General features: G+C 40.3%; 7 protein-coding genes across 12 annotated transcripts; 4 read left to right on the top strand and 3 right to left on the bottom strand.

Annotated features, from left to right (window-relative positions):
• Nucleotides 1–9384: 9384 nt before the first annotated feature.
• Nucleotides 9385–52033, top strand: LOC309485168 (uncharacterized protein). 6 transcript variants are annotated; one of them, XM_082151838.1, is made up of 17 exons: nucleotides 9385–9680; nucleotides 9965–10031; nucleotides 10173–10196; nucleotides 27492–27863; nucleotides 27939–28013; nucleotides 34583–34954; nucleotides 35038–35124; nucleotides 35471–35554; nucleotides 35777–38708; nucleotides 38757–43051; nucleotides 47892–48011; nucleotides 48132–48316; nucleotides 50298–50458; nucleotides 50679–50924; nucleotides 51167–51329; nucleotides 51519–51621; nucleotides 51757–52033. In XM_082151838.1, exons 2-17 carry the CDS (start codon nucleotides 9989–9991, stop codon nucleotides 51864–51866), a joined length of 9372 nt encoding a protein of 3123 aa, XP_082007964.1. In that variant the 5' UTR covers nucleotides 9385–9680; nucleotides 9965–9988; the 3' UTR covers nucleotides 51867–52033. The 6 variants fall into 6 exon arrangements, with proteins under 6 accessions (XP_082007964.1, XP_082007966.1, XP_082007967.1 ...); XM_082151840.1 differs by having other exon boundaries at nucleotides 35777–41422; nucleotides 41942–43051; XM_082151841.1 differs by having other exon boundaries at nucleotides 9386–9680; nucleotides 35777–41791; nucleotides 42404–43051.
• A 21054-nt stretch (nucleotides 52034–73087) lies between these two features.
• Nucleotides 73088–87596, bottom strand: LOC309484936 (uncharacterized protein). Its single transcript, XM_082151431.1, has 3 exons — nucleotides 86692–87596; nucleotides 74640–74719; nucleotides 73088–74517 (listed from the first exon to the last, which is right to left on the bottom strand). Exons 1-3 carry the CDS (start codon nucleotides 86786–86788, stop codon nucleotides 74275–74277), a joined length of 420 nt encoding a protein of 139 aa, XP_082007557.1. The 5' UTR covers nucleotides 86789–87596; the 3' UTR covers nucleotides 73088–74274.
• LOC309485597 (uncharacterized protein) lies at nucleotides 84099–85806 on the bottom strand. Its single transcript, XM_082152512.1, has 2 exons — nucleotides 85475–85806; nucleotides 84099–85074 (listed from the first exon to the last, which is right to left on the bottom strand). The coding sequence occupies exons 1-2, from the start codon at nucleotides 85774–85776 to the stop codon at nucleotides 84162–84164; spliced, it is 1215 nt and encodes a 404-aa protein (XP_082008638.1). The 5' UTR covers nucleotides 85777–85806; the 3' UTR covers nucleotides 84099–84161.
• Nucleotides 87597–90667: 3071 nt separating the features above from the next.
• LOC309484903 (uncharacterized protein) lies at nucleotides 90668–101309 on the top strand (the record flags this gene model as incomplete). The annotated part of the gene is made up of 10 exons (XM_082151377.1): nucleotides 90668–90800; nucleotides 91078–91144; nucleotides 91280–91303; nucleotides 92612–92983; nucleotides 93063–93137; nucleotides 96403–96774; nucleotides 96852–96938; nucleotides 97241–97336; nucleotides 97539–101014; nucleotides 101235–101309. Exons 2-10 carry the CDS (start codon nucleotides 91102–91104, stop codon nucleotides 101307–101309), a joined length of 4620 nt encoding a protein of 1539 aa, XP_082007503.1. The 5' UTR covers nucleotides 90668–90800; nucleotides 91078–91101.
• A 72-nt stretch (nucleotides 101310–101381) lies between these two features.
• LOC309484902 (uncharacterized protein) lies at nucleotides 101382–104067 on the bottom strand (the record flags this gene model as incomplete). The annotated part of the gene is made up of 8 exons (XM_082151376.1): nucleotides 101382–101489; nucleotides 101608–101735; nucleotides 101854–101858; nucleotides 101964–102209; nucleotides 102408–102803; nucleotides 103482–103877; nucleotides 103966–103970; nucleotides 104041–104067. 8 exons carry the CDS (start codon nucleotides 104065–104067, stop codon nucleotides 101382–101384), a joined length of 1311 nt encoding a protein of 436 aa, XP_082007502.1.
• Nucleotides 104068–104759: 692 nt separating this feature from the next.
• LOC309484901 (uncharacterized protein) lies at nucleotides 104760–119062 on the top strand. Its single transcript, XM_082151375.1, has 3 exons — nucleotides 104760–107306; nucleotides 109098–118321; nucleotides 118875–119062. The coding sequence occupies exons 1-2, from the start codon at nucleotides 104762–104764 to the stop codon at nucleotides 118274–118276; spliced, it is 11724 nt and encodes a 3907-aa protein (XP_082007501.1). The 5' UTR covers nucleotides 104760–104761; the 3' UTR covers nucleotides 118277–118321; nucleotides 118875–119062.
• Nucleotides 119063–166188: 47126 nt separating this feature from the next.
• On the top strand, nucleotides 166189–172152 carry LOC309485164 (legumain). Its single transcript, XM_082151826.1, has 11 exons — nucleotides 166189–166254; nucleotides 166624–166712; nucleotides 166848–166945; nucleotides 167704–167785; nucleotides 167930–168003; nucleotides 168585–168666; nucleotides 169783–169845; nucleotides 171038–171104; nucleotides 171250–171368; nucleotides 171489–171572; nucleotides 171722–172152. Exons 2-11 carry the CDS (start codon nucleotides 166647–166649, stop codon nucleotides 171761–171763), a joined length of 777 nt encoding a protein of 258 aa, XP_082007952.1. The 5' UTR covers nucleotides 166189–166254; nucleotides 166624–166646; the 3' UTR covers nucleotides 171764–172152.
• The last annotated feature ends 37643 nt before the right edge of the window (nucleotides 172153–209795 follow it).

The following is a 209795-nucleotide window of genomic DNA, read 5'->3' as shown; positions in this document are numbered from 1 at the left end:
TCAAATCGCGTTCTTCTTCTGAGGTAAATCCAATGTAAGCTCACAGCGCATCTTTCAAACTCGATGAAAAGCAGACTCTTGTGAAGTTTTTTGGTGTTTTGTGTTTGAGGTAACGAGCGTGATCGCGTTCCATGTGGAGATTTGCATGTGAATCACTTTTGCGCGAGTGGGCGTGGTCAAATTAAAAATAATTAGCAAGCGTTTGAGATACTGGACATCCTGTTGGTTTTATACAAATTACTTAAACAGAGAATATTTGTTTTCAGTTTGAATCCGATCATTTAAAAGTATACACTTAAATGTTTATAAAGGTATATGGCTCATAAATGTGTGACAAGTATTCGCTGAGTTTTGTTTCAGTTTATAGACGTGCTCAAGAAAAAAAAGTTCACCGCGACGGAGAGGCAGAACGCACACCCTGTTTATTTTCTTTATTTTACAAAAGCACAATGTTTTGATTTGATTGTAAGTGGACACATACAAAAGAAGAAATATCACAGATTATTTTTTTATATTTCTTTTTTCTGTATGACCATAAATGACGGAGTAATTTCAGTTTATTGTGCTACAATGTGAAGAAAATCCAGCAAAACGCGGGGGCGCGTTTGCCGACCTCAGAGGGTTAATATTCACGTTGGCACTAATGATGTTAGACTCTGCCAATCAGAGATCACAAAAATTCACGAGATAGTTAGTAGATTGTCCTCACTCAATGGCTGGCTGTCTAAGTGGTGTCCGCAAAATAATATAGAATTCATAGACAATTGGAAAAGTTTTTGGGGCAGACCTGACCTGTTGAAAGGAGATGGTATTCATCCCTCCTGGGATGGTGCTGCTCTTCTCTCTAGTAATATGGCACATAGTCTTAGAGCTCAAACATGACAATCTGGGGCTCAGGTCAGGAAGCAGACAGACTGGCTAAACCGACCGTCTGCCAGCTGTCTCACGTCACCAAGGTCAGATAAATCCCATCACATAGAGCCTCATTCACCTAGATATCATCATATAGAGACTGTGTCTGTTCCCTGAATTAGGGCATACAAAAAAACGACTAAACCCATTCAAGGGTAAAAATTTAATTGATGTTAAACAAATAAAAAAAAAACAGATATAATACAGATGAACAAATGATAAAGCTCAGGTTGCTGAATATTCGATCCCTTAATTCAAAAGCACTTATTGTTAATGATATGATTACAGATTATAACCTAGATGTGCGGTGTTTGACAGAAACCTGGCTAAAACCAGACAATTACATTATTCTAAATGAGTCCACCCAGCAAGATTACTGTTATAAACATGAACCTCGTCTGAAAGGCAAAGGGGGAGGTGTTGCTGTAATTTATAGTAATATCTTCAGAATTACTGAGAAGTCTTGTTTTAAATATAATTCTTTTGAAGTGTTGTTGCTAAATGTAACACTATCTAGTGTAAATGATAAATCACGTTTAACATTTGTGCTGGCTACTGTATATAGGCTACCAGGGCACCATACAGACTTTATCAAAGAATTTGCTGATTTTCTATCAGAGTTAGTACTGGCTGCAGATAAAGTACTAATTGTTGGTGATTTTAATATGTAGATAACGGAAAAGATGCATTGGGATTGGCATTTAAAGACATTCTGAACTCTATTAGAGTTAGACAACACGTGTCAGGACCTACTCATTGTCGTAATCATACTCTAGATCTAATATTTTCACATGGAATCAATGTTGATGCCGTTGAAATTCTGCAGCAGAGCGATGACATCTCAGATCATTATCTAGTCTCGTGTAAACTTCATTTAGCCAAGGCTGCAAAGTCGACCTATCACTTCTGCCACTAAAGATTGCTTTATTAATGAACTTCCTGATCAGTTTCATCATCTCAGCATCCCAGATAGCTTAGAAGAACTAGATATTGCAACAGAAACTTTTAACTCTCTCTTTTCCAGCACTTTAGACACAGTTGCTCCTTTGCGCTTAAAGAAGATTAAAGAAAATAGTCCAATGCAGAGCCGATCCTGACCTCCCTGGGGCCCTAAGCAAAATTCTGTTTAGGGGCCCTCATACCTGACCCGTGAGCCATGAACTATTTGCCATTGCCACACAGTCACACCTGACACCCCAGTGTTCCCACTACAATCCCTCCTTTAACTAGTTCTAGTGAAAATGTATTTCCTGATATCAGAAGACATTGTTACTAGTAAAAAGTTAATTCTTAATATCAAGAATTCACATTTTAAATAGTACAAATTGAATTATTGATATCAAAAATGCATATCCTGTGAATGAATAAAAGCTAAAATGGCGCCATAGCATGTCACTGTGTTTTTAAATGATAAAAGTAATTCTTGATACTCTTGATTCTTGATGGTTATTATTTACTGAGGGATGTGCATCCATATTGACCAGAATCTCCAGCCAATCAACATTTTAAATTCAATGGAGCCTATCAATAGTCAATGTCAATACATTGCTTTCCATATTGCATTAGTGCAGAGTTGTAACTAAACCTTGACTTAGCGACTAGATAATCATCGTCTTGTTTTAAAACTATAATGAGGAGTGCCATCACGCCCATATTGTACTGGTCCCAACTCACAACAGATGTTTCTGCTGGAAAGTGCGCGTTTCATTTCATGCACGTTCATATGATCGCATGTTAACGCGCGTCGCGGTTATCTTTTCCGAGCTGCAGTTTATAAACAAACACCGTTGTCCTTTGTCGTTTATTAAACATAATAAATCAACGCACATCAACTTAACTTTAGCTTACTGTTCTTTGCTGACATCAAACTTTGAGAGGAGAGCACACAAGTCTACCTGATAACTGTTGCCGCAATTAACTCTCATGGTGTTTTTTTCTCTCTCTTTTCGTGACCAGAAGGATAGTTCCGCTTCATTTTCTCATCGATATTGTAAACATTGATTGACGCGCTTTGACACGAGGGGAGGCGGGGCCTTGAGTAATTTGCGGGGCCCTACGCACCTTGCGTAGTGTGCGTATAGGGCTGATCGGCTCTGGTCCAATGCCGTGGTACAACAAGCACACTCAGGCACTTAAAGGTGCTCTAAGTGATGCCGGGAATGTTGACATTCGAATTGTTGTCAAACAAAACGGAGGCTAGCTAGACCCTCCCTCCTCCTCATCCCGTCTCCTCCCTCCTCCCCTCCCTTCCGGCATAAAGGAAAGTCAAAGTAGTCACTAAAAACAAAGTTAAGTTTTACTGATACTTCATTCAATGTGTAATGTCACCAATTAAGTTAGATAAATGCTTTTATATATTGCAGAACAGAATGCAAAAAAAGAGAAACATTGTCTTAAAATCGTTTCGCCACCTGAGGTTATAACTATAACGTTAGCTCCCATACAAGGACGCAATAATAGCAAGATAACGTTAGCTTCGTGTTTCCCAGTGAGCATAAACAACGGCAGCGTCGTAAACAAATTTAGTCAAAGTTGTCAATAGCCTATAAATGAACATTCAAATCCATAACAAACAGTGGGTGAAAACAATCATTCACACAAATTGTCGCCCTACTGTGAATTTGCTTGACCATTTACAAGAAAGATTGATCGCTAGCTGCTAGAAACATATATGTTGTATTCACCAAAGTTAACGCTGACTGCATAGTTCTAGCTAATTACATCCTTGTGTTGGTTTGGCGAACATGAACGTCAGTTTAGAAAGACAAATGGATTTACCTGTTCTGCAAAAACAGAGCAACTATGTCGGATTGGAAGCCCTTCTGCCGGCGGAGTTCTCGCCACCTTTCGAGGGTTTTTCCGATGTAAATTCGGGACTTCGCACGTTCCTTATCCTTGTCCCTCTTCTTTGCAATTTGTTCATCGGAACGTCGTCTCCAGTCGTGTGTCGGCCATAATTCAAACTTCCCTCTTCATGCTTCTATCTCCTCCACACACCCCCTTTATGTGCACGCGCACTAACCCCCAAACCCCACCCTCAAATACTTCTCGCCGGTGATTGGCTGGAGCACTGTTTGTTGTGTTTCGTGGTGCGGGTGAGCCCAGTTTGTTTTTGTTGCCGTTTGTGGAGCCTGTGGTGTCTACAGAGACCGCATTTTTTTACAGTGTGTTCAGGGGACAGGCAGCTAGCGGATAGTGAGGAGATGTTTGCTGTATGTGACAAAAAATGTTTTGGCCTAAAAAACGCGTTGCATCACTTAGAGCACCTTTAAGAGAGCAGCCAGAAAAATGGAGCGCAACTGGAAGAAAACAAAACTAGAGGTATTTCGCATTTCATGGAAAGAGAGCACGATTGTGTACAGAGAGGCCTTAAAAGCTGCTAAATCTGCTTATTTTTCAAACCTATTAGAAGAAAATAAACAAAAACCTTGGTATTTATTTGAAACAGTGGCTAAACTAATGAAAAATAAATATTCAACCCCAGAAGTTTCCAAGCAGCACAGCAGTAATGACTTGACTATGACAATGAACTTTACTAACAAGATTGATAATATCAGGGAGAAAATTATAACTATGCAACCGTCTACTACAGTATCGCATCAGGCAGTGCATTGTAGTCTCCTTGAGTAAAAATTTGATTCATCCATTGCTATAGGAGAGGAAGAATTTACAACGTACTAAACTTGTTAAATCATCTAAATCGACAACATGTATGTTAGACCCTATACCGACTGAGCTACTGAAAGAGATGCTTCCAGAGGTCACAGATCCTCTTCTTAATATCATTCATTCATCTTTGTCACTAGGATATGTACCGAAAACTTTTAAGCTGGCTATGATTAAACTGCTTGTTAAAAAAACACAACTTGATCCTACAGAATTAGTCAATTACAGGCCGATCTCAAATCTACCTTTTCTGTCAAAGATACTAGAAAAGTCAGTATCCTCACAAATATGTTCCTTTTTAGAAAGAAATGATATCTGTGAGGATTTTCAGTCAGGATTTAGACCATACCATAGTACTGAGACAGCTCTCATTAGAGTCACAGATGATTTGCTCCTATCATCCGATCGTGGTTGTATCTTGCTATTAGAGTTACTCAATCTTAGTGCTGCATTTGACACTATCGACCACAACATTCTTTTACATACACTCGAAAATTATGTTGGCATTAGTGGAATTGCATTAGCATGGTTTAAAACCTGTAAAACCGCATTTTTCCATCTTAAAAATATATCTAAATTACGTCATATACTCTCATTGACAAATGCGGAACAATTAGTTAATGCGTTCATGACATCAAGGCTAGATTATTGTAATGCTTTACTGGGTGGTTGCCCTGCACGCTTAATAAACAAACTACAGCTGGTCCAAAACACAGCAGCTTGAGTTCTTACCAGAACCAGGAAGTATGACCATATTAGCCCTGTTCTGTCAACACTGCATTGGCTCCCTATTAAACATCGTATACATTTTTTAATACTGCTGATTACTTACAAAGCACTAAATGGTTTAGCTCCGCAGTACTTGAGCGAGCTCTTAACGCTTATAGTCCTTCACGTCTATTGCGATCTCAAAATTCTGCCCAGTTGATAATACCTAGAATATCAAAATCGACTGCTGGCGGTAGATCCTTCTCCTATTTAGCACCAAAACTTTGGAACAGTCTTCCTACCATTGTCCGGGAAGCAGACACACTCTGTCAGTTCAAATCTAGACTAAAAACACATCTCTTTGACCTAGCATACACAACATATTATAGACTTCTATAATTCAATGTTAGGCTGATTGTTCAAATTCAATGTGAGTCCATGTCGTTCGACCGCCATATTGGATTGAACAGAAAGCGAAACAAAATTTTCACAGGTCACAAATTTGGTCCGAACTCGGAAGCATTTGCCCGTCACAGCCAAACGAAATCGGCGGCGTAGTCACCAAACAGGAAGTCGTCCATATCTCAGGAACTCTGTCATGTATCGAAACCAAACTTTGTACATGAACTCGGGACTCCAATGTGAGGATGCACAAGGATCCAATGTGCACAAGGATCCAATGTGAGGATTTCTATTTTTTATTTTTATTTTTTAGGCTAATTGTCAAACCCATTTACCTATGTCTATGCAAAAGAGTTTCACCTCACACTTTTAATGTTAATGCTTTAGACAGTAGGTGGCACTGTTGTATTCAGGGCTTTACATTAACACCCGCCAACCCGCCAAATGCGGGTGGATTTTGCTCATGGCGGGTAACATAGTCACTCCAACTAGCCACTTTGGCGGGTTGAATAATTGTAGTCTTTTCAAAAATCATCTGAAATAAGTGTGACACTACGACACTACAACTCCCATGAGTATTAGGGCTGTCAATGCCAACGAATATTCTAAATTTGAATATATTCGAATAGTTTTAAAAAACTGCATTTCGAAGGTGAAAATGAATATTCGAATGTGGAAAAACTGAAAAAACTCTGCTTTGCGAGTGGGCGCGCTGTCTGAGGGGTCAGGGACAGGTAACAGGAAGAAGCGTTAATGATTCACAGAAACATTACTAAAGTGTAGGCTACTGTACTGACTGAATAGATATTGCATGAATAAGGTTAGATACAGCAGTTTCATGCACTGCAGGCTTCCACTGGTTTGATTATTTACCGTTGCTCTTATCGCTACGCTTTGGCCCGGCATTATGCGTCTATGCGTAGCAAAATGTGTCATCCCAGTTTTTGATACGCGACGCACTGTTGTATGCAATACTATGCGTTGTTGGTGGGGGCGATACAGCAAGTTGCTTGCGTCCGACGTGTAGACTATGAAAGGGAGCACGTCGCTCGCGTTGACTCTGTAAGAGCCCTTAACATTGAAATCACTCGCGCCAGACGCTCTATTCGTGTTTGGTGTGAACGCAGCATGAGGGTGAGAGTGAGAGAGAGAAAGAGTGCTTGCGAGTGCGAGCGAGCGAGCGAGCGAGCGAGAGTGAGGTCTGCGGTCTTGGCCATTAGTTGATTTACTTGTTTTTGTGTAGGTAATACGTTGTCAAATATGTTTAAACTTAAATAAACTACCTATACAAGTAATTATGTCTCTTTGTATTAATTTGTCCTGTTATTGACGTACTGTAATGCGTGTCATTGACAAAATGCGCAACCAGATGTTCGAATAGTTCGAATATAGGCTATGTGTTTTTTTAGAGGGAATATTCGAACGTCATTTTTGAGCAATTTTGACAGCCCTAATGAGTATTACATGCACACAGTGTTGCCTTGCGCTTGCGTGCTAGTGACCGACAACACAGAAACGAAGAAACAGCTAGCTGCCCTGCTGGAGTTATGTCGTATGCCGGTGGAGCTATGTGGTGACATATAATACATAATACATGGTTTTATTTAAAAAAAGGAGCTTTACACACAACCTTATCAGAGCTAATGATAATGACCTGTATTGTTATATGTACAGTCACATGCTCAAACAATCAACAACGTCGCTCTAGATGTGTAAAACTTACAGTCTATGGTAAAAACAAGTGTCTCCTTTCTACAAGCGCTAGCTGTCCCGTGGCGTCTGTCGTTAATGCAACCATGAACTGCGCTCTCCATGATGACAAGGAAGTATCAGCAAAAGATGAATAGATTTCTAGCCCTTGCAATTAGCTTTACTACTAGATATATTTATGGAGATGAAAAATAATAAGGCGCCCTGTACAGCTATGATCAGCTGTTCGGCCGATCATTCAATGTTGTTACGCTGCAAGCTGATCAGTTGGTTCGTTGCTGCCGCGCTCTATCACTCGCACACCATAAAGAGCAAATAGTTTTTTAATGTTTCAATTTCGTGATTAAAATTTGGAAGCGGATAATTTCTTCACAAACAGCTCATTATGACTCAATGTTAGAATGCTGCACCTACACTCGATAGTGTGAATAAGATCAGCGCAACGCAGACCACTGCAATGACAGCGTGAAACATGATCTGTCTACGGCCAGGGCTCAGCGGAAGACAGAGAATGTCGGTCCAGCGCTGATTGAGGAATTCAATTTGAAAATAAAAGACAGTTTGACATCTTTTTTCTCGCATCTGTGAATTTATTTTTTTAATAATTTGCTCTGAGATGAAGTGAACATATTTGTGCGGGAATTTCTCGCACTATAAAAGCTAACCTTGCAGGAATGGTTTAAATTATGCGCAATCCCCACATTCCCGCGCGAAATTCAAGCCCTGAAATGGCAGCGGGATGTGTAACTCTAGCATATGGCGCATATGTCATATAAAGTTAGGCAAGGCCAAACAGCGTTATCCATGTTGTTGTGATTGCATCGCTAGAGTAAGCTAATAGTGAAACTGATTGCGTTTTGCATTTAATTACAATATGAGGACTGATGGTAGGCTATAAAAATCAGCGTTTCTGTGTAGGTGATGACAACCATCTTGACAGCAGCAATCAAAGCATCGCGCTAATTACGGTAGACCTTAATTTGAGATAGTAAATTTGTCCCTAATCAAAGGGAACACTCAACCACAGAACAGCTGGGGGAGTTTTGTATTGGCTTATTGGATACAGTAAATGAAGACTGTCAACTTCTTTTCAATACTATTTCATCACCCAAAACACTCCCACTCTCTGCTGTATAGCCAAATATTTCAAAACCAACAACCAAGCCACATAAACAATGCCATTGGCACTATTCTACATTGCAGACATGTCTCTTAATGCACATAACTTTTCACCTTTTTGCACAATCTTGAAAAAAGTATTATTGTTGAAATTCTCAGATCAAGCAAACTTCAACGCACCCTTAATCCACTACCTGCTCACGTTAGTGAACCGCACCCAAGCAAGCACACTTCGCAGTTCCTCCGGAAATGCATTCTAGTTTCCTATTATCACTGTAAAGCTGCTTTGGAACAATCTACATTGTTAAAAGCGCTATATAAATGAAGATGACTTGACTTGACTTGACATAATAATAATAAAAAATAAAAAAATGAATATTGAAGTGACTCCTTGTTCCAAAATGTATTTTTTTAATCTTATTTTTTATTTTATGAATGTTATGTGCTCACCTACTAGCATAAAATATTAGCTATTTCATTTTGATTTTCATTATCTGTCTATTTTCCCTTTTGTTTTTGAGGTATATAACATTAATTTGCTTAATGAGATAAATGTGATATTGATATTTGTAATACCATCTGTGAAATTGTTTTAATTTCCATAGTGATGATACTGATACTTATTTGCGTCAAATGTGTGTGGCAATGCAATTTTAATTTTTAAAGCACCCGGAAAATGTTGCAGCACTGGTTGCAGTTCTCTTTCAGAAGGTTCAGTTGGGGTGCGGTTCAGTTATTGCTCAGAGCACCAGATCATGCTGGATGTTCACACAGGTTTGTCTGCATAAGGGCTGCGTAGGCTTTGATCTGAAAAAAGAGGAAGCATTTTTCACCACTCTCTTTCTCTTTCTCTCTTCTTCTTTTCCTTTTTATACATCATCTCCTATTTTCTTTCTTCTCATCTTGTTCTGCCAATTGCACTTCTTCATGATCTTTTCTTCTTATTCTTCTGGTAACTTATATAAAGGGAAATCATAATTGTTTGAATAGTTTAATACAATGAGGTGGGGTATTGTTAGAGTTGTCAACCCATCTAGAAAAAGGTCCACCCACACTTAATACAGTCATAAGATTGTGAGGCATGTAGTTAATTCTTCATTGTATTCTGCAACTGGATTAAGTCGCTGTGTTTTGGAGTTTGTGAAGCAACATTTTTGTATCAGGTAATGTCACTTAGTTAATTTAATATCTTTGAACTCTAATTACTTTTTCAGTAATCTGCTTTTGGTATATCTGAATTATTTTCAAAAAAATATACGTTTTGGTAACACTTTACAATTTTTTTTTTTTACTAGCACAAAGTAACAATAAACAATATCATTTTACATCATAATAATATTTTTAAATAGTTTTTTTATTAAGTTGTTTTCCCAAGTGTTGACAACACTAAATTTAATACAATAGATATAGAAACACATATTTCACATGTTTATGTTCATGTGTGCAGGTGCTGGATGTGCCGTTTATTACAATGAGTTTTCTATTCTCATTGTGTGTTTCAGTATTGCTGTTTGGTGAGTGTTTTTTACATCTTTTAAGTTTAAATACACATGTGGCTGGAATGATGCCACAGTATATTCAAATAAGTGAACTGACTGTATCATCTTTCAAAATGAAACCATTGTTCTTATATTTTTTATTTGTTTATTTTAAAGGTAAAATAATTGATGGACAATCAGGTAATTCTTTCCATTCATCTTCTTATGATAACACAACACTTATACTTCATCTTCACCAGTTTTAAGACTGCTTCCCCTTTCTATCTCTAGCTTTCTATTAGACAAACAAAGCATGTGGAAAACAAACACAAAATAAATTGTGGAACTTTATGATAAACGTTATTTCAATAGTACAGAGATACTTTTAATAACTTTTAGCTGAATATGTACATTCTGCATAAAAAAAAAAAAAATTGTTGGCTAAAGTAAGAGTCTGATTGGATCACTGTATTAATAGTTTTAAAGAACAAGGACCTTAGTCTGGAGAAATGTAAAAAAAGATTGAGGAAAAACTATAAATGGAATCAGAAGTTCCCCACTACTTAGTTTATTGAAAAGTGCAATCATTTAAGTCTCAGATAAATGCACGGATCGTGAAAAAACGTGTGCTGTGTTGCAATTTGCCCTAAAACTATGGCCTAAAAGTATGTACTGTTTGTTATAATAAAGTACATATTTTTTGAGCATGTCACAATTCGGTGTGGCATCTAAAGGGATGTAAGACGCATCATGGAATTTAATTTTGAAAACCAATTAGTGTAGGCATGTGCCTACATGTCACCACAAATTGATCTGTCAATCATTTTGTCACAGTTGACATCATGAGATACACATTCCATATTTCAATACTTTAAAACATTAGACAACCAACACATTACAATGCTTATCAATACTTAAATGTTAGGCTGTTTATATCCCCTTTGTCACAGCTAAAATAAAAGAGATGCTCATTCTTAATCTAATTTTAAAGTGTCCCTATTATGCTATTTTAAAGTTTCCTAATGTTGTTTTGGAGTCTCCTACAACATTTTCCCTTACGAGAACGTTCAACCTCCATTTCTCTCACATTTCCCTGTCCCATTCTTAGTTCGGGCGGCTGGAAATGCCAATATTGCTGTTGATGAGCCTATTATAAAGCATGCACACCTGCAAACAAACGCCGACACAAAACATGACGCTCTCTTCTATGCTCACTCTGCCTGTAAGCTTCTGTAATTTCCCCCTGTGGCTCAGTGGTGAAATCTAAAGCTTTCGCGCCAGAGAACCGTATTCGAATCCCGGCTCTGGCGGCAGGTGAAAATTATGCTGCTCTCTTCTCTGAGCTCGCGGCCAGCTTTCTTACGTAGAGAAAGCGAAACCGCCCCTCGCACCCTCCCGTTCACTCGGCGGGGCTAGAGTATTTATGATCCCACGTCAGCCCCGCCCTCGTGACTCACATTTCACAGAGAATCTGAGATTCTCGCGCCAGAGACCCGAGTTCGAGGGCCCTATTTTAACGATCTGAAACGCAAGTGTCAAGCGCAAAGCGCACGTAACTTTGTGGGCGGGTCTTGGGCGCTGTTGCTATTATACCGGCGGGATAAATGACTCTTGCGCCAGGCGCAAATCTAAAATGGGTTGGTCTGAAGTAGCTTCATTATTCATAGATGTGGTTTGGGCGTAACGTGAAATAAACCAATCAGAGCGTCATCTCACATTCCCTTTAAGAGCAGACGCGCTTTTTCCATAGCGGATTGCTATTGTAACGGCGGATTTGCCAGGCGCGCGCCAGGAGCGGTTCACAGCCGTAAAAGAGAGAAGTTACATTGAAATGGAGAAACCCACCCAAATTAACTTCGGTTAAACAGGCGTATGATAATTTGGGTAAATGTGTAAGCTAGATGTATGCTTTTATAATAAATTGTCTATCTATTTATCTATCGTAATAATGTATGATTTGCAAAAATGAAAACGTCTCGGGTTACGTATGTAACCCTCGTTCCCTGAGTAGGGAACGAGACGCTGCATCGATACTCGATACTTTGGGGAATGCCCTCGGCATGACGCGTCTGAAGTCTGTAATGGAACTATTCCAATCTTGATTGGTGCTCGTCACTCGTGACGTTGCATGTGACGGTGATCCGGAAGCTATAAAAGGGCAACGGAACATAGCCGTATCAGCTTTTAAAGGGTCGAAGCAAGTCGTTCTCAGGAGCACGAAAAGTGTGGCCGAGAGATGCAGCGTCTCGTTCCCTACTCAGGGAACGAGGGTTACATACGTAACCCGAGACGTTCCCTTTCGTAAAGGGAACTCCCGCTGCATCGATACTCGATACTTTGGGGAACGAATACCCACGCCGCCACACTGAGAGACCCTGCCCTGGTGTGAAGCAATCTGGCACACTCAAGACATGAGAACTTGTGAACCTGGTGTAGAGGACAGATCCAGACTGTAATGTTTGATGAAGGTGTGTGGGGAGGCCCAGCCAGCGGCATCACAGACCTCTTGAAGAGAAACCCCTGCTAGCAAGGCTCTAGAGGATGCCACTCCTCTGGTTGAGTGAGCTTTTATCAGGAGAGGTGAAGGCAGATTGCGCACCTCGTAAGTTGAAGAAATAGCCTCTACTATCCACTTGCTAATAGTCTGCTTGGAGACCGGGGAGCCCTTCTTGGATAACCCAAAACACACAAACAGCTGGTCCGACTTCCTCCAGCCCGAGGTCCTATGTACATAGGCCTCAAGAGCTCGGACCGGGCATAACAAGTGTAACTTAGCTTGATCAGCCGACACATGCGGTGGAGGATGAAAGGCCGGAAGGATTATAGACCGTGCCACATTTGTGGGCACCTTAGGCACGTAGCCAGGTCTAGGGTGGAGAATGGCTCTCACTCTGCCAGGAGAGAACTCGAGGCAAGAGGGAGCCACAGATAGCGCCTGCAGGTCGCCAACTCGTTTCAGGGAAGTAATAGCGAGCAGGAAGGCTACCTTAAAGGATAAAAATTTCTCAGACACCTTATCCAGGGGTTCGAAGGGTGCCAGGGATCAACCTTCGAGGACCACTGCCAGGTCCCACGTGGGGACCCTAGGCTGGATAGCAGGCCTCATCCTCCTGGCTCCACGAAGGAAACGAATTATGAGTGGGTGTGTCCCCAGCGTGCCCACCCCTAAAGGCGTGTGGAAGGCTGATATAGCCGCCACATAGACCTTAAGCGTGGACGGGGAGAGCCCGTCAGAGAAACGATTCTGGAGGAACTCCAGTACTGAAGCCACTGGGCAGTTAACTGGGTCCAACTGATGTTCTCTGCACCATAAAATAAAAATTTTCCATTTAAATGCATAAAGTTTCCTCGTGGAGGGGGCTCTAGAGTTTACAATGGTCTCAACAACCTCGGTTGAGAGACCAGAATTTATGAATTGGTCCCCCTCAGGGGCCAATCCAGTAGCTTCCTGGGCTACCGCCAAGGGTGAAATATCATGACCTTGGGCTGAAGAGGGAGGACCATCCTGATCCGGATTCACCGCGGAAGGCCTGCCAGAAGGGCCCAGATGTTTGGAAGCCATATTTGGGCCTGTCAGTACAGGGCCACTAAGAGTAAGCTGATCCCGTACTGCTGAACCCTCTTGTACTCTAGAACCCCCGGGGGCAGAACAATCGGGGAAAGTATACACAGACATGGCCTCAACCATGTCTGTATCATGATATCCAAACCCAGCAGAGCTGGAAGAGCATGGGAGAGGTGGCGCAGAAGGTGGCCGTCCACATAAAGGGGAAACAGGAGCACCTCTGACAAACCGACCTCCATCCCGGCTAAAGCCAACTTGGGGTGGAGTTCGAAATCCCCGGGCTGCAGCCCCTGCCTCGACAGGATGACTGCCCCCTCTTTGATCAGAGAGACCATCGACATAGTGTCTGTCAAAAATAGAACCTAATGGTCTCTCTGAAGTTTCCTCAGACCCTGTGTTTCCAACACAGGTACTAGGAGCAGGAACCATAACTTCCTCCCCATGATCAAAAAACGAGGGCATGTGCGCGTAACTCTGGTCATGCGGAGTGGGTTCCCTCTCGGGGAAAACCCATTGGTCCTGAGCCACTACTACAGGGCCCCCATGTACAGCAGGCCAAAGAATAGTATGTTGAACACTGCTGCCAGCGAGCCCACTCTTTAATAAGGTCACGTAGTGGTGGCCTGGCCTAGCTTGATATTCATGACTATGGTAAGGAAGATGAGTGTCTGAGCTGGAGACAATTGTGCCTGCATCATGACTATAACCTACACCGCCCCCAGGAATCGGTTTCTCTGAAGAGGCACTGGTGATTTTTCCTAGACTCTGAGCCATATTCCCTAGCACCTCACGAGACTCGAAACAACACCTCGGTGTTGAACCGTCTGCTCTAGTAGTCAATGGACAGGAATGAGGATGCCCTGAAGACTCCATTGAGCTAGGACAGTGACCATGCATTCCGAGGAGGTGCGGGGATACAATACTAGGCCGAATGGAAGAATCCGGAACTGATGTGCTTTTCCCCCAAAAGCAGATCTCGGAAACTTCCCGTGATGGGGTTAGAAGGGAATGAGGAGTTAAGGGCCTTGTGGATCTATCACGACAGACCAGTCCTCGGAGCTGGTCTGACTGACAGTCGGAATCTTGAATCTGAACCCCCTCGGAGGTTGATCCATTACCCTGAGATCCGAAACAAGGCCTTACTCCCCTTCCCTCACAGGAACTATGAAGTACCGGCTGTAGAACCCGGGCTCCCGAAACCGAGGAAGAGCTCACCTTGAGGTTTCCTTTGTTAAGAGAGACTTGACTTCCTGTTCCAAGAACCAACCCTGCTCGGGGCTGGCAGACATGTGAACCACCCTTAGTAGATAATATTTTTATATTAGCTCCGCTGTAAGCAGGACCCTACAGGCTATATTTTGAAGACCCCTCGGGGTGTCTAAATATGCTATTATGGGGACCAGTCCCTCGAGACTGGCCTTGGCTAAAAATGTTCAAATGGTTTCGGTGACCTGAAGCAGCTAACTGGCAGGAACTAACCGAAATATGCTCTCTACAGACCTCCTGAGAGGCGGCGAACTCGACAGGGCCGCAACGTTTCCGGGCAGATACTGCGATTTGTGTTCGCTGGAAGCCGATGTGTCCCGAAGCGCCATCGGCGGAGGGAAGTAAACATCGATTTCCTAAGGGCTGTATAAGGGGGCGAGACTCCTGTACTCGCTCTCCTGGGGGAACGGCCATAAGGGTCTGCGTGTTACGACAAGACCTCTTAGTTGAAGCCATCTTAGCCCGAGAGACAGTCCTCAGACCTGTCCTCGATATAGAGGGCTTCATACGAGAATGTCTCTTCTGGCCCCAAGCCTTATACGGGGGGGCACGAGAGGAAACCTTCTCAAAATATGTTGAACTGGCGGCTGTCCCCTGAGGCTGCCCCCTGGCAGCAACCCCATGAGACCTAGATTGACAACTGGGGATAGCTGATTGTCGCTCTGCCTCCTGAAACCTTTCGACAACGGTTCTCGCCGCGTCGCCAAAGAGGCCAGAAGGTGAAAGGGGGGCATCGAGAAGGAAAGCCCTGTCTTTCTCCTCGATCCCCAAGCGATTAAGCCATAAATGTCTCTCTGTGACGACTATTGCTGCCATAGAACGGCCAATAGCACGAGCCGTCTCCTTAATAATACGGAGAGATAAGTCAGCTACTCTACGAAATTCAGTAATACCGTTGAGTGAGACCTCCCAGTTATCATCCACCTCTTTGAGGAGGTCAGCCTGGTATGCCTGTAATAACCCCATCGTGTGTAGGCATGCACCGGCTCGACCCACCGCCATATAAGCTTTCCCTAACAAATTCGATGTACGAGATTTGGAGGGAAGTGTCTGAGCTATCAGGGGTGACGCAACGTCAGGGAGAAAATATTTCGCAAAATATTCCTCAACCCGAGGCATCACCCCATAACCATTCTCATTAGATTCCCTAATAGATGAGTAAATATATACATGGGGGGAAAATAATTGAGATGAACATGGATTTTCCCATGATCTCGATACCTCAGTATGAAGATCATTGAAAAAGGGAAGGCTCTGACACAAAGATTGTGACTGGGTCTGCAGGAAGCGCTCATCCATTTTATTTTTCTTAGTCGCTTCCTGCTTATTATATGGCCATTCAACGTTTAATTTAACCACTGCCCTGGTCACAACCTCCAGCAATTCCTCAATAACGGGAATATGGGGTGGCGAATCCCCATATTTATGTGATTCAGTGTTGATAATATCTAACCCCTCGGAGCCAGATAAATCAAACGCTGTGTCTTTAACACGGTCGGAAGAAGCCGCAGCGCGGGCTTCCGAACCGTGCGCGAGACCAGTGGAGCTGGTTAATAAACACTGAGAAAGGGTCGCAACCGTCTCAGTGTTATCTGCCAGCTCCACGTGCGAATCCCATGCATACAAGCGGCGCGCTGCCTCAACAGACGCGGGTGATGCACTGGAAACGCGAGCCTGATCTGATTGATCGAACAAGCTCAAACGGGAGCGGAGCTCTCTCATAGATAGCTGAAAACAGTTTGCACAGACAGCGCCCTCGAGCACTGCCCGTGCATGCTCCACTCCCAGACAAACAACACAAAACGAGTGCGTGTCACCCTCGCTCAAATAGCGCGAGCAAGGGGACGCACACCGCCTGAGTCGTTTCTCTATATTCGCCATATATATATTGAGATAGACAAACAACACCAAATAAGACAATACAGTCACACAGAACGCTTGCTGAAGACAGAAAGCTGATACGGCTATGTTCCGTTGCCCTTTTATAGCTTCCGGATCACCGTCACATGCAACGTCACGAGTGACGAGCACCAATCAAGATTGGAATAGTTCCATTACAGACTTCAGACGCGTCATGCCGAGGGCATTCCCCAAAGTATCGAGTATCGATGCAGCGGGAGTTCCCTTTACGAAAGGGAACTGCTGCTTCTGTGTAGATGAGAGAATCAAAGTGTATGCGCGTTGTGCACACGCTACATTGATTTTGGCCAAGCATGCGCCCTTAAAATAGCATATGAATAACATGCGCAATGCGCCACTGACTTTAAACTATTTTTTCCTGGTTAGTGGCGCAATTGTTTTCTAAACCTGCAAAATAGCATGAAGGAACGTTTGCGCCGGAACACGCCTCCTTTTTTGCGCTGATCCGCCCAGGGAGCGCAAGTTCATTCCCTAGTTTAGCGACGTGCTTCTGTGGAGGGAAAAGCGCGCTTTGCGTGGGTGCAAAATAGGAATGATACATGCGTCGGTGTACAAAGTCAATTGCGCTGGGTGCAAGATAGGGCCCCGAATCTCGGCTGCGCTGAATCTTTTCACCAAAGCGAACAAGCTCGTGCTGGCCCCGCCCCGTCAGCGTCCGAAGACGGGGTTGGTCGGGCTCAACTTGACCCCGCCCCCCATATAATCCCAGCAATATACGTTACATTCCCCAGTCCCCTCTTCTCAGGTGGCTGGAAATGTTGATGTTGCAGTCAATGGGCCTGTTACATAACACGCTCACCTGCAAACAGACGCCGGTTTTACGGTGATTTAAATAAAGCACAAAAGGGAGCTCTTTTCTGTCTGCCTCATATGTAGGTTATGTGCCCACTAAAAAGTGTGCACCCCTACACGCAAGCACTGTTCCCACAGTTTCAATCCTGGCTCAGGCTGGAAATTTAATAAATGTAGCTTGTGTGCCTACTGTGATGTATGCACCCCTACACACAAACACTATTTCCACAGTCTCACACTGGAAGTTTAATAACGTAGCGCGTGTGCCTACTGTGATGTATGCACCCCTACACACAACCACTTTTTCCACAGTCTTAAACTTTCCCCTAGCTCACGCTGGAAGTTTAATAACGTAGCGCGTGTGCCTACTGTGATGTATGCACCCCTACACACAACCACTGTTTTCGCAGTCTTAAACCCCTGTCAGGTTGGGCCCCCGAGTCCGGGCGTTCTGCCATCAGATGTAATCCTACCTCTGGCCTCTCGGGCTCTGGCTTGGCAAGCCATTCCCGGAGTGTCATAGTGGGTGATGAACATTATAAAGCATGGTTACTCGCTTCAGTTTGCACGCAGACCTTTCGCGCTGTTATCCACACCTTGGTAAGGAGCACAATAGCTCATGTCCTCCGCTCCGAGGTGACGAGTCTGCTAGCAAAAGGGGCTATCGAGATAGTTCCCGCATCATAAAGCGAGTCGGGGTTCTACAGACGTTATTTTCTCGTTCCGAAGAAAGACGGCGGCTTGAGACCCATTTTAGATCTCAGACACCTGAACAAGGCTCTCATTACACGGCCATTCAGGATGCTCACGACCAGACATATCCTGGCGCAGATTCGCCCGGGAGACTGGTTCTTTTTAGTAGATCTAAAAGACGCTTACTTTCACATTCAAGTGAATCCCCATCACAGGCCTTTCCTTAGATTTGCCTTCAAGGGGCAGACATATCAATACACAGTCCTACTATTTGGACTGGCTCTGGCACCTCGTACATTCACGAAGTGCATGGATGCGGCTCTCTCCCCCCTGAGACAGCGGGGAATGCGCATTCTAAACTACCTCGACGACTGGCTCATACTGACTCAGTCAGAGGCGGAGTCCCACACTCACAAAGCCTGGCTCATCAGCCGTCTAGAACGCCTTGGGCTCAGAGTGAACCTTTCCAAGAGTGTACTGTCCCCCAGCCAACGCATCACGTTCCTGGGAACAGTTCTCGACTCCGTGCATATGAAAGCATGGCCCACACTGGCCCCTGCTCTTTCGATTCAGTGGCTCGCCGCGTCGTTCAAAGAGGGCTCCAGGGTACCCCTCCGAACGTTTCAGAGGATCTTAGGCCTTATGGTTTCGGCATCTTCAGTACTCCAGCTTGGGCTACTGCGTATGCGTCCTCTTCAGCTGTGGCTAAGCCTCAAGTACCAGCCCATGCATGGCGCTCGGGCCTCGTATACATCAAGGTGAACCAGCGCTGTGTCAGAGCCCTGGGCCCCTGGAAAAACACCAGCTGGTACCAGCAGGGTGTGAACATGGGTCTGGTTTCAGTGAGAAAGGTTATCTCAACAGACGCTTCCAACTCCGGTTGGGGAGCCCTGTGCGAGGGCAGGCCTGACTCCGGCCTCTGGTCGAGCTCGGCGAAAAGCCTACACATCAACTGCCTCGAGCTGAGAGCAGTTTTTCTAGCCCTAAAAACCTTTCTCCCATTTCTGGCGGGACACCACGTCTTGGTCCATACGGAGAACATGTCGTTGGTATTCTATATAGATCGCCAGGGCGGCCTCAGATCTCGCAGCCTGTTCGCCATAGCCACGCAGCTTCTGACCTGCGCTCGCTCAGAGCAGCCCATGTACCGGGCACGCTGAACACGGGGGCAGACATGCTGTCTCTGGGCAACGTTCCCCCAGACGAATGGTCGCTCAACCCCCGGACGGTTCTCTTGCTGTGGACAGTCTTCGGCAGGGCAGAGGTAGACCTCTTCGCCTCAAAAGACAACTGTCATTGCCCAATCTTCTTTACGAAGAGCAGGGACTCGCTGGCCCACGACTGGCCCAGCCTCCCCCTTTATGCATTTCCACCGATCTCGATGCTCCCTCAGGCCATCGAACGGTTCAGGAATACAAAATGCGCAGTCCTTCTTGTGGCCCCCCTCTGACAAACCCAGATTTGGTTTCCCGAGTTGATGCAGCTGTCCACGACAGCTCCGTGGCCCATCCTGCTGAGGAGCGACCTCCTCACTTAGGTGAACAGGACTATCTGGCACCCACGTCCCGATCTGTGGTCCCTCCATGCATGGCCCCTCAACGGGTACCCCAGGACCTCCCAGAAGGTGTCCTGAACACTATATTGGAGGCTAGAGCGCCGTCTACCAGACGCCTCTACTGCTTACAGGGGTGGTAGTGGCGCAGTGGATAAGACACATGCCTTTGGTGTGAGAGACCCGGGTTCGATTCCACTGTGAGACACCAATGTGTCCCTGAGCAAGACACTTAACCCCTAGTTGCTCCAGAGGCGTGCGACCTCTGACATATATAGCAATTGTAAGTCGCTTTGTATAAAAGCGTCAGCTAAAATGAATAAATGTAAAATGTAAAATGGTAAGTGTTCTCCAGCTGGTGTCTAGCTCGGAACCTCGACCCGCATAACTGTGAAGTATCCATGGTGCTTATTTTTCTCCAAGAGCTGCTGGACGCGGGACGCGGGACGCTCCCCCTCCACGCTCAAAGTGTATGTGGCAGCTATTGCAGCTTTCCACTCACGACACTTCCTACGCTACGTCCTACGTCATACGCCAGCATCCATCTCCGTGAACACGCGTCGACCGCTACCGGAAGCCAGTTATTTTCGTTTATAAAGTTTTAAATATGTATATTTTTACGACAAAACCCCACGGATTACCCTCAGAGGGCCTTCGTTTATCCCCCTGGAGCCGGATGGATTACTTTTGTGAAGGATGTATGCACATTTTGGGACTTGAAGGAGGTGAGCCCCATAGCTTCACATTATAACCACTGAAAGATCTAAGACATTTTCTAAAATAACTGAAAATGTGTTCGTCTGAAAAAAGATTGACATATACATCTCGAACGGCTTGAGGGTGAGTAAATCATGGGTTAAATATCATTTTTGGCCAAACTATCCCTTTAACCCTCTGGAGTCTGAGCGTTTTTTGGGGCCCTGGGGGTGTTCTGACATGCCCTGACATTTGTGCTTTTTTCAGTTGCTTATAAACATATTAATGGCAAAGGTGTAAATTCACTCTATATAGCACAAACAGGACTACAATAATATGTGAGCCACATGTATGTACATGTTTTCATTTTTGAGAGAATAATGTTTATGCGTGGTTATCGAAAAAACAAAAAATTAAAGTTTTTGAAATAAGGCCACAAAACACATACTAAATATGTGGCAATAAGACTTTTGACTAATGGATGTCGTCTCCTATAGTTTTTTCTTCAAAATTATGTGAAAATAGTCTTGCTTTATCGTTCACATAAAACCATACATTGATTTAAATTGATGTAAAACAGGTTTTGCTTGGAAAGCCAATATGCGAGGGGGCGTGAACGAGGAGTGGTTTACACCTTAGAATACACCCACTCTGCATAATTAGCCATTCATTCAGGTGTGACACTGACTGAGCCACAATGCAAGGACAAAATATATATTTAGAAGAAGACTTATATTGACCATTTAAGATTTTGCTTACATCTATCTTGTAAATATGTTTTGCTATTTTATTAAAACGGTTACAATTACAACAATAATTACAATTTCAACAATATTTCAAGTGTACTCTTTCTTTGTAAAAAAAAATGATTATAGGCCTACATTTTATCTATGTATTCATTAGTTTGAATATAACCAACATTGGAACAGCTAACATCTTAGTTGATGACTTTATTTTTGACAAAAATAGTATTTTATATATAGAAATTGCTAAACAAAAGCTTATTTGATGTGGCAGTATATTCTACAGTAAAAACTGTACCCAAATCTAGTCAACAAAATGCTGTCTTTCATATTTCGCCTGACTGTAACGTTGTTTTCATGAAATATTAGGGCATATTGTTAATTTGCAGTTTAATACGTTGCTTATACAAATAGCCTACATTTTATTTCAACATTCAGTCGATGTTTACTTATCTCAGTATAGCAATGCAGTTTGCTAAAACATCATCATTCATTCACACACGCGATTTAAATTTAAACTGTCTTTGCCAGCTGTGGTAAACAGCGCGCATCTCTGCCGTTTATTCATTCATAAACAGAAACCCACGTGAAGAAATTCATGTGAGAAGGAAAAAACTTACTAGTATTCCTCAGCTCGCTCCTCGATATACCCGCACTTCTGAGGGACATTTTCCATTAGTATTATTCCTCACAGCGCTGCAAGACGGTGTAAACAAGTAATGATCTAAATAAACCTGTGTGTTTTCTCGAGCTGATGGGGGCGTTCACAGGATTGCCTCAGCCATTTGCGTTTGAATAGCGCGCGCTCTCCGTGGGCGGAGTCACATTACATCTGAATCAGCTGTAATGAGGTCGACTGGAATCGCTCTCTTTTAATACAGATTTCACAAGATGAGAATATTTGTTTTTTATATAAATTACTTCATTTAAAAGAAGAGAATTCAAGCTTCATGCCTGTGTGTCTGTATGCCTGTTTGACTGAGTATTCGCTGAGTTATTGTTCATTTTCGGACGCGTTTCAGAATGGACTACACTGGCAGAGAGAAGGCAGAACTCGCTTCGTGTTTATTTTTCTTTATTTGGCAAAAAGCACAACACTTTGTTTTTATTGTGAGTATACACAAAAATAATACACATTTAACAGAATCGATTGATGTATGAAACTCCTATGGAAAATCAAAGTCAACAGAGTATTTATGAGTTTCTTTTACACTAATAAAAAAAAAGCGAGCTGGTATCGCCGGCGATACCGTAGACCTCAGGGGGTTAAAGGCGCTAGGCTTAACCCGCCTCGGCCACCTTCAGTGCCGTCCTGGGACCTTTCTTTGGTTTTAAGAGCGCTTAAGGGACCTCCTTTTGAACCACTTCAACGGCTGATCTAAGATCCCACTCTCTTAAAACCGCCCTGCTGTTAGCACTGGCGTCAGTCAAGAGAGTCGGGGATTTGCAAGCACTCTCCAGGAGCGCTTCCTGTCTTGAGTTCGGACCCAATGACTCCAAAGTCGTCCTTAGACAGAGACATGGATATATACCAAAGGTGCTCTCAAATCCGTTCAGAGCCCAGGTTATTTTTCCATCAGCTCTTCCTGTATCGGAAGAAGATAGCAATGCTCTCACACTCTGCCCGGTCAGAGCACTGAGAACATATCTGGAGCGCTCAGCCCCTTTCGGTAGTCTGAACAGCTCTTCATCTGTTTCGGTGGCCGCACCAAGGGGCTGCCAGTCATGAAACTCACACTTTCAAGATGGATAGTAGATGCCATCTCTCTGGCCTACACCTCACTGGGTCTTTCTTTCCCCATAGGCGTGAGAGCTCACTCCACAAGAGGCATGGCTTCCTCACGGGCCTGGTCCAGTGGAGTTCCTATCGAAGACATTCGTACCGCGGCCGGCTGGTCCGCTCTGTCCACATTTGCAAGATTCTATAACCTAGAGGTTCCCGCTCTGCAGGCATGAGTTCTCTCTATCTGAGGCCCTGGCTCCTCGGACCCAGGCCCATGTATAACTCAGGCACATCCTGCAGTGGCTTTGCACTATCTATGTGTGTATGATGTTCTAGGCTCCTGGCTCTTTTGACCCAGTCCTATGTATAACTTGGTGGCCCTTGTGCTTCACTATACAGTGTGTATCATTCTGGCCCGACATTCTGGTCTATGATATGCAGACTACTCTGTTATAAGTCCCGGGGCTCCCTGGACACCTTCAAAGTAGTCACCGGTGAATAGCACAGCGTTTTAAAATGGGTTCCCACAGCGTTTGCAACGCAGTACGAGAGAACGTTCTCGTAAGGGAACGTACTTGGTTACTTACGTAACCTCGGCCACCACCATGCTTCACTGTTGAGACTGTATTGAACAGGTGATGAGCAGTGCCTGGTTTTCTCCACACATACCGCTTAGAATTAAGGCCCAAAAGTTCTATCTTGGTCTCATCAGACCAGAGAATCTTATTTATCACCATCTTGGAGTCCTTCAGGTGTGCTTTCTTGTGTCTTGCACTGAGGAGATGCTTCCGTCGGGCCACTCTGCCATAAAGCCCCGACTGGTGGATGGCTGCAGTGATGGTTGACTTACTACAACTTTCTCCCATCTCCCGACTGCATCTCTGGAGCTCAGCCACAGTGATCTTTGGGTTCTTCTTTACCTCTCTCACCAAGGCTCTTCTCCCCCGATAGCTCAGTTTGGCCGGACGGCTCTAGGAAGGGTTCTGGTCGTCCCAAACGACTTCCATTTAACCCTCTGGAGTCTGAGCGGTTTTTTGGGCCCTGGGGGTGTTCTGACATGCTCTGACATTTGTGCTTTTTTCAGTTGCTTATAAACATATTAATGGCAAAGGTGTAAATTCACTCTATATAGCACAAACAGGACTACAATAATATGTGAGCCACATGTATGTACATGTTTTCATTTTTGAGAGAATAATGTTTATGCGTGGTTATCGAAAAAACTAAAAATTAAAGTTTTTGAAATAAGGCCACAAAACACATAGTAAATATGTGGCAATAAGACTTTTGACTAATGGATGTCCTCGCCTAGAGTTTTTTCTTCAAAATTATGTGAAAATAGTCTTGCTTTATCGTTCACATAAAACCATACATTGATTTAAATTGATGTAAAACAGGTTTTGCTTGGAAAGCCAATATGCGAGGGGGCGTGAACGAGGAGTGGTTTACACCTTAGAATACACCCACTCTGCATAATTAGCCATTCATTCAGGTGTGACACTGACTGAGCCACAATGCAAGGACAAAAGATATATTTAGAAGAAGACTTATATTGACCATTTAAGATTTTGCTTACATCTATCTTGTAAATATGTTTTGCTATTTTATTAAAACGGTTACAATTACAACAATAATTACAATTTCAACAATATTTCAAGTGTACTCTTTCTTTGTAAAAAAAAATGATTATAGGCCTACATTTTATCTATGTATTCATTAGTTTGAATATAGCCAACATTGGAACAGCTAACATCTTAGTTGATGACTTTATTTTTGACAAAAATAGTATTTTATATATAGAAATTGCTAAACAAAAGCTTATTTGATGTGGCAGTATATTCTACAGTAAAAACTGTACCCAAATCTAGTCAACAAAATGTTGTCTTTCATATTTCGTCTGACTGTAACGTTGTTTTCATGAAATATTAGGGCATATTGTTAATTTGCAGTTTAATACGTTGCTTATACAAATAGCCTACATTTTATTTCAACATTCAGTCGATTTTTTACTCATCTCAGTATAGCAATACAGTTTGCTAAAACATCATCATTCATTCACACACGCGATTTAAATTTAAACGGTCTTTGCCAGCTGTGGTAAACAGCGCGCATCTCTGCCGTTTATTCATTCATAAACAGAAACCCACGTGAAGAAATTCACGTGAGAAGGAAAAAACTTACTAGTATTCCGCAGCTCGCTCCTCGATATACCCGCACTTCTGAGGAACATTTTCCATTAGTAGCCTATTATTCCTCACAGCGCTGCAAGACGGTGTAAACCAGTAATGATCTAAATAAACTTTTCTCGAGCTGATGGGGGCGTTCACAGGATTGCCTCAACCATTTGCGTTTGAATAGCGCGCGCTCTCCGTGGGCGGAGTCACATTACATCTGAATTAGCTGTAATTAGGTCGACTGGAATCGCTCTCTTTTAATACAGATTTCACAAGATGACAATATTTGTTTTTTATATAAATTACTTCATTTAAAATAAGAGAATTCAAGCTTCATGCCTGTGTGTCTGTATGCCTGTTTGACTGAGTATTCGCTCAGTTATTGTTCATTTTCGGACGCGTTTCAGAATGGACTACACTGGCAGAGAGAAGGCAGAACTCGCTTCGTGTTTATTTTTCTTTATTTGGCAAAAAGCACAACACTTTGTTTTTATTGTGAGTATACACAAAAATAATACACATTTAACAGAATCGATTGATGTATGAAACTCCTATGGAAAATCAAAGTCAACAGAGTATTTATGAGTTTCTTTTACACTAATAAAAAAAAAGCGAGCTGGTATCGCCGGCGATACCGTAGACCTCAGGGGGTTAAGGATAATGGAGGCCACTGTGCTCTTAGGAACCTTAAGTGCAGCAGAATTTTTTTTGTGACCTTGGCCAGATCTGTGCCTTGCCACAATTCTGTCTCTGAGCTCTTCAGGCAGTTCCTTTGACCTCATGATTCTCATTTGCTCTGACATGCACTGTGAGCTGTAAGGTCTTATATAGACAGGTGTGTGGCTTTCCTAATCAAGTCCAATCAGTATAATCAAACACAGCTGGACTCAAATGAAGGTGTAGAACCATCTCAAGGATTATCAGAAGAAATGGACAGCACCTGAGTTAAATATATGAGTGTCACAGCAAAGGGTCTGAATACTTAGGACCATGTGATATTTCAGTTTTTCTTTTTTAATAAATGTGCAAAAATGTCAACAATTCTGTGTTTTTCTGTCAATATGGGGTGCTGTGTGTACAATAATGAGGAAAACATGAACTTAAATGATTTTAGCAAATGGCTGCAATATAACAAAGAGTGAAAAATTTAGGGGTCTGAATTCTTTCTGTACCCACTGTATATTATTAGGCTACGTTTATTGAATAAATATATATCTTATTATTTTAACATATTTTATTCTACAATAATCAACAAAGTTAAAATCTTGAAACGATTGTTTTCCTTTACTATTTCCTTTACTTTTAATACACACCATTTATTCACACCCTAAAGCTCATTCACACATTATTTGTCCCTTTCAAGCTGCACTTCCTCAACACAATTAAAAACAATAACTTTAAAACTATCCTATCCATAGATCTCTGCGATTCACTTCCTCAAAACGAGTGGTATAGGACTTAACTTACCCGAGCAGATTTCGTTAAATTTATAACGAAACGGTAACCATAAGCTAAACTTCATCTGTGCGCATGCTATATACTTATCATCCTTCAAGGCACTCTTGATAAATAACCACAGATCTACCACTGATATCCTTTATCAGTAAATACAAATTCTTGTGCCAAACCAGCAGTACTAGTATTCATAAAATCCACACCGGATTATATAAATACTAGCAGACACTATCGGGAGCTCCTCCGTGCTATTACATTCATCACAGACAATGCATGCAATTATTTCTGAAATCAGGGATCCCTTTTCTAATTTTTTCTTTTAAATTCTTGAAATTTGAAGAAGCTTTTTTTAAGTCCCTTACCGTTACAGGCAAATGTCTGGGCGAACCACACAAACTTAAGCACAAACTGCTTACCTGTGGCCACTTTGTTTGTTTGTGTCGCTCGTCCAGAGAAGCCCGCCGCGGTTCGTCACCAGCTCTTAAGCCAAGTCCCATCTGAGGTGCCAATTGTTATGGTTTCAATCTTTTTGAGAAATCACTTCACAGAGATCTTTGATGCCAGAAATATTAGACTTTATTTCACAAATAGAGCCGAACATGTCCTCTGCAGAAAGACGCGCTCCAGATCAATGGTCCGCGTCACACATCCTTGTCCAAAATTGTTTATATATTCTATAGATATTTTGAGAAATATTTTGTACCATGTGACATTACTGAAATAGAATTATCTGTTGTATCAGCATTCTGTCCTTCAGGTTTCCAAAGTCAAACCCAACACACAGCAAGGAAATAATAGTATACAAATATTTAGCTAAATTACTTATTTTCTTAATAATAAAATCTTCAACAGTAGCATTGAAATATGAATTTACGGTACAAATATTTAAAAACATTATTTTAATGTTTCCATAACAGCGGACCCCTGCAATAACTACAAAGTTCTGAATGATTCATGGAGAGCCACCAACAATCAATATCCCTCTGAAATAATGTGTGACTGTGAGGTCAGCTGGAACGGCTGGTACCGACTCTTTTTTGATGGCCAGAGCGTTCAGATGCCAGACACATGTGTTGATCAGGACAGCTGTGGCACTCATGCTCCACTGTGGCTGAACAGAGGACATCCAACAGTTGAGGATGGAGTGGTCACTCGAGATGTCTGTGGACACTATGACAATGACTGCTGCGCTTTTCAGTCCAATCCCATTAAAGTCAAAGCCTGTCCAGGAGATTATTATGTCTATGAGTTTGTGAAACCATCTTTCTGCTATTTAGCTTACTGTGCAGGTAAATATATTATTTTTTATTTTTTATTTTTATTTTTTTACTTAAGTCATAATTGCATTATTTTACTTTTTTCAGATGTAAGGAACATCAACATCACCTATACCATCTCAACCTCAGCTATAGAAATGACATCCGTGGCTATTACAAGTGGTAATGTGATGTTTTTTAAATGTTTCTGAAGTATTTTTGTTCAGATTAGCAAACCTATGCAGTCAGACCAGATCCAAGTTTTGACTGCATGTAAAGTATATGTGTGTAATGTGCAGCTGTGATTTTGATTCAGGTTTGCATAATTACTATTAGAGAGTTGTTTGCAGAATATAAGTGCAGATGCATTGTTTTCAATCACAAAAGTAAAAAAGGGTCTGGGGAAACGAATTGGAGCAATGTAGAAATATTCCAAAGATGTGCTTGAGTACATATAAAATCCCTAAAATCACAAATTCAAACTAATTGATTTCTTAAGTATTCATCTCCTTTAATGTGAGAAAAAATAAATAGTACGTATTAAAGAACACTTGTGAGCTGGTGAGTCAGTAATTTGGCATAATTTACATCATGAAGAAAAAAATAACTTTTAGTAGCTTTCCAAGGCATGGATACAAGAATGTTTCCAAATCACTGGACTCTTGTAACGATAAACTGGACGGAAGCAAATGCAAGTGCAAAGATGTATTTATTAGATAACAAATACTCATGGTAAAGACAGATCGATGCAATAGTAACTCCAGCGCTGAATGCAGTCTCTCATAGGGGGAAGCCGATGATCAGGAACACAACAGCAGGAGAGCGTGACGCAGGGACTGAGACAGGCAAATCCTATGGTGCAGAGTGAAGGTGATGGTGAATCCAGGGTGAGATCAGAGGTGAAGTAATCCAGAGTCCAGCACACAGGAAACACGAGGGAACAGGCACGAAGACAGGATACTCAAACAACAATCTGACAACATGAGACAGGAGAGAGGGCATTAAATAAGCTGCTTAGATGACATACAGCTGCCGCTGATCGGGATGATTGGCGGCCACGCCCACCCAAAACAATGAACGTAACGAGACACACCCACACACGACTAGAATGAGACAGCAGATCTACCAACCGTGACAGTACCCTCCCCCCTATGAACGCCTCCTGGCGTTCCCAGACGACCCTACCTGCCGATTATAGTCATCGATGAGGGAGTGATCCAGGATGTCTCGAGCAGGCACCCAACTCCTCTCCTCCGGACCGTAACCTTCCCAGTCCACCAAGTACTGGAATCCACGTCTCCTCCGTCTCGAGTCCAAAATACGATGTAGCGAATATGTAGGTTCCCCATTTACGAGTCACAGCGGGGGAGGAACCGGGGCAGGCGGATTAAGATGAGAATGAAACACGGGTTTTATTTTAGAAACGTGAAAGGCGGGATGAATTCTCCTTTATGCTGGAGGAAGGTTGAGGCGGATTGTCACCGGACTAATGATCTTGGTGATAGAAAACGGGCCAATAAATTTAGGAGCAAGGCTATTAGAAATGGAGCGGAGAGGAATGTTCTTAGTAGAAAGCCACACTTTTTTACCAGCAACGTATATGGGTGGCCTAGACCGGTGGCGATCGGCTTTAGCCTTGGTACGTGCCCCCACCTGTAGTAGAGTCTAGCGGGCTCTAGTCCAAGTGCGGTGACACCTCTGGACGAAGGCGAGAGCGGAAGAGACCGCGACTTCCAGGCTCGGAAAAATAGGTGGCTGGTACCCTAAACTACACTTAAACGGAGAGAGGCCCGTAGATGACACTGGTAACGAGTTATGGGCGTACTCCACCATAGAAAGTTGTTGGCTCCAGGATGAAGGATTCTTGGAAACCAAACATCGCAACATTCTCTCTAAATCCTGGTTGGCTCGCTCGGACTGACCGTTGCTCTGGGGATGATAACCCGAAGACAGACTGACTGTAGCTCCTAATAATCTACAAAACTCTTGCCAGAATTTGGACACAAACTGAGAACCCCTGTCAGAAACCACGTCCATCGGGAGGCCATGTAACCAAAAGACGTGATCAATTACAGTAACCGCTGTCTCCTTGGCTGAGGGTAATTTGGGCAAGGGAATGAAATGTGCCGCCTTCGAGAACCGATCCACTACGGTTAAAACAACCGTCATGCCTTTAGAGGGTGGGAGGGCGGTGACAAAATCTAGCGCAATGTGGGACCAGGGTCTCGAAGGGACAGACAGCAGTCGAAGTTACCCATCAGGAGGTCGGTTAGACGTCTTACCAACGGCACAGACCGAGCAAGCCAAAACAAAATCGTGAATGTCGCGAGCCATTAATGGCCACCAAAACCGTTGCTTTACTAAGTGACTAGTGCGACTTACCCCTGGATGACAAGCCACGTTGGAGCAATGACCCCATCGAATGACGTCGGTCCGTTACCCCTCCGGAAACAAACAACCGATTCGGTGGGCAACCGGGCGGAGGCGTTACCCCTTCTAAGGCTGTCTTGACCTTCGATTCGACCTCCGATACGAGTGTGGAGATAACTACTTTCTCAAGGTAAAATGCACTTGGGAGTAACCGGGCGTTCGGATGGATCAAAAATACAAGATAAGAAATCGGGTTTGATGTTTTTGGAACCCGGGCGGTACGAGAGAGTAAAGTCAAAACGTCTGAAAAAAAGTGCCCACCGAGCCTGCCTGGAGTTGAGTCTTTTGGCAGATCTAATATATTCAAGGTTCTTATGATCGGTCCAAACGATAAAAGGTACCCCCGACCCCTCTAACCAATGATGCCACTCCTCCAACGCTAACTTGACGGCCAACAACTCTCTGTTACCAATGTCATAGTTACGTTCGGCAGGTGATAAACGCGCAAGGGTGCATCTTGTCGTCTGAGGAAGCGCGTTGGGAAAGAACTGCACCTACCCCCACCTCTGACGCGTCGACCTCCACCACGAACTGACGTATGGAATCAGGGGCGATTAGGATGGGAGCCGAAACGAAGCGGCTCTTGAGGTTAGCAAACACAGCCTCAGCTGTATCTGACCACCTGAACATCGTTCTGGGGGAGGTCAAGGCAGTCAGAGGTGCGGCTAGTTGGCTGAAGTTGCGAATGAAACGCCGATAGAAGTTGGCGAACCCCAGAAACCGCTGTAGGGCCTTACAGGAATCTGGACTTGGCCAATCTATCACAGCTCTAACCTTGTCAGGATCCATGCGCACTCCCTCAGAAGAGAGGATGTAACCTAGAAAAGAAACAGACTGTGCATGAAAATTGCATTTCTCCGCCTTGACAAAAAGCCCATTCTCTAGGAACCTCTGAAGCACTCGTCTGACGTGTTGAACGTGTTCCTGAAGAGACGAAGAAAAAAACCAATATGTCATCCAGGTAAACATATATGAACTGATCAACCATGTCTCTCAACACGTCATTGACGAGTGCCTGGAAAACCGCTGGGGAGTTGGAAAGGCCGAAAGGCATAACCAAGTATTCAAAGTGCCCCCTGGGGGTGTTGAACAAGGTTTTCCATTCATCCCCCTTCCTGATGCGAACCAAATGATAAGCGTTACGTAAATCCAATTTTGTGAAGATGGACGCTCCCTGCAACCTCTCGAAAGCTGAAGACATCAACGGCAAAGGATACGTATTCTTTACCGTGATGTTGTTCAGCTCTCGGTAATCAATACAAGGTTGCAGAGAGCCGTCCTTCTTACCCACAAAAAAGAACCCCGCCGCCGCTGGAGAAGAGGAAGGTTGGATGAATCCGGTCGCTAAAGAATCAGAAATATATTTCTCCATGGCCTCCCTCTCAGGGACAGAAAGAGAGTAAAGCTTACCCTTAGACGGAGACATACCTGTCACTAGATCTATAGCACAGTCATAGGGATGATGCGGAGGAAGAGAAGCAGCCCGAGACTTTCTGAACACTTCCTTCACCGCGGGCACGTTTGACAAAATCCACTGCTTTCTCCTGTAACACAGAAACAGATACAGACGGACACGCAGATACAAAGACAGGACCCATGGCAGGATTCGCTCCACATCAACACAGAATTATAACCCCAGTCCACACGGGGGTTGTGCTTCACCAGCCAAGGGTGTCCCAACACAATAGGTGCCACCGGGGAGTCCATGAGGAGAAAGGGAATGGTTTCTGTATGGTTGCCGGAGGTGATGAGAGTTATAGGATCTGTAGAGAGTGAGATGTTGGGAAGATGTTGACCGTTTAAAGCACTGACCGAGATCTGGTGAGGAAGAGACGAGATGGGGAGGTGTAACTCGTGTGCTAGGTGAATGTCCATGAAGTTCCCCTTGGCCCCGGAGTCCACAAGTGCTTGGCAGGTGTTTGTCTTGTTGTTGGCCCATATCAGTCTTACCGGAAGGAGGGTAGATGGTGAGGACTTCCCGGCAGAGATCTCACCCGATAGTAGCCTCAACTTTACTATCGGGCTTGCTCTTTTACCGGGCATGAGTGTAGAAAGTGTCCGCGGCCACCACAGTAAAGGCAGAGTCCCTGGGATCTCCGCCTTTCCCTCTTCTCCCGGGAAAGCCGGGCTTCTCCCGACCTGCATGGGCTCGTGATCGATGGGACTGACCGTGTTCTCTTCCCCGCCGCCTCCGTGGGTGCGAATGGAGTGAACGTGTTGGTCCAACTGGTTGATGCGAGCGTCCACCCGCAGCGCCAGATCGATAAGCCCGTTAAGATGAGTAGGTAGGTCCAACATGTACACCTCTCTCTGAACACGGTCGGCCAGCCCATGCAGGAACATATCCCACTGTGCTTCCTCGTTCCACTTGCAATCAGCCGCCAGGGTGCGAAACTCGATTGAATAGTCAGCCACCGAGGAGCTTCCCTGCTTTAGATCGGCAAGTCTTCTGGCAGCCTCCTTGCCCGCTACCGCCCGGTCGAAGACTCTTCTCGTTTCGGCGGCTAGTGCGTGGAACGAGGTGCAGCATTGGTCTTGGTTTTCCCACACCGCCGTCCCCCACAGGGCCGCTCTTCAGTAAAGTTAGAACGAATGCCACCTTTGATTCCTCGGTCTCGAACATTCTAGGCTGTAGCGAAAAATGCATAGAACATTTGGTGAGAAACGCTCTACAAAAATTAGGCTCACCAGCATAACTCTCAGGAACAGGTAGGCGTGGTTCTGGACGATGTCCCATCTCAGGCATGACAGGGGGAACATGCGGTGTGGGCAGCACAGTGGGAGCGTCGAGAAGTTGGATCTGCTGGGTAAGCCCGGACACCTGCGTCACGAGCGCTTGGATAGCGCGTCCGGTGTTATATATACTCTCCTGCTGCTGATTCATCCTGGCGTTACTGTGATCAACGAACTCCTTAAATGTCACCGCGCTTGCTGCTTCCGTGGTTGATCAGATCGTTCTGTAACGATAAACAGGACGGAAGCAAATGCAAGTGCAAATATGTATTTATTAGATAACAAATACTCAATGGTGAAGACAGATCGATGCAATAATAACTCCAGCGCTGAATGCAGTCTCTCATAGGGGGAAGCTGATGATCAGGAAGACAACAGCAGGAGAGCGTGACGCAGGGACTGAGACAGGCAAATCCTATGGTGCAGAGTGAAGGTGATGGTGAATCCAGGGTGAGATCAGAGGTGAAGTAATCCAGAGTCCAGTACACAGGAAACGCGAGGGAACAGGAAACACGAGGGAACAGGAAACACGAGGGAACAGGAAACACGAGGGAACAGGAAACACGAGGGAACAGGAAACACGAGGGAACAGGAAACGGAACAGGAAACACGAGGGAACAGGAAACACGAGGGAACAGGAATGAAGACAGGATACTCAAACAACGATCTGACACCATGAGACAGGAGAGAGGGAATTAAATAAGCTGCTTAAATGACATACAGCTGCCGCTGATTGGGATGATTGGCGGCCACGCCCACCCGAAACAATGAACGTAACGAGACACAGCCACACAGAGACAAACACAATCTATAAGCAGATCTACCAACCGTGACAAATCTTTAGTATACAGTTTAATCAATAATTAAGAAACAATAATTAATTTAGTTTCCCATTAAGACAGTGACCCTAAATGTCAAGCCAATGGCTGAAAAACAACAATAATAATGTCATTGAGTGACCAAGTCAGAGTTCAGATCTCAATCAATTTACAGTATGGGTGGCCTTGGAAAATGTCTGTCAAATCCCAATCTCCATGCATGCAATCTGACAGACCTTGAATGGATCTGCAAAGGGGGGAAATTACAGTTGCCAGATGTGAAAAGCTGATAGAGACTCAAGACTGTAATGTTGTTTACATTTACATTTAGTAATTTAGCAGACGCTTTTGTCCAAAGCGACTTACAATTTAGGACTAAATTAAGCGAGTCATCATGAAGAGGCAAAAACAACGCAAGAAGTGCTCAAAATACGAAGCTCAGGCATTGTTCAGAGTAGCATAAGCCTGATAAGGGAGGATTAAAGGAAAAGGAAAGATTTTTTAATTTTTAATGTAATTTTTTATTGTTATTATTATGTTGTTAAAGGTGCATCTACTAAATACTGACTTAAATGGAACGAGAGCAGGCAATTATTTGTGTTTAATACTTGCCATACATTTTAGAAATTTATACAATTATGCTAGAAGTAAAAAGTTCAGTTTTGGAAAATATTTTAAAAAGTAACATTTTCGAAGAGGATGAAAAGTTTTGATTCAAGGATTTTAATATTAGGGGTAATTTATTTATTTTTATTTACAAATATAAAACAGCGGATCCCTGCAACAACTACAATGATCTGAATGATTCATGGAGAGCCACCAACAATCAATATCCCTCTGAAATAATGTGTGACTGTGAGGTCAGCTGGAACGGCTGGTACCGACTCTATTTTGATGGTCAGAGTGTTCAGATGCCAGACACATGTGTTGATCAGGACAGCTGTGGCACTCATGCTCCACTGTGGCTGAACGGAGGACATCCAACAGTTGAGGATGGAGTGGTCACTCGAGATGTCTGTGGACACTGGAGCAATAACTGCTGCTATTTCCAATCCAATCCCATTAAAGTCAAAGCCTGCCCTGGCAATTATTATGTTTATGAGTTTGTGAAACCAGATTTCTGCTCTTTGGCATACTGTGCAGGTAAATACATTTACATGTTCCCTTGTTTACATAAGTTATAATTGTATCTTTGTTAATTTACAGTGCATCAATATTTTTTTCAGATGTAAGGAACACAAACACTACCTATACAACTGTCACTCCAGAGACAATGTTAACCACAGAAATCACAACCATGGACATTACACCTGGTAATGAAATGTGCTAATTTTCCATCTGCAGGATTTATTACATGACTAGATCCATCTTAAGCATTTGTGTCTGCATATAAAGAAATAAAAAAATAAAAAAGTGAAATGTGCAGTTAGAGGTCTCTTCTGTTTATGATTTACTATTAGTAAGCAAATAGTATATATATATATATATATATGTGTGTGTGTGTGTGTGTGTGTGTGTGTGTGTGTATGTGTGTGTGTGTGTGTGTGTGTGTGTGTGTGTGTGTGTGTTTGTGTGTGTTTGTGTGTTAGTGTCTGAGTAATTATTTATTGTTTTATTATTATCAAATTTATCAAATTTGTATTGATTTTGTCTTTCCAGATATTGGGCACAATACCACTTTCTATACTACTACCACTTCAACCATAACAACTACATTTATAGATACTACAACAATGGACACTGGTAATTTAATGTGCTATGTGAAAATTATGTTTTTTGTTTTGAATGACCAGATCAGATCTGTTATGAGTTGCATTTATATAAGTTAAACAGTTTGTGAAACATGGAATTCCCAAATTTGATTTTAATTTGATTTGTGAAATAACAGATCAAATTATGAATAAATACAAATATATAAAACATTTTTAAGTTTAAATATATAAATATATTTACTGCCTCTTACAGAAAAAGTGGATACAACAAAGATAATGGAAACCACAAAAACAGAAAGTAAGGCTATGGAGACGACAACTCCAGAAAGTACCACAACCGAGAACACAACAGCAAAAAGAATCTTAACTGAGACCACAACACCGGGCACCACAAAAAAAGAAAGTACGACCACAGGCAAAACAACTCCGGAAAGTACAACAACCGAGACCACATCAGCAGAAAGCACCACAACTGTGGGTACCACAACAACAGAGGGTGCCACAACCGAGACCACAAAAACAGAAAGCACCACCCCTGAGGCCACAAATGTGGTTACTACAACAACAGAAAGCACCACATCAACAGAAGGTACCACAAGTAAGACAAAAACAACAGAAAGTATCACAACTGAGACTACAACAGCCGATACCACAACAGCAGAAAGCACCACAACTGTTGGTATCACGGGAACAGAAAGTTCCACAAGCCAGACCAAAACAGCAGAAAGCACTACAACAACAGAAAGTATGACCACAGGCACAATAACTCCTGAAAATATCAAAACTGAGACCACAACAACAGAAAGCACCACAGGTGAGACCACAACAGCAGAAATTAAAACCACAGGCACATTTCCAGAACGTACAACTGTCGAGACCACAACAGCAGAGAGCACCACAACTGTGGATAGCACAACTGCAGAAAGAACCACAAGTGAGATCACAACAGCAGAAAGCACCACCCCTGAGACCACAACTGTGGGAACTACAACAACAGAAAGTACGACCACAAGCACAATTCCAGAAAGTACAACAGCCGAAACCACAAAATCAGAAAGCACCAGAACTGTGGGTACCACAACAGCAGAAAGCACCACTCCTGAGACCACAACTGTAGGTACTACAACAAAAGAAAGTGCGATTACAGGCACTACAACCCCTGGAAGTACCACAACTGAGACCACAACAGTAGAAAGCAACACACCTGAGAATGCAAGTCTGGCTACTATAACAACAGAAAGTACGACCACAAGCACAACAACTCCAGGACGTACAACAGCCGAGACCACAACTTTAGAGAGCACCACAACTGTGAGTACCACAACAGCGGAAAGTACCACAAGCGAGATCACAACAGCAGAAAGCACCACAACTGTGGTGGTTACTACAACAACAGAAAGTACGACTACAGGCACAACAACTCCTGAAAGTACCACAAGTGAGACCACAACAGCAGAAAGTAAAACCACAGGCACAACAACTCCAGAAAGTACAACAACCGAGACCACAACAGCAGAGAGCACGACAACTGTGGGCATCACAACAGCAGAAAGTACCACAAGCGAGATCACAACAGTAGAAAGCACCACAACTGTGGATACCACAACAGCGGAAAGTACCACAAGTGAGATGACAACAGCACAAAGTACCACCCCTGAGACCACAACTGTTGGTACTACTACAACAGAAAGTACCAGAGCAACAGACAGTACGACTACAGGCATAACAACTCCTGAAAGTACCACAACTGAGACCAAAACATCGGGCACTATAACAACAGAAAGTACAACCACAGCCACAACAACTCCTGAAAGTACCACAACTGAGACCACAACAGTAGAAAGCACCACACCTGAGACCAGAGCTGTGGTGGGTACTACAACAACAGAAAGCACCACAGCAACAGAAAGTACAACAGCAGAAAGCACCACAACTGAGACCACTACTGTGGTGTCTACTACAACAACAGAAAGTACAATGACAGGCACAACAACTCCTGAAAGTACCACAACGGAGACAACAACAGCAGAAAGTACCACATCTGAGACCACAACTGATGGTACTACAACAACAGAAAGTACCACAAGTGAGACCACAACAGCAGTAAGTACAACCACAGGCACAACAACTCCAGAAGGTACAATAAGTGAGACCATAACAGCAGAAAGTACAACCACAGGCACAACAATTCCAGAAAGTACAACAACCGAGACCAAAACGGCAGAGAGCACCACAACAGAGAGCACCACAACAGTGGGTACCACAACAGCGGAAAGTACCACAATTGATATCTCAGCAGCACAAAGCATCACCCCTGAGACCACAACTACTACTACAACAGAAAGTACCACAGCAACAGAAAGTACCACAAGCGAGACTACAACACCAGACACCACAACAACAGAAACTACAACCACAGCCACAAAAACTCCTGAAAGTACCACAACTGAGAACACAACAGAAGAAATCACCACCCCTGAGGCCACAAATGTGCTTACTACAACAACAGACAGCACCACAGCAACAGAAAATATAAAAAAAGAGACAACAACAGCAGAAAGCACCACAAGTGAGGGTACCATAATCGAGATCGCAACAGGAGAAAGCACCACACCCGAAACCACAGCCGTGGCTACTACAACAACAGAAAGCACTATAACAACAGAAAGTATGACTAAAGGCACAACAATTCCTGAAGGTGCAATAACCGAGACCACAACAGCAGAAAGCACCACAGCAACAGAAAATACCACAAGTGAGACAACAACAGCAAAAAGCACAACTACTGAAACCACAACACCGGGCACCACAACCACTGGAAGCACGACCACAGGCACAACAACTCCAGAAAATACAACTGCAGAGATAACAACAGCAAAAAGCACCACAACTGTGGGTACTACAACAACAGAAGGGACCAACACTGAGACCACAACACCTGGCACCACAACAGCAGAAAGCACCACACATGAGAAAGAAAGCATAACAACGACAGAAAGTACAACCACAGGCACAACAACTCAAGAAAGTACAAAAGCAGAAAGTACCACAACTGCTGGTACCACAGGAACAGAAATTACCACAAGCGAGACCACAACAGCAGAAAGCACTACAACAACAGAAAGCACGCCCACAGGGACACCAACTCCTGACAGTACCACAACTGAGACCACAACTCTGGGTACTACAACAACAGAAAGCACCACATCAACAGAAAGTACCACAAGCGAGACAACAACAGCAGAAAGCATCACAACTGAGACCACAACACCAGGCACCACAACAACAGAAAGTATGACCACAAGCACATCAACTCCTGGAAGTACCACAACTGAATCCACAACAATTGAAAGCACCACACCTGGGACCATAACTGTGGGGACTACAACAACAGAAAGCACCACAACAGCAGAAAGTACAACAGCCAAGAGCAAAACAGCAGAAACCACCACAATTGAGACCACAACTGCGGTTAGTACAACAACAGAAAGCACTCCAACAAAAAGAACAGTCACAGGCACAACAACTCCAGAAAGTACAACAGCTGAGATCACGAAAGCAGAGAGCACCACAACTGTGGAAAGTACCACAAGTGAGATGACAACAGCACAAAGTACCACCCCTGAGACCACAACTGTTGGTACAACTACAACAGAAAGTACCAGAGCAACAGACAGTACGACTACAGGCATAACAACTCCTGAAAGTACCACAACTGAGACCAAAACATCGGGCACTATAACAACAGAAAGTACAACCACAGCCACAACAACTCCTGAAAGTACCACAACTGAGACCACAACAGTAGAAAGCACCACACCTGAGACCAGAGCTGTGGTGGGTACTACAACAACAGAAAGCACCACAGCAACAGAAAGTACAACAGCAGAAAGCACCACAACTGAGACCACTACTGTGGTGTCTACTACAACAACAGAAAGTACAATGACAGGCACAACAACTCCTGAAAGTACCACAACGGAGACAACAACAGCAGAAAGTACCACATCTGAGACCACAACTGATGGTACTACAACAACAGAAAGTACCACAAGTGAGACCACAAAAGCAGTAAGTACAACCACAGGCACAACAACTCCAGAAGGTACAATAAGTGAGACCATAACAGCAGAAAGTACAACCACAGGCACAACAACTCCAGAAAGTACAACAACCGAGACCAAAACGGCAGAGAGCACCACAACAGAGAGCACCACAACAGTGGGTACCACAACAGCGGAAAGTACCACAATTGATATCTCAGCAGCACAAAGCATCACCCCTGAGACCACAACTACTACTACAACAGAAAGTACCACAGCAACAGAAAGTACCACAAGCGAGACTACAACACCAGACACCACAACAACAGAAACTACAACCACAGCCACAAAAACTCCTGAAAGTACCACAACTGAGAACACAACAGAAGAAATCACCACCCCTGAGGCCACAAATGTGCTTACTACAACAACAGACAGCACCACAGCAACAGAAAATATAAAAAAAGAGACAACAACAGCAGAAAGCACCACAAGTGAGGGTACCATAATCGAGATCGCAACAGGAGAAAGCACCACACCCAAAACCACAGCCGTGGCTACTACAACAACAGAAAGCACTATAACAACAGAAAGTATGACTAAAGGCACAACAATTCCTGAAGGTGCAATAACCGAGACCACAACAGCAGAAAGCACCACAGCAACAGAAAATACCACAAGTGAGACAACAACAGCAAAAAGCACAACTACTGAAACCACAACACCGGGCACCACAACCACTGGAAGCACGACCACAGGCACAACAACTCCAGAAAATACAACTGCAGAGATAACAACAGCAAAAAGCACCACAACTGTGGGTACTACAACAACAGAAGGGACCAACACTGAGACCACAACACCTGGCACCACAACAGCAGAAAGCACCACACATGAGAAAGAAAGCATAACAACGACAGAAAGTACAACCACAGGCACAACAACTCAAGAAAGTACAAAAGCAGAAAGTACCACAACTGCTGGTACCACAGGAACAGAAATTACCACAAGCGAGACCACAACAGCAGAAAGCACTACAACAACAGAAAGCACGCCCACAGGGACACCAACTCCTGACAGTACCACAACTGAGACCACAACTCTGGGTACTACAACAACAGAAAGCACCACATCAACAGAAAGTACCACAAGCGAGACAACAACAGCAGAAAGCATCACAACTGAGACCACAACACCAGGCACCACAACAACAGAAAGTATGACCACAAGCACATCAACTCCTGGAAGTACCACAACTGAATCCACAACAATTGAAAGCACCACACCTGGGACCATAACTGTGGGGACTACAACAACAGAAAGCACCACAACAGCAGAAAGTACAACAGCCAAGAGCAAAACAGCAGAAACCACCACAATTGAGACCACAACTGCGGTTAGTACAACAACAGAAAGCACTCCAACAAAAAGAACAGTCACAGGCACAACAACTCCAGAAAGTACAACAGCTGAGATCACGAAAGCAGAGAGCACCACAACTGTGGAAAGTACCACAAGCGAGATCACAACAGCAGAAAGCACCACCCCTGAGACCATAAGTTTAGGTACTACAACAACAGAAAGTATGACTACAGGCACAACAACTCCAGGCAGTACTACAACTGGGACCACAACAGCAGAAACCACCACAACTGAGACCACAACTGTGGGTACTACAACAACAGAAAGCACCACAGCAACAGAAAGTACCACAAGTGAGACCACAACAGCAGAAAGTACAATCACAGGCACAACAACTCCAGAAAGTACAACAGCCGAGAGCACGACAGCAGAGAGCACCATGTCTGTGGCTATCACAACAGCAGAAAGCACCACCCCTGAGACCATAACTTTAGGTACTTCAACAACAGAAAGTACAACCACAGACACAGTATCTCCTGAAAGTACAACAACAGAGACCACAACAGTAGACAGCACTACACCTGGGACCACAACTGTGGGTACTACAACAACAGAAAGCACCAAAGCTACAGAAAGTACCACAGCCGAGAGTATAACAGCCGAGACCACAACAGCGGAAAGCACTACAACTGAGCCCACAACTGTGGCTACTACAACAACAGAAAGCATTACCACAGAAAGTACGACTACAGACACAACAACTCCAGACAGTACTACAACTGAGACCACAACAGCAGTAACTACCGCACCCGAGACCACAAGTGTGGGTACTACAACAACAGAAAGCACCACAGCAACAGAAAGTACCACAAGTGAGACCACAACAGCCGAAAGTACAAATATAGGCACAACTCAAGAAAGTACAACTGCCAATACCACAACAGCCGAAAGCACCACGACTGTGGGTATCACTGTAACAGAAAGTTCCACAAGCCATACCACAACAGCAGAAGGCACTACAACAACAGAAAATATGACCACAGGCACAACAACTCCTGAAAATATCAAAACTGAGACCACAACAGTAGAAAGCACCACACCTGAGACCACAACTGTGGGTACTACAACTACAGAGAGCACCACAGCAACAGAAAGTACAACAGCCGAGACCACAACAGCACAAAGCACCACAAATGTGGGTACCACAACACCAGAAAGTACCACAAGCGAGACCACAACAGTAGAAAGCACCACATCTCAGATCACAACTGTGGGTACTACAACAACAGAAAGCACAACAGCAAGAGAAAGTACAACAGCTGAGACCACAACAGCAGAAAGCACCACAGCTGAGACCACAACTGTGGCTACTACAACAACGGAAAGCACTACAACAGAAAGTACGACTGCAGGCAAAACAACTCCAAACAGTACCACAATTGAGACTACAACAACAGAAAGCACCACAGCAACAGAAAGTACAAGTGAGACCACAACAGCAGAAATTACAACCACAGGCACAACATTTCCAGAACGTACAACTGCCGAGACCACAACAGCAGAGAGCACCACAACTGTGGGTAGCACAACAGCAGAAAGTACCACAAGCGAGATCACAAGAGCAGAAAGCACCACCCCTGAGACCACAACTGTAGGAACTACAACAACAGAAAGTATGACCATAGGCACAACAACTCCTGAAAGTACCACAACTGAGAAAACAACAGTAGAAAGTACCACACCTGAGATCACATCTCTGAGTACCACAACAACAGAAAGTACGACCACAAGCACAACTCCCGAAAGTAAAACAGTCGAAACCACAACAGCAGAAAGCACCACAACTGTGGGTACCACAACACCAGAAAGTACCACAAGCAAGACCACAACAGTGGAAAGCACCACACCTGAGACCACAACTGTGGCTACTACAACAACAAAAAGCACTACAACAGAAAGTATAACTACAGATACAACAACTCCAGACAGTACCACAACTGAGACCACAACTCTGGGCACTACAACAACAGAAAGCACCACAGCAACAGAAAGTACCACAAGTGAGACCACAACTCTGGGCACTACAACAACAGAAAGCACCACAGCAACAGAAAGTACCACAAGTGAGACTACAACCACAGAAAGTACAACCACAGGCACAATAACTTCAGAAAGTACAACAGCCAAGACCACAACAGCAGAGAGCATAGGTGCCATAGGGTGCCCCGTCTCCGAGTCAGAAGGTCCTTCCTCAGAGGAATGGGCCAGGGAGGGACTATCACGAGGAGCATACGTTCTGGGAACCAGGTCCGGGTGGGCCAATAGGGAGCCACCAGAAGGACCTGCTCCTCGTCCTCCCTTACTTTGCACAGTGTTTGTGCAAGTAGGCTCACTGGGGGAAATGCATATTTGCAGAGGCCCCGGGGCCAGCTGTGTGCCAGTGCACCAGTGTTCCCTCGGTCAGGGAGTAAAACAGCTGGCATTGGGAGGTCTCTGAGGAGGCAAACAGGTCTACCTGAGCCTCCCTGAACTCTCTCCAAATCAGCTGAACCACCTGGGGGTGGAGTCGCCATTCTCCCGCGAGCACAGCTCGTGATAGCTCGTCGGCCACACGGTTGAGCACACCGGGGATACACGACGGGAGCGTAGACAACCTTGTCGGTTGATGTACGCAACGGTCGTAGTGTTGTCCGTACGGACCAGCACGTCTCTGCCCTGAAGCGGCCTTTTCAAGCGGCTCAGAGCGAGACGTACTACTAGCAACTCGAGGCAGTTAATGTGCCAATGTAGTTGGGGGCCTGTCCACTAGAGTTCTCAACGGGCCTGAAAATTACAACCCGACCCGACCCGGCCCGTGGCTTTTAAAGCCCGGACCCGATGTAACCCGACACATCAACATGAATTATCTGCCCGAACCTGGCTCGCGGCCCGACGCCGCATCGGAATTTTTTTTTCTCATACACGTATTATCATGACCAGCAGACGCGAATTCAAATCAACCTTTAATGTTCACGCCTTTTAACAATACAAACAACTGAAACAATAAACTTTAAATATATAAATAGGCTGTAGTAGCGACAGTGAATTCACCTGCGGCAAGTTTACTTTTCACCAACTCCATCTTCTTCTCCAGACTAAAGGCGTGCACGCAGCAGCGTCAGGTCTGCCCCCGCCCCTCTCCATGATGCACGTTGCACGCAGCAGCCAGACTTTCTTTACGGTGAACAGCAGCGATGATTAATAAATGTTTTGTTTTTTTACTGAGCGGAAAAGATTAAGCCCGAGGTCCGACCTGACCCGAGTCATTTGCTTATATTTTCGACCCGAACCCGCGGGTCCCGTCGGGTTTGTCGGGCCGACCCGACCCGTTGAGAACTCTACTGTCCACACCCCTGACACTGCATGCCCATTGTGCGTGGCACCCCAGCCGGTGGCAGAGGCATCTGTGAATACCACTGCATGCCTGGACATCTGTTCCAAGGGGACTCCTGCCCGGAGGAACGAGGGGTCTGACCACGGACTGAAGGTCTGGCGGCAATCCTGTGTGATTGCCACCCAGTGCTGAAGCGGTCTCATATGGAGCAGTCCAATCTGTGAGGCGCGCTGCTCTGTGAGGCGCACTGCTTCCAACTCCAACTCTTTACCGAGAAAAGAGATCCTCTGCACGGGGGCGAGTTTGCTCTTTTCCCAGTTGACCTGAAGGCCCAGCTGGCTGAGGTGCCTGAGCACGAGGTCCCTGTGTTCGCATAACTGATCTCGAGAGTGTGCCAGTATGAGCCAGTCGTCGAGATAGTTGAGGATGCGAGCGCCCTGTTCTCTCATGGGAACGAGGGCCCCCTCCGTAACTTTCGTGAAGACACGGGGAGACAGGGACAGCCCGAAGGGTAGGACCTTGTACTGATATGCTCGACCCTCGAACGAAAGCTCAGAAACGGCCTGTGTCGAGGAAGAATCGAGACATGAAAGTAAGCGTCCTTCAGGTCGATCGCTGCAAACCAATCTCGTGGACGGATGCATTCGACAATGCGTCTCTGCGTGAGTATTTTGAACGGTAGCTTGTGAAGCCTCTGATTCAAAACTCGCAGATCCAAGATCGGTCGTAACCCACCACCTTTCTTGGGTACAATGAAGTAGGGACTGTAGTGTCCTGACCTCATATCGGCTGGAGGGACAGGCTCTATCACGTCCTTCGCCAGTAGGACTGCGATCTCCGTGCGCAAGACATGAGCATCGGCCGCTCTCACTGTAGTGGAATGGATGGGCCAAAACTTGGGGGGATGCCGGGCAAACTGAATCGCATAGCTGAGCCTGATGGTCCGAATGAGCCAGCGAGACGGACTGGGGAGCGCTAATCAGGCTCGCAGAGACCGTGCAAGCGGGACCGTAGGCGAACCCGGAGTGGGGCAGTGAGGTGGAACGCAGGGGCTCGTCTCGGGGGGCTCTCTCTGGGAGGCAGCCCATAGCGGAGTCTGAAGCCTTGTTTATACTTTCGCCTGGCTCCGCAGCGCGAGTCTCCGCAGACTGCGCGCGCACCTCCCCAAACGGACAAGGCGTTTATACTTGACGCGCTCGCCGTTGTACTATTCTTTGAAACGATAGGGGGCGACTCAAGTAATTATCCTCTAAACCATCAGGAATCAGTGGTTAGAAGAAGAAGCTATACACACGTGACAATGTTTATTTTAGTACACGGCCGCCACCAATACCACACTACAAAAAGAATCGTGTAAAACCCAGTAAACCCTGAGATTATTACTAGTGACAATAAAACAAAATATTTGGATATGAGAATGTGTATACAATATAAATAAATTAACAATCTCTTATATTTTCTAATTTCACTAAACATTTCATTAAGTTTCGTGAACATTTTTATTGAACATGGACCTTTATGTTCATTAAAAATACTTTTTATGCTATTTGTTAAATGTAAGCAACTAATTTAGACGTGCAAACTGGGTGCCGGTGTGGTGAGAAGTTCGAGCTCGGCCAGATTCGGCTCGAAGTCGTTCATCTTCGGATGCGGCGCCGCACGCGTTGTTACAAAAAATGTCGCGCACACCGCCAGGCGAAATTGGGTCTTGCGAACCCAACGCGCACGACCGCCCACACTGCAATGACGTCATTTTTGCCGCGCACACCTTCGCGCTCGTGCGGACGCGTCGAGTATAAACAAGGCTTGAGTGTGCTGTGCAACACTTACCTGGTTCCACAAGGCAGGAGGTGCAGGAGGCGGCTTGGTTGCGTTCTCGAACTGCACACTGCTGCCTGCTGGCGATAGAAGAGGCAGATGAGAGGGGTGAGGATTCTCTCCCCCCACTGCTCTCTGGGCCCTCTTCGGACCCAGAGATGGAAGAAACTGCTCTTTTATTGAAAATTTGGGTATTCCTGGTTTTGAGGCCAGCGGTGGAACAATGAGGATTTTCCACCCTGCCCTCTGCAGGGGGGAGGGAGTGATGCGGTCATCGTTTCCTGGAGAGCAGTCCCTTCCACCTCTGGGTCGCCTGTCCTCGGGCCGCTTGTTTCTGGCTTTGCCTCCCTTCTTGGCAGGGGCCTGGACGGTTGGGGCGGTCTGCCTGCGACTGGCTCCACGGCGCCATTTCGGTGTTCTCCGATGGTGGCTCAACTGGCTGCGGAGCGTGAGAGGGGTGAGGGCTCCTAGGGGGTTGGTTCCCCCGAAGGAGACGCGCTCACAGTAATCCTCAGGTCTCCAATGTCACTGCCCGAAGCAACCCTCTGAGGGGGATAGGATCGAGGCAGAGGCACGGGGACTCCGCTGCTTTGCAGGAACGAGAGTTGCGACCGCAGCTCCACGATGGTCAACTTCCCACAATGGGTACATGACTCATCCACAAAAGCTGCCTCAGCGTGTTTAATGCCCAGACACACGAGGCAGCGATTATGATCATCTATCTGTGTAAGCTCTTTTAGGGACTGCTCTCACTGGTGCTGAAGCACGCATGGGAACGGTCATCACGAACACAGACAGGAATGTGCATCTGTCTGTACGCTGTCACTCGAAGTAGATTGGCCTCTCTAGCGAGATTCCTATTCGTCGGTCTTGACGTGGTGTCGACTGACCTTCCGAAAGGGAACTGGTTCCAAATGATTCAGAGGATGAATGAGCTGATTTTGATCTAACCTTTAACTGATTTGTCTAAACTAATAGAAAAAGAATGACAATTTAAAAACATGATTAATTCACAAATTGGTCATTGCTAGCTCTTAACAGACTATGATTTTAATAGATATGATTAAAAAAAAAATAGCAGCACTACCATTAGGCTATTTTTTAGCAATGCTACTGCCCAAAACTGTATGTCACAATGAGCCAGCAGTACCGATATTGGACTTGACCACCAATCATGGGTAAAATGTAATCGTTGCTAAACATTAAGCATGTGGAGAACTTAGAGGGTATTTATATGGAACACACACCACCACCCAACCCCTACCCTCCCCCGCCACCAATATTAGTGGAGGGTGCTGTATTTTTCTATATTATATTTATATTTATTAAAGACAATGTTACCTAGTGCACTTTATTTCTTAAACACCATATAGAGATTTATTTAGTGGTTAAATATTTAATCCACCATTATCGGGCAGTATCGTCAAGCTACTAATCATAACCAGTCCAGATTCAAACAAGAGCCCCATAAATCAGTGTGAAATGTTAACATCAGTGGACAGAAATGTTTTTGGTGCATTCTCTTGGCAGCACCAGGAAAATTACCAATTTAAATCTTATGGTCAGATGGATGGAAAGTGTACTATCTGTGGATCTCAAAGGAAATTATTACAAATGAAATGACCCATTGAATTCACTAGAAAGAATAATTTATTACCTTGAGGAATACAGAGCAATAATCGTTCAGGGGACCAGAATGTTAAACTCTGATTCTGTTAACATGACTCAGTGTCTTTGTGTTGTATTTCATCTCTCTGTGCTTTTCCTCTTAGATGTGAGAGATCGCTGTTCTGAACTCAGCTGCTCTGAGGATGAATGGTGTGGGAAGAAAAATGGTGTTTATGGCTGTTTATGTAACAAAGACCATCCCAGACCACAACCTGACTCTTTTGGTTGGTATCATTCAAAAAAGAAAAAAGTTTTTTTTTTTTTTTTTTTTTTTTTTTATACATTAGTTGCCTTTTTCTTTTTGAACAATTCTGACAATATTTTGTCTTTTTATCCCCTCTCAGATTTCTCAGAAACCTGTGAAAGCAGCTCTGGCTCCATATCTGTGTCTCGCTGTCAGCTCTTTGAGGCTGGTTTTCCAGCTGATGTCTTACACCTCAATGATCCCAGCTGCAAAGGAACGGTCCGGAATGGCAGAGTGGAATTCCATTTTGATAATGATGAACACATCTGTGGGACAAATCTTCTGGTAGGTTTAACTATGTATAATCTATTCAATACACAATCTAAATATTGATAGTGTCTGATAGAACCAACAGAGTTTGATCTGACCACTTGCGGAATCTCTTTGATACTTTGAGAAGTATGTAGGGAGGTCTGTAAGGATACTGAATCTGTAACAACAAAATAAAGGGCCTAAACAGACCTCCCTATAGACTTCTCAAAGTCTGAAAGAGATCCAGAGGGGAAAGATACATATCATAATGCCACAAAAGACACTGGAACTTGTGCCCACATTCTTCAATTCTACATTCTACAAATTCAATTTGACTGATACATTTTGGGATTTGTAGTTTTTAATGATATGTATAATGTTGAGTTACAAAAAAAAATAAAGTTTCTATTTACTCCAAGTGCATAGCTAGGCAGAGGCTATTTACACTTACTCCACCCAAAAGGTATTTAATAGTAGGAATAAAGTTTTCAACAGGACTTTAATTGGCCTATAATTTAAATTGGATGTTGTGTCTTCACGTTGATCAGACATTGTAAGGCTGGAAACTTACTCTGCTATTTTAAACCGATAATCGGAACAAAAGGCAGTTGAAGGATGACGTGTATAATTCAAATATTTATCTGACTACAATATAATTAATCTGACTCTATCAAAGTTGTTGTTATTCTTTAACCTCTTATTTTTTAAAGGTAAATGTCTTTCTTAGAACTGATAGGATAACGTAGGATTTAACCTGAACGTTTAGATAACGAAAGTTATAATCACTTTAGCTTTCAACATGACCAGTGATAAAAGGAAAGATTCTCAAAACCTTTAAAGCAGGCAAAGTTATTTATTAAGTTACATGTTTAAATTTACAGACAATAGAATGGAACAACATACTGTATAGAAAACGTAGTTGTAACAAATAATGCACTGTTGTGCAGAAGAGGCCGTAAAAGCCTTTCTCATAGTATGAGGTTACGCACCGGTGTGCGGGAGTGGCAGGGTTAAAGCCTTTCTCCTAGTTTGTTGATTCTCCTAGATTCTCCTAGCCAACAGTTACCTTTCCTTCTTATACCCTGAGCAAAGCATTGTTAAACATGAGTGGAATACCAACACCGAAACCGACCAAACAGGAAACCAAAAGATGAGGCAAATGGGTGGTGATCAAGAGGGGGAGAAGAACATTAACATATTCTCCTCAGTGTTTGTTTAACCAATAGTACCTAGATTGTACATTAGGATACTTTAATATCTCTATTAAGTTCACCACCATTCATTTAAGTTTATAGGCTGTCAGATGAGACCAAACATGGCATAGTTACATATTAGAACACACTAGTAAATAAACAGTATGTAGTTGAAAGCATATGTCCTGTGAAGCAAATGGTACAGACGTGTCATTGAGGTGCAAACGACTCTGTCTCTCCCGACAGAACCATCCTGGGCCTGGAGTGTCTCAACAGTCCTCAATCAGCATATTGATGAAATTCCTTGCACTAGATAGGCATTAGCATACTGTGATGACGAAGGCCATTGTGCCACGTTTAATTCACATGTATACATTTAAAAGGATTTTGAAGTACTAGGGCAGTAAAAAGTTCTGCTCATATTCACTCAGCCCTACATGACACGTGCAGCTCTTATGACCACACTCAAAACCATGGCTCCTTTCCTGGACCTTCGAGGACCTTTACTGATCAGCAGGTTCAATATGGTAGGGTCAGGAGTAGGTGTAGTGTGGGCTTTAGGGACAGGGACAAGTAATGTCCCAGTAAGGTAGCATCCATTTATTATTATTGCAGATTGTTTTATAATAGTATTACTACAATACGCTAACGTGCAATTTAGTATCTGCCACTATTTGCACTAAGTATAAATAGCATCTAACAACTTTTTTTTTTACTCAGTACAAAGAAAATACTGCTGTAGTGCAAAAAGCTGCTGCCTTTTTAAATACCTTGACTTCAATTTAGGCTAAATTACAAAATTGTATATTTGTTGTCCACAGGCTAACAGCACCCACTTCATCTATAATAACTTTATTCTGGGGACACGGAGGTCAGAAGATCGCATCATCAGCAGAGAGAAAATCCTGAAGCTTTCTTTCAGCTGTGTTTACCCTCAATCACAAACACTTTCCATGAATGTGGAAATCAACCCACTGGAGAGGTGCGAGTCAAATACAAATTCTGGTTTCAGCAACGCTACTGTTATTAGTTCACCAAAACAGAATATTAAATGTGTGTGTTTGTGTGTGTGTGTGTGTATAAAGTAAATATATGCTAATATTCTCTAAACCAAGAACATGTATGGTTTACTCCTAAAGCAGAATTTAGGAGTAGACCTAGTTTACATAGTAGTTTTACAGATCCATCCATTATTTCAACAGCATTGTGCACAAGACTCTTCCCGCTGGTGAAGGCAGATATCAGGTCCGGATGATTCCATATGAGGATGATGAGTTTACCCGGCCCTTCACTGGTCGTGTGGATGCAGAGCTCGACCAGGAGATGCATATGGAAGTTCGTGTTGAGGGGGTCGACAGCCGCCAGTTTGCCCTGGTGATGGACACGTGTTGGGCTACACCTGTGAATGATCCTGATTACAGCCTCCGCTGGGATCTCATCCTTTCAGAGTAAAGCAGGGATTTAAAAAAAAATCTTTTAAGCTTAGCCTTAACTCAATGTACCATTTTTACTGAATGAATAATCATATCACATCTAGGATTACATTACGTTACACGTCTTTCAGTTTTTCAGAACTAAAGTAAAATATAATTTTTTTTAACATGGAATGCAAATATGTGATGATTTGCAGGAGATCACTCTGTATTGACTGTCTCCAAAAGAAAGAATTTGTCATTATTGATATTCTCAGGTGTCCCAATCCAATTGACGACACAGTGGAGCTGCTGCAGAACGGCGTCTCGACATCCAGCCGTTTCTCCTTCAGGATGTTTATCTTCACTGCAAACTCCACTAAGCTTTACCTGCACTGTGCTGTTCACCTTTGCCTTCTGTCAAGCAATCGCTGCTCAACGGTGAGTTAAGTGTGCACTAATTGTGTGTCAGATTGTTCAGTTTCCTTCAGAAGACACTGACACTGAGTCTTAATGCCAAAATCTGTTTTTGGCATTATATCGCCATCTAGAGTAAAGTAGTCTGTGCGTATGCAGTAAGACACTGTTGAAGACTGTAAAAAACTCATCACATCCATTTTTAATCTTTAGAACTGTTCTTCTGGACACCAGCGGAGAGAGGGCAGGTCTCTCGACTTCCATGACAGCGCTTCCATATCCCTGGGTCCTCTGGTTTGGTCTGAACGGAGCTCAAGTAAACATTAAATTTAAAAACCTTAATGCTTCATTTTCTTTTTTTACTTATGTCAAATTTCTGTAAGATTTAATCCATATTTATTTATTTTTTGCAACTTTACCATGCACTGAACCATGTCTTGTCCCCCTTCAGACATACCGATCCCAGAAAAAGTGCAAGTGTCCAGGACACCAGGCCTGTGTGGTTCCTTGGTCATTTTGATGGTTTCACTCCTTAGTGCCTACACTTTGTTGTATGTTTAGACATACAATTACCTTTAAATTATTTGATTATACATTTCAAAAAATGTTGTGTGTCATATCTGATTTGTACACTGTACATTGGATTAGGAACAATTGACATTGAACTTATAAATTGTTCTGCTTTGACTTGCATTTGCACCTAATAATAAAGAGGAACCTTAAGTTTATGATGATAACTCTCTGTCTGGTATGGTAAAATAATAATTAATTTGATTGCTTCCTTCTTTATTTTCAATTGTACTTAAAATACTTAAAATATATTTTAAATACTCTATATATTTACTGCAACAAATGCTTTCAGCTAATAACTGTGTATTATGAGGGGGAAAAATGCTTCCTTCCTAAATAAAAATATTTTTTCGAAATCCTCATCCAGACTGTGATTATGTGAAACTGTCCGGTCCCTGTGTAATTTTATGATAGTATTAGGCCGTTTAGTTTTTCTGAAGGGTGTCCTGACCTTCGACTGCTTCTAAGGACATGGATTTAAAGGTCTATTTTTTTTTTTTTTTTTATTAACATTATCATACAGTACAGTATGTGTGTGTGTTTTGTTTAAAATATAGGAAAATATATGTAGCCTGCATACTTAAAATTAAGTTAGAACAGTAAATAACACAAACCGATGAAAAATCGGACTTGTGCTTTTTTTTTTTGTTACTTTTGATAGGAAACAAAGTCTCGGCTTACAAATTCGGTCAGTTTTATTACAAATTCAAACAACTTACCAAAAAAAACAAACAAACACCTTTAGATAGGATTTTTTCCTAAATGCACTTGATTAAGTCTACATAACGTTTACTTAACCCGTACTTCACTTAAAGGTGCACTGTGGTGATGTCGCGAATTGAAACCAAAAGAAGTTCTGTATAAAAACATAACGGTTAATTGTGGTCTTTATACACCACTGAAAACATAGTTATGTATATGATATTGCATTTCTGTCAACAGATCCTCCTAAATATTACACAATGCACCTTTAAAGGCACTGTGGAATTAAAAATTAAATATGCAAGCTTATTGCATTGCATATAGTCAGGCATGCTGATTTAGTATAGGCCATACATTCTGATTTAGCATGCCTGACTATATGCAATGCAATACGCTTGCATATTTAATAATGAATTCCACAGTGCCTTAAAAGGTGCATTGTGCATTATTGAGGAGGATATGTTGACAGAAATGCAATATACAAAAAAATAAAAAAAAATAAAAAAATAAGTCAACTGTAGTTATGAAGCAGACTACGAGGTAGATCATATGATTAACTCCACACCATTGACGGAAATGTACAGCTTTCCGTGTTTTCACTGATATACGGTAGGGGGCGCTATTACACAACTTCTGAAAGAGTACAGAATCTCCTGATTAAAGGGGTCATGAACTGAGAATTCAAATTTTCCTTGATCTTTTGACAGTTGTTAGTTCGTTATGCTATTAATCATAGACAGTGGAGGCAAGTGAAGTCTTTTTTTTTCTTTTTCGAAGAAGTCAAGTCAAGTCAAGTTTATTTATATAGCGCTTTTCACAATACAGATTGTATCAAAGCAGCTTCACAGTATTAAATTAAAATAATACATCAATGTTTGTTTCTAGTGGAAAACGTCCACATTTGGTAATGCTGATCAATAGTATTGTTGATTGATTAATTTAATTAAATATCCCCAAATATACTATAACATAACTATAACATACAACATGTTATCAAGAAGCAAAATAGTAAAAAAAAAAAAAAAAAAAAAAAAAAAAAGGAACAGAAAAAAGGGAACAGAAAAACAAGATGGAAATACAAATTACAACAAACAAAACCATTGCCAGGGGGAGGAAAGTATTATACACGCATATATAAAATCAAATAAATAAATTGTAAAATTTACACATTTTCAAAGTTCTTACAGCTTTCTTATTCACAGAGTCTCTGATACTGTCAATATAAATACATATTTCAGTTAACAAAACCATAAAATTGGGTTTTTTATTGCTAAATTTACACTTATGAATGTGAAATTTGGTCAACAGAATAAGTAAATGAATTAAGTAAAAGTATTGTTATTTTTGGTCAGGACAGTCAGTTAAGCCAAAAAGTAAATTTTCCCATACGAGTGAAAAATGTTTTAAACACTGAATATTCTCCCTAATAAACTTTTGGACCTTACCCCATAGTGTAACTGAGTATGCACAGTGCCAAAATAAGTGCAAGGCAGTTTCCTCATATTCATTACAAAAAGTACAATTTACATTTATTCCTTTTTAAAAATTTTGTAAGTAATGACTTGCTGGATAAAATCTGTGAATAAGTTTATAAGAAACTTCTTTAATCTTATTTCTAAGATGACATTTTTGTGGAAACAACCACACTTTCCTCCAGCAAATCAATTTTCCATTTAATAAGGAGGCCAAGTGAGACAAGATATACACTCACCTAAAGGATTATTAGGAACACCATACTAATACTGTGTTTGACCCCCTTTCGCCTTCAGAACTGCCTTAATTCTACGTGGCATTGATTCAACAAGGTGCTGAAAGCATTCTTTAGAAATGTTGGCCCATATTGATAGGATAGCTTCTTGCAGTTGATGGAGATTTGTGGGATGCACATCCAGGGCACGAAGCTCCCGTTCCACCACATCCCAAAGATGCTCTATTGGGTTGAGATCTGGTGACTGTGGGGGCCATTTTAGTACAGTGAACTCATTGTCATGTTCAAGAAACCAATTTGAAATGATTCGAGCTTTGTGACATGGTGCATTATCCTGCTGGAAGTAGCCATCAGAGGATGGGTACATGGTGGTCATAAAGGGATGGACATGGTCAGAAACAATGCTCAGGTAGGCTGTGGCATTTAAACGATGCCCAATTGGCACTAAGGGGCCTTAAGTGTGCCAAGAAAACATCCCCCACACCATTACACCACCACCACCAGCCTGCACAGTGGTAACAATGCATGATGGATCCATGTTCTCATTCTGTTTACGCCAAATTCTGACTCTACCATCTGAATGTCTCAACAGAAATCGAGACTCATCAGACCAGGCAACATTTTTCCAGTCTTCAACTGTCCAATTTTGGTGAGCTCGTGCAAATTGTAGCCTCTTTTTCCTATTTGTAGTGGAGATGAGTGGTACCCGGTGGGGTCTTCTGCTGTTGTAGCCCATCCGCCTCAAGGTTGTGCGTGTTGTGGCTTCACAAATGCTTTGCTGCATACCTCGGTTGTAACAAGTGGTTATTTCAGTCAAAGTTGCTCTTCTATCAGCTTGAATCAGTCGGCCCATTCTCCTCTGACCTCTAGCATCAACAAGGCATTTTCGCCCACAGGACTGCCGCATACTGGATGTTTTTCCCTTTTCACACCATTCTTTGTAAACCCTAGAAATGGTTGTGCGTGAAAATCCCAGTAACTGAGCAGATTGTGAAATACTCAGACCGGCCCGTCTGGCACCAACAACCATGCCACGCTCAAAATTGCTTAAATCACCTTTCTTTCCCATTCTGACATTCAGTTTGGAGTTCAGGAGATTGTCTTGACCAGGACCACACCCCTATATGCATTGAAGCAACTGCCATGTGATTGGTTGATTAGATAATTGCATTAATGAGAAATTGAACAGGTGTTCCTAATAATCCTTTAGGTGAGTGTAGGGCACAGTAACAATTTCTCTTTGGAAAAGAGTACGAATAGCTCTATTATTACTCTTGAGGTATGATGAAAAACACATTTTACCAACATAGGATTTAGTAACATCAAAAGACACTGAACCGGGAGAATGGTCTTTGTCTATACCTCAAAATAGCATTTGTGTAACAGAAGGGATTGAACCAAAAACCATTGCAAATTCTTTTTGAGTGACTGGTATTTTATAATAAGAAAGGAATTCATCATAAGAAAAGATTGTTCCTTCTTTATTTTATAACTGACTAACCAATTTAATATCGTTGTCAAACCAGTTCTTTAAAAAAAGAGATTTGTGTTTATAAAGAATGTTTCTGTCATTCCGGATGAAACAGCGATGCGGAGAAAAATTGTGCTTATATATTAATGACCAAGATAGGAGCACTTGTTTGTGGAAAGCAGATAACTTAGTTGGAATTTTATCTATATTATAATTACACAACAAAACAAAACTAAGACCACCAATATTTGAAAAAGCATAGTGAGGGATCAAATTCCAGACAGAAGTGGGGTTTTTTAAGTGATGCTTAATCCAATTAATCTTAAAGGTATGGTTCATTGTGGTGAAATCTAAAAAAATAAGGCCACCATTCTCATATGTGTTCATAATTACAGTCTTTTTTACATAGTGTGTTCGATTTTTCCATAAGAAATCAAATAGCATTTTATCAATATTTAAGGTTATCAAGATACAAAGATAAGGAGGCATATGTTAGTCGGGCTATACCTTCAGCCTTTGTAAGGAGAACTCTTCCTTATGAGAACTCTTCCTTCTATTATGGGGTTAAAATTCAAAGAACATCTTTTCAGCTGGTCTTTAACAATAATGATACCCAAGTATGTAACACTCTCCTTGACAGGAATGTTACTAATACTTGTTAAATCACAGTCTTTAACAGCCATTAGCTCACACTTACTGACATTGAGATAGAGACCAGAGGCATAAGAAAACTTATTAACAACATTAATTGCAATTGGAATTTGACCACTATAAAAAAATAAATAAAAAAAATCATCGTATCATCGGCTAACTGGCTTATAATAATATCTCTATTTGCAATTGAGATACCTTTAAGAATACTTTTTTTAACATAGATAATAACTGAGTTACAAGCAGGAAAAGATACGGAGAAATAGGACAACCCTGTCTAATACCTCTTTTTAAATCAAATCTAGATGTAGTTCCATGTTTGAGTTTGATTGAGCAATTTGCATTATTATACAGGGTTTCAACAGCTGCACAAAAAAAACTCACCAAACCCAAAAACCTTTAAAGAAGAAAATAAAAAAAGATGCTCCACAGTGTCAAAAAATAAAATAAAACTATTTTCATCAATCAAATATGAATAATCTAATGTATCTAAAACCAACCTTACATTATTCGAAATGTGCCTGTTTTTCATAAAACCTTTTCATATATAATATATTCTAATACATACTTGATTCTTTTAGCAAATATAGAGGCAATTCATTTATAATCATTATTCAAAAGACTAATTGGCCGCCAATTATCAGTTATAGTCAAATCTTTTTTAGGCTTAGGAATACGGGTAATTAACCCCTGAGTCATGGTAGATGGGAGGCTGGACTTAGATAAGCTTTCACAAAAAACTGAAAGAAGAAAAGGGGCTAGTTGCTCAGCAAATAACTTATAAAAGTCTGAGGTTACACCATCAGTTCCAGGAGACTTATTATTTTTTAAGTTATGAATTGAATTGGTTATTTCTTCTAAACTAATAGGTTGGTCACACACAGCCTTATCTTAAAAAAAAAAAAAAAAAAAAAAAAAAACAATTTCACTTCCACTGAATTTAAGAAGTCATTTGAGGCTTTAGCATCATATTGTGATGCATATAGATTACAGTAGAAGGTGGAGCAATACTCTGAAATCTCTTTAGGGTCCTTGGATATTTTATCATTAATTTTTAATTGATGAATAGTATTTAACGTAGCGTGATTCTTTTCTAATCTAAAGAAGTAAGGAGGTATTCTGTTCACCTTCCTCCAGCCATCTTTTCCTAGACCTTATAAAGGCTCATTCAGCCTTTTTTTTTTTTATATAGATGTTGTCTAGTTTGCTTTGTAATGCTGCCATATTTGTTTTATCTATATCTGAAAAGTTATTAGACCCTTTGTTTAGGAGTTAGGTAATTCCAAATATAATGACTGCCAACATGCCTTAAATATTTTGAAGCCTCAAATTAAAAAAGTTCCCAATTAGTGCAATATAATTTCTCTGTATTAGCCTTTTTTTTTTTTTTTTTTTTTTAATACTTAATGAGATGTGTAATCTCTATTTTTACTGATTCAATTTTCAGTAAAGAATTATTGAGTTTCCAATAAGATGATTTTGCAGGACCATAATAAGTGGATATCTGCATATTGAGAAAAATTGCTTTGTGGTCAGTAGGGGTTTGAATTATCTCAACAGAGATACTATGTAAGTCAACATTCCTAGACGTGAGCCAAAAATCTATTCTTGATTGCCTGGAGAAATCAGTATTACACCAAGTATGTTTTTTTTATTTGGATATTTTTGTCTCCAGATATCTATTAAGTCATATTTCTCCATAAAAGTTTTTAATAGCAAGTTACATGGAGTATTCTTTGGTGGCATACGATCTAGCATATTATCTGGAGCAATGTTAAAGTCTCCTCCAATACAAATTATACCAGATGGATATTTGTTTAGCCATAAGGCAATTTTGTTTTCAATCACCTCAAAAAGAGCCCTGTTTTCATTTGAAGAGTTGTAACCATACACGTTAATCAAAAAAGTGAAAATGTTATTAGTGTAAAGAACCAAAAAAATAAAATGCCCGCAAGGGTCACAGTAATAATGTAGAACATCACCAGCAAACTTATTCTTTAGTGTTAAAACACCTGCCGAACATTCAGATCCATGAGAAAACCATGCATCTTTTCCCCACTGTGATTTCCAGAAGTTACAGTCATTAACAGTTGAGTGAGACTCTTGGAAGAAACAGAAGTCGGTATTTTATTTTTTCCCAAAAAGAAAAAGAGCTTTATGCTTCACAGAATCTCTCAAACCCCTGGCATTTAGAGAGATAACAAAAATAGAAATAATGAACAAGTCAATGAACAAAGAAAGTTAAAGCAAGTGCAAAAAGAGCACAACAAGTAGTAAGCATAAACCTGAGAAACGTAGCTCATCTGAACATACTGAGAGAAAGTCCTTCCGTCAAGACATGGCAACTGGTTGCCGAAAGAAAGTAACATATGTTAACAAAAAAACAAGCCGTAATAATACAGACGCATCATCCGTAGATGTGATGGTAGCTGGTAATCGAAAACTTCGATAAAGATTGTAAAGTTCGTCGACGATAAACTGGTCCGCTAAAGGGAGTTATGATCGTAAAAGAAAGTCAGTCTTCTTATTTTAATTAATTTTTCAGCAGACGCAGGCAAACGGATCTCAGTACCATTAATGAAGGCGCGTGCACCGACATAGTAGGCAGCTTTTCCAGCTGCGCGTGCTTCTTCTACCATAGGCCACAACTTCTTCCGTCTTTCTCTGTCCAGTGGAGTAAGGTCTTCCATAAACCGCATCCCATTGTCCTTTAGATAAGCCGAAGACTTCGCTGCCTTCCATATACAATAGCATCCCTGATACCCTGATAATGCGTGAGGTAAACTGCACTATTACAGCACGAGGGACAGACTTGTTGCCAATTTCATTTAGCTTTTTCCCCAATCTGTGAACTGTATAGCAAAGGAGAATGTGCCCTTCCCTTCAGGATATGTTTGTTCACATATGCGGATGACTTCATCCCTGATGTTCTCCTTCTCCTTCTCTAGAACCCCTCTCAGCCGAAGATTCCAGCGCCTCAAATATCTCTCCATGTCAGCTAAACGAGTTTCACACATCTCAATTCGTTGCTTGCCGAGTTGCAACCGAGAAGCTAGGTGGTCAACCTTCACTTTCATATCTTTGACTTCAGCAGAGACAAAGTCCACAGTCTTTTTCAAGCCCTCAATTTTCATAGCATTGTCACTCACCAACTTTTCAAGAGAATTGGAGCACTCGTTGATTAGTGATGAAATGGATGATAGCATCGCGACCACATCTTCCAAAGTCTCCATTTTTCCTTTCTTAGAAGCAGGCTTAGTTGGCGTGTCGGGAAGATGAGTTAAGCAAAGAGTATCCAGAGTATGTCCAGGACCGGGATCAGTAACAGCAGAAAGTGCGTAATCGTGCATATCTACGGATACATCAATCATACTTTTCGCCCATTCTTTACGTTTTCCAGCACTTTTTGGCATAATTATAACACAATTACATCATTAATAAAACACACAATGGATGTGTAAGGTAACCAGTTGAAAGTAGACAGTTTACATGAGTTATAATAGTGTTTTGTCAGCAGAGCTACTAATAGTTATCTTAACATGCCGCCATCTTGGATCCACCTCCGAGAGACAAGTGAAGTCAATTAGAAGCACTCACTTCCTGGGGGTCGAGCGTACTGCGCAGACTCAAACTGAGCTTGACGACGTAGATGTGACGTGAGCAACCCGTCTGTCTTCTGATAGCTGTGCCAAGAGAAATCTAAATCATTCCCTTACGAAACTTGCAGAGACGGAGATCTTGAGTAGGAGGTGTCAATGAGCTAGGAGCAGGAGAAACTTTTAGTAGGTATTCTGATTAATTATTTTGTCATTTTGCTTCCACGTCCCCCCGATTGCCCGCGAGCTTCTCCTCCTGTCCATACGGTAATCTCTCTACTGTGCGACAGAGAGTCGTGTGGTTATGACGCAATTATTTTAGCCTATACTATATCCATTATACATTTTTGTGTTTCGTTAGAAATAAATAATGGACAAATGGAGTCTTTAAATGCCTCAGATGTAAAGTTATTCGCTGTCAAAGTGACGCCAAAATGAATGGGAGTCAATGGAATGCTAACAGCAGGTGGGGGTCTGCTAATCAATGGCGGCGCCCGGGGAAGCTTCAAAATAATATGAAACCCTGCCCCCCTGGTATTAATACAATTACCTTCCAAACGATCCTAATGCTAGGAAAGTGTTTTTTTTTGTTTGTTTTGTTTTTTCAACAATGTGAATGTCTCAGCAGTGCATTATTTGTTTGTATTTAGTGTATTTCACTGTGGATTATTTGGTAAATTTCGGAGCAGGTTTTGCAAACGGACTTTTACGATATGGATCTGCCAGCAGCACCACAAACATGTAATCATGTGTGCTCCAATGCTTGATCTGTGATCAGTGATTTCTGATGTATAATTATTCAAGTTCAGACAGATTCTCTCAAAATCGTTCATAGCCTACTGTTTATGCATCAGTAAATCAAGCCAGTGGCTAAATGATCAACTTCACTCATTTCTCTTAGTAGGATGAAAATTCTAATTATTCAGATTATTTAAACTGTGATTAAATTATATCATCAATCGGCTGCGAACAGGGTATGGGGCGCCGTTTGTAAAGCGGCTCACGCTGAAAATGACAGCAACATTTTGTCACATTTAGCTTCAAACAATGTTTAAAAAACTGGTATGAATTTTTGACAGTCACTTTTTAGCACATTTACAACAATATTTGTCAACTTAGAGATATTTTAAATAGTTAAATCTAAATATTAAATGTTACACCTAAATGTTAAATCTAAATGCTAAATCTAAATGTTAAATCTAAATATTAAATATTAAATCTAAATCTAAATCTAAATGTTAAATCTAAATGCTAAATCTAAATCTAAATGTTAAATCTAAATCTAAATGTTAAATCTAAATATTAAATCTAAATCTAAATGTTAAATCTAAATGTTAAATCTAAATGTTAAATCTAAATCTTTACAAACGACGCCCCATAAACAGGGTAGGTTGACAGTCGGTCTCTAATTTTCGCCATTACTTGTGATTGCTGGCAACTTCTCGTAGTTCGCTCGCTGTTGCTGATACGTCCTTATTGATGAGTTCGCCGATATATTGATGGTAAAGCTTTCGCTCTGCCTCGACTTCTTGTGCCATGCCGCGTACAAGACATACTCGTTGATCAAGTCGCTCTCATGCAGGCCCGGCTGCAGGATGAAATGAATGAGGGGGCAATTGAAATTGTTAAGGGGGCTTAACTTTATACCATCAATGAACAAAACACACTGATAACTCGCTTAATAAAAAGATAAGCCAGCGTCATTTATTATGCATATTGTTAGGAAGGGTTAGTTGTGACTCAACCAGGTAATATGTTGCATTCGCTACAGGATGTCAGTCACGACTCAGGAAGACAGAATCAGGTTAGGTTTACTTCAATAGTTAGGATAAAGAAACAGCAATCAGCGCGGAATGGCATAAAGGGATTTCTTCCTTTGGTTGCAATATTAACAATATGCAATTCTGTAGTTCTCTGTGTGTGGTTCTAAATAAACAGAGAGAAGGAATAATTACTAACTGCAATAATAACATCACAAATTAGTACAACAGTATGCTCATAAGCTAGGACATTAGTAGCCTGGGAAAACCCAGACTACTTCCGGCGAATTTTAATTCTCTCTCCAGGATAGTCTGGAGAAGAGCCCATTCAAAACTCATTTCTGTGCCGCCGAAATCGCGGCACCAATCAGAAACGTTTGGGGAGGGATTTACATGATGACGACAGCGCAGCGACGCTGAAGGAGATTTCATTACAAAGATGGATGCCGCCGTGGAACATCAGTCGTTCGAATCATAGACAGTATATAAACGAATCAGTTATCACGTCTGTTTTGAGCGATTTAAACTTACCGTTTTCATTAAAGGGATAGAGGGCGCGCGCGCATCCTGCTGTGTGACGTGTACGCAGACTGCGCGCGCCCTCAGATCACTTGGACGCGGCTGTGTATAAGAGCTAAAAACGATATAAATACTGTTCGTTTTCTCACACAAACCGCTCGTTTCGTGTCTTAGGCCATCAATGTGTACTTACGATGGGGAATTGTTTAATTTGGACGATGGGGAATTGTTTTAATTTGGACTTTGTGCATGCTCTTTGAGACCGTGACCATAACCTGCATTATATGACTGACAGACAAGAACGGTTTGACCTAAAAATATCAAAATTGAAACTACTGCGGAAAAAAAGACACCTACATCTTGGATGCCCTTGAGGTAAGCTAAAACATACCAAAATTTTATTTCAAAGTGAACTATCCCCTTAAAACCGGAGCAAAGAACAACACTCGAAGCATACGTCATCTCCTTCATCGATCTGATTGGTTTTATGACTATCCAATTGCGCCCAGAGGAATTTGAGCTACGTCGGTTGGTGACGCCCCTTTGGAAATGATTTGTCTACATAGCTTCCCCAGACCCTATACTCAGTTTCAACTGAGAAGGGTCTGGTTTTAACCAGGCTAGGACATTAGAACAATATTATCAGAATATATTCAAATAATATAACCGAAAGAGAACAACAATTCTCATAATAAAGTAATCAATTGTATCGATTCCATTATTACAGTGAGAATAATCAGATTGAATATTCACTTAACGCTAAACAAATATTATACAATTGACGTATTTTACAAACAGTTATAATTAGCTTAGCATTAGGATAAATCAGCACATATTACAATGTTAAATAGCTGCTAGAAACTATCAAAGAAACATTAATAATAAACAGCGCACTTACATATGACGCACACCAACTAAAACCACTCAGGAATCATTAGAACAGGGTAAATTCTCAGTATTCAAGCACTAACGGTCCACACCTGACCGGAGATTCTATCAATTTCCTCATGACAGTCTGCGTTACGGCTGATGCAATACTTGCAATGAACTTGAGTAAGGGCAAGCTGCTAACTACTGGACGTAATAAGTGATGTTCCCACGTTAACTATATCAGTGCTCTCAAGCAGGGCCTGACTGGGACACAATTTCAGGCCGGGAAATCCCACACCCATCCAGGCCATCCCATGGACCCAAATAAAATTTAGAAACACGGACAACCCTATTTTTTCCTAAATTACATTTATTGGTCTAAATCCTTAGGCTGGGGCCGTGTAAAATAATTAAAGGCTTTCTCTTGAACAGTATCCTCACTTCCCTTTTCCTTCTCTTCATTTACCCTAATATCTCTATGTCTCTCACTTCCACCAGTATCATCAGCCTCATACACTAATTAAAGTGGAGTACTAGTGTTACATATGTGTGTGTATGTATGCATGTATAAAGTGTGCGTATTTTTCTTGTACCTGTCTCTTCTTCACCTGTCACTTGTTCTAGCCTCATGTTACAAACAGAACTGTCCTCCACAGTAAAACAACCACCTTATTGTAATTTGTTTGGCCAGAATCTACATTTATGTTAGTAAAAAATCAAAGTATTATATTTATGACAAAATGTTGTTGTTTTCATCTTAAAATTACTTAAATATCCAACATTTAGCAACACGAGGCTATATTTCATACAATATGTAAACTTTTTTTTTTTTTAAATCTTATTTTGCTTCTACATGTCATCTCACTCCCTGGCTGAATGTGTGATCATTGCACCACAGCTAGTGCTAGGTTGACTGTCTCCACCTTCATTTGATAAAAAAAATAACTAAAAAAACAAAAAAAAGTAAAAAAGTTTTAAACCTCACAAATGGCCAGACATAATTTTCTAAATTGTCTAATAAAATGTTATTGCATTATTTTTTGTTGATGTCTGCACTATCACTCCTGTCTCCCTGCTCCCAGTACCACATAAATGTTAATATTTGTCTGCTAAATTACTAATGTAACTTTACACTAAATAATATTAATCTCCTTGAGCATACAGTATTTTGAGTGACTAATAGGGGCGCTACCGCTAACATTTGCTAGCATTTCAATACTAAGTTAACGAAGAAAAAAGTACAGTATTTACAGATGAAACTGACCTGCACTTGAAGCCCTGAATAGGCCATTCATTTTGCAACATTTTGCTGCTTGTTCTCTGAGTGCTTTCTTTTTCGTTGTCCTTTCCCTCTCTGCTCCACCTGGCTGTTTTCTCTCCATCACCGGGTGCTGCTCGCATTTTCTGTAAACCGTTTGGCTGATGCTTAAAGTGGAATCGTACTTGCCTTGCCAGTCAAGACTAACAGATTCATGATTTTATAAAATTTTATTTTATAATAATAATTTTATTAAATGTCGAATTCGAAAATGATCACTGGACACTGGTAAAGGTAGTATAAATATATATAATAGTAGATTTAAAAAAAAAAAAAAAAACGCTGGCTGGCAGCAGGCCAAATTAGTCGGCAGGCCACCGGGAATTCTCCCGGTGCTCCCGATGGCCAGTCCGGGCCTGCTCTCAAGTTTTGAAGACAGGTAAGAGTGACATTCCCCCCCCCCCGTGAGGGGGTCAAAAGGGGTTGGTTGGACGGGTCGCGGGAATGGGGGTGTTTCATTAATAATATTATTATTAGTGTTTTTGTTGTTGTTATTAATAATTGCTCAGATACCAAATACAAAGTATTTTTTTACAATTTCCGTGTGTGTGTGTGTGTGTGTGTGTGTGAGAGAGAGAGAGAGAGAGAGAGAGAGAGAGAGAGAGAGAGAGAGAGAGAGAGAGAGAGAGAGAGAGAGAGAGAGATTATGACTGGTGTTGTTTATTGTAAGTGTTTGTTGCCTTTTTGGACTTGTTGCCTTCCACCTGCACTCTTCCTCTGTCTCTTCCTCTAATGGGTCTACCCCAGAGTCATAGAGAGAGAGAGTTGCGACACTCCCATAGACCTCCGTTGTAAATAATGGCGGCGCTTTTAACCGCCTACTTCCGGGATATGAAGATCGGAATAGTTCCAAACACTGTCATTTGGGCGTTGGACACCATTCACTTACATTGCTGCGCGTCGAGTTGTTCCAGAGTTAAGTTGCCGAAATATCGACCTCTTTTGAATTGTCAACTGTCTATATTGTATCAGAGGCCCTTTGCGATGCTTATACTGGTCTTCATTTGTACATGCACAGCGTAATTATTTATATTTTATGTTGGTTGTTTCAACCAATTTTCAAGCACTGCCTGCTAGCTAACGTTAGTTAGCTAGCGCGACTTCGTCAGCTAAGAGTTCGGTAATGAATCGCTACCACCTTTATAGCAACTTTTATTTAATTTAATTTTTTGGGATATACTAACTTTTCATTATGTTATTATTGTCTTGAGTGAAGCGGCTTGTGAGAACAATGCTGGACCTTTAGGATTGTTATGGCCATCACCAGTCCTGTCTGTTTCATGGATCACCTGCCCCTGGTTTTTGTTTTTCTTGTTCACACACACAAGCACACATTTTTGTTGTCTGTCATTGTTTAATAAAAAATATTTTATTTGAAAACCTTCATTTGTATCAGCCATGCTTAAATTCGTTTTTAATCTGTTATAGTTTTGATAATGTGTATGGCTTAATCTTAAAATAATATTCTTAGTCTTAACATGATCATGTTTCACGTTGTGGTCCTGGGGATGGCCACTTTCATCAGAAGAAGTGAGCTAGCTTCTAAGCGAATTCTGAACGGACCGCCACGGCAGACCTCCTGGTGATCACGAAGGTAGGCTAATGGCTGAATCAAAATTTATAAGCAAAATCACGGGAATCAATAGCCTAATACAGCCCAGTTGTGCTAAAATAAATATCATGAGACGTCCATCATCAGATGAATGAGATGGAAAAGTTAAGTTAGAGCCGCTAAAGCCAGTGCTACTACCCATGCGAACATGAACACTAAGCTTTTCCCTCCAAAAATATAGCTTAAAACTTATCTCCAAATGCAAAACTGACATTAACAAAATGCAATAATGCAATAACAGCTGAAAAAGTACTTGGGTGTGTGTTTTATTTTATATTTACCGTTCAATAATGCAATCGCTGCTGTCTGTCCCATAGAAGAACATGACAGCCAGCGTACGTTTTGGAACTATTGGGGCTTACATGAACCACGTGACAGCCATAGCGGCGACATCAAAGAGTGTCGCAACTCTCTCTCTCTATGGCTCTGGTCTACCCTATTCACCACCTTCTCTGGGACAGCATCCTCTAACCTGGCCTTTTTAGGACACTCTCCTCTCAGGGCGAATTAGAGGACGCTTAATTGCTTTTTACCTGACATCTTTGAGAGACAGATGCAATGATTAATGCATCCATGGCCTGTAGGCTATATAATTATAAAATATGACATGATTTTAAAAGTGACCTATAACATTGACTATGCAATACACTTGAATTTATTTAGTGCTTATAAAATTATTAAGCCTATTTTGGAGAGATGTTTATAATGTGACATTATGTCAGTCATTGTGTGATAACGAAAATATGACTAGGCTTGGCAACTACTTGTTCTGAGCAGGTGTTGTCAGTGAACAGGCTGTACAACTGTAGGCTAAGTTACAGACACTCATGAAAAACTGATGAGCTGGGAAACATTCTCTAACAGCAGTCAAGTTGTCACTGTTTGTGTCAAACAAATTGTGAATTTGTTGTAATATTAAAACAGGATATCATGACTTACTCTGTGCTCAGTAATGCTCTGAGCTCGGAGTGGTTTCCAGTCTGTGGGTGAACGAAATTTTCGGAAGACGTTGTTGTGTTGTCGCAGAATCACATGAACAATTCCAGCATATGCTTTTTTTTCCATTGGTTGTTGCAGTAAATCTTACCCAAATACAATAGTGCTATTTTCTGATTGGCTATTGTGTAGCCCCTTTCTTTTTTTGATAGGCTGATAAGACGCGCTTGATTCCTGCCAGTTCCACAGTGAGAGCAGCGCGGCCAGATACATTTTGGGCACTGCGGCATATTAAATATATTATAAATAGTTTTTCCGCGTGAGAAATACAATGTGTGGCGGGAGTGCGTGACAAAAGACTGAAATGAGTGACTGTCACGCTCAATGCGTGACACTTGAGAGCCCTGCTATACATGTTTGACTCATAGCGGGCCTTTTGTACACATATATTAACCCTTTCACGCTTAATTTTATAAAATATTCTAACTGACTCCCCAGAGTGAGTTTTTTTCAAGGCGACTGTTATTTTAGAACGTTCCCCTTAATGTTTCCATGTCGACGCATCATTTGTCACGTGACACGCTGTATGACAGATCGCTTTTATTTCCTTTTTCCTTCTTTTTTTCAAAATATTCACAAACTTGCTTACCATGTCATCAACTATCTGATATTCCGATTCTCAAAAATGTGTCAGTGAGTGTGTTTGGTCGTTTAAAAACCTTTATAAATAATCTTAATCTATAACGTGAGAAGGGCGCCACCATGTTTCTTTGCGCCGCAGTTCAGAGAGTCCTGTCTGTCATCAGTTTCTCCCGAAATACATGCAAGAAAGTGGCCGGTGAACTCAGAGAAGAATAGAGTAAACTTTATAGTTACAGTACTTCCACTATGTTTGTCTGATGTGAATACACGTCGGCAAATTATATTTGAATAGATTGTTATTGCTGCTTCCACAGACATCAGTGTGTATTTTACAAACTCCAAATGTATTGTTTTACTAGTGCTTATGTGTATTTAAATGTCTGAAACCTAAAATGAACATTATTAGGTTGAAAACACTGCATAGTTGTGATATGTGACAGCGCTGAGCGCGTCCGTCTCTGGCTCAGCGCCAACCAACGCGCGAAAGCACAATTTGAATCTGGCAGTTATGTCACGTCACTGAACATTCTAAATCCCATATGTGGGACCGTACTCTCAGGGGCACAGAAATAAAAATTCCATATATGGGACCAAACCGGATACCGCTCAAAAGGTTAAACATTTAATTTGTAACCATGAATAAAAAAATTTAACTGAGGGGGCAGAAATCAGATCTGAGGGGGCAATGCCCCCTTTTGCCCTGGCCTGCTCTCATATTTTCTTAGGCAGTGTGCTCCAAATCTTAGCTGCCTCTGTTGTACTTGAAGAACGAATTGGTTGCGGCCGGCTCTTTCATAAATCTCTTTATTGCTTTTCTTTAAAAGACGCTTTATGCCAAGCATGATTCTGTAGCAGTTAGTGGCAAAACTGTCGAGTTGGTCTCTGAGTTTGCTGCTAAGGATCCAGCTCTCGCAACCATAGAGCAGGATCGAGACACACGCAGCTTGTTGTCAAGATTTCATCTTGACTGAAATACGTTCTTCATCTTCCAGAAGGCACCCTATGCTTGGCCTTTTTGTATTTGATGTCGGATTGACTAGAGGCAATGTGGGAGCCAAGATATTTGAAGTTCTTGGTCCATTCGATGGTCTGTCCATAATGCTCTATGTGCTGATGATTGTGTATTGGCATGTCCAGACCAGCATATTCTTTAAATGTTTAAATATTCTTCTTGTTTAAATTATATACGAAAAGCGATATATATTTTGTAGATAAATACACGTGAGACAGGAGTAAGCGTCAACCAGTGCTTGCAGTTTTATTTCAACGAATGATACACTTAAAGGGGTGGTTTACTGCTTTTTTTCTTTGCATGATTGTGTTTATGTGGTGCAATATAACATGTCTTCGTTTTTTTTTTTTTTTTACGTCTTATTTTTCATAAATTTCACCTTTATTGTAAGCTGCTTTCTCCTCTGTCATTTGAACGACCGGTTGACTTCCTGATTCTATGAAACCACTCCCTCAGAAACAGGCAATGGGCTCAGATTGGTTAGTTGGGCCGGTGTGTTGTAATTGGCTAAACTGCGTAGTGCATGTTGTCCGGAAACTTCACGCCCATTACCTTTACGGGCGAAAGTTGCATGTGCTCCGGTCAAATGTAAATAATGGTGTCAATACTGCCGTATCAGTTTGAGCCAGAATCAGACCCAGAAAGCGGCAATGAAGAGAATCAAGCAACCTCCCCAAACACGGCTCTTACAAAACGTTTCTGAATGGTCAATTTTTTATTATTATTATTCTATTCTATTCTATTCTAATCTACTATTATTATATAAGAATTTCGATACGCTGTTACTTGAAAATGCTACTGCTGCTTGTTAGCTTTTAAGATACGGTTTTCTCCTGATTAAACATTTAATATAACTGAATAAATGACTGAGTAGGCTAATACCGTTTTTTAAAGTTATTGTTTTAACTTCAGCAGCTGAAGTTGGCTGTTGCGATTACATATAATTTTTTGAACTTTATACACACAAAATAGCATCGAACTAACTGGCTATAAACAAACAGCGTTGGCATTGGTTTACGTTCTTGATCAAATCGAAAAATTACGTCATAAAATATACATGGAAAATACATTTACAAAATTAGTACATAATTACAAATTCAGGTCCAAAATGTTTGTACGCGTTTGTACGTGTAAGTGGCTACTAAAGCCAGCACTGGCATTTGTTTACGTCCTTGATAAAACTAAAACATTATACGTCTGAAATTATACATGCAAACATTATTAAGTCTTACTTACAGGTTGTGGCCCAACAACTGCTGCCTCTGGTTTTAAAGTTGGAACTGCTTCATGTTTTAGTAACAGTTTCTTGTTGAATCCGGCATTGAATTCGTGGAGATTCTGGAAGCTGTCTTCCATAAAATGCGCAGCACAGAGCATAGGCGTAATTCTATGGGGGGACAGGGGGACACGTCCCCCCCAATATTCAAAGAAGGACAATTTGTCCCCCCCAATATTTGATCATACTGTATGATTATGCGGGCAATATCGATGTGATTGCAAATATGTCTTTCTTTCCAGCTCCGAAAATATAAAATCCCGGCCGGTCCATTTCCCAAATCCATTCGACTGACAATAACAAAACCTATTTCTCCTGAAATCCATGTCATGTTTTCCCTATACCTTTAGTAGCTCGTGCACCGTCAGTGAGTTAGGAAAAACCAAACAGAAGAAGAGTTAGGAGCGCGAAATCTGACAGAGCAGGTGACGGCGGTGTCGTCTCACATGGTGAAATCTCATATGGCAGGTGACGGCGGTGTCCTCGCAGAGAAACCGAAGTACAGTTGTAAATTTATGTTTCCATTTATGGGTATTGCCAGAGTTTTTCCTGCATAAAGAATTATAAGGCGGCTGCCTCCGTCAAATTTCGTGCCGCCTCCGGCTCTCGACAAAACTCGGACAGACAGTCACATGGTCAGATACACTTTCCCCACCGTGATGGTTCTGTTGCGGTTATAAAAATATTTAAAATAATCTAATTTAATACAGTTATAATTTTTCAATGTAAATTATTTAATTTGATTGGTAACAGCCTAGTGTCTTATTATTTTAATTGGATATATTTATCAAATTTAAGAATTTGAAATGAAAGATGGAGCATACAGTTAATAAAATTAGGGGGGAAAATGCCCTTTATAAAGGTACAAAAAACTATTCTGAGTGTTTTCAAACAGTGATGTAATGAAAAATTGACAATTTTAAGTTTGAAGGGAGTAAAGCCTCTGTTTAGGCTATTAAGGAAATATAATTTTGCCAAAAGAAGAACTTTTATTTTAAATAAATGTTCATTTTAAATCAGCATGTCAGTGTGATATGTTACCATATTATCATGCTTAACACTAAGAATTTGAATAATTGTAATGTGATGATCAGATGCAGATATCTAAATCAGAGAATATCATAGGTTCGGGCGGTTTGCGGGTGGATTATTTATTTTTAACAGTGGATTCGGGTGACTCAAAGTGCACCAGATTAATGAATTTACCTTTAAAATGTACAAAATTTTCTTCCGGGGGAGCATGCCCCCGGACCCCCCTAGAGGTACCAAGTACACAGCTGTCCCCCCCAATGTGTGATTGACAATTTCGCCCTTGGCACAGAGAGCTATTACGATTTAAATTTTCAGGAACATAATCAAACATAAATTTTAGCCATTGTTGAGGAACTACAGCGTCCGTATGAAGCCCGAACACAGAAGACCTGGCAGCTGGGTGAAAATAACACACTTTTGACGGAATGGCTAGAAACCGTAGCCAAGGCGACATCTAGTGTATGCATCTATACCCGCCCGCGCTCTCAGATCACTTGGACGTGGCTGTGTACAAGAGGTAACAACGATATAAATACTGTTCGTTTTCTCACACAAACCGCTCGTTTTGTGTCTTAGGCCGTCAATGTGTACTTACGATGGGGAATTGTTTAATTTGGACGATGGGGCATTGTTTTAATTTGGACTCTGTGCATGCTCTTTGAGACAGTGACCATCGACCTGCATTATATGACTGACAGACAAGAACGGTTTGACCTAAAAATATCAAAATTGAAACTACTGCGGAAAAAAAGACACCTACATCTTGGATGCCCTTGAGGTAAGCTAAAACATACCAAAATTGAATTTCAAAGTGAACTATCCCTTTAATGATTGCTTGAAACGGTAAACAAATACATGTAGGCGCAGCGGCCCTATAAGCACAGGGACGGACTGACAATCTGTGCGTTCTAGAAAAGTCCAGAACGGCCGTCCAACCGAGGGCCGTCGGCAGAAAAAAAAAGTCTAATAAAGCAATATGAACAGCCAACAGCAGGGGCACTAATATGATCACTTATATATGCTACGTGTAAAAAAAACAACTGAGGAAGAAGAGTCGGCCTATAGCCACTGACAGAAAGTTCGTTTTATAAGGCTTACCTATAGGCCTGGCCTACTGCACTTTTAAATTTGCTTACATTATATTTGAATAGTTAAGTGATAGTATAGCAGTGGTCTCCAGCCTGGCGCCTGTGAGTTGCCCGCTAAACACATTCTATAAATAGCCCCAACTTGCCAATAGCGATCCACTGTAAATCGGGGCTCCAGACTTCGACTAAATGGTATAATTTTGCGACCTTTTCAACTAAACTTTTCAATTTGCACTTTTGCACAATTTTCACCCCAAAGACAATAGCACGTGCCTCACGTTCAATTTGGGCATAGTTACATTCTACCTTGCTCAAAGTTCTTGATGCAAAAGCAATGGGTTTTTCCTCATCCGATGGCATGATGTGTGACACCAGAGCCTCGACGCCATAGGGCGATGCGTCACATGCCAGCTGCACTGGCAGAGCCGGGTTGAAATGAGTGAAAGCTTCAGACTGGGCTAAGGCTGTTTTCACCTCATTAAAAGATTCTTCACATTGTTTAGTCCATTCCCACTTTTTGGATTTGTTCAGTAGCTCTTGCAACGGTTTCAGCTTGTTAGCTAGATTCAGCACATATTTCACATAATAAGTCATCAACCCCAAAAAATACAGAAGCTGACTGATGTTTTGTGGAGCTGGCGCTTCAACTATTGCCTTCACTTTCGATGGAGCCTTATGAAGTCCCGAACTATCAATCACGTGGCCCAAATACTCAACAGAAGTGCAGAAAAACTCACACTTGTCCTTCCTGACTTTCAGTCCAAAACTTTGCATTCTCTGCAAGGTGGCTTCTAGGTTACTCAAATGCTCTGTCTCATCATTTCCGGTGATGAGCAAATCATCAGGGTAACACTGCACCCCGGTCAGCCCACTGAGAATCTGGTCCATTGCTCTTTGGAACAGTGCGGGCGCCGAGGTAATCCCAAAGGGAAGCTGCTGATACACTGTCAGAAAAATGGGTTTCACATACCTTTGGTACCTTTCACATGGGTACATATTAGTACCCTTGCAGTATGTACCTTTCAAAGACAAATATGTACCTCTGGTGACTAAATTGTACCTTATAAAGGTGCAAATTTGTCCTTTTAAGGGTACTGCCCCAGTGACAAGCGTTTTGTACCTTATGATGGCAAATTTGTACTCCATACAGCACATTAAAAAGGCCAGAATGCTCTTTATCATTTATTAAACATTCAAAATTACATTTTTCACAGGATGAATATTTTAAGCACTATCACAATGTGTCATAACAGGATGCATATATTGAGCAATTTTACTTCAACTTTTAATACTCATTATGTTTAAAAAATTAAACAGTAAGAATATTAAGCTTAATATTATAAAGCTTTTTTTCTAAATCAGTACAATACATTTCATTAACCTTTTTTTTTACCATGTAATACAATGTTAAATCAGTACTAAATCTCATTTTAAGTAAATTTTTCTACTTTTAAAAGTTTTGAACATCAAAAATGACAAAGCAATCTTTACTCCAGCAGTACACATTTCATTAATTGTAACTTTATACCCTTAAAACATTTGATCACAAACACACATTTCACCAACAGTACTACACATTTAATGTGAACTTTTTAAACATTCTTGAGGACCACAAACAATTTATTATCAGCAGAGTATCTGTCAAGGGCCTGAAAGTCCATCTCTTGCCTTGGTTTCATAATACTGCATTCAAAGTCAACTTTGACTGTATACGCATGGAAGTGTGAATCATACGACACTGGTATTAAAGGGATAGTTCACTTTAAAATGAAAATTCTGTCATCCTTTACTCACCCTTAAGTTGTTTCAAACCTGTATGAATTTCTTTCTTCTGCTGAACACTAAGGAAGATATTTTGATGAATGTCAGTAACCAAACAGTTAACTGGAACCATTGACTTCCATAGTATTTTTTTTCCTTCCTACTATAAAAGTCAATGGTTCCAGTTAACTGTTTGGTTACTGACATTCATCAAAATATCTTCCTTAGTGTTCAGCAGAAGAAAGAAATTCATACAGGTTTGAAACAACTTGAGGGTGAGTAAAGGATGACAGAATTTTCATTTTAAAGTGAACTATCCCTTTAAAAACTCACCACACAGAAGGGATTTTCTTCTACACCTTGTGCATTGATATGGTTGTGTGATTTTCAGCACGGGATATTAATTATTCGGGTGACAGTTATTGGAAAGGGCTTCCCACCCACCTCAGTAATCTTTGCTATGGCATGCTGCAGGAAAGTCAATGTATTCTTCATGTAGGGTGGATAAGCCAAGTTGAAAACATAGTAAGCACTGAAGGCTGCAATTATCAGACTCTTCTTCAACTCCTATTCCCCTGCACACCTCCACACCATCCACTTTGACGAGGACTTGAAGCCTCTTGGAGAAAGTCATTTTCCAGTCAGTTTCTACCAATTGTATGGTTGGGTATGGAGTATCAGCATCAAACTGTGAGAAGAAAAGAAAATGTTAAACATCTATCAGTAAAACAATGCAACATCTATCAGAACTGAATAACCGGACCTGTGTCAGAGTATTACAAAATGACAGTTTAACAAATAGTTCCATACCTCTCCCAATGTGATGAAGTTCTCAACTTTCTCTTTAAAGATGTGGGGCAGCAGAATCAGTGCTGCATGAAAGTCAGAATCTATTGTAAAAAATGAAAAAATAAATAAATGACTCTTCAATAATTTAATATTATAAATGGCCTGTTTTCATATTCATTTATATCCTCCATAAGTAATTTCCTTTACTCATTGTTTGTCATATTTCTGTGGTGGGTCAAGAGAGAACTCAAAAGCGAAAGTGACAATCACAGTTCTTTAATAGCAGCAGTAGTCTGACCACAGGTAATGTCAAACAGAAAGTTCAAACAGCAAACTGAAGAAGCCAGCATAAACTGGAAAATAACGAGAACACAATCTTCCTCTGTGGCAGAGACGAACTGAAAGCAGGTGAAGTAGCAGACCTCGTGAATCAGGTAGAACAGGGTTCAGGCGGCGAGCACCGAGCAGGTAACAGACTTCAGTTCTCTGTGGGTGATACAATGACGGGAACAGAGAATTTCCAGCAGAAACAGTTATTCCGTAGAACAGACAAGATACGATAGGACAAGATAGCAATATTACTCAGGTCAATGTGCATCTGAGACAACAAACAATCTGACAACAAGACAAGGAAAGAGAGAGAAGAAGAAGCCGAGATAATGAGAGAAGATGAGGGACAGGTGGAGAGGAATGAGCGTGATGGAAAGTGAAAACAGCTGTCAGTAATGAGAGAGAGCGTAGAGGTGAACTGTGTGTGACCAGCAGAGGGAGACAGAGAAGGGGACAGAGAAAGAGGCAGGATCATGACAGTACCCCCCCCTCAATGAGCGCCCCCTGGCGCTCCTGAGGGGGAGCGCTGGCGAGACCGGAGGAAATCATCAATGAGCGAGGGATCCAGGATGTCCCGGGGGGAAACCCAGCTTCTCTCCTCAGGACCATACCCCTCCCAGTCGACTAAATACTGGTGCCCACGACCACGACGGCGCATGTCCATGATCTTGCGGACAGTGTAGACTGGAGAACCCTCAATACGAACGTCGGAGAACGAGGAGCGAGAGGGTGAGCGATTTACCGATTTAAGACAAGAAACGTGAAAAACTGGGTGAACGCGACGAAGATTAGGCGGCAGACAAAGTTTGACAGCGACAGGGTTAATGATCTTGATTATGTGGAATGGTCCGATGAAACGAGGTGCTAGTTTACGAGACTCGGACTGGAGAGGTAAATTTGCCGTGGAAAGCCACACTCTCTGACCAGTCATATAGCGAGGACTCTTGACACGAGATCGGTTAGCTGTGATACACATGCGTCTTCTCGAACGAAAAATTGCCGATCTCACCCTCCTCCAAGTGCGCTTGCAGCGACTGATGAAAGTTTGAACAGACGGGCAGATAGAATTAGTCTCTTGTGACGGGAATAAAGGGGGCTGATAGCCGAGACAACAATGAAAGGGAGAGAGACCCGTGGCAGAAGATGGAAGAGAGTTATGGGCATATTCTGCCCAGGGTATCTGCTCGGCCCAGGACGCAGGATTACGATAAGCGAGACTGCGAAGAGTGCGGACGACAATCTGATTGGCCCGTTCGGCCTGACCATTAGTCTGGGGGTGAAAACCCGAGGAAAGGCTGGCGGTAGCTCCAATAAGGCGACAAAATTCTCTCCAAAATTGAGAGGCGAATTGCGGTCCCCTATCGGAAACGACGTCGGTGGGTAACCCATGTAACTTGAACACATGATTAACCATGATCTGGGCTGTCTCCTTGGCAGAGGGGAGTTTGGCGAGTGGGATAAAGTGAGCGGATTTAGAAAAACGATCGACCACAGTCAGGATGACAGTATTACCGGCCGAAGGAGGGAGACCAGTAATAAAGTCGAGAGCAATATGGGACCACGGACGAGTAGGAACTGGTAGCGGACGCAGCAAACCAGCAGGAGGAGAATTACCAGCCTTGGTCTGGGCACAGACAGAACAGGACGCGATAAAACGACGTGCATCACGATCTAAAGTGGGCCACCAGAAACGTTGACGGATAAATGCGATCGTACCCCGGACGCCGGGATGGGCAGTTAATTTGGATGAATGACCCCACTGTAGGACAGCTAAACGTGTAGGCACCGGGACAAAAAGGTAACCCCTAGGGCAGTTTCGCGGGGTGGCAACACGAGAAAGAGAACGCTTAACCTGTCTCTCGATTCCCCAAACCGCCGTACCCACCACACGACCGGGAGGAATAATCTCCTCCCGGGGGGTGACGGTGGTCGAGGAATCAAAGAGACGGGACAACGCGTCAGGCTTGACGTTCTTAGAGCCTGGGCGGTAAGAGATAGAGAAGTCGAAACGCGTAAAAAATAGCTCCCACCGAGCTTGACGTGCATTTAATCTCTTGGCGGAACGGATATATTCCAAATTACGATGGTCAGTCCAGACGATAAAAGGGACGGTGGAGCCCTCCAGCCACTGTCGCCATTCACCTAAAGCTAGGCGGATGGCGAGCAGTTCGCGATTACCGACATCGTAATTACGTTCTGCGGGAGATAGTCGATGAGAGAAGTATGCGCACGGGTGTACCTTGCCATCAGAGGCAGAACGTTGAGAAAGAACGGCTCCTACCCCCAGCTCAGAAGCGTCGACCTCGACAATAAACTGTCTTGTGACATCTGGAGTGAGAAGAATGGGTGCGGAGGTAAAAAGTTTCTTTAGACGGTCAAAAGCCTCTTGTGCAGACTCTGACCATCTAAAACTAGACTTAACGGACGTCAAGGCGGTAAGCGGCGCGGCCACTTGACTAAAATTGCGTATAAAACGCAGATAAAAATTAGAAAAACCAAGAAAGCGTTGTAACGAGACACGAGAATTCGGAACGGGCCAGTTGGCGACCGCCTGGACTTTAGCTGTATCCATACTGATCCCCTCTGCAGAGATGACTGAGCCCAGGAACGTTACAGAGGACGCGTGAAACGTGCATTTTTCCGCCTTGACAAAGAGGCGGTTCTCGAGTAAGCGTTGGAGGACACGACGAACGTGTTGAACGTGGACTTGAATAGAGGGTGAGAAAATCAATATGTCGTCAAGATAGACGAACACGAATATGTTGAGCATGTCCCGAAGGACGTCATTGATAAGAGCCTGAAAGACGGCGGGAGCGTTGACCAATCCGAACGGAAGAACCTTATATTCGAAGTGCCCGAGGGGTGTGTTAAAGGCGGTCTTCCACTCGTCCCCTTCTCTAATTCGTACCAGATGATAGGCGTTACGGAGATCGAGCTTGGTAAAGATCCTTGCTCCCTGCAAGATCTCGAAGGCTGATGACATCAGTGGCAAAGGATAGCGATTCTTGACAGTGATGTCATTCAGCCCCCGATAATCTATGCAGGGACGCAAGGACCCATCCTTTTTCTTAACAAAGAAAAAACCAGCGCCGGCAGGAGACGAGGATGGAACTATGGTGCCGGCATTTAGAGACTCAGACAGATAATTCTCTAACGCCTCCCTTTCAGGAGCAGAAAGGGAGTAGAGTCTTCCCCGAGGAGGCGTGGTTCCTGGGAGAAGATCAATACTGCAGTCGTACGGACGGTGAGGGGGGAGAGAAGTGGCCCGGGAACGACTGAAAACCTCCCGCAAATCGTGATACTCCTCCGGTACTCCAGACAAATCTCCAGCCTCCTCCTGAAAAACAGAAATAGAAGAGACAGGGGGAACAGCAGAGACTAAACACTCAACATGACATGACAACTTCCATGAAAAAATGGATCCCTTGGACTAATCAATGTGAGGATTATGGAGTTTAAGCCAGGGATGGCCCAAAACCACAGGAGTATAAGGAGATCGAAAAATTAAAAAAGAAATTGTCTCTCTGTGATTACCAGAAACGGTAAGAGTCAATGGAATAGTCTCTTTCTGTACTCTAGGAAGGGTACTACCATCTAGGGCGTAAAGGGGGGTGGAGTCTCTTAAGTGTGTGATGGGAATACCTTGCTGAAGTGCCCATTCTTCATCGACAAAATTTCCCTCTGCCCCAGAGTCGATCAAGGCGGAGCAGGCGACAGACGAATCAGACCAATGAAGAAGCACCGGGAGTTTGGTACAAGAACGTGAAGGGGTAACCTTGGTGACGGCGCTCGCCAGTAACCCCCCACCTACTGACGAGCGCTGGCTTTTACCGGACATGAAGAAACGAAATGATTGGTAGCAGCGCAATACATGCAAAGACGATTAGAAATCCTCCTCTCGCGTTCCTTAAGAGAGATGCGAAGTCCTCCGAGCTGCATCGGCTCGGGATCCGTGGTGGTTGGAGGAATGGAACTGACAGGCGGCGTGGAAAGGAGAGCGACCTCCATGCGGCGGGCTCTGCGCCGTAGATCGAACCGCTTCTCGACTCGAATCGCCAGGTCGATGAGATCGTCGAGCCGAGCAGGTACCTCCCGAACGAGAATCTCGTCCTTCAAATCAGAATTGAGACCCTCCATAAAACGAGCGACCAACGCGGGTTGATTCCAGCCGCAGGTGGTAGCGAGGGTCCGGAACTCAATAGAAAAATCGGGCACAGAGCGCCTCCCCTGCCGGAGGGTAGAAAGCAGTCGAGAAGCCTCCTCACCGTGAGCTGAACGGTCGAAGACCCGGATCATCTCGTCTTTGAAAAGAGAGAAACTGAAGATGCAATCCGTCCCCGCCTCCCAGTTGGCCGCTCCCCATTCACGAGCTCGACCAGCGAGAAGGGAGATAACGTAAGCGACCCTGGTTCTCTCCTTCGCGTACGTCACGGGCTGTAGGGAGAACACCACCTCACACTGAGTCAAGAAAGAACGACATTGTGTAGGCTCACCCGAATAGACAGGGGGATTATTAATCCGGGGCTCCGGCGAGTCGTGAGGATCATGAGAGGCGGAGGGCTGGAGGCGCATATTATGGACCTGGCAGGAGAGCTCAGACATCTGGGCGGCTAGCGTTTCGACAGCGTGTCTCGCGGCGGAAATGTCCTCCTCATGTTTGCCCAAAAGGGCACCCTGGTGCTCGACCGCCGACTGGAACGAACTGCCACTCGCTGAGTCCATGTCACTGGTCAGATTGTTCTGTGGTGGGTCAAGAGAGAACTCAAAAGCGAAAGTGACAATCACAGTTCTTTAATAGCAGCAGTAGTCTGACCACAGGTAATGTCAAACAGAAAGTTCAAACAGCAAACTGAAGAAGCCAGCATAAACTGGAAAATAACGAGAACACAATCTTCCTCTGTGGCAGAGACGAACTGAAAGCAGGTGAAGTAGCAGACCTCGTGAATCAGGTAGAACAGGGTTCAGGTGGCGAGCACCGAGCAGGTAACAGACTTCAGTTCTCTGTGGGTGATACAATGACGGGAACAGAGAATTTCCAGCAGAAACAGTTATTCCGTAGAACAGACAAGACACGATAGGACAAGATAGCAATATTACTCAGGTCAATGTGCATCTGAGACAACAAACAATCTGACAACAAGACAAGGAAAAAGAGAGTAGAAGAAGCCGAGATAATGAGAGAAGATGAGGGACAGGTGGAGAGGAATGAGCGTGATGGAAAGTGAAAACAGCTGTCAGTAATGAGAGAGAGCGTAGAGGTGAACTGTGTGTGACCAGCAGAGGGAGACAGAGAAGGGGACAGAGAAAGAGGCAGGATCATGACAATTTCTGCAATTTGCTAAAAACAAAGCAACTGGAAATATCAACAAATGTTGCATAAATGCATGAACTTGTTTACAAGCTGGTTTCAGGTGAATACATGTTTTACCAATGATTTTGGTCATCGCCCAGTGCTAGATCAGTTTCTCAAGGATATAATGTATGTAAACTAAGCACACATTTTCAACAAATGTATTTGTTGAGCACCTATACTTTTAATTAATTAATTTGTTTTATCGCTATGTTTTATGTCAATACCTGGTAGGATCTTCTGCAAGCATCTCTTCTCTTGCTCCTTTGTAGATTTTGGCTAATGGAGAATTTCTTTGATCAAGCTCAAGCACCTTTGGCACAATACTGGTCAAGCCGTCCTTGAAGCACTGGCTTAAACTGACAGTTGATGAATGCATTCGGTCTAATATTATATATTTCATTGCCATTTCCCTTTAGTAATATCATTGTACAAATATTTCTAAGCTTGAATGCACATATTTGTTCACCTGAGGGTTTAGAAAATTAAATGTTTTTACAAAAGAGTTATAACTGTAAATGATAATTTTAGTATAATTTTAGGTTACATCAACATTCAACATTTATTTTAAGCTGAGAACTGATATAAAATCGGTGATATCACTGACCCCTGAGGGTGTTTTTAAGAAAGGGTATTTCTTAAGTATATCCTCCACAGTCATCCCATCTCTTATCTCCCTCCTTCGCCATGCAGAAGTTTGCTGCGTTCGGTCTTTTACCACCAAGGTGTCTGGTCGCATCTTGCTGTACTGGATATGCAGGACATTCACATGACCCTCAATAGAGGATGAATTCTCACCAATGACATCAATCTCCTATTGGATCAAATTTAAAAGTACAGAACAATAATAAAAATAAAAATAATAAAATTTAAACCTCAAAACCACATGTCATTCACTATTTCCTTACCTTACATTTTTATGATCACAAAGAGAGATATTAAATTTAAAACTGCAACATTTTGCACAATTAATTCCTTAAAGTATTATGCAAATGAGTCAATCCATGTCAAATTGACCAAATTTCAGAAACCTTCCTGGCTCCAATTTGTGATTTTGTTAATTATTTTATTTTTTTTAAAGACAAAGTTAAATATTGATGAAAACCAAAATATTAAATGTAATGAATATGGACTGAGTAATCCACTATTTTGTAGAGGAGGTCAAAATGACCATTTTCACCTGAGACCACTAAACATAGGACAAATATAATACACAATAATCAATGTTATACTTGCATTTCTGTAGTCGAAGTCTGTTGGGGATTCTGCTGGCACTGGCTCTAGTGTTAGTGTTATCACCTCCATCTCATGTGCAAATTTGTTGAACTTGGACTGTTTTTTTAAAGGAGCCTTGAAATAAATATGATAATGTTCTCTGTGAGGCCACAATCTACTGTATTGTTTCCCCGTCCACCTAATTTTCTGAAAAAAAAGAAAAGAAAGAATGATCAATGTGAGCTTGAGGTTTTAACAGCAACAATAAAATCAATGTCTTTTTTAAAATTATTTTTAAACTTTCAATGGAAATTCATCAGTATAAAATATTTTAATTTAGAAAAATACACTATAATAACTGTACATATACACTCTCAGAAAAAAGGTACAAAGCTGTCACTGGGGCAGTACCCTAAGGTACAAAAGCTAAAAGGTACCAATATGTACACTTGAAGTACTAGGCCTAAAATGTACAGAGAGTAACCGTTACCTTTTTTCTGAGTGTATGATTAGAAGCAAACTTTTTTAAATTAGCAGCTCAAAGATTAGAAACGTATTTTTTACGAGTTTACCAGTTTTGATAAATGGTGAAAAACTTCACATTCTTTTTTAAGGGGGGACTCGATGCTGACGGACGCCTCGATCTCCGAGTGCGAGCCCTCGCCTCAGTTGACTGCTGCTTACATAGTTCGCTCGTGATGGCTGACAAGCTGTGCAAGCTCTAACCTGTTAACATGGGTGCCGAAATAAAAACGGACACGCCACGCAGCTGAGACGCTTAACGCCGCCTTCACACTGGCAGTTGAAATCAGCTCCGTAATACGCAATACGCCCCCAGCGGACGTCGTACACAACGGTGAAAAGCGTCGGAAAGCTTCGGAAGCGAGTAGAACAAAAATGGCGGAAAGATTGGAAAGGCTGATTCTGGCTGTTTCAGAATGTAGATTTCTTTATGATCTCTCGGATGAGGGTTATAGAGATACTAATAGGAAGTCTGCTGCGTGGAGGAAAGTTGCCGAGGAGGTGGACATGTCAGGTCGGCAAAATGTGATATAGTGGTATAATGTGAATAGTTCAATGTATGTGTTGCAATGGAAAAATGAATAGCCTAAATAAAATAAAATAAACTATTTTAGTTATTAAATACATGCAATTGGTTGATGAAAACATTTGTTAAAATTAAGATACAATTTATACAAAACGAAATTCACTTTAAAGAAAGGCTTTTTACAAAGCAAAAAAACGATATACAAAACTTGAGTGGTAAAAACCATGTCTCCCGATATATTGCTCATCTTATGATCCTATATATATATATATATATATATATATATATATATATATATATATACATACTCACTCTATATGTTTCTTTTGTCAAACATTTTTGGGGCCAGTCAATGGGTAATAAAACTTCACGATTGGTAATGATACATTGTTTATTATTGCAAATGTTTATTATTGGCTGAGAAAAAAAATTACATGCAGTACATTATTGAAAAAAGATTGAGAAGCACTGCTATAGGCTGTGTAATTTTGTTTAACTTAAAATGGGCTGAACATTGTCTGTGCTTTTCAGTGGAGGAAGTGAAAAAAAAGTGGAGGGACCTCCGTGATGCCTTTGTGCGGTATAGGAGGGAGGACCAGTCCAGGCGGGTAAGCGGGGCTGCTGCCTCTCAAAAGAGGCCCTGGCGTTATGCCCAGATAATGTCCTTCCTCCTGCCGTTCATCACGCCACGGAGGACAACCTCCAACCTAACTGAGACAGAGGTAGAGTCCCAGGAGGGAGAGGGAGAGACCCAGGAAGGAGAGGGAGAGAGCCAGGAGGGAGAGGAGAGAGAGGGAGAGAATCAGGAGAGAGAGGGTGAGAACCAGGAAAGAGAGAGAGTCATGAGCGTGCGCCCACGCGAAATAGAGAGCACACCAGACCTGTCAGGGGAGTGCAGGCGTAGGCGACGGGTTGTCTCTAGCCCCTCAGCATTTGAGCAGAGGATTGCCACTGCAATTGAATCTGCCAATACACCACAGGAAAAAGAGCCAGACCAGGCCTTCTTGGACAGCCTGCTCCCCGCCCTAAAAAGGATGTCTCTACAAAAAAACGCTGCTACAAAGCTAAAAATACACCAGCTGATTTATGAAGCTGAATTTGAGTGTAAGTATTTTGTTGTGAATGTTCTTACACTGGCATTGATAATGTGTAACATGCTGCCATCTCACCTTTTAATTTTTATTTTGTTTTTCAGAATCTGGTGCATCTAGACACAGACAGACAGACAGACAGACACACACACACACACACACACACACAGACAGACAGACAGACAGACAGACAGACAGACAGACAGACACACACAGACACAGACAGACAGACAGACACACACACACACACACACACACACAGACACAGACAGACACACACACAGACACACACACCATTAGTATAATATCATATCAAATAAAGTTCACTTTAACTATTATTCAGTACTGTGGTTTATTTTTGCAAGAGAGAGAGAGAGCTAAAAGGGACAGCGACACACACACACAAACACTAATAGAAAGCGTTTGTAGAAAGTGCACGTGATTATTTGAATTGCAATTTATGACATTGTGGTTGGCCCTTAAAAGGGCCTTTTGGTCATTATCAGCATTTATGATACAGGATCATGTCGGTGGACACCTCCCGCCTCAGAGGAAAAGTAGGTAGTATAGGCCTCTCTGACACGAACTGCCTCCGCGGTGGAATTATTGGCACCTTGTCGGATGACACTGGGCAAGACAACACTGGGGGGTGGGTTGGGCGCTCGATTCTCCCTTGGTCTATAGGGGCGTGTTGGGGCATCACGGCGAAGAAGGTTGTGGAGGACACAGGTTGCCTTCACGCACACCTCCACATTGTGTGGATGCTGCCACATCACTCTATGATAGATCCTGAACCTGGCTGCCAGCACACCGAAGGCTTGCTCTACCACCATTCTTGCCCGAGACATGCGGTAGTTGAACATCCGACGGCGTCTGCAGAGGTTCCTTCCAGGATATGGACGCATCAGGTGACGGCGCAACGGGAAGGCTTCGTCCCCCACAAAGGTGTGAGGAAGTGGCCCGAGATCCTCTGCTCCAGGGATGATGGCATCTGGTGGGACTCCCAAGGTGCCTTCCTGGAGTGCGCGACCAAAGGCAGACTCCCTCAGTGTGCCTCCATCACTCCCGCGACCATAGGCACCCACATCAATAATGCGGAAGCAGAGGTTGGCATCGACAACCGCAAGGAGCACGATGGAGAAGGTCCCCTTATAATTAAAAAAAAGGGAGCCTGAATTGGGTGGTGCGACGATCCTCACATGTTTCCCATCAATGGCCCCTATGCAATTGGGGAAGTCACGGTTAACCAGGAACTGCTCTGCAATTTCGTGCCAATCACTCTCCTTTGGCACAGGCATGTACACATCCACTAGCTCCTCCCAGATAGCCTTGGCCACCTCAGGCACAATGAGAGACACAGTGCTCCAGCCCACTCGGAAGCGGTAGGAGAGGGAGTGGTAGGAGTCACCAGTCGCCAGGTGTCTGAAAGAACATAATTAAAATATTCATAATAATTATCATAATAATACATATATACATTTATTTGGCGGAAACCTTTCTAGATACAGAAAGATTTTACATGTTTATGGGCGAAAAGAAGAAAATGCAATAGGTTTTTAGCTTCATAGAAATACAGTTAACAAAATAGACTATAACAGTATTGAAATAACCAAATGACTTGATGATAAAAAAGTCTAATTATTTTCCCATTTATACAATTCCATCATGTAATCAGTTCTGTGTGGTTTTAATTGGTTAAGTTAAAAGAAAAAAGAAATACTGCGCTATGCATAGAACAAGAAAAAAACGACAATATGCCTATTATCTATAATGATGTGATTATGTGTAATATCAAGGAGATAGAGACAAACTAGAAACTCACCTTAGACAGATGGCTAGGCGTTCTGCCGGAGAAATACATCTCCGAAGCCGGGTGTTGATCCTCTTGATCCGTGGACCAACACGGTGGAGGATTTCGTCAAACTGGCAGCGCGACACCCTGAAATACTCCCTGAAATCCTCACCGTTGTTCAGACGCAGCTCACCCACCAGCCGGTGAAACTCCCCGTACTGATTCCTCTCCGCCAGGTAGTATTTTACCCACATAGATCTCTTTTTTTTTTGCTTGCGTCTCCAGTATAGGAGAGCAACAGCAAGAGCATTGACAAGTCTACGATTTGCCATAATATAATTTTCTGGCTGTATGTGAATGAGCGGGATGATGGAAAATGGCCACAATATTGAATTGTACAATATTTAAATATGTAATTATTTAATTGTATTAACTGCACTAATTACGTTATAAAATCATTAAAATAATAAAATGACATGACAACTAATCGTTATAAAATCATTATTTATTTTATTAAAAGTTAAGAATTCAGGTTTGTTTATCAGTACCATAGCAACGCTAACTTCCGCTGGAATTGTCGGATAGGAACCGTCCGTAGCCTTTCGCAAGAGTTCAATTTTTTGAACGCATCCGGATGGCCAACGGACACGATTTTTTTCGCACCGCACTCGTTCGCACCCGGTTCGGACCCATTCGCATGCGGTCTGCGAATCTCCATAGGAAATAAATGACTTCCGGTCGTTTCGCTGCCGTATCGGAGCTGATTTCAACTGCCAGTGTGAAGGCGGCGTAAGTTACGCCACGCATCCAGTGTGTCACTGGCCTAAAATAGAAACAGGCCAAGCGTTCGCTCGCGTCCGGTAACGTTAAGGAGTTGTAAGAAAATTGTGGGAAACTGAATTTAAAAATCTGTTGGCTTATATTGAGTTTTTTTTTTTTTTTTTTACACAAAAAACGCAATGGGTTTCTATGGCCGCGGTCTCGCGGTAGAGTGACGTTAAGTTAACCATATGAGTTATGCTAAAAGATATATCTTAATTTATGGCTAAATTATTGTAATAACAATACGTTTAAAACGTAATACCAGTAACTTACGTTGGTTTTCTCAGGTCAGTATTTTCGAAGAAAGGTTTTCCCTCACGCGTCAGTAGGCCTAACGTTACAGACGCTATGTCAAGTGCACATAACTCTAAAGGGAACCAACGGATTTTCACAATACTTAAAACTAAACCAGAGAATAAACATACCTCTGAATTTCTGTGCTTCGTCTTCGGTGATATTTATTCCGGCTTCTTTCTGAAGAAGATCCTCCGTCGACAGCGTCAGGAGTGAGACAGCCATCATGGAATAACCGTCTCCGTTGTGCACACCCTCACTTCTTCTCGCGCATAAAGTGCACTGCGCGAGTTAAAATCCCATTGGCTGGTCAAATGCGTGTACTTTAACTTTGAGGCAAAGTAAAAGTACCCCATATAATTTTAAATAAACGTTGAATAGTTTTCGTCTACATTGCTTTTAAAAATGGCTTTTGCTAAAAAAGATTAGTTCATATGTATTTATTTTAACTCTAAATTGAAACTTCAAACTTATTTTACAAGTTAAAACAGCTATTATATTACACAGTTTAAAATGAAAAATACAGGCCTACTTTATTACATTTGCTTTATGTTTAAAACTTATCATCTTGATGCTCTGCATAATCAATAAAAGGTCATGGACTTGTGTACTGTTCAGAACCTGTGACAGTCAGTAAAGAAATGGGCTATTAAATATATTTGGTTATTTTGTGCATCTCTTCTAAATAACCAACAACTCATGATGAATATCTTGCTCTATGTTTAATCTATGTTGGGTGATTGACAATTATGTGTTCACTGAATTGTTGAGATCACTGTGAATGCAGAGCCTAATAAGCTTTTACCATTTCATACACTTTGGCTTCCTCCTTTTGTCAAATATTGTACCTTTGTTTGGGGAGTAAATGGTCCAAACATGGACCCTATGACAGTTGGAAACATATTTGTACCTTTTTTACAACTAAATGATACATATTAGTACCCTAAGGTATAACTATGACCCATTGAGGGTACAACTTCACCATTTGTACCCTAAGTGTTCACAAATGTACCCCAACCGTACCCTTTTTTCTGACAGTGTATTGGTACATCCCCTTATGGGTCACAATGATAAGAAGTTCTTGTGAGTTCGGGTCCATGTGCATCTGCAAATATTCCTGGCACAAGTCAATTTTACTGAAACGTTATCCCCCAGCAAGACCAGAAAAAAGATCCTCAATACGAGGCAGAGGATACTGCTCTGGGGTCAGAACCGGATTCACGGTCACCTTAAAATCTCCACATAGTCGAAGGGACCCGTCTTTTTTTATGACCGGCACAATTGGCGTGGCCAACTCACTCGTGAGTACTGGTCGCAGAACTCCAACCTTTACTAGTCTCTCTAATTCAGCTTCAAGCTGGGGTTTAATTGCGTAGGCCAACAGTCTGGCTTTTAAACACTTTGGTTGACTGTCTGGTTTTACCATCAGTTATACTGTAATGTCTTTTCATACCTCCTAGTTCATTACTGAACACATCCGAATACTTATTTAGAATCCCTTGGAGTTTTGTGTTTTCACTGACCAGATGGACCTCTTACCAATCCAACTAAATCCTCTCCAGCCAAGTCCTTCCTAGCAAAGCTGGGTGATTGCCATCAATAATGTACAGTGGTAGTTTCATATTTAGTTCAACTGTCACCTCGATTACCAGATTGAAAGGGAATAAATATTCAATTTATTTAAGGACTACTGAGAAAACTGGCTTTTTGTTAGAAACAACTTACACTTATGAATGTGAAATTTGACTAATAAAATTGACAAATGAATTACAAAAGCCTCCTTATCACACTGTTATCATACTTACATGTTACATGGGGTACTGTTTCCAATTGCAGAGAGCAAAAAGAGCAGCTAACATCAATGTTTTTGTTAAACGTACTAAGGAAATGTTTGACAGGGTAGAATTTGTGTATTATCTTGAAAAAAAAAATTCTTACGAATTCTATGTTTGTAAAAAAAAAAAAAAAAAAAAACACTTACGAGGTAATAACCAAACACTTTCCCAATCGAGGTCATTAACAAATTTAGCCCGATAAGCAGTAGAGCAATATTTGGTGACAATCTCGTTTAAAAATAGAGAACAAATAAATTTGTTATTGTTTTTTTTTTTTTACAGTCCAAAAACAATAAATAATGTATTACTGTATCAGTTTTTATAGCATCATGTCAGCACACAGATCTGATCTGCTGCGTCATCAGAGCATGATCGTCGTAACCGGTGGTGCCACTGATTTTCTCTACATGTGTGTGTATAAACTGTATTGTGATTTACATAATAATACATTTTTTTTTATGAATATTGAAGTGACTAGCTCCTTGTTCCAAAATTTATTTTGATCTTGTTTATGAATTTTATGTGCTCACCTACTAGCATAAAATTATTAGCTATTTAAATTTGATTTGCATTTACCTAAGATTCATAATCTGTCTATTTTCTCTTTTGTTTTTGAGTAATGAGATAAATGTGATATTGATATTTGTAATACCATCTAAGCAATTGTTTTAATTTCCATAGTGATGATACTGATCCTTATTTGCGTCAAATGTGTGTGGCAATGCAACCTGATTTCTAAAGGATCTGAAGAATGTTGCAGCACCGGTTGCAGTTCTCTTTCAGAAGGTTCAGTTAGGGTGAGGTTCAGTTATTGCTCAGAGCACCAGATCATGCTGAATGTTCACACAGGTGTGTCTGCATACGGGCTGCGCATGCAGGCTTTGATCCGCCCTGACTGACGGCTGCTTCTCCCAGTCAAAGCTGACAATATTCTTAGAATAGCTTGGGAGTAAAAAGAGGCAGCATTTTGCCCCACACAAAAATACCATAATACACATGCATGCACGTCATAATGCTGCTGCTGTTTATATCACGGGCGAGGCCACAAAAGAGAAACAGGGCACTGATCCACCCATGATTCATAATTCCATATTAATTTTTGCTAGTATAATAATTGAAGTTGACAACAGTATCACAATGGATCTTTAATTCATGTAACATTTTCCAGACCGTTCATTAAACACAGTGATTACAGGGAAATTGAATCTGGGAATTTGATTGTACTCACAAACCACTATGACCCTAACACTGATCAGCACGATTTAAATTCTAAGCAATTTGTCATTATGGTTTAATAACGTCATAAAAAGTTGTTTCTCAACTGATTTTACACAAATTCTCCAAACTAAGTTTAATGATCTCAAAAACAATGAATACAGAAACATACAGCAAAAAGTTCACTGCATAATTAAGTAAATAAGCATAGAATTTCATATCAACAACACATTTAATAAAACAAAAGAGGATGAGTCGTTTACTGTATAAAGTCAGGTCTTGTGTACGATGACCTCAAGACCACCCGTGACAGACTGTGATTTGGGATCCTCTGATCGCTGATTCATAAGTTAGATGAACTCATTTATACCCTCTCTCTTCTCTTCAATTATTACAACACATCATCTTTCTCTTCCAATGCCCTCCACTCTTATTCTCTCTTCTTCCTCTCCTTTTTATACATCTTCTCCTATTTTTCTTCCATCATCTCTTTCTACCTTATCAACACTTTCTTCTCCTCTTTTTCTGCCAATTGCACTTCTTCCTCTTCTTTTTCTTCTTATTCTTCTGGTAACTTATTCATATAAAGGGAACTCATAACTGTTGTGTAGTTTAATAAAAATGTACTTTGTGGAAATATGGCTTAATTGAAACTTGGATAGGATCAATTTGTGTAAAATTAGTATGTTTTAAAATGTTATATGTGATTTGTATTAAACCATCAAATATTCACATTAATGTTTAGGGAAATTACTAACTTTTGAGGTGGCTCTGTTAACTGTTTTGAGAAAATTAACCTTAGTTTGACTAAATGTGTAAAAGCAAACTGTAAAACAGGCTGAGAGACTGTAATGATTTTGGGAACGAGTATCCTCATAATCCAGATTCATCTGATAGTCTTAGTTGTTCTATCTACGTTCATCTATTCAATAAAAATAAAAATAAAATAAAAGTGTTTCTGAATAGCAGGTGTACAAAGAAACACTGGCGTCATGCAACATGAGGAAAAAAATGTTGTTGTTGGAGGTGGGGTATTGTTAGAGTTGTCAACCCATCTAGAAAAGGTCCACCCACACTTAATACAGTCATAAGATTGTGAGGCCTGCAGTTTATTCTTCATTGTATTCTGCAACTGGATTAACTAAGCGTCGCTGTGTTTTGAAATTTGTGAAGCAACATTTTTGTATCAGGTAATGTCACTTAGTTCATTTTATCACTTTGAGCTCGAATTACTCTTTCAGTGATCTGCTTTTGGTAAATCTTTTAAGTTTTGGTAACACTTTACAATAATTTGTTAAAATTAGTCAATGCGTTAACTAACACAAAGTAACAATGAACAATATAATTTTACACCATAATAATATTTAAAAAATAGTTTTTTTTTTATTAAAAATGTGTTGACAACACTACATGTAATACAATAAATATAGAAACACATATTTCACATGTTTATGTCCATGTGTGCAGGTGCAGGAGGTTCCGTTTATTACAATGAGTTTTCTATACTCATTGTGTGTTTCAATATTGCTGTTTGGTGAGTGTTTTTTGCATCTTTGAAGTTTTAATGAGGCTGGAATGATGCTACAGTATATTCAAATAAGTGAACTGACTATATCATCTTTCAAAATGAAACCATTGTTCTTATATTTTTTATTTGTTTGTTTTAAAGGTAAAATAATTGATGGACAATCAGGTAATTCTTTCCATTCATCTTCTTATGATAACATTACACTTATACTTCATCTTCATCAGTTTTAAGACTGCTTCCCCTTTCTATCTCTAGCTTTCTATTAGACAAACAAAACATGTAAAAAAAAAAAAAAAGATCTTCATTGTGGAACTTTATGATAAACATGTTATTTAAATAGTACAGACACACTTTTAATAACTTTTAGCTGAATATGTACATTTTGCATTAAAAAAAAATGGCTAAAGTAAGAGTCTGATTGGATCTCTGTATTAATAGTTTTAAAGAGCAAGGACCTTACATCCGTTTTACACATAGGCCTACTCCATATGCAGTGTGTATGCGGTGCAGGAGCAGCACGCGCTATAGTGCTTTCACATATGATGCGTTTGCAGTGAATAACTGACCCACAGCTGTACCACAAAAACACATACTCACTATTTATATATCAAATCCAGACGTTAACAGCAACTTTTATTTAAAAAAAGTTTTTTTATCAGCATTGCAATTCTCATTGTACACATTATATACACTCTTTAATAGACGTATTCACGTTTAAACACAATTTAAACAACAAATTATTCAATGCTTTACTTCTATATAATTATATATTAAGTTGCTCAAGCAAGTGGTAAAATAATTAACCATGTAGGTTGTGTCAAAATTGACAAAAACAGCAGGCTCATATACCTTTAAATCTTTATACAATAAATCTTGCAAGTCACAAAGGACTTGTTTTTCCACCTCCATGAATGAGACGAGTGTTGTTCATTATGTTGCCTTGCTGAAGTAAATTGTAGTTATCCTTGATTTACCCCGGTCTTAAAGTAAAAAGATGACTGTGAAAAATAGTAGTATTTAATTAAATGCATTTATGGTGAAATTACTACATTTTCATGTCAATCTGTGTTAATTTTGACCTCGAACAAGTGTGTACTGTTTGTCATAATAAAGAACATATTTTTGAGCATGCCACAATTCGGTGTACGCATCTAAAGGGATGTACACTGCGTCATGGAATTTCATCTTGAAAACCACATAGTGTAGGCGTGTGCATCATTTCACCACAAACTGTCAATCATTCTGTCACAGATGACATGAGATACACATTCCACATTTCAATACTACAAAACATTAGGCAACCAACACGTTACAATACTTGTCAATACTTAAATGTTAGGCTTTTTATATCTCCTTTGTCACAGCTAAAAGAAAAGAGATGCTCATTCTTAATCTGATTTTAAATAGTACATGTAGCATTGAAATATGAATTTACAAATATTTACAAACATTATTTTAATGTTTCCATTACAGCGGACCCCTGCAACAGCTACAATGATCTGGATGATTCATGGAGAGCCACCAACAATCACTATCCCTCGCAAATGATGTGTGACTGTGAGGTCAGCTGGAACGGCTGGTACCGTCTCTATTTTGATGGTCAGAGCGTTCAGATGCCAGACACATGTGTTGATGAGTATAGTTGTGGCACTCATGCTCCACTGTGGCTGAACGGAGGACATCCAACAGTTGAGGATGGAGTGGTCACTCGAGACGTCTGCGGCCACTATGACAATGACTGCTGCGCTTTTCAGTCCAATCCCATTAAAGTCAGAGCCTGTCCAGGAGATTATTATGTCTATGAGTTTGTGAAACCATCTTTCTGCTATTTGGCTTACTGTGCAGGTAAATATATTTACATTATTTATTAAGTCATAATTGCATTTTTGTTGATTTCATTTTGATCTTATTTTACTTTTCTCAGATGTAAGGAAGATCAACATCACCTATACCATCTCAACCGCAGCTATAGAAATGACATCCGTGGCTATTACGACTGGTAATGTGATGTTTTTGAAATGTTTCAGAAGTATTTTTGTTCAGATTAGCAAACCTATGCAGTCAGACCAGATCCAAGTTGTTGACTGCATGTAAAGTATATGTGTGTAATGTGCAGCTGTGATTTTGATTTAGGTTTGCATAATTACTATTAGAGAGTTGTTTGCAGGATAGAAGTGCAGATGCATTGTTTTCAATCACAAAAGTAAAAAAGGGTCTGGGGAAACGAATTGGAGCAATGTAGAAATATTCCAAAAATGTGCTTGAGTACATTTAAAATCACAAATTCAAACTAATAGATTTCTTAAGTATTCACCACCTTTAATGTGAGAAATAATAAATAGTACGGATTAAAGAACACTTGTGCGTAGCAGGGAATTTCAATTGATTGTAGCTGGTGAGTCAGTAATTTGGCATACTTTACATCATGAAGAAAAAATCAACTTTTAGTAGCTTTCCAAGGCATGGATACAAGAATGTTTCCAAATCGCTGGAATCCTTTAGTATACAGTTTAATCAATAATTAAAAAACAATAATTAATTTAGTTTTCAATTAAAGGGCACCTATTATGACCCTTTTCACAAGATGTAAAATAAGTCTCTGATGTCCCCAGAGTATGTATGTGAAGTTTTAGCTCAAAATACCCAACAGATATTTTTTTTACAGCATGTTTAAAGGGTAACTAAACCCCTGGTCAGAGCCTGACTCCACCCACTGGCAATATTTGAAAAATGCTAGAAAAGTGGGCAGAGCCCAGCGGAGATAGAGGGGACGAACCGTGAGCGGGGGGGCCTGCACCTGAGACCTGCTGTCAGACTATCTAAAATGGAGACTGACTCACAGGGTCGCGAGACGACATAAAGTACATGCATCTGATGAGTTTTATCGAGTTGATGTCAATAGCGCGTGCTCTCTATAGGCATATTCATAATTTGCCGCTATGTGAAAAAATCCAGCAAAATGCGCCGACGCATTTGTCGACCCCAGAGGATTAACTTTAGCCTAACCATAAATTGTGATTAAAATATATATGATCACTCACATCAAGACGCCGCTGCGGTGGTGGAGTCCATGCAGGAGGAGTAGCGTTTGGCACTGAGTCACTTTTCAGCGCGAGCTGTGTGGAGAAGCCCATTTCCACCTCTATTGCGTTGGAGAAGCAATCCCGCGTAAAATGCAGGTTTCACACTCACGGTCTTCCAGGCCAAGTGCATGCAAACACTGGCGCCTAATTTCCAAGTCTGCTGGAAAGCTATGCAGTTCAGCAGTGCTGTTGCAACCAGCAACACTACACCTACGTACCCTTCTGACCACTGTACAATACAGATAAATCTACGCTAGCTCATACCAAGGGCGTGGTGAGCTCGTACCAGGGGTGTGGTGAGCTGGAACCTGCTTACGTCACCTGCCACCGCTTACGTCACTTGCCACCGCAAACATCCAATAGGAAAATTCAACTGCAGTAGCCACCGTTCAACCTTAAGAGGGCAGCACTCAGACGTTTTTACACCATATATTGTAAAATTAAAACACTTTATACCCAAATGTCAAAAAAGTTACTCAAATCAATGAACGGCACTAATAAAGCCCCATTCTTACAGATCATTAACTAAAAAAAGTTGGTTTAGGGTTTAGTTACCCTTTAAATTGTCATTTTTTGGGGCTCAGAAAAACGCGCTGTTTTAGTGTGTATCCCTTTAAATGCAAATGAACTGCTGCTGCCGGCCCAGGGGGCAGAGCCTCACTAGCTCGCGCTTCAGTCAGGAAAATCTCATCTGATAATATCAGAACAGAAACTCTCAGTAGCGTGTTCATTTTGACTCGGAGTCGGACAATAATGCCCACAGCGCCAGAGAATATATACTGTATGGAGATTAAACAGGTATAGTTTAGCTTAATTATGGTTATAACTTATTTGTCATTTGCTTTTATCCACTATTAATACAAGCCTGCTGTAGCAGACCTCGTCCGAATGATGACCAAAATATACTGATGAGTTCAATGAAGTTTATTGTACATCACACAAAAGATGAAGCGTTAGTTTTACTCCAGAGAATCACTGTAAGAACAGCTAAATAAACACAGTATAAGATGTGAGCATTAAAGTCTTAACCATAAACTCTCTCTCTCTCCCTTTCATTATCATGGGACATACACAGCGAAGTACACAAAACACTCGTTACAACTAACAGCAAACAAATACACACCTTTTCAGTCTGTGCTTAATAAACTGGTACACTGTAAATCCGTAAAACTATTCGATGAGCTGTCATAAAGTGCGCGCTCTCACTTTCATTTCTGCCGTGGTCAGTAACGTTAGTCCTGTCGCTCCGGAGAGTGTAATCTGGATCACGAACAGTACAGATCCATCCTCGAGTAAGAACGAGAGTAAATGAAGACTGATATGTTCATTCTGACATCCAACAACAAAACACCTCAATCGCTTAGGAGACATTCTTGTCTACAGCTGCTCAAGCGTCGAACGGCGGACTGTGTCCAGCTCACTCAGGGAGGGTCTATGCTCAAACTGAAGTGTCACTCAACAGTCGTGGGAGGGGCCTGCGCAATTCTACTTCACATTGCGCTGAATCTGAGAACAGCTCATTCTGAGACAGTGCTTATGATTTATTGAGATTGTTAAAAAAACACTGGGTGGATTTTTATCATTCTAGGGTGGTTTTGCTCACACACTGCCAACACACATTTATGTTCAAACACCATGTAAAAGTGAATTTTGCATAATAGGTGCCCTTTAACACAATGACCCTAAATGTCAAGCCAATGGCTGAAAAACAACAATAATAATGTCATTGAGTGACCAAGTCAGAGTTCAGATCTCAATCAATTTACAGTATGGGTGGCCTTGGAAAAAGTCTGTCAAATCCAAATCTCCATGCATGCAATCTGACAGACCTTGAATGGTTCTGCAAAGGTGGAAAATTACAGTTGCCAGATGTGAAAAGCTGATAGAGACTTCAGACTGTAATGTTATTAAAGGTGCATCTACTAAATACTGACGTAAATGGAATGAGAGCAGATAATTATTTGTGTTTAATACTTGCCATAAATTTGTGAAATGTATACAATTATACTAGTAAAAAAAAAAAAAAAAAAAAAATTGTAGTTCAGTATTGGAAAATAATTTAAAAAGTAACATTTCGAAGAGGATGAAGAGTTTTGATTCTAGGATTTCAATATTAGGGGGAATTTATTTATTTTTATTTACAAAGTATTTACAAACATTATTTTAATGTTTCAATAACAGCGGACCCCTGCAACAACTACAATGATCTGAATGATTCATGGAGAGCCACCAACAATCAATATCCCTCTGAAATAATGTGTGACTGTGAGGTCAGCTGGAACGGCTGGTACCGACTCTTTTTTGATGGTCAGAGCGTTCAGATGCCAGACACATGTGTTGATCAGGACAGTTGTGGCACTCATGCTCCACTGTGGCTGAATGGAGGACATCCAACAGTTGAGGATGGAGTGGTCACTCGAGATGTCTGCGGTCACTGGGACAATAACTGCTGCTATTTCCAATCCAGTCCCATTAAAGTCAAAGCCTGCCCTGGCAATTATTATGTTTATGAGTTTGTGAAACCAGATTTCTGCTCTTTGGCGTACTGTGCAGGTAAATACATTTACATCTTCCCTTGTTTACATAAGTTATAAAGCTTTGTTGATTTACAGTGCATCAATATTTTTCAGATGTAAGGAACACAAACACTACCTATACAACTGTCACTCCAGAGACAATGTTAACCACAGAAACCACAACGATGGACATTACAACTGGTAATGAAATGTGCTAATTTTCCATCTGCAGGATTTATTACATGACTAGATCCATCTTAAGCATTTGTGTCTGCATATAAAGAAGTAAAAAAATAAAATGTGCAGTTAGAGGTCTCTTCTGTTTGACTTCTGTTTATGATTTGCTATTAGTAAACAAATAATACATTATATATATATATATATATATATATATATATATATATATGTGTGTGTGTGTGTGTGTGTGTTTGTCTTAGTGTCTGAGTAATTGTATATTGTTTTAATATTATCAAATGTATACAATTTTAATTTTTTCCCCCCAGATATTGGGCACAATACCACTTTCTATACTACTATCATAATGGAGACCACTTCAACCATAACAACTACATTTATAGATACTACAACAATGGACACTGGTAATTTAATGTGCTATGTATTTTTTTTATTTTTTTTTAATGACCAGATTAGATCTGTAATGAGTTGCATGTATATAAGTTAAACAGTTTGTGAAACACAGAATTACCAAATATGATAATAACAGATCAAATTATGAATAAATTAAAATATATAAAACATTTTTCAGTTTAAATGTATAAATATATTTACTGCCCCTTACAGAAAAAGTGGATACAACACTGACAATGGAAACCACACAAACAGAAAGTAAGGCTATGGAGACTACAACTCCAGAAAGTACCACAACTGAGAACACAACAGCAGAAAGCATCTTAACTGAGACCACAACTGTAGAAAGCATCACACCTGAGACTACAAGTCTGGCTACTATAACAACAGAAAGTACGACCACAAGCACAACAACTCCAGGAAGTACAACCGCCGAGACCACAACAGTAGAGAGCACCACAACTGTGAGTACCACAACAGCGGAAAGTACCACAAGCGAGATCACAACAGCAGAAATCACCACAAATGTGGTGGTTACTACAACAACAGAAAGTACAACTACAGGCACAACAACTCCTGAAAGTACCACAAGTGAGACCACAACAGCAGAAAGTAAAACCACAGGCACGACAACTCCAGAAAGTACAACAACCAAGATAACAACAGCAGAGAGCACGACAACTGTGGGTACCACAACAGCGGAAAGTACCACAAATGAGATCACAACAGCACAAAGTACAACCCCTGAGACCACAACTGTTGGTACTACTACAACAGAAAGTACCAGAGCTACAGAAAGTACGACTACAGGCACAACAACTCCTGAAAGTACCACAACTGAGACCAAAACATCGGGCACCACAACAACAGAAAGTACAACCACAGCCACAACAACTCCTGAAACTACCACAACTGAGACCACAACAGTAGAAAGCACCACACCTGAGACCAGAGCTGTGGTGGGTACTGCAACAACAGAAAGCACCACAGCAACAGAAAGTACAACGGCAGAAAGCACCACAACTGAGACCACTACTGTGGTGTCTACTACAACAACAGAAAGTGCAATTACAGGCACAACAACTCCTGAAAGTACCAAAACGGAGACAACAACAGCAGAAAGTACCACACCTGAGACCACAACTGATGGTACTACAACAGCAGAAAGTACCACAAGTGAGACCACAACAGCAGTGAGTACAACCACAGGCACAACAACTCCAGAAGGTACAATAAGTGAGACCAAAACAGCAGAGAGCACCACAGCAGAGAGCACCACAAGAGTGGGTACCACAACAGCGGAAAGTACCACAATTGAGATCTCAAAAGCACAAAGCACCACCCCTGAGACCACAACTGTAGGTACTACTACAACAGAAAGTACCACAGCAACAGAAAGTCCAACAGCAGAAAGCACCACAACTGAGACCACAACTGTGGTGTCTACTACAACAACAGAAAGTATGACTACAGGCACAACAACTCCTGAAAGTACCACAACTGATACCACAACACCGGACACCACAACAACAAAAGGTACAACCACAGGCACAACAACTCCTGAAAGTACGAAAACTGAGACCACAACAGTAGAAAGCACCACACCTGATACAACAACAGCAGAGAGCACCACAGCAGAGAGCACCACAACAGTAGGTACCAAAACAGCGGAAAGTACCACAAGTGAGATCACAACAGCACAAAGCACCACCCCTGAGACCACAACTGTAGGTACTACTACAACAGAAAGTACCACAGCAACAGAAAGTACCACAAGCGAGACCACAACAGCAGAACGTTCAACCACAGCCACAGCAACTCCTGAAAGTACAACAACCAAGACCACAACAGCAGAGAGCACCACAACTGTGGGTACCACAACAGCGGAAAGTACCACAAGTGAGATCACAACAGCACAAAGCACCACCCCTGAGACCAAAACTGTAGGTACTATTACAACGGAAAGTACCACAGCAACAGAAAGTACCACAAGCGAGACCACAACAGCAGAAAGTTCAACCACAGCCACAACAACTCCTGAAAGTACCACAACTGAGACCACAACAGTAGAAAGCACCACACCTGAGACCACAACTTTGGTGGCTACTACAACAACAGAAAGCACTACAACAGAAAGTACGACTACAGGCACAACAACTCCTGAAAGTACCACAACTGGGACCACAACACCGGACATCACAACAACAGAAAGTACAACCACAGCCACAACAACTCCTGAAAGTACCACAACAGTAGAAAGCACCACACCTGAGACCACAACTGTGGTGGCTACTACAACAACAGAAAGCACTACAACAGAAAGTACGACTACAGGCACAACAACTCCTGAAAGTACCACAACTGAGACCACAACACCGGACACCACAACAAAAGAAAGTACAACCACAGCCACAAAAACTCCTGAAAGTACCACAACTGAGACCACAACAGTAGAAAGCACCACACCTGAGACCACAACTGTGGTGGCTACTACAACAACAGAAAACACTACAACAGAAAGTACGACTTCAGGCCCAACAACTCCTGAAAGTACCACAACTGAGACCACAACAGTAGAAAGCACCACACCTGAGACCACAACTGTGGTGGCTACTACAACAACAGAAAGCACTACAACAGAAAGTACGACTACAGGCACAACAACTCCTGAAAGTACCACAACTGAGACCACAACAGTAGAAAGCACCACACCTGAGACCACAATTGTGGTGGCTACTACAACAACAGAAAGCACTACAACAGAAAGTACGACTACAGGCACAACAACTCCTGAAAGTACCACAACTGAGACCACAACAGTAGAAAGCACCACACCTGAGACCACAATTGTGGTGGCTACTACAACAACAGAAAGCACTACAACAGAAAGTACGACTACAGGCACAACAACTCCTGAAAGTACGACAACTGAGACCACAACAGTAGAAAGCACCACACCTGAGACCACAACTGTAGTGGCTACTACAACAACAGAAAGTACTACAACAGAAAGTACGACTACAGGCACAACATCTCCTGAAAGTACCACAACTGAGACCACAACACCGGGCATCACAACAACAGAAAGTACAACCACAACCACAACAACTCCTGAAAGTACCACAACTGAGACCACAACAGTAGAAAGCACCACACCTGAGACCACAACTGTAGTGGCTACTACAACAACAGAAAGTACTACAACAGAAAGTATGACTACAGGCACAACAACTCCTGAAAGTACCACAACTGAGACCACAACACCGGGCATCACAACAACAGAAAGTACAACCACAGCCACAACAACTCCTGAAAGTACCACAACTGAGACCACAACAGTAGAAAGCACCACACCTGAGACCACAACTGTGGTGGCTACTACAACAACAGAAAGCACTACAACAGAAAGTACGACTACAGGCACAACAACTCCTGAAAGTACCACAACTGAGACCACAACACCGGGCATCACAACAACAGAAAGTACAACCAAAGCCACAACAACTCCTGAAAGTACCACAACTGAGACCACAACAGTAGAAAGCACCACACCTGAGACCACAACTGTGGTGGCTACTACAACAACAGAAAGCACTACAACAGAAAGTACGACTACAGGCACAACAACTCCTGAAAGTACCACAACTGAGACCACAACAGTTGAAAGCACCACACCTGAGACCACAACTGTAGTGGCTACTACAACAACAGAAAGTACTACAACAGAAAGTACGACTACAGGCACAACAACTCCTGAAAGTACCACAACTGAGACCACAACACCGGGCATCACAACAACAGAAAGTACAACCACAGCCACAACAACTCCTGAAAGTACCACAACTGAGACCACAACAGTAGAAAGCACCACACCTGAGACCACAACTGTGTTGGCTACTACAACAACAGAAAGCACTACAACAGAAAGTACGACTACAGGCACAACAACTCCTGAAAGTACCACAACTGAGACCACAACAGTAGAAAGCACCACACCTGAGACCACAACTTTGGTGGCTACTACAACAACAGAAAGCACTACAACAGAAAGTACGACTACAGGCACAACAACTCCTGAAAGTACCACAACTTGGACCACAACACCGGACACCACAACAACAGAAAGTACAACCACATCCACAACAACTCCTGAAAGTACCACAACTGAGACCACAACAGTAGAAAGCACCACACCTGAGACCACAACTGTGGTGGCTACTACAACAACAGAAAGCACTACAACAGAAAGTATGACTACAGGCACAAAAACTCCTGAAAGTACCACAACTGAGACCACAACAGTAGAAAGCACCACACCTGAGACCACAACTGTTGTGGCTACTACAACAACAGAAAGCACTACAACAGAAAGTACGACTACAGGCACAACAACTCCTGAAAGTACCACAACTGAGACCACAACAGTAGAAAGCACCACACCTGAGACAACAACTGTAGTGGCTACTACAACAACAGAAAGTACTACAACAGAAAGTACGACTACAGGCACAACATCTCCTGAAAGTACCACAACTGAGACCACAACACCGGGCATCACAACAACAGAAAGTACAACCACAGCCACAACAACTCCTGAAAGTACCACAACTGAGACCACAACAGTAAAAAGCACCACACCTGAGACCACAACTGTGGTGGCTACTACAACAACAGAAAGCACTACAACAGAAAGTACGACTACAGGCACAACAACTCCTGGAAGTACCACAACTGAGACCACAACAGTAGAAAGCACCACACCTGAGACCACAATTGTGGTGGCTACTACAACAACAGAAAGCACTACAACAGAAAGTACGACTACAGGCACAACAACTCCTGAAAGTACCACAACTGAGACCACAACAGTAGAAAGCACCACACCTGAGACCACAACTGTAGTGGCTACTACAACAACAGAAAGTACTACAACAGAAAGTACGACTACAGGCACAAAAACTCCTGAAAGTACCACAACTGAGACCACAACACCGGGCATCACAACAACAGAAAGTACAACCACAGCCACAACAACTCCTGAAAGTACCACAACTGAGACCACAACAGTAGAAAGCACCACACCTGAGACCACAACTGTGTTGGCTACTACAACAACAGAAAGCACTACAACAGAAAGTACGACTACAGGCACAACAACTCCTGAAAGTACCACAACTGAGACCACAACAGTAGAAAGCACCACACCCGAGATCACAACTTTGGTGGCTACTACAACAACAGAAAGCACTACAACAGAAAGTACGACTACAGGCACAACAACTCCTGAAAGTACCACAACTTGGACCACAACACCGGACACCACAACAACAGAAAGTACAACCACATCCACAACAACTCCTGAAAGTACCACAACTGGGACCACAACACCGGACATCACAACAACAGAAAGTACAACCACAGCCACAACAACTCCTGAAAGTACTACAACTGAGACCACAACAGTAGAAAGCACCACACCTGAGACCAAACCTGTGGTTGCTACTACAGCAACAGAAAGCACCACAGCAACAGAAAGTACAACAAGAGAAAGTACGACTACAGGCACAACAACTCCTGAAAGTACCACAACTGAGACCACAACACCGGACACCACAACAACAGAAAGTACAACCACAGCCACAACAACTCCTGAAAGTACTACAACTGAGACCACAACAGTAGAAAGCACCACACCTGAGACCAAACCTGTGGTGGCTACTACAGCAACAGAAAGCACCACAGCAACAGAAAGTACAACAAGAGAAAGTACGACTACAGGCACAACAAGTCCTGAAAGTACCACAACTTGGACCACAACACCGGACACCACAACAACAGAAAGTACAACCACAGCCACAACAACTCCTGAAAGTACCACAACTGAGACAACAACAGTAGAAAGCACCACACCTGAGACCACAACTGTGGTGGCTACTACAACAACAGAAAGCACTACAACAGAAAGTACGACTACAGGCACAACAACTCCTGAAAGTACCACAACTGCGACCACAACAGTAGAAAGCACCACACCTGAGACCACAACTGTGGTGGCTACTACAACAACAGAAAGCACTACAACAGAAAGTATGACTACAGGCACAACAACTCCTGAAAGTACCACAACTGAGACCACAACAGTAGAAAGCACCACACCTGAGACCACAACTGTAGTGACTACTACAACAACAGAAAGTACTACAACAGAAAGTACGACTACAGGCACAACATCTCCTGAAAGTACCACAACTGAGACCACAACACCGGGCATCACAACAACAGAAAGTACAACCACAGCCAAAACAACTCCTGAAAGTACCACAACTGAGACCACAACAGTAGAAAGCACCACACCTGAGACCACAACTGTGGTGGCTACTACAACAACAGAAAGCACTACAACAGAAAGTACGACTACAGGCACAACAACTCCTGAAAGTACCACAACTGAGACCACAACACCGGACACCACAACAAAAGAAAGTACAACCACAGCCACAACAACTCCTGAAAGTACGACAATTGAGATCACAACAGTAGAAAGCATCACACCTGAGACCACAACTGTAGTGGCTACTACAACAACAGAAAGTACTACAACAGAAAGTACGACTACAGGCACAACAACTCCTGAAAGTACCACAACTGAGACCACAACACCGGGCATCACAACAACAGAAAGTACAACCACAGCCACAACAACTCCTGAAAGTACCACAACTGAGACCACAACACCGGACATCACAACAACAGAAAGTACAACCACAGCCACAACAACTCCTGAAAGTACTACAACTGAGACCACAACAGTAGAAAGCACCACACCTGAGACCAAACCTGTGGTTGCTACTACAGCAACAGAAAGCACCACAGCAACAGAAAGTACAACAAGAGAAAGTACGACTACAGGCACAACAACTCCTGAAAGTACCACAACTGAGACCACAACACCGGACACCACAACAACAGAAAGTACAACCACAGCCACAACAACTCCTGAAAGTACTACAACTGAGACCACAACAGTAGAAAGCACCACACCTGAGACCAAACCTGTGGTGGCTACTACAGCAACAGAAAGCACCACAGCAACAGAAAGTACAACAAGAGAAAGTACGACTACAGGCACAACAAGTCCTGAAAGTACCACAACTTGGACCACAACACCGGACACCACAACAACAGAAAGTACAACCACAGCCACAACAACTCCTGAAAGTACCACAACTGAGACAACAACAGTAGAAAGCACCACACCTGAGACCACAACTGTGGTGGCTACTACAACAACAGAAAGCACTACAACAGAAAGTACGACTACAGGCACAACAACTCCTGAAAGTACCACAACTGCGACCACAACAGTAGAAAGCACCACACCTGAGACCACAACTGTGGTGGCTACTACAACAACAGAAAGCACTACAACAGAAAGTATGACTACAGGCACAACAACTCCTGAAAGTACCACAACTGAGACCACAACAGTAGAAAGCACCACACCTGAGACCACAACTGTAGTGACTACTACAACAACAGAAAGTACTACAACAGAAAGTACGACTACAGGCACAACATCTCCTGAAAGTACCACAACTGAGACCACAACACCGGGCATCACAACAACAGAAAGTACAACCACAGCCACAACAACTCCTGAAAGTACCACAACTGAGACCACAACAGTAGAAAGCACCACACCTGAGACCACAACTGTGGTGGCTACTACAACAACAGAAAGCACTACAACAGAAAGTACGACTACAGGCACAACAACTCCTGAAAGTACCACAACTGAGACCACAACACCGGACACCACAACAAAAGAAAGTACAACCACAGCCACAACAACTCCTGAAAGTACGACAATTGAGATCACAACAGTAGAAAGCATCACACTTGAGACCACAACTGTAGTGGCTACTACAACAACAGAAAGTACTACAACAGAAAGTACGACTACAGGCACAACAACTCCTGAAAGTACCACAACTGAGACCACAACACCGGGCATCACAACAACAGAAAGTACAACCACAGCCACAACAACTCCTGAAAGTACCACAACTGAGACCACAACACCGGACACCACAACAACAGAAAGTACAACCACAGCCACAACAACTCCTGAAAGTACTACAACTGAGACCACAACAGTAGAAAGCACCACACCTGAGACCAAACCTGTGGTGGCTACTACAGCAACAGAAAGCACCACAGCAACAGAAAGTACAACAAGAGAAAGTACGACTACAGGCACAACAACTCCTGAAAGTACCACAACTGAGACCACAACAGTAGAAAGCACCACACCTGAGACCACAACTGTGGTGACTACTACAACAACAGAAAGCACTACAACAGAAAGTACGACTACAGGCACAACAACTCCTGAAAGTACCACAACTTGGACCACAACACCGGACACCACAACAACAGAAAGTACAACCACATCCACAACAACTCCTGAAAGTACCACAACTTGGACCACAACACCGGACGCCACAACAACAGAAAGTACAACCACATCCACAACAACTCCTGAAAGTACCACAACTGAGACCACAACAGTAGAAAGCACCACACCTGAGACCACAACTGTGGTGGCTACTACAACAACAGAAAGCACTACAACAGAAAGTATGACTACAGGCACAACAACTCCTGAAAGTACCACAACTGAGACCACAACAGTAGAAAGCACCACACCTGAGACAACAACTGTTGTGGCTACTACAAAAACAGAAAGCACTACAACAGAAAGTACGACTACAGGCACAACAACTCCTGAAAGTACGACAACTGAGACCACAACAGTAGAAAGCACCACACCTGAGACCACAACTGTAGTGGCTACTACAACAACAGAAAGTACTACAACAGAAAGTACGACTACAGGCACAACAACTCCTGAAAGTACCACAACTGAGACCACAACACCGGGCATCACAACAACAGAAAGTACAACCACAGCCACAACAACTCCTGAAAGTACCACAACTCAGACCACAACAGTAGAAAGCACCACACCTGAGACCACAACTGTGGTGGCTACTACAACAACAGAAAGCACTACAACAGAAAGTACGACTACAGGCACAACAACTCCTGAAAGTACCACAACTGAGACCACAACACCGGGCATCACAACAACAGAAAGTACAACCACATCCACAACAACTCCTGAAAGTACCACAACTGAGACCACAACAGTAGAAAGCACCACACCCGAGACCACAACTTTGGTGGCTACTACAACAACAGAAAGCACTACAACAGAAAGTATGACTACAGGCACAACAACTCCTGAAAGTACCACAACTTGGACCACAACACCGGACACCACAACAACAGAAAGTACAACCACATCCACAACAACTCCTGAAAGTACCACAACTGGGACCACAACACCGGACATCACAACAATAGAAAGTACAACCACAGCCACAACAACTCCTGAAAGTACCACAACTGAGACCACAACAGTAGAAAGCACCACACCTGAGACCACAACTGTGGTGGCTACTACAACAACAGAAAGCACTACAACAGAAAGTACGACTACAGTCACAACAACTCCTGAAAGTACCACAACGGAGACCACAACAGTAGAAAGCACCACACCTGAGACCACAACTGTGGTGGCTACTACAACAACAGAAAGCACTACAACAGAAAGTACGACTACAGGCACAACAACTCCTGAAAGTACCACAACTGAGACCACAACACCGGGCATCACAACAACAGAAAGTACAACCACAGCCACAACAACTCCTGAAAGTACCACAACTGAGACCACAACACCGGACACCACAACAACAGAAAGTACAACCACAGCCACAACAACTCCTGAAAGTACTACAACTGAGACCACAACAGTAGAAAGCACCACACCTGAGACCAAACCTGTGGTGGCTACTACAGCAACAGAAAGCACCACAGCAACAGAAAGTACAACAAGAGAAAGTACGACTACAGGCACAACAACTCCTGAAAGTACCACAACTGAGAACACAACACCGGACACCACAACAAAAGAAAGTACAACCACAGCCACAACAACTCCTGAAAGTACCACAACTGAGACCACAACAGTAGAAAGCACCACACCTGAGACCACAACTGTGGTGGCTACTACAACAACAGAAAGCACTACAACAGAAAGTACGACTACAGGCACAACAACTCCTGAAAGTACCACAACTGAGACCACAACAATAGAAAGTACCACACCTGAGACCACAACTGTGGTGGCTACTACAACAACAGAAAGCACTACAACAGAAAGTACAACTACAGGCACAACAACTCCTGAAAGTACCACAACTGAGACCACAACAGTAGAAAGCACCACCCCTGAGACCACAATTGTGGTGGCTACTACAACAACAGACAGCACTACAACAGAAAGTACGACTACAGGCAAAACAACTCCTGAAAGTACCACAACTGAGACCACAACAGTAGAAAGCACCACACCTGAGACCACAATTGTGGTGGCTACTACAACAACAGAAAGCACTACAACAGAAAGTACAACCACAGCCACAACAACTCCTGAAAGTACCACAACTGAGACCACAACACCGGACACCACAACAACAGAAAGTACAACCACAGCCACAACAACTCCTGAAAGTACTACAACTGAGACCACAACAGTAGAAAGCACCACACCTGAGACCACAACTGTGGTGGCTACTACAACAACAGAAAGCACTACAACAGAAAGTACGACTACAGGCACAACAACTCCTGAAAGTACCACAACTTGGACCACAACACAGGACGCCACAACAACAGAAAGTACAACCACATCCACAACAACTCCTGAAAGTACCACAACTGAGACCACAACAGTAGAAAGCACCACACCTGAGACAACAACTGTTGTGGCTACTACAACAACAGAAAGCACTACAACAGAAAGTACGACTACAGGCACAACAACTCCTGAAAGTACGACAACTGAGACCACAACAGTAGAAAGCACCACACCTGAGACCACAACTGTAGTGGCTACTACAACAACAGAAAGTACTACAACAGAAAGTACGACTACAGGCACAACAACTCCTGAAAGTACCACAACTGAGACCACAACACCGGGCATCACAACAACAGAAAGTACAACCACAGCCACAACAACTCCTGAAAGTACCACAACTGAGACCACAACAGTAGAAAGCACCACACCTGAGACCACAACTGTGGTGGCTACTACAACAACAGAAAGCACTACAACAGAAAGTACGACTACAGGCACAACAACTCCTGAAAGTACCACAACTGAGACCACAACACCGGGCATCACAACAACAGAAAGTACAACCACAGCCACAACAACTCCTGAAAGTACCACAACAGTAGAAAGCACCACACCTGAGACCACAACTGTGGTGGCTACTACAACAACAGAAAGCACTACAACAGAAAGTACGACTACAGGCACAACAACTCCTGAAAGTACCACAACTGAGACCACAACAGTTGAAAGCACCACACCTGAGACCACAACTGTAGTGGCTACTACAACAACAGAAAGTACTACAACAGAAAGTACGACTACAGGCACAACAACTCCTGAAAGTACCACAACTGAGACCACAACACCGGGCATCACAACAACAGAAAGTACAACCACAGCCACAACAACTCCTGAAAGTACCACAACTGAGACCACAACAGTAGAAAGCACCACACCTGAGACCACAACTGTGTTGGCTACTACAACAACAGAAAGCACTACAACAGAAAGTACGACTACAGGCACAACAACTCCTGAAAGTACCACAACTGAGACCACAACAGTAGAAAGCACCACACCTGAGACCACAACTTTGGTGGCTACTACAACAACAGAAAGCACTACAACAGAAAGTACGACTACAGGCACAACAACTCCTGAAAGTACCACAACTGAGACCACAACAGTAGAAAGCACCACACCTGAGACCACAACTTTGGTGGCTACTACAACAACAGAAAGCACTACAACAGAAAGTACGACTACAGGCACAACAACTCCTGAAAGTACCACAACTTGGACCACAACACCGGACACCACAACAACAGAAAGTACAACCACATCCACAACAACTCCTGAAAGTACCACAACTGGGACCACAACACCGGACATCACAACAACAGAAAGTACAACCACAGCCACAACAACTCCTGAAAGTACCACAACTGAGACCACAACAGTAGAAAGCACCACACCTGAGACCACAACTGTGGTGGCTACTACAACAACAAAAAGCACTACAACAGAAAGTACGACTACAGGCACAACAACTCCTGAAAGTACCACAACGGAGACCACAACAGTAGAAAGCACCACACCTGAGACCACAACTGTGGTGGCTACTACAACAACAGAAAGCACTACAACAGAAAGTACGACTACAGGCACAACAACTCCTGAAAGTACCACAACTGAGACCACAACACCGGACGCCACAACAACAGAAAGTACAACCACATCCACAACAACTCCTGAAAGTACCACAACTGAGACCACAACAGTAGAAAGCACCACACCTGAGACAACAACTGTTGTGGCTACTACAACAACAGAAAGCACTACAACAGAAAGTACGACTACAGGCACAACAACTCCTGAAAGTACCACAACTTGGACCACAACACCGGACGCCACAACAACAGAAAGTACAACCACATCCACAACAACTCCTGAAAGTACCACAACTGAGACCACAACAGTAGAAAGCACCACACCTGAGACAACAACTGTTGTGGCTACTACAACAACAGAAAGCACTACAACAGAAAGTACGACTACAGGCACAACAACTCCTGAAAGTACCACAACTGAGACCACAACACCGGGCATCACAACAACAGAAAGTACAACCACAGCCACAACAACTCCTGAAAGTACCACAACAGTAGAAAGCACCACACCTGAGACCACAACTGTGGTGGCTACTACAACAACAGAAAGCACTACAACAGAAAGTACGACTACAGGCACAACAACTCCTGAAAGTACCACAACTGAGACCACAACAGTTGAAAGCACCACACCTGAGACCACAACTGTAGTGGCTACTACAACAACAGAAAGTACTACAACAGAAAGTACGACTACAGGCACAACAACTCCTGAAAGTACCACAACTGAGACCACAACACCGGGCATCACAACAACAGAAAGTACAACCACAGCCACAACAACTCCTGAAAGTACCACAACTGGGACCACAACACCGGACATCACAACAACAGAAAGTACAACCACAGCCACAACAACTCCTGAAAGTACCACAACTGAGACCACAACAGTAGAAAGCACCACACCTGAGACCACAACTGTGGTGGCTACTACAACATCAAAAAGCACTACAACAGAAAGTACGACTACAGGCACAACAACTCCTGAAAGTACCACAACGGAGACCACAACAGTAGAAAGCACCACACCTGAGACCACAACTGTGGTGGCTACTACAACAACAGAAAGCACTACAACAGAAAGTACGACTACAGGCACAACAACTCCTGAAAGTACCACAACAGAGACCACAACACCGGGCATCACAACAACAGAAAGTACAACCACAGCCACAACAACTCCTGAAAGTACCACAACTGAGACCACAACACCGGACACCACAACAAAAGAAAGTACAACCACAGCCACAACAACTCCTGAAAGTACCACAACTGAGACCACAACAGTAGAAAGCACCAGACCTGAGACCACAACTTTGGTGGCTACTACAACAACAGAAAGCACTACAACAGAAAGTACGACTACAGGCACAACAACTCCTGAAAGTACCACAACTGAGACCACAACACCGGGCATCACAACAACAGAAAGTACAACCACAGCCACAACAACTCCTGAAAGTACCACAACTGAGACCACAACACCGGACACCACAACAAAAGAAAGTACAACCACAGCCACAACAACTCCTGAAAGTACCACAACTGAGACCACAACAGTAGAAAGCACCAGACCTGAGACCACAACTTTGGTGGCTACTACAACAACAGAAAGCACTACAACAGAAAGTACGACTACAGGCACAACAACTCCTGAAAGTACCACAACTTGGACCACAACACCGGACACCACAACAACAGAAAGTACAACCACAGCCACAACAACTCCTGAAAGTACCACAACTGAGACCACAACAGTAGAAAGCACCACACCTGAGACCACAACTGTGGTGGCTACTACAACAACAGAAAGCACTACAACAGAAAGTACGACTACAGGCACAACAACTCCTGAAAGTACCACAACTGCGACCACAACAGTAGAAAGCACCACACCTGAGACCACAACTGTGGTGGCTACTACAACAACAGAAAGCACTACAACAGAAAGTACGACTACAGGCTCAACAACTCCTGAAAGTACGACAACTGAGACCACAACAGTAGAAAGCACCACACCTGAGACCACAACTGTAGTGGCTACTACAACAACAGAAAGTACTACAACAGAAAGTACGACTACAGGCACAACATCTCCTGAAAGTACCACAACTGAGACCACAACACCGGGCATCACAACAACAGAAAGTACAACCACAGCCACAACAACTCCTGAAAGTACCACAACTGAGACCACAACAGTAGAAAGCACCACACCTGAGACCACAACTGTGGTGGCTACTACAACAACAGAAAGCACTACAACAGAAAGTACGACTACAGGCACAACAACTCCTGAAAGAACCACAACTGAGACCACAACAGTAGAAAGCACCACACCTGAGACCACAATTGTGGTGGCTACTACAACAACAGAAAGCACTACAACAGAAAGTACGACTACAGGCACAACAACTCCTGAAAGTACCACAACTGAGACCACAACAGTAGAAAGCACCACACCTGAGACCACAATTGTGGTGGCTACTACAACAACAGAAAGCACTACAACAGAAAGTACAACCACAGCCACAACAACTCCTGAAAGTACCACAACTGAGACCACAACACCGGACACCACAACAACAGAAAGTACAACCACAGCCACAACAACTCCTGAAAGTACTACAACTGAGACCACAACAGTAGAAAGCACCACACCTGAGACCACAACTGTGGTGGCTACTACAACAACAGAAAGCACTACAACAGAAAGTACGACTACAGGCACAACAACTCCTGAAAGTACCACAACTTGGACCACAACACCGGACGCCACAACAACAGAAAGTACAACCACATCCACAACAACTCCTGAAAGTACCACAACTGAGACCACAACAGTAGAAAGCACCACACCTGAGACAACAACTGTTGTGGCTACTACAACAACAGAAAGCACTACAACAGAAAGTACGACTACAGGCACAACAACTCCTGAAAGTACGACAACTGAGACCACAACAGTAGAAAGCACCACACCTGAGACCACAACTGTAGTGGCTACTACAACAACAGAAAGTACTACAACAGAAAGTACGACTACAGGCACAACAACTCCTGAAAGTACCACAACTGAGACCACAACACCGGGCATCACAACAACAGAAAGTACAACCACAGCCACAACAACTCCTGAAAGTACCACAACTGAGACCACAACAGTAGAAAGCACCACACCTGAGACCACAACTGTGGTGGCTACTACAACAACAGAAAGCACTACAACAGAAAGTACGACTACAGGCACAACAACTCCTGAAAGTACCACAACTGAGACCACAACACCGGGCATCACAACAACAGAAAGTACAACCACAGCCACAACAACTCCTGAAAGTACCACAACAGTAGAAAGCACCACACCTGAGACCACAACTGTGGTGGCTACTACAACAACAGAAAGCACTACAACAGAAAGTACGACTACAGGCACAACAACTCCTGAAAGTACCACAACTGAGACCACAACATTTGAAAGCACCACACCTGAGACAACAACTGTGGTGGCTACTACAACAACAGAAAGCACTACAACAGAAAGTACGACTACAGGCACAACAACTCCTGAAAGTACCACAACTGAGACCACAACACCGGGCATCACAACAACAGAAAGTACAACCACAGCCACAACAACTCCTGAAAGTACCACAACTGAGACCACAACAGTAGAAAGCACCACACCTGAGACCACAACTGTGTTGGCTACTACAACAACAGAAAGCACTACAACAGAAAGTACGACTACAGGCACAACAACTCCTGAAAGTACCACAACTGAGACCACAACAGTAGAAAGCACCACACCTGAGACCACAACTTTGGTGGCTACTACAACAACAGAAAGCACTACAACAGAAAGTACGACTACAGGCACAACAACTCCTGAAAGTACCACAACTGAGACCACAACAGTAGAAAGCACCACACCTGAGACCACAACTTTGGTGGCTACTACAACAACAGAAAGCACTACAACAGAAAGTACGACTACAGGCACAACAACTCCTGAAAGTACCACAACTTGGACCACAACACCGGACACCACAACAACAGAAAGTACAACCACATCCACAACAACTCCTGAAAGTACCACAACTGGGACCACAACACCGGACATCACAACAACAGAAAGTACAACCACAGCCACAACAACTCCTGAAAGTACCACAACTGAGACCACAACAGTAGAAAGCACCACACCTGAGACCACAACTGTGGTGGCTACTACAACAACAAAAAGCACTACAACAGAAAGTACGACTACAGGCACAACAACTCCTGAAAGTACCACAACGGAGACCACAACAGTAGAAAGCACCACACCTGAGACCACAACTGTGGTGGCTACTACAACAACAGAAAGCACTACAACAGAAAGTACGACTACAGGCACAACAACTCCTGAAAGTACCACAACTGAGACCACAACACCGGGCATCACAACAACAGAAAGTACAACCACAGCCACAACAACTCCTGAAAGTACCACAACAGTAGAAAGCACCACACCTGAGACCACAACTGTGGTGGCTACTACAACAACAGAAAGCACTACAACAGAAAGTACGACTACAGGCACAACAACTCCTGAAAGTACCACAACTGAGACCACAACAGTTGAAAGCACCACACCTGAGACCACAACTGTAGTGGCTACTACAACAACAGAAAGTACTACAACAGAAAGTACGACTACAGGCACAACAACTCCTGAAAGTACCACAACTGAGACCACAACACCGGGCATCACAACAACAGAAAGTACAACCACAGCCACAACAACTCCTGAAAGTACCACAACTGAGACCACAACAGTAGAAAGCACCACACCTGAGACCACAACTGTGTTGGCTACTACAACAACAGAAAGCACTACAACAGAAAGTACGACTACAGGCACAACAACTCCTGAAAGTACCACAACTGAGACCACAACAGTAGAAAGCACCACACCTGAGACCACAACTTTGGTGGCTACTACAACAACAGAAAGCACTACAACAGAAAGTACGACTACAGGCACAACAACTCCTGAAAGTACCACAACTGAGACCACAACAGTAGAAAGCACCACACCTGAGACCACAACTTTGGTGGCTACTACAACAACAGAAAGCACTACAACAGAAAGTACGACTACAGGCACAACAACTCCTGAAAGTACCACAACTTGGACCACAACACCGGACACCACAACAACAGAAAGTACAACCACATCCACAACAACTCCTGAAAGTACCACAACTGGGACCACAACACCGGACATCACAACAACAGAAAGTACAACCACAGCCACAACAACTCCTGAAAGTACCACAACTGAGACCACAACAGTAGAAAGCACCACACCTGAGACCACAACTGTGGTGGCTACTACAACAACAAAAAGCACTACAACAGAAAGTACGACTACAGGCACAACAACTCCTGAAAGTACCACAACGGAGACCACAACAGTAGAAAGCACCACACCTGAGACCACAACTGTGGTGGCTACTACAACAACAGAAAGCACTACAACAGAAAGTACGACTACAGGCACAACAACTCCTGAAAGTACCACAACTGAGACCACAACACCGGGCATCACAACAACAGAAAGTACAACCACAGCCACAACAACTCCAGAAAGTACCACAACAGTAGAAAGCACCACACCTGAGACCACAACTGTGGTGGCTACTACAACAACAGAAAGCACTACAACAGAAAGTACGACTACAGGCACAACAACTCCTGAAAGTACCACAACTGAGACCACAACAGTTGAAAGCACCACACCTGAGACCACAACTGTAGTGGCTACTACAACAACAGAAAGTACTACAACAGAAAGTACGACTACAGGCACAACAACTCCTGAAAGTACCACAACTGAGACCACAACACCGGGCATCACAACAACAGAAAGTACAACCACAGCCACAACAATTCCTGAAAGTACCACAACTGAGACCACAACAGTAGAAAGCACCACACCTGAGACCACAACTGTGTTGGCTACTACAACAACAGAAAGCACTACAACAGAAAGTACGACTACAGGCACAACAACTCCTGAAAGTACCACAACTGAGACCACAACAGTAGAAAGCACCACACCTGAGACCACAACTTTGGTGGCTACTACAACAACAGAAAGCATTACAACAGAAAGTACGACTACAGGCACAACAACTCCTGAAAGTACCACAACTGAGACCACAACAGTAGAAAGCACCACACCTGAGACCACAACTTTGGTGGCTACTACAACAACAGAAAGCACTACAACAGAAAGTACGACTACAGGCACAACAACTCCTGAAAGTACCACAACTTGGACCACAACACCGGACACCACAACAACAGAAAGTACAACCACATCCACAACGACTCCTGAAAGTACCACAACTGGGACCACAACACCGGACATCACAACAACAGAAAGTACAACCACAGCCACAACAACTCCTGAAAGTACCACAACTGAGACCACAACAGTAGAAAGCACCACACCTGAGACCACAACTGTGGTGGCTACTACAACAACAAAAAGCACTACAACAGAAAGTACGACTACAGGCACAACAACTCCTGAAAGTACCACAACGGAGACCACAACAGTAGAAAGCACCACACCTGAGACCACAACTGTGGTGGCTACTACAACAACAGAAAGCACTACAACAGAAAGTACGACTACAGGCACAACAACTCCTGAAAGTACCACAACTGAGACCACAACAGTAGAAAGCACCACACCTGAGACCACAACTGTAGTGGCTACTACAACAACAGAAAGTACTACAACAGAAAGTACGACTACAGGTACAACAACTCCTGAAAGTACCACAACTGAGACCACAACACCGGGCATCACAACAACAGAAAGTACAACCACAGCCACAACAACTCCTGAAAGTACCACAACTGAGACCACAACAGTAGAAAGCACCACACCTGAGACCACAACTGTAGTGGCTACTACAACAACAGAAAGCACTACAACAGAAAGTACGACTACAGGCACAACAACTCCTGAAAGTACCACAACTGGGACCACAACACCGGACATCACAACAACAGAAAGTACAACCACTGCCCCAACAACTCCTGAAAGTACCACAACTGAGACCACAACAGTAGAAAGCACCACACCTGAGACCACAACTGTAGTGGCTACTACAACAACAGAAAGTACTACAACAGAAAGTACGACTACAGGCACAACAACTCCTGAAAGTACCACAACTGAGACCACAACACCGGGCATCACAACAACAGAAAGTACAACCACATCCACAACAACTCCTGAAAGTACCACAACTGAGACCACAACAGTAGAAAGCACCACACCTGAGACCACAACTGTGGTGGCTACTACAACAACAGAAAGCACTACAACAGAAAGTACGACTACAGGCACAACAACTCCTGAAAGTACCACAACTGAGACCACAACACCGGAAATCACAACAACAGAAAGTACAACCACTGCCCCAACAACTCCTGAAAGTACCACAACTGAGACCACAACAGTAGAAAGCACCACACCTGAGACCACAACTGTAGTGGCTACTACAACAACAGAAAGTACTACAACAGAAAGTACGAATACAGGCACAACAACTCCTGAAAGTACCACAACTGAGACCACAACACCGGGCATCACAACAACAGAAAGTACAACCACAACCACAACAACTCCTGAAAGTACCACAACTGAGACCACAACAGTAGAAAGCACCACACCTGAGACCACAACTGTGGTGGCTACTACAACAACAGAAAGCACTACAACAGAAAGTACGACTACAGGCACAACAACTCCTGAAAGTACCACAACTGAGACCACAACAGTAGAAAGCACCACACCTGAGACCACAACTGTGGTGGCTACTACAACAACAGAAAGTACTACAACAGAAAGTACGACTACAGGCACAACAACTCCTGAAAGTACCACAACTGAGACCACAACAGTAGAAAGCACCACACCTGAGACCACAACTTTGGTGGCTACTACAACAACAGAAAGTACGACTACAGGCACAGCAACTCCTGAAAGTACCACAACTTGGACCACAACAACAGAAAGTACAACCACATCCACAACAACTCCTGAAAGTACCACAACTGAGACCACAACAGTAGAAAGCACCACACCTGAGACCACAACTGTGGTGGCTACTACAACAACAGAAAGCACTACAACAGAAAGTACGACTACAGGCACAACAACTCCTGAAAGTACCACAACTGAGACCACAACACCGGAAATCACAACAACAGAAAGTACAACCACAGCCACAACATCTCCAGAAAGTACAACAACCGAGATAACAACAGCAGAGAGCACCACAACTGTGGGTACCACAACAGCGGAAAGCACCACCCCTGAGACCACAACTGTAGGTACTACAACAACAGAAAGTACGACCACAGGCACAACAACTCCTGAAAGTACCACAACTGAGACCACAACAGCAGAAAACACCACAACTGTGGCCACTACAACAACAGAAAGCAATACAGCAACATAAAGCACCACAACTTTGACCACAACACGGGCGCCATAACAAAATAAAGTACGAAAACAGGCAAAACACAATGCAATAGTACATTTCAAAGCTATAGTGACAAAGGCAACAGTGGCAAGGAAAATTTTCAAATTAGGAAAAAGCTAATATTTTACATATAATTTATGTAATTCAGTCAAATTGTGTTAAGCATAATGCCTACAAACTGTTTTATGTAAATCATTGTAATGCAGGTTCATTATTTTAAGCTAATATATTACTAATAGTGTTTGATTGTCCAAACCCTAAATTAATTGACATCGAAATAAGAGAAGACTTATCAATAAATATGTGTTGTATATGTACCATAGCATGATTCAGTTGAATCATTTCATGATTCATTCATTAATCAATTTGATTATCCATATCCATCAATTTTTTTCAAGAATAATAACAGCGCTTCCATATCCATGGGTCCACAGTCCAGTTAAATAAGCATTTAAAAACTTGTATGCTTATTTCTTTTTCATTTATGGCAGATTATGTACATTTTGAACATATACATGTTATGCTTTGCATCATTATATTATGCACTGAGCCATATTTTTTCTTCTACTTGCAGAAAATGTAAAGATCCAAGTCCAGGGCCTCACGTCTGCACTGTTTCTTGATAATGTTGATTATTTCACTCCCGAGAGCCTACCATCTTCTATTTCCACAAACAATAACCTGTAATTTAAATTATAATTTTTTTTGGTAGTATTTATTGACCACATTACACTCAAAAAAAAAAAGAAAAAAAAAAGAAAAGGATTTTAACTTATAAATTATTTTTATGTGTGAAGGAATTTATTTGCTGTATCTAGTAATAATGGGTTTTTTTTATGGTCATAATCTTGACTTGATTATTGTTTCAGAGTAATTTAAAAAATGTATTGAACAAATTTGCTTTATTTTTGTAAAATTACTGCTTTTGCTGGGTAATAAATTATTTTTCACAAAAATGTTATAATTCCTTGCACTGATCACAGATTTTAAGATTTTGCCTGCACGAGGTCTGAAAATTATTTAATAAAAGTAATATCCAATGCCAAGTAAAAGTAAGTATTGCCAGAGAAAGTATAAAAAGTATAAAAGTTAAATGGTTAAATAAATAAATACAGTGATGATGAAATGAAAGCTTCTTTAATGCAGAATGATAGTGGTCCATATAATCTATTCAACATTAAAGGTTAAATAAGTATTAAAAATGTGGCCATATTCTTGCTGACAATATAATTCATGAAAACAATCTGCATTTCCGTTCATCGGTGAACTTTGAACTTCAATGTTTACATTTTTCCAATTGTGCAACACAACCATATTTCTCTATAGTTTTCTTATTCATAAGTTTTTGAGGAAAGATGTGGACAGTAACATACCTTCATTTATAATACAAGAATTGATTAAATTGAGGTACTGTGAAGTCAACAAGAGCCAAGTTAGCTGTGAGCTGTCAATATTTCCAGACTGGGGCAGCCTGGCATTCCCTGTGCCATTTCTGCTCAAATGATCTTCCAATTCCAGTATTCATAGACTCATCAATAGATCATTACACTGAGTTCCAATAAAATCAAACGAAAATCCCACCTATGGTCTCACAGGAGTGACACAGCAGGCTTATTATCAAACCCCATTTCCAGAATAGTTGGGACATTTTGTAAAATGCGATAAAATCAAGAATCTGTGATTTGTTAAATCTCTTGAAGCTTTATTTAACTGACAAATGTACAAAGAAAATGTTTCCAATGTTTTTACTGACCAACTTAGTTGTATTTTGTAAATATAAAGTTTGGATTTTGATGGCTGCTACACACTCCAAAATAAGTTAGGACAGAGGTATGTTTACCACTGTGTCACATCACCTTTCCTTTTAATGACACTTTTTAATCATTTAGGAATTGAGGATACTAATTGTTGAAATGTTGCAAGTGGAATATTTGCCTATCTTGTCTGATATAAGACAACTGTCCATGGCCATCGCTGTCTGATTCTCCTTTTCGTGATGGGTGATCATACATTTTCAATAAGAGACAGATCTGGACTGCAGTCAGGCACATCTCTTCTATAGTGCAGTGTCTAGAAACCACTCGGTTTTAGCATGTGCAGAATGAGGCCTGGCATTGTCTTTCTTCCCAGGAAAAATGTCATCTTGATGGCAGTTTATGTCTCTGTATAATCTAAATATACGCCTCCATGTCAGTGCTACCTTCACACAAATGCAAGTTACCCGTGCCGTTTGCACTGATGCCTCCCAATACCATGACAGATGTTTGCTTTTGCATCTGTCACTGATGAAAGTCTGGTTGGTCCCTTTCGTCTTTGGGACTGAGAACTCGATGTCTGTTTTTCCCAAAAAAAGCTGAAACATGGACTCATCTGACCACAGTACACATTTCCACTGTCTTCTAGACCATCTGAGAAGAACTGATGTATAGCTTTCTCCTTGCGTAACAGAGATTCAAGTGGCATTTCTTGATGCAGTGTCAGACTGTGTTAAGTAAAAACGGTTTTCCAAAGTACTCTTGAGCACATGTGGCTGTATTTATCAGAGTAGCATGATGGTTTCTCATGCAGTGCCATCTGAGGGCTCGAACTTCACGCACATTCAACAGAGGTCTCCTGCCTTACCCTACACAGACTGAGATTTCTCTGTTCCCTGAATCTTTTCACAATATTACGTATGGAAGATGGTGAAAGACATAAATTCTATGCAATCTAGTATTGAGAAATGTAATTTTTGAATTGTTGGACAATTCTCTCATATTTGTCACAAAGTGGTGAGCCATAACTCATATTTGCTTACAAAGACTGAGAAGCTCTTTCACACCCAATCACGATTCCCTCACCTAATACAAATTCACCTGCTCATTTTGGACTGTTTCAAAAGAGTTTGATAATCTAACTTGGATAATCTTTTCACTTTTTCTAATCTTTTTTTTTTTTTTTTTTTTTTTTTTTCTCTGTCCTAACTTTTTTGTAATGTGTTGCAGCCATCAATATCAAAATTAGTTTATATTTACAAAATACAAGTATGTTGTTCAATGAAAACATTGGAAAACTTTTCTTTGTACTTTTGTCAGTTAAAAAAAGGTTCAAGAGAATTGCCAAATCCCAGATTGTGAATTTTATAGCATTTTACAAAATGTCCCAAATTCTGGAAATTGGGTTGTAACACAGGGATCTGATCGTTTCAACTCACAAACTCATTAAATCAATTGCAGCAGTTTAATTCAACAGCTGTTAAACATATAAATCAATTCATGAACATGAAGCTCTAATTATTTGATCATTTTAGCCCACGGTTTCACAGACAAGGCTTAAGTTTAGTCTCAGACTAAAATGCATGTTTGAGCTTTTTAAATTGAAAGCAAATTGCACCAAATCTTAAAATATGTCAGTGCCATTGTTTGGTCTCAGGATGTACACCAGTTAAAAAAAAAATAATAATTCTATAGGGTATGTTTATAAAAGCTACTTAAAGGCCTAATCCTGGCTTAATCTAAGCCTTGTCTGTGAAACCAGGCCTAAATGTTTTAATCTCCATGCATCCACACCTAGCAGTAAAAGTTTTGGTGTTACATTGTGTTTGGTGAAATTCATTACCCATAATATGTCATGCATCCTCCAAATTTTAATTCCCTGAGTTCTCATAATTCATTAGTGTGAGATAAGCACACTTGCAAACAACAAAAACACTGGGTTAAAAACAACCCAAGGGCTGGGTAAATATAAAATATAAAGGGCTGGGCAAACACATGTTGGGTTAATTTTACCCAGAAAATTGGGTTGTTTATTTAACCCAGCATAATGGTTTGATTTAACAGAACAGTTGATTAATTTTTACTATAATACTAGTTTCTTTTTGTTTTTACTTTTAATTAATGTTTATGCATTAATTTAAATTACATTTTACATTTACATTTATTCATTTAGCTGACGCTTTTATCCAAAGCGACTTACAATTGCTATATATGTCAGAGGTCGCACGCCTCTGGAGCAACTAGGGGTTAAGTGTCTTGCTCAGGGACACATTGGTGTCTCACAGTGGATTCGAACCCGGGTCTCTCACACCAAAGGCATGTGTCTTATCCATTGCGCCACCACCACCCCTATAAATCCTCTAAACTTTTTTAAAATAGGCTACTCGATACAACCACTGGCTTGCATGATAATTCCTTTATTTTCAATCATATTTTACAGTATATTTTATATCATTTTAAATACACATTTCCTACATTTATGCTCGTTTAACAACTATTAGAGAAGTAAAAAATAAACATGTATAAGTAATTCAAGTGTAATTGACCAGTCTCTGTTGTCCCGTTAAAGGCGCTGGATCTCATGCCGGTACTTGTATCGTGTTCAGCGGCGGAACTTCAAACTTCAGACCGCCGTCCTGCGTTTTACTCGTAGCCGAGATATGCTGTGACTGACTCCATAACCTGTCTATAAACAATCAGTGTACAGTTCTGAGAACATATTTTAACATCATACATATTTAATCTGTATCTTTTTGAATAAAAAAAATAATAATTATCAGGCGTTTCCATCACGCGAAAAGATCGACGCGACACTCGTTTAGGTGACTCCTATCACACCCATATATGTTGCTTTGAATAAAATGAAACGATATACAGCACAATAACGAATTTGTAGATAAAATAAAATGTACACAAACCTGTAGGCCTATTTTACCGAAGACACACCAATTTGACAGAGATGCACTGCTCTCTCCTGAAGAGGTCGCAAAAAGCCTGCGATAAATACCTCAATCCCTGGGTTGTTATATCTGACCCAGGAACTTGGTCACACAAAATCTACCCAAACACTGGGTTGTTACATCTGACATTACCCAAAAACAAAACAAAAATACCCAAAAGGCTCAACCCAGGATTTGGGTAGAAAAAATAACTCACAATTTTTTAGAGTGCAGGGTTTTATTGGATCTAATACTTTTCTGTGCCAGATCTCATAGATCATTAAGCATGGTGCATTGTTATCCTTGTTTCCTTAATAATTCTGTATTACCAAGATAAGTTAAACTAAAGTCTAAACTCAACTAATCACACTATGGCCTTTCGCAGAGCTGCTTTACCATATAATTTAAAATTGCCTCATATGTTTGCAATAATGTTTCCTGTGCAAACAGCGCTAATAGATTAAAAAGATCTGGCAACCTGCATTGTTCTGCTCAAATTAGATATTATTTTATTACTAATTTAGATACTGTTCCAAGTCAACCAGGGTGAAGCATGATGGGTAACTGCACTCTGCTCTGATGAATATGAGAGACAATGGATGAATGTAGTTTGAACTAAAGAAAAAGGCTGAATTATCAGAGAAATGTGATGTAGGAAAACCCTTTTGAGTTTTGACAGCTGATTATCAAAGAGCACAACCAGTAATGTGAAAAATGAGGAGAAAGATCATTTCTGCTGAAAAAAGACAGAAAAATATCTTGTTACAGTAATGAAAGAAAGTTTCCTGTGTGTGTGTGTGTGTGTGTGTGTGTGTGTGTGTGTGTGTGTGTGTGTGTGTGTGTGTGTGTGTGTGTGTGTGTGTGTGTGTGTGTGTGTGTGTGTGTGTGTGTGTGTGTGTGTGTGTGTGTGTGTGTGTGTGTGTGTGTGTGTGTGTGAATTTCTCTCTGTGCTTTAAGTGTAAAACTCGTACAAATTAAAGTTGACAGGGAGTAAAGTGCCGAAATGTAGCACTAAATGGCTTTTACGCTGAGACTTTTTCACTTTGTACTGTATACTGAAGTTACTTTGATTTGTGTAACAAACAACGAGAGGTGTTTGGAAGTACATTAAAATGTTACAGAAAAGTACTTGTTCGCCATATTTTATGTGGAGAAAAGCACTTTTTAAATGTTTAACTTATTTGGTGTGTGGATATCTTCCCATTATGCATATGATATTGAAATGTTTGTAAGACTGGAAAAACTGGAAGAACTAACTCTCGGAGAAAACAAAGGAAATTAAAATTTGAACTCTCTCTTGTGAAATTAGTATCACCATTCGAGACACAAGTCTCACCTCAGAATCATCCTAATCTACATCGCTTTGCCTTGACCCCCCATTCCCCCGTTCCTTCTCTCTCTCATGCTGAGATCACCTGAAATTCACCCCAAAAATCTATATGGTTTAATGTGAATAATTATCATACAGTTTTATACATGTTTGGTATAATTTGAAATGTCTCAGTGCGACTGGTACAAAGGTCTCATTCCTAAAGAAGTAAACCAAAAGGTAAAAAAAGTTCTTGAGAGTTTAGTGATAACTTGCACACAGAGGAGGGTGTGTCTTCCAGGTAAATGGCATCCTGCCCAAAAGGTGTAAACTCTGAATGCAAATTCCCATTGTTAGCAAATGTTTCCATGTGAAAGAAGTTTCTGTCTATATAAAGAAACGCAACAAGAGGCTCAGGGCGATTTGTAGCTCAGATTAGCCCGTGATGTGGAGTGTGGGCAAGACACTCAGCATCGTGTATTTCTTGAGTCAGGTACATCTTTTACTCTTTATCTCTGAGCATTTGATGGTATTGTATTGATTATCTTTGAACCGATTATGAAAGTGGCATGATACATTTACCTGACATAATAAATTGTTACATTTGATTTCATTCTGACTTGCTCTGATGTTGTTTTACCAAGTAGATTAAACAGATTTGTATGTTACCACAAGGGCTGTGTCAGATTAGTGAAGACTAATATTTGGCACTAATTATTCAAGTGTACTTGGTTTTGTAAAGATAAGAAGTGAATTGCCGTTTAGGACAGAAAAATGCTGCTTGACCAACCTAAATCTGGGTGTGTCTTACCTCAGTTTTAATTTAATGTCACTTTAGATTAGTGAACGTGGGAAACCACAGCATGGCCAATCCAAAGCTATTATAAGACAAGTAATGTTGGGCGACTTATATCTGTTATATCTTTGATTGTGTAAGCGTGAATGCAACCGATCTCAGGTATATAGCCAATTACCTCTGTTTAGTGACCGAAGCTGGCGAGATTGTGATCGTGAGACTTCTGTTAAACAGAAGGCGTGAGGACCTCAAAGCGACATAGCTTCCTAACATAAATGGGTAAAATATAAAGAGTTGAAAAGAATAATCAAATGTGCTGCTAAACTATTATATAAATGACCATTAACCAATTGGCTTTCTAACCTAAATTTGAGGTTGTGATAAAATGGAGTCATATAAGTTTAATTGGAACTAAATTACTTTGCCACGCGGAAAAGACAGTAACGCGCAGACTAGAGACCTTCACTCATTCTATCGGATACCATTGGACCGATTTAGACAGACTTACACGTTCAATAAGCACATATAGGTGTGGTGTTTAGGTGCAATCTGATCCAGAAATGTGAAGTAAAAAGTACCTGAGAGGGAGAAACAAAAGCCTAATCATAAGCAGAGGCAACTTTAATTAAATAGAATTCACTCTGAAAGGTTTGAAATGAGACAAAATATTAGAGGGAAAAATCACTGTGACAAGGTGATTGATTACCTGTAAGTCTACCTGACACAGGAATAAGAGTTTTTTAATGACGGGCTGTGAAATTCAAATGTTCCTCCAGAGTGTCTGTGAGTCGTCACACATCCTGTGAGGCTGAACGGCTCCAGAACAGACACTCGGTCTCTGTCACAGAACAGTGCAGTGATCCCATCTCACCTCGCTCAGGTTTCTGCATCAAACATCAGAGAGTTACACTACTGCTCATGACGTTCCAGAACTGTTACACCCAAAGCTTAGAACTAGTCCAGTTGCTGGATCGAGAAGTTTGGAGCAGTTTTTTGAGAAAAGACATCTGTGGGTTTATGATGGGAAATTGCTCAGTTGTTTTAAGAAATTTGAGACGGGTCAGTAATACTAAAAAAATTATAAAAAAATTATAGTAAAATGGTTAACACTTTAAAATAAGGTCTCATTTGCTAAAATTAGTTAATGCATTAGTTTATATGAACTAGTTGCATTACTACATTTTACAGCATTTATTAACCTTGTTAACAAATGGAAATTTATTTTAAAGATTTACCGTCAAATTTGGTTCTTCTAATAGTGACAATGTAGTTAGAGATGATATTTTATGTGCAGTTTTTCAGTTTGACACTTTGACTTTTTGAATTTTCCAACAATGCAGTTTTGAATATTTTCTGGATTTAGTACAATCTCATAAAATTATACTGTAGGCAGTATTTCAGTAAATTATCAAACCTTTATTGGAAAATTAAAGATTCAGAACAGAACTGTGACCCATTTTTCAACCCATCCGTTGAGACCATTACAGTATGAGAAATTTCAGTTCAGAGTTTCTACATCACTAAACGCAGATAAAATAATGCTGCCTTCTTGTGTTCAGTTTTGTCTATGTTTCTCTCACTTCTCACCATGTATACACACGTGAATTTGCATAAATGCAAAATATATACATTTATATGTCATGGTTTTTATGGTCTTTTTGTTGCCAGCGCAGTGTATTATCTGTATGCATCCTGGGTTTTAAAAGAAGTTTAATGCTTGGGTTGTGAAAAAAATCCAGTGTAGAAATCATTATCAAATAAAAACCTCAGTATAAAAAAAATAAATAAAAAAACTTGGTGTAAACAATTTTCACTCACAATTTGCTAGTAAATTTCACAATTTCAAAGAAAGGAAAGAAAAGTAAATTTCTTGTGAAATATACTGTTTGATTTATAACTTAAAAAAACTAAACATTTGTTACAGTGTACGATTCATTTCTCTAATTATTTTATCATTGTGTCATTATAAAATAAAAAACAAACAAATAAATACACAAATAATATATATATACATACATACATACACATACATATAAAAAAGAAAAAAGAAAAGTATTTGTGACAACCTGCCCGAGTCACGAATATAAGATATTGTAATAAAGTTACAGAAAGAAGAATTCACTTTCTTTGGTGTTGTTATTGTCAAACAGACTGGACAGTATTGCAGTTGGAATTTCCACAGCTAATATACACACATTCTCCCACAGAGAGTCACAGGTGGCTGGAGACAGAAACACGCTTCAGTGCATTTAGATTTATGAACCTAAGTGTGTGTGTGTGTGACACTGATGAATGCAAGTCTCCTTACCTCTTATCCTCAAAACTACACACCATAGACTACAATAACACAGGCTACAACAGACTGCAGGTGTCAGTAAAACCATGTGTTTGTGAAGTGTAAAAGCACTGCTTTGACAAAATCATTATGGTTGATTATTGCTAATGATAATTATTAAGTCGACAAAGTTATTTTGGTGGGGGGAAAGCACATCATATTCTGCTGACAGACAAAACAAGCTCTGTTAATTCATTTGTTTAAAGCTTTTTACGGATTAGGGGGAAAAAAGACTTAACATTGATTATTTCAGTAGCATGAAAAACAAAACAGATATTCAAACTGGGAAAATAGCTTTCAGAAAATAAAGTGATCAAAGAAAACCGTATTAGTGCTTCTACAACTACTATACAAATCCATATTATGGCAAGAAACACTCACTTAAGTAAGGAGAAAAGAAAGTCCATTGTTACTTTAAGAAATTAAGGTCAGTCAATGCGAAAAATCTCAAGAACTTTGAATGTGTCCCCAAGTTCAGTCGCCAAACCCATCAAACGCTATTATGAGGACCGTCATAATCGTGAGGACCGTCCCAGAAAAGGAAATCCAAGAGCCTCAGAAACCGCCGATTTACAGCACCTCAGATTATCCCCACATAAATGCTTCTCGGAGGTCAAGTGGCAGATATATTTCAACATCCACTGTTCAGAGGAGACTGGCTGCATGAGTCAGGCCTTCATGGTCGAATTGTGGCAAAGAAACCATTATTTCTGAAGAACAACAAGCAGAAGAGACTTGCTTGGGCCAAGAAACACAAGGAATGGACATTAGATCAGTGGAAAACTGTCCCTTGGTCTGATGAGTCCAGATTTAAGATTTTTGGTTCAAAACGCTGTGTCTTTGTTAGTTGTAGAGGGTGAACGGATGGTTCCTGAATGTGTGGTTCCCATGGGAAGCATGGAGGAGGGGGTGTGATGGCGTGTGGGGGCTTTTCTGGTGACACTGTTGAGCCCCTTTCACACAGAGATTCCAGAAAATACACGGATAAAGTGACCCTGGTTTTGACCTGGGTTCGTTTGATTTTGGTTCATTCACACTGCCAGTGATTTTCCGGAATCAGAGAGTGCGTTCACACACAACCCATTAAAATCCCGTAAAGACACGTGACATCGATGTGACTTGTAATGTCTCAGCAGCGTCTTAAGTTTGCTTATGAGCTGCGATTTCTCTGCGAAACCACGCTTGTGCATTTTTTTTTCTCTGATTCGATCATAAAATTGCGCATTATGTACCATTTCTCAGCTGGCGAACGATCCCGGCTTCAGCGTCATCACTACGACACGGCATTATTATGGCTTTTGTTCACACAGCGCGCGTTCCGGGACTGAACACGGCAATGTTACTAGGTCCCCAACCCGGCATCGATGCCGGCATCAATCCCGGGTCGTGTTTGCGTTCACACAGAAGGCGCTCTGGCAATTTCATGGCAATCCCGGGATCATCGCGTTGTGTGAAAGGGGCTATGGTGACTTAGTCAAAATTTAGGCCACACTTAACCAGCATGGCTACTACAGCATTTTGCAGCAACATGCAATCCCATCTGCTTTGCACTTACAATAGTGGGGCCATAATTAGTTTTCCAACAGGACAATGATCCCAAACACCTCTAGGTTATGTGAGAGCAATTTGTCCAAGGAGGACAGTGATGGAGTTCTGCATTAGATGTCCTGGCCTCCACAATCACCTGATCTAAATCCAATTGAGATGGTTTGGGATGAGTTGGACCGAAGAGTGAAGGAAAAGCAGCCAACATCTCTGGGAACTCCTTCAAGATTGCTGGAAAACCATTCAACCAGGTGACTACCTCATGAGGCGGACTGGGAGAATGAGTGTGCCAAGCTGTCATCAAAGCTGAATGTATTTCCGACAATCTAAAATATAAAACATATTCTGGGTTGTTTAACACTTTTTTTTATCACTACATAATTCCATATGTGTTCTTTCATAGATTGTATGTCTTCAGTATTAAAGGCAGGGTAGGTAGGATTTAAAAAAACAACAACAAAAAAAACATTCCAAATTTGTTTAAACTGTCTTTATATACCAATACATAATTAAAATGTAAGTACTCTGAAAAAGAGAGTATAAAAATCGAGTGTCTGTAGACCTCTCACGACTGTTGTAAACACAGCTAATTATTTCCATTCACTCCCACCCCCTCCCTTCTGGGCTCCTTCCAAAGCCACGCCCCCAAAACACATGAACGCGCGACGCTCAGGCTCATCAGCTGGAAGACGCATTTATTAACCTGAGAAGAGTGGAGAGGAAGGAGCGCGCAGTGACATCATGTCAGAATCACATGTAATAAAATACCTAACTTTATCACTGTAAATATTGTTTTATGGAGTAAACACCTTCTACCTTATTTTAATTATTCTCAGGTTAAGGTAAAGTAAGTCAAATTCATTCTAAATAATAAGTATTTGAATGTCCATACTCACAACTTAGAAGAAAGACTTCTCCGTGGTTTAGTTCAGCTCAACTCTTTCATAAACCAGACAAGTTGGTTCTTTTTATATCAATTATTAGTAGTTTGTTATTACAATAATAAGTGTTTTACATATAATTTCGAAAATCAAAGTAAAGTTCAAGAGTTTGTCAGTTCACAAGCTTCGCCAGCAGGTGTCAGGCTTGGATCATCAAACAATGGAGAGGCTGTCTTTCATCACAGCGTCTGCCTCTCATATGTCTTACTGTACTTTTTATAATTCATTTCATCACACCCCTTCATTACATATTCAGTTACATATGGACAATTTATCCAATCCCAGATCTGGAACAATTGTCAACTCCTTCAGTCTTTTTACAACTTCCATAAAAGACGCCTTCCTTAGCCTTGTTTTCCTCTTACGAGCTCGGGCCCTTAGCCGTCTTCTCTTCTTGGTCTAGAATACAACAACCAGGTAATACTTTTACATTTTACTGAATATATGCTTTCTAATACATAGTACTATTTCTATCTAGCCTATTTCTTCCTTTAATAAATGCTTATAACACAGGATATATTTCAGTCATTTCATTGTATTACTTCAATAAATGAGTTTTCTACAAATGGCTTACAGTGTCTTTTTTCTTTAACCAATCAGATTTATCAATAAAACAATTTCAAATTAAACATGTCTCAGTGTCATTACTATAAACCAATTAAACAATTTCAAATTAAACATGTCTCAGTGTCATTACTATAAACCAATAAAACAATTTCAAATTAAACATGTCTCAGTGTCATTATTATAAACCAATTAAACAATTTCAAATTAAACATGTCAGTGTCATTATTATAAACCAATTAAACAATTTCAAATTAAACATGTCTCAGTGTCATTATTATAAACCAAATTCAAGGGTTTCTTATAAAAACCTTATACAGTGTTCTCCTTTACATACAAGCATTGTTATAGTCAATATAAGCCTGTTTATATGAGTCATAATAGAATCAATTGCATGTTTCACCCAACAATATAAACAAATAAGATGGCTTTTAGTACTCACTATCAAGCTAGCGTATCGATACTGGTAAAGTTTAAAATATATTTTGTTTGATTCGGTAACGAGCTATATTTATAGGTAACGAGCTATATTTATAAGGCAAAGCTAAAAACAGGTTGCATTGATGCACGTTTTTCCATTACCATCAGTTACACTGAAGGTGATTTCCGTGGAAGATTCATAACATATACGGTGTTTTGCATGTAAGAGTTTCCATAATGAAAACAGTACCGGAGACAAGTAGCTGCTACCGCATCGTCGGTTCGAGGACAGGTCCGGGGTCGAGGGCGAAGCAGAGGAGGTCGTTCAAGATTCTTTCTTTGCCTTGTTTGCCTTCGCTGGCTTTCTCTTTCTCTGCCATAATTTTACTCTTCGTAGGTTCCGCGCCTCTCTTGCACTCCTCAAATCAAACGGGTGCGCGCATATGGGCAGATCTTGTAGCAACAGGGGTGGTAGCCATGGTTGCGAGAGAGAGTGACAGTCGCCCAAACCAATCAATTGTTTCGTCCCGGATGGAAATAATGAGCTGTGTTTATCGCAGATTAAAAGGTCTACAGTCACTCGATTTTTATACTCTCTTTTTCAGAGCACTTACATTTTAATTATGTATTGGTATATAAAGACAGTTTAAACAAATTTGAAAAAAAGTTTTTTTTAGAAAAATCCGTTTACAGACATTTAGCATATTTTCGATATGTAAGTACAGTACACAAAATCACAAAGTATCATTTTCACTACACATAACTGACTGTTTCATAAACGTTTAATTTAACTGCCTTTCATAATGCTTATTAATATCAAACTTTTTATTTGCATCTCTTCATGGTTGAGTTTAACACATTCATATATATATTTTTTTTTAATCCGGCTGATCTTAATGGTAAATCTATGAATAATTTGGTACATCTATAAATCTATAGAACTGCTTTGCAATTACTGAAACTGACAATGAATTATCAAAGGCATTTGGAAATTCATCACTAAAAATTCTAGCTCTCCTTATTGACTTTGGTATTTTCAGAAGTGCTCAATTTTCCAAAACTCTTATAACTCGTATCACACTCCAAACTGATCATACCAGTAACACAGATTGTCATTCTTTCAAAACATGATCTCATGCTTTCATTACAATTATACATATTCCACATAATAATTGATTCAAAACACACAATTTCACCAATCATAATCGTATTCTTCTTTCAATTTAGTACTTTCAACAATCAGTTCCTTCTATAATGTTTGTAACAAAATCAGTTTAGTGTTATCAAAAAAGGTGTGATCAAGATCACAGAAAACTTTCTGCATTTCTACATAAAAAAAGAAAAGAAAAAAGAAATCACATAATTTATAAGCTGTTTTCTTCATGAGCACAAAAAAAATAAAATCCTCTAAAGGACAAAAATGTCAGATATTTTAAATACATTTTGTCCCAATAACGTAAGGTTTACCAGGACTACACACACACTGGGGTTTTATGTTTTATTGGGTCTTTCCACAGATATAATCTTTATACTGTAAAAACTGCATATTCTGTCCCCTAACCCTAAACCTGACCATCACAGAACACTTTCAGCATTTTTACAAAAAAAAAAAAAAAAAACATCATTCTGTATTATTTATAAGCTGTTTTCCTCAAACATACACATTTGCAATCATTAAGTGCATTCCATTTTCACAATCGACGAAACAAGGCATGATTCAGGAGTTCAAACGAGTGATTCAGCGGTCATGAGTGTGTGGGACAGGATCTTATCTTAGTTTTAATGGACAACAACATTATACAGACAATATTGAGCGACTTAGTTTTCATTAAACTCTCCAGTTTAATGTTTAAATCATAAGCTGAATTTAAATCTGTGCATTCTGTAATGTATTTAATCAGTCTCCAGCCTCACATGGATTGAACATTTACCTTCACATTAAGGTCAAAACGATTGTTCCCTATACTTAAAAACACTTTTTAAGTGACACTGTACCATTTATGTATTTTAATCTTTTACATGTTTCAAGAGAAAATGTGTTCAGTCAGCACCCACAGCAACAACAAAATGTACATTTAATGTCACTGAATCTAAGTCATTTACTGCAGTTCTCCTTATTTTTGTTGATGCATTTTGTAAGTTTTTACAGTTTCTTTTTGTGTGTGTGTTTGTTTTAGTAATATTGTTAATTGTTTTTTTTTTTATTTAACTCTAAGAGAACATAGAAAATGCGAGGCTATGTTTTCAAATGTTTAAGCAGATTTTCATTTGACTTATACAACACACAAAATCATATGCATAATTTTTGTTCATATTTTGAAAATATTTCATTTGGACATACTTTTTCTTTAAAGTAATTGAGTTTTGAGAAGGAAAAAAAAAACAGAATAAAAAACTCAAAAACCTGTGATTCTGCAATAAAATTGTGTCTGTTTTCAGTATTTCTGCAAATTTTTCCGAGAGTTGTATTTGCCTTGACACATCTGATTATTTTCTAATTATCTCTGTCAAAACTTCACCGAAGCAGCACACACAAATGGCATCCATTGTGAAATGAAAACGCAGATAAAACAAGAGAAAACCTGTGAATGAGCTTCATGACTTAGACTCGTATTTCCTATTTGATTACTTGTATGCAGGGGCCGTACCATTGAGGTCCCCGAGGTCCGGACCTCTGTATTTTTCCGAGGAGTATCCACCTTATTCCTACGTCCCATGACGCTTTGCGTGTTAAACTGTAAACAATCCGTGAAACGCTCGCTCTTTGAACGCAATACGTTAAAAAATGGTCACAATGAGATGACATTAATCTACTCACCCTTCAACCATCGAACATTAAAAGTTAATTTTAAAGTGTAAAAGCATCAACAAGGTGCTTTCAACAGACCAAATCACCCCAAAAGCGCGAGTCTTTCCACAGCAACAACAGACGTGTTAAATATCACTGTAGTAGCCTAATATATATGTTGTGTTAATCAAAATTGTTCATTAACTTAAGCATTACGCGATACTATTTCAAAGTGATTTCCGTCATTTTGACAGATTATACATTGCATTTACCTGTGAAAACAAACCTGGAAAGAGACGTGAGGATTTGAGGAGAATAACGAGAGATTCTTCGTGCATTCCAGTGAATTATTAATGGAATATATCGTAAATTAAATCCGGGAGAACAGATCACAAATGTGCAGTATATGTTGGCCTTTTTCATACTTCTACGGCGGATTGCAAAGGGAAAAAAGAAAATAATCATGAGGAAAAGAAGCAGCGACTGAAACGAGCTCTTGCCATAGACATTCTTGTTATAACATGTCACGTTAAAATACCAAGTATAACGTTATTCTCATGATGTCTGAAAAAAATCATGAAGGGAAATTGACAGCTCATCCAGTCAAACTGACGGATTAGCTTTATTTGTAGGTCAACCTTATGATTTGAAATTATTTGTTTCAGCCTTTCTGGATGGAAGGAAAATAATTGCCTAATATTAACTCTGGTGCTGCAAGGATATCGCACAATGCCGATGACCGACCTTCTCGTCTGAGCTGCCTCAGTGCTCGTGTCAAACAGTAACTTCTGAGCGCGAATCTTAGCGCGACACTTAACGGTCATAAAGTATGAGATAAGATGTAACTTGCTAAATACATTTGAATAGCTTTACAATACAAAAATAATCAGGGATGCAAACTATTAAACTTTTATCTAACTGTGCCATTTTTAATTGAAAATAGGCCTATATAATTTGCGATTTATGTAATGTAATTCATAACTGTCAAGGGACAAGAAACACAGAAACATTAATATTTATCATATTAGGCATAAGATTAATAAGGAATGTGCACATATTGTGAATGGATTTAATAATTTACTTAGTAACCTAGCTTTCCTGGTAGCCTTCAGTAAATTCAATGTGTAAGAATTTTCACTTCACTAAGAATATGATTCATAAAACATACATTCCAGTTCAGCCTATGTTTATTTCTTCACTGGCACAGACGAAAATGAAAACACAAAGATCAGCTTTGCCAAGCGATAAGATACAGGCCAAGATTTATAAGCTGATTTCTTCATGAGCACCAAAAAAAAAAAATCCCCTAAAGGACAAAAATGTCAGATATTTTAAGATATTTTGTCACGATAACATCATTCTGCATTATTTATAAGCTATTTTCCTCAAACATACACATTTGCAATCATTAAGTGCATTCCAATTTCACAATCTACTCAAATCATTAAAGAAACAAGGTATGATTCGGGAGTTCAAACGAGTGATTCATTGGTCATGAATGTGTGGGACAGCATCTTATCTTATGGCGCTTTTCCACTACACAGTACCAGCTCGCCTCGACTCCCCTTTGTTTGGTTTTCCACTGTGTAAAAGTTGTACCTGTACCTGCTTCCAGGTACTTTTTTTTGTATCACCTCCGGCGAGGTTCTGAGCGAGCTGACAGCTGAGGCGATACTAAAATGTGACGTGAAAACACGGCAGACTGCTGATTGGTCAGAGAATCAGCGTAGTGACGCGTAGAAGATTACGTCACGGCAGTTTTCTGCGGTGTCGCTATGACAACCAGGTACTATTGTGGAGGTACTATCTGCAATGGAAAACGGAGCGAAAAGCGAGCCGAGCCGAGGCGAGGCGAGTCGAGTCGAGTCGAGTCGAGTCGAGCTGGTACTGGTAATGGAAAAGCGCCATTAGTTTTCATGGACACTTGATGATTTGGTCATTTTCATTCAACAAAATATAATGATTGTAAAAGTTATAGATGAAATGAATAATATTTTCTCATCAGAACTTGTTTTTTGTTGGTGTCAGTGTCTGTATCATTTTGATGTTTCAAGAGTTGAAATTAACCCTCGATCTTTATGACCACTGGATGATCATCTGAACAAGACAAAGGAAAAGCCAGGAAAAGGAAAAGACTTCCAGTTTAACCCTCTGAGGTCGAGAAACGCGCCGACGCGTTTTGCTGGATTTTTTTCACATAGCAGCAACATAAACTTAAATTACTCCGTCATTTATGGTTATACAGAAAAAAGAAATATAAAAAAAATAATCTGTGATATTTCTACTTTTGTATGTGTCCACTTACAATCAAATCAAAACATTGTGCTTTTGTAAAATAATAATAATAATAATAATAACTTATATTTATATAGCGCCTTTCACGGGACCCAAGGACGCTTTACACATAACTGCAGAGACAAAAGAAAAGTCATTCAAGGTTAAACGCCTTTGTAAAGAGGTGGGTTTTTAGAAGTTTTTTGAAATTGTCCAGAGAAGGGGCATTTCGGATGTCTGAGGGGATGGAATTCCAGAGGGTGGGGGCTGCGACACTGAATGCTCTGTCCCCAAAAGTCCGCAGTCTGGTGTGGGGGACAGAGAGCAGGCCCTTGTCAATGGACCGTAGATTCCGTGAGGGGATGTAGGGATGGAGAAGGTCCAGAAGGTACTGGGGGGCAGTGGCATGGAGAGATTTATAGGTGAAGAGGAGGATTTTGTAGGTGATGCGGAATTTGACCGGGAGCCAGTGAAGCTGAATGAGGAAATAAAGAAAATAAACAGGGTGTGCGTTCTGCCTCTCCGTCGCGGTGAACTTTTTTTTCTTGAGCACGTCTATAAACTGAAACAAAACTCAGCGAATCCTTCTCACACATTTATGAGCCATACACCTTTATACACATTTAAGTGTGTACTTTTAAATGATCGGATTCAAACTGAAAACAAATATTCTCTGTTTAAGTCATTTGTATAAAACCAACAGGATGTCCAGTATCTCAAACGCTTGCTAATTACTTTTTAATTCGGCCACGCCCACTCGCGCAAAAGTGATTCACATGCAAATCTCCACATGGGACGCGAACGCCCTCGTTACCTCAAACACAAAACACCAAAACACTTCACAAGTCTCTGCTTTTCGTCGAGTTTGGAAGACACGCTGTGAGCTTACATGGATTTACCTCAGAAGAAGAAGAACGCGATTTGAAGACAAGAAAGATGTAAGGTAAGAAATTCTTACTTATTAGTTTATGGTATTGTTGCATAAACTTCACATTGCAGTTGAACTGTTGCTAGATATATGGTGAATATTATACTATTTAGACCCGTGTTTACTGTTAAATACTGTTTGTGGATATCTGCTCAAACATATATGTGTATAACCATAATGTTTAATTCATAAGCTGAATTTAAATCTGTGCATTCTGTAATATATTTAATCAGTCTCCAGCCTCAAATGGATTGAACATTTACCTTCACACTAAGGTCAAAACGATTGTTCCCTATACTTAAAAACCCATGTGACACTGTACTGTACAAAGCTGAGCTTTGACTGAGACAGTGTTTTCCTTTTCATCTGTGCCAGTGAAGAAAGTAAACATAGGCTGAACTGGAATGTATTTTTTATGAATCTTATTTTTCACAAGAACTTATTAAAGGATTAGTTCGCTTTCAAATAAGAAATTCCTGATAATTTACTCACCCCCATGTCATCCAAGATGTCCATGTCTTTCTTTCTTCAGTCGAAAAAAAATTAAGGTTTTTGAGGAAAACATTCCAGGATTTTTCTCCATATAATGGACTTCAATGGCAACCAACCATTCAAATGTTCAAAGAAAGTTCAAAAGTCCGTCTCAATGCAGCTTCAAAGTCTCGACACGATCCCAGTCGAGAAATAAGGGTCTTATCCAGCGAAACCATCTGAAACTAAACTATTCAAAGAATTTTGGAAAAAAAATTGTACACAACTGTTTTCAACATTGAAAATAATAATGAATGTTTTTTGAGCATAAAATCATCATATTAGAATGATTTCTGAAGGATCATGTGACACTGAAGACTGGAGTAATGATGCTGAAAATTCAGCTTTGATCACAGGAATAAATTACATTTTAAAATATATTAAAGTAGAAAACAGTCATTTTAAATTGTCATAATATTTCACAATAATAGGGGAGAGAGGGGCACAAAGTAACGCTTTTTTACTTTCTCAGTTTGTGTAAATCTACTTATGGTTCAGAGTATTTATTTTTTCCCACATTAATTTCCCACATGTCTAGTACAATTATGTGTTTTTGTTTTATTAATACAGTATATACTTTTTTTCTTGATATACCCCGAAAGAATGGAAGTGAAATGTGACAACATGCCCCATAGGTGGGGTACATTGTAACATGTGTGGGGCACATTGTAACATAACATATGACAGCTTAAAATGTTATCTGATCTAATAAAAAAAAAAAAAAAAAATTATTTTCTAAATAAAATACAATTAAAAAACTTTTTCATATAAAATAATGGCAATTTTTAATAATTAAATATAAACTCATTTTTGAGTTTTGACTATATACGAACACATGAAAACACAGCTATACAACATAGTTCAAAACAAATAAATAATTAGTAATTTCTGAATATTGACTCTCAGTCTTTATTCACCTTTTTGTCACGTTTTCTCAATAGAATTAATACAAGTATAGAATATAATAGCATATTTCTAATAGGGGCACATTGTAACGCAGTGTTACAACATGCCCCCGCCTGCACAACTGGGATTTAAACCCTGCTAGTGTCTTCTGCTAGTTAGCGAAGCATTAAAGGGTAACTAAACCCTAAACCAACTTTTTTTAGTTAATGATCTGTAAGAATGGGGCTTTATTAGTGCTGTTCATTGATTCAAGTAGTTTTTTTGACATTTGTGTTTAAAGTGTTTTAATTTGACAAAATATGGTGTAAAAACATCTGAGTGCTGCCCTCTTCAGGTTGAACAGTGGCTACTGCAGTTGAATTTTCCTATTGGAAGTTGTGGTACCCTCTGAGGTCAGAGGGTACCAGTTAACCACGCCCTTGCCTGCAGAGAGATATGTCACAGATGCACGCCCCCTCTCCACTGGGCTCTGCCTACTTTTCCAGCATTTTTCAAATATTGCCAGTGGGTGGAGTCAGGCTCTGACCAGGGGTTTAGTTACCCTTTAAAGAACTCTCTCAACTGTTAAATAACATCTTGGAGATTAAAATAATATCAGATTTGTCTTATTTTAAATAAACACAAAAAACAGAGATGAAAAATTAACTTAAGTAAGAAATTTACTTTTGCTATGGTTTAATAAATGTCTATGGATATCTTCAAAAAAAACCAAAAAATTTGGCGGATTTTTTTTTTTTCATATCAACCCATATAGTGTTGATATGGCAACTAGTAAATGCACAAAGTTTCGTCATCCAAGCATGTGCGGAAGTATTTAAAACAAGCGTGTTACAACTAGCCCCACGTTAGGTTGTGCCCCGCGCTCCCCTACTGTCTTTTTCCCATTGTTTTTTATCAAATAAATGCAGCCTTGGTGAGCAGAAGAGACTTCTTTTAAAAACATAAAAATCTTACCGATCTAAAACTTTTGACCAGTAGTGTACATATATATATATATATATATATATATATATATATATATATATATATATATATATATATATATATATATATATATATATAGAGAGAGAGAGAGAGAGAGAGAGAGAGAGAGAGAGAGAGAGAGAGATCATAATGATGACTGACGGGACTGAACGTATAGGATCCTCACGAACCAACGTTTAGAACTTCATCAATTGCGAGTTTAAATCACGCAATTCTGAGAAAAAAAAGTCCGAATTGTGAGATAAAAAGTTTACCTTTTTATTTTGGAACAATCTTCCATAGCATACAGTATCATTGATTTGCTGTGTTTAATTGTTGTATCATTCCAGCATCATGGTTTACTGTTATCATATTGTTGTCTCCTTGTGTTACTGAGCCATTGAATGGTTGAGAATTATAGGTTATTATCTTCTGAATACTGTATCTGAACCAAGCTAATACAGCAGCTGAATATATTTGACACACAGCTTAACCAAGTTTTCTCCAGCTTTGAGTATAGCATAATACTCAAGTATAGAAGTTGAATATAGCTGATTCAATCCCGAATATTGATAAAATGAGCATGCAAGCATTGAAAAGATGCATTTGTGCTAGTTTTACACCAGCAAACCACTGCTGGATTCTTGAAAATGGTAAAGCAAGATGGTTTATTATGGAGGTTGATACGGGTGTAGAGCCAGAATTGACCACATTTACCTTGGTGAATTCAAGTGAAGCAAAAGACATTGTGAAGAAAATGTTTGGCTTCAACAAAAGACAGTTATTAGAGAGATGATCTGACTTCTGTCTTCTTTCTCAACGTTCATTCAAAATGAGATAGAGTAGATGATCTGACTGGCTTCCTTCTCTCTCTCAACATTCATCCAAAATGAGGCAAAGATGGAAATCCAGGTCAATATTACCTAGAATGGGGGCATTTCTCAAACAAATGTCAGATTTTCATTGGCAAGAAAAAAATGCATCAAATAAAAAGTCATTGATCAGGAGATCTGATGTCAAAAATTCCAGAATGAGAATTTCAGTCCAACTCTACAATTATTTAAATTTTAATCAAAGACAGAATATTTACAGGAAATACGTTTCACACCATTCTTCCGTGTTCATTTTAATAAATGATCCAGAATAAGTTTTTCTTTCACTGAACCGTCAAATGTTATTAATGGAAACAATCCGCTTCAGCAAACACTCCATTAGACAGAGATTAATATGCAACTCATTTCCTGTAAATGTTTTAACGAAAATGACTCATCAATGCCTGAGGTAAAACATTATTCCTGTGAACACATACACCATATACAGTATATGCTTATTATATTTTCACTATAAATAGAAATTCAAGGTGGGAAATAATTTCTTTCTTTTTTCAAAACTGTAAGCTAGTTTGTAAGTGCTGTAAGTGTTTTCACACACGAGCACTATGTGTAGATCATCAGTAAATGCATTTAGGTCACTAAACTCTTCATACAGTGAGCACAACAGCAGTCTGTGGGCAGTTTTGTAGACTTAGTCTGAAGATAGTTTCACTGAGTACCACTTTTATAGAAAGCAATTGTAAAAAATAAATAAAATACAGAGTTTATCCACTGTAACGACAAAAATGGGAAATAGCGGTGAACCCTGTTGCAGGACTTTATTCAAGATGCAAATTGAAGCAGGAAAGTAATTTAATGTGAGTTTTATACAGTTATATCTAAACAAAATCCTGCATTTGGAGGAGCCTTCGAACTGGGACAACAGCCAATAATACAACAAAACTTATGCATACATTTTGTATTCTTTAACTGTATTCACTACAAAAAATATATATTTAATTCATATTTGTTGCTGATACTAGATGACACACAGGGGAGTGGCTACTTTTCCCACTTCAACTGCTGTCAAAGTAAATATGGGAAATATTGCATAATATTAAACTGACCCTCCCACCAGCATGAACTAATAAAAATAATTAAATAATGAGTGTAAAGCTTTGGATTTTTATTACCATGTTCCCAAACTGGAGGGGGCAGATGCCATTTTAACAATCATTTAATTCAATATAGCAAACACTGCAAGATACATGTTTCACATCATCACTGTTGATGAATTAAATATGTTACAGTAACACAGGCTGTTGCCACATTCAAAAATACACTTGCATTACTAACTGCAAACTTCTCGAGGGAAGAGGGACAGTCATCTGCACCCCACGGTTCCGGTCCTGCTCGTGCCGAGGTGGAGAGGAGACTGAAAATGTGGGGATCTCAGATGGAGCTCGCCAACAAGGAGTGAGGTGTAAATCTCTGACGCTCTTCGGCGGCTGACGAGGGTGAGCTGCTGGGCGAGGATGCTCTGTCAGATGCATCCTCTGGTCCAGCAGCCAGTGCTCTGCTGGCGGACGAGCATGAGGCAGCTGACGCGGGTGAAGATGCTGAAATTGCTGAACCCGCCCAGCCTCCCTGCCCTGCTTACGCTGAGCTGGTGGAGATAATGGAGCGCGTCACCGCTAGGCTTGAGTTGCCATGGCAGCGCATCAGTGGGGAAATTGCTCGCGGAAGACTCGATGAGTGCTTCCTTTCTGGCCATAACCTGCCAGCTCCCGTGAGCCTTCCATTCCTTCCCGACAAAAATAACGACTTTATTCAACTCTTCATTTTCTTCTGTGTTTCTCTGAGTGAGTTCACGTAGTGTAACAGCGCAGCGCTTCTGGGTTGTATGTCTCAGAACGGAGTCTCACTATTGGCCAGCATCACACACATCACACACATGACCAGCGTCGGCCAATAGTGTGCCTTCCATTCTGATGTACAACCCAGAAGCGCTGCGCTGTTACACTACGTGAAATCACTCAGAGAAACACACAGAAGAAAATGAAGAGTTGAATAAAGTCGTTATTTTTTGGGGGGGTTTGCGCACAAAAAGTATTCCCGTTGCTTGATAAACTTAAGGTTGAGCCACTGTAGTCACTTGGACTATTTTAAACATTGTCTTTACTAAGTTTCTGGGCCGGCAAGTTCAAATTACAGAGAAGCCTATGGAGGAGTGAGACAGCTCTCAGATTTAATAAAAAATATATTGATGAACGAAAGTCTTACGGGGTTGGAACAACATGAGGGTGAGTAATTACTGACAGAATTTTCATTTTTGGGTGAACTCACCCTTTAAGTAAAAATGCTTAATAAGTCAATATTGTATCATCTATGCAACATCTAGTGAACACCAATTAATTCAATCTTGTTTTAAAGGAGATTTTAGGATGGATTTTTCACAATTTAGAGACTATGTGTTCAAAAGCACTACGCTTGCCTCAAACTACTCATTGTTAAGAAGATCCTCCTGAAACCTCCTTCACTCAAGCAGGTCTCTTATTTTTATAAAGTTTTATGCTCTTAGAGTTAAAACTTGGAATCACAGATTGGCCTTGAAGAGGGAGCTTGGGGTGGATATTCAGAAGAGGAATAGGAGAAGGTTTGGGCTCTCGGTATGCAATACAAGAGAGATTCAGCTAAACTAAACATGGTCCAAAGTTTGGGTTGAATTGAGTCACACATTTGGTTTAATCTTAGAGTCGGGCCTGTTATTATTACTTCTAGGTTAACTATTTGGAAATCTATTTTGATGTCTTAGATTAGAGATAAATCCTTTAATTCCTTTAAAGCTACTAAAACATACCTAATTCCTAAAACATACACCTAAAACATATATTTTGTATATTTTGAAAGTATTTAATCTGCACATACCTTTGCTTTACAGTAATTAATTGCAATTCATATTCAAACCGTAGTAAATTTTCTAAGCTTTTATTACTAATGTTAGGTAATCAAAAATGCAGGATTTACAGACATTAAGCATGTTTTCAATTATTTAAGTACAGTACACAAAATTGCAAAGCATGTTTTTCTCTACACATAACGTAGGGTTTACCCGGACCACACACACACACACGTTGGGTTTTCATGTGTTATTACTTATTATAAAACGGTAAGTGATCACCTTTTAGTGATTTTACTTCATGAAAGTTGCATAGATAAATATTTTTCGGCTTTAATATTTGTATTGTGTGGCAACCGTTTTATAAAAGCAATAAGGTACTCGAGGCAAGTGCTGTATCGTGAATAAGTAACGGCTGAAGGGGTTACTCCGCTTCGCGTCGTGCCTAACAACGCCCTTCAGCCGTTACTTATTCACGATACAGCACAGCCTCTCGTGCCTTATTGCTTACATATATCACTGATGAAACAAGATAAGATTCAGAGGAAATGACATATGTTTTATGTCATGGATTAGCGTTAAATCACTCTCTCTGAAACGCTGCCATAAAATTTTACGATTTTTCCCTTGAAGGTCCTGACGTGATATTCACTCCTCAACGTTTTTATTTTTTTATTTTTTTATTGCATTTGGACCCCATAGATTCATAATATTAAAACATCTTCTTGTGACATTATGTGAAATGGTAAGACACAACATCCTAACTGTTTCAATGATCTGTTTGAAGATCGGGACAAAACGTTTCCAGAACAAAAAGTCCCAAATTGTAAAAAACAAAACAAAACAAAAAACTGTAAAACCTGTGATTTTGTGAAATCAAACCGACTGTTTTCAGTATCTCAGTATCTACAGTTTTTTATATTTATAGTTAATACGCTTAAACCTTATCAGTTTAAGAGTTTAAGAGATCATCAAATTTGTACAACATATATTTTGTGTATTTTGAAAGTATTTCATCTGCACATACCTTTTCCTTACAGTAATTGCTATTCATATTCAAACCATGGTAACTTTTCTAAATTTTTTTGTACTAATTTCAAGTCATCAAAAATTCACAATTTATAGACATTCTTGTATATTTTCAATTATGTACGTACCGTACACAAAAACACAAAGAATATTTTTCACTACACATCATGACTGTTTCATCTATTTAACCGTTTAATTTAACTGCCTTTCATAATGCTGATTACTCTCAAACTTTTTCATTTGCATCACTTCTGATTCAGTTTAATACTTTTGTCAATTCTTAATGGTTAATCAATGAATCATTCATACATTTCCACAGATATAGATTCTATAGAACTGCTTTGCAATTTCTGACTCTGACAATGAATTCTCAAAGGCATGCTCTCATGTTTTCATGAAAGTTGTACATATTCCACATAATCATTGTTTCAAAACACACAATTCTTATAACATGAATTGAGAACATTTGGTTCAATCACCAAAACACAACTGTATCTTCCTTTTCCTTCCTTTTCCTTTTCATGTTAGGTATCATTTTAAATGTCTCAGTGCGATTGGTAAAATGGTCTTAATTTCATTGCAGTCATTGGTTTAATGAGAAAGATTGAACACTTAGAAGAATCCTGTTCTCCTCTTTGGGTGATGTCTCTTCAAGATATCTGATAATTCTCCCCTCTCCCCCGAAACCAGGTGTTACCCCCTGGGGTACATGAATTGACCCAAAACAACTCTAAAAAATATTTGTACAAGCCTTTTGTTCTGGTCTGGGTATTTAAGGGTAAGTGGCAGAGCAGTCTTTGGGAACATGTAACCAGAGGTGTAAAATACTTGAGTAATTTTACTTGATTACTGTACTTAAGTATTATTTTTGGGGATTTTTACTTTACTCGAGTACAATTAAAAATCAATACTTTTACTTTTACTTAATTAAATTTTTTAAGAAAAAAAAAAGTACTTTTTACTCCATACAATTTTATTTACAGTCAAAAAGTACTTCTTTTTTGGAGATCACTTCATTCTATTTTCCCTTGCTATTACCAAACCAATTGAATTGCGCTGATGCCCAGTTTAATTTAAATGTTATTTATTCTGCCAATGGGATTCGTTTTCACATTCCATGAAATTGGTCAGACAAGTTCCATTGGTCCTTTGGAAGTGACGTCATGTCACATCTATTATCACAATGCACAGCACCTTGACCTGGAAATTAGAGAAATTCTAACAGTCAATCAGTGGAAGAAAATGGAGGAAGAACGTGATTCAGCTGCGAACACAGTCCAAAATCAGCCACAGGATCAAGAGCACCCGTGGCCGTACCTTAGCAAATTATTTTCTTTTAGTGGTAAAATCATGTTTAGTGGATTGTTTAAAACATGTTGCATACTGGCATTAGATAGTAGTCTTATAGTTTGATAATTAAATACAATTCAATACAAACAGTTGTAAAGCAGGATAAAACCTTGTATGTGGTTCATTCACTTCATGTTTTTAGAGATTAAAAGCTTAAACAAGAATCTCTAGTTTTCATTCTTGCTGTTACTTTTACTTCTTTAATAGTCAAGTACAATTTTAATGTGGTACTGAGTTATAACTCCCAGATGAGCAAAGAGAAAAGATGATCAGACATTGTTGGTTATGTTCTGATATAATCATCATTTGACCTGAATCATTTAGAGCCTAATCTCTGACTTAGATTTATAATGTTGATTACATCATCAAGTGATTCTACAACATAAAATCCAGAATTTTCTATTTATTCCAAAGGATTTCTTAAAAGTTGTTTTGATAAAAAAAAAAAAAAAAGGTGTGTATAGGCACAAACAGACATCAAGAATGAGTGTATGAATCTCAACAATGGTGACAAACGAAATATTTATTTAGGAAAAGGAAATTACTAAGACAATTCAGATCATAATTTATTCATAGCGCAATGCATGATGGGAGCCATGAATGAGTTTTGATTGGTGGCACCCAGAATGCACTGCAACATGCTTTATTATTGTCACCATTGTTGAGATTCACAGGCTGAATCTTGATGTCTGTGTGTCTAAATAAAATCTTTTGAACAGAACTTTTAAGAAATATTTTAGATTCTATAGAAAATGCTACAAATCGTTTGCTATAAAACCACCAGGCTGCTGCAATCAACACTCTCTAAACTTTAGTCCTCTGTTGTAAGTCGCTTTGGATAAAAGCATCTGCTAAATGACTAAGTGTAAATGAGTTTAGTGTTTCAGGTCAAATGATGATTACGTCAAAACATAACCAACACCACCTGATCACCTTTTATCTTTGTTCATCTGTCAGTTATAACTTAGTTACAACAGCCAGACAAAATCTAAAGTTAATAGTTTAAGGGTCAAGAGCCCAACTAAAGCAAACGCTAATCACCATAATGGTGACTTAAATTAGATTTTCTCCTTTGGTGATTCTACTTGTTAACATCAGGTGTCTTCAATAATGGTCAATCATCACACAATTAATCACTTAATTATCTCATTCATTTTAACACTCTTCAGTGTTCATTTAACACTCATATTTTAACACTTTAACCCTTTGAGTGAGGAATCAAATAAACTCCCAGGAGAGTTAATTTAACACTGGAGTTTTTGCTGTGTAGGATAACATTCTCTAAAAACATCCTCAAGATGTTACAGTTAAAACGTTATATCTTAGTTTACATTTACCTTATAGAAACATTATTTGGAATGAGAAAACATCCTCAAAACATTCTTTGAACATCACATTCAAATGTTTTCTTTAAAACATTAACCAAACTTGTAGGGAATGTTAGCCAACGTTCTGAGAATGTTCCCTGCTAGCTGCGTCAGTGTCTTCCCGAGGCTTACACTCGGAACACACTCACACACCTCTGTGTGTCTCTGTCAGGAATGCATTGCTTACTCTTCGAGTCATCTTTGAGTAATTGGAAGCGCGCGCGCAGGAATGTTTTTTTTCACGTGAATTTTCTGTGAAAATCATTCCCAACACTATCATCAAAATTTCTTCCTGCATATCATCCGCCATGCTTATTCTGAAGTCTCGCGAGATTTTGCGAGATTTCCTGTGTTCACAGTCGAGACTCTGGTTGAAAATCTGTTCGTGTGTGTGGCGAGCACGACGAGGTCGAGGGCCGTGGGAGGACGGCGCGAGGCCGGTGGCGCGATTGATAATGAGCGACACGTGCGCGACGCACCGGTCTCGCATCTCTCACGGAGGAGCGGAAGCATAAAGGAGGAGCGACGACAGTGAAGAGCGAGAGAGGACAGGCCTGAATTTGATTTGATGTGTTTCTGTTTTGTGTTGCCAGCAGTCGTCCGTGAGGGGCTGCTGGCTTTTACTTTCATTTTTGTATTTGTTTATTTATTTATTAAAATGTTGAATGTTCGCCGGTTCCCGCCTCCTTCTTCCCATAACATCTGTCTGAACCCCGTTACAGTGTGTTGTGTGCTGTCTTTGTCACATCATGGTACACCACACACTATAGGAGCAAAAGGCTTAAATCTAGGATTTTTTTGTCCTCATGTTTGTGGTCTATCACATTTTGAAAATCTTATAAGATGTAAAAAATCTTTTGGTGTGTACCCAGCATAAGGGTAAAATAGTTCGCACTGCATCCTCTGACTATTTCAGAACTGGCTAGTTTGTGATCGTGAGCGCACATTTGCAACGTGACATCTCAAAGCGATACCGGATCCTTTAATGAATAAATAATTGAAAGTATGGGATACTCAGAATAATCAAAGATCTAAATTAAGTCCTAATCAATATTTATGATTATTTTCTAATAAGAAACATGATCTAAACTTGATTATCGATTGAAATTGGAGTCAGATTAAGCGTAGAGCTAAAGTAATATTGAAACTAAATTCTAATAAATAAAGTGAACTTCACTGAAGCACTGAAAAGACATACACGCATTACTCCTTCGCCCACACTGTTGGATTCCGTCGTTGGACCAATGGGTGGTCTTTACAAAGATCTTTATTAATCTCTATTATTAAAGCAGGACTGCTGGATGATCACCTAAACAAGACGAAGGAAAAGCCAGCAGACAACATTATAGTTAGTCAGTCAGTCAGTTTCTATGGTGACACTCAGGGCCAGATGTACTAACCCTTTTGCGGCCACTTCAGGTGTATTTGTTTCGCAAAGTGCGCATAAAACCATGGCGAGGTATGTACGCAGACTGCCTGTCGCGGGAACTGAAAATGGCAAAATGCGCTTTTCGTGTCATGCAAATGCATTCATGGGATGGTCACGGGGAAAGTGGGAGTGTCACATAAAGAGATGGGAAGGGAAGCGTAAACTGCGCCTAATTATGTATTCCGCGTTATGAACAGAAAAAGCCGGTGAAAGCGCGCCTCTATTTTGCCCTGAAAATTCTCCGCCTCTTAAAAGCAGGTGTAACTTAGGAAGTGGGTTTCCTGGCATATCCCCTGTTACATGCAACTTTTTCTTTGGCACGGCGTTTGAGGTCCTGCCACCTCTTTTTTTACCTCTTCCACCTGTCTGCGGGTCGAGGATATTGAATTGATTTTTTGGGGGGGATTTCGGTCCAGATGGCATTCTTTTGTGTGGGTGTGGCATTCTAGCCTTGTATGATGTTTAAATGTGCTGTTACCTCATGAACAAGCAGATCAACCTCGTTATCGCAAAATTTTTGTTTTCGCTGTTTTGCCTGACTTGGTGGCTGATCCATGATGGAAAGAGAGGAGGAGGCCCATTCAATTGCACGTTTAAATACGCGCAATTTACAGAGTATTGGGTGGGGACAGGCGCTGATTACCTGATGAACTGCAGGTTTGGTACATAACACGCACACTGCGGTTTCACATCATGCGCTTTCTGCATCTTGGCCATGGCGCTATTAACGCTGCGTTCGCAAATGTACGTACTTCTGGCCCTCAATGTTATTGAACCTCTTAAAGTTAGTAATGAACAGATGTGATGGGTACTGGGTGGACAGTGGAGAGCTGCAGAATTAGAAACATAAGATTGTGGTGCAGTGACTTTAAAAAGACAAAACAGAGATCAACTGATTCAGCCTTTGACAGGTACCATTAATACCCAAACACTCAGCAGATAATATATCACCAACATGTCAATGACTATTGCACACTTCCCTTAAAAACTAAAAACTGGATATACAAGTATTTGTGAACTCAGCTCTTTGCTTTGATGTCAACCTATACACATCTTATAGAGTCATTATGCAATGTGTTTAAGCATTGTTTTTCCTAGCAGTTAAAGCTATTGTTAAGATAGCTAGATAAGATTTAAAATACAATAAGATTCAGAGGAAATCAAATGAGACTACTAGAACCTACTAGGGTTTACCAGGACCACACACACACACACACGCTTGGTTTTCATGTTTTATTACTTAATAAAACACTGATGAAACAAGATAAGATTCAGAGGAAATGTGTTGTCATCGCAAGATGTTAACGTCAGATGTTTCCCTGACGGGCTGGGGAGCGGTCTTAGATGCCCGTCCAGTCCAAGGGGTCTGGAGAGACCGTCATCTCAATTGGCACATCAATTGCCTTGAATTGTTGGCTGTATTTCTGGCCCTGAAATACTTCCTTCGGCAGTTAAGAGGCTACCATGTCCTGGTGCGGGTGGACAACACGGCAGTAGTCGCTTATATCAATCACCAAAGGACTGCGTTTGGGCCGTTTGAACAAGCTAACGCAGCAGGTTCTGCTTCGGGCTCAGGACAAGCTCCTGTCCCTCAGGGCGATTTTCATTCCCGGAAGCATGAATGTGGGAGCATGATGTTATCCAAAAGTGGGACAGTCCAATAAAATATGTTTAATGGAAAGGCTGGTCTTGCAGAACATACAATGTTGGTTCTTCACGTTTAAGTAAAAATGCTTAATGAGTCAATATTGTATCATCTATGCAACATCTAGTGAACACCAATTAATTAAATCTTGTTTAAAAGGAGATTTTAGGAGGGATTTTTCACAATTTAGAGACTATGGGCCCTATTTTAACGATCTGAAACGCAAGTGTCAAGCGCAAAGCGCAAGTAACTTTGTGGGCGGGTCTCGGCGCTGTTGCTATTTTCCCGGCGGGATAAATGCCTCTTGCGCCCGACGCAAATCTAAAAGGGGTTGGTCTGAAGTAGCTTCATTATTCATAGGTGTGGATGGGCGTAACGTGAAATTAACCAATCAGAGCGACATCTCACATTCCCTTTAAGAGCAGGCGCGCTTGTTCTAAAGCAGATTCCTATAGTAACGGCGGATTTGCCAGGCGCACGCCAGGAGCGGTTCACAGCTGAGGAGACCGACGTTCTCGTCAGGGCCGTAAAACACAGAGAAGTGACGTTGGGGATGGAGAAACACACCCAAATTAGCTTCGGTTAAACAGGTGTATGATAATTTGGGTAAATGTGTAAGTTAGATGTATGCTTTTTATAATAAATTGTCTGTCTATCTATCTATCTATCTATCTATCTATCTATCTATCGTAATAATGTATGATTTGCAAAAACGAAAACTGCTGCTTCTGTGTAGATGAGAGAATCAAAGTGCGCGTTGTGCACACGCTACATTGATTATGGCCAAGCATGCGCCCTTAAAATAGCATATGAATAACATGCGCAACGCGCCACTGACTTTAAACTAGTTTTTCCTGGTTAGTGGCGCAATTGTTTTCTAAACCTGCAAAATAGCATGAGGGAACGTTTGCGCCAGAACACGCCTCCTCTTTGCGCTCAACCGCCCCCGGGAACGCAAGTGTATTTCTTAGTTAACCGACGTGCTTCTGTGGAGGGAAAAGTCCGCTGTGCGCGGGTGCAAAATAGGAATGATACATGCGTCGGTGTACAAAGTCAGTTGCGCTGGGTGCAAGATAGGGCCCTATGTGTTCAAAAGCACTACGCTTGCCTCAAACTACTCATTGTTAAGAAGATCCTCCTGAAACCTCCTTCACTCAAGCAGGTCTCTTATTTTTATAAAGCTTTATGCTCTTAGAGTTAAAACTTGGAATCACAGATTGGCCTTGAAGAGGGAGCTTGGGGTGGATATTCAGAAGAGGAATAGGAGAAGGTTTGGGCTCTTGGTATGCAATACAAGAGAGATTCAGCTAAACTAAACATGGTCCAAAGTTTGGGTTGAATTGAGTCACACATTTGGTTTAATCTTAGAGTTGGGCCTGTTATTATTACTTCTAGGTTAACTATTTGGAAATCTATTTTGATTTCTTGGATTAGAGATAAATCCTTTAACGCTACTAAAACATACCTAATTCCTAAAACATATTTTGTATATTTTGAAAGTATTTAATCTGCACATACCTTTGCTTTACAGTAATTAATTGCAATTCATATTCAATTCAATTTTATTACAAATTTTAGGTAATCAAAAATGCAGGGTTTACAGACCTTTAGCATGTTTTCAATTATGTAAGTACAGTACACAAAATTGCAAAGCATCTTTTTCACTACACATAACGTAGGGTTTACCCGGACCACACACACACACACACACGTTGGGTTTTCATGTTTTATTACTTAATAAATCACTGATGAAACAAGATAAGATTGAGAGGAAATCAAATGAGAGAACTATTTGGAAAAATATTTTTGATGGCATGGATTAGCGTTAAATCACTCTCTCCTAAACGCTGGCATAAAATTTTACGATTTTTCCCTTGAAGCTCCTGACGTGATATTCACTCCTCAACGTTTTTATTTTTTTATTGCATTTGGACCCCATAGATTCCTAATATTAAAACATCTTCATGTGACATTATGTGAAATGGTAAGACACAACATCTCTTCCGTGAGCACTTAACCTTATAGAAAAAAAAAAATAGAAAAAAATAAATAATTTCCTTTCCCTTTGAAACATCACTTATCAGGCTTATGCTACTCTGAATAATACCTGAACTTCGTATTTTGAGCACTTCTTGCGTTGTTGTTGCTTTTGCCTCTTTATGATGACTCGCTGAATTTTGTCCTAATTTGTAAGTCGCTTTGGAAAAAGGCGTCTGCTAAATGACTAAATGTAAATGTAAATGTAACATCCTAACTGTTTCAATTATCTGTTTGAAGATCGGGACAAAACGTTTCCAGAACAAAAAGTCCCAAATTGTAAAAAACAAAACAAAACAAAAAACTGTAAAACCTGTGATTTTGTGAAATCAAACCGACTGTTTTCAGTATCTCAGTATCTACAGTTTCAGGAATGATTCGTGAAAACCTGTGGATGAACTTCCTGACTTAGTATCTATACATTATATGAACATCTTTATATATGTTTTAAAGATGTATTTATTCACTTTGGTATTACTAAAGGGTAAATTTGTCAAAATGCTTAGTCCTAATCTCAAAAGAGATCATCAAATTTGTACAATACCTAAAATATATATTTTGTATATTTTGAAAGTATTTCATCTGCACATACCTTTTCCTTACAGTAATTGCTATTCATATTCAAACCATGGTAACTTTTCTAAATTTTTTAGTACTTATTTCAAGTCATCAAAAATTCACAATTTATAGACATTCTAGTATATTTTCAATTATGTACGTACCATACACAAAAACACAAAGAATATTTTTCACTACACATCATGACTGTTTCATCTATTTAACCGTTTAATTTAACTGCCTTTCATAATGCTGATTACTCTCAAACTTTTTCATTTGCATCTCTTCTGGTTCAGTTTAATACATTTGTCAATTCTTAATGGTTAATCAATGAATCATTCATACATTTCCACAGATATAGATTCTATAGAACTGCTTTGCAATTTCTGACTCTGACAATGAATTCTCAAAGGCATGCTCTCATGTTTTCATGAAAGTTGTACATATTCCACATAATCATTGTTTCAAAACGCACAGTTCTTATAACATGAATTGAGAACATTTGGTTCAATCACCAAAACACAACTGTATCTTCTTTCAATTTACTACTTTCAACAATCAGTTAATTCAGTAGCGAGCACTGCAAGAGACATGTTTCACATAATCATTGTTGCTGAATTAAAGATGTTACAGAAATACAGGCTGTATATGTAATGTTTGTTACTGTATATGTTTAGTGAGTTATGAAAAGGCATGATCAAGATCACAGAAAAAATTCTGCATTTCTACATTTTCAAAAAACATCACTTAGTATAATTTATAAGCTGTTCCCTTTCGAGGGAACTCGCGATGCGTCGATGACATTTTGGAAGTGCCTCCGCGTGATCACGTCTGAAGCACGTATGTCAACTAGTCCAATGGAAAGAATGAGCGTCACGGGCGGGTGACGTCATGACCAGGAAAGGATAAAAGCACATCCGGTGCAACTGGCGCTAGCTTTTGTGCCTCAGCAAAGTGCTCTGTGTCAAACTGTCTGTATATTTATTGTTTGTCTGTCACTGATATCTATATTATGGCGAAACAACTATTCAAGTTGTGTGCTTCTCCCTGCCCTTGTTTCCTTACGGGTGGGGATACACTCCGATCCCGTCTGTCCATGTTCGATGAGAGTGGTCAGGCTTGCGAACCTCTGGGTGCAGGACCTGCTGTTGCCGAGGCAGCACAGAGAATGCATTCCTGGGGATCGCAAATGGATCTCTCGGCGGGGTTGGATAGGGGCTCTGCCTTATCTCCTCCCTTACCCGGGGAATCCAGTGCTCTCTTGCCGGTGTCGGAAGCCCGCCCTGCGGCTTCTTCCGCCTGAGAATAAGCCATATTCTTCACGTCTCTTCAGTCCCCAGGTGCATACATATTCAGATATAAGTCCCCGTGGTGCCCACTAAACCGCTTAAAACTACATCTAATTTAGTGGGCCAAGCTTATACAGCTGCAGGTTAAGCTGGAGCCTGCCTTCACACTATGGCAGTGCTTCAAGCCTATCAGGCAGACCTGTTGGGGGATATTGATAAAAGTGAGGGAGTGAGTCCCGATGAAATTCAAGAACTTTGTCGAGCCACAGATCTTTCTCTCAGGGCTTCGAAGGAGACCGCTCGTGCTATTGGGCGGTCTATGGCAGCCCTCGTAGCTACTGAGAGACACTTATGGCTAAATCTAGCAGAAATAGAAGAAAAAGATCGGGCATTTTTGTTAGATGCCCCAATTTCTCCCTCTGGTCTTTTTGGTGACTCAGTGAATACGGTCGTTGAACGGTTTCAAGAGACAAAGAAACAATCAGAGGCATTTAACAAATTTATCCCTCGCCGAGTCAAGCCCCCTGAGGATGCTGGGCGTGAGCATCCCCAACCGAGCACTTCATATCGTGCACAGCAGAAAGAGACTCATCAGGCATTATAGAAGAAAACGTCTCGGGTTACGTATGTAACCCTTGTTCCCTGAGAAAGGGAACGAGACACTGCGTCGGTGACGACACTAGGGGAACGCCCTTCAGCGTAGCGCGTCTGAATTTATGAATGAAACCGAATCCAATCCTATTGGCGTTGCGTGATGACGTAGCGTGTGACGGCATAAGTGGATGTATACAAAAGCACGCCGGCACACAGAAATGTCAGCTTTTGCTATGAAGCAAGTGCTCCAGGCGGGGTGAGGTGTGGCGAACCGACGCAGTGTCTCGTTCCCTTTCTCAGGGAACAAGGGTTACATACGTAACCCGAGACGTTCCCTTTCGAGGGAACTCGAACTGCGTCGGTGACGACACTAGGGGAACGAGATACCCACTATACCACAACGAACCCCGCTCATCCTAGTGTGAAGCTGTCTTCAGGCACAACTTAGGACGAAAGCACTCGTGCACCGGGTGTAGAGGAAAGGTCCAGACTGTAAAACCTCATGAATGTGTGCGGAGTGGCCCAGCCAGCCGCCTCACATATGTCATGGATAGAAATTCCTGAAAGGAGGGCTCTAGAGGATGCCATGCCTCTGGTGGAGTGAGCTCTCACGGCCATAGGTGAAGGCAATTTGCGCACCTGATAGGCCAGGGAAATAGTCTGAACGATCCAGTTGCTGATGGTCTGTTTAGAGGCGGGGAAGCCCCTTCTTGGGCGACCCAAAACACACCAGCAACTGGTCTGACTTCAGCCATGAGGAGGACCTCTGAATATAACACTGCAGTGCTCTGACAGGGCAGAGCAGATGAAGTCTCTCCTCATCCGCCGTCACATGAGGTGGAGGATAAAATGCCTGCAGAACCATGGCCCGTGCCACATTAGATGGCACCTTGGGCAAATAGCCGGGCCTGGGATGTAAGATGGCCTTAATGTTGCCTGGAGCAAACTCCAAGCACCCATTAGAAATAGAGAGCGCCTGGAGATCTCCTACCTTCCTCAGAGAAGTAATGGCCAACAAAAAGGCCACCTTAAACGAAAGGTTCTTGGCCTCAGCCGACTCCAATGGTTCGAAGGGAGCCTCAGCCAGCCCCTCGATCACCACTGCCAGGTCCCAAGAGGAAACTCTGGTGCGAGTCGCAGGTCTCATCCTCCAGGCTCCACGTAGGAAGCGTACGACCAGGTGATGCCTCCCCAGCGGGCCATCACTCAGAGGAGCGTGGAAAGCCGCAATGGCAGCCACATAAACCTTGAGTGTGGACGGGGTAAGCCTGTCAGAAAAGCGGTCTTGGAGAAACTCCAGTGCTGAAGCCACTGGGCAGTTAACTGGGTCCAAATCACGCTCTCTGCACCAAACAGAAAATATATTCCACTTAAGGCCGTATAACTTCCTCGTGGAGGGAGCTCTGGAAGTTAATATGGTTTCGACCACTCCAGCTGACAGGCCGGCTTCTAGGTACTGTGCCCCCTCAGGGGCCAGACCCACAGTTTCCACAGCTCGGGTCGAGGGTGGAGAACTGAGCCCTCCGCCTGGGACAGCAAGTCCCTCCTCAGAGGGATCTGCCATGGCGGGCCTGCCAGGTATGAAATGATGTCCGAGAACCATACTCGGGCCGGCCAAAACGGGGCTACTAAAAGTAGACTGACTCTGTCTCGACGGACCCTTTCCAGAACTGCTGGGAGCAGAGCTATTGGGGGAAAAGCATACAGACGTAGCCTCGGCCACGTCTGTACCATGGCATCCAACCCCAGCGGGGCTGGGTGCGTGAGGGAAAACCACAGTGGACAGTGGGACGTCTCTTGAGACGCGAACAGATCCACTTCCACTGAGCCGAATCTCACGCACATGGCCTCCACCACCTCTGGGTGGAGTCGCCACTCCCCGGGTCTCAGCCCCTGCCTCGGCAGTACGTCGGCTCCCTGATTCTGGTCCCCCGGGATATACATCGCCCTGAGAGACGATAGTCTCCGCTGGGACCACAGGAGGATCTGATGCGCCAGTCTGCACAGAGGGCGCGACCTCAGACCCCCCTGGCGGTTCAAATAAGACACCGACATGTTGTTGGTTCTTACAAGGACATGGCGACCATGGAGGTCTGGCAGGAAGCTCCTCAGAGCCCGGAACACTGCCAACATTTCTAGGCAATTTATGTGCCAAGAGGAATGATGGTCCTGCCAGAGGCCTCTCGTAAAACGGCCGTCCATGACCGCGCCCCAGCCCGTGAGGGAGGCGTCTGTCGAAATAGATACTCGGCGACATAACGCTGCCAAATTGGGACCCTGGGACAAGAACCAAGGGACAAGAACCAAGGCTCGGGGAAAACCCCTTGGTTCTCAACCACCACTGTAAAGCTCTCATGTGTAGCAGGCCAGAAGGTATCACGCTGGACGCTGCTGCCATGAGACCCAACACTCTCTGAAAGTGTTTGACAGTGACGGCCTGGCCTAGCTTTAACCTGGACACTGTGGTCAGGATAGACTCGATCCGAGCAGGAGACAACTGAGCCCGCATCGTGACCGAGTCCCACACCACTCCCAGGAACGTGGTTCTCTGGGCTGGTGTCAACACGCTCTTCTTCATGTTGAGTCTTAACCCCTGGCTCTGGATGCGGGCGAGGACAACATCTCGATTCCGAATCGCCAGCTCTCGCGACTGGGCCAATATTAACCAGTCGTCGATGTAATTGAGCACCCTGATGCCCTCGAGCCTCAGGGGTGCTAGAGCTGCATCCATACACTTGGTAAATGTGCGAGGGGAGAGTGCTAGGCCGAACGGAAGAACCCGATATTGGAAAGCTTCGCCCCCGAAAGCAAACCTCAGGAACTTCCTGTGAGATGGAAGGATGGAGATGTGGAAGTAGGCGTCCTTTAGATCTATCGGGACAAACCAATCCTCGGATTGGATTTGACTCACGATGATGGGAATAGTGAGCATCATGAACCTGAACCTCCTCAGAGACCGATTCAAGTGCCTCAGGTCTAAAATTGGACGCAACCCTCCATCCTTCTTGGGAACTATGAAGTACCGGCTGTAGAACCCGGACTCCCTGACTGGTGGGGGAACATGCTCTATGACCCCTTTTTCCAGCAGCGAGTAAACTTCTTGTTCTAACACCAGACCCTGCTCTGGGTGCACGGTAGTCCAGACCACCCTTTTTCGTTGATACTTACCTTGGTGGGCGGACCCGGAACTACTGTCTGTACCCAACTTTTACAGTGCGCAGGACCCATGGAGAAATATTCGCGAGGCTTGCCATGCCTCTGTGAAATTTCCCAAGGGAACACCCTCAGGGCTGGTGTCCAGTGTTATGTGCGAGTCCTTGACGGCACCCTGAAGCGGAGGACCGTCAGGGAAAGACCGACAACGACTCACGGTGTGCGAACCCAAACGCTGTCTGACTGCAAGCCCTTGGGGCAGACAGGACAGCGTGTGCTCGCTGGAAGCTAGCGTGCCCCGAAGCGACAGAGACGGCAGGGATACTGACGCTAGCTTCCTGAGGGCCCAATGAGAGAGGGGACCTCGGTCGCTCTCTCTCGGGGGGGGCGGCCCTTTGAGGTCTCGTAAAAGCTAGGACCTCTTTCCCTTCGCCTTCCTAGACCGAAAGACGGTCCTCAGATCAGTTTTCTTGGGAGGCTGTGGGTGAGAGCGCCGCCTAGGGTCCCAAGCTTAGCTTCTGCTTTTTTTTTTTTTTTTTTGAGGGGGACCTCTAGAAGTGACACTCTCCTTCAGATGGTATGCTGAATTAAAATATCTAACCAAGTTTTAAAGTCAGAATATTTTAATTATTTTAATTCCTCAGAATTAAATGCAGCCATAACCACTGGATAGTTCATATATTTATTTATTTATACGATCTCCTACCCGCTGCCTCGGCAACGCGAGATACGAGCAGTTACAAATTGGCTTTCATCCCTCGAGAAGAAAGTCAATATAGGCGCGAGGCTGAAACACCCGAAACGCACGACTGTGTGCGGCGAGTTATTTCACAATGAGCAGCCAGCACCCTCAGGAGCTGACTGCGAATGCCTCGCACCCACAGTATTATTTTCCAGATTGCGTATGTCCCTTTTATTGCAGACCCTTAACGCGCGTTGCCTCAACAAACGCGAGATTCGAGTCTTTCACAATATATTGGCTTTCATCTCTCGAGAAGAAAGTCAGCAGGCGCGGCTGAAACACCCGAAACGCACAGCGTGCGGCGAGATATTTCTCAATGAACACAGCCAGCACCCCTCAGGGACTGACTGCATGGCTCGCACCCACACAGAATTATTGCAAACTGCAAAGTACACTCGTAATCAACACGCAGCCTCAGCAAACGCGAGATCCGAGCTACTAGATTCTGTATTGCAATGCAAAGCTTAGATCTACGCGCCGCCTCGGCCAACGCGAGATCCCAGCCACAGAATCTGATTGCAGAGTAGACTTGTAATCTACGCGCAGCCTCAGCAAACGCGAGATCCGAGCCCCTAGATTCTATATTGTAATGCAGACTTAACAGGACATACAACACCAAATAGGACAGACTTGTTTCACACACACAGAGCGCTTGCTGAATAGCAAAAAGCTGACATTTCTGTGTGCCGGCGTGCTTTTGTATACATCCACTTATGCCGTCACACGCTACGTCATCACGCAACGCCAATAGGATTGGATTCGGTTTCATTTATAAATTCAGACGCGCTACGCTGAAGGGCGTTCCCCTAGTGTCGTCACCGACGCAGTTCGAGTTCCCTCGAAAGGGAACTCAGATCGGTTATCTTGGCAAAAGGAGGTTGCAAAAAGTATTTAATAACAGGGAGCCAATAATTATGGCCAGCTTGTTTTGGAGAAAAGCATTTATTTTATAATGTGATTTACCCCCCACTTTCAATTCTTTTACTTCAATGAAAGGTTCGATTTTTGCGCATTTTTTGAATGAAAGATCAAAAGGATAAACAATGCAGAATTTTTATTTATTTTTTTTACAGCCATTTTTTATCATATTTACCAGGGGTGCCATTAATTCTGACCACCACTGTAGATTCTATAGAACTGCTAAGTTATTTACTCTGTCAAAAAAAAAAAAAAAAAAAAAAAAAAGAAAGTGATTGTGTGGAATCAAAATGGCTGTTATCAGCATCTCATTTACAGTTTCATAATTTTAGGAGTTGCATTTTTGCTGGTTGACATACTGGCATAATAAGGCATATCTGGTGGCTTTCTAACCGTTTCTGATGAAACTTCACTCAAGCAGCTCAATAATGGCACTCATTGTGAAATGAAAACAGTAATATGTCAAAACACTTTTTTTCTGGAAAAACAAGAAAACCTGTGGATGAACTTCATGACTTATCATCTTTATGTATATATAAACATATTTAAAGAACATATAATACTCTCTCACACACACACACACACACACACACACACACATATATATATATATATATAAAGGTTTGAGTTATATATATATATATATATATATATATATACACTGCTCAAAAAAATTAAAGGAACACTTTGAAAACACATCAGATCTCAATGGGGAAAATTGTCATGCTGGATATCTATACTAATATGGACTGGGTAATGTGTTATGAACGAAAGGATGCCACATCGTTTGATGGAAATGAATATGATCAACCTACAGAGGATTGAATTCAAAGACACCCCGGAAATCTAAGTGAAAAAATGATGTAGCAGGCTTGTCAATTTTGCTGAAATTTCATTGCAGCAACTCAAAATGGTACTCAGTAGTTTGTATGGCCCCCACGTGCTTGTATGCATGCCTGACAACGTCGGGGCATACTCCTAATGAGACGACGGATGGTGTCCTGGGGTATTTCCTCCCAGATCTGGACCAGCGCATCACTGAGCTCCTGGACAGTCTGAGGTGCAACCAGGTGATGTCAGATGGACCGAAACACAATGTCCCAGAGGTGTTCTATTGGATGTAGGTCAGGTGAGCGTGGTGGCCCTTCAATGGTATCATTCCTTCATCCTCCAGGAACTGCCTGCATGCTCTCGCCACATGAGGCCGGGCATTGTTGTGCACCAGGAGGAACCCAGGACCCACTGCACCAGCATAGGGTCTGACAATGGATCCAAGGATTTCATCCCGATACCTAATGGCAGTCAGGGTGCCATTGTCTAGCCTGCAGAGGTCTATGCATCCCTCCATGGATATGCCTCCCCAGACCATCACTGACCCACCACCAAACCGGTCATGCTGAACGATGTTACAGGTAGCATAACATTCTCCACGGCTTCTCCAGACCCTTTCCTGTCTGTCACGTGCTCAGGGTGAACCTGCTCTCATTTGTGAAAACCACAGGGCACCAGTGGCGGACCTGCCAATTCTGGTGTTCAATGGGAAATGCCAATCGAGCTCCCTGGTGCTGGGCAGTGAGCACGGGGCCCACTAGAGGACGTCGGGCCCTCAGGCCACCCTCATGAAGTCTGTTTCTGATTGTTTGGTCAGAGACATTCACACCAGTGGCCTGCTGGAGGTCATTTTGTAGGGCTCTGGCAGTGCTCATCATGTTCCTCCTCGCACAAAGGAGCAGATACCGGTCCTGCTGATGGGTTAAGGACCTTCTACGGCCCTGTCCAGCTCTCCTGGAGTAGCTGTCTGTCTTCCTGGAATCTCCTCCATGCTCTTGAGACTGTGCTGGGAGACACAGCAAACCTTCTGGCAATGGCACGTATTGATGAGCCATCCTGAAGGAGCTGGACTACCTGCGCAACCTCTGTAGGGTCCAGGTATCACCTCATGCTACCAGTAGTGACACTGACCCTAGCCAAATGCAAAACTGGTGAAAAACAGTCCGAAAAGATGAGTAGGGAAAAAAATGTCAGTGGCCTCCACCTGTAAAACCATTCCTGTTTTGGAGGTTGTCTCACTAGCCCCGTTTACATGTAGCATTGTATTCCGATTATAACCAGTTTAAAAGTCCAATCAGAATGAAAATGCTCCATGTCAACACCTCAATCGGAATAAAAATGCTCAAACCGATTGAAATTTCAGTCGGATTGAAGGGGGTGGAATAAACCTTTTCATGAACCGATCAAATTAAAGATTACACCATGTAAACGAGCTGATCCGATTACTTTGAGTGAACGTCTTTCTGCGCATGCCCGGTTTTGCGCCAGATAATTCTGTCAGCTAACGGAATGCCTTCTGTTTGTGACCAGGTGCAAAAAACTATGCACGCTAACCATTACCATAGTAAACATGGTAAATATGAACGCTTAGAAATCAGCGAAATCAGACAAATCAAGAAATTAGACAAATCATATAGGTTATAATAATCCTGATTTATTTTATCTGTCAGTAGCCTACGTCTCGTCTCTTTGTACCGGACTATCCTCTTTATCTCTGACTGAAAATATAACTGTATCCTTCTGGAAGAGAGTGCTAAAGCTCCTCAGGTCATATTTTTGGTGGCATATTTGTAGAAATTATCATTCTTTCTAAATGTGATGTAAATATGTGCTGTAACTAGGCTACCAAATAAACAGAAACAGACGCGACTGAATAAGTTGCGTGTCCTCTTTCTTTTGTGAAATAGACGTTCACAAACGTCATAAATGGTAAACCACTTTATTTCTGTGTGACTACTAATGTGCAATTTTGACACAAATTAATTCATTATGATCAATGTGTCGCTTTTTATTGTAAACCTGTGGTAAAACATCGATGCTTGGGTTTTAAATATTCAATTAAACAACAAAAATGCCAGCAAACGGTCGCTCTTGTTTTGCGATCACGCTGTTTCCAGTGATTTCTTTCTGATTAGTTTTCTGATAAAACTTCCATTTTGTTGGTGAAATGATGGGTTAGTGTGACGTTGTTCCAGAGAGGCGTGATACGGGCGTGTTTGAAGCGCTGTGGAGCTTCTGGCCCGACAGTGGAAACGCAGCAGATTTTGGGCACGGTGCTACTGGCCCGAGGATATTAGCCTGGCACGGCCGTTTAAAGCCCTGGCTCGCACTGGCCCGACAGTGGAAACGCGGCTAATGCCTACAACTAACGCAACGATTAAGTGATGCACCATCTTGACAGGATTGAAAACGTGGAAAATGATGAGCTTCCAGATCCGGCAGACAAGTGTGCGCATGTCACAAAATGATTTCGATTGAAAGCGTCAGCACATGTAAACACCAGATCGGTTTAGATAACATCCCATGTAAACAGTCAACCGGAATCCATCAATCAGAACGATCTTAATCAGAATAGCAAAAAAGTGTGCATGTAAACGGGGCTACTGTTGCCCATCTAGTGCACCTGCTGTTAATGTCATTAACACTAAAGCAGCTGAAACCGATTACCAACCCCCTCTGTTACTTAACTGACCAGATCAATATCCCAGGAGTTTAACTGACTTGATGATATTCTCTGATTAAAAAGTGTTCCCTTTATTTTTTTGAGCAGTGTATATAACTCAAACCTTTAATATTTATTTACTTATTTAACAATGCCTAAAACATTTAGCATGTTTTGAAATTATTTCATCAGCAAAAAACCTTTGCTTTACAGTAATTGCTATTCATATTCTAACCATGGTAACTTTTCTAATCTTGAGCACTAATTTCAGGTCATCAAAAATGCAGGGTTTACAGACATTTTAGAATATTTTCAATAATGTTTGTCCAGCACACAAATCTTTTTCACTATACATTATAACTGTTTCATCTATATAAACAAATAGATAAACTGCCTTTCTTAATGCTTATACTCTCAAACTTTTTCATTTGCATCTTCTGGTTAAGTTTAATACATTTGTCGTTTTATATATATATATATATATATATATATATATATATATATATATATATTATAATATAAATTTACACAGATATAGACAATGAATAACAACTTTGTAATTTCTGAAACTGACAAATAATTATTTAAAGGAATTTGAGAATGTCACTAAAAATTCTATCTTTTCTTTTTCGCTTTGGTGCGATTTTCACAAGTGGGAAATTTTCAAACTCCAAACGGATCATACTTGTAGCAGAGCTGCTCATTCATAATCTCATGCTTCTATAGCTATACATATTCCACATAATAATTGTTTAAATCTCACAATTATTATAATATGTAATGAGAACATTTGAGAACATTGAGAAAATAATCACTAAAATACAACTATATCTTTGTTCTATTTAGTACTTTTAACGATCAGTTCATTCAATAGCAAACACTGCAAGATAAATGATTCACATCATTCCTGTTTATGAATTAAAGATGTTATACTAATACAGGCTGTTGCCACATTCAAAAATACATTTTCATTACTAACTTACTAATTAGTTGTAATAACTTATGTAAGTGACATAAAATTCATATTGTGGTAACACTTTACAATATGGGTGCACTAAGAAGCATTAATTCATGCTTAAATAATGCAGAGATAATCATGAGTTAATGTATGACTCATGAAGAACTAAACTAGTTTCTTATGCAGTAATCATTATGTTTAGCTCTTCAGGAGTCATACATGGTTATCTGTGCATTAGTTAAGCATGAATTAAAGCATATTAATTCACCCATATTGCAAAGTGTTACCCATAATGTTTGTATTATTCATTTCCCCCTTTACTTTGTGTCAGACAATGTTTGTTGTTGTGTTAAACTTTAATATTAAACTTAAATATTATTAAAAAAAAAAAAGAAAAGAAAATTTACTCTATTAGGTATTTCTATATTGTTAGTAAATTAATAAATAGTTTTTTATCTATATAAACTGTTTTAGGGATCTGCTTGAAGAACGTTCCTAGAACAAAAAGTCTAGAAACAAACAGACAAACACATGTAACACCTGTGATTATGTGGATTACAGCTCATGACACTTCATGGTGGCTGATTTCAGTATCTCAGTATCTTCAGTTTCATATGTTTCTTGGGAATCACATTTGCTGATTGACATACTGTACGATGTCACGCTTGATGGATTTCTAACCATATCTGAGAGAACTCCACTGAATCAGCCCACATAAATTGCATACATTGTAGACAACTATTTCTTCATGTTTTTGAAAGAAGTCTTTTGTGCTCATCAAGCCTGCATTTATTTGATCAAAAATACAGAATAAACTGTAATATTGTGAAATATTATTACAATTTAAAATTATTGTTTTCTATTTTAATATACTTTAAAATATAAAATATAATTTATTTCTGTGATTCTGTGATTTATTACGCCAGCCTTAAGTGTCACATGATCCTTTAGAAATCATTCTAATATGCTGTATATTATCAATGTTGCTGTTTAATAGTTTTTTAAAAAGTTTTTAATAGTCAACTTATGATACTTTTTTTCAATATTCTTTGAAGAATAACATTTAATATTTAACATTTGATAATATTCTTTCACACATACACACTCTAGGGACATCACAGACTTATTTTACATCTTGTAAAAAGGGCATTATTAGACCGCTTTAAAGTAATTCAGCTGATTGAAGGTCAGATGTGCTGCAGTTTTTCTCCATTACTAAGATACATTTCCTGAAACATAAAATACTTCTATTAAAACTGTGAGCTCAGGATAAAAACTTCAAACACAAGTGTACCGACCTCAAACACCAAAAACCAATTAGGTTTAAAACCAAATTTACTTAAATCTAATTCAAAACTCGGCTTCTAAATCTAAACCTCAAACACAGAACACTACATAATATGACAATGGCCTCCTATTTCAATGAGGTTTTTCAGAGCAACTTCTATATGTGCAGCATACTGTAATTCTACGGTAATCTACATACAGTTTGTAAGTCCCGTAAAATGCACACATAATTCCTACAGTACAGCTTTGGGAAAGCAGAGTCTATTCAATCATGTCATAGTAAATGAAAACTGAAAAAAAAAAAGTATATATATATATATATATATATATATATATATATATATATATATATGTAAAGACTTAAAATGAACAACTTTTCACTTCTTTATGCACAAAAACTGTAAATATGTATGATTAATATTTTCACTATAAATAGAAAACCCAAGATGGAAAATAATTCATTTTTTCTGATTTGTAAGTGAACAAATTAGCTGTAAGTGTTTCACACACACACACACACACACACACACACACACACACACACACACACACACACACACTACGCTCTGGTGTAGATCATCGGTAAAATGCCATTTTAAATGTGTGTTTTCTAAATGAACCACAAGAGCTGATGATGTGTCTAATGTAGAGATCTGTAGAAATCTGACACCAAAACTATAATGTGCTCTCACAAGTGAAAGTAGAGGAACATTACACAACACAACAGATATATGTCCATCATGCAACAGACATTAAATGTCACAAATTCATAAATACATTGTGTGTTCATTTACTGTAAAATTCACAAATGAATTCATATTTTTTGCTGATACTAGATTAGATTAGATTAGATTCAACTTTATTGTCATTACACAAGTACAGGTACAAGGCAACGAAATGCAGTTTAGGTCTAACCAGAAGTGCAATAGCAGCAAGTGCAGGATATACAGTGGTTCCATAAGTGCAGAACATGGATATGTACTGAATAAATATAGAGTTGAATACTATTATAAACAAAAATTTACAGATAGATTTGTCCTATGAATATAATATACAGATAACTATTACTGTGAACAGAATTTACAGCTAGATATGTACTGAATATAATATACAGATGGCTATTACTATAAACAGAATTTTTACAGATAGATATGTACTGAATATATATTCAGTACTAGACGACACACAGGGGAGTGGCTACTTTTCCCACTTCAACTGCTGTCAAAGTAAATATGGGAAATATTGCATAATATTAAACTGACCCTCCCACCAGCATGAACTCTCCATCCGTGTGTCTCAAATGACAGTAATAAACTGCCTATATAAAGACAGTGATCGTCCCACTAAAAGCACCAGAACACGACTGGACAGAAACACAGGAACACCTGACACTCAACACAGGTATGATGATATGATCCAATCCACTACATCAATAATCTAAAACCCTAAACACCTTTAGTATATCTAATTATGAAGATAATTAGGCTAAATAGAAACTTTGAAAATTTCTCGACCAGGCAAATTTGTATTTTTATTATCATGGCGATTGATTGACATTTCAGCACTTGATGAACAGGAAGCAACACTTCGTTTAAAACTTGAGCTCTTGTTATTTTCTCATAAACTTTATAACACATCGCTTACTTGTTTGTGTTATTCTCTGTGCTCTAAAATCATATAAATAAGTCATCACAAAAGTACATGTTAGCCAATTAAAATTATTAGAACTTTCAATTTAGTTTTAAAATGTTAGTATTATTATTTTTTCAGACTGCTTTGAAAAAACTCAAGAAATGTCTGGGAAAAAATGGGTTCTCCTCGTTGCCGGCTCAAAGGGCTGGGACAATTACAGACACCAGGTTTGTCCTTTTTTTTTTCTTCTTTTCATTAGCAAAGACATATTGCTCATAAGTTCCTCAAGGTGTGCTGTACCACAGTTTGTATATGATGACAGTAAGTGAACATGGAAATCATCTTTTTCATGTGTGTTTCAGGCCAATGTGTGCTGTGCATATCAGAGAATTATGCAATATGGAATTCCTAAAGACCAGATTGTGGTGATGATGTATGATGACATCGCTCAGAATCCTAAGTGAGTAATTTGCTGAATCTTTTGAGTATCTCTTTTAATGGTTGAACAGTAAACATACTGCAAATTAGAGGTGTTGGAACACTCAATGTGCACACTATCCATCCTTAATAATCTGTGAGATTAGAGTTTATGACAACGGTTAAAAGACAAGACATTAAGCTTTCAGGAGGATTCATTTCAAAACTAGAAAGATAAATAAAAAAGAACTACTAGACTGATTAATAATCCAAATATAACCTAATGAAAATATTGTTTAATGCTATCTGTGTTACATATTATCTGCAACAACATGGTGAATTTATATAAATATATGTACAGATAGCACAATAGTAAAACAGATTTGGCCATGAACTCAAAAGATCTAAATAATAAAACCAAAAACATCTGTGATACAGTAGCATTTTAACAACTTTCCAAAAAAGTAAAAAATAGAGATATTAATCACAGCAGTTAGAAGAGAGAGAGATGTCAAATTTACTCCCTCAGCCATATAGAAACACTATTACATAACAGCGTTAGTCTATCTATCTATCTATCTATCTATCTATCTATCTATCTGTCTATCTGTCTATATATCTGTCTATGTAATTTAAAAACAAGGTAATGTACTGTAATACAAGTAAAGCATTATAAATGTAAATTCTTTAAAAGAAAATACAAAAAACTTTGAATTCTGGTGAATGTGTCACAGTCTGTGAAAAACATCTTTTGATGGAGCTGACTGCGATTAACATGTTCCTCTTCTTCTCTGCCTGCAGAAACACATATAAGGGAAAGATTATCAGTGTAAACAATCAAGACAACGTGTACTCAGGAGTTCCAAAGGACTACACTGGAAATGTAACATTATTAATGTTGAATATTGTGTGTGTGTGTGTCTGTGTGGGTGGGGGGGGGGGGGGTGCTTGCTGCTAACATTGTATTTTGAAAAATGTTCTCGAAATTTACCGATTTGATCAATTATGACAAAATCTGATCTTACAGCATGTGACCCCAGAGAACTTCCTGGCCGCTCTTCAAGGGGATGACAGTGCAGGGCAAATAAAGGTCATAAGAAGGTTTGTAATTGAGAAAAACTTTTTAAATAGTATTTAATTACAGCAGCAGCAGCGTGGCAGATCTATTCCGGCAAGACCAAACATATTAATGTCATATCCATTAACAAACACCCTGAGAGCTGTCATGACAGGACATACCGATTGTTCAGTTTTTGATCAGACAAAACATCTTATAAAAAAAAATTAAAAATCCTCACGGCCTCGTTTTCATCTGCATTAAATTCATTTTGGCGTTGAATCAGACTAAGGTCTATTGAATGGATTTAACCAGTAGAGAGTGAACCAGTGACCGCCAACTGCTTTCGGTGCTCAACAGACATGCTTGTGATTGGCTAAAATGCTCAACGCTGTTAAAACATGTTTTAAAAACCTTTCATGAATAGAAATGTGTCAATGCCTCAATGTGTTTGTCATGAACTTATGAAGCCCCAACAACTTTCTATTAATTTACATGTTAACTACTGGTCAAACATTATGTGGATTTTTAGGATGATAGGATGCTATGCTTATTTAAATAATTGTTACGGATCTTCTGCTGCTGTACTTGGAAAATGAATAACCATTATTATTATTTAATGCAGTGGAAAAGATGACGAAATATTCGTCTACATGTCCGGTCTGGGAGACAATGGCATTTTTAAATTTCCTGAGGACAAGGCTGAGGTATGTATAAAAATCTGAATAATCGAATGCATGCTTTAATATCGTAATAATACACATGATGCTGCAGACCATGTGAATATCAGGTAAAAGGTTCAACATGCAAACAATTGCTACATCCACAATTCTGTATAAGGTAAAGCAAAAACCCACTAAATTGAGTAAGGCATGATGGATAACACTTTATAATAACTATACTGTAATAAAGTACTTAAAAACATTTGCAAACTATTCGTTTATAGTTAATTCATAGTTTATATATTGTAGTCTCTACATTGATATATTAATAGCACATACAAATAGTGAGTTCTTCATTTATCGTGACTGTAATAAATCAAATTATTAGTGTTTAATTACTGTAGCTCATATGTAAAGAGTTAGATGTAGTTTTTTTTTTTTTTTATGCTTTGTTAGCAACTTATTAACCATAATCATTACATGGCTTGGTTGAATTCTAATATAGAATGCGGTGTGTTATTCCTGATAACAGACGCTGCTAAGTATAACACACCGTTGCCATGGAAAACAGAGCGTTGCTATGGACGCAGGATTCTAACCTTAGAGACGGAACGGACTATTTTCTTTAGCGGAAGCAATACAATTGTTTTTAAAACAATAAACTCCTTTTTAAATCAATATTTTGTGTCAAATTATTGATTTATTTGGTTGGTAGCCATGTAATAAGCGGGATAATGTAGAGCGAGGCGGTTGTTATAGCGAACACAACCCCTTCAGGCTCCGCTTCGCGTCGGGGTCCTGATCAGCCTGTCGGGGTTGTGTTCGCTATAACAACCGCCTCGCTCTACATTATCCCTTATATAGTTCTCACTTTAGATTAGGTCACTGAAAATCGCAATATTTTGCAAAGGATTTGAAATTACTTTGTTACTGTATACTTATTAAAAAGTGTTACCGGCCCCATTTACCATTTTTAAAGTGATCATCTTAAAACTAACACAGTGAACCCTAGAGTTCTGGATTTTATAATTTAGAAGGAGATGTCAGGGGATACAATTCTAAATTCAAGTTCTTGAAGTAGATTAATGGAGACAAAGGACCTGTTTAATCTGAACACCTGCTGACTTCTAGACAATTCATTTTGGTATGTTTTTATGACAGCTTTCTGCCACTGATCTCATTGAAGCAATCAACAATATGTTTGCTGAGAAAAAATTCTCAAAGGTATGTACTGGTAAATTTTACATAACATTTCCATATCTATTTTTGACAAACAGTCTACAGAGACATGTTTCATGATAAATTAAACTTAAAAATAATTTGTAATGCAACAATCATTCCCTCTTTCTCCTCACTTGAATGGAGGAAAAGAGTGTGCATTATCCATATTAATGTGTTTATCAAATATTACATATAACATGAAACTGATTGACTAAAAGACTTAAATATCTTAAATATAATCAAATGTATAGAAATGTCTTTGATGGACTAATTATTAAAATCTTTAAGAAATCCCAGTCTTTAATCGAAAAGGAAATCCAAACCTTGGGCCTCATACACCCAATGCAGCGCCAAGCGCAACGTAAGTGTGTTTTGCTAGTTTCAGCCCGACTCAGTTAGCATTTTCACGTCCTGCGCCACGTTGTTCAAATAGCAAATACATTTGGTCTGAAAACGAGGTGTGTGTTCAGGCGCATTGTTGGCACTTTACTATTTTGAGGCAACAGAAATAGACAGACCCATTGACCAACTAAAACCTGTTCTAAAGTCAATGGCGCAATATATTTTCTTTGTTATTTAAATAATCAGCAGCACACAAACATGTCAATTATTAAAAATAAATGGATTGCAATGTAATTGTGTACATAAAGATATGGTGGAATCAGATGGTCTGTTGGTCCGCTTTAACCTCGCACACGATCAGACCCGTTTGCTCTCTGGAGACGCGTTCAGTCTTTCCACTTGCAGATTCCATCATGTAAATAGCAACTTGCGTTTAAAGGGAATGGGAGATGAGACTCTGATTGGTTTATTTCACGTTACACCCAAAACACACCCATTACTCATTAAGAGAATACGACAACCCTCTTAGACCATGCGTCGCGCGCGCCGACCATTTTTACCGTCGTTACACTAGCAAAAGTGGATTCGGACAAGCACCGTGCGCTTTAGACCGTGTGCTTAGACCGTTAAAATAGGGCCCATTGTGACTCTTCTTGCATCTTCTCTTCTACTTATAGCAGGTCCATCTTTCCCAACAGTCACAACAGATCTGCTTTTACAAATGCAACTGCAAAACTCTAAAAAAGGGGCTTAAACAATCTGTAGTTACATAAAACACTTTACGTATCGAGAATTAGTTGGCTGTATTTTTAAATATCTATTACTATTTCCTCTTCATGTATATGTGCTGCAGATGGTGATATACATGGACAGCGACTACTCTGGATCAATGTTTAAAACCCTTTCCCATTTAAAAAATGGTAAGATGTTACATGAAGATCACATCAAATGGTTCTGCCTTAAAAGTATCAAGAGTTGGGCTCATATACTTTGTGTTTATTTAAAGGTTTGTGTCCATTATCATTTTATTAATAAAAACTGTTCTGACCTGAATCTGTCATCCAGTCTATGCAGTGACTTCATGTGATGAGAATAACACTAACATTCCCAGTGATTATGACAAAACCTTGAACGTCCACCTCTCCGATCAGTTCTCCTCTGCTCTGCTGAAGTTCATTCATGAGGTAAGAGTTTCCTGTCAATGACCTTCAAACTACAAATGGCATTTATATTTTTATATTCTGATTTAATTACATTCACAAAGTAAACATGACAAATGTGTGTATTTGTCTTTATATTCACAGAATGACTTCAGTTCAGCAACACTCAAGGAACTGTTTGACTTTATCGCGAAAAATGTCAAAATCCCTTGTCCCTTTGGGGCCGAGGTATTAAAAATTCTACTTTCATTTCAAAAATTCTACTTTCAAGTCATTTCATTATTTTCAATATTTTTTTATAGGATATGAACACATATATATCTCTATTCAAAGGATTCACAAATGCTGTACTTTTTTTTTTCTTGTTTTTACTTCAGAAAATCAGTCAATGTCTCCTCAGTGAGTTCCTGAAGAACTGAACTCCTACAAGTTGATCTCTGAGGACGCATGGAAATGATGAGATTAATCTGATGACCTTTTGTTCTACTTTCTTGTTTCAGACTTCTGGCTTTATGATTAGAGTTAAATTGATTGCAAAATTTTTTTTTTAAGGATTCTTACATAAAAGTTTCTTATGTTCACTGAGGCTGCATTTGTTTTAATCGAAATAGATCTCAGAACAGCAATATTGTGAAATACTGCTGGATTGTGCATGCCTGTAGCTCTATTACCATTTCTGATCATTTGTTTGACTGTTGTTTAAATCATCTAAAAAAAATTATTCATATGTTTTGTGTGTGGACTACTAACAATACTCCTTTTAAACAAACAAAAAAACAATAAAACTGGGAATGTGGTTAAAATCCAATGATTGTATTTGTTATTTATTATGCATAGATTTTCAACTTTTATTCCACAGTGTCTTACATTGCATTATTTTAAGGTCTCAGTTGAACAGTTTTTCCCTGATAACTGAACCCATGACCTTGGCACTGCTGCCATGAGCGTGATCTTTTCATTATAGTCACAGTAAGAGAATGTTGTCATACATATAAAGCTGTGAATCTTAATCTTTTTTGGCCGGCATTATCCATTATCCTATTCACTATCCAGGTCCTGTAGTGTCCTTTAATAATAATTGTGATCATGGGAGAAACTTTCTCTATCCATTGAAAAGCTAAAAGAATGGCTTGTTTAAAGGATGAGGACTGCACAAACGTCCACATAGAAAAGATTTACTGAGGCAGGTGTTGAAGAGCTTGACCGGCCGCACAAACCTCAGACCTGAACCTCACTGAACACATTTGAGATGGTTATTTATGAGCGTGGGTTTTAAACAACGCATTCTCATCCTAGGGCGTCATATACTGACGCTTTTGACATTTCGTCTACATCCAACGCACATGGCACCCTTTAGCGTCAATATGACACGCACACAGCTTTGTTCGGTTATGGGTAGGTTTAGGTCTGGGGTAAGGTTAGGGTTAGACCGCTAGGAGGCGCCTTCTGGCCCATATCTATCTGCGTCTCATATTGACGCTAAAGGGTGCCATGTGCGTTGGATGTAGACGAAATGTCAAAAGCGTCAGTATATGACGCCTTGGGATGAGTTTTATTAGTGTGGTTTTCAGATGCTCACTTTTGGCCATATGTAGTCCAATCCATACATTTACAACATTGTTAGGTTTGTCTGAACACTATGATACTGTTATAATGTTTGTTTCTAAACAAGAGAAAAGTAGGCTATTTGATGGAGAGATAATCATGAATAAAAAGTAGCTTAATCATAACCAAAGACATTTTCCTTTCTCTTCAACTCAGAAACATCTTTAATTAGAAAATATAACCACAAGCAACAATCATCAGTGTCCAAGTGCCAATGGGTAAGACTTGACTGAAGGATTCAGGGATGCAAATCACCTTATTATAGCGCCACCTAGTGTTTGACAGATGTGTGTCTGTGCGCAGGAGATGATGTGCACATGATTTATGGATTGATGGATACACTATTAGGACAAAAACACAAAGAAGAGGAAGAAGGGGAAGGAGAATAAGAATAAAATGAGTGCTTGGACCCCAAATAATTCACTCTGAATTGTTAAAAATTACACAATCAACCAATCAATCAGTCAATCAGTCAATCAATAATGGGGTGTATCAACCTGACAAAGTCTGTCTTGTAAGTCCAGAACACACCGTCTCTGTCTCAGAACAATGTTCCACATCGACAGCATCCACACCTGATAATGTCTGTGGGTTTATGACAGGAAATGACACATAAAAACATAACTGACCTGTCAATCATAAGTAACTGTCATATTATCAGACAAGCTTTTACTTATTTCAAATTTTGCAGAAATTTTCAATCAATAAATAAACAATCTTCTAACAGTCACAAAGGTATTGTGTGTAAAAATGTCTACAATGAGTCAAAAATCCAGCTCACAAATGAAAAGGATAAAATAAAATAAAAGATTAATACAGTATTCACATTAGTTCTGCTTGTACACTGTACATTCTGGAGAATGCAGTAGGTCAACCAGGCCGGCTATTGAATACAGATGTGTAACGCTGTGCACAGTATATATGCTGAATTCAGCGGAAATAGCAAGGATAGATCATTTTTTTTTATTTTATTTTTTTAATATAGCTTCTGTGATTGACTACTTCAAGGAAGATTCACCTGTGTAGCAAAGATAAACCCTCTACATTAGTTCTGTTTTATATATGTATGTATGTGCAGTTCTTCAGTTTGACACTAGAGGGTGCTGTGGCTCTTTGTATATTCCAACAAACTTCACTTACATTTGGGAGATTTGCTGTATATATTTGGACATTACTGTATCTGCTGTAGCCAGTGTATCAGTCAACTCTCAAACCTAAAGGCAAGATCAGAACAGAACAGAACTGTGACCCAGTTTTGGGCTAGATGGATTTTCAGAGTTTCTACATCACTAAACAGATAAAACAATGCTGGCTACTTGTGTTCGGTTCTGTTGTTGACTCGCACACTGAATCTCAGTGTAATATTAACTAAAACTACTAAAAATAAAGCTGAAAAACTAACTGAAAAAATAAAAAAAATAAAAAATAATGCCTTGGCAACTAAAGTTGTCAAGAAAATAAGAAAAAAAAATGAAAAATGAAAATATATATAAAAAATTATATATAATTTAAATAATACTATGTAAATAATACTAAAATTACACTGTTTCTCTCTTTCTCCATATACTTAGGCCAGATGTGAACGTGTAAATATGAAACATAAATCTACATCATTTTTATTGTTTATGTGCTGTAGTTTTTTGTGCAGTTATTACTGATGACATAATTTGTATTCTGTGTTTTAAAGGAAGTTAAAAGAAATCAGTATCTTACACACAAAAAAAAAAAAAAAAAATTTTATTCAACATTTATTCTCTTTGAGCATTTCATTATTTGGATATTATGGGATAAAACAATGTGTATAAAAGTATGAGAGGAGTGTTTGGAATCAAAACCAGTGATAGAGAAAATAAGCATTTATGTAATTAGACATCTCATAGTTACAGAGATATTGCGATAAATTCCCCGTGTGACAACTTGCCCCGGTCACCGCTGTAGGGCAAGTTACAGAAACACTAACCCACTATAGATGCAGTTTGTGTTACTATTGTCCAACAAACTGGACAATGTAAAAAACAAACAAAAAAACATCACAGTAGGGATTTCCACAGCTAATATACACGCATTCTCCCAGAGAGAGTCACAGGCGGCTGGAGACAAACACACTTCAGTGCATTTAGATTTCTAAACCCGTGTGTGTGTGTGACACTGATGAATGCAGATGTGTAGAAGAGAAAACGCTTAATGCATCGCTCCACTTTACAAAGTCTCTGCGCCTCTTTCCTCCAAATTATACATGAATGCAGTAAATAGCGGGTGTTTTCTCCCATTATTCTATACTCACTTCTACTCTGGAAGTAAAAGTGTGAGGTTACAGTTTATTTTCTCACATTCAGTATTGTTTTAATCTCTCTGAATGTTCTGTCTGTTCTCTGAAAAACCTCTGAGGAACAGAAAGGCAGGGAATGAGAAAAACACAAACAGCGCTGCTGTCATTCAGGCGCCTGCTTTCACTTGGAAATGTTGTCTTTGCATCCGCTTTAATATCCTATATCCTTGTTCCTGGAGGAAAACATGATTATTTTGTGTGGAAAGCAAATTGCTGCGTTTCACTTTGACATTTTGCCATCACCTCACAAGACCAATGGGGCAAAACTGAAATGTGGGCCAAATCAGCCACTGTACATGTTCAGGTACGATGCACCAATTACGTGTGTGTGTGTGTGTGTGTGTGTGTGTGTGAGAGAGAGAGAGAGAGAGAGAGAGAGAGAGAGAGAGAGAGAGAGAGAGAGAGTGAGTGATTGACTGAGTGAGTGAGTGAGTGAGTGAGTGAGTGAGTGAGTGAGTGAGTGAGTGAGTGAGTGAGTGAGTGAGTGAGAGAGATTGAGAGAGATTGAGAGAGATTGAGAGAGATTGAGAGTGAGTGAGTGAGTGAGTGAGTGAGTGAGTGAGTGAGTGAGTGAGTGAGTGAGTGAGTGAGTGAGTGAGTGAGTGAGTGAGTGAGTGACAGTGTGAGTGAGTGAGTGAGTGAGTGAGTGAGTGAGTGAGTGAGTGAGTGAGTGAGTGAGTGAGTGAGTGAGTGAGTGAGTGAGTGAGTGAGTGAGAGAGAGAGAGAGAGAGAGAGAGAGAGAGAGAGAGAGAGAGAGAGAGAGAGAGAGAGAGAGAGAGAGAGAGAGAGAGAGAGAGAGAGAGAGAGAGAGAGAGAGTTACTATGATGTTGTCATCACAATAAGCTGAAGCAGAGGCCAGTACAGATCTTGAAATTAAATCAAATACTTTATTATAAATAAATGCATAATGAGACTATGGAGTGATACAAATTTGTGAAGAATTTACTGTGATAATCAAATAAAAATAATCATTATTCCTCATCCCCACCAAACCAGCCCTCTATCATTTCAATTTAATGAACATTTGAATTCAAACTTCAAAACATACAGAAAACTAAATCCTTTAAAACAGCAAATACAATTTTAAGAAATAATTGCCTGGTCAATAAGCTCTATCACTCATAACAACACACTACATCTATTTCCCTTCTAGAATAAGGCATGCTTTCATTTTCTTATTTTTAATTCTTGTTTTTAATTCTTTACTGAGAGTCATCTGGCTGGTAAAACACAGAACACCGACAGCTTCTGCTTCACTCGTATTGTGGGAGTTTACGGACCTCATCCCGGAAAGAAAGCTGCTTGTATACTATTAAATAAAGATTGTCCATCAACAGATAAAATCCCAGAAGTGAGTAATTAATCTGAATTTGTCACTCAGAAGGAAGTTCATGCTAATGAAATACCAATCAAAAGTCGGAACAAGTCAAATTTATAGTCATTTGGAAGGATTTCATGGGTATTAAAAGCATCTCGTAACAAGCCAGTATTACAAGAAAAATGTTACATGTTTGTTTTGCCTCTGTGGTTCATAGCTTTTATGATACTAAACACAGTTTAATAAGATTTGAGAGAACACAAGGAGGCTGATGCCAGAATCCATTAAAATGTCTATGATCCACAAGCCCTGCAAGTGTGCGTGTCTGTAAATACGCTGTATATTGACACATAATGTCTTGCTAACAGTGATTGTGTTGTTTAGATTCTCTGTTATAAAACCCCATTACACTGCTTTAAACTACTTGATGGAATAATGAGTTTTTTTACACCACAAAGCAAAACTCATAACAGATGTATATGAAGTGACTGCACACATCATCTCAAATATGATCCCAGAAGAGAGATATAAATCCTTGAGATGAGTTAGACAAACATCTTTTAAGAGCAGACAGAGTCATGTATCCAGGCCGGTGGCGTTAAAGAAGCTTACATATAACAAAGTTTTGATTTAACTAAACTACAGTTCTAAAATATGGCTAAAATATGGGGCGCCGTTTGTAAAGCGCTCACGCTGAAAATAACAGCAACATTTTGTCACATTTAGCCTCAAACAATGTTTAAAAAACTGGTATGAATTTTTTGACGGTCACTTTTTAGCACATTTACAACAATATTTGTCAACTTAGAGATATTTTAAATAGATAAATCTAAATATTAAATGTTACACCTACATGTTAAATGTTAAATCCAAATGTTAAATCTAAATCTAAATGTTAAATCTAAATCTAAATGTTAAATCTAAATCTAAATGTTAAATCTAAATTTAAATCTAAATGTTAACTCTAAATCTAAATCTAAATGTTAAATGTTAACTCTAAATCTAAATGTTAAATCTAAATCTAAATGTAAATCTAAATTTAAATCTAAATGTTAAATCTAAATCTAAATGTTAACTCTAAATCTAAATCTAAATGTTAAATCTAAATTTAAATCTAAATCTAAATCTAAATCTAAATGTTAAATCTAAATCTAAATGTTAAATCTAAATTTAAATCTAAATGGTTAACTCTAAATATTAAATGTTACTTCTAACTGTTGAATGTTAAATCTAAATGTTAAATCTAAATCTAAATCTAAATGTTAAATCTAAATCTAAATCTAAATATTAAATCTAAATCTAAATGTTGAATCTAAATGTTAAATCTAAATCTAAATGTTGAATCTAAATGTTTATCATTTATCAAATCTAAATTTGCATATTAGTTAAATATTTAGTTTCACCCGAAACATTTAGATTCAACATTTAGATTTAGGATTTAATATTTAGATTTAACATTAGATTTAGATTTAACATTTAGATTTAACATTTAGAATTAGATTTAGATTGAATATTTAGATTTAACATTTAGATTTAGATTTAACATTTAGATTTAACATTTAGATTTAGATTTAACATTTAGATTTAACATTTAGATTTAGATTTAACATTTAGATTTAACATTTAGATTTAGATTTAATATTTAGAGTTAACATTTAGATTTAGATTTTAACATTTAATATTTAGATTTATCTATTTAACAATATCTCTAAGTTGACAATATTGTTGTAAATGTGCTAAAAAGTGACCGTCAAAATTCATACCAGTTTTTTTAAACATTGTTTGAAGCTAAATGTGACAAAATGTTGCTGTTATTTTCAGCGTGAGACGCTTTACAAACGGCGCCCCATATTTTAGAACTGTAGTTTAGTTAAATCAAAACTTTGTTATATGTAAGCTTCTTTAAACGTCACCGGCCTGGATACGTGACTGTGTCTGCTCTTAAAAGATGTTTGTCTAACTCATCTCAAGGATTTATATCTCTCTTCTGGGATCATATTTGAGATGATGTGTGCAGTCACAGCGTGAGCCGCTTTACAAACGGCGCCCCATATTAAAATGTAGGAAAATAGCAATTAATATAAAAATGAGCGATACTGTCCACGTTTGATTCTTACGTGTTGATCTTTCTCACTGCAAAGTGACTGTGTTAATTCTGAAGTTTGCATCACATGACCAGCTCTCTCTCTCTCTCTCTCTCTCTCTCTCTCTCTCTCTCTGTCTCTCTCTGTCTCTCTCTATATATATACACACACACATGTATATATGTCTGGCTTTTCTGATGTAGTAAACTTGCGCGATACAAAGTGCTTGTGTACGAGTCGCCTGAAGCTCGAGTCACGGATTAAAAGAGCTCAGAGAATAATTTAAATCTTTTTCTCACTCTCATGTTGTTTCCAAACCTGTATGAATTTCTTTATTCTGTTGAACACAAAAGATATTTTGAAGAATGTTGATAATCAAACAGCCATTAACTTCCATAGTAGCCAAAACAACAAAACAATTGAATGTCTCTCTACAAAGACAAAACATGAAGAATGTATTCTTTCAAAGCACTGAGATGCTGCTGTGTGTGTGTGTGTGTGTGTGTGTGTGTGTGTGTGTGTGTGTGGTGGGGGGGGGGGTCTCAGGTAAACATCAAGTGTAGCGTTAGTTCTGGCAGGTCACGTTAGTCAAGCTCGCATCAGTGGACTCTCAGCTGATCCTCATCTACATATAGGAATACGACGCCTATCACCGTATACATATATAAAGCTCCTTCAGTATTAATCAGCAGCTATCGCGTTTCTCAGGAGCTAATTACCCTCCTCCCTCCCCAGCTCCTCCTCTCGCCCAGTCAGGATTTGGCATTCTGATTCCCCTCAAATCAGAATGAATTCTCGAATTATGTTGTATCTTTAAAATCTTGAATTAATGATATCTCCCTGCATTCATGTTGGTTCAGTTCTGTTTACCCTAAGGGAGGGTTATTGCTCTTATCCATGCTAGACTGCATGGATGCACAGGGAGTTCTCGCCCAGAACGGAACCGCCAATCCTAACTGTATGCTAATTGTCAATCGTATTTGATGATAGTGGTTCTGACAGAACCTAAGTTCCCACCAAATGATGGCAATATCCAATAAACCTTGACCTTGTACAGACATTATTTGTTCCCCATGAGGAAAACAGCTTATTAATCATACTAAGTGATGTTTATGAAATGTAAAAATGCAGAAAAGTTTGTTTGTGTGTGTGAGAGTGTGAGTGTGAGTGTGTGTTTGTGTGTGTGTGTGTGTGTGTGTGTGTGTGTGTGTGTGTGAGTGTGTGTGTGTGTGTGTGTGTGTGTGTGTGTGTGTGTGTTGTGTGTGTGTGTGTGTGTGTGTGTGTGTGTGTGTGTGTGTGAGAGAGTGTGTGTGTGTGTGTGTGTGTGTGTGTGTGTGTGTGTGTGTGTGTGTGTGTGTGTGTGTGTGTGTGTGTGTGTGTGTGTTAGAGAGAGAGAGAGAGAGAGAGAGAGAGAGAGAGAGAGAGAGAGAGGAGTGAGTGTGTGTGTGTGTGTGTGTGTGTGTGTGTGTGTGTGTGTGTGTGTGTGTGAGAGTGTGTGTGTGTGTGTGAGAGAGAGAGAGAGAAGAGAGAGAGAGAGAGAGAGAGAGAGAGAGAGAGAGAGAGAGAGAGAGAGAGAGAGTGTGTGTGTGTGTGTGTGTGTGTGTGTGTGTGTGTGTGTGTGTGTGTGTGTGTGTGTGTGTGTGTGTGTGTGTGTGTGTGTGTGTGTGTGTGTGTGTGTGTGTGTGTGTGTGTGTGTGAGTGTGTGTGTGTGTGTAGCAGAACGGTTGTGCTGTGGTGAGTTTTGGAGCATCTGTGCAGGCATCAGTGTGTTCTGCAGAATGAGGCTAATTAAAGGTTCCATGTGGCCGATCAGTGTTTTAATGTCCCTCCCCACCAAACATCCGTCTCAGGTAATGGGGTGTGGCTACAGCAGCTTCCGAACACACACACACACACACACACACACACACACACACACACACACACACACACACACACACACACACACACACACCTAAGGTTTTAAACACTTCCTTTAGAACAGTATGCCTGACTAGAGAAGCGCAATTCGTGCAACGGACGTCACAAGTGCATTGTGGGATAGCTGTGTCATCACCGGCACCTAATTGATGTTGCAACAGGAGCCTGATGATGTCCTGATGACAGTGTGTGATGTATCGAAGGCCCCGTTTCAACAGTCTGACCTTTTTAAGGACAGACAAAGAAGAATAACCCATCAATGAAATATGAATCATTCGCTATAAGTTATAGTGGGCTTGTATAAATCATTTGCATTGGAATCATTTGTTATAAGCCGTTTGAACATCTTTTGTGCTCTACTTGAGGAACTCTTAAAGGTTGTAATGATAGATGAGTGACATGGATCCATCTGTTATAATGTTTTATAAATATTCAAATATGTTCTAAACAGGGTTATAATATCTTAACTAAAACTAATAAATAAAAATGAATGAAACTATACAGACATATTTAAAAAATAATAATAATATAAATGACAAAATGACTGTTGCCTTTGGCTTGCTCAGTTGGGGATATTTTGGGGATATTTAATTTAATTTTATCAATCAATAAATTCCTCTTGAAACAAACTTTGTTGTATTATTTTAATTTAATACTGTGAAGCTGCTTTGATACAATCTGTATTGTGAAAAGCGCTATACAAATAAACTTGACTTGACTTGACTTGACAAAACACAATAGAATTACTAAAACATAATAATAAAATATAAATATAAAATATAAAAATTAAATTTACACCGAAAAAAAACCTATAATATATAACATTAATGATGTAAATGATAATTAATTATTAATTATTACTCACGATTAATGAAATAAAACATGGTTCTAAACATATGACAGTAGTTAAGAGCCGTTTAAATATATAAAAATAAAAATAAAAAATATTTTGAAATATAACCTGCATGTTACTGTGTTCTGCATAGACACCCAGGCTGCCCCTGCTGGTAGACGATGGAACTACATTCATCAATCTGTCTCCATTGACAAGCATTGAAAAAGTCTGGAAAACTCAGACAAATAAGCGTTTGTTTAGTTCTAGGAGTCTCAGCGAGCATCGAGATGATCGAGCGGACAGCTCTCTCCACGCTTTAACACACATCCTTGATACACTCCTCACTGTTTCAGTGCTGCGGTGTAAAATCACACATGACAGGTGAATTCTGACAGTACAGCAAACCTTGCCTGGGTCATAGTGCTAATATCACATTTCTTTGCCAATCCCTCATCGTTTTTGTGCTTCATTGACTATTTCTCTTCAAAAGAAATTAAGTATTCAAACCTCATTTGCGTCCTTATTTTCAATTTGCTGCCGCAGTAGTTTAATTTATTCCATATAATTTCTTTTTTCCGAGAGGGGACATTAATCATTGCCTGTTCCTTTAGTGCCTGTGGGGATTCTTCTTCCCTTCTGTTTTTAATCAATAACACAAGAGCCCCCTCCTTCGCTGAGTAAGATAAAACAGTTAGCTAAAGGATATCTACTCTCTTACTCTGCAATGATCTTATCTGCTCTTTCTACAAATATAGGCTAAAGACCCAGAAGAAATCAAGTTCTGTGGCTTAATGGCAAATCATGGTCCATGGCTGAGACAAACCAAAGGCTTTTGACTACTTTAGTTTTTAGCAATTACGCTGAACAGAACCGTTATGATGTCAAATGAGATAAATGCTTTATAGTGCAACAGTCGGGGTCCGGAAGTAAAAACTGAAATTGATTTTGAACGATAATGTATAAACCTTGTAAAGAGAGAAAAACTGTGACTACAGGGTTGTTTATTGGTGGTATGTGAAGCTCATTGGTTGTTGAAGCTCATTATTCAAAATAACTGTATTTAAAGTCGACATGAAATCAAAATTGACCCCATTTACTTGTTAGCGCTTATTACTAGTCTTGTGGTGAACAATTAATCCGTGCAAGTTTAAAGGTATAGTGGAGGATCTTTCCGAATTTTAGATAAGACCCGCCCTCTCCACTTTTTGAATAAGTTTGATTGATTCACCAGAATGATTGACAATTAGGAGGACCAATAGTATAGGTGATCCACCCGGAAGTAAAAAATCCTCCGCTATACCTTTAATACACAGAAAAAAAAATAGTTTGCCGTGGTAATCTTTAATCAAAATCTGAAAAGTTACTTCCGGTCTGGAATGGCGTTCCTTCTCTGATGACGTCAGTTTGACGGCTTGGGTTGAAAACGCTTAACCACTCCCCTCAAACCGTCAGTCTTGCTGTGAGCAGAGATGGAGAGGAGGAGCTAGAGTAAAAACCCTGCCCTCTGTTCAATATTCCCTTTCACTAGGAATACGTCACAACACTGGAGAAAAGTCATTTGCAACTTCCGGTTCGACAGTTCCGGACTTTGACAGTGAAATTCCTGGAGAAAAAACTACATTACCCATGATGCTGTACAGAAAATTACACCAATCAGAGAGCTGAAAAAAGCAACACAGGCTCTTTAGCTCCGCCCACTCCCATGAAGCACTGCGAATGACATTATTGACTCGATCTTTCTATGCTATCAAAAATGTGTGTATACTTTATGCATATTTGCAAAAAAAATTTTTTTTTACTTCAGATCAAATTTTGTAGTGTTGTCATTCACCCTCGTAGCTGATTGGCTCGGTTCATGCTATATAACTCTTTAACAAAGATTCCCCGATGGGAAAAAATTAATGGAAAAAATATTTCCGGAACCAGCGCTGCTTAAAAGTGTGCAGGCACTGTTGCACTCTATAAATTTGATGGCATATTTAACTAGCATCAATTGATAAATCCACGTATGAATTCAATATTCTATATACATCAAATGGTTCATAAATATATATGCATTCCTGTTGTTGTTAATGACAAAAAAAATAAAGAAGAAATATTATAAAAATGCCACACTTTATGTGTGCAAATGTGCATGTTTAATCCGATTTTTATTCTGCTTAATTAATTTATCTCAAGACTCGCATCAACCTGATCAAGAACACAGTTCCCTTGAAGGCAATCTGTTCATTAAGATAATATGTTAATTTATGGGAAGTGCTATTAAGATGTTCTCCAAAAAGAGTGCCGGTCAGCATTTTTCCAAACTTGGCCTTCTTAATTACATCATTCTTTTGCTGTCATTAAGGATATTAAAAATTCATTAAGGGGACAAGTACTGCTGAGCTGCAGCAAATCAGACGAGAAGTCCCTTGATGTTCTTCTTAAGGCCATAACTGTCATTAAGACACTGCTAAAGCCCACAAAGTCTTTTACTTTAAGTGAATTAACAGAATTATTTACATGATATGCCATATAATATTTGCTCAGAAAAAAAAAAAAAGCCCTCAAATAAGTTTAATTAAATGATTTTTTGATCCAACTATATTCCAGCAATACTCATTTTAGTGGAGAGTGCTTTGTATCAGCATTGCGGCTGTTCTTGGAGATTTTTACTACACAAGGCTTTAGGAGCTAAACGAAATTCTGCCGACTCATGTTTGTTGGCTGAAATGCTCCTCTAATGCGCTTGTGCCTAATATCGGACTGTATTTAACATTTACACCCCATTTTGTCGGTCATGGCCCAATGATTTTGCACAATTTGATTTGAGCGGAGGGCTGGAGCGCAGTGTTGTGTCTGTGTACACAGCTCAGTGGGTGTATACTGTAGGGTTTTATTGATATTGCTCTAAGATAGCTTTGCTCTGGGCCTCCCTGTTTGCCCCGCCGTCGAGGAGTCAGCGCCGTAGGTGACCCGACAGATCAATTTATCTGAGCGAGAGCAGCAATCCGTGAGAGGCATCTTTACCCAAGAATGAATTAAATGAACGTGGTGCGGACAGACGAGTTTCTGTGATGGCCTGCAGTCAAACACACTCTCGATCCTCTCTGAGATACCAAAAATCATATATTATTCTCCTTTTAGAAGTGAAATTAATGTACTGTACAGAAAATGGATTCTTAAAGTGTTAAAATAAAGCAAGAAGCCATCAACCGTATTGCTTTTCTAAAATGTCATCAACAGCAATATGACAAAAAGAAAACACTCAATAAAAAGTTGAAGAGCGTCCTGACGCAGCAACATCGGCTCGACCGACAGCAAGATGACCAGAAATTGAGAAATGCACAAAAAAATCTGATGTATGTGTATGTTTCAGTCATAAAAATTAAAACATCAGTAAGTCTGCTCAACAACTTTCTCAGTTCTGTTATTGTGTGTTTGTGCACCATCAAAATTGCTGGCAAATTGGGCCACAAATGTTTGTTCATTGAACATTTTGTTCCATTTTTTTGCAGTTAAACTCAACACTTCACATATGCAAAGATGGTGCACTCATTTTACTTATGAATGAGAGAAAGTGCAACTCGCAATATTGTGGAATAAGCTCCGCCTTCTAAATTAAAAGAGCCAATAGCCAATTGGTAAAGTCATTGCATCACTGCAGCTTCCTTTAGAAGCTCCGTTTGATATAGAAACAGTCAGTGTTCTGATACATGCACATTGGCTAAAAACTGCCTGAAAAACGAATTTTTTTGTCATGATTTGAGAAACAACTTTTGTGAGAGAGTTGTGAGATTTCATTGGTGATTTCAAATATTAAATTTAATTGTAAGCTTGGCGAACAGCTTTGGAGAATTTGATGTTTCCCCATTCAATAAGATAAGAGCTGTACTTGCTTGACTGATATAGCTGACCGAGAGGCGTTTCAAAGATGGCCACCGAGTGAAATGACTTGCCTTGAAGGGACTAAAGATCACTTGGGCTTCATCCGAAATCTCACACTTCAGAACTGTATAGTAGGCGAAAAACAGTATGTGACAAAAGAAGAAGTCAGAATTTGCAATACTCATAAAGTGTAGGCAAAAAGTACCCGGATGATCTACTACTTCTGGTGAGATTTTGAAGTGTGCATATGATGGACACTTCACTGTCCCATGAGGCCACGGGAGAGGATCTGAGGCCCTGATATACTCACGGTGAAGATATTTTGCGTTCTTCGTTTTGGGGTAAAACGAACTTCGAAATCCGTGAGCAGTGATATACTGTTCTCGAACATCTGACACCGGCCACACTGCTGAGAGCGACGGTTAGATGAATATGTATATATGTGCTGCGCTCATTCCTCTTGGTAACAAAATAAACACAAAACAAAACTGAGAAAACAGCAAGCACTTTTTTAATAAAGCATAAGAAAAGCATCTGATCATGTATATATATATATATATATATATAGAGAGAGAGAGAGAGAGAGAGAGAGAGAGAGAGAGAGCAGTTTATATGATAGATTGCTTAAAATCAAGCAGCTTTACCGTATTAAACATGAAAAACAGTGTCAGTGTCTTGTTTCATCAGAAGTACAACTTCATTTTCTACTATAAAGCAGCTTTCCAGTGTGTTCATGTTTTCACTGATGTCTGATTCTAGAGGAGAAAAGATTTTCACGTGAAAGAAGGCGGATCCTCTGTGCACATCTACCTATACGAAATCACCACGGACCAATGGTAGAACAAAGGTGTTTACAAGCCAAAGCAAACCTTTCCGGAGAGTTGTTTCGAACTCCCAAAACGAAGTTCGTTTTGGCCTGATTTTGTTCGAAATGACGTCACATAAGTTTTGTTTGAAGTATATCGGGGCCTTTATGAACGGCAGTGAAGTGACGGAACTGATGCTGGTAGGTCACATGATAATGACAACATGGCGAATGTAGTGCGTCCTGATTACATTCATACTACATAGAACATACTTTTTTTGCAGTCGTGAAGTAATTACTTATTCAAAATAATATAAGTACCGACTCAAGAGAACGCAATTTCGGACCCAGCCTTAAACTTTTAAAGACAATTTTTTCGAAAAGTTTTTAACTTCTTCACTGATTTACTGTTTTAACTTTTAACTTTAACTTATTTGAAATGTTTGTACAGTGTTCATTGTGTAAACCCTTCACTGCTTGACTTTAAATCACTGACAAAAAAAATTGACAAACTAAAACGATCCTGTTATGTCAGAGCGATGATTGGATGCACATTCATGGGGTCCCTTGACTCTTTGGGGGTCCGGGACTCCCTCTAATACACCCTCAATTTGAACTGCATTGCAGTAATCATATTTCCAAAAATGATGGCAAGCTACACTTTAACAAACAGTCATATCGCTAATCTTTTGATCTTCCTTCTTCAAAACTAAAAGCATCTCATGCACCCCCCGCCCAAAATCACATCATCGACATTAAGGCGCGTCTTCAACGGAACGCATGCGAGATAATGTCGAGTTAAAACATCTACAACCCCACAGGAAGCTAGCGGACAACAGTATAAACGCAGGGTAAACGCGGGGGTAATAACGCTGATGAGATCTTAGCGGGGGTGATTTCATTCAGATGTGAATTAGAGCCAAAAACCGGACTCATGCTGAGATTGTACTTAGGCCAATCTCTGTCACTTACACTCACTTACTGTTAATGTGGCCCCCTCCAGGAACCACACGATTAACTAGCCCAAACTCCACGACTTATTTCTGGATTATTATTATTACTGCTATCCCGAAACAGCGAGAGTGCGTGTTGGTTAATGGTTATCTCAATGGGCCTGTGCAAAAGGCGGTGAAGATCCCTATAGCTTTATTTCTGTTGACAGACAGAAAAGTTTCTCTCAAATAAGAGGACATTAAAGTGCGAACGAGTCGCAGCAGGAGCCGTGCGGTTATTGGGGTTCAAATGGAAAAGTTAGTTTTGGTGCATTCACGGGGTGTGTTTACTAGAAATGGTTTTACAGATCAGCGCCTTAGCTACGATTACCGTGATGTAAACAACAGAATCAGAGGAACGTACTGATAGCTGGATCAGGTGAGATATCGTCAACATTTAGTCACAGTTAAAGGCCATCAGGCACAATGCAGAGCAGAGTGAATATATTTCAAATACAGCAGTGCCAGTTTGCTTTTATGAAATGATGATTTAAAAAATATTAAATGTTATTTTATTTCATTCTAAATGCCATCTTTTAAAAAGTTAATCCTGTACCTGATATGTAAACTAAAGTAATTAGAATACGTTTTTAGATGATTTTTTAAATGGTTATTAGAATTTTGTGAATTTTTTTTCATTCGAAATTGCAAACAACCAAAACAATAAAGAGCATATAAATGTAAAAAAAAATAATAAATTACCCAAAGAATCTATTATTTTGTAACATAAAATAAAAATGTATCACTTAATACCGTGTATCACTTAATAACGTTAAATAAATGTATCACTTAATAATTAAAATAAATGTATCACTTAATAACTTTTTCAGTCAGAAAGAGAGGAAGGAAGGAAGGAAGGAAGGAAGGAAGGAAAGAAGGAAGGAAGGAAGGAAGGAAGGAAGGAAGGAAGGAAGGGAGGAAGGAAGGAAGGGAGGAAGGAAGGAAGGAAGGAAGGAAGGAAGGAAGTTAGGAAGGAAGGAAGGAAGGAAGGAAGGGAGGGAGGAAGGAAGGAAGAGAGGAAGGAAGGAGGGAAGGAAGGAAGGAAGGAGGGAGGGAAGGAAGGGAGGGGGAAAGAAGGAAGGAGGGAAGGAAGGAAGGAGGGAAGGAAGGAGGGAAGGAAGGAAGGAAGGAAGGAAGGAAGGAAGGAAGGAAGGAAGGAAGGAAGGAAGGAAGGAAGGAAGGGAGGGAGGGAGGGAGGGAGGGAGGGAGGGAGGAAGGGAGGGAGGGAGGGAGGAAGGGAGGGAGGAAGGAAGGAAGAGAGGAAGGAAGGAGGGAAGGAAGGGAAGGAGGGAAGGAAGGGAGGGGGAAGGAAGGAAGGAAGGAAGGAAGGAAGGAAGGAAGGAAGGAAGGAAGGAAGGAAGGAAGGAAGGAAGGAAGGAAGGAAGGAAGGAAGGAGCTGGATCTGTAAGTGATTTATCAGAATTTGCCAAAGTGTGAAATTTTCATGTTAAAAGAGCTTTTCACATCTTAGCTTAATATGCAAAGTTAACTATAATTCATTGAAAAGTGTAAAACTGTGACTAAGACGATTTTTGTGCAGTAAAAAGTACAGCAAAACACTGTTTCCCACAATGCAATGCACATGACTTAACTTTCCATTTCCAATGGAGAATTTGCATAAACCTGAATAATACAATAAAATCAAATGCTTGTTTGTTGAATATGAATTTGCCCAGGAGAGTTGCAGGGATTGTTGTGCTTGTTATATTTGAATGAGTAGAACGGAGGGGAAACGTCCCTGTAGACTTGAAGCCTCCAGCTGCTTCTGTTCCGCTTATTTCATGAGGAATCTGTCAGCCGGCGTTTCTTCAAACTGAGTCATCTGGACCGTTTGCTTTAGCACTAGATCTGATATTGAAATGCTCTCACTGCAGACACTCCTGCTAAGAGTGAGTGAGTGAGTGAGTGAGTGAGTGAGTGAGTGAGTGAGTGAGTGAGTGAGTGAGTGAGTGAGTGAGTGAGTGAGTGAGTGAGTGAGTGAGTGAGTGAGTGAGTGAGTGAGTGAGTGAGTGAGTGAGTGAGTGAGTGAGTGAGTGAGTGAGTGAGTGAGTGAGTGAGTGAGTGAGTGAGTGAGTGAGTGAGTGAGTGAGTGAGTGAGTGAGTGAGTGAGTGAGTGAGTGAGTGAGTGAGTGAGTGAGTGAGTGAGTGAGTGAGTGAGTGAGTGAGTGAGTGAGTGAGTGAGTGAGTGAGTGAGTGAGTGAGTGAGTGAGTGAGTGAGTGAGTGAGTGAGTGAGTGAGTGAGTGAGTGAGTGAGTGAGTGAGTGAGTGAGTGAGTGAGTGAGTGAGTGAGTGAGTGAGTGAGTGAGTGAGTGAGTGAGTGAGTGAGTGAGTGAGTGAGTGAGTGAGTGAGTGAGTGAGTGAGTGAGTGAGTGAGTGAGTGAGTGAGTGAGTGAGTGAGTGAGTGAGTGAGTGAGTGAGTGAGTGAGTGAGTGAGTGAGTGAGTGAGTGAGTGAGTGAGTGAGTGAGTGAGTGAGTGAGTGAGTGAGTGAGTGAGTGAGTGAGTGAGTGAGTGAGTGAGTGAGTGAGTGAGTGAGTGAGTGAGTGAGTGAGTGAGTGAGTGAGTGAGTGAGTGAGTGAGTGAGTGAGTGAGTGAGTGAGTGAGTGAGTGAGTGAGTGAGTGAGTGAGTGAGTGAGTGAGTGAGTGAGTGAGTGAGTGAGTGAGTGAGTGAGTGAGTGAGTGAGTGAGTGAGTGAGTGAGTGAGTGAGTGAGTGAGTGAGTGAGTGAGTGAGTGAGTGTGTGTGTGTGTGTGTGTGTGTGTGTGTGTGTGTGTGTGTGTGTGTGTGTGTGTGTGTGTGTGTGTGTGTGTGTGTGTGTGTGTGTTCTGCTTTCTCGTAGCCCGAGGCCCTGCATTAGAAAAGGTCTGGTTTCAGTATGGAAGACACATTTTCCACGTTACAGTGGATAAAAATGGTAATAACCTGCTGTGTGTATGTGTCTAGTAGTTTAATATGCAAAGCATATTTGTGAAATATTACCACATGCAACAATAACTACTAAGTGTTATGTTAGTGTTAAATCAAAATGTATTGCATTTTAATTCAGTTTTGTATAAAACATTTTATGAATCAAATTGTCAAGTGCCATCTTTCTGACAGAAGATACAGTCCCTGATATGTAAACTAAGGTTATTCTATTATTTTTTAAATATTTTATTTATTTGTATTACTTTAAGGTTAATAATTTTTTTGGGTGGAAGATGAAAAAAATACGAAGCATATCCAAAGCATATTTGTGCAGTATTACCACATACAACAAAACACTTTTAGTGTTAAACCAAAATGTATTGCATTTTAATTCAGTTTTGTGTAAAATATTTTTTTATTCTTTTTTTTTTATGACGTACAAACATGCATTTATTCTATTCAGGTTTGTGCAAATTATTCATTCAAGGAAGGTATTCTGTGCAGTGAGGTTTGCTTCATGCTCCACATCTTTATTGCATTAAAAGCGCCGCATTCACGATCTTACACTTTCCCGGTTAGTCAACCTAACAATGGCACACTTATTATAGTTGACTCCGCAAATTAAGCAGACAAGAGAAAGCATTTAAAGTATTACAGAAGAAAATACATATACTTAAGAGCCCCTTTTCAAGCACATGCTCTCTTCTGTGCCTTTCTGTCTCTTTTCACTCTCTCTGAATACATCAGGGTAATCAAACACCCCCTGTCGAGTATTTTAAAAGACCATATAGATCTGTGGCAACAGACCCGCCGAGAACAGCACAAAAGCTCAAGCGTATCTCTAGGGCAAACATGATAGCATTACAAAACGAGCAGCTTGTAAAGTGTCTGTGCATTGATGGAATAACATTTAATGACAGTCCAGGGGGAATGAAGGGCTTTTGAGAGGGTTTAAACCCCACTGACTGCCCTTCTCACCCTGAAACACACCGGGTTACTTTAAATCCCTTCCTAAAGAAGGGTCATGTCTGAGTTTATGCAGCTGATTTTATACTGATTAAATATGTATGTGTGTGTAATAATGTATGTGTGTATATATATATATATATATATATCATAAAAAGAGCAGGTAGGAACAGTGTTCTACACCTCGCATAAATCAGTTTACATATTTACCCTATTCCAGGGCTAATTTTGCAGGTTTATTTCCTAAAATGAAACCTCTTCATCAAGCTCATTGATCCTTGCAAATCTGGAGCAATATGATTGTTTGTATAATAAATTAACTTATGATTCATCTGATGTTTGGGGCTGGAGAGAGGGAGGGCTGTGTTTAGCTCGGGCTGCACAAGTTTCTGTGGTTAATTTAAAACATTAAAGCACGGGAACGAGCTTCTCCATCAAATGTCCGACTTCCATTTACATTTCTTGCATACAAGTCAATTTGCGTCTGGACCAGGCCATAAATCACTGCCAGGCCGGGCCACGGAGCCTGGAGATCCACAAATTAGCTGTGCACGCTTCTTAAACAGAAAAAAGGGCTCCAATTTAAAAAGCCATTTACACACACAACCAGCACTTAGCGGATCAGTCTCTGCCCTCTCAGCGAAAACTGAACAAACCTGTGCATCTTTACACAGTTCGACAGCCAGACGCTAATCTTTGCTTCCAGATAACATGAACGTGACCCCAACAATCACAAATGAGGACTGCTTCACTTAGACAGTGAGGAGATTAAATCAGATGAAGTCTTCTGCTTCTCAATGTTTCTCCTGAGAAGGCCCAAGTCGTTTTAGGCTAATCTAAAATTTCAGAAGATTTCTCCGCAATTTGCCATAAAACCAAATTTTGTGATCAAACCAGAGATCCTAATGTGAACTCAAACATTCTCTCAAGATCACACCGCTAATCAATCAATACTAACTGCAAATGAAACATAACTGAGAGTTCATATTGCACAAGTCTCTTGTATATACTGTATTAAATGTGACTATACAGAATGGTCTGAAAGTCTGAGACCACTTGTGAAAATGTGTTTAGTTTGCATTCTAATGTAATACAAATCTGAAATATTTCGTTTAAATATTACATTAAATGTTTTTTTATTTTTTTATTTTACCTTTATTTTATCAGGGAAAAATCACATTGAGATTACAATCTCTTTTACAAGTGAGCCCTGGCCAAGCACATAGAGGATACACTTTAACAGACAACAAGTAACTAACAGACAGGAATGCACAGGAATATTAAACATAAAAACTGAAAAATACATTTAAAACAATCACAAAAATGTTGATAAATTTGATTTAGGTAGGACTTGAATTCAGTATGTGAAATAAAAACCTGCAGTTTTAGCTGATTTTGCAACTCATTCCATGAAGTTGGAGCACTGTAACTAAAAGCAGTTTTGACAAACTCTGTTTTAGCTTGTGGAACATCATACAGTATATATCTACTTGATCTTAAATTGTATTCAGATCTACTAGGGGCTAAGAGTGTAGATAAATATGAAGGAGTGTGTCCAGTTATTGATTTGTACACAAAGGACGTGTGTTTAAAACAAAAGTTAATTTTTAGTTTATAATAAGTTAAAAACAATGTCAAAAATCAATGTCTTTTTGACACTATACTAAACCATCAAATAAACAAATTGAATGCTTTATCATGGCATACTGATGACCAAACTTGAAAGAGGTGGATGGAAAAAGATGCAGTCTTGGAAGAGAAACAAAGGAGGGAAGAAAGCACTGGATGAAAGCATGCACCTGTGAATACATGAACTCCGTTGGCCTCTTTTTTTCCTCGGTTTCTTCAATAAGTCCGTCTCTCAGAGTCACTGATCTCCCCTGCAGAAACTCTGCGCTCTGTGAAACAGCCACTGCACTCCGACACGTTGCAGGAAATAATTGATGACCCCCTTCACGGGATCCTCAGACAGCACGTTGGGAAATCATTTTCAATCTTTGACTTAGCAGATGAAACAAATGCTCCCGGCTTACTTTGTCAATTCTCACTCCTTAGGGTCAAACAAAGTGGTTTTCCAGGGCCGGCCATGAGGCGAGTACGCGAGCAGCCAAGCTGAAAATGTCTCTTGTCCTCCACAAAATGGTGCAATGTAGCATTTCATTTAGCCCCCCTTTGTTATTTGTCTTTGACAGAGTTGTAATAGGAAGCACCTTCATATTCATTGAGCAGGTGACCCCTGAGCGCTGCGGGCCCCTGAGCACTGCGGGCCCTCAGTGTACGGTGAGCCGGCTCAGAACTATTTATTCTGCACACCGCACGCCGAACGGAGAAGTCGAGAGAAGTCAGCAAAGAGAGTGAAAACAATAAAGACAGAACGAAAGAACAAAAGAAAGCTGTGGTCTGATTATCAGTTACTTTTATAAAGGCAGATCAATTGTGAAGATGAACATGATGTACACTTTAAAAAAAAAAATTTTTAAGTAAATAAAACATGATTATTGGAGTACAAGAACATACTATTTCAATCTTTCTACTGCAGAATTTTGCGTTTAATTCAATGTGTTACTTTGTGAAATCTAGGCTACTAACAAAATTATGGGTGAAAATTCTTTCAAAGTAAATCCTACATCAATTTTTTTCAGTGTGTCAAAATATATACAAAACTGATAAAAAAAGTATATTTCTGACTGTTTATGGATCAATAAACTACTGAACTTTTAAGCATTTTAAAATGTAATCTTTGTAGATGTTATTATTAAAAATTGGTTCCAGAAATATTATCATTAATATCCACTGATATTTTTTTTTTCCATAGTTTAATAGCATGAAACAAGCCAACCAAATCGAAACAAAAACATTTTAAAATCATAATAAAAGACATGAGGCAATGAATACATGAAGCATTACAAATGCGTAATCAAATCAAATAGTGCGGGCCAATTCTGCACTACTCTAAGCTGTTTTGCAGTATCAATAGTGCAAGTATTGTGTTCACACTGAAAAAAAAATAAAAAAAAATAAGTGCACTTTAAAAACCCGGATGATGCACTTAACCAAAAAAAACATGTAGAATGTTGAAATCGATTCCAATTGTGCAATCAGATACTTGTAATAAATTACAATGTTTTTTTCTAATTATCGATTCCTGTGTGTGCATTTTAATGTGATTTCAAATACTATTCAAGAAAAGAAGTGCAAGAGAGCTCAATTCGGCACTCGCTCTGTTTTCTTATCCAAGCGTATAAGCGTATATTGGATATTCACATATCCAAAGCGTGCGCACAGAGAGCCGCCTCTCAATGAGTGATACTGATAAGCTTAAATGCACAAATACACAAAACTTTGTCAAAATATCCTTGTAAACACAGTCGGTATTGTCTTAAGTAAATGTAAACATTTGAGAAAGAAAATGCATGTGTAACAGTATATTGGATCCTGCATCAGGTCTTAAAGTGACAGCAGCCTAATATTCCTGTCTGTCATTAACATTAATCAATCACTCACTGATCTTGACTGAATAACCTTTGTATTATGTATTCTGCTGATTTCTGTTCACAAAACCACACACCCAAACTGCAAAATACCTAATATATCCTGCAAAATTAACATATAGCATTATCAATATCAAAATCAAACTTTTGCACGAAATGGCACACACTTCATTCATATTACCAGATTTTTGTCTAATCAACACTGTTGGGCATAATGAAGAGCACTCTCATCTTTAGTATGCTTTGCCATAATACTAGTTCAAATTGTAGAAATTTCTTCAGATCGTTCACATGCACAGAAATATTTGCAGATACACACACATGCTGTTGAAAGATTTTTATTTTTTATTTTTCACCAAACAAGTCAGTGCAACATATGCACAGCAGATATATTTACACTGGACTGAACAAAAATATGCTCACAAAAAAAACCCAGTAAACTGAAAAAGACTGAAGTGTTAACAATTAACCATTGAGGTGTTTGGTCAGGTGACACATGTATCGGCCAATCAGATCATGGAGTGTCATTTTGAGTGGCAGTGTTTTGAAATGGCAAACATGTGACTTTATGTCAGATTGTTGTGTCTTATGCAGAGAACCGTGTTCAGTGCATTTAAAAAGTGCCATTTTGAATTGCAAAATGTGTGTAAAGCAGAAAATGTGTTTAGTCTTTTGGAGACTTGAGAAGAGGTTTTGCTCTGTGTGTCAGTTTAAATAATTGTGCAGTACATGTAATTTTAGTGTGTTAGCAATTGGAAAAAACTTTAAAACTGGGAATCTAAAAGAATTGGAATCAGAATTACTAAAATTCAATTGATACTCATATAGGATATTCATGCAGTACTTTTTTTTTTAGGTTAAAATCATCCCACTTATGGCTTCTACAGAATACTAGATCAATTAACCTCATGGTAGCTCTCTCTGTTATGGCTTAAAATCCAGATCTCTGGAGAAAATTAACAAGACTTTTACTACCAGAACCCAACCACACTCTCAAAAATAAAAAGTTATTTTTTATTTTTTTATTTTAAGCAGGGGGTTCTTTAAAAATCTAAAGAACCGTTCACAATAAAGAACCTTGTGTGCAAAGGTTCGTTATGGAATCATAGATGTCAGTAAATAACCTTTATTTTCAAGAGTGTATTGCTATCTGTTGTGAACTGAAAAGGCTGAAGATCTTGTAAATGAGTGTGAGTGTTAGTGTATGTGTGTGTGTGCATGTTATTAACCTGGCAGACCGGGAGAAACATTGCATTTCCCATGTACTCCTGTGAGCCGCTGTGTGCGTGCGTGTGTGTGTGTGTGTGTGTGTGTGTGTGTGTGTGTGTGTGTGTGTGTGTGTGTGTGTGTGTGTGTGTGTAAGTGTGAATGGAAGCTGCAGTTTATTCTGTAGCTGCGGGCCAGAAGTGTGCAGCATTATCAACACAATACAGCCATATGGAGAACAGACGGCTCTCTCTCTCCCTCCGTAAGCATTCAGACAGACCCCTGTCCCCCCGAACACCACCGCGGTCACTTTAGGGTTAGCGCTTTAGCATAACAACAAATGAAAGGGAAAGGCCATTTCATTCCCATTTGGAGCCATTATTGTGACGGACGCGGGCGGAGGCAGGCATTCATTGTGATTTAGCGGTGGAGCTCAGTGGACAGGGTGGCCTGGAGAATAACGGGAGATAATGAAAACATAATTTATTTAATTCCCCCACACAACCCCGCCAGCTTTTCTTCTGTGCCTTCACAAAACAAGAGGCGATGGATGTTGAGATGTAATTCGTCTCAACTAGGTGACAACACATGGTCTAAATAACAAAGCACATCAACAGATTAGATAAACTGACCACTAGTGCAGTCTCAGTCGGGAAAAGGACTTTTATTTTGCACCACACACTGCTCAGTACACAATTCTGATATTATCTTATTTGAATGACACAAAATATAAAAGTGGCTTCGATCGCAATATGTTTAACTATACATATACAAGTCGGCCTATGTATTTTTTTATACTTTCAAAAAGATAATTTTGGACCCATAACTCCAACGCTAGCCTTAATTACTGCCAGCGGCGGTTTCTTCATTAGGGCGATAATATTTAGCCATAAGCTGAAGTGACTTCCAATCATTTCCTCAGTGCATAACTTACATTTCACAGACATATTCTCCATCTGTAAATGTTAGAAAGTCAATATTTCCAGTTTGCTGTCATGAGTGGGAGAGGTTTCTGCAAGCTAAACTTCCGTGAACGAGCGCCGGCGCGTGCATGTGCGCCGAACAGACGGAGCGCAGTAGAATAGGAGCGCAATTATTCTGACTAAAATATACATTAGCACTAAATTATAAATATATTTAGCTAAAATATTTGTTGTTGAATATTTGTTGTTGTTGGTGAACATAAATGTGCTAGAGAATTTCAAACCTACATGTGTATTTTTATGATATTAGCTTTTTTATTTTTTATTTTTTTTTATTTTAAGTTTTGTCAATTTAACTACTTCTTTAAAAAGCATTATTTTGTTTTTAGATTGTAATGTTGCAATGTTAGAATGTAATGTGATTTGATCCCTTTTTTTGGATAGACTGCAGATAGACAGCAAGGTTACACTATGTTTGTTTTTATAACCTTCAATATGAACATTGTTTGTAGGACAATATTGATCAGGATATTAAATATAAAAAAAAATATAAAAAATACAGGGTTTTTTTTTTTTTTTTTTTTTTAAATAGAAAAATAAGAATTAAATACTCAGATTATACCATACATCGCCATTTAGCCCAAAAAAATCAGATTTATTTGGCAATTGGCTATTTCCCAACCCTACCGGCTGAAGTTTTAGCTAAACTTTAGGCTAATGATAGCTACATTATTATCACTGTTAAATTGTTATTTAACAATTAGCCTACATTCAGTCTTGGATTAATAATTCAGTTTGTTGCGCCCCAACATTTTAAATTATTAAAATTGAAAATAACTGTGTTCTATATGAATATATTGTAAACTGTAATGTATTCCCGTGAATAGCATCATTACTCCAGTCTTCAGTGTCACATGATCCTTCAAAAATCATTATAATATGCTGATTTGCTGCTCAAGAAACATTTCAAATATCATAGCATGAATATCACTGTACCGTGATGCTACTATGGCACCTTAGTACAGTAAATAAATCAAGAGCAGCTGTAAACTACAGCCACATAAACTAATACATTAACAAATACAGTACATAAATGAAATCCTCTGGCTCTTCTAAGACAGGCTCTAGTTTAATTATCAGTATAGATGGTGTCGATAATTATCGGTCCATCTGCGTGTAATGAATAGACTGAGTCATAATCTCTCTCTGATGGCTTTAGGACACAGCAGGGTCCTCTAAAAGAGACTAGACTCTATTGATCCTCGACGTAAACGCTCTTTACAATGTTAATAGTCTAATTTGCTTCAATGATTTCTCCCTGTGTTTTGCTAGTCAAGGACAGGCTAATTTATACTTAACTGGAGGTCCCAGTCAACAGCCCTGGAACCAGAGACTTCCTATATGAAAATGTAGGCCATTCCGCAGGGAAACCGATGATCACACTGACCATTAGTTCTTCTTTATTTGCCCTTCTACAGGCAATTATCATGAATTAATGCGCCAGTGCACGGTTACTAGCATTAGCTCTGTCAATGTAATGAAATTCTCTGGGCCAATAGAAGGCACACAAAGCCCTTAATGAGGATGAGGTGAGACATTAGCATTATATTACTCACTGAAATGTCAATTTTTATCAATCAAATGTCTGTGGTATAGGCCTAAACTCCAATAATCAGAAATGTATGAGCATTGACCATATAGAATGAGCATGAAACTTCATTTCAAATGAGAACGAGATACCATTAATTTTATACATTTCTATAGTGCAGCTGTTCGGTTATCAACACAAGACAGATATGGAAGATACAGATTATATAATTTCCTTAAAGGTGCTGTTTTTGGCATATCACATAAAATAGTGAGAGAAGAGGAACTTGAAACACAATCAATACACTGACACTCTCCTGCTGGGTCGCTGACAGACACTATTAACCTTAGATCAACCTGTTTGCTAAATCAGTGTCACCCAAAGTTAATAACAAGTGTAATCAAATGCATTATGTTAATATGATTTGATTTATTTGTGCATTATGCAAATCATCCCTAAATATAATGAGTCATGACAGAAGAGTTTACATTTTATTTCTCATCGTGCTCAAGTGTTAACATGAAGATGGACTGTTAAATTAAACTGATTCCAACTAAATACTGCTTTCCAAATAAATAAATAAATAACACTAACGTTCAAAAAGGGGTCAGTAATATTTTTTAAATCAAAGAAGTCTCTTATAATCTCCAAGCCTGCATTAATTTGATCAAAAATACAGTAAAAACTCCAATATTGTGAAATATTATTACAATAAATCTTTCCTATTGTAATATATTTTAAAATGTAATTTATTCCTGTGATCAAAGCTGAATTTTCAGCATCATACAGTCTTCAGTGTCACATGATCCTTCAGAAATCATTCTAATGTGCTGATTATTATCAATGTTGAAAACAGTTGTGCTGCGTCATATTTTTGTGGAAACTGTGATGACATTTTTTTTTTTTTTTTTTTTTTTTTTACAGGATTCTTTGATTAATAGAAAGTTCAAAATAACAGCATTTACTTGAAATTGAAATCTTTTGTAACATCATAAATGTCTTTGCTTTCACTTTTTTCAATTAATTCAATGCATCTTTGCTTAATAAAAGTACAATTGCGTACTGAAATATGTACATTAAGTTACATTAAGAAATTGTTTGCTTGGGCAAATGGTCAAAAATACAATTTAGCATGTCTATTCAAAACCTATTCCAGTGCAGAATGCTGCAACTGATCAGTCAGAATGTGCAGTTTTCTAAAGAGTTTTAGTTTACAAAATACATGTATCCCATGATGAGGAAATGGTTTGATCATGATCTTGCCAACAACTATCCCAATGCACACCCTCCCTGATTGTTATACGTTTCACAGAGTGGCTAATCATAGACACTGGAAGACAAATATAGAGAGTGAGAGAAAGGAAAATGAGCTTCGATCTTTCCCAGAGCTCACCCATCAAGAGATTTGGAGGTTAGTGAGTTGCTGTGGCCGATCAAGACCTTGCCCTGAGTGAGTCAGGCTAAATCAATGCTAATTACACTGCCATCTGCACCGCCATCACACCTGTTCACTTACAGAGAGACATGAGCGTTGTCAAAGAGTCCCTGACATCATCCAGGCTTATTAGTCATATAGTTTCTGTGCGCTCAATTCTTGCCCATGCAATTCAGTCCACATACTATACCTTTGTTCCAAACTTTGAAAACCTCCATGACCAAGAACATGATCAAACTTAAAGGCTGATCCAGCTAGATAACACCATAGTTTGTGCCAGTACAAGTTTCCGAGGCGTTCGCTCACCAATAATCAGTGTCTGTCAATGTTTTGCCCGCTGAAAGTGAGCTGCCATTACATCAGCCAGAGAAACAAATGAGGGCCATTTCTGCACCGCTGCTCTGTCTGATATGTCAATAAACTCACGGCAGCGAGAGGAACAGCACAGATGGATTTCTCTCCCGAAGCCAGACAAACAGAGGGACACGTCTGAGTTTTCTCTTAGAGTGGAATCAGTCAGACAAAACGAGACGAGTTACGCACAACTAGCGCAAGTGATGGTGATACAGGTGTGAGATTTCAGTGTCTGGTGTGATTGACTGGAATCACTCAGCGAGATTCTAAGATTATAAAGCCATTCTTGGTTAAATTGTGACAAGTTTGTATGCGTTAATCAAAATTCCCTAACTAGTTTGCTGACAACAAAGTAATCAATTCACATTCATTTAACTAAATAAATAAATATTTTTGCCAAATTAGTCATTTGATTAATTATAAGTAAAATTAATTGTATATTCTGTTTAAATTGTGAACATAGATCATTTGGCAGAAGTCATCTCCTGTTTGCAGTTCTTATTGGAATTACAAAGTAAATTCCTTTACACCAGCACCTGTGTTGACTTATTAAACATGATCATTGCCTTTAGCACAATAACATGATTAGCTTAAGAGAAGATTTTAGAAAAATGGCAGAATGCATCCTCGATGGACATCGCCCGATGACAAATGTGTCTGAACCCTTAAAGTAAACATTTAACTTTTTAACATAACTTGTTATCCTTGGACAGGTCTTACAGAAAACAGCTCTCAAATGTCATTCAAGCTTGTGTTTCTTCATCGGAATAATACGAAGCTTGGTAAAGGTTTTGGCACTTGCTATGTGAAAAAAATTTAATAAAAAAATAATCATGGACATGATTTAAAAAGCTTAAATGGTCCTGAAAAAAAAAATAGTCACACGTACTGATCGCATTGGAAACGAATGAGAAGCGGATTTCATCTTATGGAAACATTTACTTCGCCCAAACAAAATCTTTCTGAAAGCATTTTTTTTTTAGATATGAACCTCGAATTTGACAACTTGTTTAGATTTATGGCTTTGATTTTCTCACAGTTGTAGAGTAAAAAAAATGGGTTGGAAAATATATATTTCATATAAAATTTAAAAACAGTATTTTTAAGCATTTTTCATAGTAATAAAAATTTTTTCCACTTTTTTTTTTTTACTTCGTTCACTTCAGCAATAATCTGCCAAGTGCCTTCTCTAAAAAGAGACCAAACTTAAGTCTGTGCTCCAAAGCATTCAAGATTTACGACAGTTTAAATTGGAAATGTCCTTTTCAGGTCTATAGTCAAAAAGTGATTAACAGGTAATAAATGGATCATAACTATTAACTACCATAAATATATAATATAGTACCATAAAATTCTCTAAAAATACAAAATATTAAATAAAAAAACATTATCAAACTAAAATATAGCACATTCATATTTTATTTTATTTTTACTGCCAAGCGAGCGGCACCAGAGGGTTAAATATAGTGCATCATTTGCAGTCATTTCAGGTTTCATGTCAATAATGCCAAACGTCCCGTCATCAAACCTGCCACACTGCATCTCCACTGGCAACATCTGAATCGGATACAAGCACAAACAGGTTTTCTCCAAAACCTGCCCAAGATAAACTGCTCAGGTTTGAGAGATATGACGGAGGGGAAGATTTTCAGAAATAAATAGCAAACTTGGATCTGTTCAGCATGAACTCCGAAGAACTAGAGCGCTGCAGTTATGGCTTATTTTTATAGGAAAACCCAAAAGTTAGCGTTACCCTGGTTCCCTCAAAAAAATCCCAATAGGAATTGTCCATGGGATTTTGGATTAATACAGAAAATTTGCTCTCTGACCAACAAATGTTTATAATTCTTACACGTTTTGTTCATCATGATAATCTTCACTAATGAAAACAACCTTTAAGAATTTTGAACCATAAATGCTGTGAATTGCCAGAAGTAAAAAGATAAACGTAAGCTATAAACAAAGTACACTACGGTCACATGACTTCAGCATCACCACCATTACGCTTCTGAAAACTCTATTTAAATATTTTTCCCTGAAAGTTTGAGTTAGAATAGTTTGTAAGAGTGTGATTATAAACACAAGGCTGTGAAAGTGACTTCAGGACAATGGAACCGGAAGATCTCAAATGCATCTCATTTCCAGTTTTTCCTCTAGTTTGTGGAGCACTCATTAGATCTAGATATCCATTGTTTATGAAGCTGTTGCTGTTAATTCGCCACATCAAACCAAACCCTGCCCATTGTGAAATATGTTTTCTATTATTGAGCGCATTAGTTGTCAAACCTGTTCAACACACCTATTCTGTCTATAATAAGCAAGTAAATTGCTGACATTTTCAGAGCTCCTAGAGTAACTATAAGGCTTTGCATGCTTAAAACTCATTATCTTCTTAAGCAAGAATCATTTTAGCGCTCTGTGGTGTTCTCTAATGAACTGCGGGTTTGAGTACACGTCCTCTTCGCCACCCAAGCATTAGTAAACTCATAAAGAAAATCATGCAGTAATGAAGACCGACAGACTTAAAAAACAAGGAAATGTGATCTTGGATATTTGAAAAGATCTTTGAGAGATGTATGGGGAGAGAAGGAGAAAATGGCTAACATTTATTTATTCTTGCTGTTCTCGTCTTCAGCGCGACGCCATTAGAGTCAGTGGAAGTGTCCCATCGGCAGTCATTATCAAGGCTATCAGACCGGCCCAGCTAGACTCCAACACAGATATAAATACTATCCTCCACACACACACACACAGTTTAATGATGGAGCCAAAGCTAATGTCTCTCACCCCCTCCTGGTTTCTCCTCAAGACTTTTAAAAGGCGGGAAAAAGACAGATATGCGGTGCATGTACGGTATATATACACCTTGAAGTGGTATAAATGTGTGAAGAGATGTTGCTGTGCCATGGTAGATATACTCAAGTCAAGCTAAATGTATTCATATAGCACTTTTCACAATGCACACTGTTTCAAAGATACTTCACAGAAAAATGATGATGATAATGTTTGTAATATCTTCATGTCTTATGGTTGGATTCAGCAGATTAGAGCTGGGCAATAATATAGTTACAATTTGTGACGATACAAGCAATCAATCAAGCAGTCTTTGCTATATAGTATAATTGCCCAACAGAATGCAGATAAAGTTGGACAAACTTATATATAGAACTTCATATAAAGTTCTGGGCTATGATATAGTTACAATTTGCGATGAAATAAAAAATTTGCTATAATACAATATATATTCTCAAAATCTCATCTGCCTGATTTTTACTAGTGCAGAATCATTTTTTTATGTTACCTAACGGCAAAGAAACATGAAGTAAAGGCCCGAGCACCATGAACGATAACTAGAAAGATAACGTTAACGATAACTATATTAGCGTCCATATTAGTGGATGAAATTGTTCTGTTAATTCTATGTGATTTGTCGTCTGCCTCATTAAATGCTCGAGCTCTTTAATCCAGGATGGATTCTGATTGGCTGTCAATGTTTTTATCGTTCATCAGCTACAATTTTATTTTTTTAAGTGATTCCAACAATATTGTTTTCTGTGATGCTCTTGTTATAGTTGTGGTGTGGACTCTTCTACTCTATTAGAACAATTTTTAGAACTATATTTTAATCGTTATCATAATAATCAGCCTTAATGCAAACAGAGAGGCGGTGTAATGTTGCTGCAAAAACAACTATTGTAATATATATCATCACCGTAATATAAAATTACAATGCACCTTATTTGACACATTTTTCTTTGAATGTGCGCGACTTCTGGTTCATTAGCCACTATAGTAAATAACCAGAACAAGAAAGTGCAGCAAACATCTGTGCTACAAACCAGTGTGTTTAAGATAAAATACCATGATAGCAAATAGCATTTTGCAATATAAAGTACAGCTAAAATAACTGGAACTGAATGACACTGGACGCCTCACACACTCAAGTTACAAATGACCTCATATGCCGTTACATAAAAAATAAGGTGAATATAAGATTTTGGTCATATTGCCCAACACTATGTGGTCATTAAAGATCCCGCACTAAACCTCTGAGCTCAATGTTGCAAGTGAAAATAAATGAAAAGATGCAAACTGGTATCGGATGCAAACAATATACGATAAAGGGAACAAAACATGATTGATGTGCGGCCTGATACTGTCCTGAGTTTGTGTCCTAATGCTGTGCGCTCGCTGCTGATAGGTGCATATATCCATGAAGATGTTTCGACAGCGGTGCTGGAAAAAAAAAAACCAAGCCATCATGTGGTTTTGTTATTAATGGGTCTGTATCGTATGCTCATGGCCAAGGACACAATTTGTATCACAATGCAAATATCTGTCATTAAACGCTGACAGTTCATTTTTCCTGCTAGGGAAAGAATAATGTTTTTGGGTTTGGTGGGCCACGGCGCTTCAACCAGACAGACTTGAAAGGCGATTTGTAGACAAATGTGTGCTGCCATCAGTTTAGTTCGGATAAAACAGCTTTGAGAGAGAGTGTACACTGAAACACAGTGCTATTATGATATAAACTTGGAAAAAACATATGCATCAATGAATGAATGCTCAAAGTAGATACTGAAACAATTCAATATAAAATTGTATAATACTCTATAGGCTACATGACAGTCACAAAACACTACTACATTTTTAGATCTACTAAATGATCAAAATTGTAAATCAAAGTAGTAATTAAATAATGGCTAATCATATCAATATTTGCTTTTTACCAAATGGTGAAAAATGCATTTTTAAAGTGTGTTTACAATCGCTCTTGTAAGTTTGCAGGTCAAAACACTGTGAAACGTGTAGCGAAGGCCCATGAGCTGAGGTTGTGGCCGCCGTAATGGATGGTCTCGTGGGAACAGCAGCTTTGACGCTTATTGATTTTCCCGTTCTTGAGTATCCATTCATTCTCCACTCACTCTTTCTTTTTTGCAACTCTGATCAGTTAATTTACATTTAAGCCAGTTGCTGCTGGAGGCAATTAACTCTACAGGTTCATTAGAGCTTGCTCTGACTTATTAATTAATCAATCTGTGTGTGTGTGTGTGTGTGTGTGTGTGTGTGTGTGTGTGTGTGTGTGTGTGTGTGTGTGTGTGTGTGTGTGTGTGTGTGTGTGTGTGTGTGTGTGTGTGTGTGTGTGTGTGTGTGTGTGTGTGTGTGTGTGTGTGTGTGTGTGTGTGTCGAATTAGCATGGAATAAAACACACACTCATGTTTCCGTGCAGGTTCAGCACTGTGTTGATTATGCACTACTAAAGCCACGAGATACAACCAAGTATAATTAAGGAGGATTATATGATATCCAGAAAGAGCGATTCGTTAGCATTCCCATTCATTTCAATAGCAGATGCTCTGATAGCACAGGACTCCCTCAGAAACACACAATGTCAAATCTTTGCTTATGCTGTTCAGTTCTGGGCAGATGTTTTGAGTCTGAGCTGTAAATGTTACTATTCGCCACTGATATCATGAGAATAATGATTGGCTGATGACACCACAAACACACACACGCTCAGACCTCCACAGACAGGGGAAATATCAATACATCATTCAAAGCCCTCCAAAAAGGATCTATCACTGTTAAGACATCTACTATAATATAATGAAACTCTTGTAATTATGCTTGCAAATGAATACTTTTGAATGGCCATCAATGGAGAAGAACTCCAGCACGGACTAACTGGCTCAAACCTCGACCCTCCACGCATAACCTAATCTCAGCCGTTATTTTAAAGACAAATAATGGGGAAAGAGAGAGTTAGGAGAGATATAACTGTAAATGAGCCCTGAACGCTGCTCTTGGCTCGTTGGCTGGCACCGGCTCACATGCACCACTGGGCTCAAACTTGCTGAGCTATGAACTCCCACCAACACACACACACACACACACACACACACACACACACGCGCGCGAAAACACAGAGAACTATACTGCCGCTCGTAGGTTTGGGGTCAAAAAAGAAAGAAATTATACTTTAAGGACACATAAAATTGATCAAAAATGGCATCAATAATGTTACAAAATATTTTCAAATAAATGCTGTTCTATTGAATATTCCATTCATCAAAGAATCCTGAAAACAAAATGTATCACAATTTCCACATAAATATGAAGCAGAATAACTATTTTCAACATGTAGTATTTCTTGAGCAGCAAATCATCACATTAGAATGATTTCTGAAGGATCATGTGACACTGAAGACTGGAGTAATGATGCTGAAAATTGATCCCAGGAATAAATTACTTTTAAAAATATATAAAAATAAAAAAATAAAAAAAATGTTATAAAATAATTTATTTAAATTTGTAGTTATTTCTTAATTTGTAATACTATTATTTCACAGTATTACTATTTTAACTGTATTTGTGATCAAATGAATGTAGCCGTGGAAAGCATAAAAGAGGCTTCTTTTAAAATACATTAAAAAATCATACGCGTTTTTCTACATGAATGTGGACAATAAGAAAAATTAAAGAGAACTATCTAATAGATTTGGCTTATTTTATTGAGTTCAAGAAACACCCTCCAACAGGTTTTTGTGTGTTTTGTTCCAGCGATCTGAATAAAAGAAGCTAAAAGACGACTGCTGTGAACACACAGCAATTCATTATGATTATTTATTGGACTCGTCCCCAATGATTTACGTTTGTAAATTCTTCATTCTTCCAATTTAAATTCTGCTGAAATTAGATGTAACGTGTGTCATCATTATGTTCATTGGGTGTAGATGGTATTGTGGGCGGAGCCTGTGCGCTGCTGAGAGTTTAATGATGCATAAGATTAAACTGAAGCGCTCAGCTGTGGTGCAGTTCTCTCTCTCACACACACACACACTCGCTTGTTCTTCTGCCTTCTCACACCTGAACACATGTGTGTGTTCCACAAGAAGTCCATGACAACAACATCATGCTTCTAAAGTGTCTAATAAAGGTATTAACGGGCAGGAGGTTAACCTTTTCCCAGAGTACAGGATGGATCCTCTGACCGGCGCATGATGTCTGCCATCGCACTTTCTGTTCATTAGTGTCCTGACGCCCATCAGCCGAAACCCCCACGCTGGACTCCTCTGCTCTCAGCACAGCCCTCCCTATTCCCAGAGGACAGATCCCAGGCAAAAAACTAATTCTGCTTTTAATAATGTGTCAGGAGAAAGCGGGTAGCTCATAAATTATGTGTCTGCGCCGGTGCAGAGCCGGCCACCAGGGGAAAATCAGGCCGGGGAGGGGGAAAAAATCAAAGCTTAGGTTTGACAAACTTTTGTGGAAGATAAATAATAACTTACACATTGGATTAGGTGTTAAGTCATGGGCGAGGGGAGCCAGGAGAGCTGCTCCTATCAGACCTGTGCAGGGTGAGGAACTTACACGACGAATCTGTCATTTGTTTTTGGCCTTTTTTTATCTGCATTTTGTCCCAGATGTGCCGAGAGCCGTCTGCTCACGACCGCCTGCTACACCTGCACTGCTGTCTTTGTTTCGGCCTCTGTCACTACATTAGCTTATTGCTATTATATGCATTTACTATATTTCATTGTAAATAAAAAGCAATGGTAATCCCCTTTGAAGGAATTCACGCTAGTGCTGGGTGGTACGACCAAAAATCTGTATCAAGGTTTATTTTTGCAATTCTGCCGGTTTCACGGTGTATCACGCAAACATTGTGATGTCATATCCAAGTTTATTATCGAAAATAGTGGTAATTAAAACAATTTTAAAAACTTTGAATAATGTAAAAATTCCTTTTATTTTGTGCTGCACAACAGAGATTTAATGTTTAAATTAAAACATGGACAATTTTTTATATATATATATACATACATATATATATATATATATATATATATATATAGTGTGATATTCCATAAAACATTTTTTTAATAAAACTGTATTAATTTTACTTTGAGAAGTACATTCTACACATTATACTGTAGTAATAGCCTATATTTCTCAGATAATTTTATTTAGATTTTTACGATCATCCGCCATATTTACGACCACCAGCAGGGCAAAGTAATGGCATTCAATACAAAAACATACAAACTGAACTCAGAAAACATTTTCACAGATCTCAAGCACAGACCCTGTCATAATTAACATTCGGTGACTTTTAAAAATGTTTGCACGATCCACCTCTATACTGACACTGGATTAGGCCTAATCATGGATTAAATATACATATAACTGAACGCGTAGGCTATATTAGATTTGTGGAAAATTGTTTCCGCTACACACTGGTGAACCGCAGCACTAATTCACATACTTTTTAGTAAGAAAACGCATAAATTAACAAGTTGAGCCTTGCTATCGTTCTAGGCTGTTCGCCTGTGTGTCCATGTGTAAAATGGTGAGGTTATAAGAAGTGCAGTCTCGCTCTTTGACCCCTTGCCAATATCTTCACAAACGATCAACATGTATCATAACTGTGGTCTTCTATCACGCACCGACTAAAGAACAATCTCTATTAGCTGACAGCAGGCGGCCGCCGTGATAAATGTTCCCTGACCAAACGGAAGGAATTGCGTGAAATAAAGAGGCATGTTCCAACAAGTCGTGTCAAAATGGTATTGATTCAATCATCTCCAGAAATACACACTCTTGGGCAGCGTAGCGTGCAGCAGATCTGATATGCTCCGCAGAGGTGTGCGACAGTGATTGCAAACTCTTGCCGCTTAAATTTTGGCACACACTTTCCTTCACTGAGCTTCCAGGTGATGAAACGCGCAGTGAGACGCTGACTGATTTTCCCAGCGATTCTCTCTTAGATGTTATTCTTAAGACGTGCCAAAGATGCCATTCTATCTGCGCCTGAAAGACGTGTCATTATGAAACAGGTGTGTGAGGCAGCGTACAGCCGCTTGTCCGACGCGAGAGGAGAGAAACAGTGGTGTTCCATCATTCAGACACACTGCTGGAGCCCTGCAGCTGACCACAGAAGTGGAAATGTTTACATTAACTGAGCATGGCCAGCGTGCTCCTGCTGCATGTGCAAAAACCTAATGATGAGAAAAAACACATTAGTGGCTGCGGCGACGGTTGGCATAGATGAAGGGAACACAGGACCTTCCAAAACATACACTGTAGGAACTCCATAAATATATATGGTACTCTGAAATTTACAGACATTTCCTTTAACCTTAAAGGGTTAATTCACCCAAAAATGTTAATTCTGTCTTTAGTTACTCATCCTTTTGTTGTTCCAAATCCGTAAGACTTTCGTTTATCTTCAGAACTTCTTTCATCTTTTTGATGAAATCTGAGAGATTTCTTTCCCTCCATTGCCAGCTACGCAACTTTGACGCTTCAAAAAGTTCACAAAGACTTAAATTAAATTGAGCGGTTTAATCCAAATTTTCTGAAGAGACGCGATCGTTTTATATGATGAAAAGATTTAATTTAGGTTTTTATTCACATACAAAGTACAAACCTTCATCAACTCACACATCAGTTGTGGTAAACGGAAGCTCAAGCATGTTCGCTTGACGCATAAGAACCAATGAGGTTCATTCTCGTGTCACGCAAGTACTTACGAAGTACCAAAAACTAAATCTACTGTTAACCGAAACAGCTAGTAGGAATTGGCTGCTTATTCTTCCTGGAATACTTGCAGTTGTTGCTCAAGTCCTTAAAATTGTGATTTCTAGTGTTAATTTCAAGGCATCATAGATTTGCTCCCAACATGAAGACTGTTCCAAAAATGTATGATTATGTGGACTTTTAAGTTACTTTCCTTTGGCAAAAGGATTTGGATAGTGGATAGTGGATGAAGGATAGTGGATGAAGTGATTTACAAAATAAATATAATTAGAAATATAATTAATACTG

This window comes from Leuciscus leuciscus (genome assembly GCF_965113295.1).
Source record: "Leuciscus leuciscus genome assembly, chromosome: 21".
Classification (NCBI taxonomy): domain Eukaryota; kingdom Metazoa; phylum Chordata; class Actinopteri; order Cypriniformes; family Leuciscidae; genus Leuciscus; species Leuciscus leuciscus.
This window is presented reverse-complemented; position numbering and strand designations above follow the sequence as displayed.

What these genes read in the sequence shown, in the direction of transcription:
- LOC309485168 (XM_082151837.1), top strand. Translation starts at nt 9,989, where the DNA reads ATGAGTTTTCTATTCTCATTGTGTGTTTCAGTATTGCTGTTTG. An exon ending in AATAATTGATGGACAATCAG is followed by an intron (nt 10,197 to 27,491) that starts GTAATTCTTTCC and finishes TTTCCATAACAG; the next exon opens with CGGACCCCTGCAATAACTAC. An exon ending in TTGGTCTGAACGGAGCTCAA is followed by an intron (nt 51,622 to 51,756) that starts GTAAACATTAAA and finishes GTCCCCCTTCAG; the next exon opens with ACATACCGATCCCAGAAAAA.
- LOC309485597 (XM_082152512.1), bottom strand. Translation starts at nt 85,776, where the DNA reads ATGGCAAATCGTAGACTTGTCAATGCTCTTGCTGTTGCTCTCCTATAC. An exon ending in CGCCTAGCCATCTGTCTAAG is followed by an intron (nt 85,075 to 85,474) that starts GTGAGTTTCTAG and finishes ATGTTCTTTCAG; the next exon opens with ACACCTGGCGACTGGTGACT.
- LOC309484936 (XM_082151431.1), bottom strand. Translation starts at nt 86,788, where the DNA reads ATGATGGCTGTCTCACTCCTGACGCTGTCGACGGAGGATCTTCTTCAG. An exon ending in CGAAGCACAGAAATTCAGAG is followed by an intron (nt 74,720 to 86,691) that starts GTATGTTTATTC and finishes TTTTTACAATAG; the next exon opens with ATTCTGACTTTCATGCAGCA. An exon ending in ACTTCATCACATTGGGAGAG is followed by an intron (nt 74,518 to 74,639) that starts GTATGGAACTAT and finishes TTCTTCTCACAG; the next exon opens with TTTGATGCTGATACTCCATA.
- LOC309484901 (XM_082151375.1), top strand. Translation starts at nt 104,762, where the DNA reads ATGACTACAGGCACAACAACTCCTGAAAGTACCACAACTGAGACCACA. An exon ending in AAGAGAAAGTACGACTACAG is followed by an intron (nt 107,307 to 109,097) that starts GCACAACAACTC and finishes GTACGACTACAG; the next exon opens with GCACAACAACTCCTGAAAGT.
- LOC309485164 (XM_082151826.1), top strand. Translation starts at nt 166,647, where the DNA reads ATGTCTGGGAAAAAATGGGTTCTCCTCGTTGCCGGCTCAAAGGGCTGG. An exon ending in CTGAGAAAAAATTCTCAAAG is followed by an intron (nt 169,846 to 171,037) that starts GTATGTACTGGT and finishes TATGTGCTGCAG; the next exon opens with ATGGTGATATACATGGACAG. An exon ending in CCTTTCCCATTTAAAAAATG is followed by an intron (nt 171,105 to 171,249) that starts GTAAGATGTTAC and finishes TCTGTCATCCAG; the next exon opens with TCTATGCAGTGACTTCATGT.